Here is a 244,012-nt window from a genome sequence, read left to right as displayed (position 1 = left end):
ACTTCCACTCTGTGTACACGGCTCAGCCTGACTATATAGCATTGTGTGTACTGCCACTGTGTACCTCGCTCAGCCACGCTATATATAGCATTGTTTACTGACACTCTGTGTACACGGCTCAGCCAGACTATATAGCATTGTGTGTACTTCCACTCTGTGTACACCGCTCAGCCAGACTATATAGCATTGTGTGTACTGCCACTCTGTGTACACCGCTCAGCCAGACTATATAGCATTGTGTGTACTGCCACTCTGTGTACACCGCTCAGCCAGACTATATAGCATTGTGTGTACTGCCACTGTGTACCTCGCTCAGCCACGCTATATATAGCATTGTTTACTGACACTCTGTGTACACGGCTCAGCCAGACTATATAGCATTGTGTGTACTTCCACTCTGTGTACACCGCTCAGCCAGACTATATAGCATTGTGTGTACTGCCACTGTGTACCTCGCTCAGCCACGCTATATATAGCATTGTTTACTGCCACTCTGTGTACACGGCTCAGCCAGACTATATAGCATTGTGTGTACTTCCACTCTGTGTACACCGCTCAGCCAGACTATATAGCATTGTGTGTACTGCCACTGTGTACCTCGCTCAGCCACGCTATATATAGCATTGTTTACTGACACTCTGTGTACACGGCTCAGCCAGACTATATAGCATTGTGTGTACTTCCACTCTGTGTACACCGCTCAGCCAGACTATATAGCATTGTGTGTACTGCCACTGTGTACCTCGCTCAGCCACGCTATATATAGCATTGTTTACTGACACTCTGTGTACACGGCTCAGCCAGACTATATAGCATTGTGTGTACTGCCACTCTGTGTACACGGCTCAGCCAGACTATATAGCATTGTGTGTACTTCCACTCTGTGTACACCGCTCAGCCAGACTATATAGCATTGTGTGTACTGCCACTGTGTACCTCGCTCAGCCACGCTATATATAGCATTGTTTACTGACACTCTGTGTACACGGCTCAGCCAGACTATATAGCATTGTTTACTGACACTCTGTGTACACGGCTCAGCCACACTATATAGCATTGTATACTGCCACTCTGTGTACACCGCTCAGCCAGACTATATATCATTGTGTGTACTGCCACTCTGTGTACACCGCTCAGCCAGACTATATAGCATTGTTTACTGACACTCTGTGTACACGGCTCAACCAGACTATATAGCATTGTGTGTACTTCCACTCTGTGTACACCGCTCAGCCAGACTATATAGCATTGTGTGTACTGCCACTCTGTGTACACCGCTCAGCCAGACTATATAGCATTGTGTGTACTGCCACTCTGTGTACACCGCTCAGCCAGACTATATAGCATTGTGTGTACTGCCACTCTGTGTACACGGCTCAGCCAGACTATATAGCATTGTGTGTACTGCCACTCTGTGTACACGGCTCAGCCAGACTATATAGCATTGTGTGTACTGCCACTCTGTGTACACGGCTCAGCCAGACTATATAGCATTGTGTTTACTTCCACTCTGTGTCTGCTGGGCCTGGGAACAGTAGTACACCGCTCACCCGCCACTGTATAGCATTGTGCTCTGTGTCGCTGCTGGCAATAGTGGTACACCGCTCACCCACCACTGTATAGCATTTCTGTACTGCCACTGTACTGCTGCCAGTCAGCGTGTACTTTAAGGATAAGTGAAATGAGGAAGAAATCCGTTGAAAGAGGGAGGGGCAAGGGAAGAGGTGTTTCCCCTGACGGTTCACGTACAGGCCACAGGGGAGCACCCAAGAAAACCCACTCAATACCGCCCAGTTTGTCCAGGACAACCACCCTCACAGATCCAAAAGAACAGGACCAGATAATTACTTGGATGACCTCTCAAGCGTCCAGCAGTGGGTTAAGCAGCACCAGCACATCACGCACGAGGTCCGAGTCCTCAGCCAGTTACAAGGAGCCAGTGGGCACAAAGCTGACACAACCGGCAGCGACACCACGCACACAACTGCCAGATAACCAGTCCGATGAATTACCTCAGGACACAATGGGGTATTCGCAGGAGCTATTCCCAGGCCAACAAACTTCCACCTTTGAAAGGTCAATGGAGGAACAGCCAGAAATGTTGTGCCCGGATTCACAACCATTAACTGTGGCAAATGCACCGGGCACTGAAATACAAGGCGAGTCCGAGGACTTTGTAACCTAAATCCCAGAGCAAGTTGGGCAGGAGGGATTGCAATTGCAGGAGGTCGGCCGAGAAGCTCTGGAAGACGACGTTGGAGTGAGCTGCGCAGAGGTTGTTCTGGGGAGCTCTACTCCACGGCGGCGGCCCCCCACAATGACATATGACGAGTTTCAGGAGATGGAAGAGGAGGGTATGGACAATGTGGACATAGACCCAGATTTTGTTTGTGAACGAGAACATCGCCGTCGTAGCAGCAGCACAGATGAGTCTGTTGAAGAACCCACTGCTGCACGAGTTCGCCTTGTGCCACAAGGTAGGCGGCGCGCAATTTCAGGCACCACAAGCGTGGAAGTTCAAGTGAGAGGCAAAAGAGGCGCAAACAGAAATCGCCAGCAAGGCAGGTGCTCCAAAGTCTGGGCTTTCTTTGAAGACTGCACTGAGGATGTTACCATGGCGATTTGCAAGGTGTGCAAGACCCGCCTGAGCAGGGGGAAAAGTATTAACAACCTCTCCACCACCAGCATGAGCCGCCACATGCTATCCAAACATCCCACTCTGTGGGCAAACGCGACAGGACAGGGTACCAGCAACACTGCCTCCCTTGGGTTCACCAGTCTCACCACCAGACCCGCCTCAGCAGCAGCAGTAGCCCAGCCATTGCGTGGTTCACAACATTCGCAAACATCAGATGACGCTGACACTGTCACTTTCCGGAGTAGTGCTCTTGAGGTCTCCCAGTGTTCATCAAACACAACAACCAACAGCCCTTCAGTGTGCAGCCCTACGGTTCAGTTGTCTGTGTCGGAGATGTTTGAGCGCAAGAGGAAATTGCCAGCAAATGACCCCCGGGCCGTGGCAGTAACAGCCAGCATAGCCAAGCTTCTGGCCTGCGAAATGCTGCCATATCGAGTGGTGGAGACAAACAGCTTCAAGGGCATGATGTCAGTGGCCATCCCACGTTATGTGGTTCCCAGCCGCTACCACTTTGCGCGCTCTGCAGTGCCTGAGTTGCATGAGCACGTGGTCAGCAAAATAACCCGAAGCTTGAAGAATGCCGTTGCCTGCAAGGTTCACCTCACCACTGACACCTGGACGAGTGCGTTCGGCCAGGGTCGATACATCTCCCTTACCGCGCACTGGTTGAACCTTGTGGAGCCTGGCAGCGATTCCTCACCTGCTACGGCGCGGGTGTTGCCCACGCCGCAAACAGCTGCACCGCCGTCCCTCCCACTGGATAACAGCAGCACCTACCTCTCTGACTCCTTCTCCTCCAACGCATCTCAAAGCTGTACCTCATCTGGAAACGCTAACCCAGCAACAGCAGCAGTAGGATCATGGAAGCAGTGCAGCACAGCTGTTGGCATGCGTCAGCAAGCGTTGCTGAAGCTGATCTGCCTTGGGGATAAGCAGCACACAGGGGAGGAAATTTGGAGGGGAATAAAGGAACAGACGGATTTGTGGCTGGCACCGCTGGACCTGAAACCGGGCATGGTTGTGTGTGATAATGGGAGTAATCTCATTCGCGCTTTAAGGTTGGCTAAGCTGACACACATCCCTTGCCTGGCGCACGTGATGAACCTAGTAGTTCAGCGGTTCCTGAGGACGTACCCAGGCGTGCCCGATCTTCTGTTGAAGGTGCGTCGAGTGGCCAAACATTGTAGAAATTCCAGTACTGCTTCGGGGGCACTCGCCAAGATGCAGGAGCGCTTCAATCTCCCCCACCATCGCTTGCTGTGTGATGTCCCTATGCGCTGGAATTCTACGCTGCACATGCTAGCCCGCTTTTGCGAGCAGAAGAGTGCAGTGGTCCAGTACATGACGGCGCAGTACCGAGGCACATCCGTACAGCTGCCAAGCTTCTGTGGATCCGATTGGGCCAACATGTTGGACCTCTGCCAAGTCCTCCAAAATTTTGAGCAATCCACGTTGCTTGTGAGTTGTGACAACTCTTCAGTCAGCATTACCATACCACTGCTGTGTTTACTGAAGAGGTCAATGTTGAAAATCAAGGAAACAGCTGTCATGATGCAACTGGGGGAATCTGAAGGAGAAAACGATCAGCGTGATGGTACCAACATCAGGCCATCTGCCTCAGGAAACGCTGGCCCCAGCAGCTATGATGAAGAAGAGGAGGAGGAACAGCTGGAGTTGGAGCAGGAATTTCCTGCCACCACTGACGAGGGCCAGAGCGGTGCATGTTGGACTTCCACAATTCAGCGCGAATGGTCAGCAGAAGCAGACCAGGAGGAAGGTGACGACTATGATGCATCACAACAACTATCACAACGCTCACAAGAGGATGATGAGGATTCTGGTAGGACTCTGGCACACATGGCTCAATTCATGCTAGACTGCATTGAACGCAACCCACGCATTGTGCGCATTCTGGACAACACCAATTACTGGGTTTATACCCTTCTGGATCCACGGTACAAACACAATGTTCCAAAACTGCTTGAAGAAAGAGTCAGACAGGTCAAAATGGAAGAATACCAGCAGGCCCTTGTGGAGACTTTAGAGAGGAGATTGACATCCTCCCCCTCCTCTAGCCAGTTGTACGCCGACAGACTGACTTCCGCAAACCCAGGACGACCAGGAGGGCAGCAAACAACGCAAGCCGCAGCTAGTGCCCAAAAGGGAATGGTATCGGCAGTGTCCTTGGAGTGGGAAAATTTTCTGACACCCATGCAGCAGCAGCCCACTGAACAGCAAGCGTGCAGATCCACCTCCAACACCGATCGCCTGGAGAAGATGGTCAAGGACTACATGTCAGATGGCGTAGCTGTGTCGAACAATCCATCTGCACCCTTCAACTATTGGGTATCGAAGCTAGACACCTGGCACGAACTGGCAATGTACGCAATAGAGGTGCTGGCTTGCCCGGCAGCCAGCGTTATGTCGGAACGCTGTTTCAGTGCTGCCGGAGGCATCGTCACAGATCGGCGTATCCGCCTCTCCACAGAAAATGCAGACCGTCTGACTCAAATTAAAATGAATCAATCCTGGATTGGAAACGACTACGCAACACTCCAGGACCCCAAACAAGTAACATGACCAATGAACATCTGGGATGGTTTAGCGTTTCCGGTCCCTGTTTATTGAACCTCTCATCTTTATTACATTTATGACTGCATGGCGGCAAAAAGCATTGCTGCTATATCCGCACGCTTTTTGTCCTCATGCAAGGCCGGTGTTGTTGTGTCTCAAAAAGCATGGCCTTCTCCTCCTGCGCCTGCTCCTGTTCCATCACGTGTGCTGCTGCTGCTGCGTTAGCGTTGCCGGTCCCTGTTTATGGAACCTCTTATCTTTATTACATTTATGACTGCATGCATGGCGGTAAAAAGCATGCTATCCGCACGCTTTTTGTCCTCATGCAAGGCCTGGGTTGTTGCGTCTCACAAAGCGTGGCCTTCTTCTCCTGCGCCTCCTCCTGCTCCATCACGTCTGCTGCTGCTGGGTTAGCGTTGCCGCCCGGTCCCTGTTTATTGAACCTCTTATCTTTATTACATTTATGACTGCATGCCTGGCGGTAAAAAGCATGCTATCCGCACGCTTTTTGTCCTCATGCAAGGCCTGGGTTGTTGTGTCTCACAAAGCGTGGCCTTCTCCTCCTGCGCCTCCTCCTGTTCCATCACGTCTGCTGCTGCTGGGTTAGCGTGTCCGCCCGGTCCCTGTTTATTGAACCTCTTATCTTTATTACATTTATGACTGCATGCATGGCGGTAAAAAGCATGCTATCCGCATGCTTTTTGTCCTCATGCAAGGCCTGGGTTGTTGTGTCTCACAAAGCGTGGCCTTCTCCTCCTGTGCCTCCTCCTGTTCCATCACGTCTGCTGCTGCTGGGTTAGCGTTGCCGCCCGGTCCCTGTTTATTGAACCTCTTATCTTTATTACATTTATGACTGCATGCATGGTGGTAAAAAGCATGCTATCCGCACGCTTTTTGTCCTCATGCAAGGCCTGGGTTGTTGTGTCTCACAAAGCGTGGCCTTCTCCTCCTGCGCCTCCTCCTGTTCCATCACGTCTGCTGCTGCTGGGTTAGCATTGCCGCGTGGTCCCTGTTTATTGAACCTCTTATCTGTATTACATTTATGACTGCATGGCGGTACAAAGCATGCTATCCGCACGCTTCTTGTCCTCATGCAAGGCCTGGGTTGTTGTGTCTCACAAAGCGTGGCCTTCTCCTCCTGCGCCTCCTCCTGTTCCATCACGTCTGCTGCTGCTGGTGCTGGGTTAGCGTTACCGGTCCCTTTTCCTGGAACCTCTTCTCTGTATTACACTTATGACTGCATGGCGACAAAAAGCATGTTACCTGTGCAAAGAAACATGACATTCTCCACATTTAAAAGACAGTTTTTCCTTTGAAACTTTACAATCAATTTTCTCAAAAACTATAAGCTCTTTTTCAAATATTTTTTTCCCCCTTGTACCCACTCCCAAGGTGCACATACCCTGCTAATTTGGGGTATGTAGCATGTAAGGAAGCTTTACAAAGCACGAAAGTTCGGGTCCCCATTGACTTCCATTATGTTTGGAGTTTGGCGCGAATACCCGAACATCGCGGCGATGTTCGGCGAACGTTCGCGAACCCGAACATCTAGGTGTTCGCCCAACACTAGTTGTGTTTATTGTTGATGTTCTCTGTTTTGTTCCTTTTGAGTTTCTGCTTTTTGTTTCTCTATTCCTCCTATTTCTCTTGTTCCTTCTTCCTTCAAATAATGTATAATAATCACTTTAAAAGGATAGAGAGGAAAAACAAAGAGATAAAGTAGAAGGGGAAAAAAGACAAACTATAATACAAACCTAATGTCATGAAACGCGGAAGAGCCGCCGCCATGAGTCAGCGGCAGGCGGCTCTTTCCGCGCATAGCGCGACAGAGCACGGGGAAGCAGCCGCCTCCACTCAGTCTGAGGCGGCTGTCCCCGTGCAGGGCATGGCGGAGCGCGGAAAAACCGCCGCGTTGGATGCGTCGGTTAGCGCGCATGGCCCCAGGGTGGAGGCACCGCAGAGCGGTGCTGGTGTGGCTGGGACACATAGTCCCTCTAGGTTTAGAGTGACGCGCGCGCCCGCGCGCACTCAGGCAGGGATTATATGACAGCCAGAAGTAGTAAGCTGACCAGGCTGGTCAGCTGACACTGGCTTCATCTTTCATTGGTCCAGCACTTTGGGAGGTGCTGGGCAGTCCTCATGTGTATATATACTGCAGGATGTTCAGTTGCTGGTTGTCTGGCGTTGCGAACACATACGTCCGTGGGAGCACTCAGACCTGTAGTCAGATCCGTTAGTGTGCCGGGACCAGCTGGAGCTGTAATCCTACACTAAGCTAGATTCTGTTGATAGCTTAAAGTACTAGTTTGATTGTGATTATCTGTTATGACCCCTTGCCTGTCTGACTATCCTCCTGAACTCTGATCTTGTACCTTGCCTTTCTGATACTCTGTTGCCGAACCCCGGCTCGTCCTTAGACTCTGCTTCTGCCTCCTGATTTTGTACCTCGAAATATCTGATACCCTGTTGCCGAACCCTGCCTGTACCTTGACTCCGCCTTCTGAATCTGTACTTTATCTGTCAGTGTGTTTACGACCAGGCCTGTCCGACCTCGAGAACCGACCTTACTATTAGAGGCGGTTCCCTGTCTTGTTAGTGACACTACCTCCAGAGTGTCACTCTCAGATATCCTTCCTACTCTCAGCCTGACTCCTCCCGCCTTGGAGAGTGCAGGTCTACGGGAGGAATCTGTGCAGTACTCCTCACTGCTCTGAGGCCTAGTCCTCTTAAGTATTACTGTTACACACCAAACACTACACTCTACTCAGGTGAATAGAGGTTAGCTGGTATATCGGATTATCGGTGATACTGCAGATCACTTATAATCTGGTATACATCTGTATTCCCAGTGATACTGCAGATCACCGGTAATCAGATCCTCTCTGTGCTTCACCGATCGTTACAGAACGCCAGACCTAAAACAAAATGGACGCACGCACTGGTCCTCTGGGTGAACTCGCCACTTCGGTGGATAATGTCAATCGAGTGCTGGGTGAACACAAAGCATTGATTGAGGCTTTGACAGGGTCCGTTCAAACCCTCCAGACGTCAGTGGATGAAGTGTGATCCCCTCCTAGCGCAGACATACGTATGCCCGTTCCTGAACGGTTCTCTGGCCACAGATCTGACTTCCGCAATTTTAGGAGTAGAGTGTTATCATATTTTGAATTGAGACCCCGATCCTCTGGTACTGAGGCCCAGAGAGTCACGTTTATTAAGACTTTATTGGCCGGTGACTCTCAGACTTGGGCACATACCCTATCTCCTAGAGACACAGCATTGACCTCGGTAGAGGAATTCTTTAAAGCCATGGCAGTAATTTACGACGACCCAGACCTTGCTGCGACCTCTGAGCGGAAGCTCAAGCTTTTACGGCAAGGCAAGGGTCCAGTCGAAGATTACGCGGCCGAATTTCGTAGGTGGTCAGTTACGGCCAGGTTTGACACCTATGCCCTGTTGGATTACTTCCTGTCCGGGTTGTCGGATGAGGTCTCCGACCTAATGTTAAGTCTACCCGAGCCCAAGACAGTCGATGAGGCCATCTCATCGGCCATTCGAATCGACCGTAGGCTACGCCATCAGAGACAGACTAGGGGCAGTCATCGGGTCAGGTTGACTTCTTACGCAGCACCTTCCGCTACACCCCTAGTAACTCCGTCTCCTTCTGTCTCACCGTCCCCGGTCTTGCCTCCACCTGAGCCGATGCAAATTGGTCGGTCTAAGCTGACCCAAGTGGAGAGAAGACGGAGAATGTCTGAACAATTATGTTTGTACTGTGGTGAAGGGGGGCACAGGGTAGGAGACTGTCCTATTAAGCCGGAAAAGAATAAGCCGGGAAACGCTACCGCCTAGGAGTTGTAAGGGGTGACACCCTAGGCCCCCAACTCACACCCCTAAAAGAAAAACGTTTGCTCCTCCCTTGTACGATTACGTGGGGGGACAAATCTGAAGCCACGGAGGCCTTTGTTGATTCAGGCTCCGCGGCTAATTTTATGAGTTCGGAGTTTGCAGAGAAGTTGGGCATTCCCCTCACCCCAGTAAAACCACCTATCCAGGTTACTGCTGTGGATGACTCCCCGCTACAAAGGGACCGTCCGCTGTCTCAAACACCAGAGGTGGGAGTCATTGTTGGGGTTCTGCATAAGGAGAGTTTAAGTTTTTTTGTGTTACACATGTCTACCTCCACAATTGTCCTAGGTATGCCCTGGCTGCAGCTCCATTCGCCACAGATTAATTGGGCGGCAGGACAACTAACCAGTTGGTCAGACTTCTGTTCCCAACAGTGTCTAGGGAAAGTGACATTAGGTCAGACCAAGATTCATGTGGAGGGTGTTCCCGAGCAATACTCTGAGTTCTCGGATGTGTTCTGTACTAAGGCTGCTGATAAGTTACCTCCTCATCGCCCTTTCGATTGCCCCATCGATCTCCGTGCCGGTTGTATGCCTCCTAGGGGTCACTTGTATAATTTGTCTGGACCAGAAAAAGTGGCTATGCAGGAGTACATCCGTGACAATCTAGCCAAAGGGTTCATCCGCCCCTCCCGGTCGCCTGCGGGGGCCGGTTTCTTTTTTGTTAAGAAAAAAGACGGAGGTCTTCGACCTTGCATCGATTACCGTGGCCTGAATAAAATCACGGTAAAGAATCGTTATCCGTTGCCCTTGATAGACGATTTATTCACGCAGGTCACAGACGCTAAGATCTTCTCAAAATTAGATCTGAGGGGAGCATACAACCTGATCCGCATTAGAAAGGGCGATGAATGGAAGACAGCCTTTAACACACCCGACGGGCATTACGAGTACTTAGTGATGCCCTTCAGGTTGTGCACTGCACCCGCCGTTTTCCAGGAATTAATCAATGAGGTATTCAGGGAGGTGTTGGGTAGATTTGTGTTGGTATATCTCGACGATATACTAATCTACTCCAATAACCTCTCTGAGCACAGGGTCCACGTTAGATTTGTATTGGAAAGATTGAGACGAAATATGCTTTATGCCAAGGTGGAGAAGTGTATTTTTGAAGTGACCACTGTCACGTTCCTAGGGTATGTGATTTCCACCTCGGGCCTGTCAATGGATCCTGCCAAGGTCACAGCTGTCTTAGAATGGCCACAGCCGGTGGGGTTGAAAGCCCTACAGAGATTTTTAGGGTTTGCAAACTATTATAGGAGGTTCATAAAGGGGTACTCCACGATAATTGCCCCCCTTACCAGTCTCACAAGAAAGGGGGCAGATACCAACCACTGGTCCCCGGAGGCTGTGGCAGCATTTTCTCACCTGAAAAAATTGTTTTGCTCATCACCTATTTTGAGACATGTGGACACGTCCTTTCCCTTTATTGTGGAGGTCGATGCCTCGGAGGTGGGGGTGGGGGCGGTGCTGTCTCAGCGGTCAGGGTTGCAGGGCAGATTACTTCCATGCGCTTATTTTTCCCGTAGATTTTCTCCAGCAGAGAGAAACTACGATATAGGCAACCGGGAACTTCTGGCCATTAAATTGGCATTTGAAGAATGGCGCCATTGGTTGGAGGGGGCAGAACATACGATCACGGTTTACACTGATCATAAGAATTTGGAATACATCGAGGGGGCTAAGAGACTAAGTCCCTGTCAGGCCCGTTGGTCTTTATTTTTTACGAGGTTCAGATTTATAATCACGTACACTCCAGGCAGCAAAAACATCAAGGCAGATGCCCTGTCCAGATGTTTCGAACAAGAGACAGCACAGCCCCCTGCTCCTGAGTCCATCCGCAGAAGTTAGTGTTTGCAGCCACAGAGACCTGGGAGGATTGGGCAGGGGTCTTGGGTCCCTTTCAGCAGGATGTCCCTGAGGGAAAACCCGAGGGGGTTTTGTTTATTCCACTGCCTTTTCGTCTACAGGTGTTACAAATGTTCCACGCCCATAAGAATGCTGGTCACCCTGGTGCTGCCAGAACGCAGGATCTGATTGCCAGGTGTGCTTGGTGGCCTTCCATGGCAACAGACTGCAAGGAATTTGTCAGGGAATGTGCGGTATGTGCTAAAAGTAAACCCTCTCGGCTGGCACCTGTGGGAAGGTTGCAGCCTTTGCCCACCCCGAGTGAGCCATGGACACATCTGTCCATGGATTTTGTGGGAGAATTGCCCAGGTCTGAAGGCATGTCGTCATTTGGGTGGTAGTCGACCGCTTTAGCAAAATGGCCCATTTTGTGCCCCTGAAAGGACTACCCTCGGCTCAGGAACTGGACGAATTGTTCATCGTTCACGTCTTCCGGTTGCATGGCATTCCGGAAAACATTGTGTCAGATAGGGGAGTCCAATTTGTGTCTGGATTTTGGAGGGCATTTTGTCATCAAATGGGCATGGAGCTGTCATTCTCGTTGGGCTACCACCCACAGACCAATGGGCAAACGGAGAGGGTCAATCAGGCTTTGGAACAATTTTTGAGGTGTTATGTTGCTGAGGCACAGAACGATTGGGTCAAGTTCTTGCCTTTCGCGGAGTTTGCACACTATAACTTGAAAAGTTCCTCCTCGGGGTTCCCTCCGTTTCAGATAGTAAACGGGAGGTTGCCTAAATTCTCCCCATTGCCAGTGGCCTCCACTCCGTTTCCAGCACTGGAAGATTGCCAGAGGTCACTCAGGGACAATTGGGGAATGGTTAGAGAGAATTTGCAGAAAGCATTTCAAAGTCAAAAGGGTCAAGCAGACAAGAAACGTTCCTTGGAATGGAAGTTTCAGCCAGGGGATTTAGTCTGGGTGTCCACACGTCACTTGACCCTGAAGCAGCCATCTGCCAAACTGGGCCCCAGGTTTGTGGGTCCATTTTCTGTGACTAAGAGAATCAACAACGTAACTTATGCCATTGATCTCCCCGCCAGCATGCGTGGGGTGAGATCATTTCACGTGTCCCTGCTCAAGCCGGCAGTTCATGTGGGCCCTACTCCTCCTCCCCCTGTGATGATAGATGACCAACCTGAGTACGAGGTAGGAAAGATATTAGATTCACGCATTGTACAAAACTCAGTACAATATTTGGTGCATTGGAAAGGGTATGGCATTGAGGAAAGACAATGGGTACCGGAGAGTCGCATGCATGCATGCGGACGAATTGAGGAAGGAGTTTCATGCCTTACATCCGGAAAAGCCTGGAAGGAGCTGTCCGGAGTCCACTCCTCGGGGGGGGGGGTACTGTCATGAAACGCGGAAGAGCCGCCGCCATGAGTCAGCGGCAGGCGGCTCTTTCTGCGCATAGCGCGACAGAGCACGGGGAGGCAGCTGCCTCCACTCAGTCTGAGGCGGCTGTCCCCGTGCAGGGCATGGCGGAGCGCGGAAAAACCGCCGCGTTGGACGCGGCGGTTAGCGCGCATGGCCCCAGGGTGGAGGCACCGCAGAGCGGTGCTGGTGTGGCTGGGACACATAGTCCCTCTAGGTTTAGAGTGACGCGCGCGCCCGCGCGCACTCAGGCAGGGATTATATGACAGCCAGAAGTAGTCAGCTGATCAGGCTGGTCAGCTGACACTGGCTTCATCTTTTATTGGTCCAGCACTTTGGGAGGTGCTGGGCAGTCCTCATGTGTATATATACTGCAGGATGTTCAGTTGCTGGTTGTCTGGCGTTGCGAACACATACGTCCGTGGGAGCACTCAGACCTGTAGTCAGATCCGTTAGTGTGCCGGGACCAGCTGGAGCTGTAATCCTACACTAAGCTAGATTCTGTTGATAGCTTAAAGTACTAGTTTGATTGTGATTATCTGTTATGACCCCTTGCCTGTCTGACTATCCTCCTGAACTCTGATCTTGTACCTTGCCTTTCTGATACTCTGTTGCCGAACCCCGGCTCGTCCTTAGACTCTGCTTCTGCCTCCTGATTTTGTACCTCGAAATATCTGATACCCTGTTGCCGAACCCTGCCTGTACCTTGACTCCGCCTTCTGAATCTGTACTTTATCTGTCAGTGTGTTTACGACCAGGCCTGTCCGACCTCGAGAACCGACCTTACTATTAGAGGCGGTTCCCTGTCTTGTTAGTGACACTACCTCCAGAGTGTCACTCTCAGATATCCTTCCTACTCTCAGCCTGACTCCTCCCGCCTTGGAGAGTGCAGGTCTATGGGAGGAATCTGTGCAGTACTCCTCACTGCTCTGAGGCCTAGTCCTCTTAAGTATTACTGTTACACACCAAACACTACACTCTACTCAGGTGTACAGAGGTTAGCTGGTATATTGGATTATCGGTGATACTGCAGATCACTTATAATCTGGTATACATCTGTATTCCCAGTGATACTGCAGATCACCGGTAATCAGATCCTCTCTGTGCTTCACCGATCGTTACACCTAAACCCATATATGAGTCAGTGTTTCTTTTTGCATTTCTTTTTTTCTCTTTCCCTTCTATTTTATCTCTAAAGTTTTCCTCTCTACCCCTCTAGCTTCTTGACTTCCAAGATCTAAGCTGGACAATATATACACAGCAATCAATTTTATTCATAGCTATAGATCTAAATGACCATGAGTATTGCTCAACATAAGTCTTCAACCACTAATAAGAGCAATTTAAGGCATTCAAACTATTAAAGGATTAGAGACCCGAGGGGGAATGAGGTTAACACTGTGGCTTGCACCAATGATATATTACTAGCTTTAATAAGGCCAGCTCATAAACAAGTCTTAAAGAGACTCCATAACAAAAATTGCATCCTGTTTTTTATCATCCTACAAGTTCCAAAAGCTATTCTAATGTGCTCTGGCGTACTGCAGCACGTTCTACTATCACCATCTCTGTAATAAATCAACTTATCGCTCTCTTGTCAGACTTGTCAGCCTGTGTCTGGAAGGCTGCCAAGTTCTTCAGTGTTGTGGTTCTGTGATGCATCTCCCCCCTCCAGGCCCCTCTCTGCACACTGCCTGTGTATTATTTAGATTAGGGCAGCTTCTCTCTTCTCTCATATCTTTTACAAGCTGGATAAATCGTCCTCTGAGCTGGCTGGGCTTTCACATACTGGGGAATTACATACAGGCAGAGCTGCCTGCACTCTGCAGGAAGAAACAGCCTGACACTTCAGTGGAAGATAGCTGCAGGGGGAAAGAAACACACAAATGATCTCTTGAGATTCAAAAGGAAGGCTGTATACAGCCTGCTTGTGTATGGATGTATTTTCTATGTGTGGACATACTGTACATCAACCTACTTCCTGTTTTGGTGGCCATTTTGTTTGTTTATAAACAAACTTTTTAAAACTGTTTTTAACCACTTTTAATGCGGCGGGGAGCGGCGAAATTGTGACAGAGGGTAATAGGAGATGTCCCCTAACGCACTGGTATGTTTACTTTTGTGCGATTTTAACAATACAGATTCTCTTTAAAGAGATCCTCAGACCTAAATTAACAGACGCATACAAAATGGAGTATAATAGTGTTGCATGCAAAAGATCCACTTCTCAAAATGGCAGCTTGTCATTACTAGTATAACGATGGCGCCTTATATCAAGAGGGTGCTACTGAGGCACTAAATGCTTGTTCTTTTGGCAAATCGCAGCGCTGACCCTTTCACTGTCACTAAATAAGATCAGCAGTGCAATGGATGTCAATGCGGAGGGCAAGCATTGCATTAATGCACAGCTGTCTGTGTTTGCTAATGTGAATGTAGCTCTAGGGTACAGTATATTCACTAAAGTGCGATAATCAGAACATAGTGCATAAAGTTTTATGCATGAGAACGTAATGCAATATGGTAATGCTGCATAAACACGTTAATAGTGAAACTTAGTGAAAATAAACTGATTCGATAAACAATTGTATCTATTTGTAATGGATTGCGGAGATGCCGCCACGCGGTCTGGCGGCGGGGCGGCTGTCTCTGCATTCAGACCAGTGGTTTCCGCACAGCAGCATGCGTCTGGTTTGTCTGAGCCTTCTAGTGCACACAGATGGAGAGCTACGTGCGCACGTGCTGGGAGGCAGGACCTTTATGCCAGTAGGAGAGGGATCAGCTGATCAGGTTGATCAGCTGATCCCAGCGCAGTCTTTGATTGGCTGAGTGGCGCTGGGCGGCGCTGAGGAGTGCTGCACTATATATAGATCTCGCTGGTCAGTCTCAGGTTGTCTGCCGTTGCGAATACTTACGTGTGAGCACTCAGACCATAGTCAGATCCCACAGTGTGTTAGAACCAGGTGGACCTGGGAATTCACACTTAGCCAGATTATGCTTGTGTTATACTTTAGACCAGTTACGGGGTGTTGTGACCAAGGACCTCACACCCAAGCTTAGGATTACTGTGTCATTGCTGTGTTATACTTTAGACCAGTTCCGGGGTGTTGTGACCAAGGACCTCACACCCAAGCTTAGGATTACTGTGTCATTGCTGTGTTATACTTTAGACTAGTTCCTGGGTGTCGAGACCACGGACCTCACACCCCAGACTAGGACTCTGCTCTATTTCTGGTATGACTATTTGCTCTGTCGACCTCTCTATTGCTTTCTGATTCGGTACCTCTGCATATCTGCCTACCTGTTGCCAGACCTTGCCTGTACCCGGTTACCGAATCAGCCTTCTGTCTCTGTACCTTATCTGCTCGTGTGTTGCTGACCTGGCCTGCCCGACCTTCCAGTCTGTCACTCACCCCTTGAGTGCTCAGTCTATCTGTACTAGCAGTGACACAATTCCACCAAGTGTCAGTTGCAACTAGGACTCCTGTTCCTCAGAGAGTCTGGCCTGTTGGCAGCCAGTGGCCTTTTCTCCTGGAGTCCTCTGGCTGCAGTACAGTCTATATCTGATCTCCAGATATTCCTGGTTGCCAGGTCCTCTCTATTCCCTCTCTCTAGGAGATAGTCCCTGTACCTCCCAGGGCCACCTGCCCCTCAGGTGGTTCTTGGTCAAGCTGCCTGTATCTCCCGCCTCACGGGAGATAGCCTACAGTTACACCAAACACTTACATTTTATTAGGTGTCCAGAGGTTAGTCATACTTGTATTATTGGTGATTCTGCAGATCATCCATAATCAGATTCTCTCTGTGTGCTGACACCGATCGTTACACTATTCTCCTACTCTTAAAAATGACTTTTTAGACATTCTACAGTTTTATGCTATGTTTGAAAACTTAAAAAATCAGATACACTGTTTTGTTTCAGCTCAATGAATCACTCTGTCCTGTATGGGCCCTTTTCCACCTGCAATCGCTAGCGTTCACGCTGAACGCTAGCGATTGCTGAATCGCAAAACCGGCGATTCCCCCGACGTTTGCGGCCGCGATTTTGCTATGCTATGCACTGCATAGCAAAATCGCGGCAAATATCGCTCCGCCGCGCGTTCGCGTTCCCGTAAAAAGCGAATCGCGGTAGTGGAAATGACCTACCGCGATTCCTATGTTAAAAAGCAAACCGTAGCGATTGTAAAATCGCTAGCGGTTTGCGTTTTTCCGATTCAGCTAGCGCAAACGCGCTGGTGGAAAAGGGCCCTCACTCAGAGTGCTAAATTACACAAACTATTGCCCTTTTTTTTAATCTATCCCCTGCCTTCAAAAGCCCAGTTCTATGCTAAGAAAGTATTTTATGGCTATAACTCCTTATCAGGGAGGATTATGCTATGGACTGACTGGGTCCCGAGTGGAGAAAAACCTGCCTAGCTGAATATTACCTCTTTCAGGCAGAGAAAGAAGAAAAGCATCTCAGCATATTTATTTGTGTGCTTGGCAGTGTCCATACAAAGGTGTATCTCATCATGTTATATGTCACTTAAGCTTCCGTTTAATATGCTCAAGAAAAACACTAAACACTGCTGAAAACAAAAGCTGAATATGTCAGCATCTAAGCTTAGTTTATAGCAAATGTACACACACTAGATTAAACTCAGCTGATGCGGTTGATAAAGACCACCTTTGGAAATAGTCCTGCGTGCATCTAGTGTGTGTACAGTGGCCGCCCAATGTCACCTAAAAATCCGGCATGCTGGTCCTTTAGTTACCCGGATATCCAAGCAGTCTGATTGCATTATTTTTTCCACTCCCCCATCTGTGGGAATCCGCTTCATCGTGTGCCACTCATTGTCTCCTTGTGCCCCCTCCATAGCAACAGACATGTCACAATCTGTTGCCCCCAGGGATTGAGCCCTAATCCAGGATTTGCATGTGTGTGCTTAGCTTTAGTCTAGATTTGGGGTTCAAGCAGTTTGCGGTTTGCAGTGTATATATTTCTTCAATTCTGATGTAAGGGTGCATACACACATCCAACTTGATTGGTTGCTTCCATGTAGTTTGGGAGCTTCTTTTTCCAATCTATTCATAGTATTCTAAATCTGTTGTCCCTCACACTACATGGGGGTGGTAACATGGGGCAATCATTGGCAAATCAAAATTGAATGTGTGTATACACCCTAACACTTGATTTCTGTGTCCAAGTGTCATACTTCTGAAATGATTTGCATCCACTCATAGCTTTGGTGTTTGTTTATAGTGAGAAAAAAAATAACCAATCAATGCCAACAGCTGGAGATGTGGAAACACCTAATCATATTACATTTACACTCTCATTATGACTCAGAATATTTGCACAGAGTTTTTATTAAAGTGATCATTAATATTTGAGGCAAATTACAAGACATGGAAAAAGAAGCACAATAAATCATTGTATCATCAGGGTTATCTGTCTCAGCTGAGGCCCCCATCCAGTGCAGAAAGCTGCTATTGGCCAAAGAGGTGCTAGTTTGGGGGAAAAACCCGCCTCTCTATTGCCACACCCCTCAGAGCTAGCCCCGCCCCCACATGTCACATGATGACATCTTCTAGCGCTGGATGGGATTCGGGCTCTTCCTGTCATTGTACAAAGCGAGATACATGTGCAGCTGCCATAAATATCTGCTGGCTGCTTCCTCTGTAGCTAAGCATTTATTACATTTATTGGGATACATTGCAGCATTGCCTGGAGAATAAACAGTTCTAGTCAATCAGGACTACCCTCAGATTATGCAGATTTTAAGAAATCTACGATTCCTCCAATAAGTGTATCACTTGCTGGAGAGAGCGTTTCCCCTTCGTGTAGGTAGGCCTTCACAGTATATGATGCTGCGATGACAGGTTTCTCCACGCCACAATCAATAAAATCTTTAATAACATTCAGTACTTCTTGATCAGTAACCAGGTCTGCATAAAAGAGATACATTTAATTAGAGATGGTAAAATGAAAATTACAGCTTGATGCAGAAAACAAACAATGAACAATTAAGGGAATTAACACCACATTGTCTTACACATCTTCTTTAAATAGGCCAGACCATTATCTACCAACAATGATTATAAAGAAACCAATCCTACTTTTTATCTGACTTGACGTAGTGTAATATAGGGCTAGTAATGAGCACAAATTTTACATAATTGTAATTTTGCATGGTAATTTGCAATCATAATAAAGGAACCTGATGCAAGGGATACCGTGCGGACACCCTTTCTTTAATTTGCAATCATGATGCAAAATCATGCACACTCTGTGGGAAAATTGGAATTAATTACACTTGTAATTATAAACATAAGCAGGAACCGTAATTTCACAATTACTTGTAACTGCGTAATTTTGTGCCGACTTTAGCAGTGAATAGTAAAGCCCTCATACATGCTATCTTCACCAAAATTCCCAATGCTATGTTAAGGGGAAGTGTGACAACATGGCAGAAAAAGATTCTTTAAAAAGACCTTGTAGTTTTTGAGAAATGCAAAGGAAAAATGTTTTTTAACTACCTGCCGACCACTCCACACCAATTGGCGTGAATGCGGCGGCAGCCGCAGGTCCACTCCACACGGATTGGCGTGAATGGCTTTCTATGGGGCTTGCAGGAGAGCACGCATCTCCGCTCTGATGACGGAGCTCCGCTCCACCTTCAGCCCCCAGCGGCGATCGCCACTCGGAGACTGTTAGACAGCCAAACCGCTATCTAATAACCATGTACAGTGCTGCGATCTAAGGCAGCGCTGTACTGGGGACAGCCGTGTGACACAGCTGTCTTCCTGAGGGACACAGGAGCGATCCGCTGTCATAGGCTGACGGGGGAGGGAGGTAAAAAAAATAAAAATTAGGGAAATTTTATAAAAAATAATAAAATAGATATTTATAAGAAATAAAGAAACATTCCTGGGGGCGATCTGACCCCAACAACAGAGAGCTCTGTTAGTGGGGACAAAAGGGGGGGGGGGAATCACTTGTGTGCTGAGTTGGACGGCCCTGCAGCGACGAACACGCTGAAACCAGCGCAGGAGATTTGTCCGCAGCCGGCGCCACCATAGGCCATAATCGGTATTGCGGCTATAGCGGCGCACAGGGAGTAACGTTGGCGCCGTCAGAAGACGGAGCTGAAGTTACTTTTAAAACACAATAATTCGGCTTCCAGCAATTGCTGGAAGCCGAATTATTTAATTCCCCACCATCCATGGCGGCCTGGAGGGGGAATAGTATTTAATACGACCAGGACTTGTACGGCAGCAGGATCAGCCATATACCGTCTGTATCCTAGGCCCTTTGCTCCAGTGGGAGACACAGGATTAACCAACCCATCCTGCGCCCAAGTCTCCCGGCGCTGTTATCTCTCGTATGCTGCAGCGAGGCCTTAAAGCTGCAGTGGCCTATTTTACTAAAAATGGCCTGGTCACTAGGGGGGGTTTAACACCACGGTCCTCAAGTGGTTAAACTGTAATTTTCCCAAGTTTAAAAAACATTTTTACTTTGTATTTTTAAAATCAATTTTCTCAAAAACTACATTGAAAAAATGTTTTTGACTTGTTCCCACTATTTGTCTTAACATAAGTAGAAATTTGTTGATGATAGCTTATATGTGGGCATAGCTCCCAACTGTCCCTCTTCCGGAGGGACAGTCCCTCTTTGGGAGCCATGTCCCTCTGTCCCTCTTTTTTCCTCATTTGTCCCTTTTTCAGGACTGTGTCCCTCTTTTTATGTAGATATATATATTTCTCTACTAAAATTGTGTTTGATTGACTCTAAACTTTATTCCCATCCTTTAAAGAGACACTGAAGCGAAAAAAAATATATGATATAATGAATTGGTTGTGTACTATGAATAATTACTAGAAGATTAGCAGCAAAGAAAATATTCTCATATTTTTATTTTCATGTATATAGTGTTTTTTCTAACATTGCATCACTCTATAATATGTCCAGATTACACAACACTCAGCATTCAAAATGAGTCTTTCAGAGCAGTCTGTGAAGTAATAAACTCTCCTCTGCTAGAGGAAAAGTAAACAGTTCAATTACAGTTCAGATAATAAAAGTCAGATAACAGCCCTCTCCAGGACTAAGTTGGTCGGAGAGCTTAATAGCTTTTTTGCATAGAGATAACAACTGGAGTTTCTCAACTCTTCCTGCACTGGAAACAATTAGACTGATGTATCTGATCTTAATGTTTTTTTTCTTAGCTGTACTACACATACAAGTCATAATATCATCATTTTTTTTTCGCTTCAGTGTCTCTTTAAATTGATATATTACTAATTTTAAAATGTTTATATGAAGGAAAATGAGCCAGAATAGAAAGTACCAACGTGGTTTGAATTATAAAACAACATATTATTCTTATGAAATTTTCATGGTATGCGTGACTAGGAGTGTGACAGGGGCGTGACCAAGGGTGTGGCAGGGGCGTGTCTTAAGTGTCCCTCTTTTCATCTGAAAAAGGTGGGAGGTATGTGGGGGCTTTGCTATTAACTGCTAAAGTCAGCACAACATTTTGCATAACCGTAATAGGACAGGGTGTGTGGTGATGTGCTGTAGTGTAGGACAGGCTCGGACAGGCCAGGCGGGAGCTTGGGTTTTTGCCCGGTGGGCCTCTTGCCCACGGGGGGCCACGGGGCCCCAGTGATGAAGAGGAGGGGGCACAGTGCAGGAAGGAGGGGGCAGTGGGCACAGAGCGGCGGGGAGGGGGGTAAGCCCCCTTAGGCCCCCCCTTCTGCATTCCCCCCCCTCCAGAATTGCAGCCAGCCAGCGGCAGCAGCAGCGGGGAACAGCTTACCGAGAATCAGAGAGCTCTGCGTGCCGCTGGTATGGTCTGATCTTCTGCACTGTCCAATCACGCTCTCACTGTACTTCCTGTGAGAGCGTGATTGGACAGTGCAGAAGACCAGACTAGCAGCGGCACGCAGAGCTCTTTGATTCTCGGTAAGTGATTCTGCCTGCTGCTGCCGCTGGCTGGCTGCAATTTTAGAGGGGGGAGTGCAGATGGGGGGCCTTAGTGGCTCTGTGCCGCTGCTCTGTGCCCACTGTGCCGCTGCTCTGTGCCCACTGCCCCCCTTTCCAGGCTGGGGGCACCATAGACCTGGCTACCTAAACTGGGGACACCTATAGACCTGCCTACCTAAACTGGGGACACCTATAGACCTGCCTACCTATACTAAGGGCACCTATAGACCTGCCTTCCTAAACTGGGGACAGCTGTTACTGAACAGCTTCTGTAACAAAAACGCCTGCAAAACCGCTCTGAACTGCCGTTTTTCAGAGCGGTTTGCGTTTTTCCTATACTTTACATTGGAGGCAGAAACGCCTCCGCAATCCAAAAAATGCCTCACCTCGGGAGTATGCGTTTCAGCAAAACGCCTCCCGCTCTGGTGTGCACCAGCCCATTGAAATACATTACCCAAGCGTATCCGCAGCCGCAAGTGGATCGCAAAATGCTGCCGAACCGCTCTGGTGTGCACTAAGCCGGATAGTGCTAATGTAGCATGTAGCAGGGTGACTTTGTGGTATTGGTTTGTGCATGCATTTGCATGAGCATTGCCTCATGAATAGCCAATTAGGCCAGATTTGCAATGTCAGACTTGCTAGGGTAAGGCCTCTTTTCCATGGACTGTGAATAGGCAGTGAAATGGCTCTCAAACTCTCACAACTGCTCACTGCTGCCTGGTAACTGCTCACTGCTGCCTGGTAACTGCTTGCTGCTGCCTGGTAACTGCTTGCTGCTGCCTGGTAACTGCTTGCTGCTGCCTGGTAACTGCTTGGTGCTGCCTGGTAACTGCTTGCTGCTGCCTGGTAACTGCTTGCTGCTGCCTGGTATCTGCTCACTGCTGCCTGGTAACTGCTTGTTGCTGCCTGGTAACTGCTTGTTGCTGCCTGGTATCTGCTCACTGCTGCCTGGTAACTGCTTGCTGCTGGCTGGTAACTGCTTGTTGCTGCCTGGTATCTGCTCGCTGCTGCCTGGTAACGGAAGCAGGAGATTTGGGCGCATGAGACAAGTGGACAAAAAGGGCGCCCCATTCACTCCCATTATAAATATCGTTTAATGGGCGCTGAACAGGGAAAAAAAGGCGCCGGAGATTACTAACGTTTTAACAAACGGCGCCCGGAGATTTTTAAGGATTTATAACTATGTTTGTGATGATTTCACTTTACAAAATGAGCCCGTGACGAATAAGGTTTATGAACATACTAAATCACTATTTCTAAAACCTTTCTAAAACATTATTATCCACCCAAAAAAATTAATTACATTTTTTTATTTACATTTTTTATTTATGAATGTCTGTAAAACATTATTATCCATAGGGGGTCTTAGGTTTAGGCACTAACAGGGGGGTCTTAGGTTTAGGCACCAACAGGGGGGTCTTAGGTTTAGGCACCAACAGGGGGGTCTTAGGTTTAGGCACCAACTGGGGGGTCTTAGGTTTAGGCACCACCAGGGGGGTCTTAGGTTTAGGCACCAACAGGGGGGTCTTAGGTTTAGGCACCAACTGGGGGGTCTTAGGTTTAGGCACCAACAGGGGGGTCTTAGGTTTAGGCACCAACAGGGGGGTCTTAGGTTTAGGCACCAACAGGGGGTCTAGGGGTTAGGGATAGGTACAGGGAGGGTTTTTAATAAACGTAAATATAAGTTTCAGTTTAGAAATAGGGAAAATTAACGTTTTAAGAATTGCCGATCTGATACACATTATTTAGTGATTTATAAATTCTTAAAACACTATTTGTAAACGAAATTCTACACAATATTTCAATAAACGATAATACTGTTTATCGTTTACACCACGCGCCCTTTTTTCCCGACGCCCTTTTTTGATGTACGCCTGGTAACTGCTTGCTGCTGCCTGGTAACTGCTTGTTGCTGCCTGGTATCTGCTCACTGCTGCCTGATAACTGCTTGTTGCTGCCTGGTAACTGCTTGTTGCTGCCTGGTATCTGCTCACTGCTGCCTGGTAACTGCTTGCTGAGCACACAGCTCAACAGTCCGTGGAAAAGAGGCCTTAAACTTGGTGTTTGAGCACGCATAAATTTTCTCATGCAAAGTACTTCTTCTTCTTGTTTGAAGGTTGAGGCACTTAGTCTATTATATATATAGATAATGTCAAAGGTTCTTATACTCACAAAGGTGGGTTACCATCAGGCAACCACTTGACAGGCAGGTGGGGAGTATTAGTACCTGACCCCACTCAGGTATAAAAGTCGCTCTCTGTAAAGAGGGAAAGAACCCCTCCACCAGGGGTGGACTTAATAGTGCTGTAATATGTACGAACAGAGGCGCCAAGCAGAGTAAAACAATGTTCTAAAAATGATAAAAAAGAGGGAAGTCGAGGTGGACTTACCTCCCTCTGGTAGTGGACATATACTCAAATGCAGAGTAAAAATATATATAAAATATATAAAAACTGGTTCAGGTCCATAAAGCGTGTGAGCGCCTCGGCGCTCACACGCTTTATGGACCTGAACCAGTTTTTTATGCTCCTATACTGCCTGATGAAGCGGGACTGTTGACCGCGAAACGCGTTGCGATTTTATGGAGTTGTGAATAAATTGTATATATATTTTTACTCTGCATTTGAGTACATGTCCACTACCAGAGGGAGGTAAGTCCACCTCGACTTCCCTCTTTTTATCATTTTTAGAACATTGTTTTACTCTGCTTGGCGCCTCTGTTCGTACATATTACAGCACATGAGATCGCTAGAGCATCCTTTCCTTGCCTGCGTGGACATGGGAGGAGGAGGAAGATTACTGGCAGTGGCACCTTTATTCCATTGTGCTGTGACATCACCCTTAAACGCACTGTAAAGCATACTTCCCAAATTGTGTTGCAAGTGCTGCATCCTTTCAGCCTTGTGGTTATTTGGTAACATCTCTGCCACTTTGTGCTTATACAGAGGGTCTAGTAGCGTTGCCACCCAGTACAGGTCATTCCCTTTGAGTTTTTTTTATACGAGGGTCCCTCAACAAGCTGGACAGCATGAAAGACACCATCTGCACAAAGTTGGATGCTGTTGTACTAGCCATCTCGTCTTGCTCTTCCTCAGTGATGTCAGGTAAGTTCTCCTCCTCCCCCCAGCCATGAACAATACCACAGGAAAGGTGAGCAGCACAAGCCCCCTGCGATGCCTGCTGCGGTTGTTCTTCCGCCTCCTCCTCAAAGCCACCTTCCTTCTCTGACTCCTCTTCCCCAGATGACTCCTCTTCCTCCTCCCCCTCCTCTGTGATGTTGCAGGTGTTGATGATGCCGCAGGTGATGTTTCCCACAACTCTTCCTCCTCTTCCTGTTCAAGCTCCTCTACAGCTTGATCCACCACTCTACGCACGGCACGCTCCAGGAAGAAAGCATATGGGATCAAGTCACTGATGGTGCCTTCACTGCGACTCACCAGGTTTGTCACCTCCTCAAACGAATGCATGAGCCAGCAGGCATTACGCATGAGTGTCCAGTACTTCGGCCAGAAAAAAAACAGCTCCCCAGAGCATGACCTTGGAGCGTAGCTGTACAGATAGTCGTTGATGGCTTTCTCCTGATGTAGCAGGTGGTCAAACATGAGGAGCATTAAATTCCAGCAAGTTGGGCTATCGCAAATCAAGCTCCTCACCGGCAAGTTGTTTCGCTGCTGAATATTGGCCAAGCGCGCCATGGCCATGTAGGAACGCCTGAAATGCCCACACACCTTCCTGGACTGCTTCAGGACCTCCTGTAAGCCTTGGTACTTACACACAAATCTTTGGATTATTAGATTCAGCACATGTGCCATGCAGGGTACATGTGTCAACTTTTCCAAACTCAAAGCCGACAAGAGATTGCTGCCGTTGTCACGCACCACATTGCCAATCTCCAGTTGGTGCGGGGTCAGCCACTGAACCACCTGTTTGTTCAGAGCAACCAGGAGTGCTGCTCCAGTGTAACTCTCGGCTTTGAGGCAAGACATGTCCAAGATGGCGTGACACCATCGTACGTGGCATGCAGCATAGGCCCTGGGGAGCTGGGGTTGTGTAGTTGGAGAGGATGTAGCAGGAGGAGTAGGAAGAAAAGGAAAGGAGGTGGCAGCAGGCCTGCCTGCAAGCCATGGAGGTGTCACAACTAGGTCCGCTGCACAGCCACGTACTCCCTGCTTGCCATCGGTCACCAGGTTGACCCAATGTGCTGTATAAGTAATGTACCTGCCCTGACTGTGCTTTTCAGACCAGGCATCCGTGGTCAGATGGACCCTTGACCCAACGCTGTGTTCCAGAGATGACACCACTTGCCTTTCAACATCATGGTACAGTTTGGGTATCGCCTTTTTTGAGAAATAATTGCGGCCTGGTATCTTCCACTGCGGTGTCCCAATCACCACAAATTTTCGGGAAGGCCTCAGAGTCCACCAGCTGGTATGGTAACAGCTGGCGAGCTAACAGTTCCACCAAGCCAGCTGTCAGATGCCGGGGATGGGGGGGGGGGGTGACTGGCAGACATTGGCTTCTTCCGCTCAAAGATTTCCTTTACAGAAACCTGGCTGCTGTGGGCAGAGGAGCAGAAACCGCTCAAGGTGAGAGGCTGCGTGGAGGAGGGTGGCTGTGAAGGTGCAAGGGATAAAGCGGATGAAGATGCTGCACCTGAAGGAGGAAGAGGAGGCAGAGGGTGGCTTTGCTTTTGTGTGCTGCTTTCTCTCAGGGGGTCATCCCATTGCCGTTTGTGCTTTTTCATCATGTGCCTTCTTAAGGCAGTGGTCCCTACATGGGTCTTGGTCTTTCCTCGGCTCAGTTTTTGCTGGCAGACAGTACAGATGGCATTTCTGTCCTCTGAGGCAGACACACAAAAAATTTCCACACCACTGAGCCCTGGGATGATGGCACTGTGGTGGTGGCGGCAGCAGCAGCAGCTGACCTTGAAGGGCATGTTGGCTGGCTGTCCATAGGTGGTGATACATGCCGCTGGGCACTGCCATGAGCTGTTTCTGATGATGAGCTGTCCCTGCTTCTTTCAGCAACTCGTCTCCTCCTACTCCTCTCTGACTCCCCCTCTGAACTGTCCCCATCATGGGATCACCCTATTGTGATCCCACACACATCCATGGCAGTATCATTATCATAGTCATCTTCATAATCATCCTCCACAGCTTCACTTGTATCATACACCTTCAAGACTGCGCCAACAACAGGTACTTCATCATCTTCACACCTTACGCCCATATTGACGCCTAACTCAGACATATGAGGTGGTGTAACATGCTCAGCACCTTCATCTTGTAACAATAATGGCTGTGAATCAGTTAATTCCCCACTAAGTAACTCCTGCAAAGTGTCAAATGGAGCATATGTGGTGCTAGTAGTAGCGCTGCTGGCTTTCGGAAGATGAGGTGTTCTGTGTTTATAGTCAACTACGTCCTGGCAATCTTGAGAGTTGATGGCACGTGCCTTCTGAACACTGTACTTTGGTCCAGGGCCACACAAAATCACGTCAACATGACCTCGAACAGACCTGCCGGGTGGCCTGCCTCTGGCTCTGCCTCTGCCTGTTGTTTTGTCCATATTGGAGGGGATGAAGTGAAAGGTATGCACTGACTTGACTAATACAATGTGCAGTCACACAGATGCAATGAAAGGTATACACTGACTGCTGGTATAATACAATGCACAGTCACACAGGTGCAGTGAAAGATATAAACTGACTGCTGGTATAATACAACGTGCAGTCACACTGATGCAGTGAAAGGTACTGACAGCTGGCATAATACAATGTGCAGTCACACAGGGGCAGTGAAAGGTATGCAGTGACTGCTGGTATAACAATGTGCAGTCAGTCACACAGGTGCAATGAAAATGTTGCAGTGACTGCTGGTATAACAAAGTGCAGTCACACAGGTGCAGTAAAAAGGTTGCAGTGACTGCTGGTATAACAATGTGCAGTCAGTCATACAGGTATAGTGAAAAGGTTGCAGTGACTGCTGCTATAACAATATGCAGTCAGTCACACAGGTGCAGTGAAAAGGTTGCAGTGACTGCTGGTTTAACAATGTGCAGTTAGTCACAGAGGTGCAGTGAAAAGGTTGCAGTGACTGCTGGTATAACAATGTGCAGTCAGTCACACAGGTGCAGTGAAAAGGTTACATGGACTGGTATATAAAATAGAGTGCCGTCACACAGATGCAATGAAAGCGATGCAGTGACTGCTATATAAAACAGCATGCGGTCACACAGCTGCAGTGAAAAGGTATGCAGTGACTGGTATTATAATACAATGTGCAGCAGTAACACTAGGCACTGAATGTGCTGGGCCTGGCACAGCATAGCAATTAGCAAGGGCCAGCTGTGACAGACAGGGCTGTATATGCAGTGTCAGGGGGCCACACAAAAAAAAACACATCACAAGAACATTAGCTCTCAAAAGAGCTGTTTTGGGGTGCTTTTCATCAACAAATATCAGCAAGTAGCAAGCTAACAGACCTCCTAACTATCGCTTTCCCTATCTCTCCAATGTCTCTCCCATCTCTCACTAATACAGCAGCACACAGAGTGAGAACATGGCCGACGCTGCTGCCTTATATAAGGGGGGGGAGGGGGGGCTCCAGGAGGGAATGCAGCCTGATTGGCTGCCATGTGTCTGCTGACTGTGATACAAAGGGTCAAAGTTTAGTCAAATGATGTAGTATAGGGGCGAGTCAAACCTGCATACAAGTTCGAGATTTGCCGCAAATGCGAAACAGCGATGTTTGCACGAATACGTTCGTGTGCGAACCGTTCGGGCCATCTCTATTTTTATTATGCTAATTAGCAGTGCCCATTTAGGAGTTAAAATTACAACCCATCCCTTTGTAAATGAAATTGGTTCAGTAATGTACAGTGTGCCAAGAACATCTCTGTGGTGCCTCCTGCTGCAGCTGCCATCCCAGGCATCTGGGACACATGCCTAGATATGGTCATGGCTATGTTCATGTTATGTATATAATTCATAGTTGTTGTTGTTGGTATTTATCTAGGTGTTATGTGATATCCTTCAGCTATTTTAATTTTCTAATAATGGTCTCACAATTCCTTCCATTATAACGCACTTGTGAAGCTTCTCTATCTCTCCCCCTTTTTTTTTAACAGTAAACTTTTATTAAACAAAAGTCAACAAAATTTACAATGAGAGAGACATTAAAATTGTACAGGAGTAATGCAGGAGACAATTGTAAAGAGACAATGATAATATGGCAAGGTCCATAGTACTTCAAAAGTAACTAAAGCAACACAATAGGTTTGCATGGTATATGCATATTTAGCTTGACATACTGTAAGTCTAAGGAGACTTGCAGTTTACCAACAGAACAGAGCTACATTTCTAGTACCATTTGCAACAATATGTGATGTAAGGTTAAAACATTACATAAGAGAGATAGAGAGAGGGGGAATGAGAAAGACAGAGGAAAGAAGAGGAGAGAGGGAGTGAAGAAGTTGATCAGACAGGGTACAGACCAACTTAGGCTCAGTCATAGGTGATCTGATCACTGGGATAGTGCGGGAGCGTAGTGTTTGATCCAGTCATGCCAGATATTGTCGAATTTTTGGGGCTATCCCTCCTTTTGGTTGTTGAAAATAAAACTTACCAGAGAAGGTTCCTATGTAAGCAATTGAAACAGAGTCCGTTAGATACGTTTTATTGTGGTATTCAGCAGAACTCCAGCCACGACCTTCATATATTTGTTTATCATCTCCAATTAGAAAACTGTAAATAAAAAGAATCAGCCATAAATTAAGTACATTCTCCTATTTCTGCCTGTTACTCTTCATGAATCCTGATACAGTTGTCAACAATCAGTTTATTTGTGCAGATATAGAACTCTGTTTGGAGAGAGCCCTGTCTTCAACCTCTTTCATGACCAACTTTGGTCAGACCCAGGAACCACCAATCAGCTCTGGTCAATTATAATGACACACAGATGCCATCCTTGGCTGGTCAGGTGGGAACACACAGAATGCCTTCCAGAAATTGGTAGGAAATTGGGTGTTTCCTTCAACATCCATAAAAGGGAACCATAAACTGGTGGTTTAGAGGACAATGGTGTTTATTATAAACAGAGCTAACAGTTTGCATAAAATATTGTTGTATTGGTTTTGGGACAATTGGATCCCGCAGGAAAAAAAAAGTGTTTTTAAGGTATACCTAAAGTGAAAATATATTGATGAGATAAACAATTGTAGCTATCCTCCTACTCCTAATATATATATATATATATATATATATATATATATATATATATATACACAGTGGCTTGCAAAAGTATTTGGCCCCCTTGAAGTTTTCCACCTTTTGTCACATTACTGCCACAAACATGAATCAATTTTATTGGAATTCCACGGGAAAGACCAATACAAAGTGGTGTACACATGAGAAGTGGAACGAAACTCATACATGATTGCAAACATTTTTTTACAAATAAATAACTGCAAAGTGGGGTGTGCATAATTATTCAGCCCCCTGAGTCAATACTTTGTAGAACCACCTTTTGCTGCAATTACAGCTGCTAGTTTTTTAGGGTATGTCTCTACCAGCTTTGCACATCTAGAGACTGAAATCCTTGCCCATTCTTCTTTGCAAAACAGCTCCAGCTCAGTCAGTTAGATGGACAGCGTTTGTGAACAGCAGTTTTCAGATCTTGCCACAGATTCTCGATTGGATTTAGATCTGGACTTTGGCGGGGCCATTCTAACACATGGATATGTTTTGTTTTAAACCATTCCATTGTTGCCCTGGCTTTATGTTTAGGGTGGTTGTCCTGCTGGAAGGAGAACCTCCATCCCAGTCTCAAGTCTTTTGCAGACTCCAAGAGGTTTTCTTCCAAGTTTGCCCTGTATTTGGCTCCATCCATCTTCCCATCAACTCTGACCAGCTTCCCTGTCCCTGCTGAAGAGATGCACCCCCCGAGCATGATGCTGCCACCACCATATTTGACAGTGGGGATGGTGTGTTCAGAGTGATGTGCAGTGTTAGTTTTCCGCCACACATAGGGCTTGATTCACAAAAGAGTGCTAACTGTTAGCACGGCCGTTTTCACGCGAATTTTCGCATTGCGCGCAATCACGAATTTTCGCGCGAAACGATAACGTTTTCGCGCGCAAACGCGAATTTTCGTGCGAAAACGATAAAACCGTTATCGTTTCGCGCGAAAATTCGCGATCGCGCGCAATGCAAAAATTCGCGTGAAAACGGCCGTGCTAACAGTTAGCACTCTTTTGTGAATCAAGCCCATAGTGTTTTTTGCATTTTGGCCAAAAAGTTCCATTTTGGTTTCATCTGACCAGAGCGCCTTCTTCCACATGTTTGCTGCATCCCTCACATGGCTTGTGGCAAACTGCAAACGAGACTTCTTATGCTTTTCTGTTAACAATGGCTTTCTTCTTGCCACTCTTTCATAAAGGCCAACTTTGTGCAGTGCACAACTAATAGTTGTCCTATGGACAGATTCCCCCACCTGAGCTGTAGATCTCTGCAGCTCGTCCAGAGTCACTATGGGCCTCTTGATTGCATTTCTGATCAGCGCTCTCCTTGTTTGGCCTGTGAGTTTAGGTGGACGGCCTTGTCTTGGTAGTTTACAGTTGTGCCATACTCCTTCCATTTCTGAATCATCACTTGAACAGTGCTCCGTGGGATGTTCAAGGCTTTGGAAACCTTTTTGTAGCCTAAGCCTGCTTTAAATTTCTCAATAACTTTATCCCTGACCTGTCTGGTTTGTTCTTTGTACTTCACGGTGTTGTTGCTCCCAGTATTCTCTTAGACAGAGCAGCTGTATTTGTACTGACATTAGATTACACACAGGTGCACTCTATTTAGTCATTAGCACTCATCAGGCAATGTCTATGGGCAACTGACTGCACTCAGACCAAAGGGGGCTGAATAATTACGGACACCCCACTTTGCAGTTATTTATTTGTAAAAAATGTTTGGAATCATGTATGATTTTCATTCCACTTCTCACGTGTACACCACTTTGTATTGGTCTTTCATGTGAAATTCCAATAAAATTGATTCATGTTTGTGGCAGTAATATGACAAAATGTGGAAAACTTCAAGGGGGCCGAATACTTTTGCAAGCCACTGTATATATACTAGCTGAAGACCCGGCATTGCCCGGGTATGTATTTCACTGCTGTCGGCTCTGCCCACTTTTCGTAACCCTAGCACACAAACACTCAGTGACCAAGTTTGTGAGCTTTGGGGTCCTTGGCATCAATAATTTGTATTTTTCCAATGAAATGAAACAAACCTGATTGGCTGTTTGTGGCTCCACCCCTTTTTCTGAATTTGAACCCCAGTCACCAAATGGCCGACTGTACCAGGTTTGAGGCTTGTACCATTAACAGTGCAAGAATGACAGCAATTTAAATATTCCCCTTGAAAATCAATAGGTGAATTTTAATTGGCTATTGTAGGTTCCACCCACTTCTGAATATTTATCCCAGTCACCCAGTGACCAACTGTGCAAAGTTTAAGAACCCTGCCATTACCAGTGTAAGAATGGCTTCAGTTTACATTTTCTCAGAGAAATTTGTATTTGGCTCCGCCCACTTTTTGTAACCTTGACACACAGTCACTCAATGACCAAGTTTGTGAGCTTTCAGGTTCCTGGCATCAAAATTGTGTGAATGTAAGCAGTTTATCCAGCAAAGAAATCAGATTGGCTGTTTGTGGCTTTGCCCCCTTTAGTGAATTTGAACCACAGTCACTGTAGCAAGTTTGAGGCCTTTGCCATTAAAGGGAGGGTTCACAGACAAAAAAAAAAAAATAAAAATACACTTACCTGGGGCTTCCTCCAGCCCGTGGCAGACAGGATGTGCCCTCGACGCCGCTCCGGAGGCTCCCGGTCTTCTCCAGTGGCGCACCCGACCTGGCCAGGCCGCTTCCAGGTCGGGCTCTTGTGCGCTCCAACGTGCGTCTTACGCGGTCGCACTGACGTCATCAGACGTCCTATGGACTGTACTGTGCAGGCGCAGTAGTTCTGTGCCTGCGCAGTACAGTCCGTAGGATGTCCGATGACGTCAGCATGCCTGCATGAGATGCACGTTGGAGTGCACAAGAGTCCGACCTGGAATCCGGCCTGGCCAGGTCGGGTGCGCCACCGGAGAAGACCGGGAGCCTCCGGAGCGGCGTTGAGGGAACGTCCTGCCTGCCACGGACTGGAGGAAGCCCCAGGTAATTTGAACCCCAGTCACCCAATGACCGACTGTACCAGGTTTCAAGCCTATGCCATTAACAGTGTAAGAATGGCAGCAATGTAAATATTACCCTTGAAAATCAATAGGTGAATTTTGATTGGCTGTTGTAAGCTCAACCCACTTTCCTGAATATTTATCCCAGTCAGCCAGTGACCAACTGTGTGAAATTTGAGAAGCCTGCCATTAACAGAGTAAGAATGGCTGCTGTTTGTATTTTCCGATGTAAACAATTTAGTTGTTAGCTCCACCCACTTTTTCAAACCTTGAGATACAGTCACTCAGTGACCAAGCTTTAAGGGCTCGCTGCAGAGCTGTACAACTCAGCACACAAGTGATCCCAACCCCTTTCTGCCCAACAACAGAGATTTCTGTTGGTGGGCTCTGATCGCTACTGCCCTGTTTGTTTGTTTGTTTCTTATTTATTTATTTTTAACACATTTGTCTATTTTTTTTTCATTCCCAGCCCTCCCTTCCCCCGCCAGCCAATCACCGCGATCGGCTGTCATAGGCATCAGCCTATAACAGCCGAATGCTCCTGATTAGCGATGTCGCAAACCTCCGATTTTCAGTTCGCGAACCCTGTTCGCGAACCTCTGCGCAAAGTTCGGTTCGCGAAAAGCAATAGACTTCAATGGGGATGCGAACTTCCCTCCACCGGAGGGAGGCGGGTCTCATCTGCCAGGGAATTCCAGTATTTCAAAAGCCAGCTTATATACTGTGGCTGGGGATTGAACCCAGGTCTCAGTGTATGGTAGGTAACTAACATATCCATTATACCACTAACACTTCTAGCTGAAGCTAGTTGAAGCTAGCTGAAGCTAGCCTAGCATGTACAATTTATGCTCAATCCAAAAGAAAAATTAGACAACACAAATAACATTTATATCATGCTTTTCTCCTGGCGGACTCAAAGCACCAGAGCTGCAGCCACTAGGGCACGCTCTATAGGCAGTAGCAGGAAGACTTGTCTAAGGTCTCCTACTGAATAGGTGCTGGCTTACTGAGCAGACAGAGCCAAGATTTGAACCCTGGTCTCCTGTGTCAGAGGCGGAGCCCTTAAGCATTACACCATCCAGCCACTGCCTAAGGCTATGTAGCCAGGCATGGCCTTGTCTTTTGTGTTCAACAGTTGTCAAGAGAAAAATTAGACAAGACAAATAACATTTATATCACACTTTTCTCCTGGCGGACTCAAAGCGCCAGAGCTGCAGCCACTAGGGCACGCTCTATAGGCAGTAGCAGTGTTAGGAAGACTTGCCTAAGGTCTCCTACTGAATAGGTGCTGGCTTACTCAACAGACAGAGTTGAGATTCAAACCCTGGTCTCCTGTGTCAAAGGCAGAGCCCTTAACCATTACACCATCCAGCCACTGCTTAAGGATATGTAGCACCATCCAGCCACTGCTTAAGGATATGTAGCATGGCCTTGCCTTTCGTATTCAACAATTGTCCAAAGAGAACCCCAGATAGCCAGGTAGATTCATCTCTCTCTCTCTCTCTCTCTCTCTCTCTCTCTAGTAGGGATGGTCACCGCTTTCCGCGGAATTGTATTTTTGCGCATAAATGGATTGAGCATAAATGGTACATGCTAGGCTGGCTTCAGCATGTAGTGTTGGTGGTGGTAAGGCCATGCCTGGCTACATATCCTTAAGGAGTGGCTGGAAGGTGTAATGGTTAAGGGCTCTGCCTCTGACACAGGAGACCAGCGTTCGAATCTCGGCTCTGTCTGCTCAGTTAGCCAGCACCTATTCAGTAGGCGACCTTAGGCAAGTCTTCCTAACACTGCTACTGCCTATAGAGTGTGCCCTAGTGGCTGCAGCTCTGGCGCTTTGAGTCCGCCAGGAGAAAAGCGTGATATAAATGTTATTTGTCTTTTTTTTCTCTTCTTGACAACTGTTGAACACGAAAGGCAAGGCCATGCCTGGCTACATATCCTTAAGCAGTGGCTGGATGGTGTAATGGTTAAGGGCTCTGCCTCTGACACAGGAGACCAGGGTTTGAACCTCGGCTCAGTAAACCAGTACCTATTCAGTAGGAGACCTTAGGCAAGTCTTCCTAACACTGCTACTGCCTATAAAGTGTGCCCTAGTGGCTGCAGCTCGGCGCTTTGAGTCCGCCAGGAGAAAAGCACAATATAAATGTTATTTGTGTTGTCTAATTTTTCTTTTGGATTGAGCATAAATTGTACATGCTAGGCTAGCTGCAGCTAGCTTCAGCTAGAAGTGTTGGTGGTATAATGGATATGTTAGTAACCTACCATACACTGAGACCTGGGTTCAATCCCCAGCCATGGTATGTAAGCTGGTTTTTTAAATACTGGAATTCCCTGGCAGATGAGACCCTCCTCCCTCCGGTAGGAGGGAGGATGGAATAAATAGAAGGGTGGAGGGAAGCAGCTGTCCCTTAACTAATTAGTGTACGCAGACAAGTGAGTCAGATGGCATAAGGACCTTGCTTGGGGGGGCGAATCGAAGTTCCGCAAAAGTTTACCTGTTGCAGGCGAACGCGAACCACCAAAGTTCGCCGGCGAACATTTCGCTACATCTCTACTCCTGATCCTCTGTAGGGGACAGCTGAGTAACACGGCTGTCTCCAGTACAGCGCTGCCTTAGATTGCAGCTCTGCCTTAGAATTCACCGTCTAACTGCCTGATGCGGAGCTCCATCATTGAAGCGGAGATGCGCACGCATCGGCGCACACAATCTCCTGCAAAACCCTGCCCCTGGACTTCACGCCAAATAGCATCGAGTGGTCCTGGGACTGCCGCCACGTTCATACCAGTCGGTGTGGAGCAGTCAGGAAATGGTTAATCCCAGTTACCCAGTGGCCAACTGTGTCAAGTTTGAGAACCCTGGCATTAACAGTATAAGAATGGCTGCAGTGTACATTTTCCCATGTAAAAAAAAATGTAGTTGTTGGCTCCGCCCACTTTTCTGACCTTGGCATGCAGTCACTTAATGACCAAGTTTATGAGCTTTGGGGTCCTTGGCATCAATCATTTGTATATTCCCATAGAAATTAAACAAATCTGATTGGCTGTTTGTGGCTCCACCCACTCTCCAGCATTTGAATCCCAGTCACCCAATGACCGATTGTACCAGGTATGAGTTTGCTATTTGCTATTAACCGTGTAAAAATGCAGCAATTTAAATATTCCCCTTGAAAATCAACAGGCGAATTTTGATTGGCTATTGTAGGCTCCACCCACTTCCCTGAATATTAATCCCAGTCATCCAGTGACTAACTGTGCAAAGGTTAGGAACCCTGCCATTAACAGTGTAAGAATGGCTGCAGTTTATATTTTCCCATTGAAATTAGTTTTTGGCTCCACCCACTTTTTGTAACCTTGACTTACAGTCACTCAATGACCAAGTTTGTGAGCTTTCAGGTTCCTGGCATCAAAAATGTGTGAATGGAAGCAGTTTATCCACCAAAGAAACCTGATTGGCTGTTTGTAACTCTGCCCCTTTAGTTAATTTAAACCCCAGTCATCCAATGACCATCTGTAGAAAGTTTGAAGGGTCTGCCATTAACAGTGTAAGAATGGCAGCAGTTTAAATATTCCTCTTGAAAATCAATAGGTGAATTTTGATTGGCTGTTGTAAGCTCCAACCACTTTCCACAATATTAATCCCAGTCATTCAGTGGCCAAGTGTGCCAAGTTTGAAAACCCTGCGATTTACAGTTTAAAGGTGGCCAGGCCACACACCATACCATTTTTAAATATCTGTTCAATTTAAGAATTGCAATCAATTTTTCTGATTAATTGTAACATTTCAAAAATATGACCAATGTACCACACACCTATGTTCAATTTTTCCCCAATTATGATAAAAATGATTGGAAACTCTGAGAAAATTGCTAGGGTGTGTATATTAATAAATTGAAATCTAACACACACCATACAATCTTTAGTAGAAATTGAAGAGAAATATCTGGCATTCCGGATCGATATAAATAAAAAAAAAACGGGAAATCCGATCAAATTTTTCAGTCTTTCAGTCGAGTGAAAAAAAAGCTTTCAATTTTTTTTCGAGAGATACGATCATTTTTATCGAATTGCTGTAAAATCAGATCATTTTATTGTATCGTGTGTGGCCACCTTAAGAATGGCTGCAGTTGACATTTTCCCATTTAAAATGAATGGCTGAAATTTAATTGGCTGTTTAATGCTCTGCCCACTTTTCCTGGATTTGTAACCTCGGTCACCAGGTGACCAACTGTGCCAAGTGTGGGGACTCTGGCTTGATTACTGTGAGAATGGCAGCCTTTTATATTTTTTCATCAATTTGAATGGGTGAAATCTGATTGGTTGTTGTTGCCCAGGTGTGCAGGAGGGGCACGAGACCCCCAGAACATATCATCCCAGGTAGTAAGGGATCTGTATACCAAGTTTTGTTCAAATCAGTCAAGCCATTTTCGAGTGATTGCTGCACATACATACACACATACATCCGGTTTTATATCTACTGTATAATAGCGGACCTAAGCACATGCACAGTAGCAAACAGCACGGACCCAGCTACACAGGGACAGCATGACGCAGGGACACAGGGGTTTCATTATAGAGGACTAGCTGATTGCCCGGCGTTGCCCGGGTATGTATTTGGCTGGTGTTGGCTCCGCCCATTTTTTCTAGCCCTAACACACAATTACTCAATGACCAAGTTTGTGAACGTTGCGGTCTTTGGCATCAATAATTTGCATTGAAATGAAAAAATCTGATTGGCTGTTTGTGGCTCCACACCCTTTTTTTAATTTGAACCCCCAGTTACCCAATGACCAACTGTACCAGGTTTGAGGCCTGTGCCATTAACAGTGCAAGAATGGTAGCAATTAAATATTCCCCTTGAAAAGCAATAGGTGAAGTTTGATTCACTTTTGTAGGCTCCACCCACTTTTCTGAATATTAATCTCAGTCACCCAGTGACCAACTGTGCAAAGTTTGAGAACCCTGCCATTACCAGTGTAAGAATGGCTGCAGTTTACATTTTCCCAGGGAAATTTGTATTTGTCTCCACCAACTGATGACCCGGCGTTGCCCATGTATATATTTGAATGGTGTTTGCTCCGCCCACTTTCTAACCCTAATGCACAAACACTCAATGACCAAGTTTGTGAGCTTTGGGGTTCTTGGCATCAATAATTTGTATATTCCCATGAAATGAAACAAATCAGATTGGCTGTTTGTGGCTTCACCCCCTATCCAGCATTTGAACCCCAGTCACCCAATGATCAACTGTAGCAGGTTTGAAGCATCTGCTATTAACAGTGTAAAAATGGCAGCAATTTAAATATTCCCCTTGAAAATCAACAGGTGAATTTTGATTGGCTATTATAGGCTCCACCCACTTCCCTGAATATTAATCTCAGTCACCCAGTGACCATCTGGGCAAAGTTTGAGAACCCTGCCGTTAACAGTGAAAGAAGGGCTGCAGTTTACATTTTCCCAGTGAAATTTGTTTTTGGCTCTGCCCACTTTTTGTAACCTGGACACACTCAATGACCAATTTTGTGAGCTTTGAGGTCCTTGGCATCGATAATTTGTACTTTACCATGAAATGAAACAAATTTGATTTACTGTTTGTGGCTCTGTCCCCTTTTCTGAATTTGAACCCCAGTGACCCAATGACCAACTGTACCAGGTTTGAGGCTTGTGCCATTAACAGTGCAAGAATGGCAGCAATTTTAATATTCTCCTTGAAAAGCGATACGTGATTTGTTAATTGGCATTTTAGGCTCCTCCCACTTTTCAGAATATTAATCCCAGTCACCCAGTAACCAACTGTGCAAAGTTTAAGAACCCTGCCATTAAAAGTGAAGAAAGGCTGCAGTTTACAATTTCCCAGAAAAATCTGTTTTTGACTCCACCCAGTTTTTGTAACCTTGACACAGTCACTCAATGATCAAGTTTGTGAGCTTTTGGGTTCCTGGCATCAAAATTGTGCTAATGGAAGCAGTTTATCCAGCAAAGAAATCTGGTTGGCTTTTTTTGGCTCCGCCCCTTTACTTAATTTAAAGCCCAGACACTTAACGACTGTAGGCCTCTGCCATTAACAGTGTAAGAATGGCTGCAGTTTCAATATTCCCCTTGAAAATCAATAGGTGAATTTTGATTGGCTCTTGTAGGCTCCACCTACTATTCCGAATAATAATCCCAGTCACCCAGTGACCAACTTTGTGAAGTTTGCGAACCCTGCCAATAACAGTGTAAGAAAAGCTGCAGGTTATATTTTCCAATGTAAAAAGTTAGTTGTTTTTGGCTCCGCCCACTATTTCTAACCTTGACATACAGTCACTCAATGACCAAGTTTATGAGCTTTGGGGTCCTTTGCATAAATAAGTTGCATTTTACCATTCAAATTCAACAAATCTGATTGGCTGTTTTTGGCCCGCTCTCTTCAGAATTTAAACCCCAGTCTCCCAGTGACTGACTGTACCAGATTTAAGGCCTATTGTAATAATCGGCTCTGCTGTCTGCACAGGCAGTAGAGATGTCGCGAACGGTTCGCCTGCGAACGGTTCCAGGCGAACTTTGGGGGTTCGCATTCGCCTGCACCAGGCGAACTTTTGCGGAAGTTCGATTTGCCCCATAATGCACTATGAGGGTCAACTTTGACCCTCTGCATCACAGTCAGCAGGCACATTGTAGCCATTCAGGCTACACTAAGCCCTGGAGCCCCCCCCCCCCTTATATAAGGTAGGCTGCGGCGGCCATTAGCCTCACTCGTGTGCCTGCTAGAGACAGACTAGGGACAGCTGCTGCAGACTTTTTCTCCTGGGGACAGAGTAGTTAGGTTCTTGGCTGCTTAGCTTGCTCCTGGCTGATTGTTATTGCTTTTATAGCACCCCTCAATAGCTCTTTTCAGAGCTCATCCTGTACTTTTTTTTTTCTTTGTGTTAAACTGACACTTTTGTTGCATGCACAGCCTTGCTAATTGATAGTGTGTGTGCCACTGCCAGCAGCCCAGCACATTCAGTGACTGACTGCCTGTGTGTGTGACAGGGAGCTGCACATTGTACTACCCAGTACTGCATATACCCAGTACCTGTTGTGTTTACTTAACCCACCTCATCACTGCATATACCTAGCTTTGTGTTGAGTGAACCCAGCTCACTGCATCTAACTACCTGTTGTGTTGAGTGAACCCACCTCACTGCATCTAAGTACCTTTACTGTTCAGTGAACCCAGCTCACTGCTTCTAACTACCTGTTGTGTTGAGTGAACCCACCTCACTGCATATAAGTACCTTTACTGTTCAGTGAACCCACCTCACTGCATCTAAATACCTTTACTGTTCAGTGAACCCAGCTCACTGCATCTAACTACCTGTTGTGTTGAGTGAACCCAGCTCACTGCATCTAACTACCTGTTGTGTTGAGTGAACCCACCTCACTGCATCTAAATACCTTTACTGTTCAGTGAACCCAGCTCACTGCATCTAACTACCTGTTGTGTTGAGTGAACCCAGCTCACTGCATCTAACTACCTGTTGTGTTGAGTGAACCCACCTCACTGCATATAACTACCTTTATTGTTCAGTGAACCCAGCTCACTGCATCTAAGTACCTTTACTGTTCAGTGAACCCAGCTCACTGCATCTTACTACCTGTTGAGTTCAGTGAACCCAGCTCACTGCATCTTACTACCTGTTGTGTTCAGTGAACCCAGCTCACTGCATCTAAGTACCTTTACTGTTCAGTGAACCCACCTCACTGCATCTAACTACCTGTTGTGTTGAGTGAACCCACCTCACTGCATCTAAATACCTTTACTGTTCAGTGAACCCAGCTCACTGCATCTTACTACCTGTTGTGTTCAGTGAACCCAGCTCACTGCATCTAACTACCTGTTGCGTTCAGAGAACCCAGCTCACTGCATCTAACTACCTGTTGTGTTGAGTGAACCCACCTCACTGCATCTAAGTACCTTTACTGTTCAGTGAACCCAGCTCACTGCTTCTAACTACCTGTTGTGTTGAGTGAACCCACCTCACTGCATCTAAGTACCTTTACTGTTCAGTGAACCCAGCTCACTGCATCTAACTACCTGTTGTGTTGAGTGAACCCACCTCACTGCATATAAGTACCTTTACTGTTCAGTGAACCCACCTCACTGCATCTAAATACCTTTACTGTTCAGTGAACCCAGCTCACTGCATCTAACTACCTGTTGTGTTGAGTGAACCCAGCTCACTGCATCTAACTACCTGTTGTGTTCAGTGAACCCAGCTCACTACATCTAACTACCTGTTGTGTTGAGTGAACCCACCTCACTGCATCTTACTACCTGTTGTGTTCAGTGAACCCAGCTCACTGCATCTAAGTACCTTTATGTGAGAAAGCGCGGAGGAGCCGCCGCCATGAGCCAGCGGCGGGCGGCTCCTTCCGCACACGGCAGCTACTCGCACGGAGAGGCAGCCGCCTCCTCACATCATGAGGCGGCTACCTCCGTGCATCAGCCGGCAGAGAGCGGCGAAACCGCCGCGCTGGATGCGGCGGTTAGCCGGCAGGTCCCCGCTGCGGAGACACCACAGAGCGGGGCTGTGCTGGCTGGGACTCATAGTCCCTCAAGATTCAGAGTGACGCGCGCGCGCGCACTCAGACAAAACTTATGACACCAGGGGAGAGTCAGCTGACCAGGCAGGTCAGCTGACCATAGCTCCACTTCCCATTGGTCCAGCAATTAGGGAGGTGCTGGGGGACACCTAATGTATATATACTGCTGGCTGTTCATTCATCTGGTGTCTGGCGTTGCGATCACATATGTGGGAGCACCCAGATCCGTAGTCAGATCCTTAAGTGTGCCGGGACCAGCTGGAGCTGTAATCCTACACTTAGATAGATTTTGATAGCTAAAGTACTAGTTTGATTGTGATTATTTGTTATGACTTTTGCCTGCCTCGACTATCCGCCTGAACTCTGACTTTGTACCTCGATATTTCTGATACTCTGTTGCCGAACCTCGGCTCGTTCCTAGACTCTGTTTCTGCCTCCCGATTTTGTACCCCGATATATCTGATACCCCGTTGCCGAATCCTGCCTGTACTTTGACTCCGCCTTTGCCTGCCGTATTTGTACTTTATCTGTCCGTGTGTTACGATCTGACTTGTCCGACCTCGAGAACCGACCTCACGATTGGAGGCGGTTCCCAGTCCTCATAGTGATACTTCCTTCTGAGGGTCACTCGTGGACTTTCCTTCCTACTGTCAGTCTGACTCCTCCCGTCTTGGAGAGCTCAGGTCTGCGGAAGGAATCCGTGCAGTTCTCCTTGCTGCACCAAGGCCTCGGCCTCTTAGTGTTACTGTTACACCAAACACTACACTCTACTCAGGGGAACAGAGGTTAGCCAGTATATTGGATTATCGGTGATACTGCAGATCACATATAATCTGGTATACGTCTGTATTCCCCGTGACGCTGCAGGTCACCGGTAATCAGACCTCTCTGTACTTCACCGATCGTTACAGAACGCCAGACCAAAATACTGATGGAACGCACTGATCCTCTGACTGTGCTTGCCACTTCGGTGGATAGCATTCATCAATCACTAAGCCAGCACAAAGCCTTAATTGATGCCTTATCAGGCTCTGTGAGAACCCTCCAGACATCAGTTGATTCAGTGCGATCCCCTCATAGTGATGACATACGTATGCCTGTCCCAGATAAGTTTTCCGGCCACATGTCTGACTTCCGGAATTTCAGGAGTAGAGTGTTGTCATATTTTGAGTTAAGGCCCCGATCCTCGAGGACTGAGACCCAACGGGTCATTTTCATTAAAACTTTGTTGACTGGAGACTCCCAGTCATGGGCATATAACCTGCCCGCTACCGATACTGCCTTAACCTCAGTGGAGGAATTCTTTAAGGCCATGGCCATAATCTACGACGACCCTGACCTTGCTGCATCCTCAGAGCGGAAGCTCAGACTCTTACGACAAGGCAGAGGGTCGGTCGAGGATTATGCGGCAGAGTTCCGTAGGTGGTCGGTCACCTCGAGATTTGATAATTTTGCCCTCATGGACTACTTCCTGTCTGGGTTGTCGGAAGAGGTTTCCGACCTAATGTTAACGGTAACTGAACCCAAGACAGTTGATGAGGCCATATCATCGGCCATTCGAGTGGATCGCAGGTTGCGTCATCAGAGGCAGGCTAGGGGCAGTCACCGTGTCAGGGTGACATCGTACGCGGCACCGTCTGCTACACCCCTAGTAACACCTTCTCCGCCTGTCTCACCCTCCCCGGCCTTACCACCGCCCGAGCGAATGCAGATTGGTCGGTCGAGACTGACCCAGGTGGAGCGAAGGCGGAGAATGACAGAACAGCTGTGCCTGTACTGTGCAGCAGCAGGGCATAGAGTGCGAAACTGTCCTAACAGGTCGGGAAACGAGTTTGCCTAGGAGTAGTGGGGGGTGACACCCTAGGCACACAAACTGCACCCTTTAAGGAAAAGAAATTACTGCTCCCTTGTACGGTTACATGGGAGAATAAGTCTATGGCCACTGAGGCATTTATTGATTCAGGCTCAGCGGCCAATTTTATGAATTTTGAGTTCGCGCAGGAGTTGGGTATCCCCCTCACTCCTGTGAGACCCCCCATTCAGGTCACGGCAGTAAACGATTCCCCTCTACAACGGAATCATGCACTGTCTCAGACTCCGGAGGTGAAGATCACCATAGGGGTACTACATGGGGAACAATTATCATTTTTTGTTTTACACATGTCCACCTCCACTATTATCCTAGGCATGCCTTGGTTGCAGGTTCATTCCCCACAAATAGACTGGGCCACAGGACAGTTGACAGCATGGTCTCCTCATTGTTTCCAGCAGTGTTTGGGAAGACTGACATTGGGTCTAACTAAGGTACAGGTGGAGGGTGTACCAGAACAATACGCAGATTATGCCGATGTGTTTTGTCCCAAGGCCGCGGATAAGTTACCCCCTCATCGTCCATTCGACTGTCCCATTGACCTTCGTTCCGGTTGTATGCCTCCTCGAGGCCATTTATATAACTTATCCGGCCCCGAGAAACTTGCCATGCAGGAATACATTCGTGAGAACTTGGCTAAGGGCTTCATTAGGCCGTCTCGGTCGCCCGCTGGGGCAGGCTTCTTTTTTGTTAAAAAGAAAGATGGGGGTTTACGGCCTTGCATCGATTACCGAGGCCTCAATAAAATCACTGTGAAGAATCGCTACCCGTTACCACTTATAGACGATTTATTCACACAGGTCACAGAGGCCAGCATATTTTCAAAACTGGACTTACGGGGGGCATACCACCTGGTGCGTATAAGGAAGGGCGATGAATGGAAGACGGCCTTCAATACCCCGGATGGGCACTACGAGTATAGAGTGATGCCCTTCGGGTTGTGTAATGCCCCGGCCGTCTTCCAAGAACTCATCAATGAGGTTTTTCGGGAGGTGTTGGGAAAGTTCGTTTTAGTTTATCTAGACGACATTCTCATTTTTTCTAGCAACCTCCCAGAGCACAGAACCCATGTCAGGATGGTATTAGACAAACTGAGGCAGAATCTCTTATACGCCAAACTCGAAAAATGTATTTTTGAGGTCACATCGGTTGCCTTTCTGGGGTATATAATCTCCACCTCAGGGTTGTCTATGGACCCTGCCAAAGTCTCCGCGGTCCTGGAGTGGCCGCAGCCGGTGGGGTTAAAATCATTGCAACGGTTCCTGGGGTTCGCGAACTATTATAGAAGGTTTATAAAGGGGTACTCCACAGTAGTCGCCCCGCTCACTAACCTTACTAAAAAGGGGGCAGACACCACTCATTGGTCTCCCGAGGCAGTACAAGCGTTTTCTAAGTTAAAAGGGTTGTTCTGTTCAGCACCCATTCTCAGACACGTGGACACTTCTGTTCCATTTATTGTTGAGGTAGACGCCTCAGAGATCGGGGTGGGGGCTGTGCTGTCCCAACGTTCTGGTCTACAGGGTAGACTTCACCCATGTGCCTATTTTCCCGAAGGTTCTCTCCGGCAGAGAGAAACTATGACATAGGCAACAGGGAGCTCCTGGCCATCAAATTGGCCTTTGAAGAGTGGCGTCATTGGCTAGAGGGAGCTGAGCACTCTATCACAGTTTATACCGACCACAAAAACCTAGAATACATCGAGGGGGCTAAAAGGTTAAGCCCAAGGCAGGCTCGATGGTCTCTATTTTTCTCGAGATTTTCATTCTTGATCACGTATACGCCAGGGAGTAAGAATACCAAGGCAGACGCACTTTCTAGGTGTTTTGAGCCAGAGACAGCACAGCCCCCTGTTCCTGAGACCATTGTCCCACGTAGTATGGTGTTGGCCGCCACCGAGACTTGGGAGGACTGGAAAGAGACTTTAAGTCCTTTTCAGCAGGATATCCCAGAAGGGAAACCGGACGGGGTATTATTTGTTCCGTTACCATTCCGTCTCCAGATCTTGGAGATGTTTCACTCCCATAAGAACGCGGGGCATCCGGGAGCGGCTAGGACGCAGGATCTCGTGGCCAGATGTGCATGGTGGCCTTCGCTAGCCGCTGACTGTAGAGAGTTTGTCAGGGAATGTGCGGTGTGCGCTAAAAGCAAGCCCTCCCGGCTGGCATCTGTAGGTACTTTGCAGCCTTTACCCACCCCGAGTGAACCATGGACCCATTTGTCCATGGATTTTGTGGGAGAGCTTCCTAGATCTGAAGGCATGTCAGTTATTTGGGTGGTGGTTGACCGTTTTAGTAAAATGGCCCACTTCGTGCCTTTGAAAGGACTCCCTTCGGCCCAGGAACTGGCCGATTTATTTATTATCCATGTCTTCAGGTTGCATGGCATTCCAGAAGACATTGTATCTGATCAGGGAGTTCAGTTTATTTCGAAATTTTGGAGGGCATTTTGTCACCAAATGGGCATGAAATTGTCGTTTTCCTCGGGGTACCATCCACAGACTAATGGCCAGACAGAGAGGGTCAATCAGTCGTTAGAACAATTTCTGAGATGCTACGTTGCTGAGGCACAGAGTGATTGGGTTAAGTATTTACCTTATGCAGAATTTGCCCACAATAACTTAAAGAGTTCGTCCTCAGGTTTCTGCCCATTTCAGATTGTGACAGGTAAACTGCCCAAATTCTCCCCATTACCAGTTGCGGCCACTCCGTTCCCAGCCTTGGAGACGTGGCTAAGGTCATTTAAGGACATGTGGTGGATCATCAAGAATAATCTTGTAAAAGCATTCCAGAGCCAGAAAAGTCAGGCTGACAAGAGACGCTCGTTGGAGTGGAAATTCCAACCAGGAGATTTGGTTTGGGTGTCAACCCGTCACCTGACCCTGAAACAACCCTCTGACAAACTTGGTCCCAGGTTCGTGGGTCCATTTCCGGTTACTAGGAAGATTAACAATGTCACATACTCCGTTGATCTTCCCACCAGCATGCGTGGAGTAAGGTCTTTCCACGTATCACTTCTCAAACCCGCAGCCCAGGGGGGTCCCACCCCTCCTCCTCCTGTCTTAGTCGATGCCCAACCCGAGTATGAAGTGGAAAAAATCATAGATTCACGTATGGTACAGAACTCGGTGCAGTATCTCGTACATTGGAAGGGGTACGGCATTGAGGAGAGACAATGGGTACCTGGGAATCGCATGCATGCGGACGAGTTAGTGAAAGAATTTCATACTGTACATCCGTGGAAAACCTGGAAGGAGCTGTCCGGAGTCCACTCCTCAGGGGGGGGGGGGGGGGGTACTGTGAGAAAGTGCGGAGGAGCCGCCGCCATGAGCCAGCGGCGGGCGGCTCCTTCCGCACACGGCAGCTACTCGCACGGAGAGGCAGCCGCCTCCTCACATCATGAGGCGGCTACCTCCGTGCATCAGCCGGCAGAGAGCGGCGAAACCGCCGCGCTGGATGCGGCGGTTAGCCGGCAGGTCCCCGCTGCGGAGACACCGCAGAGCGGGGCTGTGCTGGCTGGGACTCATAGTCCCTCAAGATTCAGAGTGACGCGCGCGCGCGCGCGCACTCAGACAAAACTTATGACACCAGGGGAGAGTCAGCTGACCAGGCAGGTCAGCTGACCATAGCTCCACTTCCCATTGGTCCAGCAATAAGGGAGGTGCTGGGGGACACCTAATGTATATATACTGCTGGCTGTTCATTCATCTGGTGTCTGGCGTTGCGATCACATATGTGGGAGCACCCAGATCCGTAGTCAGATCCTTAAGTGTGCCGGGACCAGCTGGAGCTGTAATCCTACACTTAGATAGATTTTGATAGCTAAAGTACTAGTTTGATTGTGATTATTTGTTATGACTTTTGCCTGCCTCGACTATCCGCCTGAACTCTGACTTTGTACCTCGATATTTCTGATACTCTGTTGCCGAACCTCGGCTCGTTCCTAGACTCTGTTTCTGCCTGCCGATTTTGTACCCCGATATATCTGATACCCCGTTGCCGAATCCTGCCTGTACTTTGACTCCGCCTTTGCCTGCCGTATTTGTACTTTATCTGTCCGTGTGTTACGATCTGGCTTGTCCGACCTCGAGAACCGACCTCACGATTGGAAGCGGTTCCCAGTCCTCATAGTGATACTTCCTTCTGAGGGTCACTCGTGGACTTTCCTTCCTACTGTCAGTCTGACTCCTCCCGTCTTGGAGAGCTCAGGTCTGCGGAAGGAATCCGTGCAGTTCTCCTTGCTGCACCAAGGCCTCGGCCTCTTAGTGTTACTGTTACACCAAACACTACACTCTACTCAGGGGAACAGAGGTTAGCCAGTATATTGGATTATCGGTGATACTGCAGATCACATATAATCTGGTATACGTCTGTATTCCCCGTGACGCTGCAGGTCACCGGTAATCAGACCTCTCTGTACTTCACCGATCGTTACACTTTACTGTTGAGTGAACCCAGCTCACTGCATCTTACTACCTGTTGTGTTCAGTAAACCCAGCTCACTGCATCTAACTACCTGTTGTGTTGAGTGAACCCACCTCACTGCATCTTACTACCTGTTGTGTTCAGTGAACCCAGCTCACTGCATCTAAGTACCTTTACTGTTGAGTGAACCCAGCTCACTGCATCTTACTACCTGTTGTGTTCAGTGAACCCAGCTCACTGCATCTAAATACCTTTACTGTTCAGTGAACCCAGCTCACTGCATCTTACTACCTGTTGTGTTCAGTGAACCCAGCTCACTGCATCTAACTACCTGTTGTGTTGAGTGAACCCACCTCACTGCATCTAAGTGCCTTTACTGTTCAGTGAACCCACCTCACTGCATCTAACTACCTGTTGAGTTGAGTGAACCCACCTCACTGCATATACCTAGCATCCCCCCGAGATGGACAAAATGGACAAACCAGGTAGAGGAAGAGGTAGAGGCAGACCCAGAGGAAGGCCACCAGGCACCGGCAGGTCTGTGCGAGGTGGTGTTGCTGTGATTTCATGCGGACCTTGCCCAAAATACAGTGCTCAGAAGAAGGCACGTGCCATCACTTCCCAAGATCAGGACGTGCTTGACTATTTAACACAGAACACCTCATCTCCTGCAGCCACCAGCGCTACAACAAGCACCACATCTGCTGCATTTGACACTTCGCAGGAGTTATTTGTTGGTGGTGGTGGAATCACTGATTCCCAGCCACTACTGCAACAACAAGAAGAAGGCGCAGGTACACCACCTCATACGTCTGAGTTAGGTGGTAATAGTATGGACGTAACGTGTGAGGAGGGGGATGATGAAACAACTGAAGTTGGTGCAGTTGAGGAGGTGTCTGAGGAAAGCGAAGCTGGCCAGGAGGATTATGATGACGATTATACGGATACCACATATGTTCCCGGTAGAGGAGATGACCAGGGGGACAGTTCAGAGGAGGAGTCAGAGAGGAGTAGGAGGAGATGACTCCATGATAGAAGCAGAGGGAGCTCATCCTCAAAAACAGCTGGGAGCAGTGTCCGGCGCCATGTATCGCCAGCTATGGCCAGCCAGCCAACATGCCCTTCAACGTCAGCTGCTGATGCCACCGTAGCGCCATCACCCCAGGGGGGCTCAGCGGTTTGGAAATTTTTTCACGTGTGTGTCTCAGATAGGAGCAAAGCCATCTGTTGTCTCTGCCAGCAAAAATTGAGCCGTGGAAAGGCCAACTCTCATGTAGGGACAAGTGCCTTACGAAGGCACCTGGAGAGAAGGCACAAACAGCTATGGCAAGAACACCTGAGGAAAAGCAGCACCCCTCAAAAGAAAAGCCACCCTCCTTCTCCTCTTCCTCCTTCAGGTGCATCGTCTTCATCCACTTTCTCCCTTGCACCTTCACAGCCACCCTCCTCCACACCGCCTCTTCCCTTCAGCGGTTCCTTCTCCTCTGCCCACAGCAGTACCCAGCTGTCCATGAGGTAAGTATTTGAGCGTAAGAAGCAAATGTCTGCCAGTCACCCTCTTGCCCGGCGTCTGACAGCTGGCGTGGCGGAATGATTAGCTCGCCAGCTATTACCATAAAAGATGGTGGAGTCTGAGGCTTTCCGTAAGTTTGTGGCCATTGGTACACTGCAGTGGAAGATACCAGGCCGCAATTACTTTTCACAAAAGGCCATACCCAAACTCTACCGTGCAGTTGAGAGGCAAGTGGTGTCATCTCTGGCACACAGCGTTGGGTCAAGGGTCCACCTGACCACGGATGCCTGGTTTGCCAAGCACAGGCAGGGCCACTACATTACATACACAGCCCATTGGGTCAACCTGGTGACCGATGGCAGCAAGCAGGGAGTAAGTGGCTGCGCAGCGGACCGACTTGTCACACCTCCATGGCTTGCAGGCAGGCCAACAGCCACCTCCTCTCCACCTGCTACCACCGCTTCGCTGTCGTCATCCTCCTCCTCCTCCTTGGCTGGTGCCACGATCTCCTCTCCAGCTACACAGCCCCAGCACCCCAGGGCCTATGCTGCATGCCAGGTACGACGGTGTCATGCAGTGTTAGACATGCCTTGCCTGAAAGCGGAGAGTCACACTGAAGCAGCTCTCCTGGCTGCTCTTAACAAACAGGTGGAGCAATGGCTGACCCCGCACAAGCTTGAGATCGGCAACGTGGTGTGTGACAACGGCAGCATGGCACATGTGCTTAATCTGGTCGTGCAAAGATTTGTGTCCAAGTACCCAGGCTTAGAGGACATCCTGAAGCAGGCCAGGAAGTTGTGTGGGCATTTCAGGCACTCTTACAAGGCCATGGCACGCTTTGCGGACATTCAGCGTAGAAACAACTTACCGGTGAGACGCCTGATTTGCGATAGCCCGACTCGCTGGAATTCCACCCTGCTGATGTACTCTCGCCTGCTAGACCAGGAGAAAGCCGTCACCGAGTACCTGTATAATTACAGTACAAGGACACAACCTGAGAGGATGGGGATGTTGTGGCCCAACAACTGGACACTGATGCGAAATGCATGCAGGGTCATGGAACCCTTTGAGGAGGTGACCAAACTGGTGAGTCACGATGAGGGCACCATCAGCGACTTGATCCCCTATGCCTACTTCCTGGAGCGTGCCGTGCGTAGAGTGGTGGATTCAGCTGTGGAGGAGCGAGAACGAGAACAGTTACGGCAGCAGGAGTCGTGGGAGCGATTTACATCCGAACCCGATGTTTCCACAACACCTGCGGCAGCACAGAAGGGGGAGGAGGAGGAGGAAGAAGAGGAGTCGTGTGGGGAAGGAGAGGAATCAGACTCTGATGATGGTGATGAGGAAGGTGTTTCTGTGGAGGAGGAAGAGGCGGCAGAAGGAGAACAACCGCGGCAGCCGTCACAGGGGGCTTCTGCTGCTCCACGTTCCCGTGGTATTGTTCGTGGCTGGGGGGAGGAAGAGGAGTTGCGTCCCGTCACTGAGGAAGAGCAAGAGGAGATGGAGAGTAGGTCTGCCTCCAGCTTTGTGCAGATGTCCTCTTTCATGTTGTCCAGCCTGTTGAGGGACCCCCGTATCAAAAAACTCAAGGCGAATGACCTGTACTGGGTGGCCACGCTACTAGACCCTCGGTACAGGCACAAAGTGGCGGACCTGTTACCAACTCAACAGAAGGCCGAAAGGATGCAGCACTTGCAGAATAAGCTGTCGATGATGCTTTACAATGCGTTTAAGGGTGATGTGGCTGCACAACGCAATCAAGGTACCACTGGCAGTAACCCTCCTCCTCCCAAGTCCACGCAGGCAAGGACAGGACGCTTCAGTGATCTCAAGGTGATGTCGGACATGCAGATGTTCTTTAGTCCAACTCCTCGCCATACTCCTTCCGGATCCACCCTCCACCAACGCCTGGACCAGCAGGTAGCCGACTACCTGACCTTGAGTGTGGATGTAGACACTGCGAAAAGCGACGATGAACCCTTGGACTACTGGTTGCCCAGGCTTGACCTGTGGCCAGAGCTGTCCCAATTTGCCATACAACTTCTCTCTTGCCCTGCCGCAAGCGTCCTGTCAGAAAGGACCTTCAGTGCAGCTGGAGGCATAGTTACTGAGAAGAGAAGTCGCCTAAGTCACGACAGTGTTCAGTACCTGACCTTTATCAAAATGAATGAGGAATGGATCACGGAGGGCTACTGCACGACCCAAGACTAAGTCAGTCCCCACACACAGCATCTTTGCCTGCAGGCCGCTTGCCTTCTCCGCCACCACCAACAGGGTCCAGGACTCTAGGCGGATTCCTGAATTTTTAAGCCGCTACACTAATTTTTCTGGTGCGTGTACATGCCTGCCTAATTTTTCTGGCTGCACTGCGGGCGGCTGCAACAACAAAACAAAAGGCATGTACATGTGCCCATCCCCCTTCGTGATCATTACCTTGCCGCGGTGAAGGGGCTTGCGTATCACAATGAAGCAATGACCGCCGGCTATTTGAGTGTCTCGGGTGGGGGTGGCACACAAAAGATAATAAGGTCGTTGCTTCATTGTGGTCAGACCAAATTTGATCAGCTGGACAGTCACTGTTGTTCTATCATTGAGCTACCACAGCCCGGCGACCATATAGGCTTGAAAAACGCCACGGCCTACACTCTGGCCACGGTGCGCACCAGTCCAGCACGGCCATCACTACGCAAACAGCTGTTTGCGGTGTGTTACACAGTGAGTTTGGTGTGTCAGTGTGAAGCAGAACTCTAATTACACTCCTTGATTGATGTATACCCATGCAAGATGTTTGAAAGCACTTTAGGCCTGCAATTTAGCATTCAATGTGATTTCTGCCCTTAAAACGCTGCTTTGCGTCAAATCCAGATTTTTCCCCGGGACTTTGGGCATGTATCCCACTCCGCCATGCCCCCCTCCAGGTGTTAGACCCCTTGAAACATCTTTTCCATCACTTTTGTGGCCAGCATAATTTTTTCTATTTTTGAAAGTTCGCCTCCCCATTGAAGTCTATTGCGGTTTGCAAACTTTTACGCGAACCGAACCTTCCGCGAAGGTTCGCGAACCGAAAATCAGAGGTTCGTGACATCTCTAACAGGCAGACAGCTGTTTGACCATTTTTGTAAATCTGAGTGCGGCAGGTCCCTGGAAAAGAGACCTGTCTCCACACTGCAAGCTGCAGAGTTGCTGTTCTGGGGAGGAATTTGCATCCACTTGTCATGCAAATTGCTTAGCTGCTTCCTCTGATGGCTTGCAGTATAAAAACCATTTCTTCCCAGAATTCCTTGCTGGTTACGATGGTTTGTTCCTGCTGACTTACCTGGAGTCTCAGCCTTTGCTAATCGTTTGTTAAGATTATCTTAGAGTAATTCTTTGGGAGTGCACTAGGCATTCCTTCTAGCGTAGTCAGTTTGTATTATATGTTTGCCTTCTACTGTCTAGCTGTTGCGATTGTCTTGTCACCAGCGGCGGTCGACAGGAAATCGTTCTGTCTGTTGGGATCGCATTCGCCCTAGCGGTAGTGGCGGTGGTTCCTTCTGTACTCTGTCTGGGAGTGTAGGCCAGAGCTGAGGTTGCTACTGGTTACTCCTTCTGTCTGTCTTGTCTGGAACAAACGCTTGCTGTAGGCTCGGTGAGGTAACCGTTTAGCAAGCGTTCGCGTTCTCTATTCGTTTTCGTGTTACATTGGCTAGTTAGGGTTGGCGTGCTTTGTCTCTGTTGCGCTTTTCATGCGGAGACCGCGCCATTAGCGTGCTTTGTCTCTGTTGCGCTTTTCGTGCGGAGACCGCGCCATTAGCGTGCTTTGTCGCTGTTGCACTTTTCACGCGGCAATCGCACTTTGCGATTGCGTTCCCACTTGGTTTCTGCTGTTGTGTGTTCACCGTCGCCGGGTGGCGACTAGATTGGTGGACACACATACATTCTATCTCTGGGGTCATTCAGTCTTGTGTCGCTGTTGGCAATCGCCACTGTTGCGATTGCGTTCCCACTTGGTTTCCGCTGTTGTGTGTTCACCGTCGCCGGGTGGTGACTAGATTGGTGGACACACATACATTCTGTTTCTGTGCTCTCTCTCTCTTTAAGGGCTATCTTGCCCTGCATTGCTTTGACTCGTGCAATTCCCATCTGGCATCTGTGGCAGGGCAGAGGCTGTGTTCCTCCGCACTCCACAGCTCGATCTGCCGGTGGAAATTACCCTCTACAGGTGCATAGCACCATAGCTGGGTTCTGTTATATTACACGCTTGCGGAGGATTTCCGTAGTGTCAGCGCACATCTTGTGCGCTGACCACGGAAATAATTCCGCAATCGTTACAGTATGACCAGCCAAACCGAAATTTCCAGTGTAGAGGGAATGTTCGATTTGTCTCAGGTTTCATTGCCCAATGCAAAAGCATATGTGGATCCTATTAAAAAAATACTGCCAGCGCCACGTGCTACATCTGAGAGACAGAGGGAGCTTAGGGAGTTAAATAAGTTGCTGAGAAATTGGTGAAGGAAGGAAGGGTTTGGGTTCCTGGAGAACTGGGCAGACTTTGCAGTCGGCTACAGGTTCTACAGCAGGGATGGGCTGCACCTTAATGGGGAGAGTGCAGCTGCATTGGGGGAGAAGATGGCTAAATGGTTGGAGGAGATTTTAAACTAGGATCTGGGGGGAGGCGGGAGGATAAAGTCTCAATATGTAGACAAGATAAGGTAAAAAGACAGTGGGAGCCTAACATTATGGGGGGTGGAGAGGGGGGTGGGGACAGTATAAAGATTAAGGAGGTTGGTAAAACTTCAAGTAGCCCATTTCATGTAAACAAAATTGGTAAATGTGGTGGTAAAAATATAAAGTGCATGGTAACCAATGCTCGGAGCCTTGCAAATAAAATAGACGAACTAGAGTTCATTCTGCTCCCTCAGATGTTCCCCACCCCAATCAGACTACTAATAACATCATGTCAACCTCTGGGAACAACCTCCACTCTACACCTTCCGCCATAAAAAATACCAGATTCACACCCAATTTCAGTCCAGCCTGCAACTTTTTCAATGGCTCCCCTCCAAAAACCCTGGCTATATCTATCACCAACACTTCTAAAATAGCCTCAACACATACAGTCAACACCACCCCTGTAGCTAATCCCACTGAGGAGGTTGATCTCAGACTCTCACAAATCAGTGTTTATGACACACATTCTTCTCCACCATCATCCACTATGCCCAAATCTCAGAGTCCTAAGATCATTCCAGGTACAAAAACTACTTTGATCAACAACTATTTCCCGTCTGCCACCAAAATATTCACCGAACCCCTCCCCAATGAAGACCACCCCAACAGTGCTATGTCATCATCTTTTTTAGACCTTCCCTCCAGCATCACCCAGAACACCTTACTAATACCACTACCGAGCCCCACCGCCTCTCGAGTAATCTTCCAACCGAAATTCAAATTAAAGAGACCCCTACCAGAATCAGAAAAAGAGGACACCGAGGGAAAAGAAAAAAGAAATCGATCAGAGCTACCAACCCTCCGACAACCAATCCCACTGAACAAACTCGCTGCATCTTCAATCTCTCCAGCCACATCCTAACCACTAAAGAAACCCAACTATTAGAAAAGGGTCTCTCATTCTGTCCCACCAACTCCTCACAAATGACTAGATTATTTGTCGAGCTCAATTTATATGTACGCAAACTAACCCTTAAAAGACATTTCGCAATAAAAAAACACGAAACTTCCCTAAGAGAAACAAACAATACACTCATCATCACAGCCGACGACCAATTACCCATTTGTACAATCAATGCAGAAGAAATTCAAACTGAGAAATACATCAATACACATCTCAAGGGCCGCTCTCGTTTTTACCCCACTTCCTCAAAGGGCAATTTTATTGACACTTTCTACACACTAGTACTTAATGATCTCCAAAAATTGGACTTTGACACACCATCTCCTTCATCCAATCTCACTCCATCAGAAAAGAAAGCTCTCTACACCCTCAAAAATAATCCAGACATAATCATCAAACCCGCTGATAAGGGCGGCGGTATAGTTTTACTCAATAAAAATGACTATCTACTAGAGGCCCATAGACTACTCGACAATCCACTACACTATAGACAATTGGACTCCGACCCCACCCCAAACTATAACGCTAATTTAAAACTCTTCATTAACCAAGCATTTTTAAACGGTATCATTACCAAGAATGAAAGGAACTTTATCATCAATCACCATCCCAAAACACCGTTCTTTTATTATCTCCCCAAAATTCATAAATCACTCACCAATCCACCTGGTAGACCCATCATTGCAGGGATAGAATCCATCACCAGCAACTTATCTAAATTTATAGACTATCATTTACAACCCCTTGTACAAAATCTACCATCATATCTTAAAGATTCGGAACATCTTATTCAGATATTAAACACTATTCCTTGGAATACAGAATACAGCTGGCTGACATGTGATGTGTCTTCCTTATACACCAATATTCCACACACCTTTGGCCTCAGATCATTAACATATTTCCTTTCCACCCATCCCGACATGCCAGCCACCCAACAATCATTCATTACTCAATGTGCAGAATTTATTTTACAACACAATGTGTTTTCATTTGCTGACAATCATTACCATCAAATTTCCGGTACCGCTATGGGCAGCTCATTTGCACCCTCATATGCCAATCTTTCCATGGGCCTCCTGGAACATCTCAAATTCTCCCAGACACATACATTTAGCAAAAACATTGTTCTATATAAAAGATACATCGATGACTTGATCTTCATTTGGAAGGGCGACCATTCCCTCATTCCTACCTTCCTCACCTTCCTGAACGATAACCCGGCCGGTCTGACGTTCACCCACCAACATCATCCCACCACCATCGATTTTCTCGATCTAGTTTTATTTACTAACACCCATCACATCAAAACCAAGACACATTTCAAAAAAGTTGACTCTAACAATTACATTCATTTCAATAGCCATCATCACCGACCCTGGACAACCAATACTCCCTATAGTCAATACCGCAGAATCTTCCGCAATTGCACTGATTTCTCCGATTACCAATCCCAATCAGATATCCTTACCAAAAAGTTTGCAGAACGTGGCTACCCAAAAAAACTGATCAAAGACGCCAAATGGAAGGCCACCATCACCAATACCAACAATACTGTTTCGTCCTCGACCCCCAGTCCTTTCCCCAGATTTATCACTGGATTCAGTAAACACCACAAACAGATCAGATCCATAATACAAAACAGATGGGAGATTCTGACACAGGATCCTCACCTCAAACCTACCATACCTGAAACTCCCTTACTCACATTCAGAAGGGCCCCCAACCTCAAAAGTCTCCTGGCCCCTAGTAAACTACGCCTACCTATCCCTAATCCCACTGAAACCACCCCCATCTCAAACCCTGGGTCATTTCCCTGTGGGAAATCCAGATGTACTGCCTGTCGCTTCATAAACACCACTGATTCCTTTTCATCCAATACCACCCAAATTCAGTATATTATCAAACAATACATTACTTGTTCAACCAGAAATGTCATTTATTTGATCTCTTGTTCATGCAATCTGCAATATGTGGGGCGAACCACTCAACTTGTCCGAAACAGAATAGGACAACATAAGCGCAATATATTGAAAAACTATCCACTTCACAGCATTTCCCGTCATTTCGGCTCCACCCACAACTGCAATCCACAAACACTCAAATTCACGCTTATTGAATCCATCCCACCGCACAATGCTTTTGAGGTCCTTAGGAATAAAGAAATGTTCTGGATACAAATTCTTAAAACACTAACGCCCGAAGGTCTAAACGAACAATTAGAGAAAGTATATTGAATCATCTTTTTTTAATATATTTTAAATGGTCCTCTCTTTTATTCGAACCCATTATATTTGTCTTACACTTGTTTTGCTTTGATCATTTACTTATTTTATCATTTTTAATGTATTTTCGTCAAGTTTTATGCTTCATACAAATTTTTGCAACTATGCATAGTTTTGTATCCATACTCCTATTATTACAGCAGTTTTCTGTTTTTCACCCTGTACCATTAACCCTAGCTGGAATGAACCTCTCCAGTATATTTTGGATCCAACATTCAGCATAGTGTGGCATGAACACATTTTTTTATGCATTTTCTTTACATGTACTTTTTATGTTTTCCAAGTGCAACTTTTATTTAACCTTTCTACATTTCCTTTCTCCAGCCTCCGACCCTATAACAAACACCACATCTATTGTTTTTACTTGTGTTTTTACTTGTTGTTACTTATGCATATCCCAGTCCCTTTGCCTATATCCCTCTCTTTCTCCCCCCCCCCCTTCCCTTCCCATCCAGCATCATACACATAGGTTTGCATCCTATTCCCACATTGATCACAGTACTGCACCGCCCTACTACCATATGTCATCAGCATGCGACCTCTGTCGCTCCCACTTCCCATCCCCCATTCTGGGTGATTCCAGTCACTTATAAATTTAAGACAGAGCACCCCACACCTCACAGAGGCGCTCTACCTGGTTCATGACCTGATTTTGGTAAGTTGAGCATTTGCTCACCTTTAAACACTGCTGTTTCTTAGTATGCCTTTTTGTTTTATCATAATATACTGCTGCACTCACTCCTTCAAAAATGAAACCTTTCTCTGCTTCTCATAACTCTAGTAAGTTGAACATTTGCTCATCTTGAAACACTGCTTTTTTTTTTTTTATGCCTTTTTTGCCTTATCATAATATACTGCTGCACTCACTCCTTTAAAAATGAAACCTTTCTCTGTTTCTCCCTGTTTTAAATTCATTTTTTTACTGTCTTATCATTTTACTAAGAGTGACTCATACTCTGCCTTTATATTATGGATATGTGCACTGTCACTTTATACATGCTATTTGCACACGTTCTCAGTCTATTTTGTATGCATATCTTGCTGTTAAATGCATATTGCACATTTTATTGCTGTAGACTTGTGGTGCACCTTTGGGTGCCTGGTATTTGCGTTCCTCTGGCAATCCCCTTTTTTTTTTCCTTTTGTTTCCCTTCCCCAGCACTCTCCAAATAATCGTTTGCCTGAAGAAGCGGGACTGTTACCCGTGAAACGCGTTGCACTTTTGGAGTTACTAATAAATGTTACTTTAGACTGTAAGTAACCTGTCCATTGTCCGGCCATTTTTTTCAGAAGGGAGGTGAGTCCACCCACTTCCCCCTTTTTAACAATTTTAACTAATTTTATTCTGCTTGGCGCCTCTGTTATCATATTTCAATATCATCTAGTCCACCCTTGGTGGAGGGGTGTATCCCCATTTTCTCCTATCTACAGAGAGCGACTTTTTAACCTGAGCGGGGTCAGGTTACAATTCTCCCCGCCGGCCTTTCCAGTGGTTGCCTTTGTGGCGACCCACCCTTGTGAGTATAATCATCTCATTTATTCACAACAGACCTCTCCATATTAACATACTGCACCATATTGGGCTCTCGGTTTCTCCCCCATTTTCAAGCTAGAGTTCATTCTGAATGACAAAGGCTATGACATTGTGGGAATAACCGAGACATGGATGGATGAAAGCCATGACTGGATAGCTAATTTAAAAGGATACAATGTGTTTAGGAGGGATAGAACAGGGAAAAAAGGTGGAGGGGTTTGTCTCTTTGTTAAGAATTCTTTTACAGCTGTTCTCAACGATGAGATGGAAGAAGATTGCGAAGATGTGGAGTCCGTTTGGGTAAATATTCATAGTGGAAATAAAAGTTGCCAATTGCTTATTGGGGTATGCTACAGACCACCTCATATTAATGAAGCTGCAGAACTGTGATTACTACAGCAGATTGAAAAAGCTGCAAGTAAAAATGAGGTAATAGTTATGGACGACTTCAACTTTCCAGACATTGACTGGGGAATTGAGGCTACCCATTCTGGTAAAAGCAGCAGATTTCTGGCAGCACTACAGGACAATTACTTGGCTCAAATGGTAATGGAACCAACTAGGGGGAATGCGTTACTGGATCTGATCATTTCTAATAGACCAGATAATGTATTAAATGTGCAGGTTCAAGAACATTTGGGAAATAGTGATCACAACATGATAACGTTTGATCTGGTGACTGATAGGCCACGGGGCAGCGGGACCACTAAAACTATGAATTTTAGAAAAGCAAAGTTCAATCAAATTAGGCAGGTACTAAGTTTGGTGAACTGGGATAATGTACTACAAGGGGAGGACACTGAAGGGAAATGGCAAGCTTTTAAACTTATTCTCAATCAATATTGTAGTATGTATATCCCATATGGAAACAAAATGTCTAGGAATAAAAAAAGGCCTCTATGGATGAATAGAAAGGTTAGGGATAAAATGAAGAGGAAAAGGAATGCCTATAAGGTCCTAAAACAGGAGGGGACCGAGGCTGCACTAATCAATTATAAGGAGTGCAATAAAAATTGTAAAAAAGAAATTAGGCTGGCAAAGATCGAAGCTGAAAATCAAATCGCTAGGGATATCAAATCTAACTCAAAAAAGTTTTACAAGTACAACTCTAAAAAAAGAAAGGTTGACTGTATAGGACTCCTAAAGGATGAGGGTGGGAACTCAATGGTGGATGACCAAGGTAAGGCAGAGTTATTAAATGCTTTATTTGCTTCTGTCTTCACAAAGGAAACAGCACTGTTGCAAATTACAGAGGCAGAAGAGTCTCAATCTTCTAACTGTAATATTAAATACTTAACGCAGGAAGAAGTGAAGGCAAGACTAAATAAATTAAAAATAGACAAGGCACCTGGCCCGGATGGCATGCATCCTCGGGTCCTAAGGGAATTAAGTTCAGTTATAGCTAAACCCCTTTATCTTATCTTTTGTGACTCTCTTGCAACTGGCAGAGTCCCAGTGGATTGGCGTACAGCCCACGTTTTCCCATTATTTAAGAAGGGCAAAAAATCAGATCCAGGAAATTATAGACCTGTAAGCTTAACATCAGTTGTATGCAAACTATTTGAGGGGTTACTAAGAGATACTATACATGACTTCATAGTAGAAAATAATCTTATTTCTCAGCATCAACATGGGTTTACTAAAGAAAGGTCCTGTTTGACTAACATGCTCAGCTTTTATGAGGTAGTGAATGCTAATATGGATATTGGAAATGCTGTAGATGTGATATACTTGGACTTTGCAAAGGCCTTAGACACTGTTCCCCACAAAAGTCTGGTGCAAAAGTTGAGGATGCAAGGACTGGGGAAGAGTCTGTGTGCATGGATAGGGAACTGGCTAATGGACAGAAAACAAAGAGTTGTGGTCAACGGATCGTACTCAAAATGGGAGACTGTTAGCAGTGGGGTCCCACAGGGGTCTGTACTGGGTCCAGTGCTCTTCAATTTATTTATTAATGACCTAGTAGATGCAGTAGTGAGCAATGTTGCTATTTTTGCAGATGATACAAAATTGTGCAGAATCGTCAACTCTCAGGAAGATAGTGTCATATTGCAACAAGATCTGGATAGGATGGCTATATGGGCACATACAGTGGTGCTCAGCAGAGCTCGAATATTTGAGTAGCTCGAATATTCGAGCTCTTTTTCAGCTATTCGAGCTCGGTATTCGAGCTCCGAATAGCTGGAGCTATTCGAATGGGCTATTCGAGTACACTCGAATAGCCCATTCACTATTCGAGCTATTCGAGCAAACGGCGCTATTCGAGCTCGGTACCGAGCTCGAATAGCGTCATAGCCCAGATTGATGTCCTTAGAGCCAATCAGAGGGCTCCCAGGCCCTCTGACGGCAGCCAATCACAGAGGGGGACCCTGGCCAGCCCCTACCCTATAAATAGCGGCCGCCATTTTAGGTTTTTCCGTCCTTGCCTGAGACTTGCATAGAGAGAGAGTTGCTCCTTTGTGCTTTGGCTTAGCAAGAGCTCTATTGTGGTCATTTACCTAGCGTTTTTGCTCACATACACCTCCTATACACACCTATATTGTTGTTAGTCAGATAGACATTGTATTTTAGTTAGTAGCTTTTGTGTTACATTAGAGACAGCTGCTGCAAGCTTACAGCTTTAGGCCTCAGGGCCTGCCTGTGTGGGCAGCTGTTCTCTCCTGTCCTCTGTTTATTTCTCATCTATACCAGTATTTCTGCTGTCCTTTACTACTGATTCTATTTAGTATTGTAGTTATACTGTACTAGGACATTCACTGTCACTGTTCATAGGCTACTAGCTCCTGCGTGTGTGGCTGTGCAGTGTGCACTCACTGTCTGTGTACACACACTCTATTTCCTTCTGAAGTTCTGCATACTGATTGATTATTGTAATTAGTTTTACTTACTGTTACTACTTACTCTTACTGTACTAGGAGTCTAGGACACTCAGTCACTGTTCATAGGCTACTAGCTCCTGCGTGTGTGCACTCACTGTCTGTGTACACACACACTACACACACTCTATTTCCTTCTGATAATTGATTGATTATTGTAATTAGTTAGTTGTACTTACTGTTACTACTTACTCTTACTGTACTAGGAGTCTAGGACACTCAGTCACTGTTCATAGGCTACTAGCTCCTGCGTGTGTGCACTCACTGTCTGTGTACACACTACACACACTCTATTTCCTTCTGATTATTGATTGATTATCGTAATTAGTTAGTTGTACTTACTGTTACTACTTACTCTTACTGTACTAGGAGTCTAGGACACTCAGTCACTGTTCATAGGCTACTAGCTCCTGCGTGTGTGCACTCACTGTCTGTGTACACACACTACACACACTCTATTTCCTTCTGAATATTGATTGATTATTGTAATTAGTTAGTTGTACTTACTGTTACTACTTACTCTTACTGTACTAGGAGTCTAGGACACTCAGTCACTGTTCATAGGCTACTAGCTCCTGCGTGTGTGCACTCACTGTCTGTGTACACACACTACACACACTCTATTTCCTTCTGATTATTGATTGATTATTGTAATTAGTTAGTTGTACTTACTGTTACTATTTACTCTTACTGTACTAGGAGTCTAGGACACTCAGTCACTGTTCATAGGCTACTAGCTCCTGCGTGTGTGCACTCACTGTCTGTGTACACACACACTACACACTCTATTTCCTTCTGATTATTGATTGATTATTGTAATTAGTTAGTTGTACTTACTGTTACTACTTACTCTTACTGTACTAGGAGTCTAGGACACTCAGTCACTGTTCATAGGCTACTAGCTCCTGCGTGTGTGCACTCACTGTCTGTGTACACACACTACACACACTCTATTTCCTTCTGATTACTGATTGATTATTGTAATTAGTTAGTTGTACTTACTGACTGTTACTACTTACTTACTGTACTAGGGACACTCACTCAGTCACTGTTCATAGGCTAGCTCCTGCGCGTGTTTGCGCGTGCGTGCACTCACTGTCTGTAGTGTACACACACTAAATTTACTTGTGATTACTACTGATTATTGTAACTGCTAGTTGTACTTCCTGACTGTTACTACTTACTTACTGTACTAAGGACACTCACTCAGTCACCTCACCCACCAACCCACTCCATTAAAGTACCCCACTTTTCACCCGCCCTTTTAAAAAACTTTTGTCTATACGCCCAAAACATCGAAGATGTCTGGAAGTGGCAGCCAGCGCGGTTTGGGCAAGGGGAAGGGCAGCAAGGGAATCAGGAGGAGAGGGAGCAGCATTGTGGCAGGCCGCGGCCGCGCCACCATGCACAGTTCCGCAGCAGCAGCGTCAGTGGCTAACATTCCTCCCATAGCCACTGGCCGTGGACGCCTTGGGCGCCGCCCAGCAGGAGCATCTGCAACTCACGCTGCAGAGACACAGCAGCAGCAGCGTGTAGCACCTGCTCCGATTTTCCTCCAGCCGGGTCGGAAACGTCCCATTGAGGAAAAGGATGCAGACACTGTGGTGCAACTGATGACGGAGGATGAGCAGCCCGCCGCCATCAGCTCTGCATCCGAGGCCTCCACCCTCACCACCACCACCACCACCCCTGTTCGCAGCAGCCGCCCAGCAGGGCCTGGGGAGGAGGCCAGTTCACCGTCAGTCGCCGACCTGTCACTCAGCAGTCTTTTTACCCCAGGCACCATCAGGGTATTGTCTGCTGTTGTTGGCGATTTTGAGGAGGAGATGCTGATGGGCACTTTGGGGGATGAGGGATTGGACAGCAAGACTGTGGCGACAGTCAAGCAGCCCATCCATGCATCAGGAGAGGAGTTTGGGGGGTCATCATCCCAGCAGGACATGTTTCAGGAGGGGGAGGATGATGATGACACGGCGACAGACAGAGACTGGGTGCCACCACCTCCAGGGGATGTCGTCCTCAGCAGCTCGGAGGAGGAGGAGGAGGATGCGCTTGTGGGCCTTGCAAGGAGGCGCATCATTGCAAGCATTGGCAGCAGTAGGCAGGTCCCACAGCCTGCTGGTGTCTCAGGCTCAGCAGCAGCAGCAGCAGCATCTGCCAGTACCACCACCAGCCGCACCCAAGCCCCCCCCCCAACCACCACAGGGAGACAGGCAGCAGCGCTTCCATGCCGTAGGGGGATGTTTTTGTCACCAATCTGGCGATTCTTCACCATGCCCACAGTGTACAGCAAGTACGCCACTTGCAACCACTGTCAGCGGAAGTTGAGCAGAGGTGCAGACCCCTTAAAGTTCAGCACCAGCTCGCTCATCAACCACCTTGCTGCGAAACATTTCCACCAGCATGAGGAGTTCCAGAGGCTGAAGGCATCTGGTGCTGGCAGTGGCACCACACCCATCACTGCACAGCCTTCAGCAGCAGCAGCAGCAGCAACAGCAACAGCAGCCACCCGCCCTCCTGCTCCTCCAGCAGCACCAGCAGGAGTGCGGAAACGCACTGCTCCTCCCCCCTCTGCAACTCCTGCCGCTGACACTGAGGCCTGTTCTGGCAGCCAGTCCTCAGTGGCCTCCTCTGCTGTGTCTGCTGATTCCCGTGCCAGCAAAAGGCCACGCCAGAGCATTTTGAGCGAGTCCTTCCAGGGGGTGGTTAGGGCTCTGCCTCCTAGCAGCCGTCGCGTGCGGCAGTTGAACGGCTTGCTTGCACGGGCCATGTGCTCCCAACTCCTGCCATACACGCTCGTGCAGGAGGGGAGCGACATGCGGGTGCTGCTTGCTTGTGCAGCCCCAGACTGGCAGCTCCCCAGCAGACACTTTTTCTCCCGCAAGGCCATTCCTGCACTGCACCGCTTTGTGATGGCCAATGTGGAGCGAGGGCTGGAGCACGCGGTTGGTGAAAGGGTCCACGTCACCATGGACTCCTGGAGCAGCCGCTTCAGGACAGGCCGCTACCTGTCCTTCACTGTCCACTGGGTCAGCTTGGTGGAAGGGGGTGAGGATGGGAGAGCAGCAGCGGGCACAGCAGCAGCAGCAGCAACACAGTGGGTGGTGCCACCCCGCAGGGTCAGGGGAACTGCAGCAGGTTCCTCCGATCCTCTGCCATCCTCCGGCACACCTGGCCAAACCCCCCGCCTCAGCAGCAGCGTGAAGGCCCGCCACTGCCAAGCGCTGCTGCAGTTGGTCAGCCTTGGCAAGACCAAGCTGACGGCAGCCCATGTGTTGGCCAAACTCCAGGAGCAGGAGAGGATTTGGCTGACCCCCAGAGGCCTCAGAGTCGGAGAGGTGGTGTCCGACAATGGGGCCAATCTGGTTGCCGCAATAGACAGGGGAAACCTGACCCACATCCCCTGTCTTGCCCACGTGCTGAACCTGGTGGTGCAGAAGTTCCTGCGCACCTACCAGGGGATGGGCGAACTGCTGGAAACGGCAAGGAACATTGTGCGTCACTTCCGGCGCTCGGCTGCAGCCTGTGCGAGCCTGGAAGACGTGCAAAAGGAGCTGGATCTGCCAGTCCATCGGCTGATCCTTGACGTTCCGACTCGCTGGAACTCCACCCTGGCGATGTTGGAGCGTCTGGTTGAACAGAGGCACGCTGTCAACCAGTACCTTGCCCTGGCCACTGTTTCCGCCGCTCAGAGAAGGGACAAGACCAGCAACATCCCGTCCATCGTCCCCGATGATGACTGGAGGCACATGCAGCAGGTGTGCTTTGTGCTGGCTCCCTTTCTGCAGGCCACTAACATGGTGAGCAGGGACCATGCTATGGTCTGCGAGTGGGTGCCCCTGGTTTCTCTGCTGAACAGGGCCCTCGATGCTTTGCTGGAACAGGGAGCGGCAGCCTTGGACCAGCAGGAGCGGCAAGCAGCTGCACAGTCCACCTCTGAGGGGGAGGAGGAGGAGGACTTGGTGGAGGTCCCTGACCTGGCTGCTGATGAGGGGGATCAGCGCAGCGCAGCTGAGTTGGTGCGGGGGTGGAGAGAGGATGAGGCGACAGAGGAGGAGGATGAGGACAGCACTGACGTCGATGTGCCAGCAGACGTGGCCCGCCTCTTCCCAATGGCAGCGCACATGCTGACATGCCTGCGCAAGGACCCCAGGGTGATCCAGATGAAGCAGAGGGAGTACATCTGGATCAGCATGATGTTGGACCCACGCCTCAAGGGGAAGTTGAGCCAGTTCCTGCTGCCTGCAGGAGGAGACCCAGCGCAACAAATAAGGAGCTTGCAGCAGGCCCTTGTTGAGCGCTTGGAGGAAGCCTTCCCCCAGCCTTCCACCCCCACTGTCCAGCCAGCACAGAGTCAGCAGCAGGTGCCTGCATCCAGCAGCAGCAAGCGCCCCACAGACCTGCTGTCTCTCAGCCACGAGCTCTACAGGACTGTAGAGGCTCCGGCAGCAGTGACTAGAGAGGAGATGCATGCAGCAGCATCCTCCTCCGGTCACAGCCAGCGCCTGACCCGCATGGTGGCTGACTACATGGGGTCCTACAGCGGGCTTGACAGCGATGCCCCTGTTGATCCCATGGAGTATTGGGTCAAGCGCATGGAGATCTGGAGCGAGCTGGCGCAGTACGCCCTGGAAGTGCTGTCCTGCCCCCCTTCCAGCGTGCTGTCCGAGCGCTGCTTCAGTGCAGCTGGTGGCGTGGTCACCGAGAAACGCTCACGTCTGTCTCACAAGTCTGTGGACAGACTGACGTTTCTCAAGATGAACCAGGCGTGGGTGGAAGGCGAGTTCCTGGCCCCTGTTGTCGGCGAGAGGGGGACATGAACTGGCTGCCGGAACTTAGAACCATCGTTAATGTGCCTTACCACCCTTTACCACCTCCTGGCTCCTGCTCACTAAGCCAGCCTGGTTCACTTTGACTATTACGTCGCCTGCAGCCACACATTTTACACCTACAGTGGGCTGCTGTGTACTGCCCTTCTGCTGTCTGACTGTGTTTCCCACTGCCAGGGTACACAGAATTACCTTCTGCTGCCACTCTGCCACCAGCTATTACGTCAAACAATAGCTATATTGGTTGTAAAACCAAAACCCAAAAAACCATTAAAAAAAAAAAAGGTTTAATTTTTCTGAGGTGCCCGGGTTGAAAACTGTGTTGTCCCAGTTGTGTATTGGACACGATGTGGGCTGCACGACCGCTGTCTGGGACCTCCTGTTGTGTTTATTTACAGCCCTGGTATCACCGCTAGGTACCAGGGCTATTATGTCACGCTGCCTACCTGCTGCCACACTCACACTACTCCTCCATACCTCCTCCTGCTGCTGCTGCTGTCTGTCTGTGTTTCCCACTGCCAGGGTACACAGAATTACCTTCTGCTGCCACTCTGCCACCAGCTATTACATCAAACAATAGCTATATTGGTTGTAAAACCAAAACCCAAAAAACCATTTAAAAAAAAAAAGGTTTAATTTTTCTGAGGTGCCCGGGTTGAAAACTGTGTTGTCCCAGTTGTGTATTGGACACAATGTGGGCTGCACGACCGCTGTCTGGGACCTCCTGCCTGCTGTGTTTATTTACAGCCCTGGTATCACCGCTAGGTACCAGGGCTATTATGTCACGCTGCCTACCTGCTGCCACACTCACACTACTCCTCCATACCTCCTCCTGCTGCTGTCTGTCTGTGTTTCCCACTGCCAGGGTACACAGAATTACCTTCTGCTGCCACTCTGCCACCAGCTATTACATCAAACAATAGCTATATTGGTTGTAAAACCAAAACCCAAAAAACCATTTAAAAAAAAAAGGTTTAATTTTTCTGAGGTGCCCGGGTTGAAAACTGTGTTGTCCCAGTTGTGTATTGGACACGATGTGGGCTGCACGACCGCTGTCTGGGACCTCCTGTTGTGTTTATTTACAGCCCTGGTATCACCGCTAGGTACCAGGGCTATTATGTCACGCTGCCTACCTGCTGCCACACTCACACTACTCCTCCATACCTCCTCCTGCTGCTGCTGCTGCTGCTGTCTGTCTGTGTTTCCCACTGCCAGGGTACACAGAATTACCTTCTGCTGCCACTCTGCCACCAGCTATTACATCAAACAATAGCTATATTGGTTGTAAAACCAAAACCCAAAAAACCATTTAAAAAAAAAAAGTTTTAATTTTTCTGAGGTGCCCGGGTTGAAAACTGTGTTGTCCCAGTTGTGTATTGGACACAATGTGGGCTGCACGACCGCTGTCTGGGACCTCCTGCCTGCTGTGTTTATTTACAGCCCTGGTATCACCGCTAGGTACCAGGGCTATTATGTCACGCTGCCTACCTGCTGCCACACTCACACTACTCCTCCATACCTCCTCCTGCTGCTGCTGCTGTCTGTCTGTGTTTCCTACTGCCAGGGTACACAGAATTACCTTCTGCTGCCACTATGCCACCAGCTATTACGTCAAACAATAGCTGCTCACATAATTACTCCTCCAATCCTCCTGCTGCTGCTGCTGCTGTCTGTCTGTGTTTCCCACTGCCAGGGTACACAGAATTACCTTCTGCTGCCACTCTGCCACCAGCTATTACGTCAAACAATAGCTATATTAGTTGTAAAACCAAAACCCAAAAAACCATTTAAAAAAAAAAAAAGGTTTAATTTTTCTGAGGTGCCCGGGTTGAAAACTGTGTTGTCCCAGTTGTGTATTGAACACGATGTGGGCTGCACGACCGCTGTCTGGGACCTCCTGTTGTGTTTATTTACAGCCCTGGTATCACCGCTAGGTACCAGGGCTATTATGTCACGCTGCCTACCTGCTGCCACACTCACACTACTCCTACATACCTCCTCCTGCTGCTGCTGCTGTCTGTCTGTGTTTCCCACTGCCAGGGTACACAGAATTACCTTCTGCTGCCACTATGCCACCAGCTATTACGTCAAACAATAGCTGCTCACATAATTACTTCTCCAATCCTCCTGCTGCTGCTGCTGCTGTCTGTCTGTGTTTCCCACTGCCAGGGTACACAGAATTACCTTCTGCTGCCACTCTGCCACCAGCTATTACGTCAAACAATAGCTATATTGGTTGTAAAACCAAAACCCAAAAAACCATTTAAAAAAAAAAAAGGTTTAATTTTTCTGAGGTGCCCGGGTTGAAAACTGTGTTGTCCCAGTTGTGTATTGGACACGATGTGGGCTGCACGACCGCTGTCTGGGACCTCCTGCCTGCTGTGTTTATTTACAGCCCTGGTATCACCGCTAGGTACCAGGGCTATTATGTCACGCTGCCTGCCTCATTGACTGCCTGCTGCCACACACTCATCCTCCTCCTCCTCCTGCTGCTGAATTTACCTCCTGCTGTCTGTGTGTTTCCACTGCCAGGGAGCACATACAATGGCGCTTCCAACATGCGTGCGCCCACCAGCTATTTGTTACGCTCAAAAATAGCTGCATTTCTTTAAAAAAAAAAAATTGAAAAGAGAAATAAGTGAAGAAGAAGAAGACGATATAGAAAAAGAAGGAGAAGGAGAAGAAGAAGAAGATGAAGAAGAAGAAGAAGATGAAGAAGAAGATGAAGAAGATGAAGAAGAAGAAGAAGATGAAGAAGATGAAGAAGATGATGAAGAAGAAGAAGATGAAGAAGAAGAAGAAGAAGATGAAGAAGAAGAAGAAGAAGATGAAGAAGAAGATGAAGAAGAAGAAGAAGAAGATGAAGAAGATGAAGAAGAAGAAGAAGATGAAGAAGATGAAGATGAAGAAGAAGAACAAGAAGATGAAGAAGATGAAGAAGAAGAAGAAGATGAAGAAGAAGAAGAAGATGATGAAGAAGAAGAAGAAGAAGATGAAGAAGAAGAAGAAGAAGATGAAGAAGAAGAAGAAGAAGATGATGAAGAAGAAGAAGATGAAGATGAAGAAGAAGATGATGAAGAGGAATAAGAAGATGAAGAAGAAGAAGAAGAAGAAGAAGAAGACAATATAGAAGAAGAAGAAGAAGAAGATATAGAAGAAGAAGATATAGAAGAAGAAGAAGATAGAAGATAAAGAAGAAGAAGAAGAAGAAGAAGAAGTATATACAGTACTGAACAAAATTCTGGACACAACTTCTCTTTTCACCTTTTTTTTTTTAAAGGAACATCCCCACATAATCACTTGCTGTTGTTACTTGGAAAAAAAGATGTTTCTTGCATCATTCACCCTCAAAACAAGTGTTGGAAGCTATTTAAGGCCAATTCGAATAGTCTGCTCGAATAATGAGCTCGAATACCGACTCGAATAGTGAGCTCGAAGTCCGAGGTCGAATCGAATAGTAAAAATTATTCGACTCGAATATTCGACTGACCTCGAATAATTTACTATTCGAATTCGACCAAACTCGAATTTTAAAAAGGGGTATTTGAGCACCACTGGGCACATACATGGCAGATGAAATTCAATGTTGAAAAATGTAAAGTCATGCATTTTGGTCGTACCAATGGTCTAGCACCATACAAAATAAATGGAATACAGTTGGGGACATCAAATTTGGAGAAGGACTTAGGAGTACTCATCGACAACAAGTTAAATAATCGTACTCAATGCCAAGCCGCTGCAGCTAAAGCTACCAAAATTTTGGGATGCATTAAAAGGGAAATAAAAACTCGAGATGCTAGCATAATATTGCCCCTGTTTAACTCTCTAGTAAGGCCACATCTGGAATATGGAATTCAGTTCTGGGCACCACATTACAAAAAAGATATTGCAGTTTTAGAGCAGGTGCAGAGACGAGCAACAAAATTGATACGTGGGATGGAAGGTCTCGCTTACCAAGAAAGGTTAGATAAACTGGGTTTATTTAGTCTAGAGAAAAGACGCCTTAGAGGAGATCTAATTAACATGTATAAATACATCAGAGGGCAATATAATAGCTTGGCAGATGAGCTTTTTGTCCCTAGGCCTTCTCAAAGGACTAGAGGACATGATCTGCGCATGGAGGAAAAACGTTTTAGCCATTTATTTAGGAAAGGGTTCTTTACAGTAAGAGTGATTAAGATGTGGAATGCATTGCCACAGGAAGTCGTTATGGCAAACTCTATACCTGCATTTAAAGGGGGCTTAGATGCTTTCCTTGCGTTGAAAGACACCCATGGCTACAATTACTAGGTTATGCCTAATGATGTTGATCCAGGGATTTTATCTGATTGCCATCTGGAGTCGGGAAGGAATTTTTCCCTTTTGGGGCTAATTGGACCATGCCTTGTAAGGGTTTTTTCGCCTTCCTCTGGATCAACAGGGATATGTGAGGGAGCAGGCTGGTGTGTACTTTGTACTGGTTGAACTTGATGGACGTATGTCTTTTTTCAACCAAAATAACTATGTAACTATGTAACAATGTAACCCGTGTGAGTGTTTCTTTGATACAGGGTTGTTTGAGCCTCCATTCGCTCCGTGGGAGATTGGGGCTTTGATTGAGGAGTTTGAGTTTGATTGGAAGGCGTTTTGCGATTTTTACATCTCAAAAAGCGAAGTGATTCTTAATGCTTTTATTGAGCCTGTGTACGCTTTGATTGGATCTAATGAGTGTGACAAATGTTTTGTGGATCTGCTGATTTGTGTGTGGCGGACGATTTTGGACAAATTGCACACACACCAATCAATTGACTCCAATAAAGCGACACCATTGTCTGATGATTGTTCTTGCCTTTCTGGGGTAAAGCAAGTGAGTTTAGACACTGTGCGATCTGAAATGAATGGGTGTACTACTGTGGTTGACACCTGTGTGAATCCTGAAAGATTCTCTCCTGCTTGTGTGGAGTTTGAATCTGTGCAGTCTGATGCCTGTTTCTCAGGCGTTCCAGCAGATTATGATCGACATGATTGTGTCAGTTTTGTAAAAAAAAGTGTGGGATCCATTGTCATTTAAAGACATATTTTTTACTCCCAGTGATTCTGTGAGATCTCTCATCTATGATCCTGCTACGGGAAAAATCCCTAAACTATGCGACCTCAAGAGTCATGTTAATATGACTGATAAAGTTTCTCATGTTGGTGTCACCACCTCTTCTGCAAATAAATCTATGTCTCGCTCTGTTCACACCTGTAAAGGCACGTTGCCAGAAGACAGTTTTTCCAGTGTTTCTGTCTTGAACACTTTACAGTCTGCTCCACAGATTGTGGAGGCTTGCGCTTTGGAAGCCTCAGTTTCACAACCTAAAGCGATCTTCGATTCGCAAATTTTGCATTCTGTCTCCTCGGATTCGACATTGTTAGCCTAACCTAGGGGTGAGACAGCGCTTTGGTTTTGCGAATCTGATACTGAGGAAAGTAATGACTTTCTACCCTGTACTCTGGATGAGTCAATATTACCTTGCAATGAACCTCCTGCAGGGAGCCCAGAGGCTCCTCTAGGTATTGCAGCTAATTGCATCTGTTGTTCTGCCATTTCAGAATTGCAGTCTGCTTTGACTGCTATGAAGGATTTTGCCTGCAGTGAAACTAGACTCAGGGAGTCAGAGTTGGTTTCACTGGATGTTCCTATGCATCCGATTCTTGATGATGAAATTCAATCCCAGTGTATGGTAAAACCATCCCTGGGACATCTGCCCTGTCCGCAGAAGGTATTTGATGTGCGGCCCTGTAACATGGATTGTTCAGAATCCTTCTCAGAAAACTTAGGAAATGATGTTCCTGAAGTTTTGCTCGATGTTCTGGAGGTCTCCGAGTTTCTCCCAAAGGGTGCAGAACTTTTAGGAGGGACCTCCTGCCCCGCAGGGCCGTTTGAGGTTTTGCCTACTTCAGTAGGCATTGCTGCTATACTGACTACCTGTGTAGCTCTTGTGGAGCTCCAGTCATGCGTAGTCCATGATGAGTTCTGGTTGGATACAATTACAGTCATAGAGACTTCTAAGTCTGAGTCCAAGTCTGCTTTTGAAAGACCAGTGCTTGTGACCACTACTCGTGATGATTTTTTGCCTGGTCCTGGTTTTGGTCTTGTCGTGACGAACTCTGAGGTCGGCAGTTCCTCGACGTGTCCTGAAGTTTCTCTTGTGCTAGTGTACCCCGATGTGCTCTGTGACCCAGAAAGTCCAAGTGTATCTCGGTTACCAGCATGCTCAGATGCTTCCTCGGTGGAGACATGTTCTGATATTGCCTGCCTGCCTGCTCAGAAGTGGTCCCTGAAAGCCCTGATCTTGATGGTTGTCCTGGTAATCCTAAATCTGGAATTGTCATAGGTTCCATAGGGGTTCTTGGTAGTTCTCCATGTGAGCCTGGTGAGCATTCTGGCCTCTTGGGATCTCTGCGGAGCTTCAAGGTTTTCTGGGAGATTCTGGGAGAAATTTTTCTTGGTACCCTGGATGGGATCAACAGTGGCTTCTCTGTTGAAAGGGACACTTCAAATGGCTATTGTGGCAGATTTGGTATTTTTGGAGGGTCCCTGGAAGGTGGTGGGTATTGCTTGGAGGGTATCGATGGGTTCTTCTCTGGCATTCACAGTTCTGATGGGTGTTACGCTGAGACTTGTAGTACTGATGGGCATGTTTCGGTGGTTTCTGCTTCCGACGAGGTCGGTTTCGGGAAGATTGACTCTGGAATTGAGCCTTGTCGGGCTGTCCCAACCTTCATGAGTGTTCAGTCAGATTTTTTTTCAAAACGTGAGTTTTGAGAGACGTCTGGAAGCCGTCCCTAGAGGGGGGGGGGGGGGGTACTGTAATGATCGGCTCTGCTGTCTGCACAGCCAGGCAGCTGTTTGACTATTTTTGTAAATCTGAGTGCGGCAGGTCCCTGGAAAAGAGACCTGTCTCCACTCTGCAAGCTGCAGAGTTGCTGTTCTGGGGAGGAATTTGCATCCACTTGTCATGCAAATTGCTTAGCTGCTTCCTCTGATGGCTTGCAGTATAAAAACCATTTCTTCCCAGAATTCCTTGCTGGTCATGATGGTTTGTTCCTGCTGACTTACCTGGAGTCTCAGCCTTTGCTAATCGTTTGTTAAGATTATCTTAGAGTAATTCTTTGGGAGTGCACTAGGCATTCCTTCTAGTGTAGTCAGGTTGTATTATCTGTTTGCCTTCTACTGTCTATCTGTTGCGATTGTCTTGTCACCAGCGGCGGTCGACAGGAAATCGTTCTGTCTGTTGGGATCGCATTCGCCCTAGCGGTAGTGGCGGTGGTTCCTTCTGTATTCTGCCTTAGGGGTGCTAACCAGAGCAGCGGTTGCTACTGGTAGCCCCATCTGTCTGTCTGTCTGGATCGCATTCGCCCTAGCGGTAGTGGCGGTGGTTCCTTCTGTACTCTGTCTGGGAGTGTAGGCCAGAGCTGCGGTTGCTACTGGTTACTCCTTCTGTCTGTCTTGTCTGGAACAAACGCTTGCTGTAGGCTCGGTGAGGTAACCGTTTAGCAAGCGTTCGCGCTCTCTATTCGTTTTCGTGTTACATTGGCTAGTTAGGCTTTGTCGCTGTTGCGCTTTTCGCGCGGCGATCGCACTTTGCGATTGCGTTCCCACTTGGTTTCTGCTGTTGTGTGTTCACCGTCGCCGGGTGGTGACTAGATTGGTGGACACACATACATTCTATCTCTGGGCTCATTCAGTCTTGTGTCGCTGCTGGCAATCGCCACTGTTGCGATTGCGTTCCCACTTGGTTTCCGCTGTTGTGTGTTCACCGTCGCCGGGTGGCGACTAGATTGGTGGACACACATACATTCTGTTTCTGTGCTCTCTCTCTCTTTAAGGGCTATCTTGCCCTGCATTGCTTCGACTCGTGCAATTCCCATCTGGCATCTGTGGCAGGGCAGAGGCTGTGTTCCTCCGCACTCCACAGCTCCATCTGCCGGTGGGAATTTCCCTCTACAGGTGCATAGCTGGGTTCTGTTATATTACACACTTGTGGAGGATTTCCGTAGTGTCAGCGCACATCTTGTGCGCTGACCACAGAAATAATTCCGCAATCGTTACACCTCTGCCATTAAGAGTGTATGAATGGCAGCAATGTAAATATTCCCTTTGAAAATCAAAAGGTGAATTTTGATTGGCTGCTGTAGGCTCCACCTCCACAGTTGGTCACTTGGTGAACGAGGTTACAAATCCAGGAAAAGTGGGCGGAGCATTAAACAGCCAATCAAATTTTAGCCATTCATTTTAAATGGGAAAATGTAAACTGCAGCCATTCTCAGACTGTTAACCGCAGGGTTCTCAATCTTGGCACACTTGGCCACTGCATGAATGAGGGCTCGTTTCCACTAGTGCGGCGTGCGTCTCGTAGACGCACGCCGGCACTGAGCGGGTGGGCGGGATCGCAGGCGATTCCCATCAGCCGTGCCATGCACGGCTATGGGAATCGCAGCCTCCGCCGCGAATTCTGTGGGGGTTTCCGGCCGAATCGCTACTGCAAGCGATTCGGCCGGCGGCGCCGTTGTCCCCTATGGCAGAGTTTCCCCGCGCGATTTGCCTGCGGGGAAACTCTGCGGATTCGCGGCCGTTTCCGCGAGAGTGGAAACGGGCCCTCAGATTAAGATTCAGGAAAAGTGGGTGGAGCCTACAACAGCAAATCAAAAGTGAAAATTGCGCAAAAGGTGGATCAGCGCATCACCAGGCCGCCTCCGAATGGCCTACAATCAGAGGTGCGCTGAGCCCCCCCAGCAGTGTTGCCGACCTTTAAAAAAAAAATTTACTGACAAAGAGCTAAAAATTTACTGACAAAGAAATTTTCTTACTGACACAAACCCTGCGGCGCACGTAGTGCCCAAAAAAATGGGCGTGGCCATGTAATAGAACATGGGCGTGGTCATGGGTGGAGCCATATATACATGAACTTAGCAGTGGTGTAAGTGGCCCTGTTCAGCAAAAAGTTTGCTGTAGCCTCCCGTTTCCTACAAAAAATGATGCCCACAAGAAACACTCGCCAGAAGCATTGTGCGCTCGCATGGTTCCCAATAGAATTGTACTGTGCCGTGTGCACACGCAGAACACTCCTGGTGATGGGAGCACAATCAAGGAGGCCCACAAATGCCAAGACTGGGCATGTGCAGTAGCTGCAACTAGCGTTCTAGTCGCAGCGCTTTTACAGCAGGCAACAAGCAAGCGACGCAGGGGACAATGAGGGACCTGAAAGACTACAGTGTGCTGGAAGAAGCCCCAGGTAAGTAAAACATCACTTTTTTTGGTGCCAATTCAGTGGTACTTTAATGCAGATTACATTTCTTTCCACTATCTGAACCTGTGGCTTCTTACTGACCCCTGTAATCCGTTTGGTCTGGTCTATTCTCCAGCAGTCAGCTCCGGTAAAGGACTACTGCACATGCGCAGCCCTGGCCGTGCACCTCCTTGGTTGCGTTCGTGGCCAGTAGCATTCTGTGCCTTAGTATTTAAAAGCTTTAACTAACTTTGCAGGTGCAGTACGCTGCTCGCCACAGGAATGTGACCAAGGAGACGCATGGCCAAAGCCAGTGCTGTGCTGTAGTACCCTTACTACTGGTGCTGACAGTGGTTACTGACAGAACGGCTTGGGAGAACACAGAGAGGCTTACAGAAGGAAACCCCAGGTAAGTATGTATGCTTGCATGTGCGCCATCTCAGCAGGCACCAGTGAAAGGAAACTTAAAGGGAATCTTAAGTCAAATAAAAAAAAAAAAAAAGATTTGAGCTTACCTGGGGCTTCTTCCAGCCCCCAGGACTTCTATGCCCACAACCTCCTCCTGATACCCTCCGGTCAGTGGTGGCGACCCCACTGCACATGTGCAGCCCCGAGCTGCGCGCACCCTAGTTGCGCTCCTGTGGCAGGAAACATTCTGCGCATATGCAGTACACGTAACTCACTACTGCGCAGAACACTCCCAGTGCTGGGAGTGAAACCAGGGTGCGTGGGGCTCAGGGACGCGAATGCGCAGTAGCCACTGGCTGGCTGCGACAGGCCAGCTTTGTTGAGGTCGCCACGGCTGGCCAGAGAGTATCAGGAGGATGTTAAGTGTTCCTTGATCCATCTTCCTACCACGGGAACACAGTGCGGCGCACGACAGGCATGAACGAGAAATCGTGGGTTGCAAGCAAAATCACAACAAAAGTCACATTGTGGGTATGTGCCTTTAGGGTTAATAGAGATTAAAGGATACCAGGGGGAAAAACAGGTAGCAGGCATATACTGTTACCTGTCCTGATGCCCGTCACTCTCCCCATTCACTTCTCAGCCCCTCATAACTCACCTAAAAGGCCCTGGGATCCTCATCTGGTCTGCTGGGTTGAACTTGACTGCATAGCGTGCTGTAGGATGCCAGCAGCCTGATCATCGCCTGTGCAGTCGAGTTTGACCCAGCCAACCAGAAGAGGATCCCGGGGGCTTTCAGATGAGTTACCGGGAGGGGGGGGGAGATGGGAACGAAAGGGGGAGCTGTTAGCAGTAGGCATCAGCACAAGTAACAGTATAAGCCTGCCCCCCCCCCCCCCCCCCAAACGTTTTGACCTCTAGTATCCTAAAGGAGAGGGGAAAAAAAGCTGCAGGAGGGGAGCTGACTTAAAGAGGAACTCCAGTGAAAATGATGTAATAAAAAAGTGCTTCATTTTTACAATAATTATATATAAATGATTTAGTCAGTGTTTGCTCATTGTAAAATCTTTCCTCTCCCTGATTTACATTCTGATATTTATCGCAGGGTGACATTTTTACTGTGGGCAGGTTATGTAAGCTGCTCCTAGCTGTTTTGGCTGTTACAGACAGCTGTAAACAGTCATTTCCTGTCTGTGAACATTGTTACATTGTGGCAGTTTGCCCAGAGTACCGCGGTATCAGAGCCTCTTGTGGGAGGGGTTTCATCACAAAATCAGTCATACAGCGCCCCCTGATTGTCTGTTTGTGAAATGCAATAGATTTGTCATGTAAAAGGGGGTATCAGCTACTGATTGGGATAAAGTTCAATTCTTGGTCGGAGTTTCTCTTTAAAGGAGTTGTCAGGCATATTTGAATAAAATAAACGCTACTTACCGGGGTCTTCCTCCAGCCCCAAGCTCGCAGGACCTCCCTCGCCGCAGCTATTCCCGCAGCCGTTTGCCGGAGCTCCGACCCAGGCCCGGCGATGACGTCAGAGCGACCTGGAGGTCGCTCTGTACTGCGCCTGCGCGAGCGGCGCTGTCAATCACCGCCACGTGGCCCGGATCGGACTGCGCAGGAGCAGAACTACTACCACCTGCTTAGTCCGCTCCGGCCCACGTGGCGGTGATTGACAGCGCCGATTGCGCAGGTGCAGTACAGGGCGACCTCCAGGTCGCTCTGACGTCATAGTCGGGGACCGGGTCAGAGCTCCGGCAAACGGCTGCGGGCAGAGCTGCGGCGAGGGAGGTCCTGGGAGCTTGGGGCTGGAGGAAGCCCCCGGTAAGTAGCGTTTATTTTATTCAAATATGCCTGACAACTCCTTTAACAAGCTGACCCAGGCTATGGCTGGAGCATCTATGCCCATAAAAAGGCTCCCTTCCTCCCCCCATGATTCCTGTGTGCAGTCTCCCTGTAGACCAGAGGGTTAATTAGGACAGTGAATGCAGCAAAAGAAAACCAGGGAGGAGAGACTCTCATGAAGAGACTGTTCCTGCCTGTCCCCAGGGAGAGAGAACTGCTTTCAGCAGGTGGGACAAGGCAGCCAGCAACTACAGACAACTGGAGAGGAGTGTACAGAATCATTCAGCACAAACCTTTCTGTGCTGGGACTGTGGGACGCTGCTCTGGCTGTGGCTGGCACTCCTGATGCTGGATGGCTGGCTGCACTGCAAACACATGAGCTCTGACCTGTCTCCCTGTCTCACGTTCCTTGTTTGCTTTGCTTGTGAGAGAGAGGCGGAGGCGGACCCGCAGCCTGACTGGCAGAAAGGATAGAAGAGGCTGGGAGGGACCAAGGCTGGAATCTGGGCTGCGATTGGCTGGCTGTACAGAGAGAGGAGACTGACTGTAATCTCTGTCAGCTCTGTCTCTGCTGTGAGGAAAGGACTCCCCGGCTGGAAGCCCCGCCCCCGCCTGTGTATTTTTACAGACAACAGCAACACAGCTACGGATTTCACGGGCAGGGAAAATTGATACATTCTTTACTGACAATCCGTAAATTCACGGACGGTTGGCAACACTGCCCCCCAGAAACTGGCAATGCACCTTGAACCCAAACAGAAGCTCTGCATATACACCAAAAGCAAGGCTGCTAAGTGAGAGCAGCTGACCAAAAATGAATTAAATTAGTACATAGCAAAGAAATGAACAGTGCTACTTAAAAACAGCACACCTCTGATTGTAGGCCATTTGGAGGCGGCCTGATGATGCGCTGATCCACCTTTTGCGCAATTTTCAATTTGCGATTTTACTTGGTAGCGCACCCAGGCTATGCATATGCATAGGTTAGGATTTAGTTAGTGTTAGGTCACCTCCCATAGGGGGATGACTTCTCCGCAGTGGGAGGGACCAGTACTTAACAAGTTGCATGCAAGCTGTTACAGGAAACCAACATCCTCCAGTGGTAGACAGATCATGTGTATACTAGGTGTGTATTTTATCCCACAAGTGGGGCTTGCACTCTCTTGCAGGTAGGCACTTATCTGTTTTTAAGTAGCGCTGTTCATTTCTTTGCTATGAGCAAATCAAAATTCACCTATTGATTTTCAAGGGGAATATTTAAACTGCTGCCATTCTTACACTATTTATGCACAGAGGCTTCAGACTTGCTACAGTTGGTCATTGGGTGACTGGGGTCCAAATTCACTAAAGGGATGGGGCCACAAACAGCCAATCAGATTTGTTTGCTAGATAAACTGCTTCCATTCACACATTTTTAATGCCAGGGAAGTGAAAGCTCACAAACTTGGTCATTGAGTGACTGTGTGTCAGCGTTACAAAAAGTGGGTGGAGCCAAAAACAAAATTCATTGGTCAAATATAAACTGCAGCCATTCTTACACTGTTAAAGGAGAACTGTAGTGAGAGGTATATGGAGGCTGCCATATTGATTTCCTTTTAAGCTATACCAGTTGCCTGGCAGCCCTGCTGATCTATTTGGCTGCAGTAGTGTGAATCACACCAGAAACAAGCATGCAGCTAATCTTGTCAGATCTTACAAAAATGTCAAACACCAGATCTGCTGCATGCTTGTTCAGGGTCTAGGGCTAAAAGTATTGGAGGCAGAGGATCTGCAGGATAGCCAGGTAACTGGTATTGCTTAAAAGGAAATCAATATGGTAGCCTCCATATACCTTTCACTACAGTTTTCCTTTAATGGCAGGGTTCTCAAACTTTGCACAGTTGGTCACTAGGTGACTGGGATTAATATTCAGGAAAATGGGTGGCGCCTACAACAGCCAATCAAAATTCACCTGTTGATTTTCAAGGGGCATATTTAAATTTCTGCCATTCTTAAACCGGTAATGGCAGATGCCTCAAACCTGGTACGGTTGGTCACTGGGTGACCAGGGTTCAAATTCAGAAAGGGGGAGGAGTCACAGCCAATCAAATTTGATTAATTTTAATGGGAATATACAAATTATTGATACCAAGGACACCAAAACTCATAAACTTGGTAACTGAGTTTAGGTTAGAAAAAGTGGGCAGTGCCAACAACTAAATTTTTTACATGGGAAAATATAAACTGCAACCATTCTTACCCTGTTAATGGCAGGGTTCCCAAACTTGACACAGTTGGCCATTGGGTGGCTGGGATTAATATTTAGAAAGTGGGTGGAATCTACAACAGGCAATCAAAATTCACCTATTGATTTTTCAAATGGGAATATGTACATTGCTACCATTCTTATACTGTTAATGGCAGAGGCCTCAAACCTGATACAGTTGGTCATTGGGTCACTGGGGTTCAAATTCACTAAAGGGGTGGAGCCACAAACAGCCAATCAGATTTGTTAGATTGATTTCAGCCATTCTGTTATTGGCAGGGTTCTCAAACTTGACACAGTTGGTCACTGGATGTTGGGATTAATATGTAGGAAAGTGGGTGGAGCCTTCAACAGCCAATAAAAATTCACCTATTGATTTTTAAGGGGAAACCTGCTACAGTCAGTCATTAAGTGACTGGGGTTCAAATTCACTAAAGGGGAAGAGCCACAAACAGCTAATCAGATTTCTTTGCTGGATAAACTGCTTCCATTCACAGTCATTGAGTGACTGTGTGTCAAGGTTTCAAAAACTGGGTGGAATCAAAAACAGATTTCCCTGGGAAAATGTAAACTGGAGTCCTTCATTGTTAATAACAGGGTTCTCAAACTTTTCACAGTTGGTTACTGGGTGACTGGGATTAATATTCAGAAAAGTGGGGGGAGCCTAAAAAAGCCAATAAACCTGTTGATTTTCAAGTGGAGTATTAAAATTGCTGCCAATCTTGCACTGTTAATGACAAAAGCCTCAAACCTGGTACAGTTTGTCATTGGGTCACTGGGGTTCAAATTCAGAAAAGGGGGCGGAGCCACAAACAACCATTCAGATTTGTTTATATTGATGCCAAGGTCCCGAAAGCTCACAAACTTGGTCATTGAGTGACTGTGTGTCCAGGTTACAAAGAGTGGGCGGAGCCAAAACAAATTTACCTGGGAAAATATAAACTGCAGGCCTTCTTACACTGTTTATTTCAGGGTTCCCAAACTTTGCCCAAATGGTCACTGGGTGACTGAGATTAATATTCAGGGAAGTGGATGGAGCCTATAATTGCAAATAAAAATTTTCCTGTTGATTTTCAAGGGTAATATTTAAATTGCTGCCATTTGTACACTGTTGATAGCAGATGCCACAGACCTGCTACAGTTGGTCATTGGGTGACTGGGGTTGAAATGCTGGAGAGGGGCGGAGTCGCAAACCACCAATCTGATTTATTTAATTTCTATGGGAATATACAAATTATTTTTGCCAAAGCTCACAAACTTGGTCATTGAGTGTTTGTGTGTTAAGGCCCATACACACGTCGGATTTTAGCGAACGACCCGTCGTTTGAACGTTCCGTCGTTTGGACGTTTTCGCGTCAAATCCGACGTGTGTACAGACTATCATTCGGGAGATAAGGATCGCTGGTAACCAGTCTTATCTCCCGAACGATAGTCTGTACACACGTCGGATTTGACGCGAAAACGTCCAAACGACGGAATGTTCAAACAACGGGTCGTTCCCTAAAATCCGACGTGTGTATGGGCCTTAAGGGTTTGAAAAAGTGGGCGGAGCCGACATCAGCCAAATACATACCCGGGCAATGCCGAGTCATCAGCTAGTATTTATATATATTAGATATCCCACAGTTTCTTTTCATGTTTTAACCAGTTCCCCTCTAAGAGGTTTTTCCCAAATGAACCAGAGCAATTTTCACATTTCAGTGCTCCTCCATTTTATTGGCCAATAACTTTAACACTACTTATCACAAAAAAAATGATCTATATTTTTTTTTCACCACCAATTAGACTTTCTTTCGGTGGTATATTTTGGTCAGAATTATTTTATTCTAAATGCATTTTAATGGAAATAATAAGAAAAAAATGGAAAAAATTCCTTATTTCTGTTTTCGGCCATCATAGTTTTAAAATAAAATGTGCTACTGTGGATAAAACCCAAACATTTTATTTGCCCATTTGTCCTGGTTATTACAATGTTTAAAATATGTCCCTAGTGCAATATATGGCAACAATATTTTATTTTATTATTATTATTTATTATTATTTATTGTATTTATAAAGCGCCAACATATTACGCAGTGCTGCATATTTAGGTTACAGACAATATTTAGGGGTGACATCAATATGACAATACAGGAATACAAGAAAACCAGATCACACAGTATGAGCATAAGGTAATGCTTAGTCAGTCACTGGATGGAGCATGGAGATTAGGCAAGTTAGGTTCACTCAAGTGCATAGCATGAGTTCACAGTAATGGAGGTGCATGATCAGGTAGGACACAAAAGGAGGAGGACCCTGCCCAAAGCCTTACAATCTAGAAGGAGAGGTAGAGACACGAAAGGTAGGGATTGTGGGTTTAGAGCAATTGTGAGGGGTGGTAGGCCAGACTGAAAAGGTGAGTTTTGAGGGCCTTCTTGAAGATGTTGAAGGAGGGGGCTGCCCTAATGGGTGGAGGTAGAGAGTTCCAAAGTGTTCGAGCAGCTTTTGAGAAGTCCTGGAGGTGTGCATGGGACTGTGTGATGCGGGGGGCGGTCAGGCGAAGTTCATTGGAAAAGCGGAGTGAGCAGCTAGGTGTGTACCTAGATACCTGATTCTGGACTGGATAGGAAGCCAGTGGAGGGATTCAAGGAGGCGATCCGCCATGGTGGAGCGATGGGAGCAGTGGATAATTCTGGCTGCTGCATTCATGATGGACTGCAGTGGGGCTGTTCGGGTCATAGGGAGACCAGACAGCAGGGCATTGCAGTAGTCAAGGCAGGAAATTATGAGGGTGTGGATGAAGAGTTTGGTGGTGGCAGAGGTCAGGAAAGGGCGAATCTTACAGATGTTACGAAAGTGGAAGTTGCAGGACTTTGTGAGGTTTTGGATGTGGGGAGTGAAGGAGAGTGCGGAGTCCAGGGTGACACCCAGACAGCGGGCTTGAGAGGTAGAGTGAATGGTAGTGTGGTTAACAGTGACATGCACAACTGGGAGGATCAGGGATGGCCGGGGTGGGAAGATCATAAATTCCATTTTTTCTAGATTTGGTTTCAGGAACCTAGCGGACATCCAGGAGGAGATGGCTGATAGGCAGGAGGAGACCTAGTCCATGATAGTGGTCGATATGTCAGGGGTGTGGATGTAGATCTGGGTGCCATCTGCATACAGATGATAGTTAAAACCCATGGAGGAGATAACCTTGCCAATGTAGGATGTGTATAGGGAGAACAGTAAGGGGCCAAGGACCGAGCCTTGGGGGACTCCCACTGAGAGGTGGTTGGGGGTGGACGAGGACTCATTGAAGGCGGTCGTGCAGGAGCGGTTGGAGAGGTAGGATGAAAGCCAGGTCAGGGCGAGATCGAGAATGCCCATGGACTGGAGGGACTGGAGGAGTAGGGGATGATCTACTGTGTCAAAAGCTGCTGAAAGGTCAAGGAGGAGGAGAATGGAGTATTTACCTCCAGCTTTAGCTAAGGCGAGGTCATTGACCACTTTGGTGAGAGCAGTTTCGGTTGAGTGGGCAGGCCGAAATCCAGATTGCAGTGGGTCTAGCAGTGAGTTGGCATTGAGGTACTGGGTCACGTTTATGAACCAGACGCTCAAGGAGTTTTGAGGCAAAGGGGAGGAGGGAGATAGGGAGGTAGTTGGAGGGTAGCGAGGAGTCTCGGGAGGGTTTCTTGAGCAGGGGCAGTACTGTGGCCTGCTTGAAGTCTAAGGGGAAGGTGCCAGATGAGTAGGATGATCAAAAAGCATCCTGGAGTGAAAAAAAGAACACAGAGACAATGGGAGCCCCAATGGTGTAGTAAGTAACAACAATGGGCAGCACGGTGGCGTAGTGGTTAGCTCTCTCTCCTTGCAGCGCTGGGTCCCTGGTTCGAATCCCAGCCAGGGCACTATCTGCAAAGAGTTTGTATGTTCTCTCCGTGTCTGCGTGGGTTTCCTCCGGGCACTCCGGTTTCCTCCCACATTCCAAAAACATACGGATAAGTTAATTGGCTCCCCCTAAAAATTGGCCCTAGACTACAGTACTTACACTACATAATATAGACATATGGCAATGGTAGGGATTAGATTGTGAGCTCCTTTGAGGGACAGTTAGTGACAAGACTATATATATATATATATATATATATATATATATATATATATATATATACACATACACTGTACAGCGCTGCGTAATATGTCGGCGCTATATAAATACTAAATAATGATAATAATAATGTAATAGGTGGTGTTACTCACAAAAGAGGGTTGCAAATGGGCAACCGACCATTGAAGGCAGGTGGAGATGAACAAACTTGAGGCCTCTTGCACACTGCATACAATTCCGATTCCGATTCCGCTTTTTAATCTGTTTTTACATCCGATTCCGATTCAGATTTTTAATCTTTACTGCATGCTGCGTTTTTTGATCCGTTTTTCTGTTGAATGTATTCAGGGAAAATCGGAAACGGAATCGGAAACGGAATCGGAAACGGAATCGGAATCGGAAAACGGATTTGCAGTGTGCAGGGAGCCTGACTCTGCTCGGGTGTCCAGATGAACTGGACTTAGTCGCTCTCTAAGTAAAAGATTCCAGATGGTTGTAGAAGTGGTGGAGAGGCATTTTATGTACGGCTGTTTTTCTGTTTGGCACTATATTCGGCCTGAGGAATTGGGCAAGTACCCATGAAACGCGCTGCCAAGTACTTATTAAAAGTTTGTTTTCTATTATACAATTGTTTTCATCTTTTGAGGTAAGCCACATTATTTTTTTTCTATTTTAACGGTTTTTAACAGTTTTATTACCCACTAGCTGATTGCCTGGCGTTGCCCGGGTATGTAGTTGGCTGGTGTTGGCTCCGCCCACTTTTATAATCCTAACACACAATGACTCAATGACCTAGTTTGTGAGCTTTGCAGAGTTTGGCATCAATAATTTGCATTGAAATGAAACAAATCTACATGGCTGCGGCTCCACCCTATTTTCTGAATTTGAACCCCAGTCACCCAATGACCAACTGTACCAGGTTTTAAGCTTGTGTCCTTAACAGTGCAAGAATGGCAGCAATTAAATATTCCCCTTGAAAAGCAATAAATTAATTTGTATTGGCTTTTGTAGGCTCCACCCTCTTTTATGAATATTAATCCCAGTTACCCAGTGAACAACTGTGCAAAGTTTGAGAACCCTACCGTTAACAGTGTAAGAATGGCTGCAGTTTACATTTTCCCAGTGAAATTTGTATTTGTCTCTGCCCATTGATGACCCAGCATTGCCTGGGTATGTATTTGGCTGGTGTTGGCTATGCCCACTTTTTCTAACACTAACAGACAATTACTTAATTACTCAATGACCAAATTTGTGAGCTTTGCAGTCTTTGGCATCAATAATATGCATTGAAATGAAACAAATCTGATGGGCTGTTTGTGTCTCCACCCCTTTTGTGAATTTGAACCCCAGTCACCCAATCAATAACTGTACCCAGTTTGGGGCTTGTGCCATTTACAGTGCAAGAATTGCAGTAATGAAATATTCCCCTTGAAAATCAATAGATGAATTTTGATTGGCTTTTTTAGGCTCCATCCACTTTTATGAATAATAGCTGATGAATCGGCGTTGCCCTGGTATGTATTTGGCTGCCCGGGTATGTATTTGGCTGGTGTTAGCTCCGGCCACTTTTTCTAACCCTAACACACAAATACTCAATGACCAAGTTTGTGAGCTTTGGGGTCTTTGTCATCAATAATTTGAATATTCCCATAGAAATTAAACAAATCAGATTGGCTGTTTGTGGCTCCGCCCCTCTCCAGCATTTGAACCCCAGTCACCCAATGACCAACTGTAGCAGGTTTGAGGCATCTGTTATTAACACAGCAAAAATGGAAGCAATTTAAATATTCCCCTTGAAAATCAACAGGTGAATTTTGATTGGCTATTATAGGCTCCACCCACTTCCCATAATATTAATCTCAGTCACCCAGTGACCATCTGGGCAAAGTTTGAGAACCCCTGCCATTAACAGTGTAAGAATGGCTGCAGTTTATATTTTCCTAGTGAAATTTGTTTTTGGCTCCGCCCACTTTTTGTAACCTTGACACAGTCACTCAGTGACCAAGTTTTTGAGCTTTGGGGTCCTTGGCATCAATCATTTGTAATTTACCAGTGAGATGAAACAAATTTGATTGGCTGATTGTGGCTCCACCCCCTTTTCTGAATTTGAACCCCAGTAACCCAATGACCAACTGTACCAGGTTTGAGGCTTGTGCCATTAACAGTGCAAGAACGGCAGCAATTTAAATATTCCCCTTGAAAATCGACAGGTGAATTTTGATTTTCTTTTTAGGCTCCACCCACTTTTCTGAATATTAATCCCAGTCACCCAGTGACCAAGTTTTAAGATTTTGGATTTCTGTCATCAAAATTGTGTGAATGGAAGCAGTTTATCCAGTAAAGTAATCTGATTGGCTGTTTGTGGCTCCACCCCCTTAGTGGATTTGAACCCCAGCCACTTCATGACCGGTTTGAGGCCTCTGCCATTATTAGTGTAAGAGTGGCAGTAGTTTCAATATTTCCTTTCAAAATCAATAGGTGAATTTTGATTAGCTGTTGTAGGTTCCACCCACTTTCCTGAATATTAATCCCAGTCATCCATTGACCAACTGTGTCACGTTTGAGAACCCTGCCAATAACAGAATGGCTGAAATCAATCTAACAAATCTGATTGGCTGTTTGTGGCTCCACCCGCTTTAGTGAATTTGGACTCCAGTCACCTATCAGGTAAGAGGCCTCTGCCATTAACAGTGTAAGAATGGTAGCAATGTAAATATTCCCCTTGAAAATCAATAGGTGAAATTTGAATGGCTGTTGTTGGCTTGTTGTTGGTTGATTGGCTGTTTTAGCAAAGTGAAAAATCTCAAATAGCTTATCTGCAAGAGACCCACTTATGATCTAACCACATTCCCAAGAGATTCAACTCCCGGTATCCCCTTGCTTTTCATGCGACATCACCAACTACTAAAACCAAGGGAGTTTCAATATTCGTGCGTCATGACATACCGTTTACATTGGTTGAGATGGTCCAAGATCCAGATGGTTGTTACTTATTTATCAAGGGGAAAATTGTCAATCAAATGGTTACCATGGCAAACATATATGTTCCAAACAAGCAACAACCCTCCTTTTTATCTTCCACCTTAAACCAAATTAGCCAATTTTCCAGCGGCATACGGATCTTGGGAGGTGATTTCAATGTGACCCTGAATCCCCTTCAGGACTGCTCTAATGGATCAACTACCCTATCAGCTCTGCGTCACATCAAATCCCAGTTGCAGAACTTATCTCTAATGGACCCGTGGAGGATATCCCACCCACAAGAGAGGGATTTTACCCTCTTTTCCTCTATCCACAATAAATACTCTAGGATAGACCATTTGTTTGTACCACAGAGAGACCTGTCTTTGGTTGTAAGTGCTGAAATAGGCACTAGAGCGATTTCAGATCACTCCCTAGTCTTTCTCTCCATTACGACCCATCATCCCTCAAACAAAACATGGTTTTGGAGACTGAATCCGAATCTCCTTGCAGACACTGGCAGGAGGCATAGGATATCTGAGGCGTTAGATGAATACTTTCTATTAAACTCTGACCCTGCAACATCTAAGCTTACAACATGGGAGGCTCCCAAAGCAGTAATCCGGGGTCATTTTATTAGGATGGGTTCTAGGCTTAAAAAAGAGAGGGAGGAAATAACCCTAAAATTATTGGCAGATATCAATCGCCTGGAGCGTGCACATAAGCAATCCTTAGCTGCCTCCACTTTGGAGGAGTTTAACAAAGCCGGAAGTGCACTGGATAAACTTCTCTACTCTGATGCCAGGCGGAAATTAATGTCTATAAAAAAAAAATTCTTTGAACATGGAAATAAAAGCGGCAAATACCTAACTCACGCTTTGAGAAAGAGAACCCCCCATACACATGTTACATGTATAACCAACAAAAACCAACTCCAGGTTTTTAAACTGGAGAAAATTGCTAAAGAATTAAAAGAATACTATGCATCCTTATACAACTTACGAATCCAAGGTTCTTCAGATGAGCAGCAGATTCACAGAGCTTCTGCAATATCTAGATTCCTTTCTCAATATCCAACTAGCCTACTCTTAGATCAATCAGAAAAGGAGGACATGGAATCCCCTCTTACGGAGGATGAATTCCACAGTGCAGTGAACTCCCACGTTGCAGTGAACTGGCAAGCCGCAGGTTCTGATGGGCTCACGAGCCAATATTACAAAGCATTTACTGGTATACTCGCCCCGGCCTTTGTGGCTGCCTTTAATTCGGTTACACCACCTATTACCATTCCCTCCTCCCAGTTTCTAGAGGCACACATAGTAGTGATCCCCAAGCCGGATAAGGACCCCCAACACTGTCCCAATTACAGACCTATTTCCCTCCTGAATCTGGATGCCAAGATTTTGGCCAAAATCCTAGCCAACCGCCTAGTCCCATTTGTTTCCAGATATATCAACCCAGATCAAGCTAATTTTGTCCCAGGCCGTGAAGCAAAGGACAATGTTATGAGGACAATAAACATCATGTCATACGTTAAACGTAAGGGGTTAAAGGCATTTTTGCTTTCAACTAATGCCGAAAAGGCCATTGACAGGGTCGCTTGGGATTACACCCGAGCGGTCCTGTTAAGCCTGGGAATTGGTGAAACTATGTGTAAACTTATAGGACTGCTTTATACCAACCCCTCGGCTAAAGTAAGAATCAATGGTATTCTATCAGCCTCATTCTGCATAACAAATGGGACTAGGCAGGGCTGCCCTCTTTCACCCCTAATTTACATACTTACCCTGGAACCTTTCCTGATTGCAGTACATTCTGACCCAGATATTCATGGCCTTCCCATAGGACTCTCAAATCACCTTGTTGCGGCCTTTGCAGATGACCTATTATTCTTCTTGCAAAACCCTGTGATATCCATTCCCAATCTAATATGTAAATTTGCAGAATTTGATCAATTGTCAAGCTTAAAAATTAATCTTCAAAAATCCCAGGCGTTAAACATTTCCTTCGATGCAAAGACATTACACACCTGTAAGACTAGTCTCCCATTCCAATGGTCCCCTAACCAACTTTGATACCTATGTATTAACATCACATCTGATTTGAAAAATCTATTCTTGGCTAATTTTGATAAAATAGGCTCCACGTTAAAAACCGACCTTCTCTGATGGGCCAAACAAACCCACTTGTCATGGTTTGGAAGAATGTCTTCCATTAAAATGAATCTTTTGCCTCGCATCCTGTACATAAGCCAATGCATACCAATCGACCTCCCTCCCTCCCACCTTCCTAAGAAATTTACAAGGAGAAATCAATAAATATATACTGTATACAATAATACAATACAATAATATTTCTATAGCGCTTTTCTCCCATAGGACTCAAAGCGCTTAGGCTCTCTTAGATTCAGTAATTGGTAGTAGGATGAAGTATTCACACAACAAAAGTTATATTTCTGCAAATGCCAAACAGAACAGGTGGGTTTTAAGTCTGGATTTAAACACGTCCAGGGATGGAACTGTCCTGATCTGTTGAGGTAAGGAGTTCCAAAATATAGGGGCAGCATGACAGAAGGTTCTGGGACCAAAAGTTTCCAAGTAGACTCTGGGTATGAATAGATATATGGGGGAATAAACAACCCCCCCAATCAAGAGAACAATACTTTCCATCCCCAAAGATCTAGGTGGTGTAGGTCTCCCAGACCTCCAGAAATATCACATGGCCTCCCAACTATGTAGGGTGGTTGAGTGGGCTGTTGGAGATAATCCTAAACCATGGGTCTTGATTGAACAGGAAATGGCTGGTTTTCATGCGACAGCCCTAGGATGGGTTGATACCCCACGCAGTGTTCAATTCGCTTGGCAGAACCCCCTCATGGAGGCCACAGTTAAATGCTTTAGAAGATACGCCCCCCTCCTTAGGTCTTACTAAACTACCGGGCCTACTTACCCCCTTAAAAGACAATCCAGCCTTCAAACCAGCAGCTGATATACCCTTTCTTATCTCATGGGACTCCCACTAACCTCCCAGGGTAAGAGACACTTCTTGATCACAGGTAGAATCAAAAACCACAGAGAAAAGTCCATGATAAGGGACCAGATCCCCCTTTCTAATTGGCAATATTTCCAAATTCGGCACTTCTTAAGCTCCTTACTAAAAAACGGAAATTGGTCTTTGCCTCTAACGTCGTTTGAAAATCTAATCTTAAGTCCTGCCCCACATAGACATCTAATATCCGCTATATACCAGATCCCTGTATCCTCTACAACTCCAGTAAAAATTGGATATCAGGAGTCGTGGGAAAGAGACCTAGGACAGATTATTGAGGATGAGCAATGGCTGAAAATATTTACTCTAAACCAGGAGTCCCCAACCACCGGGCCGTGGCCCACTGCCAGTCCGTGGGCAGTTTTCCGCTGGGCCGCGGGTCTAGCCTCTCGCCCCCCCCCCTCTGCGGCCGCCGCTCCTGTTACCTTATGAGCTGGCGGCCGCTTGCTCTTTTATAATCCGTAGTGGTCCCTCTCCACCACACTCTATCGTCTATTACAGCAGCACGACCCGCGGCTGCTGAGGAGGAAGGAAGCAGGAGAGCGGTTACCATAGTAACGGCGTATTATCGCCGTCACAGGAAGCAGCTCACCTTCTTCCTTCCTCCTTTGCAGCCGTGGGTCGCGCTGCTGTAATAGACGATAGAGTGTGGTGGAGAGGGACCACTACGGATTATAAAAGAGCAAGCGGCCGCCAACTCATAAAGTAACAGGAGCGGCGGCTGCGGAGGGAGAGGCGAGAGGCTAGACCCAGGGGTAGCTATACTAACTATACTGGGCTAACTATACTAGCTATACAGGAGTAGCTATACTAACTATACTGGGCTAACTATACTAGCTATACAGGAGTAGCTGGGCTAACTATACTAGCTATACAGGGGTAACTGCTCAAATACCCCTTTTCAAAATTCGAGTTAGGTCGAATTCGAATAGTAAATTATTCGAGGTCAGTCGAATATTCGAGTCGAATAATTTTTACTATTCGATTCGACCTCGGAATTCGAGCTCACTATTCGAGTCGGTATTCGAGCTCATTATTCGAGCTGACTATTCGAAATGGCCTTAAATAGCTTCCAACACTTGTTTTGAGGGTGAATGATGCAAGAAACCTCTTTTTTTCCAAGTAACAACAGCAAGTGATTATGTGGGGATGTTCCTTTAAAAAAAAAAAGTTGAAAAGAGAAGTTGTGTCCAGAAATTTGTTCAGTACTGTATATACTTCTTCTTCTTCTTCTTTATCTTCTATATCTTCTTCTTCTCCTTCTTCTATATCTTCTTCTTCTTTTATATTGTCTTCTTCTTCTTCTTCATCTTCTTCATCATCATCTTCTTCTTCTTCATCTTCTTTTTCTTCATCTTCTTCATCTTCTTCATCTTCTTCTTCATCTTCTTCATCTTCTTCATCTTCTTCATCTTCTTCTTCTTCATCTTCTTCATCTTCATCTTCTTCATCTTCTTCTTCTTCATCATCTTCTTCTTCTTCATCTTCTTCATCTTCTTCTTCATCTTCTTCATCTTCTTCATCTTCTTCTTCATCTTCTTCATCTTCTTCATCTTCTTCTTCATCTTCATCTTCTTCTTCTTCTTCTTCTTCTTCATCTTCTTCTTCTTCATCATCATCTTCTTCATCTTCATCTTCTTCATCTTCTTCATCTTCTTCTTCTTCTTCTTCATCATCTTCATCTTCTTCTTCTTCATCTTCTTCTTCTTCTTCATCTTCTTCTTCTTCATCTTCTTCTTCTTCTTCATCTTCTTCATCTTCTTCATCTTCATCTTCTTCATCTTCTTCATCTTCTTCTTCTTCATCTTCTTCTCCTTTTTCTTCTTCTTCTTCTTCTTCTTCTTCTTCTTCTTCTTCCTCTTCTTCTTCTTCATCTTCTTCTTCTTCATCTTCTTCTTCTTCAATATCGTCTTCTTCTTCACTTATTTCTCTTTTCAAATTTTTTTTTTTAAAGAAATGCAGCTATTTTTGAGCGTAACAAATAGCTGGTGGCGCACGCATGTTGGAAGCGCCATTGTATGTGCTCCCTGGCAGTGGAAACACACAGACAGCAGGAGGTAAATTCAGCAGCAGGAGGAGGAGGATGAGTGTGTGGCAGCAGGCAGTCAATGAGGCAGGCAGCGTGACATAATAGCCCTGGTACCTAGCGGTGATACCAGGGCTGTAAATAAACACAGCAGGCAGGAGGTCCCAGACAGCGGTCGTGCAGCCCACATTGTGTCCAATACACAACTGGGACAACACAGTTTTCAACCCGGGCACCTCAGAAAAATTAAACCTTTTTTTTTTTTTTGGTTTTTTTTGTTTTGTTTTTACAACAAATTACACAGATATAGCTATTTTTTGACGTAATAGCTGGTGGCAGAGTGGCAGCAGAAGGTAAATGTGTGTACCCTGGCAGTGGGAAACACAGACAGACAGACAGCAGCAGCAGCAGCAGGAGGAATGGAGGAGTAATTATGTGTGCAGCTATTGTTTGACGTAATAGCTGGTGGCAGACTGGCAGCAGAAGGTAATTCTGTGTACCCTGGCAGTGGGAAACACAGACAGACAGCAGCAGCAGGAGGAATGGAGGAGTAGTGTGAGTGTGGCAGCAGGCAGGCAGCGTGACATAATAGCCCTGGTACCTAGCGGTGATACCAGGCCGTAAATGAACACAACAGGAGGTCCCAGACAGCGGTCGTGCAGCCCACATCGTGTCCAATACACAACTGGGACAACACAGTTTTCAACCCGGGCACCTCAGAAAAATTAAACCTTTTTTTTTTTGGTTTTTTTTGTTTTGTTTTTACAACCAATTACACAGATATAGCTATTTTTTGACGTAATAGCTGGTGGCAGAGTGGCAGCAGAAGGTAAATCTGTGTACCCTGGCAGTGGGAAACACAGACAGACAGCAGCAGCAGCAGCAGGAGGAATGGAGGAGTAATGTGAGCAGCTATTGTTTGACGTAATAGCTGGTGGCAGAGTGGCAGCAGAAGCTAATTCTGTGTACCCTGGCAGTGGGAAACACAGACAGACAGCAGCATCAGCAGGAGGAATGGAGGAGTAGTGTGAGTGTGGCAGCAGGTAGGCAGCGTGACATAATAGCCCTGGTACCTAGCGGTGATACCAGGCCGTAAATGAACACAACAGGAGGTCCCAGACAGCGGTCGTGCAGCCCACATTGTGTCCAATACACAACTGGGACAACACAGTTTTCAACCCGGGCACCTCAGAAAAATTAAACCTTTTTTTTTTTGGTTTTTTTTGTTTTGTTTTTACAACCAATTACACAGATATAGCTATTTTTTGACGTAATAGCTGGTGGCAGAGTGGCAGCAGAAGGTAAATCTGTGTACCCTGGCAGTGGGAAACACAGACAGACAGCAGCAGCAGCAGGAGGAATGGAGGAGTAATGTGAGCAGCTATTGTTTGACGTAATAGCTGGTGGCAGAGTGGCAGCAGAAGCTAATTCTGTGTACCCTGGCAGTGGGAAACACAGACAGACAGACAGCAGCAGCAGCAGCAGGAGGAATGGAGGAGTAATTATGTGTGCAGCTATTGTTTGACGTAATAGCTGGTGGCAGACTGGCAGCAGAAGGTAATTCTGTGTACCCTGGCAGTGGGAAACACAGACAGACAGCAGCAGCAGGAGGAATGGAGGAGTAGTGTGAGTGTGGCAGCAGGCAGGCAGCGTGACATAATAGCCCTGGTACCTAGCGGTGATACCAGGCCGTAAATGAACACAACAGGAGGTCCCAGACAGCGGTCGTGCAGCCCACATCATGTCCAATACACAACTGGGACAACACAGTTTTCAACCCGGGCACCTCAGAAAAATTAAAACCTTTTTTTTTTTTAATGGTTTTTTGGTTTTGTTTGTAAAACAAATTACACAGATATATAGCTATTGTTTGACGTAATAGCTGGTGGCAGAGTGGCAGCAGAAGGTAAATCTGTGTACCCTGGCAGTGGGAAACACAGACAGACAGCAGACAGACAGCAGAAGGGCAGTACACAGCAGCCCACTGTAGGTGTAAAATGTGTGGCTGCAGGCGACGTAATAGTCAAAGTGAACCAGGCTGGCTTAGTGAGCAGGAGCCAGGAGGTGGTAAAGGGTGGTAAGGCACATTAACGATGGTTCTTAGCCAGTTCATGTCCCCCTCTCGCCGACAACAGGGGCCAGGAACTCGCCTTCCACCCACGCCTGGTTCATCTTGAGAAACGTCAGTCTGTCCACAGACTTGTGAGACAGACGTGAGCGTTTCTCGGTGACCACACCACCAGCTGCACTGAAGCAGCGCTCGGACAGCACGCTGGAAGGGGGGCAGGACAGCACTTCCAGGGCGTACTGCGCCAGCTCGCTCCAGATCTCCAGGCGCTTGACCCAATACTCCATGGGATCAACAGGGGCATCGCTGTCAAGCCCGCTGTAGGACCCCATGTAGTCAGCCACCATGCGGGTCTGGCTGTGACCGGTGGAGGATGCTGCTGCATGCACCTCCTCTCTAGTCACTGCTGCCGGAGCCTCTACAGTCCTGTAGAGCTCATGGCTGAGAGACAGCAGGTCTGTGGGGCGCTTGCTGCTGGATGCAGGCACCTGCTGCTGCCTCTGTGCTGGCTGCTGGACAGTGGGGGTGGAAGGCTGGGGGAAGGCTTCCTCCAAGCGCTCAACAAGGGCCTGCTGCAAGCTCCTTATTTGTTGCGCTGGGTCTCCTCCTGCAGGCGGCAGGAACTGGCTCAACTTCCCCTTGAGGCGTGGGTCCAACATCATGCTGATCCAGATGTCCTCCCTCTGCTTCATCTGGATCACCCTGGGGTCTCTGCGCAGGCACGTCAGCATGTGCGCTGCCATTGGGAAGAGGCGGGCCACGTCTGCTGGCACATCGACGGCAGTGCTGCTGTCCTCATCCTCCTCCTCTGCCTCGTCAGCCTCATCCTCTCTCCACCCCCGCACCAACTCAGCTGCACTGTGCTGCTCCCCCTCATCACCAGCAAGGTCAGGGACCTCCACCAAGTCCTCCTCCTCCTCCCCCTCAGAGGTGGACTGTGCAGCTGCTTGCCGCTCCTGCTGGTCCAAGGCTGCCGCTCCCTGTTCCAGCAAAGCATCGAGGGCCCTGTTCAGCAGACAAACCAGGGGCACCCACTCGCAGACCATAGCATGGTCCCTGCTCACCATGTTAGTGGCCTGCAGAAAGGGAGCCAGCACTAAGCACACCTGCTGCATGTGCCTCCAGTCATCATCGGGGACGATGGACGGGATGTTGCTGGTCTTGTCCCTTCTCTGAGCGGCGGAAACAGTGGCCAGGGCAAGGTACTGGTTGACAGCGTGCTTCTGTTCAACCAGACGCTCCAACATCGCCAGGGTGGAGTTCCAGCGAGTCGGAACGTCAAGGATCAGCCGATGGCGTGGCAGATCCAGCTCCTTTTGCACGTCTTCCAGGCTCGCACAGGCTGCAGCCGAGCGCCGGAAGTGACGCACAACGTTCCTTGCCATTTCCAGCAGTTCGCCCATCCCCTGGTAGGTGCGCAAGAACTTCTGCACCACCAGGTTCAGCACGTGGGCAAGACAGGGGATGTGGGTCAGGTTTCCCCTGTCTATTGCGGCAACCAGATTGGCCCCATTGTCGGCCACCACCTCTCCGACTCTGAGGCCTCTGGGGGTCAGCCAAATCCTCTCCTGCTCCTGGAGTTTGGCCAACACATGGGTTGCCGTCAGCTTGGTCTTCCCAAGGCTGACCAAGTGCAGCAGCGCTTGGCAGTGGCGGGCCTTCACGCTGCTGCTGAGGCGGGGGGTTTGGCCAGGTGTGCCGGAGGATGGCAGAGGATCGGAGGAACCTGCTGCAGTTCCCCTGACCCTGCGGGGTGGCACCACCCACTGTGTTGCTGCTGCTGCTGTGCCCGCTGCTGCTCTCCCATCCTCACCCCCTTCCACCAAGCTGACCCAGTGGACAGTGAAGGACAGGTAGCGGCCTGTCCCGAAGCGGCTGCTCCAGGAGTCCATGGTGACGTGGACCCTTTCACCAACCGCGTGCTCCAGCCCTCGCTCCACATTGGCCATCACAAAGCGGTGCAGTGCAGGAATGGCCTTGCGGGAGAAAAAGTGTCTGCTGGGGAGCTGCCAGTCTGGGGCTGCGCAAGCAAGCAGCGCACGAATGTCGCTCCCCTCCTGCACGAGCGTGTACGGCAGGAGTTGGGAGCACATGGCCCGTGCCAGCAAGCCGTTCAGCTGCCGCACGCGACGGCTGCTGGGAGGCAGAGCCCTAACCACCCCCTGGAAGGACTCGCTCAAAAGGCTCTGGCGTGGCCTTTTGCTGGCACGGGAATCAGCAGACACAGCGGAGGAGGCCACTGAGGACTGGCTGCCAGAACAGGCCTCAGTGTCGGCGGCAGGAGTTGCAGAGGGGGGAGGAGCAGTGCGTTTCCGCACTCCTGCTGGTGCTGCTGGAGGAGCAGGAGGGCGGGTGGCTGCTGTTGCTGCTGCTGCTGAAGGCTGTGCAGTGATGGGTGTGGTGCCACTGCCAGCACCAGATGCCTTCAGTCTCTGGAACTCCTCATGCTGGTGGAAATGTTTCGCAGCAAGGTGGTTGATGAGCGAGCTGGTGCTGAACTTTAAGGGGTCTGCACCTCTGCTCAACTTCCGCTGACAGTGGTTGCAAGTGGCGTACTTGCTGTACACAGTGGGCATGGTGAAATATCGCCAGATTGGTGACAGAAACATCCCCCTACGGCATGGAAGCGCTGCTGCCTGTCTCCCTGTGGTGGTTGGGGGGGGGGCTTGGGGGGCTTGGGTGCGGCTGGTGGTGGTACTGGCAGATGCTGCTGCTGCTGAGCCTGAGACACCAGCAGGCTGTGGGACCTGCCTACTGCTGCTGCCAATGCTTGCAATGATGCGCCTCCTTGCAAGGCCCACAAGAGCATCCTCCTCCTCCTCCTCAGAGCTGCTGAGGACGACATCCCCTGGAGGTGGTGGCACCCAGTCTCTGTCTGTCACCGGGTCATCATCATCCTCCCCCTCCTGAAACATGTCCTGCTGGGATGAGGACCCCCCAAACTCCTCTCCTGATGCATGGATGGGCTGCTTGACTGTCGCCACAGTCTTGCTGTCCAATCCCTCATCCCCCAAAGTGCCCATCAGCATCTCCTCCTCAAAATCGCCAACAACAGCAGACAATTGACTCATGATGCCTGGGGTCAAAAGACTGCTGAATGACAGGTCGCCAACTGACGGTGAACTGGCCTCCTCCCCAGGCCCTGCTGGGCGGCTGCTGCGAACAGGGGTGGTGGTGAGGGTGGAGGCCTCGGATGCAGAGCTGATGGCGGGCTGCTCATCCTCCGTCATGAGTTGCACCACAGTGTCTGCATGCTTTTCCTCAATGGGACGTTTCCGACCCGGCTGGAGGAAAATCGGAGCAGGTGCTACACGCTGCTGCTGCTGTGTCTCTGCAGCGTGAGTTGCAGATGCTCCTGCTGGGCGGCGCCCAAGGCGTCCACGGCCAGTGGCTATGGGAGGAATGTTAGTTACTGACGCTGCTGCTGCTGCTGCGGAACTGTGCATGGTGGCGCGGCCGCGGCCTGCCACAATGCTGCTCCCTCTCCTCCTGATTCCCTTGCTGCCCTTCCCCTTGCCCAAACCGCGCTGGCTGCCACTTCCAGACATCTTCGATGTTTTGGGCGTATAGACAAAAGTTTTTTAAAAGGGCGGGTGAAAAGTGGGAAGGAAATAGAGTGTGTGTAGTGTGTGTACACAGACAGTGAGTGCACACACGCAGGAGCTAGTAGCCTATGAACAGTGACTGAGTGTCCTAGACTCCTAGTACAGTAAGAGTAAGTAGTAACAGTAAGTACAAACAACTAACTAATTACAATAATCAATCAGTTATCAGAAGGAAATAGAGTGTGTGTAGTGTGTGTACACAGACAGTGAGTGCACACACGCAGGAGCTAGTAGACTATGAACAGTGACTGAGTGTCCTAGACTCCTAGTACAGTAAGTAGTAACAGTAAGTACAACTAACTAATTACAATAATCAATTACAATAATCAATCAGTTATCAGAAGGAAATAGAGTGTGTGTAGTGTGTACACAGAAAGTGAGTGCACACACGCAGGAGCTAGTAGCCTATGAACAGTGACTGAGTGTCCTAGACTCCTAGTACAGTAAGAGTAAGTAGTAACAGTAAGTACAAACAACTAACTAATTACAATAATCAATCAGTTATCAGAAGGAAATAGAGTGTGTGTAGTGTGTGTACACAGACAGTGAGTGCACACACGCAGGAGCTAGTAGACTATGAACAGTGACTGAGTGTCCTAGACTCCTAGTACAGTAAGAGTAAGTAGTAACAGTAAGTACAACTAACTAATTACAATAATCAATCAGTTATCAGAAGGAAATAGAGTGTGTGTAGTGTGTGTACACAGACAGTGAGTGCACACACGCAGGAGCTAGTAGCCTATGAACAGTGACTGAGTGTCCTAGACTCCTAGTACAGTAAGAGTAAGTAGTAACAGTAAGTACAAACAACTAACTAATTACAATAATCAATCAGTTATCAGAAGGAAATAGAGTGTGTGTAGTGTGTACACAGACAGTGAGTGCACACACGCAGGAGCTAGTAGCCTATGAACAGTGACTGAGTGTCCTAGACTCCTAGTACAGTAAGTAGTAACAGTAAGTACAACTAACTAATTACAATAATCAATTACAATAATCAATCAGTTATCAGAAGGAAATAGAGTGTGTGTAGTGTGTACACAGAAAGTGAGTGCACACACGCAGGAGCAGCTAGTAGCCTATGAACAGTGACAGTGAGTGTCCTAGTACAGTTACAGTATATAACTACAATACTAATACAATCAGTAGTAAAGGACAGCAGAAATATATAGAATAGAGAGAAATAAACAGAGGACAGGAGGACAGCTGCCCACACAGGCAAGGCCCTGAGGCCTAAAGCTGTAAGCCTGCAGCAGCTGGCCTGTCTCTATGTAACACAAATGCTACTAACTAAAATACAATGTCTAACTAACTAACAACAATATAGGTGTGTATAGGAGGTGTATGTGAGCAAAAACGCTAGGTAAATGACCACAATAGAGCTCTTGCTAAGCCAAAGCACAAAGGAGCAACTCTCTCTCTGTACAAGTCTCAGGCAAGCACGGAGAAACGTAACATGGCGGCCGCTATTTATAGGGTAGGGGCTGGCCAGGGTCCCCCTCTGTGATTGGCTGCCGTCAGAGGGCCTGGGAGCCCTCTGATTGGCTCTAAGGACATCAATCTGGGCTATGACGCTATTCGAGCTCGGTACCGAGCTCGAATAGCGCCGTTTGCTCGAATAGCTCGAATAGTGAATGGGCTATTCGAGTGTACGCGAATAGCCCATTCGAATAGCTACAGCTATTCGGAGCTCGAATACTGAGCTCGAATAGCTGGAAAAGAGCTCGAATATTCGAGCTACTCGAATATTCGAGCTCTGCTGAGCACCACTGATACTAGCTATACAGAAGTAGCTATACTAACTATACTGGGCTAACTATACTAAATATACAGGGGTAGCTATACTAACTATAATAAATATACAGGGGTAACCAGGGCCAGTTTAAGAAACAATGGGGCCCCAGGGCAAAATAAACCTGGGGGGCCCACCCAACAGATACCCTGAAACAAAAATCGGCATTAAGGGACCTTTTTTGCAGCTGGTATAGTCAGGGTGTGAAGCCCCAATCGGTCGGAGCTCCACATTTTGGCTACCCCAGCCTGCATGGGGGACAAGGGGTTAAAAAGTTTCAGGAGGGGGGACCCCACATAATTTTTTTTTTTTAAATTCCCACACTCTAAACATAAACATTTTTGGGGAGAAAATAGGAAAAAATGCCGGTATCTTCATACAGCCATATTGCGGCTGTATAGCGATCCCTGGCCAAAGCGCTGTGGCTGCGTATGGACCCCCTGGAAACCCCATCAGGAAATTTATTGCTCTTTCTTTTGATGCATGTAAAATTACACTACCGTTAGGCAGAGCCGGCCTTTGGGGGGGGCAAGTGGGGCGATCGCCCCAGGCCCCGCGCTTGAGGAGGCCCTGCGCACCGGGCTAATTTAATATTTACTGCTGGCTGCGGCGGCAGCCGCCGTCGATCGCTCTGACCTGATGCGCTTTCCTTCCTGTATGTGTGGAAGCTGGAGCGCATTGGCATTCCCTCCTCTGCCCGGCTACTGGGTGCGCTCCGCTCTGCGAGTGACGTCACGAATGATGTCATATCCATGCACAGAGAGAGCGCTCCCCGTGGCAGCCGCAGCCCGACCTAGAGCCGACCAGGACTGAGAGTCTGGAGACTCTCACTGAGCGAGCCACTGTCTGCAGACTGCAGCAGCCGCCGGACGTATTGCAGAGGCCAGGGGACTCAGCTGAGGCACAGGAGATATCGTCCGGTAGGTAGGATTATTTGAGGGGCCGCTAATTAGTACATGATTTGGGCGGGGCACTGTAGAGATGAGCGTAATGACGTAATTACGATTTCGCGAAATTTCGCGTAATTAGTGTAATTACGATTATGGCCGTAAGTACATAATCGTAATGAAGAAGGATTTCGCGAAATTTCGCGTAAGCGTAATTTTCGCGTAATTTTCGCATTACAGTGGGTATTACAAAATAATGCGTATGGCCATGCTCCCAAGCGGAAAAGTTGACGCATGTATCAATGTTAGGTAGCCGCCGACTTTAAGGGTTAATAGCAAAGCCCCCTTAAATGCTAAGAGCCTCAAATTTGGAGAATATATTAAGGAGATCAGGAGGAATAAGAGGAAAAATTTTTTTTTTCAAAAACACCTTATAGTTTTTGAGAAAATCGATTTTTAAGTTTCAAGGGCAAAAATGTCTTTTAAATGCGGAAAATGTCAGTTTTTTTTGCACAGGTAACAATAGTGCGGTGCGGCGAGTGACGTCGGGTGCGGCGTAGTTACAATGTAACAAAGTTGTTACATTGTAATAACTTTGTTACATTGTAACTGATAGAACATTTCCGAGGATATTGCGAGGGATCATTTATTTAAAGGGACAGGTAAGTATTAATGGTTAATTAAGAATATTAAAGGACTTTTTTCGTGGTTATGTTTTTTGTTCAATTAAAATACTTTTTCTAAGTGTTTGTGTGTTTATTTACTTTTAACTCTTAAAGGAAATGGGTAAGGGGTACAAGTACCTCTATACTCATTTCTCCTGGGAGGGGGGGTGGGCATCTGGGGGACCCCTTTTTAAAGGGGACTCCCAGATTCCACCATGAACCCCCCCCCCCAGGAAATCGCGGCCTCCACCTCCACCGCCCATCGGAGGTGGAGAAGAGCCCCTTGTCCTTGGATTGGACAAGGGCTCGGAGGGGGAGGGGAAAGCTTGGCTGCCCCTCCCCTTCCGAGACCCCCCAATCCATGGACCATGCGGGCTGGTATAGTCAGGGTGCGGAGCCCCACGCGGCCGGTGTTCCGCATTCTGGCTATCCCAGCCTGCATGGGGGACAAGGGGTTAAAGAGGTCTGGGAGGGGGGACCCCACGTTGTTTTTTTTTTATATTTCCCACACTCAGAACGAAGTAAGTAAAACTCTTCCCACTTGGGGAAATCTATGAAAATAATACACTATTGTTACCTGTGCAAAAAAACCGGACATTTTCCGCATTTAAAAGACATTTTTGCCCTTGAAACTTAAAAATCGATTTTCTCAAAAACTATAAGGTCTTTTTGAAAAAAATTGTTTTCCTCTTATTCCCACTGATCCCCTTAATATACCCTGTGAATTTGGTGTTCCTAAACTTTAAGCAGGCTTTGCTATTAACCGTTAAATTTGGCGGGTTTTTAAATGTATACATTTTTACTTTGAAACTTTAACATCGATTTTCTCAAAAACTATAAGGTCTTTTTGAAAAAAAAAAATTTCCTCTTATTCCTCCTGATTTCCTTAATATATTCTCCAAATTTGAGGCTCTTAGCATTTAAGGGGGCTTTGCTATTAACCCTTAAAGTCGGCAGCTTTTTTATATTATACGGAGCGTTACGGTTTAACGCGAAATTACAGTAGCGTTTAATGCGAAATTACGGCATTAACGAAACGCGAAATTATGCGTTGAAAATTACGCTTACGGTATTTTCTATTACGATTTTAATGGCAATTACGCTAACGCAATTTCGCATCGTAATCGCAAATTTCGCATGCGTAATTATAGTAATGCGAAATTACTAAAATTTCGGCTCAACTCTAGGGCACTGGGGCTGGCTGGGGGAGCATAATTATTGTTATTAGCTATGCACTGGGCACTATTTATACTAGCTATATACTGGGCACTATACTAGCTATATACTGGCCTGGGCACTATACTAGCTATATACTGGGGCTGGGCACTGTACTAGCCATATACTGGGCACTACCATACTAGCTATATACTAGGCACTGTACTAGCTATATACTGGGCACTATACTAGCTATATACTAGGCACTGTAGTAGCTATATACTAGGCACTGTACTAGCTATATACTGGGCACTATACTAGCTATATACTAGGCACTGTATTAGCTATATACTGGGCGCTATACTAGCTATATACTGGGCGCTATACTAGCTATATACTAGGTGCTATACTAGCTATATACTGGGCGCTATACTAGCTATATACTGCTATACTAGCTATATACTGGGCGCTATACTAGCTATATACTGGGGCTGGGCACTATACTAGCTATATACTAGGCACTGTACTAGCTATATACTGGGCACTATACTAGCTATATACTGGGCACTACTATACTAGCTATATACTAGGCACTATACTAGCTATATACTGGGGCTGGGCACTATACTAGCTATATACTGGGCACTACTATACTAGCTATATACTAGGCACTGTACTAGCTATATACTGGGCACTATACTAGCTATATACTAGGCACTGTACTAGCTATATACTGGGCGCTATACTAGCTATATACTGGGCGCTATACTTGCTATATACTGGGCGCTATACTAGCTATATACTGGGCGCTATACTAGCTATATACTGGGCGCTATACTAGCTGTATACTGGGGCTGGGCACTATACTAGCTATATACTGGGTGCTATACTAGCTATATACTGGGCACTACTATACTAGCTATATACTAGGCACTATACTAGCTATATACTGGGGCTGGGCACTATACTAGCTATATACTGGGGCTGGGCACTATACTAGCTATATACTGGGCACTACTATACTAGCTATATACTAGGCACTGTACTAGCTATATACTGGGCACTATACTAGCTATATACTGGGCACTATACTAGCTATATACTGGGCACAATACTAGCTATATACTAGGCACTGTACTAGCTATATACTGGGCGCTATACTAGCTATATACTGGGCGCTATATACTGGGCGCTATACTAGCTATATACTGGGCGCTATACTAGCTATATACTGGGCGCTATACTAGCTATGTACTGGGCTTACTACACTTACGGCTCTAGGCCCCGCATGTGACACTCGCCCCAGGCCCCGCATACTCTAAGGCCGCCTCTGCCGTTAGGTTTGCTACTAAAAGTGACATTTACCGCATTTAAAAGTATACTTTTTTCCTTCGAAACTTTAAAATTGATTTTCTCAAAAACTATAAGGTCTTTTTGAAAAATTGTTTTTTCCTCTTATTCCCAATTATCTCCTTAACATATCCTGTGTATTTTTTTTCCTTTGAAACTTTAAAATCGATTTTCTCAAAAACTATAAGGTCGATTTGAAAACATTTTTTTTCCTCTTGTAGCCACTGGGGGCCCCTACAAGCTCTGGGGCCCTGGGACAATTGCCCCCTTTGCCTCCATGGTAGCGCCGGCCCTGGGGGTAACTATACTAGCTATACAGGAGTAGCTATACTAACTATACTGGGCTAACTATACTAGCTATACAGGAGTAGCTATACTAACCATACTGGGCTAACTATAATAGCTATACAGGAGTAACTATACTGGGCTAACTACAGTGCTGGGCGTAATGGAAAAAACTACGCTTACGGATCATTACGCGTAATTTTACGCTATTACGCATTACGGAATTACGCTTACGGCATAGACATTCTTTTACAGAACATGTTTGTAATTACGCATAGCCCTTACGCAATTACGCGTAAGAATGCCGTAACTCAGGTTGTAACGTTATTGGCTTACACGTAAATTCCTACTAGCAATTAGTGCGGTCATGCTGCTAAGCGGAAAAGTTGACGCATGGATCTATGTTAGGTAGCCGCCGACTTTAAGGGTTAATAACAAAGCCCCCTTAATTGCTAAGAGCCTCAAATTTGGAGAATATATTAAGGAGATCAGAAGGAATAAGAGGGAAAAAAAAGTTTTCAAAAAGACCTTATAGTTTTTGAGAAAATCGATGTTAAAGTTTCAAAGGAAAAATATATACATTTAAAAACCCGCCAACTTTAACGGTTAATAGCAAAGCCTGCTTAAAAGTTAGGAACACCAAATTCACAGGGTATATTAAGGGGATCAGTGGGAATAAGAGGAAAATTTTTTTTTTCAAAAAGACCTTATAGTTTTTGAGAAAATCGATTTTTAAGTTTCAAGGGCAAAAATGTCTTTTAAATGCGGAAAATGTCAGTTTTTTTTGCACAGGTAACAATAGTGTTTTATTTCCATAGATTCCCCCAAGTGGGAAGAGTTTTACTTACTTCGTTCTGAGTGTGGGAAATATTAAAAAAAAAACAATGTGGGGTCCCCCCTCCCAGACCTCTTTAACCCCTTGTCCCCCATGCAGACTGGGATAGCCAGAATGCGGAACACCGGCCGCGTGGGGCTCCGCACCCTGACTATACCAGCCCGCATGGTCCATGGATTGGGGGGTCTCGGAAGGGGAGGGGCAGCCAAGCTTTCCCCTCCCCCTCCGAGCCCTTGTCCAATCCAAGGACAAGGGGCTCTTCTCCACCTCCGATGGGCGGTGGAGGTGGAGGCCGCGATTTCCTGGGGGGGGGGGTTCATGGTGGCATCTGGGAGTCCCCTTTAAAAAGGGGTCCCCCAGATGCCCACCCCCCCTCCCAGGAGAAATGAGTATAGAGGTACTTGTACCCCTTACCCATTTCCTTTAAGAGTTAAAAGTAAATAAACACACAAACACATAGAAAAAGTATTTTAATTGAACAAAAAACATAACCACGAAAAAAGTCCTTTAATATTCTTAATTAACCATTAATACTTACCTGTCCCTTTAAAAGCCAGTTCCCACGCAATATCCTCGGAAATATACTAATCAGTTACAATGTAACAAAGTTGTTAGAATGTAACAACTTTGTTACTTTGTAACACCACCGCACCCGACGTCACTCGCCGCTCACCCGCCGGCCACCGCATACACTAACGCTAAGTCCCTGCCGGCTCCCGCCGTCCACTCCGCCCACACCTGTCACCCATATACATGCTGGCACCCATGGGTGCCAGCATGTATATAGGTGACATGTGGGAGAGGCGGGGAGGGCAGCGGAGCCGGCGGGACTTAGCGTCCTGCACACCCGACAGAGCTCTGAGCTATATAGCTCAGAGCTCTCTAAAGCATCTTTGTATTTGGGCTCCAAGGAGCCCCATTGGTCCTTAGCAGACCAATGGGGTTCCTTCAAATCAGAAGGAACCCCATTGGTCTGCTAAGGACCAATGGGGCTCCTTGGAGCCCAAATACAAAGATGCTTTCGAGAGCTCTGAGCTATATAGCTCAGAGCTCTGTCGGTCCGTGCAGCGCAGACGGGGATGCAGCGGCGGCGGCGAGTGACGTCGGGTGCGGTGGTGTTACAAAGTAACAAAGTTGTTACATTGTAACAACTTTGTTACATTGTAACTGATTAGTATATTTCCGAGGATATTGCGTGGGAACTGGCTTTTAAAGGGACAGGTAAGTATTAATGGTTAATTAAGAATATTAAAGGACTTTTTTCGTGGTTATGTTTTTTGTTCAATTAAAATACTTTTTCTAAGTGTTTGTGTGTTTATTTACTTTTAACTCTTAAAGGAAATGGGTAAGGGGTACAAGTACCTCTATACTTATTTCTCCTGGGAGGGGGGGTGGGCATCTGGGGGACCCCTTTTTAAAGGGGACTCCCAGATGCCACCATGAACCCCCCCCAGGAAATCGCGGCCTCCACCTCCACCGCCCATCGGAGGTGGAGAAGAGCCCCTTGTCCTTGGATTGGACAAGGGCTCGGAGGGGGAGGGGAAAGCTTGGCTGCCCCTCCCCTTCCGAGACCCCCCAATCCATGGACCATGCGGGCTGGTATAGTCAGGGTGCGGAGCCCCACGCGGCCGGTGCTCCGCATTCTGGCTATCCCAGTCTGCATGGGGGACAAGGGGTTAAAGAGGTCTGGGAGGGGGGACCCCACGTCGTTTTTTTTTAATATTTCCCACACTCAGAACGAAGTAAGTAAAACTCTTCCCACTTGGGGGAATCTATGAAAATAAAACACTATTGTTACCTGTGCAAAAAAAACTGACATTTTCCGCATTTAAAAGACATTTTTGCCCTTGAAACTTAAAAATCGATCTTCTCAAAAACTATAAGGTCTTTTTGAAAAAAATTTTTTTCCTCTTATTCCCACTGATCCCCTTAATATACGCTGTGAATTTGGTGTTCCTAACTTTTAAGCAGGCTTTGCTATTAACCGTTAAAGTCGGCGGGTTTTTAAATGTATATATTTTTCCTTTGAAACTTTAACATAGATTTTCTCAAAAACTATAAGGTCTTTTTGAAAACTTTTTTTCCCTCTTATTCCTTATGATCTCCTTAATATATTCTCCAAATTTGAGGCTCTTAGCAATTAAGGGGGCTTTGCTATTAACCCTTAAAGTCGGCGGCTTTTTTATATTATACGGGAGCGTAATTTTACGCGATTACGGCAGACTGTGTAATTTCAATGGGAGTTTACTGCCTTACGCGTAATTTGTTACGCGTAATAACGTAACCTACGGTCTACGCGTAATTAATTACGCGTAAAACCGTAACCTTACACGTAACGCTTATGGTGCATTTGTAGTGAATTACGATGCGTAATTACGCTAAAGCGTTATTTCGGCCCAGCACTGGCTAACTATACTAAATATACAGGGGTAACTATACTAGCTATACAGGAGTAGCTATACCAACTATACTGGGCTAACTACACTAAATATACAGGGGAAACTATACTAACTATACAGGGGTAGCTATACTAACTATACTGGGCTAACTATACTAGCTATACAGGAGTAGCTGGGCTAACTATACTAGATATACAGGGGTAACTATACTAGCTATACAGGAGTAGCTATACTAACTATACTGGGCTAACTATACTAGCTATACAGGGGTAGCTATACTAACTATACTGGGCTAACTATACTAGCTATACAGAAGTAGCTGGGCTAACTATACTAGCTATACAGGGGTAACTATACTAGCTATACAGGAGTAGCAATACTAACTATACTGGGCTAACTATACTAGCTATACAGGAGTAGCTATACTAACTATACTGGGCTAACTATACTAGCTATACAGGGGTAGCTATACTAACTATACTGGGCTAACTATACTAGCTATACAGGAGTAGCTGGGCTAACTATACTAGCTATACAGGGGTAACTATACTAGCTATACAGGAGTAGCTATACTAACTATACTGGGCTAACTATACTAGCTATACAGGGGTAACTATACTAGCTATACAGGAGTAGCTATACTAACTATACTGGGCTAACTATACTAGCTATACAGGAGTAGCTATACTAACTATAATGGGCTAACTATACTAAATATACAGGGGTAACTATACTAGCTATACAGTAGTAGGTATACTAACTATACTGGGCTAACTATACTAGCTATACAGGGGTAACTATACTAGCAATACAGGAGTAGCTATACTAAATATACTGGGCTAACTATTGTCATGATCGCTGCTGCAGCAGGTACTGCTGGCAGTAGTAGTGCTGCAGCTCAGGCAGTTCTGATCTCTTTCCATGCAAGCTGCATAGCTTTGTCTGCCTTTCCCTGCTGTCAGCTTGTGACTGATTATCATTCACCTGTGTGGGAATCTGCATGTCTGCTCCCATTGGATGACCTCAGTATAAAGATCTGCTTCCTGCAGGACTCCTCGGGTTATCATAGCTTCAGTTTAAGCCTGACTTGCTGTTGCTTCAGCCCCAGACCGTGTTTCTTGTTCTAAAGATACTTTGCTGGTCTTGCATCATATATTGGTTCATTGCCAATATATATGCATACCAGCACGTTTGTTATTTTCCTTGTATTCGTGTTATGTTTATACATCAGTGTCGCTGATGTATACGTACACTAACTGTTTATATCCTGTGTTCAGTTAGTCAGCTTTCCAGCACCTTTTGGTAGTTTGCGCGTATCGTGATCACCCGTGCTGAGTTAGTTATCCTGCTCCTGGTTCTGTTTGTGGATTGCGTTCATCTCTGCGAAGAGATAGCGAATCCTTCTGAGTCCTGCTCCCTGTATTGCTCCAGTCCTAGTCAGTGTTTCTGCTTATGTCATATATCGGTTCATTGCCGATATATACATATGTTAGTCAGACGTTACAAATAGTTTCATTGATAGCTGTAATTGTAATACGCTAGGAGAACATACTTATTGTATATTTGTCTGTGTTACGTTCATCTATCTTGATCCTGCTATTTCCTGACTATCCTGTCCTGTCTTTGTGAGGCACGCCATCGCTGCAATGTATTGGCTGTCTTATTCCAGTCTGTCTTGTTGTGGACGCTTGCTGTCACTAAGTAGTGGCTAGCTAGCAAGCGTTCATTCTGTCTACCTATCCTGATTTCCTCAGTTCTGGTTTATGCGCTCAGCGCTACCTTGCGCTGAGACGTTATCGTGAAAGTGTCGTTTGTGGCTGTCGGATCTGCACCAGCTCTGTGCGCCACAATCTCCTATTGGAGTCAGTCCTCCCCTCCACTATACTAGGGATATCCTGTTTCCTTGTGCTAGTGTGTGTACCTCCTTCACGTCAGCTCATGCGTTGCATGCTGACTGAGGAGAATACACCACCAAGCCTAACTTTATAACCCCAAAACCAATCCCCATTGTGGGAGGGATTCCCAGAAAGTATGACACTGTTAATTATGGTTCCTGTTCCTTTAAGAAATTTGAAGAACTTAACTCTGAAACAGAAAATGAGTTTTTCTCTGAATGTGCCAGGTTCCTAGCCAATCCCGATCTCCAAGCGACTCCTGTTTCAACCTGGGCACTGCAGCTAGTTTACATCTTGTTTAAAGGGGAACTGTTTCAGTGGGCTTATGATGTCCTCGATCATACCAATTTGAAAGAGACCGCTGGAATTTCTAGCGTTTGTGATCCATAACTGGCTGCGCAAAACTAATTTGCCTTACCCTTTGAATGAGCTCCTGGCAGCTTGTCAATCAGCTGTTCCTTCAACTGCTTGTAAAAATAATCGGCAAGCAGAGAGTGTTACTGATCATTTTTCTGCAGCTTTGAATAAATCACCAAAGGCAGCAGGGTCTAAGGCAAAACGCAAACGTTATAAGAAACGTGTTCGATCTGCAGAGTCGTTATCTTTAGCGACTGCGCATCAGACCTGTAATGAGATTCTGCCATTAACGGATAATGAAATGCAATTGTCTTTCTGGGGAGTTAAATGGACTTATGAAACTACTAATGAATTTTCATCCCTGGCTAGGGAAAATAAAGATTTTTGTTTAAAAGAATTATCTGAGTATGATTATGAGGAGATATTACAGAGTATTGAACAAATCAACTTATTTGTGAACCAAGGGAAGTTTGCATACACTACAGTTCAACACTTGCTACAGGTATTGGAGATTCTTAAGAATAAGGAATCTGCCAATCACCTGCTAATTAACCCAATACATGTTCCTGCCACAATCATATCTGCAAACTGTGATCAGCCTGAATGTTCAGCTGTTAAGTATGCATGGGATCCTCCATTCGAGAAGGGAGAGATGGAAGCCCTGGTCTGTGAATGGAAGAATGATTCAAGTTCATTTTGTCAATTTTACAGTGCAAAAAGTGAATTAGTATTGAATGCATGCATTAAGTCGGCCTATAACCTAATAGAGATTGGTGTGTGTAGGTATGACTTTGTGGCTCCATTGATTGATGTGTGGGAACTGATTTTGGATGATTTTTATGTGACTCCGAATTCGCAAATTTGGCGTTCTGACCCGCCTGCTTCAGCACCTTTGGCTGATTCAGCAGGTGATTCGGAGTTCTTTTTGTGTGAAATTGAAGTTCCTGCAATTCCACCCTGTACAATGGATAACTCAGTGTTACTTCCCAGTAAGACAGAAGCTACTGATACTTTCTTAACCTTGCCCTGCACACATTTCTCAGCAGAGAATCCAGAGGTCCTGCTGACTTCTGAGTCCAGCCTAGCCAGTACTCATGAGTTTTTGTTCAGTGAAACAGACATCAGAAAAATCTTGCCTGCCTCTGCAAACACTTCTGCAGAAATTACCTGTGTTAATAAAGTTCAACTCCTGTCTGATCCAGCAGATGCCAATAGATGCATTACATTATCTTCTGAGTCCCAGCAATCCTGCCTAGAAACCTCAGAACCCCAGCATCTGAATTTCCCAATTTTACAAATGAATGGTGATTCAGATGCGCAAACATTGTGTCTTGATCTTCCTGTTTCTACACCTCGCTCTAGTATCGTGAATAGCTCAGAGCATCTGCTATGTGAACCTGAAATCGCAGAATTATTACCTTGTTCAGAAAATGTTCCAGTAAATTTGCCCTGTACCGTGAATTGTGCAGTAGGTCTCTCCTATGAAGCTCAGGTCACAGAATCCTTATGCTGTCCAGCAGGTGCTTCCATGGTTTTGCCCTGCAATATGGACTGTTCAGTGATCCTGTCCAGTGAAGCTGGGGTCGCAGAGTCCTATGCTTTACCCAGTACTTTGGATACTTAAAACCCTCTAGCAGAAGACTCTGAGGCACTGCTTACCTCAGTGGGTGTTGCAGCAATATTCACTTGTTTAGCAGCTGTCTTAGAATTAAAGTCCACTCTAAATAAACTTGATGAATCTTTGTCTAATGAAGCAGAAGTCATTGAAATATTGTCCTCGTCAGCAAGTGTCTTAGATACCTTGCCCTGTACACAGTTTGATTTAACCGATGTTGTTGAGTCCCTCTCCAGTGTTGTAACAGCCGAGGAACTCCAGCCCTGTCCTCTGAATGTTTCAGAAGTCTTGCCCTGTAACATGGATAATTCTGATTCTCTGGTCAAAATAACAGAAGTCTCGGAATTTCAGTCTGATTTAGTAAGTGTTCCTGAAAACCTGCCTGGTATCTTGGAAAATTCTGATTCTCTGGCCGGTGTGGCAGAGATTCCGGAGTTCCCTTCCTGTCCAGGGAATTCCTCAGATTTGCCCAGTTCAGTGGGGGATGCTGTAATATTGACTTGTTTTGCAGCTACTTTGGAGCCCCAATCCCAGGTACTAGATGAGTCTCTGTCCAGTCCAGAGGAAGTTGTGGAATCCCTATCTAGCTCAGTTCATACATCAGAAGACTTGTCCTGTCTTGTTTATGCCCCTGAACCTGATTTGTTAATAACCTTGCTAGAATCAGCGACATCCAAGTCTGTTCCTGCATTCTTTAGTGAGAGTCCAGTGCTTGTGAAGTCTAGTCATGATGAATTTTTGTCCAGTCCTGGTTTCGGTCCTATCTTGGCTGACCCTGAGGTTCACAGTTCCTTGACATGCCCAGAGGTTTCTCTTGTGCCAGTCTGCCCAGATGTGCTTTGTGTGCCAGAATGCCCAAGTGTGTCTAAGGTGTTAGCGTACTCAGATGCTTCCTTAGTGGAGACATGTTCTGATGTTGCCAGTCTGCCTGCATGCCCAGAGATGGTTCTGGTCCCTGAAAGCCCTGATGTTGATATTTGTCCTTGTAACCCTGACTCGGGAATTGCCATAGGTTCCATGGGGGTTCTTAATAGTTCTCCATGTGAGCCTAAAGGGCGTTCTGACCTTTTGGGATCTCTTTGGAGCTTCAAAGTGTTCTGGGAGATCTCTGAGGAAGCTTGTCCTGGTACCTTGGACCAGTGGTGCTCAGCAGAGCTCGAATATTCGAGTAGCTCGAATATTCGAGCTCTTTTCCAGCTATTCGAGCTCGGTATTCGAGCTCCGAATAGCTGTAGCTATTCGAATGGGGTATTCGAGTACACTCGAATAGCCCATTCACTATTCGAGCTATTCGAGCAAACGGCGCTATTCGAGCTCGGTACCGAGCTCGAATAGCGTCATAGCCCAGATTGATGTCCTTAGAGCCAATCAGAGGGCTCCCAGGCCCTCTGACGGCAGCCAATCACAGAGGGGGACCCTGGCCAGCCCCTACCCTATAAATAGCGGCCGCCATGTTAGGTTTCTCCGTGCTTGCCTGAGACTTGTACAGAGAGAGAGTTGCTCCTTTGTGCTTTGGCTTAGCAAGAGCTCTATTGTGTTCATTTACCTAGCGTTTTTGCTCACATACACCTCCTATATACACCTATATTGTTGTTAGTTAGATAGACATTGTATTTTAGTTAGTAGCTTTTGTGTTACATAGACAGAGACACAGCTGCTGCAGGCTTACACAGCTTTAGGCCTCAGGGCCTGCCTGTGTGGGCAGCTGTTCTCTCCTGTCCTCTGTTAGTATATTTCTCTCATCTATACCAGTATTTCTGCTGCTGTCCTTTACCTTTACTACTGATTGATTCTGTATTTAGTATTGTAGTTAGGCTAGGACACTCACTGTCACTGTTCATAGGCTAAGGCTAAGGCTACTAGCTCCTGCGTGTGTGCACTCACAGTCTTGTACACACACACTCTATTTCCTTCTGATTAGTGATTGATTATTGTAATTAGTTAGTTACTTACTGTTACTACTTGTTACTCTTACTGTACTAGGAGTCTAGGACACTCAGTCACTGTTCATAGGCTACTAGCTCCTGCGTGTGTGCACTCACTGTCTGTGTACACACTACACACACTCTATTTCCTTCTGATTAGTGATTGATTATTGTAATTAGTTAGTTACTTACTGTTACTACTTGTTACTCTTACTGTACTAGGAGTCTAGGACACTCAGTCACTGTTCATAGGCTATTAGCTCCTGCGTGTGTGCACTCACTGTCTGTGTACACACTACACACACTCTATTTCCTTCTGATTACTGATTGATTATTGTAATTAGTTAGTTGTACTTACTGTTACTACTTGTTACTCTTACTGTACTAGGAGTCTAGGACACTCAGTCACTGTTCATAGGCTACTAGCTCCTGCGTGTGTGCACTCACTGTCTGTGTACACACTACACACACTCTATTTCCTTCTGATTAGTGATTGATTATTGTAATTAGTTAGTTACTTACTGTTACTACTTGTTACTCTTACTGTACTAGGAGTCTAGGACACTCAGTCACTGTTCATAGGCTACTAGCTCCTGCGTGTGTGCACTCACTGTCTGTGTACACACTACACACACTCTATTTCCTTCTGATTACTGATTGATTATTGTAATTAGTTAGTTACTTACTGTTACTACTTGTTACTCTTACTGTACTAGGAGTCTAGGACACTCAGTCACTGTTCATCGGCTACTAGCTCCTGCGTGTGTGCACTCACTGTCTGAGTACACACTACACACACTCTATTTCCTTCTGATTACTGATTGATTATTGTAATTAGTTAGTTACTTACTGTTACTACTTGTTACTCTTACTGTACTAGGAGTCTAGGACACTCAGTCACTGTTCATAGGCTACTAGCTCCTGCGTGTGTGCACTCACTGTCTGAGTACACACTACACACACTCTATTTCCTTCTGATTACTGATTGATTATTGTAATTAGTTAGTTGTACTTACTGTTACTACTTGTTACTCTTACTGTACTAGGAGTCTAGGACACTCAGTCACTGTTCATAGGCTACTAGCTCCTGCGTGTGTGCACTCACTGTCTGAGTACACACTACACACACTCTATTTCCTTCTGATTACTGATTGATTATTGTAATTAGTTAGTTGTACTTACTGTTACTACTTGTTACTCTTACTGTACTAGGAGTCTAGGACACTCAGTCACTGTTCATAGGCTACTAGCTCCTGCGTGTGTGCACTCACTGTCTGTGTACACACTACACACACTCTATTTCCTTCTGATTAGTGATTGATTATTGTAATTAGTTAGTTACTTACTGTTACTACTTGTTACTCTTACTGTACTAGTAGTCTAGGACACTCAGTCACTGTTCATAGGCTACTAGCTCCTGCGTGTGTGCACTCACTGTCTGTGTACACACTACACACACTCTATTTCCTTCTGATTACTGATTGATTATTGTAATTTGTTAGTTACTTACTGTTACTACTTGTTACTCTTACTGTACTAGGAGTCTAGGACACTCAGTCACTGTTCATCGGCTACTAGCTCCTGCGTGTGTGCACTCACTGTCTGAGTACACACTACACACACTCTATTTCCTTCTGATTACTGATTGATTATTGTAATTAGTTAGTTACTTACTGTTACTACTTGTTACTCTTACTGTACTAGGAGTCTAGGACACTCAGTCACTGTTCATCGGCTACTAGCTCCTGCGTGTGTGCACTCACTGTCAGAGTACACACTACACACACTCTATTTCCTTCTGATTACTGATTGGTTATTGTAATTAGTTAGTTGTACTTACTGTTACTACTTGTTACTCTTACTGTACTAGGAGTCTAGGACACTCAGTCACTGTTCATAGGCTACTAGCTCCTACGTGTGTGCACTCACTGTCTGTGTACACACAACACACACTCTATTTCCTTCTGATTACTGATTGATTATTGTAACTGCTAGTTGTACTTCCTGACTGTTACTACTTACTTACTGTACTAGGGACACTCACTCAGTCACCTCACCCACCAACCCACTCCATTAAAGTACCCCACTTTTCACCCGCCCTTTTAAAAAACTTTTGTCTATACGCCCAAAACATCGAAGATGTCTGGAAGTGGCAGCCAGCGCGGTTTGGGCAAGGGGAAGGGCAGCAAGGGAATCAGGAGGAGAGGGAGCAGCATTGTGGCAGGCCGCGGCCGCGCCACCATGCACAGTTCCGCAGCAGCAGCAGCAGCGTCAGTGGCTAACATTCCTCCCATAGCCACTGGCCGTGGACGCCTTGGGCGCCGCCCAGCAGGAGCATCTGCAACTCACGCTGCAGAGACACAGCAGCAGCAGCGTGTAGCACCTGCTCCGATTTTCCTCCAGCCGGGTCGGAAACGTCCCATTGAGGAAAAGGATGCAGACACTGTGGTGCAACTCATGACGGAGGATGAGCAGCCCGCCATCAGCTCTGCATCCGAGGCCTCCACCCTCACCACCACCACCACCACCACCACCACCACCCCTGTTCGCAGCAGCCGCCCAGCAGGGTCTGGGGAGGAGGCCAGTTCACCGTCAGTCGCCGACCTGTCATTCAGCACTCTTTTGACCCCAGGCATGATGAGTCAATTGTCTGCTGTTGTTGGCGATTTGGAGGAGGAGATGCTGATGGGCACTTTGGGGGATGAGGGATTGGACAGCAAGACTGTGGCGACAGTCAAGCAGCCCATCCATGCATCAGGAGAGGAGTTTGGGGGGTCATCATCCCAGCAGGACATGTTTCAGGAGGGGGAGGATGATGGTGATGACCCGGTGACAGACAGAGACTGGGTGCCACCACCTCCAGGGGATGTCGTCCTCAGCAGCTCGGAGGAGGAGGAGGATGCGCTTGTGGGCCTTGCAAGGAGGCGCATCATTGCAAGCATTGGCAGCAGTAGGCACCCAAGCCCCCCCCCCAACCACCACAGGGAGACAGGCAGCAGCGCTTCCATGCCGTAGGGGGATGTTTTTGTCACCAATCTGGCGATTTTTCACGATGCCCACTGTGTACAGCAAGTACGCCACTTGCAACCACTGTCAGCGGAAGTTGAGCAGAGGTGCAGACCCCTTAAAGTTCAGCACCAGCTCGCTCATCAACCACCTTTCTGCGAAACATTTCCACCAGCATGAGGAGTTCCAGAGGCTGAAGGCATCTGGTGCTGGCAGTGGCACCACACCCATCACTGCACAGCCTTCAGCAGCAGCAGCAACAGCAGCCACCCGCCCTCCTGCTCCTCCAGCAGCACCAGCAGGAGTGCGGAAACGCACTGCTCCTCCCCCCTCTGCAACTCCTGCCGCCGACACTGAGGCCTGTTCTGGCAGCCAGTCCTCAGTGGCCTCCTCCGCTGTGTCTGCTGATTCCCGTGCCAGCAAAAGGCCACGCCAGAGCCTTTTGAGCGAGTCCTTCCAGGGGGTGGTTAGGGCTCTGCCTCCCAGCAGCCGTCGCGTGCAGCAGCTGAACGGCTTGCTGGCACGGGCCATGTGCTCCCAACTCCTGCCGTACACGCTCGTGCAGGAGGGGAGCGACATTCGTGCGCTGCTTGCTTGCGCAGCCCCAGACTGGCAGCTCCCCAGCAGACACTTCTTTGCCCGCAAGGCCATTCCTGCACTGCACCGCTTTGTGATGGCCAATGTGGAGCGAGGGCTGGAGCACGCGGTTGGTGAAAGGGTCCACGTCACCATGGACTCCTGGAGCAGCCGCTTCGGGACAGGCCGCTACCTGTCCTTCACTGTCCACTGGGTCAGCTTGGTGGAAGGGGGTGAGGATGGGAGAGCAGCAGCGGGCACAGCAGCAGCAGCAACACAGTGGGTGGTGCCACCCCGCAGGGTCAGGGGAACTGCAGCAGGTTCCTCCGATCCTCTGCCATCCTCCGGCACACCTGGCCAAACCCCCCGCCTCAGCAGCAGCGTGAAGGCCCGCCACTGCCAAGCGCTGCTGCACTTGGTCAGCCTTGGGAAGACCAAGCTGACGGCAACCCATGTGTTGGCCAAACTCCAGGAGCAGGAGAGGATTTGGCTGACCCCCAGAGGCCTCAGAGTCGGAGAGGTGGTGGCCGACAATGGGGCCAATCTGGTTGCCGCAATAGACAGGGGAAACCTGACCCACATCCCCTGTCTTGCCCACGTGCTGAACCTGGTGGTGCAGAAGTTCTTGCGCACCTACCAGGGGATGGGCGAACTGCTGGAAACGGCAAGGAACGTTGTGCGTCACTTCTGGCGCTCGGCTGCAGCCTGTGCGATCCTGGAAGACGTGCAAAAGGAGCTGGATCTGCCACGCCATCGGCTGATCCTTGACGTTCCGACTCGCTGGAACTCCACCCTGGCGATGTTGGAGCGTCTGGTTGAACAGAAGCACGCTGTCAACCAGTACCTTGCCCTGGCCACTGTTTCCGCCGCTCGGAGAAGGGACAAGACCAGCAACATCCCGTCCATCGTCCCCGATGATGACTGGAGGCACATGCAGCAGGTGTGCTTAGTGCTGGCTCCCTTTCTGCAGGCCACTAACATGGTGAGCAGGGACCATGCTATGGTCTGCGAGTGGGTGCCCCTGGTTTGTCTGCTGAACAGGGCCCTCGATGCTTTGGTGGAACAGGGAGCGGCAGCCTTGGACCAGCAGGAGCGGCAAGCAGCTGCACAGTCCACCTCTGAGGGGGAGGAGGAGGAGGACTTGGTGGAGGTCCCTGACCTTGCTGCTGATGAGGGGGAGCAGCACAGTGCAGCTGAGTTGGTGCGGGGGTGGAGAGAGGATGAGGCTGACGAGGCAGAGGAGGAGGATGAGGACAGCAGCACTGCCGTCGATGTGCCAGCAGACGTGGCCCGCCTCTTCCCAATGGCAGCGCACATGCTGACGTGCCTGCGCAGGGACCCCAGGGTGATCCAGATGAAGCAGAGGGAGGACATCTGGATCAGCATGATGTTGGACCCACGCCTCAAGGGGAAGTTGAGCCAGTTCCTGCCGCCTGCAGGAGGAGACCCAGCGCAACAAATAAGGAGCTTGCAGCAGGCCCTTGTTGAGCGCTTGGAGGAAGCCTTCCCCCAGCCTTCCACCCCCACTGTCCAGCAGCCAGCACAGAGGCAGCAGCAGGTGCCTGCATCCAGCAGCAGCAAGCGCCCCACAGACCTGCTGTCTCTCAGCCACGAGCTCTACAGGACTGTAGAGGCTCCGGCAGCAGTGACTAGAGAGGAGGTGCATGATGCAGCAGCATCCTCCTCCGGTCACAGCCAGCGCCTGACCCGCATGGTGGCTGACTACATGGGGTCCTACAGCGGGCTTGACAGCGATGCCCCTGTTGATTCCATGGAGTATTGGGTCAAGCGCCTGGAGATCTGGAGCGAGCTGGCGCAGTACGCCCTGGAAGTGCTGTCCTGCCCCCCTTCCAGCGTGCTGTCCGAGCGCTGCTTCAGTGCAGCTGGTGGCGTGGTCACCGAGAAACGCTCACGTCTGTCTCACAAGTCTGTGGACAGACTGACGTTTCTCAAGATGAACCAGGCGTGGGTGGAAGGCGAGTTCCTGGCCCCTGTTGTCGGCGAGAGGGGGACATGAACTGGCTAAGAACCATCGTTAATGTGCCTTACCACCCTTTACCACCTCCTGGCTCCTGCTCACTAAGCCAGCCTGGTTCACTTTGACTATTACGTCGCCTGCAGCCACACATTTTACACCTACAGTGGGCTGCTGTGTGCTGCTGCTGCTGTCTGTCTGTGTTTCCCACCGCCAGGGTACACAGATTTACCTTCTGCTGCCACTCTGCCACCAGCTATTACGTCAAACAATAGCTATATATCTGTGTAATTTCTTTTACAAACAAAACCAAAAAACCATTAAAAAAAAAAAGGTTTAATTTTTCTGAGGTGCCCGGGTTGAAAACTGTGTTGTCCCAGTTGTGTATTGGACACAATGTGGGCTGCACGACCGCTGTCTGGGACCTCCTGTTGTGTTTATTTACGGCCTGGTATCACCGCTAGGTACCAGGGCTATTATGTCACGCTGCCTACCTACTGCCACACTCACACTACTCCTCCATTCCTCCTGCTGCTGCTGTCTGTCTGTGTTTCCCACTGCCAGGGTACACAGAATTACCTTCTGCTGCCACACTGCCACCAGCTATTACGTCAAACAATAGCTGCTCACAATACTCCTCCATTCCTCCTGCTGCTGCTGCTGTCTGTCTGTTTTTCCCACCGCCAGGGTACACAGATTTACCTTCTGCTGCCACACTGCCACCAGCTATTACGTCAAACAATAGCTGCTCACAATACTCCTCCATTCCTCCTGCTGCTGCTGCTGTCTGTCTGTGTTTCCCACCGCCAGGGTACACAGATTTACCTTCTGCTGCCACTCTGCCACCAGCTATTACGTCAAACAATAGCTATATATCTGTGTAATTTCTTTTACAAACAAAACCAAAAAACCATTAAAAAAAAAAAGGTTTAATTTTTCTGAGGTGCCCGGGTTGAAAACTGTGTTGGCCCAGTTGTGTATTGGACACAATGTGGGCTGCACGACCGCTGTCTGGGACCTCCTGTTGTGTTTATTTACGGCCTGGTATCACCGCTAGGTACCAGGGCTATTATGTCACGCTGCCTACCTGCTGCCACACTCACACTACTCCTCCATTCCTCCTGCTGCTGCTGTCTGTCTGTGTTTCCCACTGCCAGGGTACACAGAATTACCTTCTGCTGCCACACTGCCACCAGCTATTACGTCAAACAATAGCTGCTCACAATACTCCTCCATTCCTCCTGCTGCTGCTGCTGTCTGTCTGTGTTTCCCACCGCCAGGGTACACAGATTTACCTTCTGCTGCCACTCTGCCACCAGCTATTACGTCAAACAATAGCTATATATCTGTGTAATTTCTTTTACAAACAAAACCAAAAAACCATTAAAAAAAAAGGTTTAATTTTTCTGAGGTGCCCGGGTTGAAAACTGTGTTGTCCCAGTTGTGTATTGGACACAATGTGGGCTGCACGACCGCTGTCTGGGACCTCCTGTTGTGTTTATTTACGGCCTGGTATCACCGCTAGGTACCAGGGCTATTATGTCACGCTGCCTACCTGCTGCCACACTCACACTACTCCTCCATTCCTCCTGCTGCTGCTGTCTGTCTGTGTTTCCCACTGCCAGGGTACACAGAATTACCTTCTGCTGCCACACTGCCACCAGCTATTACGTCAAACAATAGCTGCTCACAATACTCCTCCATTCCTCCTGCTGCTGCTGCTGTCTGTCTGTGTTTCCCACCGCCAGGGTACACAGATTTACCTTCTGCTGCCACTCTGCCACCAGCTATTACGTCAAACAATAGCTATATATCTGTGTAATTTCTTTTACAAACAAAACCAAAAAACCATTAAAAAAAAAAAGGTTTAATTTTTCTGAGGTGCCCGGGTTGAAAACTGTGTTGTCCCAGTTGTGTATTGGACACAATGTGGGCTGCACGACCGCTGTCTGGGACCTCCTGTTGTGTTTATTTACGGCCTGGTATCACCGCTAGGTACCAGGGCTAATATGTCACGCTGCCTACCTGCTGCCACACTCACACTACTCCTCCATTCCTCCTGCTGCTGCTGTCTGTCTGTGTTTCCCACTGCCAGGGCACACAGAATTACCTTCTGCTGCCACACTGCCACCAGCTATTACGTCAAACAATAGCTGCTCACATAATTACTCCTCCATTCCTCCTCCTGCTGCTGCTGCTGTCTGTCTGTGTTTCCCACCGCCAGGGTACACAGATTTACCTTCTGCTGCCACTCTGCCACCAGCTATTACGTCAAGAAATAGCTATATATCTGTGTAATTGGTTGTAAAACCAAAACTACAAAACCATTACAAAAAAAGGTTTAATTTTTCTGAGGTGCCCGGGTTGAAAACTGTGTTGTCCCAGTTGTGTAATGGACACAATGTGGGCTGCACGACTGCTGTCTGGGACCTCCTGTTGTGTTTATTTACAGCCCTGGTATCACCGCTAGGTACCAGGGCTATTATGTCACGCTGCCTGCCTCATTGACTGCATGCTGCCACACACTCATCCTCCTCCTCCTGCTGCTGAATTTACCTCCTGCTGTCTGTGTGTTTCCACTGCCAGGGAGCACATACAATGGCGCTTCCAACATGCGTGCGCCACCAGCTATTTGTTGTTACGCTCAAAAATAGCTGCATTTCTTTTAAAAAAAAAAAATTAAAAGAGAAATAAGTGAAGAAGAAGACGATATAGAAGAAGATGAAGAAGAAGAAGATGAAGAAGAAGAAGATGAAGAAGAAGAAGAAGATGAAGAAGAAGAAGAAGAAGAAGAAGAAGATGAAGAAGAAGAAGATGAAGAAGAAGATGAAGAAGAAGAAGAAGAAGAAGAAGAAGAAGAAGAAGAAGAAGAAGAAGAAGAAGAAGAAGAAGAAGAAGAAGAAGAAGAAGAAGAAGAAGAAGAAGAAGAAGATGAAGAAGATGAAGATGAAGAAGATGAAGAAGATGAAGAAGAAGAAGATGAAGAAGATGAAGAAGATGAAGAAGAAGATGAAGAAGAAGAAGATGAAGAAGAAGATGAAGAAGATGAAGATGAAGAAGATGAAGATGAAGAAGATGAAGAAGAAGAAGAAGAAGAAGAAGAAGAAGAAGAAGAAGAAGAAGAAGAAGAAGAAGAAGAAGAAGAAGATGATGAAGAAGATGAAGAAGATGAAGATGAAGAAGATGAAGAAGAAGATGAAGAAGATGAAGAAGATGAAGAAGAAGAAGATGAAGAAGATGAAGAAGATGAAGAAGAAGATGAAGAAGATGAAGATGAAGAAGATGAAGAAGAAGAAGATGAAGAAGAAGAAGAAGAAGAAGAAGAAGACAATATAGAAGAAGAAGAAGAAGATATAGAAGAAGAAGAAGAAGAAGATATAGAAGATAAAGAAGAAGAAGAAGAAGAAGTATATACAGTACTGAACAAAATTCTGGACACAACTTCTCTTTTCACCTTTTTTTTTTAAAGGAACATCCCCACATAATCACTTGCTGTTGTTACTTGGAAAAAAATATGTTTCTTGCATCATTCACCCTCAAAACAAGTGTTGGGAAGCTATTTAAGGCCAATTCGAATAGTCAGCTCGAATAATGAGCTCGAATACCGACTCGAATAGTGAGCTCGAAGTGCGAGGTCGAATCGAATAGTAAAATTTATTCGACTCGAATATTCGACTGACCTCGAATAATTTACTATTCGAATTCGACCAAACTCGAATTTTAAAAAGGGGTATTTGAGCACCACTGCCTTGGACTGGTTCAACAGTGGGTTTTGTGTTGGTAAAGACAGTTCCGGTGGGCATTGCAAAGGCTTTGGCACTTTTGGACGGTCCCTGGAAGGCAGTGGGTATCGCTCAGAGCTTCGGGGGGCTTTCTTCTGGAAATCGTGGTTCTGATGGGTGTCACACTGAGACTTGTAGTACTGATGGGCATATTTCTGTAGGTTCTGGTTCTGATGGGTCCAGTCTTGTGATGACTGATTCTGGAATTTGGTCTTGCCGGGCTGTCCCGGTCATCATGAACTATCAGTTAGGTTGTCTCTCCTTGGGAATGTCAGTTTTGAGAGGCGTCTGGTATCCGCCTTTAAGGGGGGGGGGAGGTACTGTCATGATCGCTGCTGCAGCAGGTACTGCTGGCAGTAGTAGTGCTGCAGCTCAGGCAGTTCTGATCTCTTTCCATGCAAGCTGCATAGCTTTTGTCTGCCTTTCCCTGCTGTCAGCTTGTCAGGGGCGTATCTGGATAATATGGAGCCTATGGCAAACACTGAACTTGCGCCCCCCTCCCCTGGTCTGAGCCCCTTCCCCTGTAAAACATCATCCTTTCTTGTGTGCATGTATTATGGCTGCCTGTGTACTTTGGTTTGGGATATTGCTAAATTACTTTTTTGGAAATGTCTCTTATTTCCTTTCTATCCTCTTCTAACACTAAGCCAAGTGGGCCCCTTTATACATAAATTAAGTAGCCATGTTTCCCAGATTTAATCTAATCCTAGGTCTGAATGATGGGAAGGCATGGGGCGCAGCACAGGGGCAGGCATGGTGGCACACTACAGGAGCAGGCATATGGCGCCCATGGTGCTGTGGCGCCCATGGCAAGAGCCATGCCTGCACCCCTCTAGATACGCCTCTGCAGCTTGTGACTGATTATCATTCACCTGTGTGGGAATCTGCATGTCTGCTCCCATTGGATGACCTCAGTATAAAGATCTCCTTCCTGCAGGACTCCTCGGGTTATCATAGCTTCAGTTTAAGCCTGCCTTGCTGTTGCTTCAGCCCCAGACCGTGTTTCTTGTTCTAAAGATACTTTGCTGGTCTTGCATCATATATTGGTTCATTGCCAATATATATGCATACCAGCACGTTTGTTATATTCCTTGTATTCGTGTTACGTTGATACATCAGTGTCGCTGATGTATACGTACACGAACTGTTTATATCCTGTGTTCAGTTAGTCAGCTTTTCAGCACGTTTTGGTAGTTTGCGCGTATCGTGATCACCCGTGCTGAGTTAGTTATCCTGCTCCTGGTTCTGTTTGTGGATTGCGTTCATCTCTGCGAAGAGATAACGAATCCTTCTGAATCCTGTCCTGTTATCGGTTGTGGATTGCGTTCATCTCTGCGAAGAGATAGCGAATCCTTCTGAGTCCTGTTCCCTGTATTGCTCCAGTCCTAGTCAGTGTTCCTGCTTATGTCATATATAGGTTCATTGCCGATATATACATATTAGTCAGACGTTACAAATAGTTTCATTGATAGCTGTAATTGTAATACGCTAGGAGAACATACTTATTGTATATTTGTCTGTGTTACGTTCATCTATCTTGATCCTGCTATTTCCTGACTATCCTGTCCTGTCTTTGTGAGGCACGCCATCGCTGCAATGTATTGGCTGTCTCATTCCAGTCTGTCTTGTTGTGGACGCTTGCTGTCACTAAGTAGTGGCTAGCTAGCAAGCGTTCATTCTGTCTACCTATCCTGATATCCTCAGTTCTGGTTTATGTGCTTAGCGCTACCTTGCGCTGAGACGTTATCGTGAAAGTGTCGTTTGTGGCTGTCGGATCTGCACCGGCTCTGTGCGTCACAATCTCCTATTGGAGTCAGTCCTCCCCTCCACTATACTAGGGATATCCTGTTCCCTTGTGCTAGTGTGTGTACCTCCTTCCAGTGGTGCTCAGCAGAGCTCGAATATTCGAGTAGCTCGAATATTCGAGCTCTTTTTCAGCTATTCGAGCTCGGTATTCGAGCTCCGAATAGCTGGAGCTATTCGAATGGGCTATTCGAGTGAACTCGAATAGCCCATTCACTATTCGCGCTATTCGAGCTAACAGCGCTATTCGAGCTCGAATACCGAGCTCGAATAGCGTCATAGCCCAGATTGATGTCCTTAGAGCCAATCAGAGGGCTCCCAGGCCCTCTGACGGCAGCCAATCACAGAGGGGGACCCTGGCCAGCCCCTACCCTATAAATAGCGGCCGCCATGTTCCGTTTCTCCGTCCTTGCCTGACTTTGCACAGAGAGAGATCTGCTCCTTTGTGCGTTGGCTTAGCAAGAGCTTTATTGTGGTCAATCACCTAGCGTTTTTGCTCACATACACCTCCTATATACACCTATATTGTTGTTAGTTAGATAGACATTTTATTTTAGTTAGTAGCTTTTGTGTTACATAGAGAGAGACAGCTGCTGCAGGCTTACAGCTTTAGGCCTCAGGGCCTGCCTCTGTGGGCAGCTGTTCTCTCCTGTCCTCTGTTTATTTCTCATCTATACCAGTATTTCTGCTGTCCTTTACTACTGATTGATTGTATTTTGTATTGTAGTTATATACTGTAACTGTACTAGGACACTCACTGTCACTGTTCATAGGCTAGCTCCTGCGTGTGCGTGCACTCACTGTCTGTGTACTGTACACACACTCTATTTCCTTCTGATTACTGATTGATTATTGTAATTTCTAGTTGTACTTACTGTTACTACCTACTGTACTAGTAGGGACACTCAGTCACTGTTCATAGGCTAGCTCCTGCGTGTGCGTGCACTCACTCACTGTCTGTGTACACACACTCTATTTCCTTGTGATTTTTACTACTGATTATTGTAACTTCTAGTTGTACTTCCTGACTGTTACTACTTACTTACTGTACTAGACACTCACTCAGTCACTGTTCATAGGCTAGCTCCTGCGCGTGTTTGCGCGTGCGTGCACTCACTGTCTGTAGTGTACACACACTCTATTTCCTTATGATTACTACTGATTATTGTAACTGCTAGTTGTACTTCCTGACTGTTACTACTTACTTACTGTACTAGACACTCACTCAGTCACTGTTCATAGGCTAGCTCCTGCGCGTGATTGCGCGTGCGTGCACTCACTGTCTGTAGTGTACACACACTCTATTTCCTTGTGATTATTACTACTGATTATTGTAACTTCTAGTTGTACTTCCTGACTGTTACTACTTACTTACTGTACTAGGGACACTCACTCAGTCACTGTTCATAGTCTAGCTCCTGCGCGTGTTTGCGCGTGCGTGCACTCACTGTCTGTAGTGTACACACACTCTATTTCCTTGTCATTACTACTGATTATTGTAACTGCTAGTTGTACTTCCTGACTGTTACTACTTACTTACTGTACTAGACACTCACTCAGTCACCTCACCCACCAACCCACTCCATTAAAGTACCCCACTTTTCACCCGCCCTTTTAAAAAACTTTTGTGTTTACGCCCAAAACATCGAAGATGTCTGGAAGTGGCAGCCAGCGCGGTTTGGCCAAGGGGAAGGGCAGCAAGGGAATCAGGAGGAGAGGGAGCAGCATTGTGGCAAGCCGCGGGTGCGGCCGCGCCACCATGCACAGTTCCGCAGCAGCAGCGTCAGTGGCTAACATTCCTCCTATAGCCACTGGCCGTGGACGCCTTGGGCGCCGCCCAGCAGGAGCATCTGCAACTCACGCTGCAGAGACACAGCAGCAGCAGCGTGTAGCACCTGCTCCGATTTTCCTCCAGCCGGGTCGGAAACGTCCCATTGAGGAAACGGATGCAGACACTGTGGTGCAACTGATGACGGAGGATGAGCAGCCCGCCATCAGCTCTGCATCCGAGGCCTCCACCCTCACCACCACCACCACCACCCCTGTTCGCAGCAGCCGCCCAGCAGGGCCTGGGGAGGAGGCCAGTTCACTGTCACAAGTTGGCGACCTGTCATTCAGCAGTATTTTTACCCCAGGCACCATCAGGGTATTGTCTGCTGTTGTTGGCGATTTGGAGGAGGAGATGCTGATGAGCACTTTGGGGGATGAGGGATTGGACAGCAAGACTGTGGCGACAGTCAAGCAGCCCATCCATGCATCAGGAGAGGAGTTTGGGGGGTCATCATCATCCCAGCAGGACATGTTTCAGGAGGGGGAGGATGATGATGACACGGTGACAGACAGAGACTGGGTGCCACCAGCTCCAGGGGATGTCGTCATCAGCAGCTCTGAGGAGGAGGAGGAGGATGCGCTTGTGGGCCTTGCAAGGAGGCGCATCATTGCAAGCATTGGCAGCAGTAGGCAGGTCCCACAGCCTGCTGGTGTCTCAGGCTCAGCAGCAGCAGCAGCATCTGCCAGTACCACCACCAGCCGCACCCAAGCCCCCCCCCCCAACCACCACAGGGAGACAGGCAGCAGCGGTTCCATGCCGTAGGGGGTTGTATTTGTCACCAATCTGGCGCTTTTTCACCATGCCCACTGTGGACAGCAAGTACGCCACTTGCAACCACTGTCAGCGGAAGTTGAGCAGAGGTGCAGACCCCTTAAAGTTCAGCACCAGCTCGCTCATCAACCACCTTGCTGCGAAACATTTCCACCAGCATGAGGAGTTCCAGAGGCTGAAGGCATCTGGTGCTGGCAGTGGCACCACACCCATCACTGCACAGCCTTCAGCAGCAGCAGCAGCAGCAACAGCAGCCACCCGCCCTCCTGCTCCTCCAGCAGCACCAGCAGGAGTGCGGAAACGCACTGCTCCTCCCCCCTCTGCAACTCCTGCCGCCGACACTGAGGCCTGTTCTGGCAGCCAGTCCTCAGTGGCCTCCTCTGCTGTGTCTGCTGATTCCCGTGCCAGCAAAAGGCCACGCCAGAGCCTTTTGAGCGAGTCCTTCCAGGGGGTGGTTAGGGCTCTGCCTCCCAGCAGCCGTCGCGTGCGGCAGCTGAACGGCTTGCTGGCACGGGCCATGTGCTCCCAACTCCTGCCGTACACACTCGTGCAGGAGGGGAGCGACATGCGTGCGCTGCTTGCTTGTGCAGCCCCAGACTGGCAGCTCCCCAGCAGACACTTCTTCGCCCGCAAGGCCATTCCTGCACTGCACCGCTTTGTGATGGCCAATGTGGAGCGAGGGCTGGAGCACGCGGTTGGTGAAAGGGTCCACGTCACCATGGACTCCTGGAGCATCCGCTTCGGGACAGGCCGCTACCTGTCCTTCACTGTCCACTGGGTCAGCTTGGTGGAAGGGGGTGAGGATGGGAGAGCAGCAGCGGGCACAGCAGCAGCAGCAACACAGTGGGTGGTGCCACCCCGCAGGGTCGGGGGAACTGCAGCAGGTTCCTCCGATCCTCTGCCATCCTCCGGCACACCTGGCCAAACCCCCCGCCTCAGCAGCAGCGTGAAGGCCCGCCACTGCCAAGCGCTGCTGCAGTTGGTCAGCCTTGGGAAGACCAAGCTGACGGCAACCCATGTGTTGGCCAAACTCCAGGAGCAGGAGAGGATTTGGCTGACCCCCAGAGGCCTCAGAGTCGGAGAGGTGGTGGCCGACAATGGGGCCAATCTGGTTGCCGCAATAGACAGGGGAAACCTGACCCACATCCCCTGTCTTGCCCACGTGCTGAACCTGGTGGTGCAGAAGTTCTTGCGCACCTACCAGGGAATGTGCCAACTGCTGGAAACGGCAAGGAACGTTGTGCGTCACTTCCGGCGCTCGGCTGCAGCCTGTGCGAGCCTGGAAGACGTGCAAAAAGAGCTGGAGCTGCTACGCCATCGGCTGATCCTTGACGTTCCGACTCGCTGGAACTCCACCCTGGCGATGTTGGAGCGTCTGGTTGAACAGAAGCACGCTGTCAACCAGTACCTTGCCCTGGCCACTGTTTCCGCCGCTCAGAGAAGGGACAAGACCAGCAACATCCCGTCCATCGTCCCCGATGATGACTGGAGGCACATGCAGCAGGTGTGCTTAGTGCTGGCTCCCTTTCTGCAGGCCACTAACATGGTGAGCAGGGACCATGCTATGGTCTGCGAGTGGGTGCCCCTGGTTTGTCTGCTGAACAGGGCCCTCGATGCTTTGCTGGAACAGGGAGCGGCAGCCTTGGACCAGCAGGAGCGGCAAGCAGCTGCACAGTCCACCTCTGAGGGGGAGGAGGAGGAGGACTTGGTGGAGGTCCCTGATCTTGCTGCTGATGAGGGGGATCAGCACAGCGCAGCTGAGTTGGTGCGGGGGTGGAGAGAGGATGAGGCGGCAGAGGAGGAGGATGAGGACAGCACTGCCGCCGATGTGCCAGCACACGTGGCCCGCCTCTTCCCAATGGCAGCGCACATGCTGACATGCCTGCGCAGGGACCCCAGGGTGATCCAGATGAAGCAGAGGGAGGACATCTGGATCAGCATGATGTTGGACCCGCACCTCAAGGGGAAGTTGAGCCAGTTCCTGCCGCCTGCAGGAGGAGACCCAGCGCAACAAATAAGGAGCTTGCAGCAGGCCCTTGTTGAGCGCTTGGAGGAAGCCTTCCCCCAGCCTTCCACCCCCACTGTCCAGCCAGCACAGAGGCAGCAGCAGGTGCCTGCATCCAGCAGCAAGCGCCCCACAGACCTGCTGTCTCTCAGCCACGAGCTCTACAGGACTGTAGAGGCTCCGGCAGCAGTGACTAGAGAGGAGGTGCATGCAGCAGCATCCTCCTCCGGTCACAGCCAGCGCCTGACCCGCATGGTGGCTGACTACATGGGGTCCTACAGCGGGCTTGACAGCGATGCCCCTGTTGATCCCATGGAGTATTGGGTCAAGCGCCTGGAGATCTGGAGTGAGCTGGCACAGTACGCCCTGGAAGTGCTGTCCTGCCCCCCTTCCAGCGTGCTGTCCGAGCGCTGATTCAGTGCAGCTGGTGGCGTGGTCACCGAGAAACGCTCACGTCTGTCTCACAAGTCTGTGGACAGACTGACGTTTCTCAAGATGAACCAGGCGTGGGTGGAAGGCGAGTTCCTGGCCCCTGTTGTCGGCGAGAGGGGGACATGAACTGGCTGCCGGAACTTAGAACCATCGTTAATGTGCCTTACCACCCTTTACCACCTCCTGGCTCCTGCTCACTAAGCCAGCCTGGTTCACTTTGACTATTACGTCGCCTGCAGCCACACATTTTACAACTACAGTGGGCTGCTGTGTACTGCCCTTCTGCTGTCTGTCTGTGTTTCCCACTGTCAGGGTACACAGATTTACCTTCTGCTGCCACTCTGCCACCAGCTATTACGTCAAAAAATAGCTATATCTGTGTAATTGGTTGTAAAACCAAAACTACAAAACCATTAAAAAAAAAAAAGGTTTAATTTTTCTGAGGTGCCCGGGTTGAAAACTGTGTTGTCCCAGTTGTGTATTGGACACAATGTGGGCTGCACGACCGCTGTCTGGGACCTCCTGTTGTGTTTATTTACACCCTGGTATCACCGCTAGGTACCAGGGCTATTATGTCACGCTGCCTGCCTGCTGCCACACTCACACTACTCCTCCATTCTTCCTGCTGCTGCTGCTGTCTGTCTGTGTTTCCCACTGCCAGGGTACACAGAATTACCTTCTGCTGCCACTCTGCCACCAGCTATTACGTCAAACAATAGCTGCTCACATAATTACTCCTCCATTCCTCCTGCTGCTGCTGCTGTCTGTCTGTGTTTCCCAACGCCAGGGTACACAGATTTACCTTCTGCTGCCACTCTGCCACCAGCTATTACGTCAAACAATAGCTATATATCTGTGTAATTTGTTTTACAAACAAAACCAAAAAACCATAAAAAAAAAGGTTTAATTTTTCTGAGGTGCCCGGGTTGAAAACTGTGTTGTCCCAGTTGTGTATTGGACACGATGTGGGCTGCACGACCGCTGTCTGGGACCTCCTGTTGTGTTTATTTACAGCCCTGGTATCACCCGCTAGGTACCAGGGCTATTATGTCACGCTGCCTGCCTGCTGCCACACTCACACTACTCCTCCATTCCTCCTGCTGCTGCTGTCTGTCTGTGTTTCCCACTGCCAGGGTACACAGAATTACATTCTGCTGCCACTCTGCCACCAGCTATTACGTCAAACAATAGCTGCTCACATTACTCCTCCATTCCTCCTGCTGCTGCTGCTGTCGGTCTGTGTTTCCCACTGCCAGGGTACACAGAATTACATTCTGCTGCCACTCTGCCACCAGCGATTACGTCAAAAAATAGCTATATCTGTGTAATTGGTTGTAAAACCAAAACTACAAAACCATTAAAAAAAAAAAGGTTTAATTTTTCTGAGGTGCCCGGGTTGAAAACTGTGTTGTCCCAGTTGTGTATTGGACACGATGTGGGCTGCACGACCGCTGTCTGGGACCTCCTGTTGTGTTTATTTACAGCCCTGGTATCACCCGCTAGGTACCAGGGCTATTATGTCACGCTGCCTGCCTGCTGCCACACTCACACTACTCCTCCATTCCTCCTGCTGCTGCTGTCTGTCTGTGTTTCCCACTGCCAGGGTACACAGAATTACATTCTGCTGCCACTCTGCCACCAGCTATTACGTCAAACAATAGCTGCTCACATTACTCCTCCATTCCTCCTGCTGCTGCTGCTGTCGGTCTGTGTTTCCCACTGCCAGGGTACACAGAATTACATTCTGCTGCCACTCTGCCACCAGCTATTACGTCAAAAAATAGCTATATCTGTGTAATTGGTTGTAAAACCAAAACTACAAAACCATTAAAAAAAAAAAGGTTTAATTTTTCTGAGGTGCCCGGGTTGAAAACTGTGTTGTCCCAGTTGTGTATTGGACACGATGTGGGCTGCACGACCGCTGTCTGGGACCTCCTGTTGTGTTTATTTACAGCCCTGGTATCACCGCTAGGTACCAGGGCTATTATGTCACGCTGCCTGCCTGCTGCCACACTCACACTACTCCTCCATTCCTCCTGCTGCTGCTGCTGTCTGTCTGTGTTTCCCACTGCCAGGGTACACAGAATTACCTTCTGCTGCCACTCTGCCACCAGCTATTACGTCAAACAATAGCTGCTCACATAATTACTCCTCCATTCCTCCTGCTGCTGCTGCTGTCTGTCTGTGTTTCCCACTGTCAGGGTACACAGATTTACCTTCTGCTGCCACTCTGCCACCAGCTATTACGTCAAAAAATAGCTATATCTGTGTAATTAGTTGTAAAACCAAAACTACAAAACCATTAAAAAAAAAAAGGTTTAATTTTTCTGAGGTGCCCGGGTTGAAAACTGTGTTGTCCCAGTTGTGTATTGGACACGATGTGGGCTGCACGACCGCTGTCTGGGACCTCCTGTTGTGTTTATTTACAGCCCTGGTATCACCTGCTAGGTACCAGGGCTATTATGTCACGCTGCCTGCCTGCTGCCACACTCACACTACTCCTCCATTCCTCCTGCTGCTGCTGTCTGTCTGTGTTTCCCACTGCCAGGGTACACAGAATTACATTCTGCTGCCACTCTGCCACCAGCTATTACGTCAAACAATAGCTGCTCACATTACTCCTCCATTCCTCCTGCTGCTGCTGCTGTCGGTCTGTGTTTCCCACTGCTAGGGTACACAGAATTACATTCTGCTGCCACTCTGCCACCAGCTATTACGTCAAAAAATAGCTATATCTGTGTAATTGGTTGTAAAACCAAAACTACAAAACCATTAAAAAAAAAAAGGTTTAATTTTTCTGAGGTGCCCGGGTTGAAAACTGTGTTGTCCCAGTTGTGTATTGGACACGATGTGGGCTGCACGACCGCTGTCTGGGACCTCCTGTTGTGTTTATTTACAGCCCTGGTATCACCCGCTAGGTACCAGGGCTATTATGTCACGCTGCCTGCCTGCTGCCACACTCACACTACTCCTCCATTCCTCCTGCTGCTGCTGTCTGTCTGTGTTTCCCACTGCCAGGGTACACAGAATTACATTCTGCTGCCACTCTGCCACCAGCTATTACGTCAAACAATAGCTGCTCACATTACTCCTCCATTCCTCCTGCTGCTGCTGCTGTCGGTCTGTGTTTCCCACTGCCAGGGTACACAGAATTACATTCTGCTGCCACTCTGCCACCAGCTATTACGTCAAACAATAGCTATATATCTGTGTAATTTGTGTTACAAACAAAACCAAAAAACCATTAAAAAAAAGGTTTAATTTTTCAGAGGTGCCCGGGTTGAAAACTGTGTTGTCCCAGTTGTGTATTGGACACGATGTGGGCTGCACGACCGCTGTCTGGGACCTCCTGTTGTGTTTATTTACAGCCCTGGTATCACCCGCTAAGTACCAGGGCTATTATGTCACGCTGCCTGCCTGCTGCCACACTCACACTACTCCTCCATTCCTCCTGCTGCTGCTGTCTGTCTGTGTTTCCCACTGCCAGGGTACACAGAATTACATTCTGCTGCCACTCTGCCACCAGCTATTACGTCAAACAATAGCTGCTCACATTACTCCTCCATTCCTCCTGCTGCTGCTGCTGTCGGTCTGTGTTTCCCACTGCCAGGGTACACAGAATTACATTCTGCTGCCACTCTGCCACCAGCTATTACGTCAAAAAATAGCTATATCTGTGTAATTGGTTGTAAAACCAAAACTACAAAACCATTAAAAAAAAAAAGGTTTAATTTTTCTGAGGTGCCCGGGTTGAAAACTGTGTTGTCCCAGTTGTGTATTGGACACGATGTGGGCTGCACGACCGCTGTCTGGGACCTCCTGTTGTGTTTATTTACGCCCTGGTATCACCGCTAGGTACCAGGGCTATTATGTCACGCTGCCTGCCTGCTGCCACACTCACACTACTCCTCCATTCCTCCTGCTGCTGCTGCTGTCTGTCTGTGTTTCCCACTGTCAGGGTACACAGATTTACCTTCTGCTGCCACTCTGCCACCAGCTATTACGTCAAAAAATAGCTATATCTGTGTAATTGGTTGTAAAACCAAAACTACAAAACCATTAAAAAAAAAAAGGTTTAATTTTTCTGAGGTGCCCGGGTTGAAAACTGTGTTGTCCCAGTTGTGTATTGGACACGATGTGGGCTGCACGACCGCTGTCTGGGACCTCCTGTTGTGTTTATTTACAGCCCTGGTATCACCTGCTAGGTACCAGGTCTATTATGTCACGCTGCCTGCCTGCTGCCACACTCACACTACTCCTCCATTCCTCCTGCTGCTGCTGTCTGTCTGTGTTTCCCACTGCCAGGGTACACAGAATTACATTCTGCTGCCACTCTGCCACCAGCTATTACGTCAAACAATAGCTGCTCACATTACTCCTCCATTCCTCCTGCTGCTGCTGCTGTCGGTCTGTGTTTCCCACTGCCAGGGTACACAGAATTACATTCTGCTGCCACTCTGCCACCAGCTATTACGTCAAAAAATAGCTATATCTGTGTAATTGGTTGTAAAACCAAAACTACAAAACCATTAAAAAAAAAAAGGTTTAATTTTTCTGAGGTGCCCAGGTTGAAAACTGTGTTGTCCCAGTTGTGTATTGGACACGATGTGGGCTGCACGACCGCTGTCTGGGACCTCCTGTTGTGTTTATTTACAGCCCTGGTATCACCCGCTAAGTACCAGGGCTATTATGTCACGCTGCCTGCCTGCTGCCACACTCACACTACTCCTCCATTCCTCCTGCTGCTGCTGTCTGTCTGTGTTTCCCACTGCCAGGGTACACAGAATTACATTCTGCTGCCACTCTGCCACCAGCTATTACGTCAAACAATAGCTGCTCACATTACTCCTCCATTCCTCCTGCTGCTGCTGCTGTCGGTCTGTGTTTCCCACTGCCAGGGTACACAGAATTACATTCTGCTGCCACTCTGCCACCAGCGATTACGTCAAAAAATAGCTATATCTGTGTAATTGGTTGTAAAACCAAAACTACAAAACCATTAAAAAAAAAAAGGTTTAATTTTTCTGAGGTGCCCGGGTTGAAAACTGTGTTGTCCCAGTTGTGTATTGGACACGATGTGGGCTGCACGACCGCTGTCTGGGACCTCCTGTTGTGTTTATTTACAGCCCTGGTATCACCCGCTAGGTACCAGGGCTATTATGTCACGCTGCCTGCCTGCTGCCACACTCACACTACTCCTCCATTCCTCCTGCTGCTGCTGTCTGTCTGTGTTTCCCACTGCCAGGGTACACAGAATTACATTCTGCTGCCACTCTGCCACCAGCTATTACGTCAAACAATAGCTGCTCACATTACTCCTCCATTCCTCCTGCTGCTGCTGCTGTCGGTCTGTGTTTCCCACTGCCAGGGTACACAGAATTACATTCTGCTGCCACTCTGCCACCAGCTATTACGTCAAAAAATAGCTATATCTGTGTAATTGGTTGTAAAACCAAAACTACAAAACCATTAAAAAAAAAAAGGTTTAATTTTTCTGAGGTGCCCGGGTTGAAAACTGTGTTGTCCCAGTTGTGTATTGGACACGATGTGGGCTGCACGACCGCTGTCTGGGACCTCCTGTTGTGTTTATTTACAGCCCTGGTATCACCGCTAGGTACCAGGGCTATTATGTCACGCTGCCTGCCTGCTGCCACACTCACACTACTCCTCCATTCCTCCTGCTGCTGCTGCTGTCTGTCTGTGTTTCCCACTGCCAGGGTACACAGAATTACCTTCTGCTGCCACTCTGCCACCAGCTATTACGTCAAACAATAGCTGCTCACATAATTACTCCTCCATTCCTCCTGCTGCTGCTGCTGTCTGTCTGTGTTTCCCACTGTCAGGGTACACAGATTTACCTTCTGCTGCCACTCTGCCACCAGCTATTACGTCAAAAAATAGCTATATCTGTGTAATTAGTTGTAAAACCAAAACTACAAAACCATTAAAAAAAAAAAGGTTTAATTTTTCTGAGGTGCCCGGGTTGAAAACTGTGTTGTCCCAGTTGTGTATTGGACACGATGTGGGCTGCACGACCGCTGTCTGGGACCTCCTGTTGTGTTTATTTACAGCCCTGGTATCACCTGCTAGGTACCAGGGCTATTATGTCACGCTGCCTGCCTGCTGCCACACTCACACTACTCCTCCATTCCTCCTGCTGCTGCTGTCTGTCTGTGTTTCCCACTGCCAGGGTACACAGAATTACATTCTGCTGCCACTCTGCCACCAGCTATTACGTCAAACAATAGCTGCTCACATTACTCCTCCATTCCTCCTGCTGCTGCTGCTGTCGGTCTGTGTTTCCCACTGCTAGGGTACACAGAATTACATTCTGCTGCCACTCTGCCACCAGCTATTACGTCAAAAAATAGCTATATCTGTGTAATTGGTTGTAAAACCAAAACTACAAAACCATTAAAAAAAAAAAGGTTTAATTTTTCTGAGGTGCCCGGGTTGAAAACTGTGTTGTCCCAGTTGTGTATTGGACACGATGTGGGCTGCACGACCGCTGTCTGGGACCTCCTGTTGTGTTTATTTACAGCCCTGGTATCACCCGCTAGGTACCAGGGCTATTATGTCACGCTGCCTGCCTGCTGCCACACTCACACTACTCCTCCATTCCTCCTGCTGCTGCTGTCTGTCTGTGTTTCCCACTGCCAGGGTACACAGAATTACATTCTGCTGCCACTCTGCCACCAGCTATTACGTCAAACAATAGCTGCTCACATTACTCCTCCATTCCTCCTGCTGCTGCTGCTGTCGGTCTGTGTTTCCCACTGCCAGGGTACACAGAATTACATTCTGCTGCCACTCTGCCACCAGCTATTACGTCAAACAATAGCTATATATCTGTGTAATTTGTGTTACAAACAAAACCAAAAAACCATTAAAAAAAAGGTTTAATTTTTCAGAGGTGCCCGGGTTGAAAACTGTGTTGTCCCAGTTGTGTATTGGACACGATGTGGGCTGCACGACCGCTGTCTGGGACCTCCTGTTGTGTTTATTTACAGCCCTGGTATCACCCGCTAAGTACCAGGGCTATTATGTCACGCTGCCTGCCTGCTGCCACACTCACACTACTCCTCCATTCCTCCTGCTGCTGCTGTCTGTCTGTGTTTCCCACTGCCAGGGTACACAGAATTACATTCTGCTGCCACTCTGCCACCAGCTATTACGTCAAACAATAGCTGCTCACATTACTCCTCCATTCCTCCTGCTGCTGCTGCTGTCGGTCTGTGTTTCCCACTGCCAGGGTACACAGAATTACATTCTGCTGCCACTCTGCCACCAGCTATTACGTCAAAAAATAGCTATATCTGTGTAATTGGTTGTAAAACCAAAACTACAAAACCATTAAAAAAAAAAAGGTTTAATTTTTCTGAGGTGCCCGGGTTGAAAACTGTGTTGTCCCAGTTGTGTATTGGACACGATGTGGGCTGCACGACCGCTGTCTGGGACCTCCTGTTGTGTTTATTTACGCCCTGGTATCACCGCTAGGTACCAGGGCTATTATGTCACGCTGCCTGCCTGCTGCCACACTCACACTACTCCTCCATTCCTCCTGCTGCTGCTGCTGTCTGTCTGTGTTTCCCACTGTCAGGGTACACAGATTTACCTTCTGCTGCCACTCTGCCACCAGCTATTACGTCAAAAAATAGCTATATCTGTGTAATTGGTTGTAAAACCAAAACTACAAAACCATTAAAAAAAAAAAGGTTTAATTTTTCTGAGGTGCCCGGGTTGAAAACTGTGTTGTCCCAGTTGTGTATTGGACACGATGTGGGCTGCACGACCGCTGTCTGGGACCTCCTGTTGTGTTTATTTACAGCCCTGGTATCACCTGCTAGGTACCAGGTCTATTATGTCACGCTGCCTGCCTGCTGCCACACTCACACTACTCCTCCATTCCTCCTGCTGCTGCTGTCTGTCTGTGTTTCCCACTGCCAGGGTACACAGAATTACATTCTGCTGCCACTCTGCCACCAGCTATTACGTCAAACAATAGCTGCTCACATTACTCCTCCATTCCTCCTGCTGCTGCTGCTGTCGGTCTGTGTTTCCCACTGCCAGGGTACACAGAATTACATTCTGCTGCCACTCTGCCACCAGCTATTACGTCAAAAAATAGCTATATCTGTGTAATTGGTTGTAAAACCAAAACTACAAAACCATTAAAAAAAAAAAGGTTTAATTTTTCTGAGGTGCCCAGGTTGAAAACTGTGTTGTCCCAGTTGTGTATTGGACACGATGTGGGCTGCACGACCGCTGTCTGGGACCTCCTGTTGTGTTTATTTACAGCCCTGGTATCACCCGCTAAGTACCAGGGCTATTATGTCACGCTGCCTGCCTGCTGCCACACTCACACTACTCCTCCATTCCTCCTGCTGCTGCTGTCTGTCTGTGTTTCCCACTGCCAGGGTACACAGAATTACATTCTGCTGCCACTCTGCCACCAGCTATTACGTCAAACAATAGCTGCTCACATTACTCCTCCATTCCTCCTGCTGCTGCTGCTGTCGGTCTGTGTTTCCCACTGCCAGGGTACACAGAATTACATTCTGCTGCCACTCTGCCACCAGCTATTACGTCAAACAATAGCTATATATCTGTGTAATTTGTTTTACAAACAAAACCAAAAAAACATAAAAAAAAAGGTTTAATTTTTCAGAGGTGCCCGGGTTGAAAACTGTGTTGTCCCAGTTGTGTATTGGACTGTGGGCTGCACGACCGCTGTCTGGGACCTCCTGCCTGCTGTGTTTATTTACAGCCCTGGTATCACCGCTAGGTACCAGGGCTATTATGTCACGCTGCCTGCCTCATTGACTGCCTGCTGCCACACACTCATCCTCCTCCTCCTGCTGCTGAATTTACCTCCTGCTGTCTGTGTGTTTCCACTGCCAGGGAGCACATACAATGGCGCTTCCAACATGCGTGCGCCACCAGCTATTTGTTACGCTCAAAAATAGCTGCATTTCTTTAAAAAAAAATTGAAAAGAGAAATAAGTGAAGAAGAAGACGATATAGAAAAAGAAGGAGAAGAAGAATAAGGAGAAGAAATAGAAGAAAGAGAAGAAGATGAAGAAGAAGGAGAAGAAGAAGAAGATGAAGAAGAAGAAGAAGATGAAGAAGAAGAAGAAGAAGAAGAAGAAGAAGAAGAAGATGAAGAAGATGAAGAAGAAGAAGATGAAGAAGATGAAGAAGAAGAAGATGAAGAAGATGAAGAAGAAGAAGATGAAGAAGATGAAGAAGAAGAAGAAGAAGAAGATGAAGAAGAAGAAGATGATGAAGAAGATGAAGAAGATGAAGAAGAAGAAGATGAAGAAGAAGAAGATGATGAAGAAGAAGAAGAAGATGATGATGAAGAAGATGAAGAAGATGAAGAAGATGAAGAAGAAGAAGAAGAAGAAGAAGAAGAAGACAATATAGAAGAAGAAGAAGAAGATATAGAAGAAGATATAGAAGAAGAAGATATAGAAGAAGATATAGAAGAAGAAGAAGAAGATATAGAAGATAAAGAAGAAGAAGAAGAAGAAGAAGTATATACAGTACTGAACAAAATTCTGGACACAACTTCTCTTTCCACCTTTTTTTTTTTAAAGGAACATCCCCACATAATCACTTGCTGTTGTTACTTGGAAAAAAAGATGTTTCTTGCATCATTCACCCTCAAAACAAGTGTTGGAAGCTATTTAAGGCCAATTCGAATAGTCAGCTCGAATAATGAGCTCGAATACCGACTCGAATAGTGAGCTCGAAGTCCGAGGTCGAATCGAATAGTAAAAATTATTCGACTCGAATATTCGACTGACCTCGAATAATTTACTATTCGAATTCGACCAAACTCGAATTTTAAAAAGGGGTATTTGAGCACCACTGCCTCCTTCACGTCAGCTCATGCGTTGCATGCTGACTGTGGAGAATACACCACCAAGCCTTACAACTATACTAAATATACAGGGGTAACTATACTAGCTATACAGGAGTAGCTATACTAACTATACTGGGCTAGCTATACTAGCTATACTGGGCTAGCTATACTAGCTATACAGGAGTAGCTATACTAACTATACTGGGCTAACTAGCCTCTCGCCCCCCCTCCCTCCGCGGCCGCCGCTCCTGTTACCTTATGAGCTGGTGGCCGCTTGCTCTTTTATAATCCGTAGTGGTCCCTCTCCTCCACACTCTATCGTCTATTACAGCAGCACGACCCGTGGCTGCTAAGGAGGAAGGAAGCAGGAGAGCAGTTACTATAGTAACGGCGTATATTACCGTCACAGGAAGCGGCTCGCCTGCTTCCTTCCTCCTTTGCAGCCGTGGGTCGCGCTGCTGTAATAGACGATAGAGTGTGGTGGAGAGGGACCACTACGGATTATAAAAGAGCAAGCGGCCACCAGCTCATAAGGTAACAGGAGCGGCTGCCGCGGAGGGAGGGGAGAGAGGCTAGACCCAGGGGTAGCTATACTAACTATACTGGGCTAACTATACTAGCTATACAGGAGTAGCTATACTAACTATACTGGCTAACTGTTATGAACATGTCTGCAGCATGTACTGCTGGCTGCAGTTTTACTGAAGACAAGCAGTTTTTGATGTCATTACATGCATTTTCTTGCATAGTTTGGGTTGCACTCAAACTAGTTGCTGATTCCATCTGCAGTGGCTCTGCAGTGCTGGCCAGCTCAGGATTGAATAATTACCATTCACCTGTGTGGGAATCTGCATGTCTGCTCCCATTGGATGACCTCAGTATAAAGATTTGCTTCCTGCAGGGCTTCTCGGGCTATCATAGTTTCAGATCAGTCTGTTACTCTGCCTGGGCCCCCTTCGCTCCTAGATCTCGTGTGGACTGCACTGACTCCTGCAAAGGGGTCAGTGAGTCCTTCTAAGTCCTGTTCTGTTTATTCAGTAATTGTTACTTGCTAGTCTTGCATCATATATCGGTTCATCGCCAATATATACGCATACTAGCGTGTTTGTTATTTTCCTTGTATTCGTGTTATGTTAATACATCAGTGTCGCTGATATATACGTACACAAACTGTTTATATCCTGTGTTCAGTCAGTCAGCTTTCAGCTCGTTTTGGTAGGTTGCGCGTATCGTGATCACCCGTGCTTAGCTAGTCAGTCTTGTTCCTGTTGCCTTGCGTGGATTGTGCTCGCTTCTGCGTAGAAGTAGCGAATCCTTCCTAGTCCTGCTCCAGTTCTTAGTTAGTGTTCCTTGCTTATGTCATATATCGGTTTATCGCCGATGTATACATATGTCAGTTAGTCGTTTGTAGTTCATTGATAGCTGTAACCGTAATACGCTAGGAAAGCATACCTATTGTATATTTGTGTGTATTACGTCTGCCTTCTTTGACTATTCTGTTCTGTCCTTGTGAGGCACGCCACCGCTGCAATCGCATTTGCTGCCTCATTCCAGTCTGTCTTGTTATGGACGCTTGCTGTCACTTAAGCAGTGACTAGTTAAACAAGCGCTCATTCTGTTACCTGTCCTGATCCTCTGAGTTCTGGTTTATGCGCTCAGCGCTACCTTGCGCTGAGCCACTATAGTGGGAGGATTGTTTGTGGCTGTTCGGATCTACGCCTGCTCTGTGCTCCACATCTCCTGTTGGAGTCAGTCCTCTCCTTCACTAAACTGGGGATATCCTGGTTCCTTGTGCTAGCGTGTGTACCTCCTTCACGTCAGGATATACACTACGTGCTGACTGTGGAGGATATACCACCAAGTGTAACATTATGATAGCCCCATTACAAATCCCCATTGTGGAGGAGACTTCCAGAAAATATGACACTGTTTATTATGGTTCCTGTTCCTTTAACCAGTTCACCCCCAAGGGTTTTTATCCTAACGGACCAGAGCAATTTTCAGTTGTCAGCGCTCCTCCCTTTTATTCCCTAATAACTTTATTACTACTTATCACAAGAAAATGATCTATACCTCGTTTTTTTCGCCACCAATTAGGCTTTCTGTGGATAGTACATTTTGCTAAGAATTTTTTTATTCTAAATGCATTTTAATGAGAAAAACAGAAAAAAAAGAAAAAAAATCATTATTTCTCAGTGTTCAGCCTTTATAGTTTTAAAATTAAACATTCTCCTGTGGATAAAACAAACACGTTTTATTTGCCCAGTGGTCCCGATAATTAAACCGTTTAGATTATGTCCCTACCACAATGTATGGCGACAGTATATTATTTTGAAATATAAGTGGTTATTTTTCTCTTTGTTCTGGCCATAATTACAAGCCCCTATGTAATAAATTAAAATTAATTTTCCCCCATAAAATATAGAATAAAAAAAGCTGAGTCCCTAAGGCAACTATTTTTTTTTTTTTTTAAGCTGATTTTTTTTTTTTACAAGTGTTTTTTTTTGGGGGGAGGGTTGGAAGTGTAATTTTATTAATGATGTGTATATACTTGAAAATGTATGTGTTTTGTAGGTGTAATATACTTTTTGGCCACAAGATGGCGCTGGTGAACACTCATAGGACGTGTTCACTTTTTTTTTTTTTTTTTTTTACACTTTATTAAACTGTTACATTTCCTGTTTATGTGAATGGACGTAGCCGCTGTTCGCGGTCACGTCCATTCACTCCAGGCACTGCGATTGGGTAGAGGACTGTTCAGTCCTCTTCCCCAATCGCCCAGCACGGGATCCCGACGGTAATGGCGGCGGTAGCGGCGGACACACGGCGGTAGCAGCGGCGGGAATGCGCGACGTATTAAAACGTCATGTTGCTGTTAATAGCGGTAAGCATGACGTTTTAATACGTTAGGATGGCGGTAAATGGTTAAGAAATTTGAGAAACTTAACTCTGAAACAAAAATTTTTTTTTTCTGAATGTAATAGGTTTCTGGCCAATCCCAAGCTCCAAGCTACTCCCATTTCAACGTGGGCACCCCAGCTAGTTTGTATCTTGTTTAAGGGGAAATTGTTTCAGTGGGCTTATGATGTCCTGGATTATACCAATTTGAAAGAGACCGCTGAAATTTTTAGCGTTTGTGATCCATAACTGGCTGCGCAAAACTAATTTGCCTTACCCTTTTAATGAGCTCCTGGCAGCTTGTCAATCAGCTGTTCCTTTAACTGCTTGCAAAAATGATCAGCAAGCAGATAGTTGTAGTGATAACTTTCCTTCATCTGTGAATAAATCGCCTAAGGCAGCAAAGTCTAAAGTCTCACATAGAAAGGGGGGCGTGTCTGCCGAGTGTCATGACGGCTGTGTAATCTCTGTGCTCCGTATCCCTGGCTCTCTTAATGCGGCAAACACCAATGTCTACTGCCTTTACACCGGACCAGCACCCAGCTGAAGAACCTATGGATCAAGACACATCCAAAAAGCGGAAGAAGGGACAATTCCGCCTGCAGAAACTAACAGATTTCTTCCCTAATCACCGGCAGCAGCACTCGAAAGATGGCGCTGCTGTATCCTGCCCTGCAGGCATGAACAGCGTGACTAAAGAGACCACACAAGCAGCCTCTGCTAACAGCGCAGAGAAACCTGAGACGAGCAGATCCTCAGAAGATGACACCAGCTCTGACCCCGGGACTCCCTCCTCAAGATGCCCTGCTAAAACAAAACAACGGACCAACTCTGCGGAGGAGGAAAGAGCTGAGCACAGCAGCCATAACACGCAGAGCACACAGAACACTGAGGATAGCTTCACAGAGAGCTTCCCAGCTACTGAGCAACAAGCCTCTCAAATCTACATCAGAGATCTGATTCTTTCATTCAAAAAATCCCTGGTATCTGAGTTCCACACTATCACCAACTCTCTGCAGGACTCAATTAACACTTTGGGTGAAAGAATATCTTGTACTGAAGATAAGGTGGCAGACATTGTCACACAGCATAACAACATGATAGACATAGTGGGGCAGAACACAGACGACATATCATGGTTAAAAAGCAAAGCCACAGATATGGAAGACCGAAATAGACGAAACAATTTAAAGTTTAGGGGAATCCCGGAAGATATACCACAACAAGAGCTCAGAAAGTATGTTACAACACTACTGCAGCAAACTTTACCACACCTATCTGCTATTGAATTAAGCATTGAAAGAATCCATAGGCTGCCCAAGCCCAGCCACATCCCTGCTCATTTACCAAAAGATGTAATAGCAAACTTTCAATTCTTCCATACTAAAGAAGAACTACTGCTTTATGTGAAACAGAAGGGATCCCTCCCTGCACCTTATTCAAACATAAAGCTTTTCGACGATTTATCTCAGGCCACACTACAACTTTGCAGGTCCCTCACTCCAGTCACCAAGGCTCTCAGAGACAATGCCATCCCCTATAAATGGGGATTCCCCATGAAGCAACTTATACACCATCTGGGGAAAACACATGTCATCACCTCCTCTGAGGACGGCATTCTCCTGTTAAAAACATGGAAGATAAAGCCTGCTCCTTCACTACCGCAGAGAGAACCTCGCCGTTCAGCCTCCAAGATCGCACCTGACTGGCAGAAATAATCTTGAGCTAAGGGATACGTCCCATCTTGATGTCCTCTTTTGTACTTCCCCTCGTGACACTTTGGACGAACTCACTAGGCCATCTTCTGCAGTGCACCAGAAGAATTAGGCCTGCCCTCTCCTCTCAGCACAATGCTTCATCTATATAGGTTATACTTTACCTTCTTTTCTGTTTGATGTGTAATTTCCTCAGTTTGTTATGGTTATCCTATTTTGCAACCACTTTGAGTGAATATACCTTCTTTAGCCTGTTTATATCCTATATAAATGCTTTAATGATACACCACATACCATACAACATCAAAATTTCTACGCTTTTTCTACATCAAATATCACCTCCCTCCAATGACTCTTAAACTGATGTCCATAAACACAAAAGGTCTGAACATACCTTACAAGAGGCACGCTTTGTGGAGAGAAGTCCTAAAGGAGAAGATCGACATTTTATTTGCCCAAGAAACTCATTTTGTAGAGGGCAGGGCCCCTCTGACTAAGCCCAAATTCTACCCCTTACAGTTTCATAGCAATTTCTCTAAAAAAAAAAGAGGTGTCCTAATAGCGATCCATTCTACACTTGCAGTTACTATCCACCACCAAGAAATTGACAAACAGGGCCGTTACATCATTCTAATTTGTACAATCAATAACCATAAATTCACACTGGTGAACTTATATGCCCCAAATCAAAACCAAAAGATGTTCCTTCGCAAGCTGCTCTCTAAGGTTAACAAGGTCAGATCTGGGGCTCTGATAATAAGAGGGGACTTTAACTCCATCATCGCACACTCCCTTGATACCTCACGAGTGAACTGTTCGAAACCATCCCCAATCTTACCAATTATATTAGAAGAGGACCTCCACGACCCCTGGAGATCCACACATGGAGATACAAGAGACTACACATTCTTTTCACACGTCCACCTGTCCTATTCCCGCATCGATTTCTTCCTAACGAACCGCCACACTCTTCAACGAACCTCCAAAGCAACCATAGGTCTTACGTCCTGGTCTGATCACGCTCCTGTTTTTCTCTTACTTAAAATTGACTCGCCACGACGACCGGACAGACCTCAATGGCGACTAAACAACTCCTTACTTAAGGCACCAGATAATGCTGAAAAAATTTCCAGGCACTTAACTGAGTACTTTCTATTTAACGAGACGGGTGAGGGGGCAGCTGGAGAGGCTATTATTTGGGCGGCCCATAAAGCCGTGATAAGAGGCTCCTTCATCAAAATGGGGGCTCACTACAAAAAACAAAAAGAACTTAGATATAACGAACTGTTAGACCAAATTAAACTCCTAGAAAACCAAAACAAATTAACATGCACTCAGCAGAACAAAGAATCCTTATTTAATCTTCGCCATCAACTCAGAACCCTTCTTAGTACACAGTATGAATATAAACTCAAAAAACTCAAACAAACCCACTACTCCCAAAGCAACAAAGCAAGCACACTTTTAGCAAGAACCCTTAAACGCAAGCAGGCAAAACAAAGGATAATCTCACTCATCCATCCTATTACTAAAAAAACCCTATCAAACCCTAAAGACATAGCGAATGCTTTTAGCGCATATTATAGCTCATTATACAATCTAAACCAAGATCCACTCACAACCCAGCCCTCTAACCCCCTCATTAATAGTTTTCTGGATACACTCCAGCTACCTCAACCTTCCCCCAATGACTCTAATAAACTCAACAACCCCATACAAATAGAGGAAGTCATCTCAGCAATCAACCAATCCAAATCTAATAAATCCCCAGGACCCGATGGCTTTACCTGCGAATACTTTAAAAAAATTTGCCAAATACTAGCTCCTAGACTTACCTCCCTCTTCAACCTGTTTATGAACACAGGAAAAATGCCCGCTGAATTTACCCAAGCAGTAATCACAGTTATTCCAAAACCGGGAAAAGACCCAAACAGCCCCTCCAGCTACCACCCTATCTCGCTACTTAATAACGACACAAAACTGTTTGCAAAAATATTGGCGAACCGTCTTATGCCTGTCCTTCCATCTCTAATTGCGCCAGAGCAAGTTGGTTTTGTAAAAGGGAGACAGGCATCTGACGGCACCAGAAGGATGTTAAATGTTTTAAGGTTTGCGGAGCTCGGTCGAAGGCCTTCTCTGTTCCTCTCTTTGGATGCAGAGAAGGCCTTCGACAGAGTACGTTGGGGGTTCATGACATCTGTTCTCAACAAATTTGGTATTATAGGTCCCTTCCAGAAAGCAGTGCTAGCCCTTTACTCTTCCCCTTCTGCATCTGTAAACGTAGCAGGATACTATTCCACGAGCTTTAACATAAGCAATGGGACGCGCCAGGGCTGCCCTCTGTCCCCTTTAGTTTTTACTTTAACCATAGAGACCCTGGCTGAAGCCATTAGATCAAACCCACTGATAACAGGAATCAATATAAATGGTCTATCGCAAAAGATCGGACTTTTTGCGGATGATATAATAATTATTTTAACCAACCCCGTATCCTCCCTCTCAGCAACCTGGAAGACAATTCAAAATTTCTCTAATATTTCCTACTACAAGCTCAACGAAAGTAAATCCCTTCTGCTAGGCCTTCATATCACAGAGAAAACCAAAATGGAGATCTCACTCCATTTCCCCTTTCAATGGGCCACTAAATCCATTCCCTACTTAGGAATAAACCTACCTGCTAGCTCTGAAGAAATCTTTGCTCTAAACTACTTACCTCTTCTCAAACAAGTAACTACAGAACTACAACACATAGCTACTTTCGAGATATCTTGGTTGGGAAGAGTATCAGCATACAAAATGCAAGTTTTACCAAAAATGTTGTATTTATTTCGCACATTAAATATACCACTGCCAAAATCCTATCTCTCCAAACTGCAATCCATTGTTTCAGCTTTTATCTGGAACAATAAGAAACATAGGATATCCCACGCAACCCTAACCATTCCAAAACAACACGGGGGGGTTGGTCTCCCAAACCTACAACTTTATTATTGGGCTTCCATCCTAGATGTCTCAAAAGCCTGGTGGTCCTGCACACAGAATAAAACTTGGCTATTCTTAGAGAATAGTTTTCTAAAGCTAGGTACAAAGAACACACTTTGTCAAGTTTTGTTAAAACTTCCTCCACCTAAGACAGACTACCCTACAATACAAGCAACTATACTAGCTTGGTCCCAAATAATTCCCATTCTTCATCAACACAAGGACACCACTACGCTAATTACCCCAATAGAGGCCCTGCTCTCTATTTTACCCGACATTAACATAAAAGTTTGGCATGAAAGTGGTATTTATCACCTCAACGATCTATTGCATCAAGGCCAACCCCACTCCTTCCAAACTCTACAGAAATCCTACAACCTACCCCTAAACCAGCTATTTTCCTACTATAGATTATGTCATGCTATTCGCCACCGTAATATCTCTCTTCCCAAGATCCCCCGTTCACTACTCCAACACCTTAATTCCACCCCCCCCCAAACCCGGTGGCATTCGTACATGGTACAATGCCATAACAGCTGACTCTAACAAACAGCTAAATAGATACTGCCTAACCTGGTCAAATGATCTATCCACACAAATACACCCACACCACTTAATTAAAGCTTCTGCAGATATCTGTAAATACTCCAAATGTATGGCCCATTGGGAATTATACCACAAGATCCTACTCAAATGGTATTACACTCCTAGAAAACTAGCCCTTTTCTCCACCTCTACATCTGATCTATGCTGGAGGAAGTGCTCCCAAACTGGTACTCTGGTACACATATTCTGGGAGTGTCCGGCGATCCAGCCCTTTTGGGAATATATTTCAAAAACAATTTGATCAATAACTAAACAACATTTCAAGCTCCATCCCCAATTAGCTTTATTGCACATAGGCCTAAACAGACTTCCCACCCATACTCGCCCAGTGATCTCCCAACTACTAACTACTGCAAGATCCTTAATTGCATCTTGCTGGGGTCTGGATTCACCCCCATCGATAACCCGATTTCAACAAAATGTAGAATTTAACTTAACTATGGAATCCAAACTTAAACCCATAACCAACTTACCTGCTACCCACTATACTAACCCAATACATGGGCCACCGATCCCCCCTACAGAATAAACCCCTGTATGCTTTCAAGCAACGCCCACATGAGATAGACCATCAACAATCAGCCCAAACAGCACTATGCAGGATTACCCTTTCCTTCTCTCTCCCCCAAATAGAGACATAGTACCAGGCCTTTTGTGTCTTACAAATACTCTTCTACACCACTGACGCTACCAAATTTGAGCTAAAGTCGGTATACATAATTACCCAACTAATATCCTAAACCCTATAGGATGTTCAGCATATAAAGACATGGTTTGTCTGCTCTTTATTTTTCTAGGTCACCCTCCTTAAGAACCTGAAACATGGAAGGAGGTGACACATAGGTCTTAGCTTTTATAGCTTAATTTTTGCACTTATTTTATTTCTTTTCACTCAGCGTTCTGTATATGATCTGATCATATACGCATGAGCACTTCTGTTATATTTGTTATCATATTTGTGTATGTAAAGCACCACAGTACTACAAATGCATATATTAAACGCTGTATTTTATGTAATGTTGAAAACTTTTAATAAAAATTTAAAGTTTAAAAAAAAAAAAAAAATAAGCATAAACGTTCCAGGAGACGTTCACAACCAGCAGAGTCGTTGCCCTTAGCGACTGCGCATCAGATCTGTAATGAGACTACGCCATTAGCAGATAATGAAATTCAGTTACCATTCAGGGGAGTCAAATGGACCTATGAAACTACTAATGAACTTTCGTTGCTAGCCAGGGAGATTAAAAATTCTTGTTTAAATCATTTGTCTGAATATGATTATGAAGACATATTACAGAGTATTGAGCAAATCAACTTATTCGTGCAGCAAGGGAAATTTGCATACACTACAGTTCAACACTTGTTACAGGTTTTGGAGATTCTTAGGAATAGGAAATCTGCCAATCGCCTGCTAAATAACCCAATACATGTCCCTGCCACAGCCACACCTGATAACTGTGTTCAGCCCTTAGGCCTCTTGCACACTGCAAGCGATTCTGATTCAGATTCCGCTTTTTAATCAGTTTTTACATCCGATTCAGATTCCGATTTGCAGTGTGCAGGGAACAAACTGCAAATCGGAATCTGAATCGGATGTAAAAACTGATTAAAAAGCGGAATCTGAATTGGAATCAGTTGCAGTGTGCAAGAGGCCTGAATGTTCAGCTGTCGTTAAGTGTGCATGGGATCCTCCATTTGAGAAATGGGAGATTGAAGCTCTAGTTTGTGAATTGAACAGTGATTCAAGTTCATTCTGTCATTTCTTCAGTGCTAAAAGTGAAGCAGTATTGAATGCATGCATTAAGTCTGCCTATAATCTAATAAAAACTGGTGTGTGTGGGTATGACTTTGTGGCTCCATTGATCGATGTGTGGGAAATGATTTTGGATGATTTTTATGCGATTCAATCAGTTGATACCAGGGAAAGCACACTGTCAGTTGGAGATTCCACTTCCTCAGTTCCTGAGGCTCTGCAATCCAGTCAGGTGACCTCAGAACCTCTGTCTCTGAGTTTTCCAGTTTCACAATTGAACTTGACTCCAGATTCGCAAATTTGGCATTCTGACCCGCCTGCTTCAGCACCTCTGGCTGATTAAGCAAGTGATTCAGAGCACCTTTTGTGTGAAATTGAAGTTCCTGAATCCCTGCCTTGTCCAGTAAATGTTCCTGTAATGCCACCCTGTACCATGGATAACTCAGTGTTACTTCAATTCACTTTATTGTCATTGTGTAACACAATGAAATTACTTTTCATGACAACCCCACGGTGCATATAGGGAACATAGTGATAGTAACAAGGAAGAGAAGAAATTATACAAGTATGCCAGGTATTACAGATATTTAAACAATTTGTACACAGTGTTAATTATTTCAGAGAGGATTCAGAGTTCATCAAGTTTATGGCAGATGGGAAAAAGCTGTCTTTCAGTCTGTTTGTGTGTGTGCGGGTTGATCTAAAACGTTTACCTGATGGAAGGAGCTCAAACAAGGCATTTCCAGGGTGAGTGTTGTCCTTGATAATGTTTTTGGCCCTTCTCACGCTGCGAGTATTATACAAAAGTTCCAGTGATGGTAGTTCAGTGCCGATAATGGCTTCTGCTGTTTTACCAACTCGCTGCAGGGCTTCTCTAGTAGCCTTCGTGCAGCTGTTGTACCAGGCTGTCATGCAATTGGTCAGAACGCTTTCTATAGTGCATCTGTAGAAATTAACCAGCAGCTTCTGTGGGAGGTTAGCGCTCCTTAGTTTTCTCAGAAAGTAGATGCGTTGTTGTGCTTTGCCAGTTAGAGCTAAAGCATTGTCAGCCCAGGACAGGTTCTCTGCGATGGTGACTCCCAAAAATGTGAAGCTGGAAACTCTCTCCACAGCCTCTGCATTGATCATTAGCGGTAGGTGAGTGGTCTTTTTGGTGGTCCTAAAGTCCAGAATAATTTCTTTGGTCTTCCTTGTATTTAATAACAGGTTGTTAATGTCGCACCATGCAGTCAGGTTCCTAACTTCTTCTTCTCTGTATGCAGCTTCCTCATTGTCTGATATAAGCCCAATGACAGTCGTATCATCTGCAAACTTAACAATTATGTTTGAGGTATGGATAGGCTGGCAGTCATGGGTGAAAAGTGCATAGAGGGAAGGGCTTAATACACAGCCCTGTGGCACGCCAGTGCTCAGGGTAAGGGTGGAGGATGTCTGTTTTCCTAGTCTGACAGTTTGAGGGCGATTAGTAAGGAAGTCCAATAACCAAGTACATATGGAGGGAGCAAGACCTAGTGCATGGAGTTTGTTGGTCAGCTGGCTAGGTACAATGGTGTTAAATGCTGAGCTGTAGTCAACAAAGAGCATCCTAACATAGGAGTTGGGCTTTTTCAGATGTGAGAGGGCAGCATGGAGAGCTACACAGATGGCATCCTCAGTCGATCTATTTGTTCGGTAAGCAAACTGGTGGTGTTCTAGATTTGCTGGCATGGAGGCCTTGATGTGTGTGGCTACCAGTCGTTCAAAGCACTTGGCGATGACAGGGGTTAGAGCAACTGGTCGATAATCATTAAGACAGGTTATCCTAGGATTTTTTGGGACTGGCACAATGGTTGTAGATTTAAGGCATGAGGGGACTACACCCAAGAATAGAGAGAGGTTGAATATTTGTGTAAAAACTTTCACTAGTTGACCAGCACAGGCCTGGAGCACACGTCCTTGCACACCATCAGGACCTGCAGCTTTCCTGGAGTTGATATTTGTGAGTGCTTGCTGCACTTCATGTATGTGAAGGATTAAAGGCTGTGAGTCTGTAGTGGGCCCAAAGTTGACTGGAGGCCGATTGTTGTCTTTTTCAAATCTAGCAAAGAAGTTGTTAAGTTCCTCTGCTAGGCTGGGGATGTTATTGTCCAGTGTATATTGAGTGCTATTCTTCTTTTTGTAATCCTGTGAATAGTTGAATGCTTTGCCACATCCTCTTTGGGTTTGAGTCATTTTCAAAGTTTTCCTCAATCCTTTGTATTTAAGTTTTGCATTTCGTATGCCTTTTTTCAGACTTGCTCTGGCTGAAGAATATGCTTCTTTGTCCTGTATTTTAAAAGCTTTGTTTCTATTCTTTAGAAGTTCTTTGAGTTCTTTTGTTATCGATGGTTTATGATTTGGGTAAACCGTAATTCTTTTGACAGTGATGGTGTCCACACAGAAATTAACATATGACAATACAGAGGAAGTACTCGTCTCCAGGTCTGTTTCATGAAAGAAAATATCCCAAAGCAATCTTGGAGCTGAGAGATGGCAGTCTCAGGCCAGACTTTAACAGACTTGCTAATTGGTTTAGCAGTGTTGATAATGGCTTTGTATGCGGGAAAAAGAAACAAAGATAGATGGTCAGACTGTCCCAGTGGGGGGCGTGGGGTGATCTTATAGGCACCTTTGATGTTTGTATAGACATGATCCAAGGTGTTTTCTCCTCTGGTTTTACAGTCCACATGCTGATAAAATCTTACTTCCCAGTAAGACAGAAGCTACTGATACTTCCTTAACCTTGCCCTGCACAAATTTCTCAGCAGAGGATCCAGAGGTCCTGCTGACTTCTGAGTCCAGTCTAGCCAGTACTCATGAGTCTTTGTTCAGTGAAACAGAAATCAAAGAATTATTGCCTGCTTCAACAAACACTTCTGTAGATTTTACCTGTGTTGATAAAGATTAATTTCTGTCTGATCCAGCAGACACCAATAGATGCACTACATCAGTTCCTGAGTCTCAACAATCATGTTTGGTGGCCTTGGAAACCCAGCATCTGAATTTTCCAATCTCACAGTTGAAAAGCTATGGTTCAGATTAACAAGCCCTGTGTCCTGATCCTCCTGTTTCTGTACCTTGCTCTAGTTCCACAAATGGTTCTGAGCATCTATCATGTAAACTTAAAATCACAGAATCATTGCCTTGTTCAGAAAATATTCATGTGAATTCGCCCTGTACCATGAATTGTTCAATTATTTCCAATGAAACTCAGCTCACAGAATCATTATGCTGTCCAGCAGGTGCTTTCATGGTTCTGCCCTGCAATATGGACTGTTCAGTGATTCTGTCCAGTGAAGCTGAAATTACAGAGTATTATGCTTCACTCAGTATTGTAGATGCTTCAAGATCTCGAGCAGAAGACTCAGAGGCTCTGCTTACTTCAGTGGGTGTTACAGTAATATTCACTTGTTTAGCAGCTGTTTTGGAATTACAGTCTGCTCTAGTAAAACTTGATGAATCTCTGCCCAGTGAAGCAGAAGCCATTGAAGCATTGTCCTTGTCAGCAAGCGTTTTAGACACCTTGCCCTGTACACAGTCTGATTTTGCTAATGATGTTGAGTCTCTCTCTAATATCACAGTAGCCAGAGAACTTCAGCCCTGTCCTCTGAATGTTTTAGAAGTATTGCCCTATAACATGGATAATTCTGACTCTCTGGAAAAAATAATAGAAATCTCAGAATTTCAGTCCGGGTTAACGAGTGTTCCTGAAACCCAGCCCTGTATCCTGGAAAATTCTGGTTCTTTGGCCGGTGTGGCAGAAGTTCCAGAGTCCCCTTCCTGTCCAGGGAGTTCCTCGGTTTTGCCTAGTTCAGTGGGGGTTGCTGCAATACTGACTTGTTTTGCAGCCCTTCATGAGCTCCAATCCAGTGTATTAGATGAGTCTCTGTCTAGTCCAGAAGAAGCTATGGAAACCCTGTCTAGTTCGGTGCATACATCAGAAGATTTGTTAATAACCTGGCTAGAATCAGTGACATCTAAGTCTGATCCTGCATTCTTTAGTGAGAATCCAGTAGCTGTGAAGTCTAGTCATGATGATTTTTTTTTGCCCAGTCCTGGTTTCGGTCCTATCTTGACTGACTCTGAGGTCCGCAGTTCCTTGACGTGCCCAGAAGTTTCTCTTGTGCCAGTGTGCCCAGATGTGCTCCGTCTGCCAGAATGCCCAAGTGTGTCTAAGGTGTTGGCATGCTCAGATGCTTCCTTAGTGGAGACATGTTCTGATGTTGCCAGTCTGCCTGCATGCCCAGAGAAGGTTCTGGTCCCTGAAAGCCCTGGTCTTGATATTTGTCCTTGTAACCCTGACTCTGGAATTGCCCTAGGTTCCATAGGGATTCTTGATAGTTCTCCATGTGAGCCTAATGGTCGTTCTAACCTTTTGGGATCTCTATGGAACTTCAAAGTGTTCTGGGAGATCTCTGAGGAAACTTGTCCTGGTACCTTGGACTGGTTCAACAGTGGGTTTTGTGTTGGTAAAGACCGTTCCGGTAGGCAATGGCATTGCAAAGGGTTTGGAATTTTGGACAGTCCCTGGAAGGTGATGGGTATCGCTCAGAGAGTTTCGGGGGGCTTTTTTCTGGAAATCGCGATTCTGATGGGTATCGCACTGAGGCTTGTAGTACTGACGGGCATGGTTTTGTAGGTTCTGGTTCTGATGGGTCCAGTCTTGTGGTGACTGATTCTGGAATTTGGTCTTGTCGGGCTGTCCTGGCAATCAAGAATTATCAGTCAGATTGTTTTGCTGGGAATGTCAGTTTTGAAAGGCGTCTAGTATCCGCCTTTAACCCTCCTGGCGGTTTGCTAAAAATCCGCCAGGGGGCAGCAAATCTTTTTTGTTAATTTTTTTTTTTTTCATGTAGCGAGACAAAGTCTCGCTACATGATAGCCGCTGCTGAGCGGCATCCCCCCCCCCCAAAGAACGGGATCTCCTGGAGGGCTTCCCCCGTCGCCATGGCGACAGGGCGGGATGACGTCACCGACGTCATCGACGTAGTGACATCAAAGGGGATTCCGATCCACCCCATAGCGCTGCCTGGCACTGATTGGCCAGGCAGCGCACGGGGTCTGGGTGGGGGGGCGGCTGCGGCGCGACGGATAGCGGCGGATCGGCGGGTAGCGGCGGCGATCGGGCACTGCACGCAGCTAGCAAAGTGCTAGCTGCGTGCAGCAAAAAAAAATTATGCGAATCAGCCCAGCGGGGCCTGAGCGGTGACCTCTGGCGGCTTACCCCGAGCTCAGCTCGGGCTTACCGCCAGGAGGGTTAAGGGGGGGGGATGTTATGATCATGTCTGCAGCATGTACTGCTGGCTGCAGTTTTACTGAAGACAAGCAGTTTTTGATGTCATTACATGCATTTGCTTGTATAGTTTGGGTTGCACTCAAACTAGTTGCTGATTCCATCTGCAGTGGCTCTGCAGTTCTGGCCAGCTCAGGATTGAATAATTACCATTCACCTGTGTGGTAATCTGCATGTCTGCTCCCATTGGATGACCTCAGTATAAAGATCTGCTTCCTGCAGGGCTCCTCGGGCTATCAGTTTCAGATCAGTCTGTTACTCTGCCTGGGCCCCCTTCGCTCCTAGATCTCGTGTGGACTGCACTGACTCCTGCAAAGGGGTCAGTGAGTCCTTCTAAGTCCTGTTCTGTTTATTCAGTAATTGTTACTTGCTAGTCTTGCATCATATATCGGTTCATCGCCAATATATACGCATACTAACGTGTTTGTTATTTTCCTTGTATTCGTGTTATGTTAATATATCAGTGTCGCTGATATATACGTACACAAACTGTTTGTATCCTGTGTTCAGTCAGTCAGCTTTCAGCACGTTTTGGTAGGTTGCGCGTATCGTGATCACCCGTGCTTAGCTAGTCAGTCCTGTTCCTGTTGCCTTGCGTGGATTGCGCTCGCTTCTGCGTAGAAGTAGCGAATCCTTCCTAGTCCTGCTCCAGTTCTTAGTTAGTGTTCCTTGCTTATGTCATATATCGGTTTATCGCCGATATATACATATGTCAGTTAGTCGTTTGTAGTTCATTGATAGCTGTAATCGTAATACGCTAGGCAATCATACCTATTGTATATTTGTGTGTATTACGTCTGCCTTCTTGACTCTATTTCCCGACTATTCCGTCCTGTCCTTGTGAGGCACGCCACCGCTGCAATCGCATTTGCTGCCTCATTCCAGTCTGTCTTGTTATGGACGCTTGCTGTCACTTTTGCAGGGACTAGTTAAGCAAGCGTTCATTCTGTTACCTGTCCTGATCTTCTGAGTTCTGGTTTATGCGCTCAGCGCTACCTTGCGCTGAGCCACTATAGTGAATGGATTGTTAGTGGCTGTTCGGATTTACGCCTGCTCTGTGCGCCACATCTCCTGTTGGAGTCAGTCCTCTCCTTCACAAAACTGGGGATATCCTGGTTCCTTGTGCTAGCGTGTGTACCTCCTTCACATCAGGATATACACTACGTGCTGACTGTGGAGGATATACCACCAAGCGTAACACTACCTATACTAGCTATACAGGAGTAGCTATACTAACTATACTGGGCTATCTATACCAGCTATACAGGGCTAACTATACTAGCTATACAGGAGTAGCTATACTAACTATACAGGAGTAGCTATACTAACTATACTGGCTAACTATTCTAGCTATACAGGAGTAGCTATACTAACCATACTGTGCTAACTATACTAGCTATACAGGGGTAACTATACTAGCTATACAGGAGTAACTATACTGGGCTAACTACACTAAATATACAGGGGTAACTATACTAGCTATACAGGGGTAGCTATACTAACTATACTGGGCTAACTATACTAGCTATACAGGAGTAGCTGGGCTAACTATACTAGCTATACAGGGGTAACTATACTAGCTATACAGAAGTAGCTATACTAACTATACTGGGCTAACTATACTAAATATACAGGGGTAGCTATACTAGCTATACAGTAGTAGCTATACTAACTATACTGGGCTAACTATACTAGCTATACAGGGGTAACTATACTAGCTATACAGGAGTAGCTATGCTAACTATACTGGGCTAACTATACTAGCTATACAGGAGTAGCTATACTAACTATACTGGGCTAACTATACTAAATATACAGGGGTAACTATACTAGCTATACATGAGTAGCTATACTAACTATACTGGGCTAACTATACTAAATATAGAGGGGCAACTATACTAGCTATACAGGAGTAGCTATACTAACTATACTGGGATAACTATACTAGCTATACAGGAGTAGCTATACTAACTATACTGGGCTAACTATACTAGTTATACAGGAGTATCTATACTAACTATAGTAGGCTAACTATACTAGCTATACAGGAGTAGCTATACTAACTATACTGGGCTAACTATACTATCTATACAGGAGTAGCTATACTTACTATACTGGGCTAACTATACTAAATATACAGGGGTAACTATACTTGCTATATAGGGGTAGCTATACTAACTATACTGGACTAACTATACTAAAAATAGTGGGGCAACTATACTAGCTATACAGGGGTAGCTATACTAACTATACTGGGCTAACTATACTAAATATAGTGGGGCAACTATACTAGCTATACAGGGGTAGCTATACTAACTATACTGGGCTAACTATACTAGTTATACTGGGCTTACTATACTAGCTAAACAGGGGTAACTATACAAGCTATACAGGAGTAGCTATACTAACTATACTGGGCTAACTATACTAAATATAGTGGGGCAACTATACTAGCTATACAGGGGTAGCTATACTAACTATACTATAACTAACTATACTAGTTATACTGGGCTAACTATACTAGCTACACAGGGGTAACTATACTAGCTATACTGGGGTAACTACTAGCTATACATGGGTAACTATACTTCCTATACTTGGGTAACTATACGCTCCTGTTACCTTATGAGCTGGCGGCCGCTTGCTCTTTTATAATCCGTAGTGGTCCCCCTCCTCCACGCTCTATCGTCTATTACAGCAGCGCGACCCGCGGCTGCTAAGGAGGAAGGAAGCAGGAGAACGGTTACCATAGTAACGGCATATATCGCCGTCACAGGAAGCAGCTCGCCTGCTTCCTTCCTCCACTGCGGATTATAAAAGAGCAAGCGGCCGCCAGCTCATAAGGTAACAGGAGCGGCGGCCGCGGAGGGAGGGGCGAGAGGCTAGACCCAGGGGTAGCTATACTAACTATACTGGGCTAACTATACTAGCTATATAGGAGTAGCTATACTAACTATACTGGGCTAACTATACCAGCTATACAGGGCTAACTATACTAGCTATACAGGAATAGCTATACTAAATATACAGGAGTAACTATACTAGCTATACAGGAGTAGCTTTACTAACCATACTGGGCTAACTATACTAGCTATACAGGAGTAGCTATACTAACTATAATGGGCTAACTATACTAGCTATACAGGGGTAACTATACTAGCTATACAGGAGTAACTATACTAACTATACTGGGCTAACTATACTAGCTATACAGGAGTAGCTATACTAACTATACTGGGCTAACTATACTAAATATACAGGAGTAACTATACTAGCTATACAGGAGTAGCTATACTAACTATACTGGGCTAACTATACTAGCTATACGGGGCTAACTATACTAGCTATACAGGAGTAGCTATACTAACTATACTGGGCTAACTATACTAAATATACAGGGGTAACTATACTAGCTATACAGGGGTAGCTATACTAACTATACTGGGCTAACTATACTAGCTATACAGGAGTAGCTGGGCTAACTATACTAGCTATACAGGGGTAACTATACTAGCTATACAGGAGTAGCTATACTAACTATACTGGGCTAACTATACTAGCTATACAGGAGTAGCTATACTAACTATACTGGGCTAACTATACTAGCTACTGGGTGAAGCATATCAACCAACACTACACTGTTAACCAAAAAATAGCATAAGAGTATAATGTTTAAATATGGCTCAGAGCGGTCTGGCTACTAAACAGTATTGTGTAAGGAAGAAAGCAGAACCCAGCTGCAAGCCAAAGCACTCAATGAGTCATATGATAGAAAAAATACAAAATTATTTATTAATACAAACACTCCTAGTACATCATAAAAACGAGATAATCAATACAAATAAAAATAGGCATGATGGTTGGAAATGAACGGTCTGTGAGCCTGCTCAGCATATAGCTAATATCAGCCTGTATAGTGCTTTAAGTGCGCTGTTCCTTCAACAGATATGTGGGTAATCCCAGATCCTGAATTCAATATACACTGTGAGGGAAACTTGACTCCATGTGACAAACGGTTCCAGGTAAGCAATAGTTCCAGGAATATAAGCAATAGTTCCAGGAATATACACAAGCTGCTTCCATCTGAGAACATACAACAACGGCTGACTCTGGTGCAGACCAGATACTTTCCGCTGCCAGCAGTAACCAGAGATTAAAGTAAGGGACTTCAAATGTCCAATCGCAACATCCAGGTCCCAGTATTATAGAATGCATAGATAGAAAGCCATTGTAAGCATGAAGCAGCAAGATCCAGCAAAGCGGATAAACCAGCAGAATAGCTACCAATCCTGTAGTGATGTGGATCTCCGTTTGTCCGCATGTCCACGGAAAAAGTCCATAGAGTGTGGAGAGGACGAAAAATGGCCAAGGTGTGGGCTGTGAAGGAGCCAGGCTGTGTAGAAAATGGCTGTAGCAGGCTCAAGTCAACCGGTTTCGCCGGTAATCCGGCTCTTCAGGACTCCAGGCCGCATAGGTGATGCCCAGTGTGGTTGCAGATGTGCCCCACGCCATAAATGGCATTATTCCCGGAAGTGCGTCGGCCGCGCGTCATAGGAGGCGCGGCTTCTGCGTTCCAGGCAGCCCGGGCTGGTCAGAGGTCCCCCGGAGCGCACATGCCCAATGCACGCATCCGGGTATCCAACCAAGCGTGCGCAGACAGCAAAGTGTAGGCAAACCACTGGGTGAACACCTCGCCACCCAGCGGAGCCAGACTGTCTGCGCACAGGTGAAAGTGTCCGCCCCAGAATGGAATGCCACAGTGCCCACTCACCACAAACAAATAGGTGGGAAAAAAAGAAAAATAAGTGAAAGGAAGATAGATACAAGGGAGTAAATTAGAAAAAAGTAAAAAGAGCAGAAGGAAAATAAGTAATAAGAATTAAAATATTTGTGAGTGATAGGCACATAAGGGCCCCACTCTGAGCGGAACAACAACACCGGGCTAAAGGGGAACTCTGCAAGAATGAAAGATAGAATGTATTCTTTTGGTTCATACACTAAAGGATCAAACTATAAGTAATTAAATGCAATATTAAGTATCTCAAAGATAACTACATTTTACAGAAAAAAGTTTTTTTTGTATTTTATCCATTTATTTAGAGAGAACAATAAATATAATAGATCTTCCAACATGCAAAAAGTGCATGTAAGGAAGAGGGGGGAGTCCCAGTAAAGGGAAGGGGTGTATGTCTTCTGTCCCAGACGGGGATAGTCAGCCTGCCGCCCAAAAACCCCCCAAGGAAGAGGGGGCAGCAGCAAGGGCACGGACGGGGTCAAACGACAGCCATATCTCAAGGGGAAACAGGTCAACAGGAGGATGCACCACGATACTTCCTAATAAAAGGACACATACACGTGAGGGATATAAAGAAGACCCCGCATATATATGTATGACATAAAGAAGAAAAATTGTCTATTATAGGAAAGGGGAGTATTTCAGCTCATCATTAAGACCAGGGGGAGCCGTGGCTTTCAACTCATATATCCAGCGACATTCGCGCTGTAATATTAGTTTCTCAAAATCTCCACCTCTCAGAGGTTGATGTACACAATCAACTGCACTAAACATGATACGATTGGATGGATTAAGTTTACATGAAATTACATGTCTAGCCACAGGGGAGCGTAAATTATGTCCCACAATGTCCTGTGTATGTTCATAGATCCGTCGACGGAAATTACGTGTTGTCATGCCAATATAGAAGGCGTCACATGTGCATCTAAGCACATATATGACGCCCTCCATTGAGCAGTTTATAAAATGCTTAACCTGTACAGTTCTCTTAACATGTGGGAAGGTATTGGATCGACCCACTATTATGAAGGGACATTGATTGCATGATCCGCATCGAAATACTCCCCTTTCCCTGCATGGGTCAGCACGAGTGCCACCCGTGTAATGGCTCCTAACTAGTCTGTTAGCAATAGTGGGAGCCCTACGAAAAATAACCTTCGGTTTGTCTGTCACGCATTGTCTAATTTTGACATCATCTGTCAACAGGTGCCAATGTCTCGAGCAGTGGTGCTCAGCAGAGCTCGAATATTCGAGTAGCTCGAATATTCGAGCTCTTTTTCAGCTATTCGAGCTCGGTATTCGAGCTCCGAATAGCTGGAGCTATTCGAATGGGCTACCCGAGTACACTCGAATAGCCCATTCACTATTCGAGCTATTCGAGCAACCCGGCGCTATTCGAGCTCGGTACCGAGCTCGAATAGCGTCATAGCCCAGATTGATGTCCTTAGAGCCAATCAGAGGGCTCCCAGGCCCTCTGACGGCAGCCAATCACAGAGGGGGACCCTGGCCAGCCCCTACCCTATAAATAGCGGCCGCCATGTTAGGTTTTTCCATGCTTGCCTGAGACTTGTACAGAGAGAGAGTTGCTCCTTTGTGCTTTGGCTTAGCAAGAGCTCTATTGTGGTCATTTACCTAGCGTTTTTGCTCACATACACCTCCTATACACACCTATATTGTTGTTAGTTATTTAGACATTGTATTTTAGTTAGTAGCTTGTGTGTTACATTAGAGACAGGCAGCTGCTGCAAGCTTACAGGTTTAGGCCTCAGGGGGGCCTTGCCTCTGTGGGCAGCTGTCCTCTGTTTATTTCTCTCATCTATACCAGTATTTCTGCTGTCCTTTACTAATAGTATTGTAGTTATACTGTACTAGGAGTAGGACACTCACTGACTGTCACTGTTTATAGGCTACTAGCTAGCTCCTGCGTGTGTGCACTCACTCACTGTCTGTGTGTACACACACTCTATTTCCTTCTGATTACTGATAGATTATTGTTAGTTAGTTGTACTTACTTACTACTTACTCTTACTGTACCCGTAGGGACACTCACTGTCACTGTTCATATAGGCTACTAGCTCCTGCGTGTGCGCACTGCACTCACTGTCTGAGTGTACACACACAACACACACTCTATTTCCTTCTGATCGCTGATTGATTATCGTAATTAGTTAGTTGTACTTACTGTTACTACTTACTCTTACTGTACTAGGAGTCTAGGACACTCAGTCACTGTCCATAGGCTACTAGCTCCTGCGTGCGTGCACTCACTGTCTCAGTGTACACACACAACACACACTCTATTTCCTTCTGATCGCTGATTGATTATCGTAATTAGTTAGTTCTACTTACTTACTGTTACTACTTACTCTTACTGTACTAGGAGTCTAGGACACTCAGTCACTGTGTTCATAGGCTACTAGCTCCTGCGTGCGTGCACTCACTGTCTGAGTGTACACACACCCACACTCCATTTCCTTCTGATTGCTGATTGATTATCGTAATTAGTTAGTTGTACTTACTGTTACTACTTACTCTTACTGTACTAGGAGTCTAGGACACTCAGTCACTGTGTTCATAGGCTACTAGCTCCTGCGTGCGTGCACTCACTGTCTGAGTGTACACACACCCACACTCCATTTCCTTCTGATCGCTGATTGATTATCGTAATTAGTTAGTTCTACTTACTGTTACTACTTACTCTTACTGTACTAGGAGTCTAGGACACTCAGTCACTGTGTTCATAGGCTACTAGCTCCTGCGTGCGTGCACTCACTGTCTGAGTGTACACACACCCACACTCCATTTCCTTCTGATCGCTGATTGATTATCGTAATTAGTTAGTTGTACTTACTGTTACTACTTACTCTTACTGTACTAGGAGTCTAGGACACTCAGTCACTGTCCATAGGCTACTAGCTCCTGCGTGCGTGCACTCACTGTCTGAGTGTACACACACCACCCACACTCTATTTCCTTCTGATCGCTGATTGATTATCGTAATTAGTTAGTTCTACTTACTGTTACTACTTACTCTTACTGTACTAGGAGTCTAGGACACTCAGTCACTGTGTTCATAGGCTACTAGCTCCTGCGTGCGTGCACTCACTGTCTGAGTGTACACACACCCACACTCCATTTCCTTCTGATCGCTGATTGATTATTGTAATTAGTTAGTTCTACTTACTGTTACTACTTACTCTTACTGTACTAGGAGTCTAGGACACTCAGTCACTGTGTTCATAGGCTACTAGCTCCTGCGTGCGTGCACTCACTGTCTGAGTGTACACACACCACCCACACTCTATTTCCTTCTGATCGCTGATTGATTATCGTAATTAGTTAGTTCTACTTACTGTTACTACTTACTCTTACTGTACTAGGAGTCTAGGACACTCAGTCACTGTGTTCATAGGCTACTAGCTCCTGCGTGCGTGCACTCACTGTCTGAGTGTACACACACCCACACTCCATTTCCTTCTGATCGCTGATTGATTATTGTAATTAGTTAGTTCTACTTACTGTTACTACTTACTCTTACTGTACTAGGAGTCTAGGACACTCAGTCACTGTGTTCATAGGCTACTAGCTCCTGCGTGCGTGCACTCACTGTCTGAGTGTACACACACTAAATTTACTTGTGATTACTACTGATTATTGTAACTGCTAGTTGTACTTCCTGACTGTTACTACTTACTTACTGTACTAGGGGACACTCACTCAGTCACCTCACCAACCAACCAACTCACCTCATTAAAGTACCCCACTTTTCACCCGCCCTTTTAAAAAACTTTTGTCTATACGCCCAAAACATTGAAGATGTCTGGAAGTGGCAGCCAGCGCGGTTTGGGCAAGGGCAAGGGCAGCAAGGGAATCAGGAGGAGAGGGAGCAGCATTGTGGCAAGCCGCGGCCGCGGGCGCGCCACCATGCACAGTTCCGCAGCAGCAGCAGCGTCAGTGGCTAACATTCCTCCCATAGCCACTGGCCGTGGACGCCTTGGGCGCCGCCCAGCAGGAGCATCTGCAACTCACGCTGCAGAGACATAGCAGCAGCAGCGTGTAGCACCTGCTCCCATTTTCCTCCAGCCGGGTCGGAAACGTCCCATTGAGGAAAAGGATGCAGACACTGTGGTGCAACTCATGACGGAGGATGAGCAGCCCGCCATCAGCTCTGCATCCGAGGCCTCCACCCTCACCACCACCACCACCACCACCACCACCCCTGTTCGCAGCAGCCGCCCAGCAGGGCCTGGGGAGGAGGCCAGTTCACCGTCAGTTGGCGACCTGTCATTCAGCAGTCTTTTGACCCCAGGCATCATGAGTCAATTGTCTGCTGTTGTTGGCGATTTTGAGGAGGAGATGCTGATGGGCACTTTGGGGGATGAGGGATTGGACAGCAAGACTGTGGCGACAGTCAAGCAGCCCATCCATGCATCAGGAGAGGAGTTTGGGGGGTCCTCATCCCAGCAGGACATGTTTCAGGAGGGGGAGGATGATGATGACCCGGTGACAGACAGAGACTGGGTGCCACCACCTCCAGGGGATGTCGTCCTCAGCAGCTCTGAGGAGGAGGAGGAGGATGCTCTTGTGGGCCTTGCAAGGAGGCGCATCATTGCAAGCATTGGCAGCAGCAGTAGGCAGGTCCCACAGCCTGCTGGTGTCTCAGGCTCAGCAGCAGCAGCATCTGCCAGTACCACCACCAGCCGCACCCAAGCCCCCCAAGCCCCCCCCCCAACCACCACAGGGAGACAGGCAGCAGCGCTTCCATGCCGTAGGGGGATGTTTAAGTCACCAATCTGGCGATATTTCACCATGCCCACTGTGTACAGCAAGTACGCCACTTGCAACCACTGTCAGCGGAAGTTGAGCAGAGGTGCAGACCCCTTAAAGTTCTGCACCAGCTCGCTCATCAACCACCTTGCGGCTAAACATTTCCACCAGCATGAGGAGTTCCAGAGGCTGAAGGCATCTGGTGCTGGCAGTGGCACCACACCCATCACTGCACAGCCTTCAGCAGCAGCAGCAGCAACAGCAGCCACCCGCCCTCCTGCTCCTCCAGCAGCACCAGCAGGAGTGCGGAAACGCACTGCTCCTCCCCCCTCTGCAACTCCTGCCGCCGACACTGAGGCCTGTTCTGGCAGCCAGTCCTCAGTGGCCTCCTCTGCTGTGTCTGCTGATTCCCGTGTCAGCAAAAGGCCACGCCAGAGCCTTTTGAGCGAGTCCTTCCAGGGGGTGGTTAGGGCTCTGCCTCCCAGCAGCCGTCGCGTGCGGCAGCTGAACGGCTTGCTGGCACGGGCCATGTGCTCCCAACTCCTGCCGTACACGCTCGTGCAGGAGGGGAGCGACATTCGTGCGCTGCTTGCTTGCGCAGCCCCAGACTGGCAGCTCCCCAGCAGACACTTCTTTGCCCGCAAGGCCATTCCTGCACTGCACCGCTTTGTGATGGCCAATGTGGAGCGAGGGCTGGAGCACGCGGTTGGTGAAAGGGTCCACGTCACCATGGACTCCTGGAGCAGCCGCTTCGGGACAGGCCGCTACCTGTCCTTCACTGTCCACTGGGTCAGCTTGGTGGAAGGGGGTGAGGATGGGAGAGCAGCAGCGGGCACAGCAGCAGCAGCAACACAGTGGGTGGTGCCACCCCGCAGGGTCAGGGGAACTGCAGCAGGTTCCTCCGATCCTCTGCCATCCTCCGGCACACCTGGCCAAACCCCCAGCCTCAGCAGCAGCGTGAAGGCCCGCCACTGCCAAGCGCTGCTGCACTTGGTCAGCCTTGGGAAGACCAAGCTGACGGCAACCCATGTGTTGGCCAAACTCCAGGAGCAGGAGAGGATTTGGCTGACCCCCAGAGGCCTCAGAGTCGGAGAGGTGGTGGCCGACAATGGGGCCAATCTGGTTGCCGCAATAGACAGGGGAAACCTGACCCACATCCCCTGTCTTGCCCACGTGCTGAACCTGGTGGTGCAGAAGTTCCTGCGCACCTACCAGGGGATGGGCGAACTGCTGGAAACGGCAAGGAATGTTGTGCGTCACTTCCGGCGCTCGGCTGCAGCCTGTGCGAGCCTGGAAGATGTGCAAAAGGAGCTGGATCTGCCACGCCATCGGCTGATCCTTGACGTTCCGACTCGCTGGAACTCCACCCTGGCGATGTTGGAGCGTCTGGTTGAACAGAAGCACGCTGTCAACCAGTACCTTGCCCTGGCCACTGTTTCCGCCGCTCAGAGAAGGGACAAGACCAGCAACATCCCGTCCATCGTCCCCGATGATGACTGGAGGCACATGCAGCAGGTGTGCTTTGTGCTGGCTCCCTTCCTGCAGGCCACAAACATGGTGAGCAGGGACCATGCTATGGTCTGCGAGTGGGTGCCCCTGGTTTCTCTGCTGAACAGGGCCCTCGATGCTTTTCTGGAACAGGGAGCGGCAGCCTTGGACCAGCAGGAGCGGCAACCAGCTGTGCAGTCCACCTCTGAGGGGGAGGAGGAGGAGGACTTGGTGGAGGTCCCTGACCTGGCTGCTGATGAGGGGGATCAGCACAGCGCAGCTGAGTTGGTGCGGGGGTGGAGAGAGGATGAGGCGGCAGAGGAGGAGGATGAGGACAGCACTGACGTCGATGTGCCAGCAGACGTGGCCCGCCTCTTCCCAATGGCAGCGCACATGCTGACGTGCCTGCGCAGGGACCCCAGGGTGATCCAGATGAAGCAGAGGGAGGACATCTGGATCAGCATGATGTTGGACCCACGCCTCAAGGGGAAGTTGAGCCAGTTCCTGCCGCCTGCAGGAGGAGACCCAGCGCAACAAATAAGGAGCTTGCAGCAGGCCCTTGTTGAGCGCTTGGAGGAAGCCTTCCCCCAGCCTTCCACCCCCACTGTCCAGCAGCCAGCACAGAGGCAGCAGCAGGTGCCTGCATCCAGCAGCAGCAAGCGCCCCACAGACCTGCTGTCTCTCAGCCACGAGCTCTACAGGACTGTAGAGGCTCCGGCAGCAGTGACTAGAGAGGAGATGCATGCAGCAGCATCCTCCTCCGGTCACAGCCAGCGCCTGACCCGCATGGTGGCTGACTACATGGGGTCGTACAGCGGGCTTGACAGCGATGCCCCTGTTGATCCCATGGAGTATTGGGTCAAGCGCATGGAGATCTGGAGCGAGCTGGCGCAGTACGCCCTGGAAGTGCTGTCCTGCCCCCCTTCCAGCGTGCTGTCCGAGCGCTGCTTCAGTGCAGCTGGTGGCGTGGTCACCGAGAAACGCTCACGTCTGTCTCACAAGTCTGTGAACAGACTGACGTTTCTCAAGATGAACCAGGCGTGGGTGGAAGGCGAGTTCCTGGCCCCTGTTGTCGGCGAGAGGGGGACATGAACTGGCTGCCGGAACCATCGTTAATGTGCCTTACCACCCTTTACCACCTCCTGGCTCCTGCTCACTAAGCCAGCCTGGTTCACTTTGACTATTACGTCGCCTGCAGCCACACATTTTACACCTACAGTGGGCTGCTGTGTACTGCCCTTCTGCTGTCTGTCTGTGTTTCCCACTGCCAGGGTACACAGAATTACCTTCTTCTGCTGCCACTCTGCCACCAGCTATTACGTCAAACAATAGCTATATTGGTTGTAAAACCAAAAACCAAAAAACCATAAAAAAAAAAAAAGGTTTAATTTTTCTGAGGTGCCCGGGTTGAAAACTGTGTTGTCCCAGTTGTGTATTGGACACAATGTGGGCTGCACGACCGCTGTCTGGGACCTCCTGTTGTGTTTATTTACAGCCCTGGTATCACCGCTAGGTACCAGGGCTATTATGTCACGCTGCCTACCTGCTGCCACACTCACACTGCTCCTCCATACCTCCTCCTGCTGCTGCTGCTGCTGCTGTCTGTCTGTGTTTCCCACTGCCAGGGTACACAGATGATTTACCTTCTTCTGCTGCCACTCTGCCACCAGCTATTACGTCAAACAATAGCTGCTCGCCTACTCCTCCATTCCTCCTCCTGCTGCTGCTGTCTGTCTGTGTTTCCCACTGCCAGGGTACACAGAATTACCTTCTTCTGCTGCCACTCTGCCACCAGCTATTACGTCAAACAATAGCTATATTGGTTGCAAAACCAAAACCAAACAAACCATTAAAAAAAAAAAAAAGGTTTAATTTTTCTGAGGTGCCCGGGTTGAAAACTGTGTTGTCCCAGTTGTGTATTGGACACAATGTGGGCTGCACGACCGCTGTCTGGGACCTCCTGTTGTGTTTATTTACAGCCCTGGAATCACCGCTAGGTACCAGGGCTATTATGTCACGCTGCCTACCTGCTGCCACACTCACACTGCTCCTCCATACCTCCTCCTGCTGCTGCTGCTGCTGTCTGTCTGTGTTTCCCACTGCCAGGGTACACAGAATTACCTTCTTCTGCTGCCACTCTGCCACCAGCTATTACGTCAAACAATAGCTATATTGGTTGCAAAACCAAAACCAAACAAACCATTAAAAAAAAAAAAGGTTTAATTTTTCTGAGGTGCCCGGGTTGAAAACTGTGTTGTCCCAGTTGTGTATTGGACACAATGTGGGCTGCACGACCGCTGTCTGGGACCTCCTGTTGTGTTTATTTACAGCCCTGGTATCACCGCTAGGTACCAGGGCTATTATGTCACGCTGCCTACCTGCTGCCACACTCACACTGCTCCTCCATACCTCCTCCTGCTGCTGCTGCTGCTGCTGTCTGTCTGTGTTTCCCACTGCCAGGGTACACAGATGATTTACCTTCTGCTGCCACTCTGCCACCAGCTATTACGTCAAACAATAGCTGCTCACCTACTCCTCCATTCCTCCTCCTGCTGCTGCTGTCTGTCTGTGTTTCCCACTGCCAGGGTACACAGAATTACCTTCTTCTGCTGCCACTCTGCCACCAGCTATTACGTCAAACAATAGCTATATTGGTTGCAAAACCAAAACCAAACAAACCATTAAAAAAAAAAAAGGTTTAATTTTTCTGAGGTGCCCGGGTTGAAAACTGTGTTGTCCCAGTTGTGTATTGGACACAATGTGGGCTGCACGACCGCTGTCTGGGACCTCCTGTTGTGTTTATTTACAGCCCTGGTATCACCGCTAGGTACCAGGGCTATTATGTCACGCTGCCTACCTGCTGCCACACTCACACTACTCCTCCATACCTCCTCCTGCTGCTGCTGCTGTCTGTCTGTGTTTCCCACTGCCAGGGTACACTACACAGATGATTTACCTTCTGCTGCCACTCTGCCACCAGCTATTACGTCAAACAATAGCTGCTCACATTACTCCTCCATTCCTCCTGCTGCTGTTGCTGTCTGTCTGTGTTTCCCACTGCCAGGGTAGACAGAATTACCTTCTGCTGCCACTCTGCCACCAGCTATTACGTCAAACAATAGCTATATTGGTTGCAAAACCAAAACCAAACAAACCATTAAAAAAAAAAAAAAAGGTTTAATTTTTCTGAGGTGCCCGGGTTGAAAACTGTGTTGTCCCAGTTGTGTATTGGACACAATGTGGGCTGCACGACCGCTGTCTGGGACCTCCTGTTGTGTTTATTTACAGCCCTGGTATCACCGCTAGGTACCAGGGCTATTATGTCACGGCGAGCTGCCTGCCTCATTGACTGCCTGCTGCCACACACTCATCCTCCTCCTCCTGCTGCTGAATTTACCTCCTGCTGTCTTTGTGTTTCCACTGCCAGGGAGCACATACAATGGCGCTTCCAACATGCGTGCGCCCACCAGCTATTTGTTACGCTCAAAAATAGCTGCATTTCTTTAAAAAAAAAATTGAAAAGAGAAATACGTGAAGAAGAAGAAGACGATATTGAAAAAGAAGGAGAAGATGAAGATGAAGAAGAAGATGAAGAAGATGATGAAGAAGAAGATGAAAAAGAAGAAGATGAAGAAGATGAAGAAGAAGAAGATGAAGAAGAAGAAGAAGAAGAAGAAGAAGATGAAGAAGATGATGAAGAAGATGAAGAAGAAGAAGAAGAAGAAGAAGAAGATGAAGAAGAAGAAGAAGAAGATGAAGAAGAAGAAGATGAAGAAGAAGAAGAAGATGAAGAAGAAGAAGATGAAGAAGATGAAGATGAAGAAGAAGATGAAGAAGATGAAGATGAAGAAGAAGATGATGAAGAAGAAGAAGAAGATGATGAAGAAGAAGAAGATGATGAAGAAGAAGAAGAAGATGATGAAGAAGAAGAAGAAGAAGAAGAAGACAATATAGAAGAAGAAGAAGAAGATATAGAAGAAGAAGATCTAGAAGAAGAAGAAGAAAGATAAAGAAGAAGAAGAACAAGTATATACAGTAACACTACTGAACAAAATTAAGGACACAACTTCTCTTTCCACATTTTTTTTTAAAGGAACATCCCCACATAATCACTTGCTGTTGTTACTTGGAAAAAAAGATGTTTCTTGCATCATTCACCCTCAAAACAAGTGTTGGAAGCTATTTAAGGCCAATTCGAATAGTCAGCTCGAATAGTGAGCTCGAATACCGACTCGAATAGTGAGCTCGAAGTCCGAGGTCGAATCGAATAGTAAAAATTATTCGACTCGAATATTCGACTGACCTCGAATAATTTACTATTCGAATTCGACCTAACTCGAATTTTGAAAAGGGGTATTTGAGCATCACTAGTCTCGAGAGGATTCTCTGAAATTGTTCCTGTTGTTTGTTGTAGGTTGTAATAATCGGTACAGTTTCCATAAAGGAATTCATTCTTTTTCGGTATCCCAAAAGGGCACCTCGATCTGAATTAAGGGCCCTGCGATAGGCCTTATCAATATTTGACCTGGAATAACCTCTAGCCTCAAATCTATGTTTTAATTCTGCAGCTTCAGTTTTAAAGGTTTCAAGTGAGGAGCAGGTCCGTCTGGCCCTCAAAAACTGGCCAGTTGGGATGCTCATAACCAAGTGTTGAGGGTGAAAGCTAGCAGCATGCAAAACAGTATTGGATGATGTAGGTTTTCTAAAAAGTCTAGTGCTCAAATCACCCCTCTCCCCTATCTCTATCCAAAGATCAAGGAAAGAAAGGGTCTTGGCATCGTATTCACATGTTAGCTTGAGATTAAGAGAATTTGAATTGAGCTTTTCAACAAACTCCAATAGTAGTGATTCACCTCCTGTCCACAGGAGTAAAATGTCGTTAATGTACCTGTGCCACGCCTCCACGTGGCACAGGTACTCGACCAAATCATCGTTAGAAAAAATCTCCGCCTCCCACGCCCCCAGGTACAGGTTTGCATACGACGGGGCACAAGTTGTCCCCATCGCAGTGCCCTGCACCTGGAGGTAGTGGGAGAAGCCAAAGACAAAATGGTTATGTGTCAGAAGAAATTCCAACAACTCCAGTAGAAAGATTGAGTGGTCGGTTTCCGTACAAGGCAACGTGTCCAAAAACTTTGCCACTGCTCGGATTCCTCCTTTGTGTGGTATACTTGAGTATAAGGCCTCTACGTCCAGTGCCACCAAGAGGGTACCCAGGCGCACATGGAGGCCATCAAGAATGCGCAGCACATGCATGGTATCTTGTACAAATGAGGGTAAAGATTGCACATGCTTCTGTAAATGATAATCAATATATTTACTAACATTTTCAGTTAGTGACCCACAGGCCGATATTATCGGCCTGCCTGGGGGATTAATCATAGATTTGTGAATTTTTGGTAGTGCATAAAATGTTGGTATCTGTGGATGAGGTATCTTCAAATAAGATGACACCTCCTTTGATATGATACCATTGCTGGCCGCCCAATTGATGATGCCAAAAAGTACGCCCTGGTCCCTCAGGACGCCGGACGCAGAGGCCCTCTGATACCAATCCTTATTTCTCAAAATACGATATACGATAACACATATTCTCATATTGGTCATTGTCCATTACTACGATGTTGCCCCCCTTATCGGAGGGCTTCACCGTAAGCATGGACATTTGTGCCAATTCAGAAAGAGCCCGTCTCTGTGCTCCTGAGAGATTGTCGGCAGTGTGTCCCATATGTAGGGTATCAAGATCCTTCAACACCATCTCCACAAAGACACTGACCCTTGGATTTGAAGACAGGGATGGAAAATAGCGAGATTTGTTTTTAAATTGTACATCATTAGTGTTAGTGGCCTCCTCAATCACTGTCAGCTGTTCGTCTGGTATGTATCCCTCTTCCCATAGGGCAGTCAGGTCCCGAAGAGCCCTATAGTCTTTTTTAGTAAAGTCTGACCAATCTTGTATAGCTCCTCCTAGTAGAGCCTCCTCCCTTCGTTTATGCTGGAGTTTAAGGATAACTTTTCGTGCAAAAAGGTTTAAATCCTTGGCACAATTGAATTTGTCAATGTTCTGTGCCAAGGAAAAACCCAAACCTAAGGACAAAACTGAAATTTGGTCACGTGTTAGTGGAGTGTGACTGAGATTAATTACTGTTTTTTCATCAGTGTCTATTTTTTTGGATGCAGATATTGCTCCATGTTCATTTTCTTGGAAGGATTCATTTGGTGTGGGGAAAGTGAGGGGTTCCTTGGGGTTTGTGCACTTTTTACCGTGTTTTTTTTGTCTTTTTCTTTTCCTTTTATTTTGTTGGGCACACTGGTGCTCTCTAAAAAAGTGTCTGTGTCTTTTTGAGATTCTAAGTAGTCAGAAGTGCCAGGGGGTGAGGTCATTTATTTTCTCTTAATTTGTGCAGTGGGAGTATTGGTCCCCTGTATGGGAGTCTCTACATGTTTAGTGTCACTAGGGTGATTTTGGGGAGCATTCAAAATAGTCTCATCCTCACTGGTAGGGGCCTCAGATATACTATCCAAGGCCTCTCCTGTATTGTGGGGGGTAGGTACCTGAGGCTTCGGTCTGGGCCTACCTAGTGGTTTTTTTATTCATATTCCATAGGTACGCTTGACCCATTTTGTATAACAGTTTGTCTCTCTCAAATTTGGATTCCTTTTTATCAATTATGTCCAAGTTATATTTATGGATATGTTTTCTCAACAATTCATTTCTGGATATAAAGATGGGCTTATCCTTATGCATCTCTAGACGAGTGTTAAGGGCTTCAATTTTCTTGTCTAAAAAGTTAATGTCAGCTTGGTGTGACTCCTTCATATACGTTAAAGCTATTTGTGAACTCTTTTCAAAGTTTGACTCCCATCTCCTTTTAAAATCCTCGGTCACGTGCCGTGAAGTGGGAAAGATTTGAACCCGCATATGATGTGGACAGATCTGCTCGGCAATATATTTGTCAATATATACTAGGTCCCAATATTTCCTAGATTTGGTTTCCAATAAGCGTTGTAAACGGTTAAAGCTGTATAGTATCTCCTTGTCAACCAATGGTCCAGAGGGAACTCGTTCCCTCTCACCTTGAAGGTCCTGTATGAAGCTGTCCCAACGAAACATGGCTGCCATCGTTACCCGCCCACGTCCGAGCACGCCCACCCCCCTGAGGGACCCCGGGACGGCACCTCCCACCCTGCCTGAGGCCCAAGAGCACCCCCAAAATATCCCCCCAAAAAACAGGAAAAAACTTTAATTAAATTGAAAAGTAATATACAATGTAATAACTAGTGAGTGGGTGAATCGCTTTCGCTTGCAGCTGGGTTCTGCTTTCTTCCTTACACAATAACTATACTAGCTATACAGGAGTAGCTATACTAACTATACTGGGCTAACTATACTAGCTATACAGGAGTAGCTATACTAACTATAATGGGCTAACTATACTAAATACACAAGCAATAGAACACAGCAGTACATGCATCCAGCTACATTCAAGTGGTCAGCAGGTGCTCGTCAGCCAATCAGGATGCACTGTCATACACCCTTTACCTGCCATACTACATCTAGCAGCCATTAGCATTCAGGTGGGAGGCTTCAGTTGGACGCAGTCGCAGGCGCGGTCCTGCTAGCGACGCAATCTTGCGATTGCGTCCCACTGAAGCCTCCCACCTGAATGCTAATGGCTGCTAGATGTGGTATGGCAGGTAAAGGGTGTATGACAGTGCATCCTGATTGGCTGACGAGCACCTGCTGACCACTTGAATGTAGCTGGATGCATGTACTGCTGTGTTCTATTGCTTGTGTGTGTCGAATTTAGCATTCAGTATGGAGGCAGTGTTGGTGGGTTTTCTGGATGTGAGAGGTCCAGAGCCTGGGTGTGAGAGGTCCAGGCCCACCTGCACTCCCCTCCAGGTATCGCATGTTGGCCTTGGGGCCCCGGCCAGTGAGAGAGGTCCGGGGCCCCTGGCTATCGTGTGAACCAATCGTGTGTTTTTTAACTATACTAAATATGCAGGGGTAACTATACTAGCTATACAGTAGTATTTATACTAACTATACTGGGCTAACTATACTAGCTATACAGGGGTAGCTATACTAACTATACTGGGCTAACTGTACTAAATATACAGGGGTAACTATACTAGCTATACAGGAGTAGCTATACTAACTATACTGGGGTAACTATACTAGCTATACAGGAGTAGCTATACTAACTATACTGGGATAACTATACTAAATATAGAGGGGTAACTACAGGGGCAGCGCCAGGGGGGTGCTTTTGGGTGCTCAAGCACCCCCTAGAATTGTCCAAGCACCCCCAAAGCACCCCCTGGCGTGAACTGACTTCAGGCATCTAAGAGACGCCGAGTCAGTTCACAGCAGGAAGTCACGTGACGTCGGGAAGGAAGAGGAGGGTGGGAGCTGCGCGCCACAAGGAGGTCGGGACAGGAGGTTCGGGACAGGAGGAGGTTGGGACAGGAGGTCTTCTGACTGTAGGTGAGTAAATGGGTTTTTCTTTTTCAACAGGTGGTGCTGATTGTGGTCAGATCTGCTGAGGATTGTGCATATTGTGGTCAGATCTGCTGAGGATTGTGCATATTGTGGTCAGATCTGCTGAGGATTGTGCATATTGTGGTCAGATCTGCTGAGGATTGTGCATATTGTGGTCAGATCTGCTGAGGATTGTGCATATTGTGGTCAGATCTGCTGAGGATTGTGCATATTGTGGTCAGATCTGCTGAGGATTGTGCATATTGTGGTCAGATCTGCTGAGGATTGTGCATATTGGGGTCATATCTGCTAACGATTGTGCATATTGGGGTCAAATCTGCTAACGATTGTGCATATTGGGATCGTATCTGCTAACGATTGTGCATATTGGGGTCCTATCTGCTAACGATTGTGCATATTGGGGTCATATCTGCTAACGATTGTGCATATAGGGGTGAGATCTGCTAACGATTGTGCATATTGGGGTCAGATCTGCTAACGATTGTGCATATTGGGGTCAGATCTGCTGAGGATTGTGCATATTGGGGTCAGATCTGCTGAAGATTGTGCATATTGGGGTCAGATCTGCCAAATTATTGAACGTGTTTTTTGTTCAAATCTGCTCACACAAGCATGCAGCAGGTCAGGGGTTTCTGACAATATTGTCAGAACTGAAACGATTAGCTGCATGCATGTTTCTGGTGTAATTCAGTTCACTACTGCAGCCAAATAGATCAGCAGGGCTGCCAGGCAACTAGAATTGTTTAAAAGGAAATACATATGGCAGCCTCAATATCACTCTCACCCGGGTTCACTTTAAATTACAGTTAGCCCCGCCCTCATCTGGTCATGACCACACCCATTTTTTGCCGCGGCCATCAGCTACCCCGGAAATTTTTCCAGCACCTGCATAGCACCCCCTAAAAAAATTCCTGGATCCGCCACTGGGTAACTATACTAGCTATACAGGAGTAGCTGTACTAACTATACTGGGCTAACTATACTAGCTATACAGGAGTAGCTATACTAACTATACTGGGCTAACTATCCTAGCTATACAGGAGTAGCTATACTAACTATACTGGGCTAACTATACTAGCTATACAGGAGAAGCTATACTTACTATACTGGGCTAACTATACTACATATACAGGGGTAACTATACTTGCTATACAGGGGTAGCTATACTAACTATACTGGGCTAACTATACTAGCTATACAGGAGTAGCTATACTAACTATAATGGGCTAACTATACTAAATACACAAGCAATAGAACACAGCAGTACATGCATCCAGCTACATTCAAGTGGTCAGCAGGTGCTCGTCAGCCAATCAGGATGCACTGTCATACACCCTTTACCTGCCATACTACATCTAGCAGCCATTAGCATTCAGGTGGGAGGCTTCAGTTGGACGCAGTCGCAGGCGCGGTCCTGCTAGCGACGCAATCTTGTGATTGCGTCCCACTGAAGCCTCCCACCTGAATGCTAATGGCTGCTAGATGTGGTATGGCAGGTAAAGGGTGTATGACAGTGCATCCTGATTGGCTGACGAGCACCTGCTGACCACTTGAATGTAGCTGGATGCATGTACTGCTGTGTTCTATTGCTTGTGTGTGTCGAATTTAGCATTCAGTATGGAGGCAGTGTTGGTGAGTTTTCTGGATGTGAGAGGTCCAGAGCCTGGGTGTGAGAGGTCCAGGCCCACCTGCACTCCCCTCCAGGTATCGCATGTTGGCCTTGGGGCCCCGGCCAGTGAGAGAGGTCCGGGGCCCCTGGCTATCGTGTGAACCAATCGTGTGTTTTTTAACTATATTAAATATGCAGGGGTAACTATACTAGCTATACAGTAGTATTTATACTAACTATACTGGGCTAACTATACTAGCTATACAGGGGTAGCTATACTAACTATACTGGGCTAACTGTACTAAATATACAGGGGTAACTATACTAGCTATACAGGAGTAGCTATACTAACTATACTGGGGTAACTATACTAGCTATACAGGAGTAGCTATACTAACTATACTGGGATAACTATACTAAATATAGAGGGGTAACTACAGGGGCAGCGCCAGGGGGGTGCTTTTGGGTGCTCAAGCACCCCCTAGAATTGTCCAAGCACCCCCAAAGCACCCCCTGGCGTGAACTGACTTCAGGCATCTAAGAGACGCCGAGTCAGTTCACAGCAGGAAGTCACGTGACGTCGGGAAGGAAGAGGAGGGTGGGAGCTGCGCGCCACAAGGAGGTCGGGACAGGAGGAGGTTGGGACAGGAGGTCTTCTGACTGTAGTAGGTGAGTAAATGGGTTTTTCTTTTTCAACAGGTGGTGCTGATTGTGGTCAGATCTGCTGAGGATTGTGCATATTGTGGTCAGATCTGCTGAGGATTGTGCATATTGTGGTCAGATCTGCTGAGGATTGTGCATATTGTGGTCAGATCTGCTGAGGATTGTGCATATTGTGGTCAGATCTGCTGAGGATTGTGCATATTGTGGTCAGATCTGCTGAGGATTGTGCATATTGTGGTCAGATCTGCTGAGGATTGTGCATATTGTGGTCAGATCTGCTGAGGATTGTGCATATTGGGGTCATATCTGCTAACGGTTGTGCATATTGGGGTCAAATCTGCTAACGATTGTGCATATTGGGATCGTATCTGCTAACGATTGTGCATATTGGGGTCCTATCTGCTAACGATTGTGCATATTGGGGTCATATCTGCTAACGATTGTGCATATAGGGGTGAGATCTGCTAACGATTGTGCATATTGGGGTCAGATCTGCTAACGATTGTGCATATTGGGGTCAGATCTGCTGAGGATTGTGCATATTGGGGTCAGATCTGCTGAAGATTGTGCATATTGGGGTCAGATCTGCCAAATTATTGAACGTGTTTTTTGTTCAAATCTGCTCACACAAGCATGCAGCAGGTCAGGGGTTTCTGACAATATTGTCAGAACTGAAACGATTAGCTGCATGCATGTTTCTGGTGTAATTCAGTTCACTACTGCAGCCAAATAGATCAGCAGGGCTGCCAGGCAACTAGAATTGTTTAAAAGGAAATACATATGGCAGCCTCAATATCACTCTCACCCGGGTTCACTTTAAATTACAGTTAGCCCCGCCCTCATCTGGTCATGACCACACCCATTTTTTGCCGCGGCCATCAGCTACCCCGGAAATTTTTCCAGCACCTGCATAGCACCCCCTAAAAAAATTCCTGGATCCGCCACTGGGTAACTATACTAGCTATACAGGAGTAGCTGTACTAACTATACTGGGCTAACTATACTAGCTATACAGGAGTAGCTATACTAACTATACTGGGCTAACTATCCTAGCTATACAGGAGTAGCTATACTAACTATACTGGGCTAACTATACTAGCTATACAGGAGAAGCTATACTTACTATACTGGGCTAACTATACTACATATACAGGGGTAACTATACTTGCTATACAGGGGTAGCTATACTAACTATACTGGGCTAACTATACTAGCTATACAGGGGTAGCTATACTAACTATACTGGGCTAACTATACTAAATATAGTGGGGCAACTATACTAGCTATACAGGGGTAGCTATACTAACTATACTGGGCTAACTATACTAGTTATACTGGGCTTACTATACTAGCTAAACAGGGGTAACTATACTAGCTATACAGGCGTAGCTATACTAACTATACTTGACTAACTATACTAAATATAGTGGGGCAACTATACTATATACTAGCTTTACAGGGGTAGCTATACTAACTATACTGGGCTAACTATACTAGTTATACTGGGCTAACTATACTAGCTATACAAAGGGTAACTAATAAGGGGGTAACTGTACTAAATATACAGGGTTAACTATACTAGCTATACAGTTGTAGCTATACTAACTCTACTGGGCTAACTATACTAACTATACTGGGCTAACTATACTAAATATAGTGGGGCAACTATACTAGCTATACAGGGGTAGCTATACTAACTATACTATAACTAACTATACTAGTTATACTGGGCTAACTATACTAGCTACACAGGAGTAACTATACTAGCTATACTGGGGTAACTACTAACTATACATGGGTAACTATACTTCCTATACTTGGGTAACTATACTAGGGCAACTTTACTCCTTCTACAGGGGCAACTTTATTAGCTACCTATACTGGGGGCAACTATACCTAGATACTACCTACTTGACTATACACTCCAAATCTTAGGGGGGGCTCCTGCCACTCCAATTAGGGAGGGCTGCTTTCGCCGCAAACTATGCCCCCTGCCGCCCCCCTCCCCCTGGGCCCCAGAGAAAGGTTTGGTCTGGATACCCGTCCCCGGGCTGAAAAAGGTTGGGGACCCCTGCTCTAAACCACAAAGGCTCTCTAAACATAAATACTCAAGAACTAGGCTTCAAAATATTGTCTTGATGGTACAAAACTCCACAAGTACTGCATAAAATATTCCCCTCGTCACCTGACTCTTGTTGGAGATGTGGCGCTGGTGGGGGCGATATCCTTCACATATTCTGGTCCTGCCCTAAAATTACCCCCTTCTGGACGGAAGTCCACCGATTGATGAAATTTATTTCATGGGATAAAATTCCCTTCAACCCAGCCACCATGCTCCTACATAATACCCATGAATCCATTAAGTCATAAAAAATCAATAACTAACTATCCATCTTATTAACACTGCCAGAGCAATTGTCCCTCTTCACTGGAAGTCCCCCAACACCCCTTCAATTAGATCTTGGATCAAAAGAATTGAATTCATAGAGCATATGGAACATCTTATTCTTTTATCGCATGAGCGATCTGAGCAATACACCATGACCTGGTCGGTCTGGATTGACTTCCAATGCTCGGACACATACAAACAAATCATGGGGTCCATGTGATAGTGGGGTGTCTGCATGTCTCCTTTTTTTCCCTCTCTTCCTCTCTCCTCTCCTTGAGCTCACTCTTGCTGTTCCGTACTCATCTTTCTCCCTCCCTGAGTTGGACAGGCCTTGCAAAGCAATTTATGGCATAGATATCTAGGTTTCTAGATTGCTTCTTTTCCTCAGTTACTTACTATGAGTATTCGAATTGAGCACGACCCTTAGTACTTCTTGAATATATGTAATTGTTGGGTTCTCATATTTCTAGATAAGAATGTCATGTTTGATGTGTACATTTATAGTGCTCATACTATTCTACTTTGTACTCAAATGTAAACTGTTGAACTTTTTCAATAAAACTTAATTGAAAAAAAAAAAGATGAAGGTCACAATTCACTGACTTTGTAACTCTGACCAAGCAGCCCCTTATGTAACAAAACACCAAGGGCTTGATTTCACTAACCATAGCACAGCATAACAGTGTTAGTTAGCTACTGTTATACGCGCTACTGAATCACCGCCACTTATTCTGGGCACCCTGCATGCTACATGCGCTAATGGCAGCATAGCGTGCGTAATCAGGCTAAGTCAGGGGAGCGGGCACTCAGCGCATGCTATGCTGCGGGGAGTGCAGCATAGCGAGAGCTAGTAAATTATGCCTGCTCACCCTGCAAACAACGAGCTCTCCACTGTCCTGCCCTGAGCCTCTGTGGGTCCAATCACGTTACAGGATGCTATTCCCGCACTCTGATTGGCCCCGTAGACTGCCTGTCAAGTGACTACCTGTTCCAGTGTGTTGTTATTAATGAATCAACCCCAAAGAGATAATTCTTAAGAAAGCTTTTGTGAATCAATCCAAGCTAATGCTTGCATTTATGTGTGTTATTTTCAATGGGTAAATGTTACCAACATAAATAAAAGCTTACATGAGAAAACTCTTGTTGCTCAAAGCTTAAAGTAAACCTGAGATGGTGAAATATAAAGATTTTATGCTCATCCGGGGCTTCCTCCAGCCCCATGAGCAGCGATGCATCCCTCGCCGTCCTACTGAGTGCCTCCGTTTGCCTAGTAATCTGGCTCAATCGCGCCAGTCAGCTCTTCTGCACATGCGCAGAAGAGCCAACTGGTGCGACTGAGCCGGATTGCCAGGGCTGATTGCGGCTGAAGGGAGGCACTCGGGAGGACAGCGAGGGACACATTGGTGCTCATGGAGCTGGAGGAAGCCCCGGATGAGCATAAAATCTTTATATTTCGCCATCTCAGGTTTACTTTAATGCCTGTTAATTCTATAACACATCAAGTGAGGACCAAGTAAGCAGATAGCAGGTGCAACGTTTGTTCCTGCTCATGCATTATCTGCTTGCTTGCCCATTATTTTATCATTGTATAAATTATGGGCGTTAAAATGTGAATAGTAAGACGTTAAAAGTACATACATAATCCATGCATTACAGCATAATGATGCTTTTTGTGTCAGAAATATTTTATCTTGATTATTAAATTGTTGTTTATTTTTAGATCATCTCAAGTAGCTGTAAGAATTATAATTGGGAATACATATTTATATATATATAATATAATATGGAACTCTATGTGGAATAGCTACACCACAATCATTTTTGTGGGGGATCAGCAAAGACCTCCACATTATATATTGGTCTCTGCACAGGGGCGTAGCAATAGGGGGTGCAGAGGTAGCGACCGCATCGGGGCCCTTGGGCTTGAGGGGCCCCGAAGGGCCCTCCCTGAACTACAGTATTAGCTCTGTATTGGTCCTGTGCTCATAGTAATCACTTCTATAGATACTTTGAATAGTGGTAATCATTAACAAGCTGTTCCCCATCCCCTTCTTGCACCTCTGACACTGTAGTTGCCATTGGCAGGTTTTGGTGCGCCAAATCAATTGTTATGTATAGAGTGCTTGGGGGGCCCCAATGTAAAACTTGCATCGGGGCCCACAGCTCCTTAGCTACGCCACTGTCTCTGCACTTATGAGAAGTGTTCTAACCTACTGAGGAGTGACCTGATACGCCTGTTCCCTCCTCTTGAGCAAATAGCTCTTTTAGATATTAAGCGACTTATCTGTGCTTTCTAGTACCTATAGGGCCTGTCCCCCTTGGACTTAGTGTTAGTTAAAATCTGCCGACAGGTTTTTGGCCAGTCCATCTTCTCATGGGGGATTTTCAGAATTTTCTTTGTTTTCAACAGCATTTCACAAACAGCAGTTTACCTGCCAGAAATAGTAAGATACCAGCCAGCCTCCCTACTCACTTGCACACTATTTCATCAGTTAGACTTTGCAACTGCTTTTCAGGAAATGCTGTTGAAAACAAAGAAAACCCTGAGACTCCCACATGAGGAAATGGACTGGCCCAAAACCTGTTGGTTCTGTCAGATTTTAACTGCCTACTTTTTTGTGATAGTGATCCTTTAACCACTTTACTCTATCTGGACGGATATATCCGTCCAGATAGACTGTGCTGCTCCTGCAGAGTGGTGCGCGTGATCGGGCGCGCTCCCGTGCACGCTCTCGCGCATGCTCCCGCTCGCGCTCCTGCTGCCTGCCGCTAGCCCCCCGATCAGTAAATGGGAATATAATTCCCAGTCCCCCGGAGAAATACCGACGCTTTCTAAGCAGAAAGCGCTGTATTTCTGGCCGGAAATTTTTTTTACAGCCTCCTAATAGTTCCTGGCAGCGTGATCGTACGCTCCAGGAACTTTTTTGTCTTGTGGCCAAATAGTAAACTGCACCCACATACATTTTTTAAATAAAAAATTACATTAAATTACATCTAAAAATAGCTGTTTACTTCCCAAACTAAAATTACCCACATACATTTTTTAATTAAAAAATAAATGAAAAAATTACAATAAAAAAAAACTACTACATAAATAGTTACCTAAGGATCTAAACTTTTTAAATATACATGTTAGCATCTTATTCATTTTTTTTTTAAATTATAAGCTTGTAAATAGTGATGAACGCAAATTGAAAAAATGCACCTTTATTTCTAAATAAAATATCGGCGCCATAAATTGTGATAGGGACATAATTTAAAAGGCGTAATAAGCGGGACAAATACGCAAATAAAATACATGGGTTTTAATCACGGTAGCATGTATTAATTTTAAACTACAATGGCCAAAAACTGAGTGAGAAATAAGGATTTTTTTCAATTTCTTTCTTAACCACTTTACCCCCACGTGTACAAATTTCTCCGTCCCTTTTTCCATCCTTTCACCCCCAGGGACGGAGAAATCCGTACTTTCCGCGCTCCCGACGCTGCCCGCTCTCCAGCTCGCTCTAGCGCGCACTCCCGCTGGTAAACACGCCGCCCGCCGCTCGCCCGGAGATCAATGAACGGGAAAATCCATTCCCGTTCATTGATCTAAGCCCCGCAATGATCCGCTGCTTCTCCGATAAGCAGCGCGATCATTGTGAAAAAAAAAACTTTCTCTGCCTCCTAGTACTTCCTGCAAGCGTCCGGAAGGACGCTTGCAGGTCGCATTAAACAAAAAGTTACTGTTGCCATCTTGTGGCCAAATAGTAAAACTACACCCTAAAGCATTTTTTTTACATACAAATAAATGTTTTACACAAAAAATTATCTCCTTACCCCCCACACTCCCCAATTTTTTTTTTGTAATTAAAAAACTAAATTACATTTAAAAAAAAAAACATAAATAGTTACCTTAGGGACTGAACTTTTTAAATATTTATGTCAAGAGGGTATAACACTGTTACTTTATAAACTATGGGCTTGTAATTAGGGATGGACGCAAAACTGAAAAAAATGCACCTTTATTTCCAATTAAAATATTGGCGCCAAACATTGTGATAGGGACATAATTTAAAAGGTTTTATAACCGGGACAAATGGGCAAATACATTTCATGGGTTTTAATTACAGTAGCATGCATTATTTAAAAACTATAAAGGCTGAAAACTGAAAAATAATAAATTTTTTCCCACATTTTTTCCTATTTTCCCATTAAAACACATTTAGAATAAAATAATTCTTGGCATAATGTCCCACCTAAAGAAAGCCTAATTGGTGGCGAAAAAAACAAGATATAGTTCATTTCATTGTGATAAGTAATGATAAAGTTATAGACGAATGAATGGAAGGAGCGCTGAAAGGTGAAAATTGCTCTGGTGGTCAAGGGGTAAAACCCCTCAGTTGGGAAGTGGTTAATCTGCCTGTTAAAAATCGATTTAGAAAAAAAATAATTCTTAGCAAAATGTACTACCTAAAGAAAGCCTAATTAGTGGCGGAAAAAACAAGATATAGATCAATTAATTGTAATTAGTAGCGATAAAGTTATTGGCGAATGAATGGGAGGTGAACGTTGCTCGGATGCATGATATTTTCCACGCTGTAGGCTGAAGTGGTTAATACAGTTGTGTTTTTTTTAACCACGTAAGTACCAGCAGTCTGACTCCTTAAAGGAGTTTTCAGGGCAAATCTATCCGGGGGCTTCCTCCAGCCCCAAGCTCCCAGGACCTCCCTCGTCGCAGCTCTGAAGTCAGCCATTCGCCGGAGCTCCGACCTGGAGGTCGCTCTGACGTCATCACCGGGGACCGGGTCGGAGCTGCGGCGAACGGCTGACTTCAGAGCTGCGGCGAGGGAGGTCCTGGAAGCTTGGGGCTGGAGGAAGCCCCCGGTAAGTACTACTCTTTTTCATAGATTTGCCCTGATAACTCCTTTAAGGACCAGAGACTTGCTGGTACAAAAACGGGACTCACCAATGTCATGTTGCATGGACCTGTCTCTCTCACCATTCACGCCGCTCTCCTGTTGCTGAATCCCTCTCGCTCTACTGATGCTATGACAGCAGAGGTCTGTGAGCCGGTTAGGAGCTGATTTCATTGGCTCCTCACAGTGATCACAGGGTCAGGAGCCAATGAAATCGGCTCCTAACTGGCTCACAGAGCTCTGCTGTCATAGCGACTGCAGAGCAAGTGGGTTGCAACAGTATGAGAGCGGCGCGATAGGCGGTTGCAGCGGGAGCGTGTGGTGCAGAAAGTGAAATCTACGACCTGGCAGGGATAACAGGTCCCAAACAGGGCATAGATTTCAATTACCAACGTCCGGAAGTGGTTAAATAAAGTAACTTTAGTAACTTTCAGAATACAGACAGTATACCTAGTAGCTCAGCATATTCAATATTCAATTCATTAAATACAAGGCCAGGATTATAACGTGGGGAGACATGTGCCAACAAATGTCTTGCCAATGTGGATACACTGAGAATCACGTAAATCTCGTATGATCAAAAAAATCTGTGTATAAATATAGGTATAAGAAAGATCATAAGATACATTGCTGAGATATGATCTGAAGGAAGTGGTACATATTCTTATCTTATGTACTCCTTAAAGTGTACCAGAGCTTAAAAATTAAACGATTTTATAGATACCTGGGGCTTCCTCCAGCCCCATCTGTTCGGATCGCTCCCACACCGTCCTCCGCTGCCCGCAGCTCTGGTATCGAGTCCCAGCTCTTCCATCAGTCAAAGCCAGCCTAACGTAAGAGAAGTGCGCTGTTTGCGTATCTCTCCAGCAGCCGCTGGAGAGATACGTAGAGGGCGCACTTCTTCTGCGTAGCTGGCCCTGATTGACGTCAGTGAGAGGACCCGGTTCCTGAAGCTGCAGACAGCGGAGGACGGCGGCGTGGGAGCGATCCGAGCAGATGGGGCTGGAGGAAGCCCCAGGTATCTATAAAATCTTTTTCATTTTTAAGCTCTGAGTCCCTTTAAGAGCAAAATATGTTGCTAAATTATTTTGCTATTACTAAATTGACTATAACCGTGTTCAGGGCCGGGCCGAGGCATAGGCTGGAGAGGCTGTGTAGGAGGGGACACACAGTTCATTCAGCTGTCATTCCTAATTGTGTTTGAACCAGAAATAAATAAGAAAAGGGGATACATGGCAGTGACTGCAAGCCATATAACTAGATATTAAGGTGTTGGGGACGTTGTGGGCCCTGTGGCCCTCTTAGTCTAATAGCAATCAGTGTGTGACAGCTGGGGTGGCAGGGATGGAGGGGCGCACTTTGGTGTCTCAGCCTTGGGTGCTGGAGGACCTTGTCCCAGCTCTGACCGTGTTATATGAAATCTTTGTATATCCTCTGTATACACTGTGTACATTTTTTATAGAAAAAGGGTTTGCTCACAGACTCTAGTTATTTCATTGGAAATACTATGACTGTTATACCAAAAATACATATTGTTGGTATATCAGTAGCTGAGAGCTCATCTGACCGACCCAGGAGATTTTAATGCTTACTTGAGTTGAGTATTCTCCACAGTTGGTTCACCTATTTTATATAGGAAACTGGCAGTGAATCCACCCAAAATTTAGGTACAGGTATTTGATGAAAAATTATTTATTATTTATTTTTTTAATGAATACTTTTTATGTTTGCATGCAGTTGATCTTTATTGACCAGCTTTATAAAACTGTTAGGAATAGTGAAATTACCTCAGTGGCGGAAAGCAATGCTACCGCCGCTTCGGCGTCTGACGTCATGGCGGCTCTCGCCGCATCATTGCAGGCGTCTCTCACGGCTTCTGGCAGAACAGGTCTCTCTGCTGCACATCAGGTCAGGTCGGCATGCTCGCGCATGGAGCGGCAGGACCTTTATGGGCTTAGGAGACGAGTCAGCTGATCGGCCGGTCAGCTGACATCTGGCTGCTGTCTCTCTTTGCTGATTGGTGGAAGTATTTTGGGCGGGACGTTTGGAATTGCCTGTCTGCATTTAAGCTTGGAGATGTCAGTAGCCCATTGTCTGTTGATGCGAATACTTCACGGTGCTAGCGCTCAGACCTTAGTCAGATCCTTGTGTGCTACTGTGCTTTGATCCGGCAGGACCCCGGGGATTTCACACTAGACTAGGATTAATATATATACATTGTATTGATTACTTGTTGATGACTCTTTGCCTGTTCTTGACTCTGATTCTGCCTTACGATTCTGTACCTCTGCCAATCTGATCTGTTGCCGACTTCTGCCTGAATACTTACTCTGATTCTGCCTTACAATTCTGTACCTTTACCAATCTGATCTGTTGCCAACCTCTGCCTGTCTGACCTCGCTCCCACCAGTGGGCCCTCGCCACTGGGGGTTACTCCTCACCTCCACCAGTGGGCCTTCCCCACTGGGGGTTACTACCGCTGTATTGCTATTATTATATTGTGTAAACGTGTGCACCAATCACTTGCATATACATCTATTAAAGTATACTGATGTCAGTAGCGCGCTGAGCTGATCACTGCTGATCATTACAGAAACTTTTTTGTTTCTTACTTGTATCTGATGTCATTCAGTAGTCCATCCTCCATGTGATATTTCTGTATGATCTTCATTTGCTTCTCGCAGTCAGTAGAGGTGGCACAGGAAGGTCCAGCTGTGTGGTGGATGAGTACGTTATTCAATGAAGTGCCCAAGGGCACTATAGACTTTGTGCACTTGTTGCTCTCGGCTTTCCACCCTGCTCTGTCTACCATAGGCAGAGTTGTACACACTAGAGGCAGAGAAAATATGACATTAGTAAATAGCTTGTACGGTAAACTATCTAAACATTTGCTTAAAGGACACCCAAGGTGAAAATAAACTAATGAAATAAACAATTGTATCTATTTTCCTTCTCCTAAAAATGACTTTTTAAGATATTCCGCAGTTTTATTTTATGTTTAAATCTACTTTTTAAGTTTTAACTGTTTTATTGTTTTTGCTCAATGACACATTCATTGACGTATGCCAGAGCTAAAATCAATGAACTATTGATCCTTTTCATCTCTTTCCTGCTCTCAGAAGCCATTTTCTGCTAGGAAAGTGTTTTATAGTTGGAAATTCTTATCAGTGAGGGTCACACTGTAGTCACTTCCTGTCTGAGTCAGGACTGAGTCAGCCACTTACATACCTGATATTTACCTCTTTCAGGCAGAGAAAGAAAAAAGGAACACAGCATAGTTATTTGTGTGCTAGGCACTGTACATACACATGTCTATCTCATCATGTCACATGTCACCTCGGGTATCCTTTAAACATTAGTTTATGTGTTGTCTGTCCACATTGCATGTGTGTAATGGAGCAATAAAAACTTGAATTTTTTGCTTCATTAAGTCTGTGTGCGGACCCCTCCTTTGGATACTTGTCTGTCCACTAGTCATATAACAGCTGACATTTTTCTTCTGCACTTTGATAAATTAGAAAAGATCAAATGGTTTCCAAAAGTAACTTCACTATATTTTGAAAGCCTGAGGCCCATATTCTATTTACAGTATTCATCTCCTGAGTTTTCTCCAAGGAGATATTTTCAAACCTTTAGGCTGGTTTCACAGTGGGACGTTACAGGCGCACGTTAGAGCAGCCTGTAACGCAGCCCACCGCACAGTAATGAAAAATCAATGGGGCTGTTCACAGTGCCCACGTTGCGTTACATTGTAACGCTGCGTCACAAGACAACGTACTGCATGCAGTACTTTAGACGCGGCTGAGCCGCGTTAGACTGCTTGCACATGCTCAGTAATGTTGTGGAGGAGCGGAGAGCGGCCAGGCACATGGCTAATTAATATGCACTGCACGTTGTGACGTGCAGTGTTTACTTCCTGGAGCGGCCGCTCTGTGCGGCGATTGGCCGGCGGGACCACGTGATGCCGCATGCGCACAAGAGTGCGCATCACGGCATCACTGACGCCAGAGTGAGCTGCACAACGCGGCTCACTCTGACGTCCAGATCCAGCACCACCAGGCGTTGCGTTAGGGGGACGTTATACGACCTTAACGTCCCCTCTAACGCAACGTCCTGGTGTGAAATTAGCCTTAAAGCTCACACAAAGCAAGAAAATACTCAATGTAAGTTTGATATTACAGTTTTACCTATTTTCTAGTCCTTTTTCTATTGCTAAGTGTGGAAAATAATCTCCTGGGAAAACTCAGAGAAAAAGTTAATTGTATAATGGTCTAAGGGTTAATTGGATATGTCTTTAAAAAAGCCCTATTATGAGTTCTTTGTGCACAACCATTGTGAGCTTCTCAAAATACAACTTCCATAACTATCACTCTGCAAAAAGGTCTTCTATTTTATAAGTAAAATCCCAAAATGCTGTGCTACTTGAAGGACTAAAAGATGAGAGGGCTTAAACAAATAAGCCATCTTGTGCTCTCGCCGCAGCCCCGGTCCTCCGCATTGTCCCACTGGCCACCGGTAAAGACCGCGACCACGCTGGTGGGTCAGCTCTTCTGCACCTGCACGGACATTCGTGCCCACGGGTCTACATCACCTGGCGCATACTGTACCTGTGCAGTAGTTGTGCGCAGGCGCAGTACGTGCCAGATGACATGGACACGCTGGCGCAGAAGACCCGACCCACTGGCAGGGTCTCAATCTTTACGGGCGGCCAGCGGTACAACACGAAGGACCAGGGCTGCGGTCGAGGACACGAGACAGCTGATATGGGCTGGAAGAGGCCCCAGGTGAGTAAAACTAGCCCCCTTGCCTCGGAAGTCCTTAAAAGGGGCACTAACTATATTGTGACAGGGTGTCACAGGCTCTTATAGGAAAGGTTATGGATGGAGTGTATGTAGCACCTTGTTTAAGGTGCTTGGTCAAATAAAGCTCCAGGAAAAAAAACAAAAAACTGTGTGTGCTAATGTTGGTTTTTTCAAAAGCCGGTTAAGGGTCCCGGAGCTGGCCAGGGAAGTGTGGGTGGGTTCCCTGGCCACCTGGCACAGTCCAGGTATTACCCCTGTGCAGGGTGGAGCACAAGTGCTGAATAAAGGTCAGCCAGTCTGACCAGGAAGGAGCTCACTTGGTTCCTGAACTCTGGAGGGAACAGAGCTCTCACATGGGAGAAAAAGCTAAACTCTACATGTACAATGTAAGTTGCCATGTTGCTTGTATGTTTTGCTACAATACTGTTTATGTATAGTCAGTCAGGGACTGGAGTGAGACAGGTAGTTGCTCAGCCGAGCTAGGTTTTGTTTTGTTTGATGGACTGTTTTGTATTCACTGGCAACTGTTTAATTTTCATAAATAAACCAGGCAGGAGCCTGACTTTTACAATATTGGAAGCCTGCTGTCTCTTCTATGAACTGTCTTAACCCTGTTGCTATGGGTAACCGCTACAATTGGTGGAGGATGCGGGCAGGAAGAGACAGCAAAAACTGCAGCCAGTCTTAAAGGGCTAGCGCTCCAATTTTCAAGAACAAGTGGCGGCTGGATAAAATTGTTGCCAAGACATGGAGGACGTCCTCAAGCAGCTGCTCATCTCTAACGCGGCTCAGCAACAAGCTAATGCAGCCCAGAGAGAGACCAATGCCCAGTTGATACAGACTGTCACAGCGCAACAAGAGGCTAACTGACTGTTGACCGCACAACTGACGGACGTTGCCGCAGCTGTGGAGAGTGATCGGAAATCCCTTACAGAAGTGGTGCAGCAGTTGATAAATCACACCATGGAGGGGGCCCCGGAATCACGGGGCAATACTAGAACAATCCGAGCTAGCCACTTTCTTCAAAAAATGACACCACATGATGATGTGGAGGCTTTCCTTCATACCTTTGAATGGACTGCAGAAAGGGAGGCCTGGCCTACGGATCAATGGGCAGGACTGGTTGCACCTTTCCTAATTGGGGACTCTCAGAAAGCATATTTTGATTTAACCCCAGAGGATGCCAAAAGTTATGAGAAACAAAGCAGAGATACTTTGCCGACTAGGCGTCACTCCAGCAGTGCGGGCCCAGCGTGTGCATAAATGGACTTACCATCCAGAAAAGTCACCGCGATCGCAGATGCATGATCTGGTTTATCTGGTAAAGAAATGGTTACAGCCTGAGGCCCTTACATGCTCCCAGATCGTGGAGAGGGTTACTATGGATCATTTCATCCGATGTTTGCCTCCTAAACTGCGCAAGTGGGTGAGCCATGCAGATCCACAGTCAGCTGACGAGCTGGTCGAGATGATTGAGCGCTTCATCGCTGCTGAGGATTTCCTAGCCTGGTCTCCAGCAAAGGATACTACCCTGCAAAGGCGAGCTCCTCCCCTAGCAGGTGGAAGGAGGGTTGGTCCCCGAGAACCCGGAAGTGAAAGAAAGGCTGGGGAAAAAGCCCAAAGATGAGGCAAAAGTCCGTACAAACCTTCCCACAGGAGGACGCGGCCCCATACAGTGTTGGAGGTGTAATGACTGGGGACATATTGCGGCCCGGTGTCCCTTACCTGAGGAGTCAATGGAGTGTGACTATGCTCGAAGGATGTCCCTATTCGCTCGGCCGGTATGTACTGTAGATACTGAGTTACACATGTCAGTTGTAAAGATAAATGGAAGGTTTGTTCATGCATTGCTGGATTCCGGCAGTTTAGTGACTTTAGTTCATGCTAAGCTGGTGAGCTCTGATCAGCTCAATGAACCTCGCATTGGGGTCAGCTGCATACATGAGGACTCTAAAAGTTATCCCACTGCATTTGTGACATTTGAAACTGACTGTGGAACTGTTTGTCATGAAGTGGGTGTGTCATCAGTGCTATTACATAGTGTAATTTTGGGACGAGACTTTCCCCACTTCTGGGAGTTATGGAGGGGCAAGGAACCCCTAGGTACCCCTCCTGATAAGTTCTCAGAGGACTGTATGCCTAAATATGATGTGTCCATGGGGAATTTGAGTAATCCAGGGGCCAATGGCAATGAAGTAAACATTTCTCCCTTGACTGTATTTGCGGGTGAACCGGAGTTGCCTCTGGAGACCTCCATAGAGCCTGCAGTGCGGGATTTGGAGGTCTCTAGAGATAACTTCGGGACAGCCCAGTTGAGGGACCCCACCCTGACTAGGGCCTGGGAAAATGTTGTCATGATTGATGGTATGCCACAAGGGTCTGGTACAGAGAATGTATTTCCTCATTTTGCGGTGGTAAATGATTTATTATACCGAATGAGCCAGGAGAGAGAAGGACTGCTAGAACAATTGGTGGTGCCCCAACCCTTTCGAAAGACCGTGTTAGACCTGGCTCATAAACATGTCATGGGAGGTCACCTCGGGGCTGAGAAAACTCAACAACGGGTCTTACAGAGGTTTTATTGGGCAGGTGTCTTTGCAGAAATTAAGAGATATTGTGAATCTTGCCCATAATGCCAATTGTCAGCCCCTCTGGCTCACTTCCGAGGCCCTCTAATTCCCTTGCCTATCATTGACATACCTTTTGAGCGGATGGCAATGGATCTGGTTGGACCCCTAGTTAAGTCAGCCAGGGGTCATCAATACATTCTTGTGATCCTCGATTATGCCACACGCTACCCTGAGGCTATACCATTAAGAAACATGGCCTCCAAGACCATTTCAAAAGAGTTGATGCATGTGTTCTCTCGCACTGGTATACCAAAGGAGATCCTAACCAATCAGGGCACACCCTTTATGTCAAAAATCATGAAGGAGTTGTGTCAACTTCTGGGAATAAAGCAGCTTCGCACATCGGTCTACCATCCACAGACCGATAAGCTGGTGGAGCGATTTAACAAGACCCTAAAAGGGATGTTAAAGAAAGTGGTGGATAAGGATGGGAGAGACTGGGACTGTCTTTTGCCATATCTCATGTTTGAAGTCAGAGAAGTTCCCCAGTCCTCTACCGGGTTTTCCCCGTTCGAACTAGTATACGGGAGACGTCCACGGGGACTTCTTGACATTGCCAAAGAGTCATGGGAACAAGAATCCACTCCCCATAGGAGCATAATTGAACATGTGTCCACTATGCAAGACAGGATCTCTGCTGTTATGCCATTTGTCCGGGAACACATGCAGCGGGCACAAGAAGCCCAAAGTCGGGTTTACAACCGCTCAGCTAAAGTTAGGTCTTTTAACCCTGGGGATCGGGTGTTGGTGTTGATCCCCACGGTAGAAAGCAAGTTCTTAGCAAAATGGAAGGGGCCCTATGAAATTTGCGAGAAAGTGAGTGAGGTAACTTACAAGGTTTATCAGCCAGATAAAAGAAAGAAGGAACAAATTTACCACGTTAGCCTGATAAAGCCTTGGAAAGATAGAGAGGTTATGTTAGCCACTCTGCAGTTGCCTTCCACAAGCCAGGAGGGGATCCGAAAGGTAAAAGTTGTGGACTCCCTGTCCACCGTCCAAAAGCAGGAGGTCAGGGAATTTCTGCAAAGGAATGCGGATGTGTTTTCAGATTTACCAGGTTGTACCTCCATCATTAAACATGACGTTATTACTGATGCCAAGGTTCGGGTTCGCCTAAAGCCCTATAGAATTCCAGAAGCTCGCAGACAGGCTGTTGAAAAAGAAATTGAAAAGATGCTAGAACTAGGGGTCATTGAGAGGTCTACAAGTGAGTGGAGTAGCCCCATTGTCTTAGTTCCAAAACCAGATGGGTCCCTAAGGTTTTGTAATGATTTCCGTAAATTAAATGCAGTGTCAAAATTCGATGCTTATCCCATGCCGAGAATTGATGAGCTGACTGAGAGACTAGGCCCCGCCAGATACATTACAACGCTAGATCTCACTAGAGGTTACTGGCAGGTGCCTTTAACAGATAGAGCTAAAGAGAAAACAGCATTTTCCACCCCTTATCAGTGCTGGGCCGAAATTACGCATTAGCGTAATTACGCATCGTAATTCACTACAAATGCACCGTAAGCTTTACGTGTAAGGTTACGGTTTTACGCGTAATTAATTACGCGTAGACCGTAGGTTACGTTATTACGCGTCACAAATTACGCGTAAGGCAGTAAACTCCCATTGAAATTACACAGTCTGCCGTAATCGCGTAAAATTACGCTCCCGTATAATATAAAAAAGCTGCCGACTTTAAGGGTTAATAGCAAAGCCCCCTTAATTGCTAAGAGCCTCAAATTTGGAGAATATATTAAGGAGATCAGAAGGAATAAGAGGGAAAAAAAGTTTTCAAAAAGACCTTATAGTTTTTGAGAAAATCGATGTTAAAGTTTCAAAGGAAAAATATATACATTTAAAAACCCGCCGACTTTAACGGTTAATAGCAAAGGCTGCTTAAAAGTTAGGAACACCAAATTCACAGGGTATATTAAGGGGATCAGTGGGAATAAGAGGAAAATTTTTTTTTTCAAAAAGACCTTATAGTTTTTGAGAAAATCGATTTTTAAGTTTCAAGGGCAAAAATGTCTTTTAAATGCGGAAAATGTCAGTTTTTTTTGGAGCCCAAATACAAAGATGCTTTCGAGAGCTCTGAGCTATATAGCTCAGAGCTCTGTCGGTCCGTGCAGCGCAGACGGGGATGCAGCGGCGGCGGCGAGTGACGTCGGGTGCGGTGGTGTTACAATTCTAACAACTTTGTTACATTGTAACTGATTAGTATATTTCCGAGGATATTGCGTGGGAACTGGCTTTTTAAAGGGACAGGTAAGTATTAATGGTTAATTAAGAATATTAAAGGACTTTTTTCGTGGTTATGTTTTTTGTTCAATTAAAATAATTTTTCTATGTGTTTGTGTGTTTATTTACTTTTAACTCTTAAAGGAAATGGGTAAGGGGTACAAGTACCTCTATACGCATTTCTCCTGGGAGGGGGGGTGGGCATCTGGGGGACCCCTTTTTAAAGGGGACTCCCAGATGCCACCATGAACCCCCCCCCCCCCCCAGGAAATCGCGGCCTCCACCTCCACCGCCCATCGGAGGTGGAGAAGAGCCCCTTGTCCTTGGCTTCCGAGACCCCCCAATCCATGGACCATGCGGGCTGGTATAGTCAGGGTGCGGAGCCCCACGCGGCCGGTGCTCCGCATTCTGGCTATCCCAGTCTGCATGGGGGACAAGGGGTTAAAGAGGTCTGGGAGGGGGGACCCCACGTCGTTTTTTTTTAATATTTCCCACACTCAGAACGAAGTAAGTAAAACTCTTCCCACTTGGGGGAATCTATGAAAATAAAACACTATTGTTACCTGTGCAAAAAAAAACCTGACATTTTCCGCATTTAAAAGACATTTTTGCCCTTGAAACTTAAAAATCGATTTTCTCAAAAACTATAAGGTCTTTTTGAAAAAAAAATTTTCCTCTTATTCCCACTGATCCCCTTAATATACACTGTGAATTTGGTGTTCCTAACTTTTAAGCAGGCTTTGCTATTAACCGTTAAAGTCGGCGGGTTTTTAAATGTATATATTTTTCCTTTGAAACTTTAACATCGATTTTCTCAAAAACTATAAGGTCTTTTTGAAAACTTTTTTTTCCCTCTTATTCCTTCTGATCTCCTTAATATATTCTCCAAATTTGAGGCTCTTAGCAATTAAGGGGGCTTTGCAATTAACCCTTAAAGTCGGCGGCTACCTAACATTGATCCATGCGTCAACTTTTCCGCTTAGCAGCATTACCGCACTAATTGCTAGTAGGAATTTACGCGTAAGCCAATAACGTAACAACCTGAATTACGGTATTCTTACGCGTAATTGCGTAAGGGCTATGCGTAATTACAAACATATACCGTAAAAGAATGTCTATGCCGTAAGCGTAATTCCGTAATGCGTAATAGCGTAAAATTACGCGTAATGATCCGTAAGCGTAGTTTTTTCCATTACGCCCAGCACTGCCCCTTATGGCTTGTTCCAATATGTACGCATGCCTTTTGGATTGCAGGGAGCCCCTGCAACCTTTCAACGCATGATGGATGAGATATTACGTCCGCATCAGCATTTTGCGGCGGCATATCTAGATGATGTGGTGGTGTTTAGCATGGATTGGGAAAGTCATCTCCCTAAGCTCCAGGCAGTGATAAATTCCATAAGACAGGCGGGTTTAACTGCCAATCCAAAGAAAAGCACAATAGGACTAGAGGAGGCCCGTTACCTTGGTCACATAATTGGGCGGGGTCTCATAAAGCCACAGCTAAACAAAATTGAAGCTATCAAAGATTGGCCTCGGCCCACAACAAAGAAGCAGGTGAGGACTTTTCTCGGCATGATAGGGTACTATCGGAAGTTCATCCCAAATTTTGCCACTGCAGCACCTCCTTTGACGGATCTAACGAAAGGAAAAGAGTCAGTAATGGTGAGGTGGAATCCTGAAGCAGACAGAGCATTTCAAGAGCTGAAATTAGCTCTGTGTCATCAACCGGTAATAATTTCCCCAAATTTTGAAAGGCAGTTCATAGTGCAAACTGATGCTTCAAGTGTGGGGTTGGGGGCGGTCCTGTCATAGTTGGTCAGGGGTGAGGAGCACCCAGTGGTCTATTTGAGCCGAAAGCTGTCTCCTGCTGAAAAAAATTATAGTATAGTAGAGCAAGAATGTTTAGCGATTAAATGGGCATTGGAGTCTCTACGATACTATCTGCTCGGACGCCAATTCAGGCTCATCACTGATCACTCACCCCTGACCTGGATGTCCCAGGCAAAAGAGAGAAATGCTAGGGTTACCAGATGGTTTCTGTCCCTTCAGAATTTCAGTTTCACCATTGAACATCGTGCAGGGAAGTTGCAGGGCAACGCAGATGCCCTGTCTAGGACACACTGTATGGTGGCAACCAGTGTCCGACCCCATGGGTTCGAACAGAGGGGGGAGATATGTGACAGGGTGTCACAGGCTCTTATAGGAAAGGTTATGGATGGTGTGTATGTAGCACCTCGTTTAAGGTGCTTGGTCAAATAAAGCTCCAGGAAAAAACAAAAAAAACAAAAAAAAAACCAAAACTGTGTGTGCTAATGTGGCTTTTTCAAAAGCCGGTTAAGGGTCCTGGAGCTGGCCAGGGAAGTGTGGGTGGGTTCCCTGGCCACCTGGCCCAGTCCAGGTATTACCCCTGTGCAGGGTGGAGCACAGGTGCTGAATAAAGGTCAGCCAGTCTGACCAGGAAGGAGCTCACTTGGTTCCTGAACTCTGGAGGGAACAGAGCTCTCACATGGGAGAAAAAGCTAAACTCTGCATGTACAATGTAAGTTGCCATGTTGCTTGTATGTTTTGCTACAATACTGTTTATGTATAGTCAGTCAGGGACTGGAGTGAGACAGGTAGTTGCTCAGCCGAGCTAGGTTTTGTTTTGTTTGATGGACTGTTTTGTATTCACTGGCAACTGTTTAATTTTCATAAATAAACCAGGCAGGAGCCTGACTTTTACAATATTGGAAGCCTGCTGTCTCTTCTATGAACTGTCTTAACCCTGTTGCTATGGGTAACCGCTACAATATATATAAAATCGTGTGTGTGTGTGTGTGTGTGTGTGTGCGTGCATGCGTGCGTGCGTGCCGCAATCACTCGAAAACCGATTTGAATGAAACTTGGTATGCAGATCCCTTACTACCTGGGATGATATGTTCTGGGGGTCTCGCATCCCCCCTGCACACCTGGGCGGAGCTACAAACAGCTAATCAGATTTCACCCATTCATGTCAATGGAAAAAATGTAAAAGGCTGCCATTCTCACAGTAATCAAGCCAGAGTCCCCACACTTGGCACAGTTGGTCACTTGGTGATCGAGGTTACAAATCCAGGAAAAGTGGGCGGAGCATTAAACAGCCAATCAAATTTTAGCCATTCATTTTAAATGAGAAAATGTAAACTGCAGCCATTCTTACACTGTTAATCGCAGGGTTCTCAAACTTGCCACACTTGGTCACTGGGTGAATGGGATTCAGATTTCAGAAAGTGGGTGGAGCCTACAACAGCCAATCAAAATTCACCTATTGAATTTCAAGGGGAATATTTAAACTGCTGCCATTCTTACAGTGTGGCTTCAAACTTGCTACAGTCGGTTATTGGGTGACTGGGGTCCAAATTCACTAAAGGGGCGAGGCAACAAACAGCCAATCAGATTTCCGTGGTGGATAAACTGCTTCCATTCACACATTTTTGATGCCAGGAACCTGAAAGCTCACAAACTTGGTCATTGAGCGACTGTGTGTCAAGGTTAAAAAAAGTGGGCGGAGCCAAAAACAAATTTCACTGGGAAAATGTGAACTGCAGCCATTCTTACACCATTAATTGCAGGGTTCTCAAACTTTGCACAGTTGGTCATTAAGTGAATGAGATTAAGATTTTGGAAAGTGGGTGGAGACTACAACAGCCAATGAAAATTCACTTTTTGATTTTCAAAGGGAATATTTAAACCATTCTTATACGGTTAATAGCAGATGCCTCAAACCTGGTACAGTTGGTGACTGGGTGACTGGGGTTCAAATGCAGAAAGGGGGCGGAGCCACAAACAGCCAATAAGATTTGTTTATTTTTCAATGGGAATAAACAAAGTATTGATACCAAGGACCCCAAAGCTGATAATGTCAAGGTTACAAAAAGTGGGCGGCGCCAACAACCTAATTTTTTTACATGGCAGGGTTCCCAAACTTGACACAATTGGCTAATGGGTGACTGGGATTTTTATTCAGAAATGTAGGTGGAGCCTACAACAGCCAATCAAAATTCACCTATTGATTTTAAAGGAGAATATTTACATTGCTACCATTCTTACACGGTTAATGGCAGAGGCCTCAAACCTGATACAGTCAGTCATTGGGTGAGTGGGGTCCAAATTCACTAAAGGGGATAGGGCCACAAACAGCCAATTAGAATTGTTAGATTGATTTCAGCCATTTTGTTATTGGCAGGGTTCTCAAACTTGACACAGATGGCCACTTGGTGACTGGGATTAATATTCAGGAAAGTGGGTGGAGCCTACAGCAGCCAATCAAAATTCACCTTTTGATTTTCAAGGGTAATATTTACATTGCTGCCATTCATACAAAGGCCTCAAATCTGGTGCAGTCTGTCACTGGGAGACTGCCAGACAGGGGTTTAAATTCTGAAAAGGGAGTGGGCCAAAAACAGCTAATCGGATTTGTTTAATTTCAATGGGAAAATGCAATTTATTGATGCCAAAGACCCCACAGCTCATAAACTTAGTCATTAAGTGACTGTATGTCTAAATTAGAAATAGTGGGCAGAGCCAAAAACAACTAACTTTTTACATGGGAAAATATAAATTGCAGCCATTCTTACACTGTTAATGGCAGGGTTCTCAAACTTGACACAGTTGGTCACTGGATGACCGGGATTAATATTCAGAAAAGTAATTGGAACCTACTAGAACCAATCAAAATTCACCTATTGATTTTCAAGGGGAATATTGAAACTGCTGCCATTTATACACTGTTATTGGCAGAGGCCTCAAACCTGCTACAGTCGGTCATTAAAAGTGACTGGGGTTCAAATTCACTAAAGGGGCAGAGCCACAAACAGCCAGATTTCTTTGCTGGATAAACTGTTTCCATTAGTACAATTTTAATGCCAGGAACCCGAAAGCTCACAAACTTGGTCAATAAGTGACTGTGTGTCAAGGTTACAAAAACTGGGTGGAGTCAAAAACAGATTTTTCTGGGAAAATGTAAACTGCAGCCCTTTTTCATTGTTAATGGCAGGGTTCTCAAAATTTGCACAGCTGGTTACTTACTGGATGACTGGGATTAATTTTCAGAAAAATGGAAGGAGCCTAAAAAAGCCAATCAAAATTCACCTGTTGATTTTTAAGGGGAATATTAAAATTGCTGCCATTTTTGCACGGTTGATGGCACAAGCCTCAAACCTGATACAGTTGGCCATTGAGTCACTGGGGTTCAAATTCAGAAAAGGGGACAGAGCCACAAACAGTGAATCAGATTTGTTTCATTTCACTGGCAAAATAGAAATTATTAATGCCAAGGACCCCAAAGCTCACAAACATGGTTATTGAGTGGTTGTGCGTCCAAGTTACAAAAAGTGTCAGAGCCAAAAACAAATTTTACTGGGAAAATATGAACTGCAGCCATTCTTACACCATTAATGGCAGGGTCATTACCTGGGAAAATGTAAACTGCAACCCTACTTCACTGTTAATGGCAGGGATCTCAAACTTTGCCCAGATGGTCACTGGGTGACTGAGATTAATATTCAGGAAAGTGGGTGGAGCCTATAATAGCCAATCAAAATTTACCTGTTGATTTTCAAGGGGAATATTTAAATTGCTGCCATTTTTACACTGGTAATATCAGATGCCTCAAACCTGCTACAGTTGGTCATTGGGTGACTGGGGTTCAAATGCTGTAGAGGGGTGCAGCCACAAACAGCCAATCTGATTTGTTTAATTTCTATGGGAATATACAAATTATTGATGCCAAAGACCCGAAAGCTCACAAACTTGGTCATTGAGTGTTTGTGTTTTGGGGTTAGAAAAATGGACGGAGCCAAAACCAGTCAAATACATACATGGGCAACCCGGGGTCATCAGTGGGTGGAGACAAATACAAATTTCACTGGGAAAATGTAAACTGCAGCCATTCTTACACTGTAAATGGCAGGGTTCTTAAACTTTGCACAGTTGGTCACTGGGTGACTGGGATTAATGTTCAGAAAAGTGGGTGGAGCCTACAAAAGTGAATCAAACTTCACCTATTGCTTTTCAAAGGGAATATTCCATTGCTGCCATTCTTGCACTGTTAATGGTACAGGCCTCAAACCTGGTACAGTTGATCATTGGGTGACTGGGGTTCAAATTCAGAAAAGGAGGTGGAGCCACAAACAGCCAATCAGATTTTTTTTCATTCCAATACAAATGATTGATGCCAAAGACTGCAAAGCACAAATTTGGTCACTGAGTAATTGTGTGTGTTAGAAAAAGTGGGCGGAGCCAACACCAGCCAAATACATACCCGGGCATGCCGGGCAATCAGCTAGTAGTGAAATAAAAAGCATAAAAATAAAACTCACATTTATCTACACATTATTAAAGTACATAGTTCACAGTGCTCTATTCATTCAAAAAAGTTGCTTGTATCACATTTTGAGACTTACTATTCTTTACATTATGCAGACAGCCTGCAGCTTTTATTGATGAGGATTGGAGGAAAACATTCCCTTGCAGGAGATTCTTACTGCTAGGCTTGCTCATCACGGATTAATCACGAGTAACCATGGTGGTTACTCGTGATTCAAATTAGCTTTAATTGGCCCAGCTGAGCGGGTGGATGCGACGGGGTTTATTACCCCTAATGCCGCTCTCCGCTCAGCATTTCAATGAGCTTGCAAACGTCTTTGGAAGCATTGCAAGCCTCGCTATGGAGCACTTCCGCCACTATAGCGAGGCTTGCAACGTGTTCATAGACACTTGCAAGCTCATTGAAATGCTGGGTGGAGAGCGGCATTAGGGGTAATAAACCCCGTCGCATCTACCTGCTCAGCTGGGCCATGCTGCAGATTCTCGGATTGCTCCACACTGCTCCACATGCAATGCACGCAATGGAAACTGTCCCATTGGCGTGCATTGAGTTCAGCATGTAGCCGCCTCGCACCGCTACTAATGGAAACAGGCCCTAAATGAGCTTGAGCAGATCTCTGGCACTTTTCATTGATCCTTTTGTCTGGGCTAGGCTTCTAAGAGGTGTGGGACTCTGTCTTTCCTTTGCTATGGGCTCAGAGATTCTTCTCAGTCCACCAATTGCAGAGCGATTAGAGATTTTGGAAATGTATTTAAAAACACTGCGTTACAGGACCGGGGAGACAAAAATGTTGCCCAATTAATTTAAGGTGCCCATACATCAGATGATGTATGGGCATCTTTGACCAAGAGACTCAGATCTCTCTCTGATCGAATCTTACTCGAGAGAGATCTGTTGCCTGTCCATACACCAGCAGAATAATTTCTGAGAGATTTCAGCATGAAATGTCTTGGAATTCGGCCTTGTGATGCCCCACCTGCCACCTCGTGCATTTGGCGTTGCCCCCCCCCATGTCAATGTATCCTCTGCCTGTGCATTTAATACTTTACCTGTCCGCTGACTCCTGGTGTGGTCCCCATTTATTCTTCTGCATTGCGTGCAGGCTTCCACACTATGTGCTGCACGTCGTTAGCCCACCCTCAATGCGGAAGAATGACTGGGGACCACACTGGGAGTCAGCGAACAAATAACAAGTATTAAATGCATGGGTAAGGGGGAAACAGTGCCAGGGGTTCCGTAGTGTTCTTCGCTCATCCCGATATAGCATTCTGTTATTGCCGCGCACCCAAAGGACCACGATGACCCGACATCTTGCAGCATGTCCCATCTATAAATTCAACCAATTTTGAGCCGAAATCAGTCGAATTGTCAATGGCCATGCTCGTGGCGGAACCAGTTTGCATCAGATTAGACTATAATTATCAAATCAAATGCTTGATTAGCTCCCAAATCGAGTGATGTATAGGCACCTATAGAGAGATTTAGGCAGGAAGCGAGTCTGCATGCATTTTCCGGGTTTGTGGTTCTCTGCATTTACTCTGCAATTGCACTCTCTGTACTCAATTTTCTATGTTCATTGAAGATTTTTTGGTAACTGTGTGTGTCGTGCAGGAAAAAGCAGAAAGCTGTCCAATTTTAAATCACGGAAAAAAACGTGTGCGGATGCAAACAAAATATGATTCCCAGTGGGCTGTTTAAATCAATGGCAAATGCGAATTTTGACACGTGGCAAAACATATGAATTTGGTATCAGTCCCTGTTTTGATTTTATTTGTGTAAATAAGTAGCTAGCATAGCTTTCCTTAAAGCACTCCTGAACTGAAAGGAATATGGAGGCTGCCATATTTATTTCCTTTTAAATAATGCACATTGCCTGGCTGTCCTGTTGATCTTCTGCCTCTAATACTTTTAGCCATAGACCCTGAACAAGCATGCAGCAGATCAGGTGCTCTGACTGAAGTCTGATTGGAATGGCTGCATGTTTTTTCATGTGTATGATTTAGACATTACTGCAGCTAAACAGATCAGTAGGAATATGAGGCAAATGGAAGTTACACACTGCTTGCGATGTGTTGTTAAATCTCTGCTATGTCTCTGGTTGAGTAGTCTCTGGTTCTGCTGAGGACACATGTACAGTCTGTGTGGGCAGTCTCTGCCAGAGATGCTGCAGTGATTAAACAACACATCGCAAGCAGCGTGTAACTTCTTATCACAAGGAAAGGATCTTTCTAGCCAGAATGGCAGTTGCTCTCCCCCACTTGGTTAATGAGCTCTTCGGAACTCTGTCACTTAATTATTCCCATCCCCTCCCAGCTGCAGCAATGTGTCCTGTCACACACCACTTTACTTTTCTCCAGCCATTTACTTTTTTTTATAACTCGAACCTCTTGAGTACATTATTTATTTTATTAACTAAAATCAGCAATATTCACCATGCTGCCCGTTTTTAAGTACAGGCGTTTATAAATAAATGGCAATATACTGGTGTTCTCAAGATGTTTACACATCAGAAATCTCTAAACTTTAAATAAGATCATCCATAGCAGTGGTGCTCATCTGGATTCCGGATATCCGAATTACCCGGATAATCCGAACTTTCTCCACTATCCGACTCGGATTCAGATTACGGATACCTGGGCCAAATCCGGAATGCTGTATCCGGATTGGCAGCGGTATCCGGATAGGAATTCGGTTATCCGGTCGGACATCCAGATTCGGGTACGGTAACTATGGAGAATGACGTCACTGAGCCAATCAGAGGGCTCCCAGCAGAAGCCCTAGCAACCAATCACAGAAGGGAACCCTGGCCAGCCCCTCCTGACCTCATTGAGCCAATCAGAGGGCTCTCAGCCTAAGCCCTACCACCCAATCACAGAAGGGAACCCTGGCCAGCCCCCCCTGTATATTAAGGAGGGGTGCCATGATGAGAAATGTTGTCCTTGCTTGTGACTGCTCACTGAGAGACATGCTCCAGTGCTGCTGGCCTAGCAAGTGCTGTATACAGTGATAAACCTAAGTTGTTCAGTGATTAACCCCTTCACTATCACTACACTATTGTTCTATTGTTTATTAGGTAGCTAGCTTGATTTCATTCAGTGCCAGTCTTAGTGTGTGCTGCAGGGCTGCTGCAGCTGCTATAGGTCCTGTCCTGTGTCTGTGTGTGTGCTATGCACAGACCAGGCCAGCTGCTGGCCTGCTATTAGCCTTAGCTACAGTATAGGTTAGGGAATAGGATTACTGTGTTATTGGACTCGATTCACAAAGCGGTGATAACCCAGTTAAAGACTTTAGGGGCTCGATTCACAAAGCGGTGCTAACCCAGTTAGAGACTTTAGGCATGATAACCATTGCACCACGCTGGTGAAAAGCCAGTTTAGGCGTGATAAGTTTAGGCATGATAAGTTTAGATAAGTTTAGATTGCGCGCAAAGTCCCGCACGCAAAGCAGCGCCATTAAACTCTATGCGAAGTGCACCAGATTTTGCTAGCGCTAAACTTTTGATCAGCTGTGCACTGTGGTGCTAACCCAGTTGGTGCTTAAACTTATCACGCCTAAACTTATCACGCCTAAACTTATCACGCCTAAACTTATCATGCCTAAACTTATCATGCCTAAACTTATCACACCTAGGGCTCGATTCACAAATAGAGTTGGGCCGAACCTCCGATTTTAGGTTCGCGAACCGGGTTCGCGAACTTTCGCGGAAGGTTCGGTTCGCGTTAAAGTTCGCGAACCGCAATAGACTTCAATGGGGATGCGAACTTTGAAAAAAAAAAAAATTATGCTGGCCACAAAAGTGATGGAAAAGATGTTTCAAGGGGTCTAACACCTGGAGGGGGGCATGGCGGAGTGGGATAGATGCCAAAAGTCCCCGGGAAAAATCTGGATTTGACGCAAAGCAGCGTTTTAAGGGCAGAAATCACATTGAATGCTAAATGACAGGCCTAAAGTGCTTTAAAACATCTTGCATGTGTATACATCAATCAGGTAGTGTAATTAAGGTACTGCTTCACACTGACACACCAAACTGTTCACTGAACAGAACAGGTATGCAGTGGCGGGTTCACTGAACAGGTATGCAGTGGCAGGATCAATGAACAGGTATGCAGTGGCAGGATCACTGAACAGGTATGCAGTGGCAGGATCAATGAACAGGTATGCACTGGCAGGATCACTGAACAGGTATGCAGTGGCAGGATCAATGAACAGGTATGCACTGGCAGGATCACTGAACAGGTATGCAGTGGCAGGATCAATGAACAGGTATGCACTGGCAGGATCACTGAACAGGTATGCAGTGGCAGGATCAATGAACAGGTATGCAGTGGCAGGATCACAGTACAGGTATGCAGTGGGCTGAGGGCTCACTGAACAGAACAGGTATGCAGCCAGGAAGAAGTTAAGCCTAACTAATCTTTCCCTATGAGAGACTGCAGCAGCTCGCCCTACTCTCACTAATGCAGGCACACGAGTGGCCATAACGGCCGCCGCTGCCTGCCTTATATAAGGGGGGGTGGGGCTCCAGGGGCTAGTGTAGCCTAATTGGCTACACTGGGCCTGCTGACTGTGATGTAGAGGGTCAAAGTTGACCCTCAGGTGCATTATGGGGCGAACCGATTTTTTGCGAACTTTTGCCGCAAAACGTTCGCGTGCGACACCCGCACGCGAACCACCTAAGTTTGCGCGAACTACGTTCGCCGGCGAACCGTTCGGCCCAACTCTATTCACAAAGCGGTGCTAACTCAGTTACAGACTTTAGGCATGATAACCATTGCACCACTCTGGTGAAAAGCCAGTTTAGGTGTGATAAGTTTAGGCATGATAAGTTTAGGTGTGATAAGTTTAGGCATGCTAAGTTTAGATAAGTTTAGATCGCACGCAAAGTCCCGCACGCAAAGCAGCGCCATTAAACTCTATGCGAAGTGCACCAGACTTTGCTAGCGTAAAACTTTTGATCAGCTGTGCACTGCAGTGCTAACGCAGTTGGTGCTTAAACTTATCATGCCTAAACTTATCACACCTAAACTTATCATGCCTAAACTTATCACACCTAAACTTATCATGCCTAAACTTATCACACCTAAACTGGCTTTTCACCAGCGTGGTGCAATGGTTATCATGCCTAAAGTCTCTAACTGGGTTAGCACCGCTTTGTGAATCGAGCCCCTAGGGCTCGATTCACAAAGCGGTGCTAACCCAGTTAGAGACTTTAGGCATGATAACCATTGCACCACTCTGGTGAAAAGCCAGTTTAGGTGTGATAAGTTTAGGCATGCTAAGTTTAGATAAGTTTAGATCGCTTGCAAAGTCCCGCACGCAAAGCAGCGCCATTAAACTTTATACGAAGTGCACCAGACTTTGCTAGCGTAAAACTTTTGATCAGCTGTGCACTGCGGTGCTAACGCAGTTGGCGCTTAAACTTATCACACCTAAACTTATCATGCCTAAACTTATCACACCTAAACTTATCATGCCTAAACTGAGTTTAGGCATGATAAAGGGCTTTTCACCAGGGTGCTAACTGTTAGCACCGCTTTGTGAATCAGGCCCTAGGCGTGATAACCATTTTATCATGCCTAAACTCAGTTTAGGCATGATGGGCTCGATTCACAAAGCGGTGCTAACCCAGTTAGCATGCCTAAAAGACTTTAGGCATGATAACCATTGCACCATGCTGGTGAAAAGCCAGTTTAGGCGTGATAAGTTTAGGTGTGATAAGTTTAGGTGTGATAAGTTTAGGCATGCTAAGTTTAGATAAGTTTAGATCGCTTGCAAAGTCCCGCACGCAAAGCAGCGCCATTAAACTTTATACAAAGTGCACCAGTCTTTGCTAGCGTAAAACTTTTGATCAGCTGTGCACTGCGGTGCTAACGCAGTTGGCGCTTAAACTTAGCATGCCTAAACTTATCACACCTAAACTTATCATGCCTAAACTTATCACACCTAAACTTATCACACCTAAACTTATCATGCCTAAACTGAGTTTAGGCATGATAAAGGGCTTTTCACCAGCGTGCTAACTGTTAGCACCGCTTTGTGAATCGAGCCCGATAAGTTTAGGCATGATAAGTTTAGGCATGATAAGTTTAGGCATGATAAGTTTAGGCATGATAAGTTTAGATAAGTTTAGTTCGCGCGCAAAGTCCCGCACGCAAAGCAGCGCCATTAAACTCTATGCAAAGTGCACCAGACTTTGCTAGCGCAAAACTTTTGATCAGCTGTGCACTGCGGTGCTAACCCAGTTGGTGCTTAAATTTATCATGCCTAAAAACTTATCACACCTAAACTTATCATGCCTAAACAGAGTTTAGGCGTGATAAAGGGCTTTTCACAGGCGTGCAAACACTTTGCACCGCTTTGTGAATCAGGCCCCTAAACTTATCGAGCCTGATTCACCAAGCGGTACAAAGTGTTTGCACGCTGGTGAAAAGGCCCTTATCACGCCTAAACTCACTTTAGGCATGATAAGAAGAAACTCGCGCGAAGTTACCGCGCGTACGCGGTACGCGGTTAAGCCCTATGGGACTTTGCGCGCGAGCTCACGCGCGTACGCGCGTACGCGCGGTAACTTCGCGCGAAGAGCAGGAAAAAGCGGTGATAACTCAGTGGTGAAAAGGTTATCATGCCTAAAGTCTTTTAGGCGTGATAACTGAGTTATCACCGCTTTGTGAATCGAGCCCATCATGCCTAAACTGAGTTTAGGCATGATAAAGGGCTTTTCACCAGCGTGCTAACTGTTAGCACCGCTTTGTAAATCAGGCCCATTGGGCTTGATTCACAAAGCGGTGATAACCCAGTTATCACGCCTAAAAGACTTTAGGCGTGATGACCTTTTCACCACTGAGTTATCACCGCTTTTTCCTGCTCTTCGCGCGAAGTTACCGCGCGTACGCGCGTGAGAGCGCGCGCAAAGTCCCATAGGGCTTAATGGGAGCTTCGCGCGAAGCGTCGGGTGCTGCGCGCGCACTTACGTGCGTACGCACGTACGTGCGTACGCGCGGCAACTTCGCGCGAGTTTCTTCTTATCATGCCTAAAGTGAGTTTAGGGGCTCGATTCACCAAGCGGTGCTAACCCAGTTATCACGCCTAAAGGACTTTAGGCGTGATGACCTCTTCACCACTGAGTTAGCACCGTTTTTGGCTGCACTTCGCGCGAAGTTATCGCGCGCAAAGTTTTGCGCGCGCACCCGCACAGGCGCGCGCGCAAAGTCCCATAGGGTTTAATGGGCGCATCGCGCGAAGTGAGGGGCGCTTCGCGCGCACGCACGCGGGAGCGCGCGCAAAACTTTACGCGCGGAAACTTCGCGCGAAGCCCTTCTTATCATGCCTAAAGTGACTTTAGGCGTGAAGAGGGCCTTTTCACCACGGTGCTAACACTTTGCACCGCTTGGTAAATCGAGCCCTAGGCGTGATAAGGGCCTTTTCACCACGGTGCTAACACTTTGCACCGCTTGGTGAATCGAGCTCCTTGTGTTGTTAGTACTGCAGTTAGTGCTAGTTAGTTGTTACAGTAGTACTACTGTGTTAGCTTACTACAGAACTGCTGTGCTGCTAAGCAGTGCCAGTGTGACAGTTAGTGTGCACTAGTGTCTTCTCCTCTGCTGTCTGACTGTCACTCTGCGCTGATTTGCTTTAAAGTCCAACCCCGATTTTAATAAAGTACAAATACCTCACATCATGTGGCTGAAGCAAGCTGGAGCACCAGAACCCCCTCTGCCACTCCTGCCGACACTGAGGCCTCAGTCCTCAGTGGCCTCCTCTGCTCCCTCCATCGCTTGCCGTGCAAGGAAAAAAACGCCGCCAGACCCTGTTTGGCGAGTCTTTCCCTGTTGTTGGCAAGAGGTGGACATGAAGTTGCTAGGAATCACTATGCCTGCCTTACCACCCTTTACCACCACCACCACAACCTCCTGGCTCCTCCTGATTAACTATTACTAACTAAGCCGCCTGGTTTACAATTTTTTTACAGCAGTGGTACCACCCACCAACACGTACACGTGCCAAGTGCCACTTGCCAAGTGCCACGTGCCACGTGCCAAGTGCCACGTGCCACTGCTGCTGCATTGCCCTGCTCCTGCTGCCTGTGCTGCTCCCACCGCCAGGGTGCCACAGGCCACTGATACCACCTATATTTAACCCAAAACACAATTGCTGCATAATTTGTTGGAGGTGTCCGGCCTGAAAACTGTCATGTCCCAGTTGTGCGGTTGGACTTTGGATACAATGTGGGCTGCACGACCGCTGTCTGGAACCTAGTCCTGATGTTACTTTACAGCCATTTGGTTTTTTTTTTTTTTTTTTTTTTTTTGGGGGGGGATTTTAAGTCCCCACATAATCAATTAGTGTTTCCCTTTAAAAATAATGATGCTACATGCCTCATTTACCCTAAAAAAATACGTTTTAGAAGCAATTTAAAGGCCACTTCTGGTTTTCTACTCGGATAGCCGAATCCGCCCGGATACCCCGGATACTTGGTCCGGATATCCGATTCTATTCGGATATCAAAAAGTTCGGATTTGAATATCCGATCTGGATCCGGATATCTGGGTATCCGGATCAGAATCAATTCGGATTTGGAAAAGGGGTATCCAAGCATCCTAACTACACTGTGACTTATTTGCTTTTGACCGAAAAGTAATGTCATCTTGGAGAAAATCACAATATCGTCAAAATTATGGAACCCAATGAATCTTGAGGATTTGTAATTGTCAGTATGGCTAAACGCTTCTAAAGTAAATAATATGGATAATGTGAATGAATTGGAATGAGCTTTAAGTTTTAGCCTTCCATAAAAAGGACATAGCATATGATCATAATATACCTGTAGGCATAACAACAAATGCCACTTATGTCTGCAACAAGTAAAGTGACAAGCATTAGGGGCATGTACAGTGTGTCTGCTATTTTAAAGACACCATTGGTTGATTTACTAATTCACCCTCTTTCAAAATTACCACTTCCTTAAAAGGTTACTAAAGTTAAAATTAAAAATCAGTTTAACTGGAGTCATCCTGTGCTGTTTGTCCAAGTCCCTTCATTGAGCAGCAGTGACCCCCTCAAAGCTGGGCAGTCTCCGCTAGTCAGAGGCTGCTGCGCATGCCCGGCCCAGAGCCGGGCACACCCTGATCGCGCTCCTGCTGCTGGGATAGCTCTGCAAATACGCAGTAGCGTTTTTTGTATACTGCACAGAACTCTCCCAGCTGGGAGCGCAGTGCGGAGGCATGTGGCCAGCTTTGTGGGGGGAACCTCTGCTGGCCAGAGGGACCCGGATGGATGGCACGGGCACAGGATGACTCCAGAGGTCTTCTAGAAGCCCCAGGTAAGTTATACTGATTTTTATTTTGACTTTAAAGGACAGGTGCGAGGAGTAAAAAAAATAAGATCTACTTACCTTAGGCTTCCTCCAGCCCCTGGTAGCCTATCTGTTCCTTGCTACAGCTCCGCTGTCCCAGGATCCCCTCCATTCAAGATGCTGACCTCGCCAAGTCGGCATCCTCTGCGCCTGCCACGCCATCTGCACAGGAGGGGATCCCGGGACACTGGAGCTGCGCCGAGGGACAGATAGGCTACCAGGGGCTGGAGGAAGCCCCAGGTAAGTAGATCTTAAATTATTTTTTTTTACTCCTCGCACCTGTCCTTTAAGTAATAGCTCCTACTGTACAAACAACCTTAGAAGCATCGACAAAATTGCTTCTAATACTAAACAAAAACAAAACTTAATACAATTTAAAATTCCAATCAAAACGTTTGTATCAATGTATTTCTGACATCAATTTGGATAACAGCAGGTATAGAGCATTTAAATTATTTATTTATAGATAGCAGTTTAAAACCCTTTAGCAGGCATGGATTTACATCACAGGAGCCTATAGGCACAGATGTCCTGGCACCATAGACTTCACCCTTCAAGAACCTATAATCGTGCCACAAGTGTGCTGGCTGTCCCAGCTGTCACTTTTCCCTTACTTCCCTTGCCCGTCATAGGTAGCTACAGGTGCCCCTTAGTATTAGGTAGAAAAAAAGGTACCCTCAGTATTAAGTAGCTAGTAGTGCCCCTGAGTGGTGGGAAATCTCATCAGTGGAATGCGAGAGGTGGGTGAGTAACCTTTGATTTATGCTCCGCTTGGGAGGGAGGGAGGCACTAGGGGAGGGGTAGTGAGCCGCCTTTACATCATCAGGTGCTTGTAGGCATGTGCCTACAGTGCCTTATGGTAAATCTGGCCCTGCCCTTTAGTCACGTTTGTGCAGAATTTGGTTTATCGGCTAATGAGAATTTTAACTAATTACGAATTAATCACTTTGTTCTCAAAAAAAAAAAAAAAAAAGATTACCATGCCCTTGATTTAAAAAAAATTAACTGCATAGTTGAAATTATTTTCAGGTCTCAAGGGAGGTATATTTGTTTAGTATGAAGAGTAGAAGGTGAATTCCGCTCTGCCTCTGCTGCTAGGATAGTACTGGAATCAGGCGACTCAGACCCATGTACATCAGCAAATGAAGAAAAATTCTGCACTATGAGCCTGATTCACAAAGCTGTGATAAATTATACCACGGCCGTGCTATGCTTAGCGCAGGGGTTAGTGTGCGCCCAGGTTTATGTGCATATTAAAGGTTTGCGTGCATTAACTTTTGCGTTCACGTGCTAACGCATATATTACAGCGTGAACGCGAAAGTTAATGCGTGCAAACCTTTACTATTATGCGCGCAAACCTGTATGCACACTAAGCATAGCACAGCCATGCTAAAATTTATCACGGCTTTGTGAATCAGGCTCAGTCGCTCTATGTCCGCAGCAAAAAATAGTCCAACTTTATTAGAGCAAGTTAAAATCCAAAAAGCCAGGTAACTGACCTGTTTCGGACCTGCTGGTCCTTCATCATAGCACAAATTCACAGTGTGAAACACAGCATTTAAATACTGCAAGTCCCACCTACTGCCCACAGGTCCAAAGACCTTAGAGGGTGTGTCTTTGGACCTGTGGGCAGTGGGAGGGTCTACCATTAGACACGCCTCCTTAGCTTGTAAGAGCCGCTCTGGCTCGCGCACGCACGTCTGGGCAAACTGCGCACGCTCACTTCCTGACTCGCCGCGGCCGTGCCAGGACGGAGGAGATGACGCGGAGGACCCTCTGCGAGAGCGAGTCCCGCCGGAGATGCCGTGAGGAACATCGCGGGACCCGCCACGGAAAGGTAAAGTTGTTACACTCACCTCTGGTATGCCCTTCCACAACACCACCGTCACTCTCCAACCTTTGATACCTTTAAAGCGGAACTGAAGTCTCTTTCACTGTGGCCTCTGCCAGCCCCCTGCAGTCGACCTGTGCCCGCTCCGTTTCAAAACGATCCTACATTCCCTCGTCGCAGATCACTTTTTTTCACGCAGTGGAAACAGACTTCTAAGTTAACATCCACTGTACCCTGGCGACACTTATCCTCGCACGTGTTCCCGTGGCCCGGAGCATCCTGCACAGGCGCAGCAAGAGAAAATCTCTACTACACCTGCGCAGTACGCCCCTGATGACGGTAGCATGAACGATGATGCGCTCTGCCAGGGCCGTGCAGCTGCAGGGGACACTGCAGGAAGGAGTGAAAGTGATCCGTGGCGGGGGGAACGGAGGTTCGTTTTGAAACACCGTGGGCACAGGTCGTCTTTTTTTTTTTTTAAAGAGATGTTAGTTCCGCTTTAAATGTTCTCTCAAAAACTCACTTGTTCCGACAAGCATATGCGCTACCTTAGGCCATCCCCCCTTTGTCCTAAAGCCAAGTTTCACTCCTACTAGATATCCTAAAACACACTGCCTCTAGGTATGTTTATTGTATACAACTCCTCCTCTTGTTTCCCCTCTATTCCTTTAGATTGTGAGCTTGTAAGGGCAGGGCTCTCTCACATTTTTGTGTCTTGGAATTCATTATACATTTTATTCATCATTTTAATTTTGTCAGTAAATACCAATTCTGTATTTAGTCACCAACTCTGTATTTTGTATATTGGTGTATACCATTGTCTGTATTATTTACCCCTTGTTTGTTTCTTACTTTGTACAGCGCCACAGGATATGTTGCGGCTTTATAAATCAATAATATTAATAATAATTTAATTATTTTCCATCTTCTAATTTGAGGTATTTTATTGCATTAGATATATTTTCTTTAAAGCCTGTATTCTATTATATTGATATTGGTTTAATATTAATATTATAGTAGAAATATACTTTGTTAAAATGTAATTGTTTTATAAGTACTGATATAACTTGTGGTTGTCGAAGATTACGCTGCACCACCATTGTTATTTATGGATGTTTGTTGTTTTTGATAAAATTGTGATACATTTCTCAGTACGCATTTATTGAAATAGGGGCATGAACAGTGTTTGAGCAACTTTGTGACGTCCTTCTGAAATATATATTTAATGCTAGGTATACACTATGAGATTTTCTGACAGATTTACTGTCAGATTATTTCCAACATGTCTGATCTGATTTTCGATCGATTTCCAACTGTTTTCCATTCATGTCTATTAGAAATCGATCAGAAAATGATCGGAAATCGATCGGAAATCAGATCGGACATGTATTGATATGGAAATAATTGATCTGACAGTAAATCTGCCAGAAAATCTCATAGTGTGTACCTAGCATAAGTTCCACATCTACACAACAAAATGAAAAAGCACTGAAAACTTACCCAGAGCATTTAGTGTTGTGCAGAGCACAGACAAAATAACAAGGAAGAGAATCATGGTGACACCAGGAAATACAGGAAGTTAGATGACTCTGCAAGAGGAAAAGTTTGAAAAGTGAGAAGTAACTTCAAAATGTGCAGTAAGACAATGACGCTACACTTTCTGTACAAAAACAATAGTATTTCATGCCTGGAGGAAGAGGTCCGTGAGATAATACACTACAGCACCAGGCCAACTCAACAAAGACTAAAATATTGGAGCTGCCAAAAGAGGATGAATTGTGCAGCGTGCATAGCATATCTCGGCAAAGGATGTAGCCATTACAGTCTGTGGTCATAACAAAATAATGTATATAAATCTAGTAGAGTTGTAACTAAAAATCAGTGGAACTGTAATAATCTGCTCTGCTGTCTGCACAGGCAGACAGCTTTTTGACCATTTTGTAGGTCTGAATGTTGCAGGTTCCTGGAAAGGAGACCTGTCTTCACTCTGCAACTTGCTGAACTGCTGCTTTGGTGAGGAATTTGCATCCACTTGGCATGCAAATTGCTTAGCTGCTTCCTTTGATGGCTTGCAGTATAAATACCCTTTCCTCCCAGAATCCCTGGCTGGGCATGATGGTTTGTTCCTGCTAACTTACCTGGAGTCTCAGCCTTTGCTAATTGTTTGCTAAGATTATCTTAGAATAATTCCTTGGGAGTGCACTAGCATTCCTTCTAGTGTAGTCAGGTTGTATTATCTGTTTTGCCTTGTACTGTCTATCTGTTGCGATTGTCTTGTCGCCAGCGGCGGTCGACAGGAAATCGTTCTGTCTGTTTGGATCGCATTCGCCCTATCGGTAGAGGCGGTGGTTCCTTCTGTATTCTGCCTTAGGGGTGCAAGCCAGAGCAGTGGTTGCTACTGGTAGCCCCATCTGTCTGTCTGTCTGGATCGCATTCACCCTAGCGGTAGTGGCGGTGGTTACTTCTGTACTCTGTCTGGGAGTGTAGGCCAGAGCTTCAGTTGCTACTGGTTACTCCTTCTGTCTGTCTTGTCTGGAAAGAACGCTTGCTGTAGGCTCGGTGAGGTAACCGTTTAGCAAGCGTTCGTGTTCTCTATTCATTTTCATGTTACATTGGTTAGTTAGGGTTGGCGTGTTTTGTCTCTGTTGCACATTTCGTGCGGAGACCGCGCCATTAGCGTGCTTTGTCGCTGTTGCGCTTTTCGTGCTGCGACCGAGCTTAGCGAGTGCGTTTGTTATTTTCCTTGGCGTTCAGATCATTGTTATTTGCTGTGTCTTTCTTGCTACACTTGTGCTCTGTCTTTATTCGGTCTTGTGTCACTGTTGGCAATCGCCACTCTTGCGATTGCGTTCCCACTTGATTACCGCTGTTGTGTGTTCACCATCGCCGGGGGGGCCACTAGATTGGTGGACACACATACATTCTGTCGCTGTGCTCACTCTCTCTCTCTGAGGGCTATCTTGCCCTGCATTGTTGCAATTTGTACAATTCCCATCTGACATCTGAGGCAGTGCAGAGGGGTTGTTCCTCTGCACTCCACAGCTCCATCTGCCGGTGGGAATTTCCCTCTACAAGTGCATTTCACCAAGCTGGGTTCTGCCGTTTTATACGCTTGTGGAGGACTTCCACAGTGTCAGCGCACATCTTGTGCGCTGACCACGGAGATAGTTCCTCAATCGTTACAGTATGACCAGCCAAACCGAAATTCCCAGTGTAGAGGGAATTTCCGATTTGTACGATTTTTCTCAGGTTTCATTACCCAAAGCAAAAGCATTTGTGGATCCTATTATAGGGAGAATTATACATTATATTAAAGCAGTAAGTCAATCTATGCATGTTCCTGATCCCAACCCGTATGAGTGTTTCTTTGATATAGGGTTGTTTGAGCCTCCATTTGCTCCGTGGGAGATTGGGGCTTTGATTGAGGAGTTCGAGTTTGATTGGAAGGCGTTTTGCGATTTTTACATTGCAGAAAGCGAAGAGATTCTGAATGCTTGTATCGATTCTGTGTACACTTTGTTTGAATCTGATGAGTGTGACAAGTGTTTTGTGGATCCGGTGATTTGTGTGTGGCAGACGATTTTGGATGAATTGCACACACATCAACCAATTGAGTCCAATAAAGAGACACCATTATCAGATGATTGTTCCTGCCTTTCTGGGGTAAAACAAGTGAGTTTTGATACTGTGCGATCTGAAATGAATGGGTGTATCACTGTGTGCTTTGTCGCTGTTGCGCTTTTCGTGCATCGACCGCGCTTAGCAAGTGCGTTTGTTATTTCCCTTGGCGTTCAGATCATTGTTATTTGCTGTGTCTTTCTTGCTACACTTGTGCTCTGTCTTTATTCGGTCTTGTGTCACTGTTGGCAATCGCCACTCTTGCGATTGCGTACCCACTTGATTTCCACTGTTGTGTGTTCACCGTCGCCGGGGGGGGGGGGGGGGTGACTAGATTGGTGGACACACATACATTCTGTCGCTGTTCTCACTCTCTCTCTCTGAGGGCTATCTTGCCCTGCATTGTTGCAATTCGTACAATTCCCATCTGGCATCTGTGGCAGTGCAGAGGGGTTGTTCCTCTGCACTCCACAGCTCCATCTGCCGGTGGGAATTTCCCTCTACAAGTGCATTGCACCAAGCTGGGTTCTGCCGTTTTATACGCTTGTGGAGGACTTCCGCAGTGTCAGCGCACATCTTGTGCGCTGACCACGGAGATAGTTCCTCAATCGTTACAGGAACTCTCCTTACACTGGCACAACTTAGGTGAAGCCCCTTCTTCTCCTCAAATGAAAAAAAATAAAATAATTAACCACTCGATGGGCGGACGCAGAGTGCCTCCCCCAGGACCGCTAAATGATGATTTGGCGTTAAGTCCTGGAGGCGGTGATTAGCAGGGAAAAGCAGAAAATCCTATTCTAGGCAGTGGCCATCTTGCCAAGCTAATGCTGACATCATATCCTCCCTGACTCTTGTTTTCCCCCCTCCCTTCTTTTGCTCATTGTGTATTCATTAGCTGTCCTCCTCCAAGAGTCTTCAGACACTACCACTGAGGTGTATACTAACAACTGCAGTCTTTTTTTTTATTTACACATCCAATCACTGAGTCACCTCAGCCTTGCTTGTAAACACAAGTAATCAGAAGGTATTTCTGATAAGCAGCTAGGCGGGGAAAAAATGAAAGAGGAGGAATATATTATAGATAAAAAGAACTCCCAGCATTTAACTCTTTGGCACTGTTTGGCACTAGGGCCAGTGCTCCTAAAGTATGTGATAACTACAAACCATAACAGCAGAAACAGTTTTGCAAGTTTTGAATGCAGGATTAGCAACTTTATCACTTAACCTCCTAGGCGTTACGGACGAGCTCAGCTTGTCCAGTAACGCCGCAGTACACTGCTCAGGCCCTGGTGGGCCGATTTGCACAATTTTTTTTCAAACACGCAGATAGCACTTTGCTAGCTGCGTGTTTGTTGCGATCGCCACTGCTCACCACCGATCCACCGATACCCGCCGCGAAAGAGGCCCCCCCGCAGACCCCTTGCACAGCCTGGCCAATCACCGCCAGGCTGCGCTATGGGGTGGATTGGGACTCCCCCTGACGTCATGACGTCGATGACATCGTCGCAATCAGCACCATGGTGACGGGGGAAGCCCATACAGGAAATCCCGTTCAGAATGGGATTTCCTGTTCGGTATTTGCGCCGGCGGCTATCGGAGGGGTGGGTGGGAAAGCGAAAGTAGGGGGGAAGCATGTAGCTAGCGCAAGGCTAGCTACATTTAAAAAAAATAGCTTCAAAAAACCCTCCTGCGGCCATGCGCCGCAATAAATCAGAACGCCAGGGAGGTTAATTAATACTCTCAGACCAGTTGCTGTTGAAATTAGATTTTTATGGTGACAATACCGCTTTAAAGCTGCAGAATGCTCAATTGTAAAAAATTGCCTAGTCACTAGGGGGTGTAAGCCTGGGGTCCTGTAATGGTTAATATCTTGAAAAAAGCCATATGTGATGAGATAAAATGGTGTATAAATTATGTGATCCTGAAGTGGCTAAAGGTAAGAGGATGTCTAGATGATATGCTTAAATTTTTGCTTTAAAAAGTAAGAGAAAAACAATGGTAGAGTTAATAGTATAGTCACTAAGCCAAAATGAAACAGTAGCAATGTGGTGAGGAGGGTAGCAAAATTTGGCACAATTGACAAAAATGTTTGGACAATCAATGGTCGGTGCTAGGATTAGATCCTTAATTTGGGGAAGATTGTTGTTACTTGATTATCCCTTATGGCAAGAAGATCACAGAGTTGGATAAAACAATGATCACTACCAATGGTGATTCAGTATTGAACTGGTTTAATTAGTTACAGTGGAACCCTTGGGGTAAAATTGTCCCTTTTGCTCTATGGTGGACAAAACCAATGTATTAAGTGATTCTGATAAAAAAAACAAACATACAAAATCACAGATTTTATAAACTGCAAAACCTCCTACATTGTACAAGTTACTTTACCGTTGTAAGTAAATATATTTAGGTAAAACTAAAAGAGAATCTGTAACAACAAATAGCCCCTGGGGGTACTTACCTCAGGAGGGGGAAGCTTCTACATCCTAAGGAGGCTTCCCTCTTCCACCTCAGTAGAGGGGATCCAGTGCTGGGACCCCCCAAGGATCTCCTTGCCGGCCACTTGTCGACATGCACACGTGCACAGTAGCGTGTCTCCACTCGGGCTCGGGGGGAATAATTTGCCTATGCGCTTGCGCAGTAGAGTCTAGGGATGCTCATTCGAATCGGTAATACAAGTGCGGTAGGCGGATTTCCACGGATTTCCGCTGGAAATCGCGGAAATTTCCGCCGAATTTAACAATGATTTTCTCAAAAACTATAAGGTCTTTTTGAAAACTTTTTCTTTTGTAATGTAAAATGCAGAAAATGTGCATTATCTGATATGCGGTAATTTTAAGCCAATCAGAAGACTCCGAATGAATAAACCAATCAGAGAATGGGGATTTAGGCGGAAATTTCCGCATTCTCTGATTGGTTTATTCATTCTGGGTCTTCTTATTGGCTTAAAATTACTGCATATTGGATAATGCACATTTTCTGCATTTTACATTACAGTCAAAAGCCGCCGACTTTAGCGGTTAATAGCAAAGCCCCCATAGGTGCTAGAAACACCACATTTTCAAGGTTTATTAAACAAAAGACTGTGAACAGAATGAAAAAAAAGTTTCCAAAAAGACCCCATAGTTTTTGCGAAGATCGATGTTAAATTTGGCGGAAATTTCTGCAATTTCCGGTGGAAATCCGCACCGGAATGTGTAAATCGGTAGCAGTAATCAGCAATGGCGGAATGCGGATTTTCTGCGGAAACAGAAATTGGCATTTCCGACCATCCCTGGAACAGACCCGATTGAGTTCTGCTATTTGCGCCGGAGCCAGAGCAGAGAGCCGTTACTGTGTATGTGCGTAACAGCAATGGTAAATATTACTGCCACTTGACCTAGAAGGCTGAGCAGGATGGGGGAAGTCACTTTAGGATCCAGAGACTTCCCCTTCCAGAGGTAAGTATCCTCCAGGGGCACTTTTTAAAATTACAGATTCTCTTTAAAAGTGAATTGCAGTGCTTTTAAATAACTGGTAGAGATGGGGAAGCCCTGTCGCTATGCATTTGTTGTCCCACCAATATGGCAATCAAAACTGTTTATGTTCAAAGGTATTGTGAAGCAAGCTGCATAAACACCCTAGAGGTGAATATTTTGACAACATGTTCAGGTGGAATTGGATATTCCTGCTGTGAGCTCTGGACCCCCTGGGTTTAAATAGTGACCTAAACCTCAAGTGTTTCTAAAGGTGCCCAATAGATGATACAATCAATTGATTGATTTTCCAGTGTTATCAATAAAAATGATTGATACTATAAGAAATAGAAAATAATTTTTTTTTTCGTCCAAGAGAAAACAATTGCTTTTTCAACTTTTTTCCATAAAAATCTGATTGGATGTGTTGGAAGAATCAGTATAACAAGGCAGAGTGTCCCAACATACTTATATGGCGTATAGCCCAAATAACATATGCAGGCAGAGTGTCTCCCAAGCAACATTATTCGTCAAGTTTCCCCTCTGAAACAGCATACTTAGGCAGCATATCTCCACAAATAACATACACAGGCGGAGTGTCTGCCAAACACCATAATTAGGCAGAGTTCCCCCCTGAAACAACAGTAAGGCAGCATACAACATAATATGTTCCAAAGTACCCCTCAAATTACAGCATAGGCAGCACATCCTCAAACAACATAATTCGGCAGCATACCCCACAAGCATATAATTAGGCAGAATATCCCCAAACAACATAAGGAGGCAGATTGTCCTCAGAAATAACATAATTAGGCAGCATGCACCACCACAAATCATAATTAGATAGCATGTACCATCTAGGCATTGCTTCCACAAAAACATAATTAGGCTGTGTGCCTCCAAATCATATTTAGGCAATGTATTCTCCAAATCATACTAATGGTGGCCACTAATGAGCCAATCTTTTTTATCCAATCTTACCATTTAATTGTAATATAACGTAACTGCCTTAATTATCCATTCAATATATTCACTCAGTTTACCCTTATACTACATAGATTTGGTAAAATTGGATGAAAAAGATTGGATCATTAGTGGCCACTTTTAGTCATTGTACCACTCAAATCATAAATAAGTAGGCAGTGTGTCCCCAAATCAGAAACAGGCAGTGTCTAAAAAAGGAAGCATGAGCAGAACAGTGTTTAGTCACTGCATGGAACAATTCAAACACAGAAAGTCAGCAGTGACATCACTTCCAAGTCCAATGCCTGCTATATGCTCATAACCATTGCATGCTGCTCTACTCTGTCTTCCCTTTGGGTTGCTACTGATTTGCATGAATGAATGCAGCAAGCTGCAGTAATGAAAACACAGAGCACCACAGCTTACTGAAGCCATCTTTAATGTATCACCATGTGGTACGTGCTCCTGACCCAGTGTCATGAATGGGGTCATTATGACAGCAACGGAGATGACCAGAACATGCTTTAAAATGCACAGACACTTCATTCCCCTAGTATGAAATATCCCTATTTGGCCTGTTTATAAAATGACAGATTTTTTTTTTCAGTTTCCGTAAGATTTAAGATCCGTGAAAAAAATTGTAGAAATACGCACAGGGACACAAAACTGTGACATATACTATGCAACCTCTTGTTGTGTCCCTACTCCTTTAGATTGTAAGCTCACAAGGGCAGGGCTCTCTCACCCTTTTGTGTCTTTTTTGTGAATTTATTATATATTTTGTTGATCATGTTACATTTGTCACTATAATTACCAATTCTGTACAGGTAGTCCCCGGTTAATGAACAAGATAGGGACTGTAGGTTCGTTCTTAACCTGAATCTGTTCTCAAGTCGGAACATTGTGCCATCTCTGTCCCCTCCCCTGTACCTCCTCTGTGCCCCCCTGTGCCTCCAGTGTCACCTCTGCCCTCTGCACCTGCTTATACAAATTTAAAAACCCATTTTTTCTTTGATTTTTTTTAATCGATTTTCTCAAAAACTACAAGTCCAATTTGAAAAAAAAAATGTTTTGGCTTGCTCCCATGGAAACACAGAATCCATGTCGTTCGTATCAGCGGGTCGTTCGTAAGTCTGGTGTTCTTAAGTCGGGGACAACCTGTATTTTGTATACAGTATTTGGTGTACACCTTTGTATTATTTTGTACCCAATGTTTGTTACTTACTTTGAATAGCAGCATGGACTATATTGGCACTTTATAAATCAACAATAATAATAATAATAATAATATGCAGTCTCTAGTAATTTTCCTAATTTCTCAAGTCAACAATGCCTCCTCTAAACTGAAACAAAGTGAGGATTTTGTAATGAAGTTGTGGCTCCATTTCCAGACACTTCATATCTATACGACACCATTTCAGCCGTAGCAAGAAAAACAAAAACCCTAGCCTTGTTTTTGGAAATGTATGCTTGATTTATACTGAATACATATTTTATGAGAAAAGTAAAAAAATAAATAAATAAAAGAAATAAAAACTCCAATGAGAGCTTAGAAAACGTATAATACATTTTCGAAAATGTATGAACAGCTTAGTATCTGTTATAATTATACAAAAAAGATGATGCATTCTCAGATAATACATGTGTACAGAATAAAGACAATATCAGAACAGTAAGGCAGCTGCAATGCTGTGCAGGGGTGATGAGTGTGATCAGAAGGTGATATAATCTGCTGTAGAGGCCACTTACCTTTCCTGAGAACTTCTGATGGCTCAGCTGCCTCTTCCCCTTCCTTTTATACCCCTCTCTGGCCAGGGCTGGGCCATGCATAATTAATGTAGATAACAAAATGTTACTGACTAGTTTATGTATTTGGGAATCTCTCGTAAAGTTTAGCTGGATTGGTCAGTCCTAGATTTATATGTTGTGTAAATATGACAGTTAAAATTTTACATAACATGTTCTTATTGTTAGATGTACTTTCAAGGTTCATAGGAGTGAAAGACTGCTGTATATACAGTCACATAGCTGCCTTTCCTTCAGTCAATGGAGGTATCCTTGGAGTGCTCATGTGACTTATACTGTACTTATTCTTTGTTACAAAACTATTTTCAAGATTATTTTTCTTTCTTAAGGCATTTTTTTCCTGCACTTTATTATTATTATTTATTTAGTTCTGACATCTTCCGCAGCAGTATATTGTCTTGTCACTAACTGTACTTCAGAGGGGCTCACAATCTAATAATCCCTAGTCATATGTCTTATATAATGGACTGTATGTATGTATGTCTAGGGCCTTTTTTTATTTTTTATTTTTTTTTAGGAGGAAGTCAATAATTGGGGTGTAGGAGGAAATCCACGCAGACAGGGTGAGAATATACAATCTTTTTGCAGATAGTGCTCAGGCTGGGATTCACACCAGGGACCCAGCGCTGCAAGGCAAGAGTGCTAACCACGATGCCATCATGTTGCCCAGGAGTTGACATTTATTGAAGGAAGAAATGGTGTGCCTTGAGTTCTGATTTAATTTACCCAGCCTTCCCATAATAAGCATTTCACTGCAGTGTAGCAGGCACAGTCATCTGAGCTGATCTTGTATCTCTTTGGGTATCCAGCAATGAGAACTCTCCATTGTTCCATCTTAAGCCTCAGCTTGTGTCCAAAAAGTTGGGGGGAAAGGCTGCGCGTCCCTAAACACATGTTGCAATTGAATGGTTAATCGCACAGGAATACACCGCCTCTGCTAGACTGAAAAATGCATACCCTGCATCCTAGACAAGTGCTAACATTTATTAAACTAGGAGGTACTTTAGCTTCCAATATGGTTTGCATGCAAAGTATATTATACTAGACACTTGCGCCACGGTGAGGCAAACCTCCGGGCAAGTGACCTAACCTAAATTTAAAACCTTGGAAGCAGCTAAGCAAAAAAAAATGTGTAACTTACATTTGGTTGAACAGCGTGGAGAACGCCAGCGCATACCACTAAGGCTGCATCTGAAATGACCACCAGCTTAGTGGTATGCGCTGGCGTTCTCCTCCCTGTTCAGCTTGTGTCCAGCCTATCTTGGCTTCTTATTTCTCCAGCTGTACACAGGGTGAACCAATTGCTCTAACTGTGTTTTTTTTCCTCAGTGGAATACATTAAAGTCCAATGTACAGTAGACAGCAGAACTGTTCCATAACAGGTGCAGGGAAAAAAATTCCAAGCAACAGTTCTCTGTACATCACTGCAGTTCACGTGCTGAGCAGGGAAGCAATCACATGGTTCCTGCTAAACACTGTTGCTGGCATTGCACTGAATTATTGCACTGAGTACTGTAGATCAGACACGATCACATTACAGCATAAATGGCTCCCTTTAGATGTCATACACACAAGGCTGTTTGGCACCACTTTTTTTTTTTTTTTTGCTATTCTTAAAAAGCACAGGAGCAAGTCTGTAATAGGTGCTAAAGCAATCTATATGCAGATCTGCATTTTTTCTAAATAATTATTTACCTTGCCTTCCACTACTTCACTGTTAAACAGGAATAGTGATGTAGCGCACATCAAATTTTCTGTTCGCAAATTTTCACCAAACGTTTGCGCCAGGCTTCATAGACTTTATCCGCTTGAGGCCCACAGTCTTACACCCCCCTAGTGACCAGGCCATTTTTTTACAATTCAGGCAACTGCAGCTTTAACAGCTCGCTGCAGAGCCATACAACTTAGCACACAAATGGATCTCCCTCACCCCCTTTTCTTGCCACTAACACAGCTTTGTGTTGGTGGCATCTGATTGCTGCTGAGGCTTTTTTTTAAAATTAATTTTTATATGATTTTTTCTAAATAAAATTAGCTATTTTTTAAACAGTTTTATATACTTTCACTGTGACCTTTTTTACACTGTTAATGGCAGGGTTCTCAAACTTGGCACAGTTGGTCACTGGGTGACTGAGATTAATATTCATAAAAGTGGGTGGAGCCTACAACATCCAATTAAAATGCACCTATTGATTTTCAAGGGGAATATTTAAACTGCTGCCATTCTTACACTGTTTATGGCAGAGTCCTCAAACCTGCTGCAGTCAGTCATTGAAGCGGTTTAAAACCCTGACATAGTATTCAATAAAAACATGTTTACCTACTTTTTATATGCCATATGGTTATCATATTTGCATTTGTGCATAAGTATTATTAAACAAACTTGGTCACTGAGTAATTGTGTGTTAGGGTTAGAAAAAGTGGGCAGAGCCAACACCAGCCAAATACATACCCGGGTAACGCCGGGTCATCAGCTATTTGTCAATAAATTGTCATTTAAACCACCAGCAAGCAAAAAAAAAATACTTTTGATAGTACTTTTCACCTACTTCTTGGTACTTTTTCCATTGCAAAGTCCAGAAAAGTTACTCTAAACTAAAGATGAAAAATTATCTCAGGAGAAAAAGTGAACTGCATATGTGTCCTAAAAGGGGTTCTTTTGCGAATGATGAAAAAAAAAAGTGGTTTATGCATAACCTATTAAAAATCCTTCTAAAATAGTGTGAAAAGTTTTTCAAAAGAATGAATGGTTTCATCAAAGCAACATGTTATCCTCAGTGTATGTAAACACTGACGGATGACGGACTGGGAGGCTAATCCATTTGTTAGGGGTGTTTTTTTTTACTTGCATTTCACAAACATAACTCTTGCCTACCTAGTTTTCAGTGGTGTAATCCACTGCTGTCAGGAGTTGCCGTTACAGCTGTTATGATAACGGCTAATCTCCTCTGTATTTCCTTGTACTCACACACAGGGCCGGCCTTAGGTTTTACAGCGCCCTGAGCGAAACCTGATTTTTGTGCCCCCCCCCCCTCACCCTTTTACCACATGCATATACACGCACGCACGCACGTATATACACACACAGGCCCATATGCAATTCCCCTTTTCTCCTGAGATATCTCCTAGAACAGTGGTTCCCAACCTTTTTCATGTCGTGACACATCATGCCAAATGCTCAGATCTCTGTGTCACGTATGTATGATAGAAAAAATACTATTAATAACCACGAATGGATGGAAAGAGTGCATTATATTGAATACACTTAAAAATGAAGGCTAGAACCTTTCAGGAATATTAATAAAAACAATCAGTGGGACAGTTAGCCACCTCCTCCCCCATTTAGAATGATAGCACAGCACCGACAATTTGCACCACTCATTATAGCTGCAGTGCGCCCCCCCCCCCATCCAAAATGCCCTCAGACTCAGTATAGATAGGTAGCCAGGTATAGGTGCCCCCAGTATAGGATCTTTGGTATAGGTGCCCTCAATATAGGTTGCCAAGCATAGGTGTCCCCAGTATAGGAAGTCAGTTGAAGGTCTCCATCCCCCCCATAGGTAGCCAAGCGTAGGTGTCTCCAGTATAGGTTGCCAGGAGTAGGTGCCCTCCCTCAGTATAGGTAGCCAGCTATAGGTGTCCCCAGTATAAGAAGTCAGATGTTGGAGCCCTCAGTGTAGGCAACCAGCTATAGGCGCCCCCTTGGAAGCTGGCACCCTGAGCGACCGCTCCGGTCGCTCATATCAAAGGCCGGCTATGCTCACACACACAGAAAGGACCCCCCCTCCCTGCAGGAATGGCTAAGGCAGATGCCGGCAACTATTCAGTGAGTAAGTCATGTGATTACATAGTTGTCCGGCAACCAGACTCCGGCATCTGTGCACAATAGTTTGTATCTTCTGCAAGCGAGTCATCTGCTATCAGCTGTAGTGTGTCCCCTTATTGAACTCTTAGTTTTCCTGGCAGCTAAAACGAGATAAGGGGACACACTCGCTTTCAGAAGATACAAACTATTCTGCACAGATGCAGGAGTCTGGTTGCCAGGCAACTATGTAAACACATGACGTACTCACTGAATAGTTGCCGGCATCTGCATTAGCCTATCCTGCAGGGAGGGGGGTCCTTTCTGTGTGTGTGAGTACAAGGAAATATGGAGGAAATTAGCCGTTATCATAACAGCTGTAACGGCAACTCCTGACAGCAGTTGATTACATCACTGAACACTAGGTAGGCAGGAGTTATGTTTGTGAAATGCAAGTAAAAAAAAAACACCCCTATATGGATTAGCCTCCCAGTCCATCATCCGTCGGTGTTTACATACTCTGAGGATAACATGTTGCTTTGATGAAACCATGCATTCTTTTGTAAAACTTTTCACACTATTTTAGAAGGATTTTTAATAGGTTATGCATAAACCACTTTTTTTTTTTCATCATTCGTGAAACCCCTTAAAGTAACCCTGAATCGAGTGCTTGGATTACATTCTTTTAATAATATTTTATGTGCAGTGCTGTGACACCATTTTCACAGTCCAGTGCCCCCTCTGGTCCCTTCACTATACTGCTGTAATATTCGCCTCAGAGGAACATCAATTATGGGTGGGGAGAAAGTGGCAGTTCCCCTCCTCTCAGTCCACCCTAGGAATGCCCCTTTCACTCCAGGTTTATCATTCTAGGCTTATTCCATTCCAGTGCACAAGAGTAGTGACGAGCAAAAATGCCGATATTCTTTTCGCATTAATTTTCACAAAAATAATGGTAAATTCGACTTTTGAGCAAATGTGATCAAAAATTATTTTATAATTCGTTTGTAATTTTTCGATTTTTTTTGTGAATTTTCGCACTAAAAATAAACAATTTTGTGCTTTTTTTGTGCATGATTACGATAAAAATACAGATTTCTTGATTTTTCATGACTTTTTTACCTTATTGCAAAAATACAATGGGCTTGATTCACAAAGCGGTGCTAACCTACTTAGCATGTCTAAAGTCTAAAGTCTTTAGACGTGCTAACCAGGGTGCTAAGTAGGTTAGCACCGGATTTCTCAATTGATTAACCTACTTAGCACCCTCTTTAGCACATCTAAAGACTTTAGACGTGCTAAGTAGGTTAGCACCACTTTGTGAATCAAGCCCAATGTATTTTTGCTAATATTTTCTCGAAATTGAAAATAGCATTTTTAATGCAAAAATGGCTTTGGTGAAGATCCGTAAGCAACAATGTGCAGGAGAGCTCCAACATGTATCTCCCCAAACATACACAAGTCAAAGCTCTCATGTGCAAGGTTAATACAATGAGGGGAGCTTATGGTACTTTTTTGTCTTGTTACTGGGGGCAGTGATGCTCAAATCCAATAGTTGTGATGCGGATTTCATCCTGTTAAATTCAAGTCACCTGTGCGGGCTGGGTGGGGGGTTTAATCTACCTATCATGACATCTTCTTCGCCCGTCCCTCGGCGCCTCCCACGATGCGGTCCAATCCGGCGTCACGTGACTAAAAACACTTCCTCCTTCCGGGTAGAAATCCAGATCACAACTATCTGGATTTCATCTGGATCGGATTTGAGCATCACTGTTAGGGGGTAATTTAAATCCCAGCCCCCCCCCCCCCTCCCCAGGTTAATTTGTAGCAGAAATTAAAAAACTAGAATCACCAAAGGGAAAATTTAAAGACATATAGTAGGTCAAACTTTCAGCAGCATAAATATTTCTTACCTCTATATATAGCAGGGTATTTGTGTGTAGCTCGCCCCATAAGCGATGCTTTGCCATGGCTAGTAATTTGTCCTTCTTTCCCAGAGCACTCAGAAAGATCAACAGATTTTTATGCACAACAGATTGGGGGGGGGGGGAGGAGTAAAGATGCCGCAGTAAAGGTGTCAGCACCTCCGATACATTTAGGAATATAAATCAGGGGTGAGGTAAGTTTTTTACAATGGGAAAATACTAACAAAGCCATTTTAAACTGCTTATTGTGAAAAATATGTTATTCTTGTAATTAACTTATTAATTACTTTAGGTAATTTAAGGGGAAGCTTTGCTACAAATAACTTACTTAAAAAAATGTATTTTTTGCAATGTCCAAATCAAAATGCTTGGTTAGTATTTTCCCATTTTTCCCATTGTAAAAACTTACCTCACCCCTGACTTATATTCCTAAATTTATCGCAGGTGCTGGCAAGTGTTTCTGCTGCTGAAAGCAGGATAACTAAGGTAACAATGGGTATCCCAAATAATTTTGTTTGACCAGTTGTGTGTTTGAAGTGTTCCTTCAGTGATTCTAGTTTTACAATCTTGGGTACAAATTTACCTGGGGGAGGAAGATTTAAATTGCATCTTAATAACGAGGCTAAAAAATACCATGAGCTCCCCTCCTTGTATTAACTTGACCTACTTTCTGATACACAGAGGTAGGGAAAAGCCCTTTGTCTTTGGCAATATCAAAGGTAAGCGGGATGATTTGCTGATGTCTCCCTCCCCTCAAGGTACCGCCAATATTAAAAGCCATAGTATAGTCCAGGGGCTGTGCTGGTCAGCTGTAGTATAAGAAATGGTTTATAGTAATGATAAGAAATAAAGAAATTAAGTTATTTATATTAGTAAAGCTGCAGATGTAGAAATATCTACTAATATTTAATTTGCTCTCCCAGTAAGACTCAGACTCTTTGCACGAGCAAATGGTTTAATCAATTTTGAAGCAAGTCAAAGACACAAAACAACATGCATAAGAAATAATTTCAGTGAGGACAGAGTTCTATGTCTCAGCTAAGGCTCCTATTCAGTGCAGGAAGCTGCTACTGGCAGGAGAGGTGCTAGTTCCGGGGCAGAACCCTCCTCTCTATTGTCACATCCCTCAGAACTAGCTCCGCCTTCACATGTCACATGATGGCAGCTTTTAGTGCTGGATGGGGCCGGCCTCTTCCTGTCCTTCCATTTTATTGTACAAAGCAAATTACATGTGAAGCCGCCAAAAGGATCTGCTGGCTGCTTCTTATTAAATTTATTATGATATACTGCAACATTGCCTAGAACATGAAAGCACTGATCACTCTCTAGTCTCTACATGCAATGACACCTTCATTATATTTTTGACAAACTTCCTATATCTGTAATTAGAGCAGAATCTTCTGGGAATGGGATGAATGTCTTCCCTGGGGTTAGGTAAGCTTTAACACTATACTTCACTTCGCTGATGGCATTTTCCCCAACACCACAAGCAATAAGCTCATCAATTGCTGTCTTCAAGACAGCATCAAGTTTTCCATCAGGTACTGTGCCTGCAATAAACAGAAAAACATATAAAGAAGGGGTTACAATAAAACGTTATTTTCTCAGATAAAAAGTAGACAGACAAACACTACAAAAGATGATTTGATTCACTCAGTGTAAGAAGTTGTTTTTTTAGTTTTTGTTGTTTTCTGATATAAATATGGTGAACTCATCTATACTGCTTTATTTATAGGTGTAATTACGCACCTGTCTTTACATCTCTGTAATATTCTAATATAAATACCCAATGGGCATGTTTGACACAGGTATTGTATTGGAGTCCCACTTTACTAGTATGGTGAAGGGTCACCCATACCGTTCAGTCTGGGTTTGCTCTACACATTTAGGCATTGCTACTATGGGTGGACTGCCTATGGCACAGTGCACCCTATAGCACATTAACCTTACTATAGTAGGACTGTATGGTCGCACCTATGTATGTATGCGACGTTAGGGTCACTTCAATGCAACAATGAGTTGGAGTGCATGCTGTGGAACTACGAACATTACCTGTACTTCCAGGACTGGCACTTTTGCAAATATTCAGATAGGGAGCAGAGGATTGGTGTAGACCAATCATGTGTCTGAGCGGTGATGACACAGCCATGTGATTGCTTAAGTCTTCCACTAGGTCCATGCAGCAGACTTAGTGGAAGACTGGCTGCTGTAGGTGAGTGCTGACTATAAAAGAGGATATCTGTGAATAGTTGGTTGTACCTACCACTTGAGAAAGGACAGGATTACCGACCGAAACAGCGGCTGTCCATCGGGAGCAATAGCTGCTGCAATGTAATTGGTATGATAGGTTGTCGTGTCCTAGCCAATGCAGCTTGAGCTACTCATACTTGAATAAGAGCAATACTTTATTTCTGAGTGTACCCTATGGCTATGTATTCACTGTGGTTAGGCAAATAAACAGATCATTTGAAAATCTCTGGTGCTGGTCGACTATGATTTTCTTTGTACTTTCCTCTCCTGCTCTCTCAGATATCCCAGTTGATCCAGGGGAAGGCAAAAAAAAACCCTTACGAGGCTTGGGAAAATTAACCTTTAAGGGAAAAAAAATCCTTCCCGAATACAGGTGGATCTACTTTGCTGGGAATTAACTAATAATTATAGCTACGGATGTCCTTCAATGCAAGGAAAGCATCCCAACCTCTTTTAAATGCAGATATAGAATTTGTCATAACCACTTCCTGTGGTAAATTATTCCACCCCTTCCTAAATAGATGGTAAAACCTTTCTCCCTCCATATGCTGAAATCTTTCCTGTTTGCCTCTGCCTAGAGACAAAAGCTCATCTGCTAAGCTTTTGTATTGCCCTCTGATGTATGCTAATCAGGTTCCAAGCTAAATACAGTAAACTTAGTTTCAGGGGCGTCTCTAGCCATTTTGTCACTCCAGGCGAGAAATCCTGTGGCACCCCCCCCCCCCGTGATTGCCCCCAGTCCCATACCCCGCACCCCTCATGGTGAACACCACTCCTGTGGTGAACCCCACCCCCAAGACCCCCGAAAATCATAATGCAGCAGCGTTTCACCAGAAAATGTACTTATTGCGGCATGGGTTCACCAGAAAATAGTTGTTATGCAGCAGAGCGTTTCACCATAAAATATACTTATTGCGGCATGCACTCACACACACCACACACAGTACACACACACACACTATACACACACACACACACACACACACACACACACACAGTGTACACACACACACACACACACAGTACACACACTGCACACAACATACACACTATACACAGTACACACACACACACTCTAGACATGCACAGCACAGTACACACACTATACACACACACACACACGCACACACACACACACACACACACACAGTACACACACTGCACACAACACACACACACACACACAGTACACACACTGCACACAACATACACACTATACACAGTACACACACACACACACTTTAGACACGCACAGCACAGTACACACACTACACACACACACACACACACACACACACACACACACACAGTACACACACTGCACACAACATACACACACACACACACACACACACAGTACACACACTGCACACAACACACACACACACACACACACACACACACACACACACAGAGCACACTATACACAGCACACAGTAGACATACACTATACACATACAGAGATAGGAGGAGTGGAGTGAGACTGAGAATAGCCTGAGATGGAGCAGTTTATCTGTATTGCAGTCCCACATTACACAGAGACTAGTTGCTGGTAATAGGACTGCTGTCCCTGCCAATCTCTTACACAAGTCAGCAAGCAGCCCTCCTGGAGTCTAGGAACTGTCAAAACTTTTCAACCTGTTTAAGACCTTATCTGCACATGCAGTCATTATAACAATAGGGAGAGACCAGACAGATTTTTTCCCACTGACCCTCCAGACGAGTTCTACATCATGCTGTGTATATTTACCAGCTAGCCTGCCCTCTAATTGCACTTTTATCAGCTAGCCTAGTATTTTACATTGCCTTACATCAACAAACCTGAATACAGCAGACACAGGACCAACCCTAAATCATTGAATGAAAGGCGGCCTGGGGGGAAGTCAATGCCTGGCTGCTACACAGTCTCTACATCCACGCAGTTAGCAGTAGCAGAGAGAGAGGGACTGAATTCTCAGGAGTCGGACTCAGGAGCTGATGATGCTGTACTCTTCGGATCCCTGACTAGGATGAGTGCCTTCTCTCACTGACTCATTCATTACTGTGGTTCTTTGAATCATTGAGCTGAAGTCCAGTCAGCCCCGCTGCTGCTGCTGCTGTGTAAACTGACACCTGAGTCAGCTGAGAGGCATTTCTTCTCTCACTACTCAGTGCAGAAGCGCCCTTGCCTCTTCCTGTCGCCTTAGGCGAAAATTTATAGCTGCCTAATGGCTCGGACGCCTCTGCTTAGTTTGTCCAACCTTTCTTGGTAACAGAGACCTTCCATCCCTCTGGCTAATTTTGTTGCCTGTATTTGTACCTGTTCTAGTAACTTAATGTCCTTCCTTTAGTGTGGTGCCCAAAAGTGTATTCTATACTGCAGATGTGACCTTGCAAGTGATTTATATAGAGGAAGTAGTATACAAGCATCTTGTGATACTACTTCCCATTTTATACATCCCAGAATTGTATTCTCTTTAGCTGCTGCTGCTTGGTATTGAATACAGGTGTTTAACTTGTTATCAACCAGTATTTCCAAGTGCTTCTCCAAGTCTGATTTTCCCAGCCGTAAGCAATTTATCTTATATGTTGCACTACCATGGGCACGTCCAAGGTGCATGACCTTACATTTATCTACATTAAGTTTCCTCTGCCATCTGTATGCCCATGTCACCATGCTGTTTAGATCCTGTTGCAAAATTTCACTATCCTACTTAGTGTTTATAACTCTGCATAATTTTGTATCAGATGCAAAAATGGTAACATTACTTTGTATTCCATCAGCTAGATCATTAATAAACAGGTTAAAAAAAGCATTGGACCTAGTACTGACTCTTGCGGGACCCCACTGCTAATAGTTTGTCATTTTAAATATGACCAATTTACCACCACTCTTTGCCTTCTTTTCCTTAATCTTCTGGGGACCAGCTGCCTAACTACTCCTAAAGGGAACCTAAACTGAGAAGGATATGGATTGTTTCTTTTAAAATAAGACCAGCATGCAGATTAGGTGCTCTGAATGAAGTCAGACTGGATTAGCTACACGCTTGTTTCAGGTCTGTGATTTAGCCACTACTTTGTTTAAAAGGAAACACCCATATATACTCAGTTTAGGTTCCCTTTAAGGACCAGCACATTTTACATGCAGGGGGGGCACATTTGTAGGGTCAGGCAGCCGGATCCCCAGTGCGGTTAGTGTCACTATTGGTGTCCCCAGTATAGTCAGGAGTCCCCCGCATAGCCAGCAGCATTTACTCACCTCCCTGGGTCCTGTGATGAGCAGCTCTAACTCCCTCTACTCTGGTCGGCATCCCAGCTCGCACTGACTCTAAGTTCCATGTCGCGGCTTAAAGATGTCATCAAACCGGGACCCGACACTTAAGTCAGAGCGAGCAGAAATGCCTGCCAGAGCGGAGGGGAGCGATGATCACTGGGGGAACGTTAGGAAGGTGAGTCTCGTCCTCTCCGCCCCCTCCTACCGCCACTGCTCAATAGTGATCACTTGGATCGGCCAGCGCCATGGCTCCTGATCACTGAGGGGAGATGTCAGATGTCATTTGACAGAGTAATCTCTCCTCTCAGGTGCGCACAATCACGGCGGGAGTGGAAAGAGAAGGTAGCGTAAATCCTACACTGCATCAGAGTTAGGCAGCCACAAGTGCGGTGTAGGATTTACTACAGGCAGTCTCCAGAAGGTTAACCAGTTCTCTTTCCACAAACACACATGTTCTCCTAGTCCCTGTATCCTAAGCTTCTGCACCAGGATTTTGTGGGGAACAGTGTCAAAAGCCTTTGTAAAGTCCAAGTACACTACATCTATAGCTTTCCCAAGATCTAAATCTGCATTCACCAGTTCATAAAAGCTGAGCATATTGGTGAGACAAGCTGGTTCTGAACTTTTCCCCTTCTTAAAACAGGGATAAACAGCTTAAAAAAAGAGTTAACACTGTTGAAAAAAAAAATGTGGACTATAACAAATGTAGATCATCCTTGGAGATAATTGCCATTAATGTATGGGGGTGAGGGTGGTGACTAGACACTAAGGGCTTGATTCACAAAGCGGTGCTAACTGTTAGCACGCCTGTGAAAACCCCCTTAGCACGTCTAAACAAGCTTTTCGCGCATACAACTTTACGCGCGCAAAACTTTATGCGCGTAAAACTTTACGCGCGTACTGCACAGAGCGCAGGGCGCTCCGCGCGAAGTGCCCATTAAAGCCTATGGGACTTACCGCGCGTAAAACTTTGCGCGCGTAAAACTTTGCGCGCGCAAAGTTAGCGCGCGATCTGATTGAGAAATCCGGTGCTAACCTACTTAGCACCCTGGTTAGCACGTCTAAAGACTTTAGACGCGCTAAGTAGGTTAGCACCGCTTTGTGAATCAAGCCCTAAGTATGCAGTATGAGGAGGTAAGTGTGGACCATTAGACACCAGGTATGCTGGGGAAAGGGGAGGGGGGAGCTATAGACACCAGGTTTGCTGTATGGGGGAAGGGGGCCACTAGACACCAGGTATGCTGAATGGGAGAGGAAGGGACCACTAGACAATAGGTATGTTTTATGAGGGAGGTAGAGGAAACCACGTTTAAACAATATCAGTTGCCTGGCTGTCCTGCAATTTTTTTAATGTATCAGTGGTGTCTGAATAACACACCAGAAACAAACATGTGGCTAATCCAGTCAGACTACTGCCAGAAATATGTGATTTGCATGCTTATTCAGGGTCTATGGCTAAGGGATTTAGAGGCAGAGGATCAGCAGGGCAGCCAGGTAACTGGTATTGCTTAAAAGGAAATAAATATGTCAGCCTCCATATCTCTCTCACTTCAGGTGTCCTTTAACTCTTATATAAGTATCCCTTATACATGTCACCTGGGAGGGTGGTATTCAGATGCCACCATGAACCTCCTCCCATAGCCAACACCCATAGGAATAGGAGTAGCTACTCATACCTTTTCATGGGCACCAGATGTAGAAATAAGCAGTGATGAGCAAAAATGCCAATATTTTTTTGCGTTATTTTCACGAAAACAAGTACAATTTTTTTTTCGAGAAGTGAAAATACGCTCTGATAATTTAGCGTTTTTTCACTTTAATTTTCGCTTAACCACTTGCCAACCAAATGATTTCCCATTGATCTGTGCTGGGTGGGCTCTTCAGCCCCCAGCACAGATCGTATTGCAGGCAGGGCGATCAGACTTCCCCCCTTTTTTCCCCACTAGGGGGATGTCCTGCTGGGGGGGGGTCTGATCGCCGCCACTCTGCTGTGCCTTGCGGGGGGGGCTCCTCAAAGCCCCCCTCCGCAGCGCTATTCCCCCCTCCCTCTCCTTCCCTCCCTCTCCCTGGCTCTGTGGGCGGTACAGGACGGCAATACGTCCTGTACCGCCTCTGATAAGCTTCAGCCTATCAGATGGCGGCGATCCCCGGCCTATCAGAGGCCAGGGTTCGCCGATCTCCTTTACGGCACTGCTGCAGCTGCAGCGTCGTACAGTGTAAACACCGGGAATTTGTTCCCCGCGTGTTTACATTTCGCCTGCGAACCGCGATCGGAGGCTCGCAGGCAGTTCACGGAGACACCCTCCGTGAACTGACATGGAACGGCCGCTCGAACCCGCAGACAACCAGTTTACGCCGATCAGCGTTAGCTGGTCGTCAAGAGGTTAAAAAGTGAACATTTCATTTAGCATTTTTTTCTCTTTGATTTTTCACCTTCTGTAAAGCCAAATATGGACCTAATATGGGGAGGAAAGATATTACTTCCTATAAATGTTCACATTATTGCATAAAGGACATTTCAAATATGGAAGTTATTTTCAAAGATTGCTATTTGGTAGAAAATATGGCACTTTTATTTTTTAATTTGTTATTTGGGTGAACATGCAAAAACAAATTAGCGTATTTTTGTGGGAAAAATGTGAAAACCAAAATGGCATTTTCGATGCGAAAATGACTTTGGTGAAAATTCACAAACAAAACTGGGGATAAGCCCTTGTCCATAGCATGTGGACTTCTCTTCACTTAGGGCCTGTTTCCACTACACGCAGATTGGATGCAGAATGGATGCAGAAATACTGACTCCAATGAATGCCTATGGGCCTTTTTCCACTAAACACGATTTTTCTGATGCAGATTTTCCCATAGACATTCATTGGAGTCAGTTTTTCTGCATCCATTCTGCATTCTATCTGCATCCAATCTGCGTGCAGTGGAAACAGGCCCTAAGAGAGCCCCATTATAATGGACCATGCAGGCTAGTATAGCTCAGTCCTTGCAATAACATCCTAAGAGGGTGAAAAGGGATAAAGCAAAAGCAGCATGGTTTCCTGTTGTTCATTATACTGACCCAGGCTGGAAATTCACTGCTTTTTCTGGGGTTTTACAGTAAGTTCGAAGCCAATTTAAAAAAACTTGAGAGGGAAGGCTCTGGGTCCTATAGAGCCTTCCCATTCCTCCTCTGGTACCCACATTCCAGCACTGGATCCCCCATTAGCACTCTCCGACCAATGGGTCAGAGACTGCACACTTCCGCCGCTGTAGAAGGCTTTCGGTAATCTTCGGGAACCGAGTTCCCTAAAGATGGGCCATAATGTGCATGCATGAGCACACATTCTTGCACATGCACAGAAAGGAGTGGCCCATCTTCAGGAGTTTTCTCCTCCAGAAGATTGCTGAAGCCTCCCACAGCGGCGGAAGTGAGCAGTGTCTGACCCATTGGTCGGAGACTGCTAATGGGATATCCAGCGCTGGAATGTGGGCACTGTAGAAGGAACGGGAAGGCTCTGTAGGACCCAGAAAATTCCCTCTCCTCTCCGTGAGTATCTGTTTTTTATTTTATTAAATTGGCTTCAAACTTACTTTATCAAACAGTAGTAACATTAAAATCATTTTTTTTTTAATTGCAAGGTCTTTTTGAAAAAGAAAAAACATCCCCTTGTTCCCACTATTCTCTAACATACCTAGCAAAGTTGGTGATTACAGCATGTATGACTTTGCTATGAACTGCTAAAGTTGTCATCTTTGTCCTTAATGCAATCCACCTGGAAATTCAGGAATGGCAATAATTCCATGAAAATGTTGCCCCTCATCCCTCATGGTCAATAAGATGCAAATAATTCTGACTTCATGCAGGATTGTGCAAATTCTATATGCCAATTTATGCAGCATTGCGAGTCATAAGACACCCGTTCACATGTGAGTAAAGGTTATGTAGCAATCAGGAAAGATGGTAACAGGCCGCTAGTGCACTCGACTGTACAGCAGAATCTATTGGAAACTTGGATTGAATATACAGCGTGCTCAGGATCCCAGACAGTTAACCTCGATGGCTTCCATGAAGAAAAGAGAACTAGATCCGGCACTGCAGCAATCTTCACTCTTAAAAAAAGCTTTAATATACCAAGCTTGTTGTCATAAAACCATATATCAGCATAAGGAAAAGATTTCTGGTTCCTGCCTAATCCTCAGGTAGGGCTATGGGGCAATGTGGGAGTAGCGGTAGGTGTACCGCTGCTCCCACATCACCCCACAGCCGGACTTGAGGATTAGGCAGGAACCAGAAATCATTTCCTTATGCTGATATATGTTTTTATGACAACGAGCTTGGTATATTAAAGCTTTTTTTAAGAGTGAAGATTGCTGCAGTGCCGGATCTATTTCTCTTTTAATAATCCAAACATTTGTATAGAGCTTTTCTCCTGTCGGACTCAAAGCGCTCAAGAGCTGCAGCCACTGGGACATGCTCAGGAGGCCACCCTGCAGTGTTAGGGAGTCTTGCTTTGAACTCCTTACTGAATAGGTACTGACCCTATAAAAGGATTTGAACCCTGGTCTCCCATGTCAAAGGCAGTGCCTTTAACCAGTACTCTATTTCTTCACCAAAGCTCTAAAAGTTCTAAAAGTTCTCACTACTGTGATGATTCAATTCTGAGTGCTGGCTGCAGTATGGTGCACTGACCAGAGATAATTCATGCACTTATTATTGTATAGGATCTACTGGGTCACTTCCCAGCAAATTATAAGTGTGACATAAATTCAGAGGGGAGTGCAGGATTTTGGTTCGGACAACTGACTTGTGTGAATTGTTAGTAACATCACTCCATTTTATCCAGTGAGTATTTGTGCAGCACCACATACCTTCCAGAGTTCCTATATAGGCAATAGCAATGGATTTATCGTTATAGTCTTTAGTGTGATATCCGACAACATCCCAGCCACGACCTTCATACACATTTCTGTCTTTATCAATAAGAAAGCTGTTTGGGAATAAATGAATATTACCCAAGAGTTAGTACATTGTACTCTTTGCAAAACATCTTTAACTATCAATTACTATTTCAAAACAATCAAACAACAGGGGCATTGCTAGGATCCTAAGAGATTCAGGGCACAAATGGGCACTGCTGAAAAATGGGCGTTGCCATGCACCAGAATGTGGGTGTGGCCATGGGTGGGGCCAAATTTACATGAACTTAACAGCGGTCTAAGTAGGCCTGCCCAGCAAAATGTTGGATGAAGCCCCCTCTTAATTAATGCAGAAAAAAAATAAAATGCAGCATATCACATAAATAGGCAGTGTCACTTAAACATATCGGGCATGCTGGGTGCTGTGTGGTGCCATGCTGGGTGTTGTGGTATCTCTATGGGGCTTGCTGGGTGTTGTGGTGACATGCTGGAAGCTGCGGTGCCTGCAGCCTCCATAGGGAGCATGCATCATTGTGTGTCCTCACTGTTCCATAACTTTCTCCCCCTGACCCCCCTCCCCCCAGCAGAGTAGCACAGTGGGAGGAACTACTCATCTACTCCATCCACTCTCTGGAGACATCCTCTGTACCTAGCATTTCTCCTCATAGCATCCGAGAATCAGTTGCTAGGAGCTCTAGCATCTGATTCATTCTCAGACACTAGGGGGAGAAGCCTGGAAGAGAAGAGGTCTGCAGAATCTGGAGACCAAGTAGCCGGAGGTGAGTACTGCCGACAGCTACCTGGGGGACATCCAGGGCACCCCAGAATAGATCCGGGGCACGTGCCACTGATCTTTGGGGCTAGCAACCCCCGTCAAACAAAAGGTAAAAGGTTAGGCATCAGTCATATTACAGCTAGGGATGGTCGGAAATGGCCATTTCCAATTCTGCGGAAATCCCGATTTCTGCCAAGTTCCACTTTTTTCTGATTTTCCATTTTCCCCATTACTGAATTTCCCAATTTAGCGATTTTCCGTTTTTCTGATTTCCGATTTTCGTCAGAGAATGAAAAAAAAATCTGTAAAAAACGGAAATCTGAAAAATGGAAAATCTATATTGTGATTGGTCTAAAATGACCACAGTGATCCAATTTTTTTCACAGCGATTCTATGATTGGTCCAATGCTTCTGTGACTGGGGTAAAATTACAGAGTTCCAGTAAATTGGGTTTCCGCAGAATTCCGTTTTCTAATTTCCGTTTTCTTATAGGACACCTGAGGTGAAAATAAACTAATGAAATAAACAATTGTATCTTCCTTCTCCTAAAAATGACTTTTTAAGATATTCCACAGTGTTATTTTATATTTAAATTTAAGTTTTAAGTTTTTACTGTTTTATTGTTTTTGCTCAATGACACATTAATTGAAGTATGCCAGAGCTAAAATCTATGAACTATTGACCCTTTTTATCTCTTTCCTGCTCTCAGAAGCCATTTTCTGCTAGGAAAGAGTTTTTTAGTTGTAATTTCTTATCAGTGAGGGTCACACTGTAGTCTGACTCAGTCGTGACTCAGACAGGAACTGCCACTTACATACCTGATGTTTAACTCTTTCAAGCAGAGAAGGAAAAAAAGGAAATGCGGAAATTCCAATTCTGCGGAATCCAAATGAGCATCCCTAATTACAGCCTCATGGGAAATAGCAACATTAGAATTGCAGCCACAACAGCTTTAATTTAGACTGGACATGCTATTTGACTGATGTAATACTATTTGTAAATGTTAATTTATGCACTAGCACGTTTACACATTGTGTCTAGCACCCCTGATGAAGCCTCTAATTAAGGAGGCAAAACATGTTGGGTTTTGGAAGTTTAGGAAGTAGATTATGATTTGCACTAAAATGCAGTGTTGTACAAAGTCCTCTGGTCAAATCATTTGTCCAGCCAGTACTGTGAATGAGATAGCTTTACACTATCCAATACCATAACATAGTTCCATAGTTAATTGGGTTGAAAAAAGATGCCGCCATCAAGTTCAACCAATAAATAAGGGACAATACTAGCCAGCACCCTTACTTATGCCTGTTGATCCAGAGGAAGGCAAATAAAACTTACAAGCAGTGTCGGACTGGGAGGTGGAAAAGCTGAGGAAATCCACCTGCTGGCCAAGCAGCAGTAACCCTGTGTTATCACTCCCTATAGAAACCTGTAGCAAGTCCTCACTGTGAGCAGCAACACCTGAATACTACTGCTTGGCCAGCAAGTGGATTTCCTCAGCTTTTCCACAATACCAGTCCATTGCTGCTTACAAGGCATGGTCCACTTAGCCCCAAAAGGGAAACAAAAATCTTCCCGATTTCAGATGGCAATCAAATAAAGCCCTGGATCAACACCACCGGGAATTACCTAGCAATTATAGCCATGGGTGTCTTTTAAAGCAAGGAAAGCATCTAAGCTCCCTTAGATGCAGATATAGAATTTGCCATAACTACTACCTATGGTTATACATTCCACATCTTAATCACTCTTACTGTAAAGTACCCTTTCCTAAATAAAAGGCTAAAACTTTTTCCTCCATGCGCAGATCATGTCCCCTAGTCCTTTGCACAAGCCCAGGGACAAAAAGCTCATCCGCCAAGCTTTTATATTGCCCTCTGATGTATTTATACATTTTAATTAAATCTTCTCTAAGGCAGGAGAAATCTTTACTTTTTCTTGAATAGAGCATCAAGGGGTTCTGTATGGCTGATATTGTGGTGAAACCCCTCCCACTGTGTGATGTCAGGAGCTATGTCCTGACATCACACTGTGGGAGCCTTGTTGCATTGTGGGAAATAACAGCTGTTTCCATCTGCCAAGCAACCAGTATCTCCCTCTGTGCATATGTATTGGTATAAAAAAACAACCTATTAGCTTATAGCATTGTTAGGGTGTGTGGTTATAGATAATGGCAGTTGGTGCTGTCTGTTTTTTTTCATGTTTGCCAGTCGTAATGATAATGACCTGCAGGGGGTGATTATGGATCATACTATATGAACAAATTACATGGCAAATATTAATAATTTCATGGTCTCTCTTCCATTTTGTAACTTTTCACTTTGCAATGTATTGATTTTTTTCCCCTTCCTCGCTTAAAGTGGTCAAAAGTCAGCATTTTTACTTTGCTCTAAAAGATTCCTTTCAGCTTTAAAGCTACTATCCCAGAAAAAAAAATGTAGCAGAACATCACTTAAACAGTTAAACAGCACCTTGTCCTGCCAATGAAAGGCTATTCAGCTTGAAATCCGCATCCAGACAGGAGATAACACTATCTTTGTTTACATTCCAATGTTGTTACATTTGTGTGTAAACAACTGAAAACACTCTCTGAGAAGCTCTCTGTGCTTCAGGCATACACACAGTTCAGGACAGCTCACTGGGAGATTTTAATATATAATAAAAAGCAGCTGGAATAAAATGCAATGGCAGCTCTCAGAGCGAGATAAACTACACTTTGAAAACTTGTAACTTGTACACAGACAATATTACTTGTGCACGGAAGCAAATATGATAACTGTATGTGTAATAAAAAGTAGATATGGCACATGAAGCAAAAGACAGAGGAAACCGGCACTGCAAGCAAGCTGTGTTTTAATCTTGATCCATGCAAACAAATGGTGTGTACATTGACAGCGGCAGGAAAATAATCTTGCATAATAATAAAGGCATGCAGTTGGATACAGGGTACCTGGTGGTGCGGTGGGTGCTGGGTGATCAAGCCTGACGGCCGTTTCGCGCACGTCTGCGCATCTACGGAGGCTGCAGGGCGGAGATGCAGATAGCCGGCATTTGTAGCCGGATACTGGGGGCGGAAGTGCGCCGCCTTTCTTACTCCGCCTCTATGCGGAACTTCTCACTAGGGCAGAGGGCAGACAGCTGAGGCGCATAGCGCGTCATCAGCGTCTGACGTCATGACGGCCCTGCACGCTGAAACTATTGTACAGCGTAGCGTGCTTTACGCTTGCAGGCCTGTGATACAAGTTGGGCTGGAACAGCACCATCTTGTGGCACAATTTGAGAAGACGCCCAAAGCTAAACATCAGGCAATATAGTGGTGAAAGGATAGCAAAGCTAAAAAGTGGCAGGTGAGAAAAAAGAGGAGGAAAGGGGTTTGGAAGAAGGGAAAAGGTGGGGGTAAGTGGATGTGAAGAAAAAATGACAAAAAGGTGAAGAAAAACCTGTGTTGGCTGCTAATGGGTGTCTTCCCGGCAGTTAAATGCAAAATGCTAGTAAAATTAAGGTACCAACTCAATAAAGTTGTTATACCATAAAATAGGGGAGTGGAAGAAGTGTAGCATAATAAAATCAACAGAGGTCGGCCACTCTGCAGGGAAATCCCCGCCAGGGAAACCCCCTGAAGCGGGGGCAACCGGCAGGGTGGCCGACCCGTCAAGAGAGGCACAGTTAATCAAGGGGGACTGTTTGGGCAGAAACCTGCTATATAGAGCTACATGCAAGAACGGAACAAACCACATTGGGGGGAACACTTGAGAGACCGACCCCACAATCTAAGGTATAATATATTGATCATCAGGATTGAAAGACTAGGGATCCAGTAAGCAAGAGAGATCAGTATAATCATTAAGACCTAGGGGGCCCATCGCATTAGTTCTCAAGATCAACAGAACCTCTTCACGTTTAAGTTTCCTTTCGCGATTGCCACCCCTGGTGAGAGGTGGGACCTGGAGTATGCCAGCAAAAGTGAGTTTATTTGGATCTCCTCGGTGTTCATTTCTCATGTGCTCCACTACTCTGGGGGATCCTTTACCTGAGCTTATGGAATTATAGTGTTCCCTAAACCTCTCACCCAAAGTTCTGGTGGTCTCACCGATATAAAATCTCCCGCAGGGGCACCACAGAGCATACACCACAAATTTGGTCTTGCAAGTAATAAAAGCCTGTACATTACGTTCCAAAGGCCCGACCTGAAATCTAGAACCCGTGGCCATTTGTCTACATGACTTGCATCGACCGCATCTGTGGTTGCCCTGGGGTTGGCCCCTGCGCAACCAGTTGCCTCCATCTGGGGAGTGGAATTCACTCCTACTGATAAGAGACCCGATGGTTGGACATCTTCTGAATGAAAGAAGGGGACCCCCTTCCACCACTGATCTCAAACTGGCGTCTTTCATTAATATGTCCCAATGTCTGGTCACTGACTTTTTAATGGCATCGGACATTGTGCTGAATTCAAAGGAGAAGGGAGTTCTCTTATCTCCAATCTTTCTGGTTTGTTTCCTTTTGAGGAGGGTCTGCCTGTTTTGAGAGCAGGCTCTCTTGAAGGCATCTTGGATTAAATGTTCCTCAGAGCCTCTGGCGGCTAACCTACATCCCAGTTCCTCGGCTTGACGGCGGAATTCGGTGTCACTGGCGTTGTTCCGGCGAAGCCTAAGAAACTGACCATAGGGTAAAGCCCTGGTCACATGTTCGGGATGAAAACTGGTCCTATGGAGGAGGGAGTTAGACGCCATGGGTTTCCTATATCCCTTTGGAGTCAGTTTATTATCATGGATTTCTAGTTCCAAGTCCAGGAAGGCAACTTTGTCATGGCTGATATTGGCCGTGAAGGCCATATTACAGTCATTGTGATTGATGTACTCCAGGAATGCGGGAAAAGATTCACAAGTCCCGGACCAAAAGACAAGGATGTCATCCACATACCTGGACCACATCCTGAGTTGCCGTCGGAAGGGGTTGCAAGCGGAGTGGATATACAGTTCCTCCCACCACGCCGAAAAAAGATTGGCATAGGTGCAGGATACTGCTGTACCCATGGCAGTTCCAGATGTTTGCCAAAACCATTTTCTGTCAAACACAAATGCATTGTGTGTAAGAACGAACATCAGACACTCACAAATGTAGGTCTTATATGTCTCGCTCTTATCTGTCCTGTCCAGAAAGAGTCTTACAGCTCGCACCCCCAACTCATGGGGTATGCGGCTGTATAAACTCTCGACGTCAATCGTCGCCAGGAGATCGCCTTCACACCAATCCAGGTCCTCAAGGCCCTTAAGGACATCAACTGTGTCAGAGAGGTGGGAGGGAATCCCCTCAAGTAGAGGTCTCAGGATGTGGTCCAGATACCTGGACAGCCGCTCCGTTGTCGACCCAATGCCAGAGACAATGGGCCGACCCGGAGGGCTAGTCCGGGACTTGTGAACCTTTGGAATATGGTACCAAATAGGCTTGATTGGATCGGCTGGCAACAGCCCATTGGCCAGAGTGGAGGTTAACACCCCCAATTCCACTCCCTTCCTGAGGAGGGACCTCAAGGCATTCTGGTACCGGAGGGTGGGATCTTCGGTCAGGGGTTGGTAGATATTTCTATCTTGTAATTGCCTCAGGGCTTCTTCCCTATATTGCTCTGTGGACATGACCACAATGGTTCCCCCCTTATCTGCTCGTTTAATTTGTAGGTCAGGTCTTCTACGTAACCACTTCAATGCATGTTGTTCTTTTTCAGTTAGGTTACTAGTGGCCTTAGGGTAAATTTCTGCCTTCAGGTCTCTCTCCACCATTTTCTGGAAGACGTCCAGACATGATCCTGGTTGGACAGGGAATGGGGAAATGGACTTGCAGGGTCTGAAGGAGGAGACTTCACCGCAACTAAGTGTTGTCATGTCTTCCGGTGGCATTTGAGTATTATCCATCATAGTATCTAGCTCTTTCATAACCTCTGTAATGATCGCTGCTGCAGCAGCTATTACTGGAAGTAGTAGTGCTGCAGCTCAGGCAGTTCTGATCTATTTCCATGCAAGCTGTATAGCTTTGTCTGTTTTTCCCTGCTGTCAGCTTGTGACTGATTATCATTCACCTGTGTGGGAATCTGCATGTCTGCTCCCATTGGATGACCTCAGTATAAAGATCTGCTTCCTGCAGGGTTTCCTTGGGTTTTCATAGCTTCAGCTTAAGCCTGTCTTGCTGTCGCTTTAGCCCCCGATCGTGTTTCTTGTTAAAGATACTTTGCTGGTCTTTGCATCATATATTGGTTCATTGCCAATATATATGCATACCAGCACGTTTATTATTTTCCTTGCATTTGTGTTACGTTGATATATCAGTGTTGATATATACGTACACGAACTGTTTATTTCCTGTGTTCAGTTAGTCAGTTTTCCAGCACGTTTTGGTAGTTTGCGCGTACCGTGAACACCCGTGCTGAGCTAGTTATCCTGTTCCTGGTCCTGTTTGTGGATTGCGTTCATCTCTGCGAAGAGATAACGAATCCTTCTGAATCCTGTTCTGTTCCTGTTTGTGGATTGCGTTCATCTCTGCGAAGAGATAACGAATCCTTCTGAATCCTGTTCTGTTACTGTTTGTGGATTGCGTTCATCTCTGCGAAGAGATAGCGAATCCTTCTGAGTCCTGTTCCCTGTATTACTCCAGTCCTAGTCAGCGTTCCTGCTTATGTCATATATCGGTTCATTGCCGATATATACATATGTTAGTCAGAAGTTACAAATAGTTTCATTGATAGCTGTAATTGTAATACGCTAGGAAAACATACTTATTGTATATTTATCTGTTTTACGTTCATCTATCTTAATCCTGCTATTTTCTGACTGTCCTGTCCTGTCTTTGTGAG

General features: G+C 46.2%; 1 protein-coding gene across 2 annotated transcripts; it reads right to left on the bottom strand.

The window, feature by feature from the left end:
- Positions 1 to 17,731: 17,731 nt before the first annotated feature.
- On the bottom strand, positions 17,732 to 186,042 carry LOC137528056 (peptidoglycan recognition protein 1-like). 2 transcript variants are annotated; one of them, XR_011023262.1, is made up of 3 exons: positions 77,899 to 78,018; positions 28,994 to 29,112; positions 17,732 to 18,328 (listed from the first exon to the last, which is right to left on the bottom strand). XR_011023262.1 is itself a non-coding variant. In XM_068249293.1 (3 exons), the coding sequence occupies exons 1-3, from the start codon at positions 186,029 to 186,031 to the stop codon at positions 18,150 to 18,152; spliced, it is 498 nt and encodes a 165-aa protein (XP_068105394.1). In that variant the 5' UTR covers positions 186,032 to 186,042; the 3' UTR covers positions 17,732 to 18,149. The 2 variants fall into 2 exon arrangements, 1 of the variants encoding a protein (XP_068105394.1); XM_068249293.1 differs by lacking the exon at positions 77,899 to 78,018 and adding an exon at positions 185,832 to 186,042.
- Positions 186,043 to 244,012: the final 57,970 nt, after the last annotated feature.

This window comes from Hyperolius riggenbachi, chromosome 8 (genome assembly GCF_040937935.1).
Source record: "Hyperolius riggenbachi isolate aHypRig1 chromosome 8, aHypRig1.pri, whole genome shotgun sequence".
NCBI lineage: Eukaryota > Metazoa > Chordata > Amphibia > Anura > Hyperoliidae > Hyperolius > Hyperolius riggenbachi.
Note: the sequence above shows the minus strand (reverse complement) of the source record. Positions and strands in the feature narration are given on the sequence as shown.

What these genes read in the sequence shown, in the direction of transcription:
- LOC137528056 (XM_068249293.1), bottom strand. Translation starts at nt 186,031, where the DNA reads ATGGTAGACAGAGCAGGGTGGAAAGCCGAGAGCAACAAGTGCACAAAG. An exon ending in CTGAATGACATCAGATACAA is followed by an intron (nt 29,113 to 185,831) that starts GTAAGAAACAAA and finishes TTTTATTTACAG; the next exon opens with TTTTCTAATTGGAGATGATA. An exon ending in TTACATAGGAACCTTCTCTG is followed by an intron (nt 18,329 to 28,993) that starts GTAAGTTTTATT and finishes TCTTTTATGCAG; the next exon opens with ACCTGGTTACTGATCAAGAA.